The following is a 288,358-nucleotide window of genomic DNA, read 5'->3' as shown; positions in this document are numbered from 1 at the left end:
TCTGCACTGAAGTACATTAGCAGGTAAAGGGGAAAAGGAATGACTTAGTCTATATCTTAAATCCATTAAAATCTGTGTCTACTAATGGAAAACGTTAGAGCAGGAAAACTATCAGTTATTTAATGTGTGTATATCTTTGGTGTGTTTAGATCCTAAGGTAACTGTCATAGCAAAGAAGCTTGGTGAGAGTTAAACTGTGTTCTAAAAATGGTGGTGATGTAAGATTGAAGTAAAAGTAGCTTTATTATCATTGTTCTCGTGAATGTGTGTGCAGATAATTTCAGAGGAGTTGAATTTAGAGGCTTTAGACCATTTCTGTTCGGTCGGTACTTATACTTAAATTGTAAGCTCTCCGAGGCAGAGACTGTCTTTTTGTTCTGAGTTTATACAGCACCTAGCATAATGGGGTCTTTGTTCAGGATTGGGGCTCCTAGGTGCTACAGTAATTCAAATAACAAATCCAGAATAACAAAGTTAGTCTAAGATCTTGTCTACGCTTGTGGTGGTGTGTAGGGTACATGCAGCTATATGCCACAGTGAAAAACAGGCTGCATCCACGCTGCAGCATGTGGCTACACACCAGCAGTGAAAGGCTCTGGAAGGGGGGATGCAGCAGGGGTCCTGCAAAAGGGAGGCAGTGGGACACCTCAACCCTCATAGGGTCCCAGGGCTCCAGCTCCAGCCCAAGCCCAAATATCTACACCACAATTTTTCAGCCCCACAAGCCTGAGTCAGCTGACTGGGGCCAGTCGTGGGTTTTTATCCCTGTGTAGACATATCCTAAGGCATCTAACCTCCAGAGTTAGGAGCCTACATCCCCATACGCAGCACTACTGCAATCCTCAAAACTCCTGCTTGTCTGTTCCAACTCTGAAGGTGTCTAAGCTCACTTGGCACCTAACTCTCCATTGTAAAAGCTCCCTAGGCACCAAAGTTTTAGAACCTGGGGTACGCGCACTGCTACCTCCCAGAGTGATTCATGACCTAGGGGAAGATAGGCTTTCAGCCGCCTAAGTCAGATGTGGGCCCAATCTGGTAGGCAGCCTCTGAACACACCTACTGGATTGGGTCCCATTCAAAAATGGGGAGGAGGAGGAGATGGTGATTAGAACACATACCTGCCAGAGGGGGACTAAGGATTTAAATAGAGTCTCTCACCTTTCAGGAGAGTGCTCTAACTACTGAGCTATGGGATATTCTGATGTGGATAAATAATGAAAGAGGGACTAGACCTGGGGTCTCCCACCTCCCAAGTGGGTGAATGCCCTAACCACTAGACTACAGAATCATTTTTTTTCTTTCTGGTACACAGTGGATAAATACTTAAATAATCATTGGGCATGCTGGCTTTTGTGGATCACGTTCTAAGGCGCTTATCTCTCCCCATTCATTGTATAGGCCAGGGGTCGGCAACCTTTCGGAAGTGGTGTGCCGAGTCTTCATTTATTCACTCTAATTTAAGGTTTCGCGTGCCAGTAATATATTTTAATGTTTTTAGAAGGTCTCTTTCTATAAGTCTATAATATATAACTAAACTATTGTTGTATGTAAAGTAAATAAGGTTTTTAAAATGTTTAAGAAGCTTCATTTAAAATTACATTAAAATGCAGAGCCCCCCTGGACTGGTGGCCAAGACCTGGGCAGTGTGAGTGCCACTGAAAATCAGCTCGCGTGCCGTGCTGTAGGTTGCCTACCCCTGGTATAGGCAGTGTTCTTCCTGTGTTCTTCTTTTTTTTTCTAGGCACCTGAATGTTAGGCATTGTGACACTTGGTGTTGCAACACCCAAGTCCCTTTGTGGATCCCATCCCAACAGAATATCAGGCTAGTAGACAGGAGTGGAATGAGAAAAGAGATTCCTCTTTAAAATAATTGGCCTTCAATGGTAAGATTATGCTATTTTAACTTGTCTGGGTTTTTTGTTTGTTTGTTCTTCTCTGTTGAAGGACCAGGGCTTCAAAATTGGGATTCAGATTGTACATAAATTTGAATAAATTGAAAATGGATGCAATATAATGAAACCATTGAGAGATACTGGGAACAAGTTAACAAGAAACAGCTGGATGGCTCAAGGGGTTGGTAATGCTATACTGGATTTCTTTATTTCTTGACCACCATATCAAATCTAGTGCAGGATGGTAGATAAATGCATTTAGTTTAGGTAACACAGTTAAATAAGCAAAATTCCTGGAAATTATAAAATAGAAAGAGGCTGATTTTTAAAACCAAGCGTAGCTAATCAAGTGATATGGACCATTCCTATTGAAAATCATATTTAGGCTCTCTTGTTTCCACTCGACAATATGTTCAAAGGTCCCGATGTATTTCTTAACCATAAGCAAAGGGCAAGTATAGTTATAAAAGGGGTCAACTTCTGTGAATGTATTCACAGTTATAGAAATCAAACACTAACTGTGCTGTATTCATAATTTCATTAAAGTGCATACATTTAGTAAAAAAGTACTGAAGAGACAAATCACTGAAATTGATTCTATTTGTATCACAGTACTTGGCTTTTGACTCATATAGTCAAAAATGAAATTACTTTGCTTTGCTTCTGTCAGTGTTGTCTGCAAGTTCCTTGAAAGAAACCAACCCCAGCCCACTATAGATGTATATAACATTGCTGTGTGCCCATTCTAAAATGCTCCAGATTTTTAATTTATGAACTGAACTTGGGCCAAAAAAGGTGAACTTTGCCTAAAACTAGGCTTTTAAATAAATGACCTGGTTTTCAGAAGTGTTCAGCTCTGACTTCAAACAATAACAATTCAATGGGAACTGTGCTCTGAAAATCAGGCAACTTTTATTCAGCTACCTAAATGTGTATAAACAAATAACTTTAAGCATCCAAGTTGGCCCGTTTTGGCCATACTGGCATTTCTGATCCCTGTAGACAGAACTGCCTATTTTAATTATAGGACAAATATAGCATGGGTTCTAATAATGAGTAATGCAAGCTTACCCTGAATCAAACTATCAGTGCATACAACCTCGTTTAGGTTGCAATATTATTCAGACTAGTGACTGGGAAGCCCACCAGAATTCTTGGAAACATATTCAGCAGATTAGATCAAGATTAAATTAACTATGAATAACACTGTGTTTGTACAGTTCTTAAAACATCAGCCTTCAACTGTAGTAATCAAATTAGTATTGTCCTCATAAGTGAAGACTGCAGGACTTAGTCCATTGAATCTTAGCCCTCTAATTACTTTCACACAAACTTGTAAGTACACTGACAATTTCTCTTAGAGTTGGTAGGACAACTCCCACCTTTTCACGTTCTCTGTATGTGTATATATAAATCCTCATTATATGTTCCATTCTATGCATCGGAAGAAGTGGGCTGTAGCCAGGGCCGGCTCCAGGCACCAGCCTGGCAAGCAGGTGCTTGGGGCGGCCACTCCGGAGAGGGGAGGCAGGTCCAGCTATTTGGCGGCAATTCGGCGGACGGTCCTTCACTCCCGCTCGGAGCGAAGGACCTCCTGCCGAATTGCCGCCGCAGATTGCGATTGCGGCTTTTTTTTTTTTTTGGCTGGTTGGGGCGGCCAAAACCCTGGAGCCGGCCCTGCCTGTAGCCCACGAAAGCTTATGCTCAAATAAATTTGTTAGTCTCTAAGGTGCCACAAGTACTCCTGTTCTTTTTACACTGACAATATTCATCAATATCTTATTTGACCACCTTCTGCTCCATCTGATGTTCTTTTCCTGAATATTCAGGAAAAAATGAAGTGACAGCAAGGTAAAGAGAGAAGTGACTGCCTGAAATGAAGTGGAGTGATGGTTTCAAACCCACTGGATGGATAGCACGTTTCTTATGCCATATGTCTAGCACTGTTAAAAAGGAATCTGTTTTACTGCAGATCTTTGCCCTAAAATATACAGGGTGCAAAGGTTTGCCTTTCTACTATCTCTACTGTCTGTATTTTGTGGCTAAAAGGCTTTGGTCACTTGTGCTGTCAGGCTAAGATCTTTCACAATCACTTCCTTGATATTAACACATGTTTTACATTCTTTAAAAAAAAAAAGCTTTCCACTTTATGTAGTCTTATACACCTCTGCAAAGTGATAAGTTTTTAAAGGCATCTATTTTGTGAGGTATGAAGGCAAAAATTGCCCTAAAAGATTTTAACTGTACATACAGACCATGCATACGACATCTCAGGGGTTTATGACTAGAAAATGTCAGGCATGGAGAACTCAATGCATATATCACAGCCCTGGTATAGCTCCTCCTGCTCGACACTCGCCAGGCTGCTGTTTGGGCCTCACACACTGGGCCCATATGCTTTACGCTTCCTTGGGTCTTAGCAGGCTGCACTGTCTCTTTCCTTGAGCTCTCTAGGACACTTCCTGGACACAGGTTCTTCGTTGCTCCTTCACCGAAATGGGACTCGATAGTCTAGCTCAGTGGTTCTCAAACTTTTGTACTGGTGACCTCTTTCACATAGCAAGCCTCTGAGTGTGACTCCCCCCCGCTTATAAATTAAAAACACTTTTTTATATATTTAATACCATTATAAATGCTGGAGGCAAAGCAGGATTTAGGGTGGAGGTTGACAGCTCATGACCCCCCAGGTAATAACCTGTCAATCTCCTGAGGGGTCCCGACCCCCAGTTTGAGAACCCCTAGTCTAGCTGCCCTAGACCCCCAGGACTAGTACTGACTCTTCCATCCTCCAGCCCCCCATACACACCCCAGTTGCTTAAGCATACCTTTTCCCAGAGTTCCACCTCGTGGATTCTCTCGTGTACAGGTCATCTCTTTGAGAACATGTGATAGTGGAAGCAAAGAGAGACACAGGCTTTGCCAAAATCCAATTACTGCAAGAAATATACTGAGCTACACAAACAATAAAACACCTAAACACATTTTCCTGCTTTGATTTCCTCACCATCCTTGAGTGTTCTTTGAGCTTAGGTTAGTGTCCTCTAAGAAATCCAGGATCTCCTCCCACCACCACCACTGCCTGTGGCTTCTCCTCCAAATCATGGAGTCTCTGTTTTCTGTGCAGCCAGCTTCCTTCTTCCTTGGCTGGCCCTATAATTTAAAAAAGGCCCCTCTATTCTTCTTTCCTACCCAAATTTTCTCAGTCTCTGAGTTTATTCTGAGTCTCTCAGGATCTGTAATTTTTAAGACCCAGCATTAACACCTTGCCTGTCTCCTGAGCATAAGGCATCTGAGGTAGAACACAGTAAAAGACAGTCATAACTTAAGACAGAAGAATATGAATTCCAGTTTGCATGAACTGTCTGTAAATTGTATATAGATTCCTCAACCCATTGCAACATATCTTTCCAGAAAGAAGAATCAGACATCACGTTACCATAAATATAAGGAGAAACCTGTAGAACACGGGTGGGCAAACTTTTTGGCCCAAGGGCCACATCTGGGTGGGGAAATTGTATGCAGGGCCATGAATGTAGGGCTGGGGCAGGTGGTTGGGGTATGGGAGGGAGTGTAGGTGTGGGAGGGGGTACGGTGTGCAGGAAAGGGCTCAGGGCAAGGGGTTGGGGTGCAGGAGGGAGTGTGGGGTGCAGGAGGGTGCTCAGGGCAGGGGCTTGGGATGCAGGATGGGTGTGGGGTGCAGCAGGGGGCTCAGGGCAGGGGGTTGGGGTGCAGGAGGGTGTGCAGGGGGCTCAGGGCAAGGGGTTGGGGTGCAGGAGGGGTGCATCAGGGGGCTTAAGGCAGGGGGTTAGGGAGCCCAGGGCAGGGGGTTGGGGTGCAGGGTGCAAGAGGGGTGTGGGCTCCAGCCCAGCGCCGCTTACCTCGAGCAGCTCTGGGGTGGTAGTGGCGCGCAGCGGGGCTAAGGCAGGCTCCCTGCCTGCCCTGGCACCGTGCCGCTCCCGGAAGTGGCCAGCATGTCCGGCAGTGGCTCCTGCTGCCTTGCCTGTTGGTACCACCCCCGAAGCTCCCATTGGCCGCAGTTCCCCATTCCCAGCCAATGGGAGCTGCGGGGGGGGGGGGAGTGGAGGGGGGGGGCGGGTGCCTGCAGGCGAGGGCAGTGCACGGAGCCCTCTGCACCCCCGCCCCCTCAAGGGCCTCAGGGATGTGGTGCCAGCCACTTCTGGGAGCGGTGCAGGGCCAGGGAGCCTGCCTTAGCCCCACTGCACCACAGAGCTGGCAATCTCATGGGCCAGATTGAAAGCCCTGACAGGCCAGATCCAGCCCGTGGGCCATAGTAGAACATTGGATTTTCCCTTGAAAAATCTTTATTTAGGGCAGAATAGAGATGTAAATATGTATGCCACCCTTAGACACGTTAAAATCCAGAACTGTGTCGCCCAAAGCGGGAAGAAAAATAATCAAATGATGGCTTTACAAGTTCTATTTTATGTCACTACTTGTTTGTATGATGTTGTTTAAACATGTTTCAAATCAAGAGAGAAATGGAACAAAACATTATTTCATCCAGGAAAAATGCCGCATGTTTCTGGATCTGTTCCAGGTGACAGACCAAAGATGGAAGCAACTTTATTTTTTTTAAATGAAATTCTCACAGAGTGATGCAAATGTTTCTGCATGTTTTCCCTACTAACATATATAGACCACATAGTCCACTCCTGTGTTAAAACCCATGAAAGGAGGCTTTGTGGGAGGAGTCTCTTACAGAGATTTTCCTGCATTGTCCTCTTGTATGGGAGGTAAGATTGCCTTTCTCTGCAGAAAGGGGTGCAGGTCACATGCTAGGACCATCTGGGTATATCTCACTTAATCAGTTCCCTGCACTGGTAGGGGCCTTGGGCATTGGTGCACCTTTATCCCTCCTGTCTCTGCTTGTGCAGAGTCTCCTAAGGACTGTAATACTTTGGTCTGACTGTAGTTATTGGGCTTGGTGGTGTTCAGTGGCCTGTGATATACAAGAGATCAGACTAGATGATCTGGTAATCCCTTTTGATCTTAAACTCTCTGATCCATCGGAGGTCAGAACAATGTGAGTAGAGACCCTGTGCCTGGAACCTGGCCTCCAGCTCTCTGGCAATATGGTTCCAATGGAGCTGTGCTATTAGGACATCCAGGAAGCTACATAGAAGGGTAAATCTCATGGTGTTAACTTATGGGGAAACAATGTGTTAGCCCCCAGCCCATACTCTTCCCTTCTTCTTTCACTGGATCTAACTGGTGGGAGTGGTGCCATAGGCACCGACTCCGTGGCTGCTCCAGGGCTGGAGCACCCGTGGAAAAAAATTAGTGGGTGCTCTGCAGAGCCGGATTAAATCTCCTGTGGGTCTGGGGCTACTAGATTTTGTGGGATCTCTGGGAGGGAGTTTGGGTGCAGGAGGTGAGGGGTGCGGGCTCTGGGAGGGAGTTTGGGTGCAGGAGGGGATTCTGACTTGGGGTAGGGGGTTGGGGTGCAGGAGGGGGTGTGAGGGGCAGACTCCGGCCGGGGAGGCACTTACTACAGGCAGCTCCCGGCCGGTGGAGCAGCAGGGCTCAGGCAGGCTGCCTGCCTGCCTGCCCAAGCCCCACGCCGCTCCTGGAAGTGTCAGGCTGCTGGCACATCTCTGCGTGCCCCTGGGAGGAAGGGGACAGCGTGTCTCTGTGCGCTGTCTGCGCCTGCAAGCACCGCTGCAGGAACAGTGCTGGGGACGGGGGCAGTGTGCGGAGACATGCCAGCAGCCGGCTGCTTCCAGGAGCGGCATGGGGCCATGGCATGCAGGCAGACTGAGCCCTGCTGCGCCAGGGCCCCCCTTAGCCTAAGGGTGTGTGGGGGGGAGGGGGGGCGCTGCAGCCCCTAAAGCCCCTGCGTTAATCCAGCCCTGGTGCTCACCACCCACCGGCAGCCAGCGGCACCGCCAATCAACTCCTCCCTCTCCCGCCCAGTGCCTAACGCCTGCTGTGATCTGCTGTTCTGTGGTGTGCAGGAGTTGCTGAGGGGGCCAGGGAGAGAAGTGGGGATGGTGCGCTTGGAGGGGTGGAAGGGGCAGGAAGGGGTGAAACTGTGTGGGATTAGGCCGGGTTGGAGGTTTGGGGGAAGGGGTAGGGTGGGGCCTGGGGCAGACCGTGGGGGTTGAGTATCCCTGGGGCCTGTGAGAAGCCAGAGGAGGAGCTTGTGCCTGCTTCAGAAAAGGGAGAACTCCTCTACATGCAGTCAGGGTGGTGGTGGGGTGGGAACGATCTGGCTGTGAATTCTTCTGAGTGGGAAAGATGTATTTCCACAGACCGATGATAAATATTCACTGAATAGAAACTCTCTGCTAAAAGCTCCTATCCTGGAGCCCGATGCTAACTTCACTGTTAACTTAATAAATCCAGATTTATAGGTGAAAATTATAGATTTTTTCCTACAGATTTAGTTAATAAAAATTCCTCTTATTTTTTCCTCATTCGTGTCTGTCGTATTAAGTGTAGATTAGTGGGCCCCCAATTTAATAGTTATTCTTTAACCTTTAAAATGTTATTTCACAGTTAGCATTTCTGAGACAGTTCTCTTAACAGATGATTATTTCATGTAGTTTGAATGTAAGCGCTTTGAACTCACTGATGTTCTCTGTGTTGTCTTTCTCCCTTTTCTCGTCTTCCCCTACATTTGTTTTCAATTTGTTCCATAATTATGGTCCCATTTACATTTTGTAGGTCAAGTTATTAGTATTTTTGTTCAGTAAATAAGCTATAAAAATACTCTGCCCAGGGCATTTCTATATGGAAATAAGGATTAGACTAGTAACAAAATGCATTGATTTTTTTTTTTTTTAGTGAATTTGGGAATTTTTTCATACTTTATTATCTAGGGGCTTGTGCAACCTTCTCCAATAAATCTGGCTAATGCACTTCAGTCTGACTTGTGGATCTACCTGCTGTTCCAAGCAAAGGATTCTTCTGAGCGGAGGTTGCCAGTCGCACTGAATTGTGGGATGATTCAGAGGCATCAACAAAAATTTAGTCAGGTCACATCTGTTTTCAGATCACCACCTGGTACTTTTGACCAGATTGGACCTAGATTTCCCAGAGATCCAGCCCTAAAGTGTGAGGAAGTTCAGAAGGCCAGCCAGTGCAAGCCCTCTGCATTGTTAAGCTCTACTTTGGGGCTGTGTGGTAGGACTGAGGGCAGAGTATCCATTCACATTAGCCTCCACACCTGATGCAGACAAGGGGACAGCTAAATAAGCTGGATTTATGCTGATCCAGCATCCCAGTACTCCTCTGCAGAAGGGCTTTGGACTGTTACTCCAACTCCTAGTCTGACATTGGCTGCATGGGGCTTCAGTATTAACCCTACAGTCCAGGTTGGATGGTGGATTTCACGTCCTCTAAACCCTCCCCATCACTCATGCTTTATGCAGGGAAATAAATTTTACCTTTGTGAATTAGTATCAGAGGGGTAGCCGTGTTAGTCTGGATCTGTAAAAAGCAACAGAGGGTCCTGTGGCACCTTTAAGACTAACAGATGTATTGGAGCATAAGCTTTGATGGGTGAATGCCCACTTTGTCAGACGCAAGACACATGCGTCTGACGAAGTGGGCATTCACCCACGAAAGCTTATGCTCCATTACATCTGTTAGTCTTAAAGGTGCCACAGGACCCTCTGTTGCTTTGTGAATTAGTTACAATATCTATAAAAGATAAATGAAATTGGGGGGTGGCGGGAGAGTCTTGGATTTTCAAAATGTGTCAGAATTTTGGTTTTACAAGATGTTCAATAATTGGGATTCTACTTTGCTCAGGCTGAGTCTGCGTGTGGACAAAGTGATGAGGTAGAGGAGAATTAGACAAACATTTCTGATTTTGCCCTATATCTATTTTCTAGAGTACCCCACGCAACTTCTTGGGCACTGTCTATTCCAAAAGACACAAACCTCTCTTGGGCTCCTCCTGAGAAATGCTAAATTTTTCTCAACTCCCATTTAAATCAACAAAAATTGAGGACCTTGCAAGGTCAGGCCTGGGCATTTTGTAAATAGGAACCGAATGGGTGCTTGGCCGAATGTGGTAAAATGAATCTGGTAGGAAAGCAGGAAAGAGCTATGGAAAGAAATGTGGTGTCTGTTGATGGCTTTAGTAAAGCATGGATGCTGCAGTCTTCAGAACTCCTAACCTCATCTGAACTGATAACTTTTAATTGGAACAAGAAAATCATCCTGAATTTGAATGTTTCCATCTGTGATTCTATAAAGCAGCCACAGTATCAATAGAGTTTTGCCAAGATGCTGGATTATCTTCTCTTGTTGACAATTAACATTTGAACCACCTACTGAAAAATCAGACGACTGACTTGTTTTAATAAAGTGAATATTAACTGAACAAAGCAGAAGGCACTAAATTCATTAAGGTTCCCAATAACCTGCCAGGAATCTTCAGTGTTTGTCTCTATGGTGTGATTATAATAATCTGAGCTCCAACCCTTTTGGATAATTTAACAGGTTATTAGAATTCTTTCTTTCTTTTTCCTGTAGGCAGGGCATAGTTTATTTATTAAATAAATTTGAATTTCTGGTGTCAGCATACCTTTCAAATTGAATCGGAACACTTCAAAGGTTGGGTATGGGATTGGCTTTACTCTATCTCCATTTCACAGAGTCAAACCTAGGCAGACAGATTAAGTAACTGGGCCAAAACTATAGCGTGAGTCAGTATCAGGATCAAAAGACACACGAGCTCCTGCCTCCCCCTTCTGCAATGTGAAGCATGCCTCATCTACAGAGAAAAGGGTTTTATTTGTGATAATCATACTTATTTGACAGTGTTATAGTAATGGTCCAAATCCTGAGGTTTCTGATTCAAGGAAATCTCCCATTGATTTCAAAGGGAATTTTGTCAGAGTGAAAATTGAATATTGATCCAATTCCTATTGAAGTCAATAGGAATCTTTCATTTGACTTCTATAGGAGCTAGATTGGGCCCCAAGTTAAAACCTCAGGATTTGATCCCATGATTAAAAATCACTTTGAAGATGTGCACATGAATTGAAATCGGCTGACTTAAAAGTGCACTTCAGCAATAAAATCCTTGCTGATGCATGCTGCTATGCCAGTGGGTCTGGAAAGCATGTGAAATAAACGACCTGGATTAGAGCTCAGCTGATTCACTGGAGTATGTTTTACTCCAATGATTTATCTATGAGATTCCTCAGAGCAGAAAAGCTGGGTGGGAGGAGATCTATGTGAAGTTCTTGGAGGTGCTGGCCAAGGTGTAATAGCATGTTGTAATATATTTAGCAACTAATGTTTCTGTGGTTTGCAACCCACATGAGAGGGGAGAGTACACCCTGTGCATGGGGAGCTATTTAATGCTTTGGGCAAGAGAGCAGAAAGATTAGAGGTGGGGACTTTTCCTGGCTTTCTCATAACAATAAATCACTGTTTCATAGACTTCCTCCCAGGAGAAGACACAGGCAGGTTAAAGGACTATTTAGCTTGATCTGGTCCAGAGCATGCTGGTAACTTCATGTCAAAACAAGGATTGTGTGTAGCGGGAGAGAAGTGGGAGCATGGCTAATGGTATGGTCTTTCCAATAGAACCACACAATGCTACTTATTTTCTGGCATCAGCTCTTGAAATATGCATCTGCTTTTATGCATGGCTGGGAAAGCAAGTGGATCTGGTAAAAAAAAAATGAGAAAAAGAAAAAAAATATGAGAAAATAAGGCAGGTCGCCAAGAAGAAAACTAGATTTCCCTATGTTGCTACAAAGGGGGAGGAATTAGGGAAATCAACATTCAAATATCATTAGTAGTGATGTAGAGCGTTACTTGGCAAAACAGCGCTATTACTATTAATGATGTGGTGGAGTTGGGGTGTGTGAAGGAATGGAATGAAGCATCTCTTAATAAAGAGGAGAAATTGCAGTGGGAGGCCAATTCAAGGACACTAATGCCTCATGTTATACAGGTTTCCACTTCATCAGAATTTCTTTATTAATGAACAGCAGGAAATCCTTGCTTTCTTCCCTCAATATTTCCCACACTGGAAGCAAAGAAATCAGAGGAAAAGTAAGAAAAACAAACATAAGAGCACAATGCTTAAGCCTTTTCCAAAAGTATTGAAGTGATGTCTTGCTAATGGCTTGACAGCTTGAAGTAGGAAAGAACACAGGGTAAAAAAGAGTTGGTAACAGTTAATAGATTCTATAGCAAAGTTTTCTAACGGGGGGGGGGGGGGGGGGGACGGGAGGGGGTCCTAGAGAGCAGGCTGGAGAATTCATACTTGGAGTGCTAGCTGGGGACAGGGTGCTAGAGCAGTCCAGTGGTAGGACTTGGAAGACCTGGGTTCAAGTCTCCACTCTTTGAAAGACTTCCTGTGTGACCTTGGACAAGTCTCTTTACTTCTTTTCTTTAGGTTCCCCATCTGTAAAATGGGAATAATAGCACTTCCCTTTTTCACAGGAGTGTTGTGAGACTAAAAAAACATTTAAAGATTGTGAAGTGCTCAAATACTATGGTAATGGGAACAGATAAGAACCCAAGAGAGCTTCTCTGCCTTATTTACAGCTGCTAAACCGAAAACTAAAAACTCTTTCATGTCACTTCTCCATGTAAGCTATCGCTTTAGTTGCCATAGGGATGTTAGCAATTTCAAATAGAGGGTGGGGGAGGATATGTCTTTATGAATGGAGGGGGAGGTGCCCACAAGACAGTCTGTTATAATGGGATCCACACTATGAAAAAGTTTGAGAAGCCCTGATCTGATGTGTTACTCTGGGAGGGGGGGAATTACACTAAGCCCAATCAAAATCTTTCTTGTCTTTGTTGTGGTTGCTGAAGATGAGGAGGCTTCCCGCACGAAAGGGAGGAAAAACTGGTTGAGACTGCAAAATTGGAGCACTCAATGTACAACATGAAGTGGCAATGCTTTCTCAGTCATCACCAGGGTTACCAGTGCACTGAGGCTTACACCAACATCTGTGCTAATTTGAAAGGCCATGATTGAAATGAATCCCTTGTTCTTTGCAGGAAATAGAAATCTGAATTGGTAAAGTTGTGAGTTAACTGCTTGGTAATTGAATTCCTATTGATGTAGCTGGGTACAGATGAAGAGGGAGGACAAAAGGCTTTTCTTGTGATCAACTGTGGTAGATGAGAGTTTAGCTGCTTTAGAATGAGCAATACTGCATCAGACATGCTGCAGGCCCACCTAGTGGAGACCTAAAACATAACAAGTCCTAGTAACTTCTTTTTCTTTTCTTTCTTTTCAATGTGTGTTATAAAATACTTTAAGCCATGCCATTTAGCTTTAGTTTTTAATCTGTACCATTTACATGTGTATCACCTGTGCTGTTAACTTTAAAAAGCCTTAGAAAACACAAAGATGCTATTTTCATTGAAACAAAAACCCTCTGAACTAATGGAGGGAAAAAGCCAGTGGTGGAGATTTTCAAAGGCAGCCTAACTCCCAAACTTCTCTAGCCTGACTCACTCTTGCTTGCATATTTATACCTGCCTCTGGAAATTTCCACTACATGCATCCGAAGAAGTGGGTATTCACCCACGAAAGCTCATGCTCCAATACGTCTGTTAGTCTATAAGGTGCCACAGGACTCTTCGCTGCTAACTCCCAATGATTTTCTTCAGTGCGAATTAGGGGCTAGATTCACAAGGGAATTTAGAGGTGGCGATGCTGAGCATTGCCATGCCTAACTTTTAGAAAATCACTGGGATTCACAAAGCCTGGGTTAGACACTTTGGCTCCCTATACAATGAATGGGGGGAGGGATAAGTGCCTCAGAATAGGATTCACAAAAGACAGCCAATGGGAGGTGCCAAGTTGTGTGCTAAGCCCCACCCCTTTCTCAGGGATAGGCACTTCAGAAGCCTGTCTTTGGGATTCTCTGCTGCAAACCCTCTCTCGCTGTTAGGCGCTAGGCTGTTGTGGCAAGAAGCTGGAGAGGAGGAGGATCTCCCTTGTGGGGTGACCAGACATCAAATGTGAAAAATCGGGATGGGGTGGCAGGTAATAGGACTCTATATAAGAAAAAGACCCAAAAGTCAGGACTGTCCCTATAAAATCGAGACATCTGGTCACCCTACTCCTTTGTATCTTTTAGCCCAGTGGTTCGGGTACTCATCTGAGATGAGGAGGAAAAGGGAGTTGTCATTGACCAGGAGAGGTGCCCTAACCATTGGGCTATGGGATATTCTGATGTGGGATTCCCTCAGTCTCACCTGTGAAAGCTGTTCCGGTTTGGATTAATAATGAAAGAGTGATTGGGGAAAAGCAAACTTGAGCAAAACTTGGTAGCCTGGTGACTGGAGCACTCACCTGGGAAGCGGGAGATCCAGTACCCTTGCTCCAGTGACCTTTTAAAAATTATTTATCCAGTGGAACAGCTAAGTTCTTTTGTGAATCTAGCCCTGGGTGCCTAATTGCCATTTGTTCCTTTGCAAATCTACTCTAAGATTGGACACTTGAGGCTGACTTTAATCCTCCAGCCTTCTGGAGTCTGCAAAACTTGGCTGCAAACCTGCATGATTAGGCTTTATGGGAAGAGTCTGGTAATTTTGCTTTCCTCTGGGCCTGAGATACCAGAAAAACAACCTCGTTTCCAGTGTTTCAGCAGAAATAAGGAAGTGTAGAAGTGCACAAAAAAGTAGAGGAAGAAAAATTGAACTTAATATTTTCCAACCCCCAAAAGGAGTCGGTTCAAATTTTAGGCAACAGTTCGTGTCTATTGTTCTCTCTCTTTCTGAATAGAGTAATGCACTAGAAATCTCATAAGGGCTTTCTCATACGATTTCCAGCCCAGCTGTTTTTGACCCAAGATGTTTATCCAGCAAAAATATTCTGAGATTCCCTTTGCTCCTTGAGAGCCTTTTCAAAGTTCTTTGCAAATATACTTTGCACTGTATTTTTGTGCAATACTATTTGGAAATCACACTTGTGTTCTCAGTTATGTTCTTCTGAATTCACCTGTATGGGAGAATTTAACATATGGATTATAGTGAAAGTGCATCTTCACAGTCTTAGCTAGGAGTAACCTGTCTAAAAGCAGGTATACCAAATGGTGACAAAAGGAGACAATTTCATTGCTGGATCAGAATTAGGTTCTTAAACAGCTGAGGCACCTCCACAGCTGTGTCCCTGAGCTTTTATTTAATATAGCCCTCAGAGAAGGATCACGTGGGTTATGTTTTCTTTTCAATTTCTTGTTATAAAAAGTTGCATAGTATGAAATTAAATTATGGTTCTAGACACGTGCTGGCTCAGCAATTTATGGGGGGATATGGTTGTAACATAGCTGTATGTGTACATGTTGATGAAAGATTTATAGCCCTGGAGACTGAAATATACAAAAGAAGTACAGGCAGAGGCAACAGCTATGCAAACTTTTCCCTTGCAGCTCCACAAGCTTTTTGGCCAGGACACGGTTAGTTATGCATGTCTTTGCAGATTAAGAAAAAAACCTCAAACTTATTAGAACTGGTCTGGACACTTTTACCATCAAAATTGTTGACAAATAGTAACCCTTTTGTCAAAGATTTTCTTTGAAATTGTCAGGTTATTATAAAAAAAACCTATTTTTAATGAAAATTAAATTCACCCCCAATATATACATTTAATTAAAAAGCCATTTTTTTGGACAAAACTTCTTTGTAACTAAATTTTTCAATCAATATTATGGTGGCTAAGATGTCCTGATGGGAGAATTTGAAGAACTGAGTAGTGTGGATAGATCAACGTCCTGATTCAAAGCTTGTTGCAGTCATAGAAAAGACTCTCATAGACTTCAGTGGACTTTGGATCAGGCCCCAGATGAGGAGATCATTTTAGCTGTGGCATTTGGGGTGGCTATCAAAGAGGAGGAAGTTACAATAACTAGATCACGTTAGCAAGCCGATCGTAAAAAATCAAATCACTGACTTCAGGGGATTGTTTCCCCTCTAGTATGTCTAAGTAAGTAGGTTTTATTACAGTGAATTCTGTGTTTAATATCTTTCATAAAACAGATATTAATCTTTGTTCAGACATTGTGCTCGTAGGGAAAGGGCATAAGCAATCAGAACCAGCCGCTAACTGAAAGTCAGTCAGCTGGGATTTAAATGTTATTAACTTGTAGACATGTTAGTGAAGGCCATATTTGTCTCAAGTGAATGGCCTAACAACTACTCTGACATGGGTCTCTCTCAATCTCTCCTGTTAAAGTTGTTCTACTTTAAATATGAATTGGGCCACAGAATGTTAGAATGACTCCAAGTGGTCGGGGCACTCACCTGAATTGGCTGATTCCTGATCAAATATCTTCTCCCCTTCAAGCTGAGGGGACTTGAAGCAGGGGTATTTCATAGCCCGGGTGAGTAGGTACCCTGTCTACTAGGCTACAGGTTATAAGAAAAGGCCTTTCCCTCAGCTGTTTTGTGTTTACTCACATTGGGGGCTCAATCCAGTAGGCAAGCTTCGAGGAAACCTACTGGTTTGGGCCCCTGCACATGACAGGCAGATGAACGCCTGTCTTCTCCAGTTGGTGAATCAGTCTGGGGTGTAGGCAGGAGGTAGGTACCTAGGTGCCAAAGGGAGACAGCAGTGCATGTGCCCAGAGGCAGAAACATAGATATCTAGGGAATTTTTACTGCAGAATCTTAGGAGCCGAGTGAGTTTAGGCACCTATAGGATTAGGTTGTAGCTGAGCAGGAGTTTTGCAGATCTCAGTAGTACATAAAAATGGGATTTAGGTGCCTATGTACATTTGTGAATAGCACTCTGTCTTTTGATGGGTGGGTAAAATATCACTCTTTTCCATTACCATCAATAATCATGATGAGTGCAGGTGAGTTGACTGGGCTGGTAACACTTCCAAACAATTTTGTGAGGCAGTGGTATGCTATTTAATAAGTTGTACAGTGTTCCCTCTAATTTTTTCCACCCATGTGCAGAATGAAATTTGTTATGTGCACCAATATGGAGGTGATGTGTCACACAACACCTCCATATTGGTACACATAACAAAATTCATGTGGCAGAGAGGGGCCATAAAAGATCAAGAAAGTCTATGCCAAATATTTAATCTTGAGATAATATAAAAGGGCTTTAAAGGAATGTCTTTTGGAAACCAGAAAATACTGCTTTTCCTCCTCCCCGGTGTAGGAAACATTACTTTTCTTCTGTATTTTGAATGGAATTGAAATGTATCTATTTATTAAGCTTTCCATAGCAGGGCCATACTGTAAATGCATTTAAAACACTAGCCCAAATACAGGTTGCTTCTAAACCTCTTAAATATTTGGTTCCAGATCTCTCGCCTTCCCCAGAGTGTGGGGTTGTTAGGGCAAACCAAATGGGAGTTGGGAAGGGTGGAAAACAATCAGAGGAAGAACTGGAAATTGAGAGAAAAAATATTCAGAGGTGAATTGATCCAAATAAAGGCCTTTCCCATAGTTCTGAAGATGATGAATGAAGAAGGGAGAGTCCAAGAGAAGAAGTCACTAACTGAGGAGGCCCTCCGTTGGCCTGATCTAGTTCACAGAGCAGACAGCAAGAAATGTGTTTTTATGTTGCTGTTAGGAGGCATAAGCAAAGATGATCATTGGGTCTCGCCCAGAGGGACTTACTAAATGTTAGCAACAGAATAGATGGCTGCTTTTCTTCAGCACCACTTATGCCAAAAACATCTTGGTTTGTGTACTAGCATAATCAATGCCTGAAGAGATCTGGGAAGGTGGTTTAAACAGATGCAGCAGAGGGAGAGCATGGTGTCTCTCTTAAACCTTTCATTTGGCAAACCCTTTGGGGGGGGGGGGGGGAAGCCAACTAATGTGCTTTGAGCAAATTCTCCATGAGGTTTAATTTGGGAGAGTCATAGAAAATGTTAAGTCTTTGGTTAGAGCTGTTGGTATCTGTACAAGCCCACTCCATGCCTGCTATTGTGCTAATCCCAAAGTTTATAGTACATAGGAACAAGTGTGTTGGATTGTTTTATATAGTCTGTGTACTAGTTACTTGTCATATACGTAATATAAAAGTGATCATTTTAATCAGTATTAAGCCCATCAGTAGTTAGTGTTGTGGGGCCACCTGGTAGACTCTGGGAGAAGGATGCTAGACCAGTATGATATAAGGAAGTGTTATTTAAGTACAGGACTGACTCAAGGCCAGGTAAGACCCTATGAAATGGCAGACAAGCAGGGTCATGACCAGATGCTTGCTGTTCTCCTAGCACATTTGCAGAGGTGCCACATTTCAGTTTCAGATGATGGAGAGCTGGGAGATAGGGGAGTGGAAGATTGCACACATCTTCCCATTTCTCCTTTTCCTACAGTCCAGCACCGCAGACCTTCAGGCTGTTAGGAGCTGCACCCCAGAATCCTTTCCTCACAGTCCTTTCTTCAACCACAAGATCACTTCCTCCTCTAACACCAAACCATATGTATTTTACTGCACATCTTAAAATGACTTCTCAGTCTGTAGTGGCCTGTGAGAGGGAATGAGTTCCACCATGTGCAAGATTCTCTTCTGAAAATATCTAAATAAAATATTATGGTAGTTCCCAGGAGTTCAACAGGGTGTGTGTGTGGTATGGGAGGGGAGTAGGAATGACCACAGGAGCTTCCTAAAGGGTCAAAATGATCACAACATATACTAGGGAAAGAGGTGGTCTCTACAGTAGCTGACTCTCAAACCATTCAAAGCCTTTATGGATAACAAACAATTTGAACTGACAAGAGTGCACAGTCCACAGTGCTGCTGTGACACTTAGGTTGGGTCTACTAGGTAAGTAGGACTCTATTGACAGCTGAATTATGGCCTAGCAATGGCTCTGGAATAACAGCTGCCTCTATTTATTTAAAAGTTCCAAATCAATTAGTAGTAGATTAAAACATTTGTTCTGAAGATGTTTGTTAATTATAGGCAAAGACAAAATCCAGAACAGATAGTTTTTATACTGGGCACAACATGAAGTTCAGCCCTTGCCAGAGTTGTTACATATAGAAACAAATCAAATTGCAGGCACTAGGTACACTGCTACTTCGATATAACTCCACCCGATATAACACAAATTTGGATATAACGCGGTAAAGCAATGCTCGGGAGGGAAGAAGGGGGGAGGGGCTGCGCACTCCGGTGGATCAAAGCAAGTTCAATATAACACAGTTTCACCTATAATGCGGTAAGATTCTTTGGCTCCCGAGGACAGCGTTATATCAAGGTAGAGGTGTACCTCAAAGCAAGTGACCTGAAAACAAAGTTGCTGACAAAATATCACTTTTAAATGGACCAGCCAGAGAAAAGTAATATAACTGAGGGTTGTCGCCCCTGCCCCGCAGCCCAGGTGGTGCTGCAGGGACAGTGCGAGCTGAGGGAAATCCTCTCTCCCTGGCCCCACCACAGAGCCCATACCCCCAGCCGGAGCCCTCACTCCGTTGCACTCCAACCCTCTGCCCCAGGCCTGAGCCCCTTCCCACACACCAAACCCCTTGGCCCCACAAATTTTGTTATGCGCACCAATATAGAGGTGGTATCATATTGGTGCACATAATACTGCACATAGGTGGCTGATCAGCATACAGCCACCACACTTATTAAATCGCTTGTGTGTGTGAACATTTGGCTCCTGGCGTTGGCAGCACTTGTACTGATTTTATTGTCAGTGCTGAGCTTTGTAGGACAGCTCCTGAAATCCAGTAACAGTTGACGCAAGCAATGCACTGACAATGCGTTGACCTAATTACATTGACCATGACTCTATGCTGCTCGGGGACGTGGTGTTACTAAATCAACATAGAGAGGCACTTACGCCAGCAGATGCCAAAATTTAAGTGAAGCCACTTCCACAGGTAGGGTGCAAGGCACTTTGTCAACCTAACCTTGAAATGTAGGTCTGAGTTTGAAAAGATGGGGAAAACATAAGATCTAAACTTTTTTTTTTTTTTTAAGTGATATGCTAAAACCACATTTAGGCCTCAAATGTTAGTGTGAACATGCATTCCTATATATTTGTGAAAGATACCCTGCGATAAGGTATATGAAGGAATCCAGGGGTGGGGTGACAGAGAACCTGATTATGGGAAACATAGTTCATTTTGGAGAGTTGGATAAATGAACTCAATGGACTCGTATTACCTACTCTTTTTTTGGAAATTCATGACAATGAAAGTAATGCCCGTCAAACTAATTTAGGCCCAAAATTTAAGTGTGGCTTTTAAAACTGAATTTATAATTGAAAAATGTTCAGTTAACACATTTTAAAAATTTGCTTCTGTAGCAACATGAACCCTGATACCACAATTTGCTAGTATTAGTTCACAGGAACTACCTACTGAATGTAACTAGTCTAAATTTCACTGTCTGAGCATAGTAAAATGCAAAAAGTGAATTAGGCTATATTGGTAAAAGAGTTTTTGAGGGGAGTTTTATTCTGACAGTGTCCCTCTAAATGTCAAAACCTATGTTTTATGAATCTACAAAAATGTGGTATAGAAATTGTAAATATTTTCTCCCATTGCTTTTAAGTTTTCCCTTTCTATAAAAAGAAAAGACAACTAGTAGACTAGAACAAAAGAATGAATGAGTTTTTCTTTGCACTTAATTTTCTTATTGTGCCACAGTGTCAGAAAAGCTATTTAAAAACAGTTTAATGCATAATTAATCACCATGCCAGCTATCTGCAGATTTACTGCTAGTTTTCAAACATTAAACAATTTATATATTCAAGATAGGACTAATTAGTCTGGCTCTCAAAAATGCAATATGAATTTTAGAACCTAATGTGCTCAAAGTATTTGAGCTCTGAAATTTATTAGGGGAACAGTTCTCTAATTCATTACTTCTCATTTAAAAAGGTAATCATTTTAATTTACTTGCAGAAACACAGGACATTGTGCTCCATCAGCAGATAATGTTCTTCATTAAACAGAGTAGGAACTTTGTGCACTGGGGCAGCTGTGGTATTTCCATCTATGATGAAAACCAACTACAAAATATTGAGTAAAATGTTTTTAACTTTATGACAAAGTAAAGAAAACTGATTTTCCTAATATTGATTTGGATAATTTGTAATAAGGCACTGATAGGATAAGACTGTGTTGACAATCTTAACTACTCTCATGAAAAGAAATTCAAAGTTAAGGCATATACACCTCTACCCTGATATAACGCGACCCGATATAACACGAATTCGGATATAACACGGTAAAGCAGCGCTCCGGAGGGGGGGGGGGGAAGAGGAGGTGGGGCTGCGCGCTCCAGTGGATCAAAGCAAGTTCGATATAATGCGGTTTCACCTATAACGCGATAAGATTTTTTTGGCTCCCAAGGACAGCATTATATCGGGGTAGAGGTGTATAGTGTAGTATCTACTATGGCTCATAGCATATAGCTATACTATATTATATGACACTTCAAATCAATTTTGAGAAGTCTGCCACACTGAATTAATATGTGATCAGTTAAGGATAAAATTCTCTCCTTACTTTGTGGATATGGGAGCATCCAGTTCCCATTGTGGGATTTGCAGATGGGGATGTTCAGCATCTCTGAAGAGCAGGCCCAACTTCCACGGATGTTACTGCGAGATGGTTACCTATACTCACTTTCCCACAAGCGGGAGAAGGGTTAATAAGTGTCTCTTATACTGTCCCTTTAAAACTCACCATCCATGCAACAGTAAGAGACACTTGCAATGTTATGATCAGAGCTTGCATTGAAAATGGCAGTAGCTTTTAGTATCCGATTGCTTTGTTAAATCTCCCTTTAAAATAAGGCCAATTGCAAACACAGAACTTACCGTCCCTTGTGATTCAACAACTGAATTTAAAAAAAAAAGGTTCAAAAGTGCAGACAGTTTGTCAAGAAGTTATTTCCAGGATGACTGTGTTACCTTGGCACATGAGCATTAACTGTTGAAACAAACACTATTAGGGCAGAGAAGGAAAAGTGGAACAATCATTTAAGTTAAAATAGATTACAGCTTCACTTCTGTTAGATGGAGTAGTATTAATATTTCTCACCAGGGAATACATAAGTAACTTGGCCTTAATGTTTACACAGAGCAGTCTTTCTGGGAAGACCCTTTCCTAGTCATTGTGCAAAGACTAGTGAAAGAATACCAGAAATATTTTAGTTACACAAGTTTTTACAACAGCTACTCAAAGCAGTAAACTGTAGTTTCCAGACATGCAAAATTTCAAATTATGTAAAGTGTTTTTATAACCTCTCTCTATAATATTAAGAACTAGTTGAATGGTAAGTCATTTCCCCTCTTTTAGTCCTATCAAAAAGTATTTAAAACTACACGTATCTGATTGGCAATTCAACTCTAAAACTGTACAAGTAGATTATACTATCTGATAGTTACTCCAGTTTTATACCAGTGTAACAACAATGCAGTCAACTGTTACTCTAGATTTACACCACCATAAGAGCAAAATCTCAGCCAAGAACTTGTATTTGATATGAGCTTTTACCATTTCACCAATATTTCCCAAACAGCGACAGGATTGGAATCTTTAAACCAGACTCTACTCATAGAAAGAAGAATTTCGTAACCACAAGTGTGTAAAACAAAATTAGAATGGTTTCTTTCATGCATGTTTTAAAACTAAGCAAAAAGTGTATAAACTAACACTACCCATCTTCCCTTTCCTACTTATTTTTTCCATGAAATTATGACAATGCTGAGTCTGAGAGTTGACTGTCACCAAAAACAAGTTTATGCTTTTACTGCAAGATTAAGCAGAGTAAAAAACTAATTCAAATGTATCAAAAGAGTAACCAGAAGGGAAGAGTATTGCTGTTTTATTTAAGTGTGGTTTATTCCAATGTGAAAGTTCCAATTTCATTTTAATAGCTGAAATTCTCTAGTCGTTATGGTCATTCAAAACCATAAAGCGGAAAGAGGGTTAGAAAGTCAACTCCAGTACCATCTCAGAATTATTTAGGGGAAAATTTAATCAATATGCATCAAATGACCTTTACAGTAACTGCAATACTGACAACCATGACACTTTAATATGCTTTTCAAAATGGTGGGGGTGGTTTCCCTGGAAGTAAATACAAAAAAAAAAAAAAAGTCTACTCTTGAGCCATTAATATGTGCATTATTAGAACAAGCTCCTGCAAGTTATCTTGATAAACCCAAGATAAGGTATAGCCACTTAAACTGATGCTAATATCTAAACACATTCACATTTCAAGTCTGAAATTTATTTGTATACTTTTGACTAAAGGATTTGTTTTCAAATTAAACAATTTAAATTGCATATTGAATTCTGAAATACCAACACATTGTATAAATAACAGCTTAAAGAGTATTTGTTAAAATACAGAAAATATGCAATTTTCAACTTGCTTGAGAAACTCTTTGCAATAGAGGTGACAGGAATTGGGTTGGCCAAAGATTGTTTTTCTTTTTGAATAAAGACTGCAATGTCTGTAGTTTCATTTACTTTTGCTGATTAAGAACCTACCAAATATAACTACAACCCCACTTCTCCCGCCCCCAACCCTCCCAAAACTCCCCGAAGTTACTTTTCTAAAGGCTGTAGAAATGGTAAAGAAACATTACATTTTTAACTATATAAGCATGAAAACTTAAAGCTATAGACACTGCAGGTCAATTCAAACAGTATTCAAGAGTCCTATAAAAGTGAACGAGACATGTTTGTTTCCATTGCTCCATCAGACAATTCAAGAGTTAAGTTTGCATGATAGCAGCGACGTAGATCTTTGCTGGTCCAATTAAGTGTTCCAAGTTGATTTTTTTTTTTTTCAGTTTGGCCCACTGAAGTCCAGTAATCAGAATAGTCAGTTCAAAACACAGAAATAAGAGCAAAGACTCCATATAATAAAGCACAGGGATATGCTACTAGAAGCTGTTGTCCTTCCATTGCTAAGGCAGAAATGAAGATTTTGGAAGCAGAAAAACTGCACCATCCAATAATCCCAGCAGTGAGAATAATTCCCATCATTCCCCTGTAACATACAAGAAAAGAGCAGTTTAAAAAGGTAGGTGTGTGTGTGCGCGCGCTTAGACGAATGCAGGAATTAGAATATTTTCTAGTAAGTTAAATATGTTTCAAAGGTTGATTGTTTTTAAACTTTATACTGAATTTTATCATTGAGGGTTTTTAAATAAAAAGTACAAGGAATTTCAGTAAATATAAAATTAGTATTACTATTCAGTAAAGCTTTGAGAATGACTAGTTAAAAAAGACAAATTAAGTTGTAAGTACAAAAAGGTTTAGAACCGAGTAAACTCAAAACAAGGTGTTCCTTTGTACTTCTGTACAAGTAGCTTTCTGTGATGAGTAATGAAGTTAGTGATTTTCTTTTATGCTGGGCATTTAACTTAGTTTTCCAGACTCAACATTAATTAAAATTTAATCTATATTTCTTAAATTATTTTAGCTTTCTATATCCTGATATACAACTTGTTTGAGTTGTTTGACAAGTAAATATGTCTGAAGTATGCTATAATTTGAATCTAAAAGTAATTTGTAATAACTGAAAATGGACAGTGTGAATAAGTGTTCATGCTGTGTAAGCATTTACTTCATTTGACAAATCAATTATTTTATTAATATAGTATAAATTCCATCTAACAGAACTCCCCCGCAATGGGAGAAAAATCCACAATATATGGAAGCAGGCTTTTATTATAAATAGTTAGTATTGATACTTACTGCAAAGAAAATATAACTGCAAAACTGGAAAGCAGGATCATAGGAAGAAGACAGTATCCCAGGACACTAGCAACACAGCCAAATGAGACGCCCGTCATGCTCATTAAGTTCAGCAGGCAAAACATTCCTAAACATCCAATTGCACTAATTCCATACACATACCCAAACTGAATTTTACCAACCTAAAGATGAGAGGAGTAACACAAGTTAAACATGTTTTGTTTTAAAGTTGACTAAATACTGCATTTTACAAATAATAAGGAGAGTATAAGATTGTGGTAATCTTTGACCTAGTGATGAATCTGAAGTAGAATTTAGAGGATAAAGATGAAGAGGATTAAGAAAGGCATCCCACAAATAATCCAAACAGAGTACTTGTATAATGTCCAATAGGCATATTTACCGTATCAGTTTTCAATTACAAAAAGTGGTGCATCTAACCAGCTGCAAACTTAGTGTGCTTATGTAACGTAGTTCTAGTTGGGCTACAAAATCTTATGAACTCTGCTTAATTTACTCCATTATATTTGCATATTGATCCTACTCTGAAGATTATCTGAATGTTTTTTTATCAGCACCTTTACTATGGAAATGATCAACTACTAAATAAAAAATGTAAATTAGCAATGCACTGAAAAATGTTCCATGTGACATAACTCTTTCCATCTCTACCAATGATTCAGATTCTTGATTTTTGCCTCAAGGGGGTAAATTGTTTTTTGTGGAGTGCCATGCATAGCTATAGCACAGTGTAAATTCATCATCATCATAAAATATTTCAAGTTTTTTGTTTCCTATCTAGAATTATTTTTGGTCTTGTAAAATAGTGTTAATACACTATTTAAAAATCTGATTCCATGGTATTTAGGTATGTATCCTCTCAGAGCATGACTTGGAGACACGGCTTAAGAATGCCTCCAATATGGACAGAGCTGCGTGACTGCATTAGATTGGCAGATAGGAAAGTGTTTGAACTACAGTACTCAAAGCACAAGGATTTCATTCTTTAATTTTTAGACAGAGCAAAATAACTGTACCAAATGACTGAGTGCTATAGAGAAATAGTGAGATATCTGGGAAAAGCAGGCTATGACACGCTGAGTTCTAGACCCAAAAGCAATGCTGTTCAGAGGCAGTATCAGCCAAATGCCTGATATTGCAAAAAATTCAAGACATTCAATAAACAGAATCCTGAGTTTTATTAAGTGATATACCCACCATTGTAATATCCTCCCATATACCACGTTCTCAGCTGTTTTCATTTCAGTGCATTTCCTATTGTCTTAACCCTACCTGTTATGCCTACAGTACACATGACCATTTTCAGATCAGTTTTCATTTCACTCTCAAACTGGTAACACATACAAGTGGTTATTTTCTTCACTCTAGAGCAGGAGGGCTCGGAGTTACTACAGAGAATTTTTTCCCTGGTTGGTCTTGCCCACATGCTCAGGGTCTAACTGATCGCCATATTTGGGGTCGGGAAGGAATTTTCCCCTGGGTCAGATTGGCAGAGACCCTGGGGTTTTTTTGCCTTCAGCATGGGGCATGAGTTACTTTCAGGTTTAAACTAGTGTAAATGGTAAATTCTCTGTAACGACATTTTTAAACCATGATTCGAGGACTTCAGTGACTCAGCAGAGGTTAGGGGTCTATTACAGGCGTGGGTGGGTGAGGTTCTGGGGCTTGCAATGTGCAGGACTAGACTATCACAACGGTCCCTTCTGACCTTAAAGTCTGAGTCTTAAAGTGGTTAATATTACAAAATAAAAACAAATGGTAATGCAACTTAATAGATAAGTTTAAGTAACTAAAATATTCTTGCTGATGACCGATTGAATAAAATGTAGCTGAGCATGTCAAGGAGACACTTGAAAATCCATAAGATAAAATTACACCTCATGAACTGTCCATTACAGAGAGAATGTGTTCCTTTCAATACGAGGGCCCTCAATACTAGGGGCCCCATTTTCCTTAAAAATAAGCATGCAAAGTTGAAATTTATTAAAAATACTGAAATGTACAATGACAAGGAAGTTGGCTTGTTCCTACTTTGTCATATACTAAATCATTTAAGCTTCAGAAAACTAAATATTGCTTTATACTTCACTGATACCAATGATGAAAGATTATGCTTGCGTTCAGCCCTGTAGATAAAAGTAATAACTTTAGGTCAATCTTATTCCAATTAAGTTTAATTGGCAAAACACCTATAGCAGTGGTCACCAGTCGATTGCGATTGACTGGTCGATTCTAGAGAATCTCCCAGTCGAACATGATCTCTGGTGGTGTAGTGAGGCTGCCGCTAAGGCAGGCACCCTGTCTGTCCCAGAAGCGGCCAGCCTGGCCACAGGGGGGCAGGGGTCTCCTACCGTGCGCTGCTCCTGCCTGCAAGCACTGCCCCCGAAGGTCCCATTGGCCAGGAACGGGGAGCTGTGGCCAATGGGAGCTGCGGGGGGCGGTGCTTGCAGAGAGGGGCACCGTGTGTAGCCACATGCCCCCACAGGGGCACGTTGGCCCCAGCTGGGAGTAGGCAGTGAGCCTGCCCTAACCTTATTGCACCGCTGATTGGAAGCCGTCCAAGGTAAGTGCCACCCACCAAGAGGCTGACCCCAATCCTGAGCCTCCTCCTAGAGCCAGCACCCCAACCCCCTGCCCCAGCTCTGACCCCTTTCAAGAGCCAGCACCCTGTACCCCCACACTCTGCCCAAGACCAGAGCCCCCTCCTGCACCCAAACTCCCTCCCAGAGCCATCACCCCATACCCCCTCCTGCATCCCAACCCCCTGCCCCAGGCTCAATCCGGAACCCCCTCCCACACTGCAAACCCCTCAGCCCCAGCCTAGAGCCTGCACCCCCTCCTGAACCCCAACCCCCTACCCCCAGCCCAGTGAAAGTGAGTGAGGGTGGGGGAGAGTGAGTGACAGAGAGAGGGGGGAGAGTGAGTGAGTGGGGCGGGGTAGATCCTGGGTTGCCATTAAATTCAAAAAGTGATCCTGGGCATAAAAAGGTTGGAGACCCCAGGTCTGTTCCCATTGAAGCCTATAGGTCAATCAGCAAACATTAACAGTTTTGGCTATTGTTTTGCTGATTTGGTGGTAAATCATGCCTAATAATGCTGACATTGTTGGTGGTGTCCACCAAGTCTATGTCAACCATAGCAATATAATTTTAAAAAGTAATTGAATAATTGTGAACCTCCTTTATTAGTAATTTTTTTCTTAAAGACAATCAGCTAAAAACACCACCACCAATAAACCAAGGGCTTTTCTACATTACCCGCTGGATCGACGGGCAGCGATCAATCCAGTGGGGGTCGATTTATCGCGTCTAGTCTAGATGCGATAATCGACCACCAAGCGCTCTCCTGTCGACTCTGGTACTCCACCAAGGCGAGAGGCCCAGGCAGAGTCGATGGGAAAGTGTCAGCCGTCGACTTAACACAGTGAAGACACCATGGTAAGTAGATCTAAGTACATCGACTTCAGCTACGTTGAAATTGCGTAACTTAGATCGATCCGCCCTCTTCCCGCCCCCAGTATAGACCACGCCGAAGTATACTGAACAAAGAAATACTAGAATAACCCAAAGTAAAATTTCAGTACATCAGAAACTGGCATGATAGAAAAATCTACTAAATGTATAAACGGAATATGTATCAAGAGCCAAAACCATAGATAAAGCAACCAAATTAGAACATTTTGTGCAAATAAAACAATTACATTCTATTGAAACTGTGTTTCTGACATCAAACAAGACATCTTGATTTGTACAAGGAGAAGAAATTGAAATATGGTTAAAATTGGAGATTTAACTTTATAAAACTAAGGACAATGAGTCATCTGACCCCCCCCCCCCCCCCTTGTGACTATGGTCCTCAGTCTTCATGACAATAGAAGCCATATTACACAAAAGCAAGATATGCGAAGAAGTCACTACATAAAGCAACATGGCACATTACATACTGAGCTTGAAGGGCTTGACCCAAAGCGTGGTGAGGACAATGGAAAGACTTCCATCAAGGGGCTTTGAATCAGGCCCAAAATCATGTACTAATGAACCATAAATCCTTGGTCAAGGCCTGTTTTGTGACTTCCAGGCCATGGAGATTCTTATGAGAGACCCAAGGATAATTTAGCTTTTCTCAATGTTTTTGGACTATGATTAATACATTAATATTTTGCAATCTGTATCTTACCAGCAATAACGTGGCTCCAAAGGCAAGACAGAAGACCATTGGTCCTGCCAAATCAGTCTCATTCATGATGCTGCCATCTGCTACTTTTAATGGGTGTAGCACTGTTAGTGTCTTCTGCCAGATGTGGTCGAAATTGATCCCTAATTCTACAGGTTACATGAAAAGAATTATGCAGATTTGTTTCCCTTTTTATTTCTCCTTTGCCCCCATTTTCTTCACCATTTCTTTTTCCTGCCCCGTCACTTTCAAATCTGCTCCAGACTGAAGGCAAGACAATGAAGGTTATCAAGTGCCGTTCTTTAGATGACCAAAGAATGATAGGAGACATTCCATCTCTCCTTTAGGGGGTTGAGCGCACTGTCTCTGTGGCACTCCAGTTCTCAACTACTCAGGAGTGAGGGACTGCTAGTCTCTAAGGCCCAGATTCTGCAATCAGATCTCCTTGGGCAGACCCAATGACAGGATTGCTTCTAAGACTGACCCTCTGCATTGTACAGTTTTGATTTACCAACTCAAATCTAGCTATGTAGATTAGTAAACGAATTTTGCTTAGTAATAGAATGTACATGATCTGCTTCCATCCAAAGTGTACTTCCCTCGTCATTAGTAACAGGAAAGGTAATTTGTCACAAACTCTGACTGAGAGCATAACAATGTATAGAGAAGGTGAAAAATCCAGCCATCAGTCCAAGTATTCTCAATATCTATCAATTCCGGCACCTTGTATTCTATGTATCCTACATATCCTACATCTTTATTACTTCCTTCCTCAAATTAGAATTTGGCTTCTAAACGCCAAAAAGTCAGTTATTTATAATTAAAGAGGCACTATCAATTAAAAAAAAAAGTAACCTTTTGTTGTTGCAAACAACACCTATTATAACAGACTGAGGAAAAAAATCTGTGCTTTTATTCCCACATTTGACATAATGCCATGTACAGTCAATTTCCCATTTAATTTGTGTGACTTTCACAGACCAATAGGGGAGAGAAATAAAGATAATGTGACTGTAAAGTGAGAAATTGGCAGGGGAACTCAGAGGCAGGCATGACAGATGCAATTAAAAAAATAATTAGAAGTTAGTTAACTAGAGAGTACATTCCTTACTTCTCAGATTACCCCCAAGTTAGGGGCAGTTTTGGAGATGAGTAGTAAAGAACAAGTTATACCTTCTAGTAAGGGTGGTTCATCCTCAAAATTGCTTCCATAGAAAGACTGTGCTGTAGTTGGAGTGTATGTTTGTGTTGGCTGGTAAATCTGCCCTGTGTAAGGCTGCTGTTGCTGCATCATCTCTGGAGGGACAAATCCACTTTGCTGAGAGTAGTCATAGCCACTATATTGTCTGTAGAGAACAACATAATATTACTGGCAGGCACAGATTTTTTGTAAACCTTTCCCCAGTCACATAAGACACTCTTTCGATAACAACTTAATATACAATATACAATCTTGTTTAGCTAATTTTTTAAGTGAAGTTAATTGCTCCTCCCACCCTAAATGTGTAGCTGCACAGATGCACTCACCCCAACCCACCACAAGGAGTAAAGTGTGACTTGAAAAGGTATATGGGTTTATGGACTCCTTATCTCCAGGTCTCTAATTTACGTAATCCGGTCAAATCTTGCTTAGCTTATAAGATTTTACACCTTTTTACCATCAGATATCACATAGTGATAAAAAATTTAGATGCCTACAAGTACACCTCTACCCCAATATAAGGCGGTCCTCCGGAGCCAAAAAAATCTTACCGCGCTATAGGTGAGACCACGTTATATCGAACTTGCTTTGGCCCCCCTGCTCCTTGTCCTCCAGAGACCCCCGTCCCTAATCACCCCCAGGACTCCACCCCCTACCCAACCCCCCCGCTCCCTGTCCCCTGACTGCCCTGACCTCTATCCACCCCCCCTACCCCCCCGGCCCGACCCCCTGATAGGCACTCACCGGCAGCGGCGGGAAGCGGAGCAGCCCAGCCCCAGCCCGCTCCATTCCACCAGCTCCCAGCCGTGGCGCTCCACTTCCTGCCGCAGGTGAGTATGGGGGGCATCCTTTTCCCAACCTCCCCGCACTCACCAATGGCGGGAAGCGGAGCGCTGCGGCTGGGAGCTGACGCACTGATCCGCCAGAGCGCTGCTTTACCACATTGTATGCGAAGCCGTGTTACATCCGGTCACGTTGCATCGGGGTAGAGGTGTAGTAGCATTTTCAGGCCAAAATTAATCCAAGCCCATTTAATTTGAAAATATGACAAGATTGGGCCTACAGAAGACTAGCAAAAGGTATCTGTCAATTCAAATATAGCCCCTTCAGTTGTATATCTGATTCCTATAATTTATCAAATGACAGCATGAATTTATACTCAGTATTAAATCCTATATTTAACAGAACTCTATCTTGAAAGGAGATCCCAAGTCTTCATATTGTTTAAGCTTACCATATGATATTTTCATAGAGTTAAGACAGCCTGGTCAAATTGACTATCTTCCCCCTTCCCATATAACAATTGTATCAGACACCACTCTTAGCATACATGTGATGAGGATTATGACATTCAGAGAGTAAGCACACATTATGACATCTACCATCATGACCTGATGCAGATGACAACCTTAGTAATATTTCAGTTTCTAACTCAAATTTTCCCAAACTCTGGTCACAGAAGACTTTTGAATACAAGCTGTTTGAACTGTGTGGTTGCGCCCACACACTTCAAAATAAAAAGATTTTAGCACTTTACTATCTCACAGGTAGCCTGAAACTAGTACTGCAAAATTTCACCAGTAAAGAATCACTACTGTGAAACCCAGAGGGGTACCTAATCACTTCTGAGAAACCTCCTCTTATAGATGTTACATAAAAGTATTGTTATGTTGTATATCTAATACAGTGTTGTTCTTCAATAGTTCTCTTTCTCCACTCATTATGTAAGTGTAAGTACATTGTATAATTTAATGCTAATAAGTTCTTTCTGCACATCAATGAAGGAAACTGCCAAGACTGTAGAGAGACATTTAAGAAAAAATGTCTAACTTCATTACAAAGGGACCCTCCACAAGCAAATCTCCTTTTGCACCCCTATGGAAGGAAAACTCAGACACCTCTACAGCACTGTGATCCTCTGGACCCTCCTGCTCTTTGTCCCCTACCTCTTCCCTACCTGCTTTTCCCCACCCACACAGAAATTCCCCTTTCTAAGCCTTCATGCCTTCTCAAATAGATGAACACGACTTGTCGGTGAAGAGTCAATATGGCTTTTTGTACAGAGAAATCATGTCTCACCAATCTATTTGAATTTTTTGAGGGGGGTCAACAAACATGTGGACACGGGTGATCCAGTGGATATAGTGCACTTGGACTTTCAGAAAGCCTTTGACAAGATCCCTCACCAAAGGCTCTTGAGCAAAGAAAGCATTCATGGGATAAGAGGGAAGGTCCTCTCATGGATCAGTAACTGGTTAAAAGACAGGAAACATAGGGTAGGAATACATTATCAGTTTTCAGAATGGAGAATGGTAAATAGGACTGTCCCCCAGGGACCAGTGCTGTTTAACATATTCATAAATGATTTGGAAAAAGGGGTAAACCGTGAGGTGGCGTAATTTACAGATGATACACAATTATTCAAGATAGTTAAATCCAAAGCAGGTTATGAAGAGTTACAAAGGGATCTGAAAAAACTGGATAACTGGACAACAAAATGGCAGATGAAATTCACTGTTGACAAATGCACAGTGGAAAACATAATCCCAACTATATATACAAAATAATGGGATTTAAATTAGCTGTTCCCACTCAAAAAAAAAAAAAAGAGATCTTAGAGTCATTGTTGCTACTTCATAGAATCATAGACCTGTAGGACTAAAAGGGATCTTGAGAAGTCTTCTAGTCCAGTCCTCTGCACTTTAAGGCACTTTAAGGCAGGACTGCGTATTATCTAGACCATACCTGACAGGTGTTCTTAAAAATCTCCAGATAGATTCTACAACCTCCCTAGGCACTTTATTCCAGTGCTTAACTACCCTGACATTTAGGGGAGTAGAGCGGAAGAATTACTTCTCGTGTCTTGATTACAACACTCCTGCTAATACATCCCAGAATGATATTTGTTTTTTTGCAACAGTGTTACACTATTGTCTTCTATTTAGCTTGTGATCCATTAGGATTCTCAGATCCCTTTCTACAATACTCCTTCCTAGGCAGTCATTTCTCATTTTGCATGTGTGCAACTGATTGTTCCTTCCTGGATGGAGTACTTTGCATTTGTCCTTTTTGAATTTCATCCTATTTACTTCAGACCATTTGTCCAGATCATTTTGAATTGTAATCCTATCCTCCAAAGCACTTGCAACCCTTCCCATCTTGGTATCATCTGCAAACTTTATAAGTGTATTCTCTATGCCATTATATAAATCATTGATGAAGATATTGAACAGAACCGGACCCAGAACTGATCCCTGTGGGATACCACTCGATAAGTCCTTCCAGCTTGCCTGTGAACCACTAATAAATTCTCTCTGGGAATGGTTTTCCAACCAGTTCTGCAGCCACCTTATAGTAGCTCCATCTAGGTTATATTTCCCTAGTTTGTTTATGAGAAGGTCATGCAAGACAGTATGAAAAGCTTTACTAAAGTCAAGAAATACCACATCTACTGCTTCCCCCCATTCTTTGAAAACATCTGATCAATGTACAGTGACAGTCAAAAAAAAGCTAACAGAATGTTAGGAACCATTTGCAAAGAGAGCAATAAGACAGAAAATATCATAATGCCACTATATAAATCCATGGTACAGCCATATCTTGAATACTGTGTGCAGCTCTGATCACCCTATCTCAAAAAACATATATTAAAATTGGAAAAGGTGCAGAGAAGGATAACAAAAATGATTAAGGGTATGGCACAGCTTCCATATGAGAGGCGATTAAGGAGATGGGGACTTTTCAACTTGGAAAAGAGATGACTAAGGGCGGATATGATAGAGATCTATAAAATCATGAATGGTGTGAAGAAAGTGAATAAGGAAGTGTTATTTACTCCTACAGAACACAAGAACCAGGGGTCACCCAATGTAATTAATAGGCAGCAGGTTTAAAACAAAAGGAAGTTGTTCTTCATACAATGCACAGTCAACCTGTGGAACTTGTTGCCAGGGAATGTTGTGAAGGTCAAAACTATAACTGAGTTCAAAAAAGAATTAGATAAGTTCACGGAGGATAGGTACATCAATGGGTATTAGCCAAGATGGTTAGGGCCACAACCCCATGCTTTGGGTGTCCCTAGCCTCTGACTTCCAGAAACTGGGAGAGGATGGCAGAGGATGGATTACTCAATAATTGCTACCCTGTTCATTCCCGCTGAAGCACTGGGTATTGGTCACTGTCAGAAGACAGGTTACTGGACTAGATGGACCACTAGTCTAACCCAGTATGGCCATTCTTATCTAGAACAATTTTGTTGTTAGTGTGTGTTTAAGTGTTAGAGATGTAAAGAAATGCAATCACAGACAGGATAAACTAATACTATACAAGTTAGAGAATGGAAAAAAAATGTACAAATTACTTATTGTATGGTTCTCCACTTCCACTGTAATCATAGGAATGTGTCTGGTCATCAATGCTATAACTTGTTTGGTAGAAATCTGTATTGAAGTTGTCAAACCCAGACATTGCAAATTATCTGTAAAATAAGAACATCAAAGCTTGTATGAGTCACAAAGGGTTACTTTGGCCTCTGGCTGTCATACAACTCTAATAAATTGTTGATATGGCAGACTCCTCATTGTTTTTGTGGATACAGACTAACACGGCTACCCCTCTGATATATGTAATACTTTAAAAATGGTGTCTACATCTCTGTGTGTGTAAATGTATAACATTTTACAGCGCCGTAAGAGATCAAAAGACGTAGATTATAATGGATATAGTGTTTCCTTCCATAACAAATAAGTTAAATGTGTCACCGGTATGATTAATAGTTACAATGGAGATGTGTTAACGGTCCAAGCAACAACAGGCGCTATACAGCCAGGGAGCTACACCACAAGTACGAGGCACAGCTTTAAGTAACAACAAAATGTGTGTTGCCCACACAGCACGTTCATGGCCCTGACCCCCCCAATCCGTACGCCCACCCCCAATTCCTGCTACTGACTCCCAGTAACCTGGGGCCAATCAGCTCACGCCTCTGTGCCTCAGTTTCCCCCTCTGGAAAGCAGGGACCCCGACTCAATCTCCCGCTAGGGGGCAGGGACTCGGAGCTGTTGTGAGGGGCCTGGGAGAGCCGCGGGACGGGTGGGTCGAGCCCCGGGGAGAATAGGTTGGGCTGGGGAAGGGGCTCACCGTTGGTGTCCGCTCGCGGTCAGGGGAGCGGCCCCGCGGAGGGACAGGGAACTAGCGGCCCCTACCTGGCCGCAACCTCACCTGGCAACCCCTCCTCGCAGCGCTGAGAGAATCCCCCCGGCTGCCGCCCCTCACCCTCCTCCGGTGCGACGTGTCACGAAACAAAAGAACCACTTCCGGATCAAGCGGGACGGGGCATGCGCAGCGGCGGTTCCGGCTGTCCCCGAGACCTTCGAGTGACTGAGCATGCGCCGTAACGTCTCTCGGGTGGCGCCGGTTGAGCATGCGCAGGGGAGCGTGTTTGGCGCAGTGAGGGTTACGGTGCTGGGGCTGTGTGAGGAGGAGGAGGAGGAGGGACAGGGGAAGGCGGGAAGAGGGATGGATGGGTGGGGAGGCGTTGGCTGCCACTCTCCCTCTTTGATGGGAAGGGGTCTGGGTCCCCTCCTGTCATGGCTCTGGCCTCGCTGGAGTCTGCCCCTGTTCATAGTAGGCTTGAGTGCTCGGGTTTGCCAATACGACCTAAGGCTCCTCTCTGCGGCACCCCGACTCCCCAGCTTGCACGCGGGTTTCTAGCTGTGTGAAAATGAATGGAAACGTCCAGCATGAACCAGTGCTCCACCCTGTACTGAAAGTATGCCTGCAAATGGGAAAGGGCTCGCTGAGATAAACGACTGTTTGGGGGACACTCTTGCATAAACCAAGTTCTTGTTTATTGTTCCCCGTGGTCTGATTTGCTCACCCTGTTTTACATTAGTGAAGTTTGGGGACTTCTCTTGAGAGAGTGCTCCACGGCCCAATAGCTCTCACTGTTTGGGGATGTTTACTATTTATGGTTCTGGTTGTCTGATTGTTTCATTATTTTACTAATGACTGAAATGAGATTGGCCTATGGAAACTGACATGATTGCAGAAGCCACAGGTAACTGTTGGGGGTGGAGGGGCACAATTCTGAACCCACTTCCCTGGAAAAATATAAATATATAAACCCTGGCAGAAATCTGGGCAAGCATGTGACCTCCCCCCACCACCTCTGCTTGATTGTTTCAGGGAGGAGTAGTCTAGGTTTCTGTTTTTTGTTTTTTCATTTTAATGATCATATTTTTTGCAAACTTCTTGTACTTTCCATGATTTTAAAAGAATAACAATAGTCGTTGGTTCAGAAAGTTAATTATTTAACTCCCTGGGTTCAAAACATGCTGATTTTTATAAAATCTAGCTTTTAATTTTTTTTCATTTACCTGCTTGTATTTTTCCATGAGTGACCGAACATATTAACTTATTATGAGATGACAGCACTTATGAAATAATAGGGTGGAAAAATCATTGTGTATTTCTGCATAGGAGAAAACAAGTTTTAATAGCTGAAGAAAAAAGATCTAAAATGTTTTATACAATGTTAGTTAATGTGAATTACAGTAAACTTTCACAAAAGGAGAGTAACACTACATGTATCACTAGTGTGTGTGTGTGTGTATATATATATATATATATACCGTGTGTGTGTATATATATATCAGTTTGCTTAGGTTGCTAGGGCTTTTTAAATAGAACTGCTCAGTGTTCTTTTTGCTACTGCTTCCCACAGTGTTATCTTATAGACAAATTTCTGCTGGTTATTATTAGAATTTAACAGGATTCAGTATTTGCCTTTAAGAGTGCCAGCTTGTATTAGTCTTGCATGATACAATATTACCAGGACTAGCTGCAGCTTCTGGTGATCCAAGACAGTCTCCATAATAGGAACCCTGGAGAGTTTTTTTACGAAGAGATTTTCACAGACATAATGAAAATGTTGGTTATACCAATGGGATTGTGGGCATTTCATCTAATGTCTTGTCACATATTGTAAACAAAGATGTTATTAATGTGTAAACATTGCAAGCTGGAGACCCAGAACAACAGTGCCAATATTAGTGGCTATTTTCACTTTTTAAAGTGAATCAAGTGCTGATAAAATTACATCACTGGAAACTGAAAAGCCTGATTCTGATCACAAGACTGTTTTTGCACTGGTGTAACCACACTGACATTGTTGGTTTACACTAGGAGATCAGACCCATGCTCAGAAATCCTATCTTTATGCAAAGGTATAGCATGTGTTGTGGCAGAGCAAGCTTCCCCCCCACATGACGACTCCACCAATGTGCCTCAACCCCGACATGGTGGAACCACGTCTAGGGAATAGAGATTAGTTTATTTTCCTTGCCTGTTCATTCTTTGGCATCTTTGCTGAGGCTGCCAATAAGCATACCAATTAGTAACTGTGGTGATATTTTTTATGTTAATTCTTTCCCGTATTATGCCATTAACTCCGTCCAAATAGGCTATGAAACAGCCATTAGATAGATGGTAAGGAGCAGTTCTTAATGAGACAAAAATTAACAGTGACATCTTGCTTTAACAAATTCACCCTTCACTTAATAACAATATGTATTGTAGTGTTAGAACAGTAACTAGTTAATCTTCATACGAAACCTGTTAGGTATATGAAATTTTTTTTATCTCCATTTTACAGACTGGGAAACTTTGCAGAGAGGTGAGCATCAGGACCAGAATTAGTACTCAGGAGTGTCTATTTTTAAGCCTGCGCTTATACCACTGGCTCATTCTACTTACTAATGCATCATAGATAAGGTTGATTGTTTTGATCATCTTTTGAGACTGACTTCATGCATGACCTTCTTTAAACAAAAAAATTCACGAACCGTTATTTATACAGAACTCAAATCACAACAAGAAAAATCACCCTGTCAGGTTAAGAGATCCTGTCTGCCTGTAAGTGTGGTGTTTTTCAATAATTGGCATTTTCATATTAAAAAGATGGGAAATAGTGTGCCACCAAGTGATAAGCAGAACCCCACTGAAGTCGATGGAGAGTTTTTCTTAAAATGTAATGGCTTGAAATGGCCTGGTTTTAGATTTCATGACTTTTTTAGGTTATTGAATCACAAGTTTTGGTATTAAAAAGAAAAATTGTCCTCATAAAGCATAATTTTTTTTATTTTGCTGTCGTAGATGGAAAAAAAGATGTAAAAACTAACCTGGTAAAACCAACAAAACAAAAAAACTCATCAGGAAAACTACAACTGACATTTCCCCCTTTATATTTTATACACAAGCCTCCTCCTGCACTAAGGAATTGCTTGGAAATTTAATCCTATGGAGATTTTTAATGCAGAATTATAATGCTTTGAATATTCTTGGCTCCTACTCTGCTGCTATTGAGGTTGCCTTTGAAACTCCCCTTGAACTGACTGGGTATATGATCAAATTTTTTTGGTCTATAAGCCAGAGAGATTTTTAAGTGCAGTATTGTGAATGGTATCACTGTAATACATTTCAAGTCTTGTCTTAGTCCGCTAATGAGGCACTGTGATTTTCTTTCTCTGTGTATAGTTAATGACTGAAATCTAAAGAAAATTTTAGTCAATACATTTTCTACTGAGTAGTATTTGGTTCAATTTTTCTTCAGTTTCTGAAATAGCTGATTTACAACATTTAAGGGCAGTATCTCAGGGATGAACAGGCAAAACAAATATTAAAGATTTTTTTAAATAATGATTTTAGAGACTTACTGTGATATTTATGTCAGTGTTTTGAAAGAAGATTCCCCATTCCTCATGAGTGAAGAATACAGTTTTCTTTTGATGTTGCTGTGGATACCAAAGGACTCAATCTTGCAAACCTTTCTTCATGTGAATAACATTATTGAAAACAGTGAGGCTACTACTCATGGAAGTAAGAGTTTGTCAGAAATGGTAGTGTTTATTAATCAAAATGTGCCAAGAACATGCTTGTATCCAGATTTAAGTCTTTATTTGGGACATTGCCTGGAACAGTTTTTTGTGAATCCATTAAATCACCAAAATGTTTGTGTTCATGTGGAATTGTTATTTTCTCCTGTTTTATACTGTGTGATGGATGTTGCAGAGTGTTCTTTGATCAATATGTCTCGCCTGTTTTTACTGCATGTTTAAATCTTCCATTTTCCATCAGAAGATGAGCTTGGGATTTGCAGATGTCTGATTTATAGTGGTGTAGACACCATCTTTCCCGTAATTCAGTGTGTCAGTAAGAAGGATCACATAATCTTGAACTGCAGATACTGCAAACTGATAAAATCTTCCTATTTTTTATATATTTTTTTAAACTTTCAGTTTGAATTACAGGACTTAATTTTTGTTTTTTTGCAGTCCTACAGAGAGATGTGGTAAAGTGACAAGTCTCAGTACCTAGTAAAGAAATAGAAAACACAATACAAAGTGGTTAATAAAGCATTTGGAGATTAATTTTACATCATATTTCCAGAATGTCATGCACGTGCACATGTAACATATAGTCAATGTTAATTATTTTATATTTCAGAGATCTCAGAGCTGGGTCGGTTTTTCCCCCCGACTTCCTGATAATTCATTTTCATAGTTGATAGCATGAAGAAGTCAAAGCTATCTGTTTTTCTGCTGATGCATGAGTCTACTGTAGATAACTCCTATTAGTGAAATTTTATGTCTTCACCATTTCCCATGCATCAATGGAAAACAGGCACCTTATATATTCTGATATGTTGCAAAATTGTTGCTCATCATGAACCCAACCCTGCTTTAGTTATGCATTGTGTGTTTGTATAGTGCCTAGCACAATGGGGTTGAGGCCTTTAGGAGATACTGCAGCACAAATAAATAATAATAATCTAAATCTCACCCAAGTTCATTGGAAGTTTTGGATACAGAAGTATTGCAAGACCAGGCTCCAGCAGGTGTTAAAATAATAAAGAATTAATAGTCTCTGTTGCCCACCTCAGTGGGAGTTAGGCACTTAAATATCTTTGAGAATCTGGGCTTATGTCCTTTAGAAATCTTAATTGATTTGCATCATCAACTTCTCTGGGCCTCAGATTCTCCATCTGTAAAATGGGAATAATAATAATAATACCCACTTATCTGAAAGGGGAGTTGTAAAGTGTTATATTATTGTTAAGTGTTGTTTTTTTATTTTACTGACCTATTTGATTAGGGCTGGGATTAAAATGTAAAGCTTAATATTGGTCATCGTAATTCCACGCGGTAGTATTACTCTGATATGGAGGGTCAGCGCAAATGTGCCACACCCATGAAGCCTCTTGCTGGGGTGGTGGAGAGTGAATATGCCAGTTTAAGCAGGAAGAGGACCTTCCTCTGTGCAGGAAGGGTTATCCATGTCAGCCCCGACCCCGCGTAGGTCAATGTGTCTGGGGCAGACCCGGGGGAAGGGACCATGGGATCTGCTTTATATGAATCCAGTGAATCTTGCACACAACACGAGTAGAAGGGTTGGGATAGCTATTCCAGCCCATAGGCTAGAGTATTGGAGTTAGAGCAGTGGTCCCCAACCTTTCAGTGTGGCGGGCACCGGACGACTAGCCGTGAAGAGCGCGGCCGCCGGACAAGCAGCTGCCGAAATTCCGCCGAGAAGCAGCGTCATCAAGCGTCATTTCTCTGCTGCTTCTCAGTGGCTGCTTGTCCGGTGGCCACGCTCCTTGGTGGCATCTATGTGCGCCCGCTGGCACTGCGTTGGGAACCACTGAGCTAGAGGCTTTAGAAGCATGTGCTGTAACCTCATGGCCTGGCAACGGCTTACCTCCTTAATGCTTCTCCTGCTCTGTTTTACTTTTGTAAAGCCAGCTCGCTTAGGCTTTATGTGGGTGATGTGAATTTAATTCTTAGCAAAGATTTTATTTTTAATCTAACTTCTGAAGCTAAAACACACAGACTATCAGGTTTATAGTATGTGCCAAGTTCACCATGTTTGCTTATTTATATTGCAATAATCAACTTTCATCTGGATGGACACATTTTGGTTTTATCTGTGGAATATGAGCACAAACAGCACAAGAGAGAGAGGTTTCCACTTCAATGTTAAGGTATATGAGGTTGCTGTGGATTTTTTTTTTTTTAGTAACTTTATTCTGTTGTGAACAGTCTCTGCCTCTCCAGGATATTTGTTCTATTATTCATTAAATGGAAAACCAAACCAAACTGAGTGTTATTGTTACATCCTGTGTAACTGTGGGGGAAAGTATGGATAAAATCCCTCTTGCTTATTCAAACATTACTCTCATTGGCTTTAAAGGGGAATTTTCTTTAGGTAGAAGAGCAGGATTTGGCCCTACAGCTTGTATACTTTGTATAAATAAATGTTAATTTGACATATTTTTCCTGAAGTTCACAGCTTAGTAACATGAAGTTGTTTTACCTACAGCTGTGCCACCTTGGGCTATGATCTGCTAGCCTTAGATCACCTAAATCAGTGGTTCTCAAACTTATTTGATCAACCCCCTTTCCTCCCCTTTTTGTATCTATAGTTGTTTACTCCCTCCCTCAGAACCCCCAAGCCCCCGCCCGATTCTTGTCCCCTGACTGCCCCCTCCTGAGAACTCCCCACCCTAACTGCCCCCTAGAATCCTACCTGTCCCCTGACTGCATGGGTGGCAGGTTTGTAGAAATTTTGGTGGTGCCCAGAACCCGCCCCCCCACCTGCCTAAGGCTCTGGGAGGGGGGTGGAGGTCTGGGGTGCAGGTCCTGGGCTGGGGATTGGTGTGCAGAAGGGTTGCAGGGTGCAGGCTCTGGGATAGAGTTTGGGTGCTGGGTGCAAGCTCTGGGCTTGGGCAGGGGGTGGGTGTGCAGGAGGGGGTGAGGGGTGCAGGCTCTGGGATAGAGTTTGGGGGTGGGAGGGGTGCAAAGGGAGGGGGGCAGGCTTTGGGAGAGTTTGAGGGCAGGGGGAGTGGGAAGGGGGAGGGGGTTTGGGATGGAGTTTGGGGATAGGAGAGGATGCAGGGGTGAGGGCTGTGGGTCTGAGGATGAGGGGTTCATGATGCAGGAGGGGGCTCATGGATGGAGCAGAGGATTAGGGTGCAGGGGGATGAGGGTTGGGGATGAGGGGTTTGGGGCATTGGAGAGGCTCAGGGCCTAGGGTGGAAGGGCAGGGTAAGGGCAGCCTGCCTTGCCATTAGTGGATGGGGGGCACTAGGACCCTGGGGCAGCAGACAGCAGTTGCTGCCTGGAGCAGGGTAGGAATGTGCACAAGCAGGGGAGAGGGGCGGGTTGCTTTCTTTCAGCCAGGGACGGCGGGGGGGGGGGGGAACGTGTGGAAGGCGGGGTGGCAGGTGGAGGCCTGGGCCTGCTCCAGGCAGGGCCGGGGAAGAGACCCAGCTCCAAATATTGCTGGAGCAGGGCCCCCGGCCCTGGATATTGCTGGAGCTCGGGCTCCACAAAAGAATATAATCCGCTGCTCCCCCACCCCATATTCACACCCCCACCCCAGACAGGCCCATCCAACCCTCCGCCTGCTCCCTGACTGTCCCCCGGGACTCCCCTTACTATGCCCGCGCCGGTCAGATGCTGGCTCCACATGTAGGCAAAACATGCTGCCGGGCTGCAGGCAGCAGGGGGGAAGCAGGGGAGGGGCTCTGGCTGCTGGAGGCTGATGGGAGCGGCTCAATCAGGCCCAGTAGCCCAATCACCATGCTGCATTCTGTATGGGAGGGAGGGAGGGGGAAAAAATCCCAGACCTTTTAACCTTGTTACCAATTCCTCCCAGATGGCTATTTAAAGACACAAAAGCCGGACATGTCCGGGGAAATATGGACGTATGGTAACCCTACCAAATCCAGACCATGAAACACTTCTGAACAGACTGCAAAATCTTTTTATGAACTTATTATCATTATTGTTACTGTGGTGTGAAAAATGTTTCTCTGGAGTCTGGACCTTGACTATAGCTTGACCAAGGAATTTGGACCTTGACAAAAATAAACGACTACTCTTGTAGAGGTGTGAGTGACAGATATTGCAAACACATGCAGTATCTGTGAGGTTTTAACTTTATAAAGGCTGTCTGTATGGTTGAGCCAGACCTTGAACACATGAACACTTAAATACTGTTATATTGAGATGGGCCAGGAGCTGTGGGCCTGTAGAATATTCATAGACCATTGAATCAATACATATTATATCTGTTTGTGTGTTCCTGACTGGCTGGGTGGATTTCATTTTGAATTGGAATCACCAGGAGGTGATTAATGCAAAATTCTAGGGCTGGTTAAGCCGATGTCCAGCCTTTGAATCTTTGGCCACTGGGGAATGGAGCAGTGACTGATTTTACATGTTTCAGGAGGCCTGTGGACAAAGGCTTTTGGGATATAAAGGGTCAGGAAGACCTTCATTTTGATCCAACAAACGGACACCAGCTTTTGTCTAGGGGTGGGAAACCCTGCGGAAGGATTGAAAGGACGAACCTGCAGGACTATAGGACTGAGGGGAGGACTACTGGTAAGCCTAAATATGCATTTAGATCTTTTTTGTTTTTGTTTTTGTTTTGTTTTTCTGTAAGGCTTTTATCCTAAAAAAAATTTACTCTGCTTTGAAGGAGCTATTTGGTTACTTGTAACTGCTGGCATACGCTGGTTCCATAGAGCCCTTGGAGAGAAAGCAAAGTGCAGGGCCTGGACTGTTGTCAGATCTGCTGGGATAAACACACTGAAGTGTAAGAGGGCTGCAAGCTTAAATCTGAAAGGGAGACGGATACAGGCCCCTGCCCAGAGAGGTGATGGTTGAAGGCCTGAGAGGGCATTCCTTGGGCAGACCATCAGGGCTGCTGAAGGTGTAGTTACTCCAAACTGTGACAGTGAGTAGCCAGGCCTGGGGTAGATGAGGGAGACTCAAAGAGTCTGGAGTGGGAACTGGGACAAGTGTCTGAAGGGGTAGGGCGACTGGAACTGGGATGTGGAGCTGAGAAGACAAGGTGTGCATAGGGGGACTGGTGCAAAGAGCCAGCGGATGGGTGGGGAGTGGTATGACAGTCTGTGACAAGGAGCTGAGAGAGGGTTGGGGGAAGACAGGCAGGAAAATGGACAGGCTGGAGGGGCCAGGGACAGAAGAGGTCAAGTTTGGAGGGACAGTCTAGTGGAAAAAAAATAGTGTGTGATCATATAGTAAAAGACTGTATTCTAATGCATATGCACAAAGGGACTGAATTTGCACAGGTAACCTTATCTCTAGCATTCCTTAACTTTGGAATGCTGAACTTTGCAACTGTAACATTTGTTTGAAGTCGTTTTTGTATGTAATTATGTATAAATATTAAACACAACTCTAGAATAGTTCTGTATGTTTCCAGTGCTCTCAAATTGTATTGCAGCTGGCCTGCTGCTAATTTGTCCTCAGAGCTTTATCTTGCATTCCTTTGCCAGTTGCTCTGTGTACTTCTTCCCAGGGCCGGCTCCAGGCACCAGCCTAGCAAGCAGGTGCTTGGGGCGGCCACTCCGGAGAGGGGCGGCGCCTCCAGCTATTCGGCGGCAATTCAGTGGATGGTCCCTCACTCCCGCTCGAAGCGAAGGACCTCCCGCCGAATTGCCGCCGCAAATCGCGATCGCGGCTTTTTTTTTTTTTTTTTTTTTTTTGGTTGCTTGGGGCGGCCAAAACCCTGGAGCCGGCCCTGCTTCTTCCAGTGTCATCATTTGCTCCTCCTTCTCATTGTAGGGCCCAGGGAAGGGGCATATTCTCAGACTGTGTTAATTAGGGTTTGTTTTTATGAGCTCTCCGGTAGAGCTATTTAGGACAGGAGGAAGCAAGCATTCATTGCTGACTAAGATGAGCTTCCATGTGGGCAGAGACAGGGAAACCTCCAGCTGAGGTAGTTTAGCTGAGAATTCATAATAATATGAATCATAATTGCAGGTTTGTTATTGTTGCTGAATAAGTGCATGGTAATAAGGATCAGAAAATGTGTTAATTGAGCACTTACCCTGCATGAGAGTCTGACTTCTATATGCACATTGGGATTAAACACTTGCCAGCTGGGCACATGAGCTTTAGAAAATGTGAGCCTTTATTTTTGAAATAGGTGCACCTTTTTCTTTGCCTTTACGTTTCCATTTTTGGAATATGTTCACAGTTATTTTATTATGAAGCTCTCCTCTATGTAATGATCTCTTGGTGAGATTACTGTATTCAGATTTTAGTTCTATTGAAGTCTTTTATCAAATCTTCCTGATACGACACGCCCTGCAATGAAATCTAAATGCTGGCTCTCCTAAAGCAGTGCTGTAGAAAGTATGCACTGTGTCTGTGGAAACTGAATGGAATAACAGTGCCGGAATTATAACCACAGGTAGAGCACAGATCAGCAACCACAGTGCAGACTTCTTTTTGCAATTTTGTTTTGTTACAGTTCACTAGACAGTTAGCTAAGAGCCCTCAGTCCCAAATCTCAGTCTGCATACTGTTGAATTGTGATTTAGTGATTAAATTTTCTGTGGTCATAAATCTATTTGGATTCATTTAGATTATTAGGTTCTGCTTACTATTACAGGTCAGGATAGTGCTTTCATTATTTTAGGCCTGGTCTACACTAGGAGGGAGATCGATTTAAGTTACGCAACTTCAGCTACGTGAATAATGTAGCTGAAGTCGATGTACTTAGATCGACTCACCATGGTGTCTTCATCATGGTGAGTTGACTGCTGCCACTCCCCCGTCGACTCCGCCTGCACCTCTCGCCGAGCTGGAGTACAGGAGTCGATGGAAGAGCGCTTGGGGATCGATTTATCGCGTCTAGACTAGATGTGATGAATCAATCCCCGCTGGATTGATTACTGCCCGCCAATCCGGTCAGTAGTGAAGACATACCCTTAGCTCTCTCTGTTTGCGCTAGTCAGAATGACTTTACTCCAGGGAATACCCTGGCCACTGCAATGGTTAGGGAGAAATTCATTCTCATGTGCAGCAATGCACAGTTGGCTAGGTGCATTGGAGAGGTTTTCACCATCTCATGAAGCACCAGGTATTGCCAATTGCCAAAAGTAGGATTATGTATCAGTATTGGGTTAAAAAGGTACCACAGTGATGAGAGCAGTATATGAACCTGAATAGAATAGAATGTAGGAGGGAACAGTAGGAGATGTCTCCTTTCTCCTCCTCTGCCTAACGTAGGGGACCTGATCTCCTTCCATGTTCCTTTTCCTTCTTGGCTAGTGAGGTGAGGATTTACTGAAGTGGGAGCAGCAGGGGGAGCTGATGCCAAGTTAAGAAGTTTCTGGGCCTGCCAGTAGGTGGAGCAGCATGATCTGTAGTCCCTATGCACCTCCACAGGAATAGCAATCCACCACAAAGGAGAGAGAAGAAGGAAACCTGCTGCCACCAGCATCCTCTCTCCAATGGAGGAAAGACATCAGCAGGCAGAACCAGTATGATACGTAATACATAGAGATTTTGCATAGCATTTTCATTTTGAAATGTTTTAAAATCTAAAATACAGGACATTTCATTGGATATTTCACAAATTTCTGAGGACAGACCTTCCCCGAATCACTATATCTATTTGTTTTTCTGTCACTATAGACTGTCTATTCTGGTCATGCCTAATTGATGCTTTTATAGGAAATGGTGTGGTCAGGGATGCGACCCTACCCAGGTAGGCACTTGTGCGTGCACACACATACACACTACCATTGTACATAAATCTGCATGGGGACATGAACTCCTTCAGATACTTTTCTTCTCTTGTCCTTTATTGATACTTCCTGTTGCTGTAAGATGATGGTGCACTGCGGCTGCAAGACACCACTTCAAGAGCCATGATGACAGCCACCAAAATTGGTAAACACACCATATGTTGTAGTTCAAATCCTAGAATCCAGCCAGCTGAAGTGGCTGGGTTGAATGCTAGGAATTCTGTAGGTGCTTGGATGGGGAGGGTCCTCCCAGTGGGCTGTAGAGCTGCAGCGGAGTAGCCCCTGTTTCTGGTGCACTCTGGCTCCATGCATGAGAATTAGAAATTGAATTTTAATTGGGATATCTTCTCATTACTACTACCAAGCACATATTATGCTCTGTCACAAAGACGTACTTCCAAACAAAACAATCCCCGCTTTGGTCTCTGAAATAAAAGGATAGATAGTTGTGTGCTGCAAACCTCAGCTCTGTACCCCTTTCTGCGGACACACATTTCAAGAAGGTTGTTATGAATAGTCTCTGTTTCTTTTTTCCCGCTGCATGTGCGTATTTCAGAAGCTCATTAGGAACAGGCTCTATTGTTAAAGTTCTTTTTCTGGGCTGACTAATTTAGATTTTATACTGATTTTAATTTGGGTAATTTGGATGATACAATGCAGATGCTTCTGTGATAATGCCTTCTTCATATCTATCTTACCTACAAGCAAATCTGAGATGTTCAATTTATCAGTAAATCTCAATGGCAGATTTGACAATACTCTTAATTTTTGACTGATGGATTGTCATTTCTCTCTGACTTTCTTCTTCTTTTAATTCTATCATTTTCTCAAATTAAAGGTGCATGAAAGGTGTCATCCCTTCAAAGTAGTCTTTATTTGCCATCATATAAAGCTAATGCAGTCCTTCGCTTTCAAGTTGCCATCATTTACATGGTCTTTCTGGGGATTTTCTGACCTTATTTCAGAATAAAGCATTTGATTTTTCAAAAGCCTGTCTTGCACAGCCAGACCACCTTGGTGTTTTAAAAACATATTGCAGCTATTGAATTTTCATACCTCAGAGGATGAAAGAGAAATTGTTGTGCTCCTGTCAGTCGAGGAAATCATGTGTCCTTGAATTCTTGGTGGGGGAGAGTCAGCTGCAGAATGGGGACGTGCCAGATCACAACATGCTCCTTCCTTTTCCCAAAACGTCTCTCTGAGGAACCTGCTCTAGAAGTAGGGATGGACACCCTTGCAGAATCTGCAGTAGTTTGTTTTCCCCTTCTCTACGGTTTCTTTATGTGGCCAACAGCGGTCAGTAGTCTTTTGAAAGAAGGTTGCTAAAAGAGAATCTACTATTTCCCTCTCTTATATAAGTGTGACACATCACTGTAGTATCTGAGTACCTCGCAATCTTTAATACATTTATCCTCATAATATCCCTGAGAGGTAGAGCAGTACTATTGTCCCCTTTTACAGACGGGAGACTGAGGCCCAGATCCTCAAAGGCATTTAGGCACCTAATCAATGGGAGTTAGGTGCCTAATTACCTTTGAGGATCTGGACTAGAGAGACTAAATGACTTGCTTAAGGTCATAGAGAATGTCGGTGGTGGACCTGGGCATTTTACCTGGGTGTCCCAAGTCCCAGGCTAGCACCCTAACCACTGGTCAGCCTTCCTCTAATTCTACTTGTTCCTCCTATGAACAAGCTACATATAACAAGACTCATATGCTGTCCATGCAGTGTTTTTTCTGGGAATTGAAATTGGGGGGGAGGAGGAGGAGGGAGGGAGGATTCGAATTTATGGGGGAGGGGTGATGAGGGGTGAGACTGTGAGGGTGAAGGTGGGCTGTATGGCACCATAGTAAAAGCTGAAAAATGTTTCATGACCATTTTATTAGATTTAACTCCTGTTTTAAAATCATCACACAAATAAAGTTGGCTACTCAAGCCTTCTATGATGCACTACATTTACATCCTTCTTGGTTTCTTGTTATAATTTTGCACAGCTCTGTTAATGAACTTCTTGAATTATAGCCTATAAGATTAACCTGCTTGCTTGCATATATATATATTTTCTTATAGTTTAAATATTTGGTTTATTGTAATAGGTTTATAGATTTATATTAAAGTAAGTTCAGCTGTAATGCAAGGGACATACAGGCCATATCCTGTATGTTGAGCTAAGGCAAAGTTAGCATATCTATGTCTGGGACCTTTCACCCAAATAGCAAAGTCAACACACACATATGTCTGCGACCTTTAACCTGGAGAGATAGATAATGGTAGAATGGCATGGGGGAGAGGGGTGTCCAAGTCTGTACCCTCAAACTTAACAAGTACACCACAAGGAAAAAACCGAAATAACCGGGAGAACAAAAATAACGTGTGTGTATGATCTAATATCATTAATATGTATGTACATGTCATCAATACGTACAAACATACTAGCCTATGGAGTAAGTGTACCTTAACACTTTTGTGGGTGGGAAATGAAGTTTGGGCATAGGAGGAAGATTTCAGACACCTGTGCCCTATAAAAGAGGTAACCCATCTTGCTAGGGACTGACTTGTTTTCTTAAACTTTCTAAGTTCCAAGGGGACTAGGCTAAGCTGGGTTTCCCTACGCTTTTGTTCTTAGTTTTGTTTATTAGGTTTTAATTTTAAGTTTATGTTAGTTAAGTAAACTCTGTTAGCTTCGATAGCTCTTAGCTCTAGCTTCTTCTAAGCTCTGCACCTCTCACTCAAGAATTGAGGAACCTGAACTGCCAGAGGCGAGGCTGGTCCTGTGTCTCTCACCACCAGGTTATCAAAGAAGGGTGTGAGTATATTAACCAAAGCTTTGTCGCATATAATACCATAATACCATATGTATCTTTTGAATAACAGTAATACCATTGTAACTTTGTAACTCCCATTATTTTACCATTTAATTACTACTTAATTTATCTTAATAAAAAGTCTTTAAGGCTATATCTGTCTCAGTGTGAGCTTCCTGTCCCGAGGGTCCTTTGTAAATTCTATGGAGTCTGATTCAGGACAAGAACCTTATTATCTTCTCATCAAACAGATTGGCGAGCCTAAAACCCATACTATCCAAATTAATATTATTAACCTTATAAATCAGGCAACAGAATGCACTACATTCATTTTCAGTGGCTTCTCATGTGTCCAGTACTTCCATTCCTTCAATTGATATGCACATTAGTTCATTCACATGATCAGGCAGAAGGCGACTTCTTTCAGAACACAAAATTCTATTCAATGACAAAAAAGAATGCTCAACTGTAGCTGTTGTGACTGGGAGTGGCAAGAGATGAATTTCTACTTCTTTCATCAGAGGAAACGGCACAAAGATCGGGTTGAGCCACTAGTGATGATAAAAAAGAAGTTGAAGTCAAATATTCATTCATTCATTCATTCATTCATCTGTGTTCAAATTCGCTATTCAGTCCTGATCACATGGCAGCCCCATTGTTGGTAGTGCCTCACTCCACTTAACTGTTGGTATTCTATAGGACCGGTGTGACGGGTTAAATCACAGAACCCCCCTTGGGAGCTGCCACCCAATGTGCCAAGACTACCTCTGCCGCTGCTTTCCCTGCCAGCTCGGGACTCCAGCACCCTGTCTTGCTGAGCCAGACACTCCTGTCTGCTCCAACAAAGACCCAGAGTCTGAATTACTTGCCCCAAAGCTGCAGATTTACTTGAAAGCAGCTAACAGAAGTGTTCCTGTCTTTAACACTCAGATGCCAACTCCCAATGGGGTCTAAACCCAAATAAATCCGTTTTACCCTGTATAAGCTTTATACTTATAAACTCATAAATTGTTTGCCCTCTATAACACTGAAAGAGAGAGATGCACAGTTGTTTGCTCCCCCAGGTATTAATACATACTCTGACTTAATTAATAAGTAAAAAGTGATTTTATTAAATACAGAAAGTAGGATTTAAGTGGTTCCAAGTAGTAACAGACAGAACAGAGTAAGTCACCAAGCAAAATAAAATAAAACGCGCAAATCTATGTCTAATTAAACTGAATACAGATAATCTCACCCTCAGAGATGCTTCAGTAAGTTTTTTTCCTCAGACTGGACACCTTCCAGGCCTGGGCACAATTCTTTCCCCTGATACAGCTCTTGTTCCAGCTCAGGTGGTAGCTAGGGGATTCTTCATGATAGCCTCTGTTCCACCCCTTTATATATCTTTTTGCATAAGATGGGAATCCTTTGTCCCTCTCTGGGTTCCCATCCCCTCCTTCTCAATGGAAAGACACCAGGTTAAAGATGGATTCCAGGTCAGGTGACATGATCACATGTCACTGCAAGACTTCATTGCCCACTTGCCAGCACACACGTATACAGGAAGACTTACAGGTAAAACACAGCCATCTGCAGTCAATTGTCCTGGTTAGTGGGAGTCATCAAGATTCCAAACCACCATTAATGGCCCACACTTTGCATAATTACAATAGGCCCTCAGAGTTATATTTCATATTGCTAGTTTCAGATACAAGAGTGGTACATTTATACAAATAGGATGATCACACTCAGTAGATTATAAGCTTTGTAATGATACCTTTCAAAAGACCTTTTGCATGAAGCATATTCCAGTTACATTATATTTACTCATTAGCATATTTTTATAAAACCATATAGACTGCAACGTCACAACCGGGTTCTGTAAAAGCTACATAGAGGTTGAGTAGAATCCAGAAGTCGCTGTTGTAGATTTGTAAGAATCTAATTTGTATACTTTTTCAGCAGTCTTAACAAACACTTCTTGTCCTCTTCACTTAAGGATTCAATATAAATGCCTTCATTAGTCAACTTCTGGACTGAAGTCTTTGCTTCTTTCAGTATGTTTTCAATGGATATCTCTATGATTGATCCAAATATAGCTTCTATTGCTGGACAAAGAACTACTACTGCTGTAGCAGATGCCTAGATGGTATTGTTTAATGACCCAAGTAGTTTCAACAGTAGACTTACAAGAGAGAGAATGGTGATGGTCTTCTCTGAATGAAGTAGCAAAAGTAGTCCACCAGCCTCACTACTTAGTTTCATCCCAGCTTGGTAGATTCTATCTAAAGCCAGTAATAACGGTTGCAGTAATTTTAAGACAACAGCCAAGGATTGCTCATGAGAAAGCCAGTGAGTTTTCCCAGGTTGGACTAATTTGAACTTCAGTCCCAGTGTATCTTCTATTTTTCCAAGATGTTAAGTCTTTTTGGACTCTTGCTGAAAAAAGAATATAATGAAGACATTACATTTATGGCTTTTTAAATGTCTTTTGAAGAGTCTGCAGCTCGTACTAGTGCTAGTTGGAGTAGATGGCCTCTGCAGTGTGTATAGGAGAAATTAGGGTTACACTTTTCTCTGAGCAAAGCTTGTACTCCACCATGTCTTCCAGAGAAGTTTGCAGTTCCATCAAATGCACAAGCAGCTATCTGTTTGGGGTCCAATTTACAAGCATTTAAGTCTTCTTAGATGTGGGTTCTCTAACTTGAACATTTAGAAATGCATTTATTGGCCTACCACTGACATCAAGATAACGTACGCAACGACTTAATACTTGACACCCATTTGCATCGGTGCATTCATCAGCCATATATGCAAATTTTTTGAATGTGGTGAGAGAGTTCTTCACTTTTTCAACTGCTGAGTCTTTCACTGTTGCACTGCATGCTTCTAGCCAGTCACTTGAGTTTGTTGCAGAATGATTGTGAGCATTTGCTGGCCTTGTTTGGAACTAGTGTCCAACTACAGGAGGAACAAGTGACAATGCACTTAACATTGCCCTCCAGTTTGCAGTGTGTGGTATCTCTTGCTTAAATAGAAAGTATAATACCACAGCCATGTTTGTTCGTATGAACTGTGTTGTGTCTTTAGCATTCTTAACAGCCTAATTTCTACATGTTGATGCAGTCCAGAGGCTTGGTGTTTGCAGCCTTTTCACATAGTTTGTCAGCATTGGCTTTGCTGATCGGTCTGGCAAACCAAGCTCCTCCACTTTTACCAATTATAGCATTTGGAAGCTTTCTTGCAAGAGGTGTTCCAGTAGTCATCCAACGTCAATAAATGGGAAAACTTCGACGGACAAACATCAGGAACTACCTTTAGGTTTTGGAGACACCATTTCTTCAGTAGATAGATGTATTTGTGCTTCAGGCTGGTCAGATGTAGATATATCCCTTGAACGTTCAGATGACACGTTGATACGTGCTTGGTGTGTTCTTTACCTTGGATGGTTTTTGTGACATATGAGTAGAAAAATTGTTGCATTGTTTTTTGTCTTTTCGTTTTCACTTTGGCCTACAACATAGAAAAGAGATATGAATAAATTAAATGTTTTGTTAGGATAATGCAAATTTAACATAAGGATAATACAAATTACACCAAAACACATAACAGTTCTAGATTTCTAAAACAAATATAAAAAAATAAAAATGTATTTAATTTAAATTGACTTTTGAAAAGCAAGCAGTCACGAGAGGACCTTCCCTCTTAACCCATGGATCAGTAACTGGTTAAAAGATGGGAAACAAAGGGTAGCAATAAATTATCAGTTTTCAGAATGGAGAGCGATAAATAGTGGTGTCCCTCAGGGGTGCGTACTGGGACCAATACTGTTCAACATATTCATAAATGATCTGGAAAAATGGGTAATCACTGAGATGGCAAAATTTGCAGATGATACAAAACTACTCAAGATAGTCAAGTCCAAAGCAGACTGCGAAGAGTTACAAAGGGATCTCCCAGGACTGGGTGACTGGCCAACAAAATGGCAGGTGAAATTCAATGTTGATAAATGCAAACTAATGCATATTGGAACACATAATCTCAACTATATATACAAAATGATGGAGTCTAACTTAGCTGTTACTACTCAAGAAAGAGATCTTGGAGTCATTGTGGATGGGTCTCTGAAAACATCCACTCAGTGTGCAGTGGCAATTAAAAAAAGCTAACGATGTTAAGAACCATTAGGAAAGGGATAGATAACAACACAAACTATCATAAAGCCATTGTATAAATCAATGGTATGCTCACATCTTGAATACTATGTGCACACCTAGTTATCCCATCCCCAAAAAGATATATTGGAATTGGAAAAGGTACAGAGAAGGGCAACTAAAATGATTAGGGGTATGAAACAGGAGGAGAGATTAATAAGACTGGGACTTTTCAGCTTGGAAAAGAGACAAGTAAGGGGGGATATGATAGAGGTCTATAAAATCTTGACTAGTGTTAAGAAAGCGGATAAGGAAATGTTATTTAATCCTTCACATAACTTCACAGAAGAACTTGGGGTCACCAAATGAAATTAATAGGCTGCAGGTTTAAAAAAACCAAAAGGAAGTATTTCTTCACACAACGCATAGTCAAACTGTGGAACACTTTGACAAGGGATGTTGTGAAAGCCAAAAATATAACGGGTTAAAAAAAAGAACTAGATAAGTTCCAGGAGGATAGGTCCATCAATGTCTATTAGCCAGGATGGGCAGGGATGCAACACCATGCTCTGAGTGTCCCTAGTCTGTGTTCACCAGAAGCTGGGACTGGATGATGGGATGGATCACGTGATGTTTGCCTGTTCTGTTCATTCCCTCTGAAGCACCTGGCATTGGCCATTGTCAGAAGATAGGAAGAAGGATACTGGACAAGTTGGACCATTGGTCTGACCCATTATGGCCATTCTTATGTAAACATTAATTATAATAATAAAAGTGTTTAATTCAGAAACTCCCCAAGATAATGACCTCTCAAGGTAGCAACGATGTGCGATAATGACCTTGGCAAATAATGCATTTTAAAAATCTTGGCCTAGTGGGAAACATATATTTATATAAATTTCCCAGTCACAAATCTAGCATTCTGGAGCAAAGTCACTAAAACGTAGTCCAATAAATAAATAAGAACAGCCATACTGGGTCAGACCAAAGGTCCATCTTGCCCAGTATCCTGTCTTCTGACATTGGCCAATGCCACAAATGTTCCTTTAATGTGCCCCTCACTTTTCCCTCCACCCCACCCCACCCCACCCCTCCCGACCCCACTCACTGTTGTCCTTGGTCAGTGTAGACTCAGAGGTGCTTTCACGTGAGTTCACCTCCTGGGGGCGGGGTGTGAAGAAGGCACCTTGCTCTTTCCTCCAGCCACTCACTGTTCACTCTGGCCACTGTTGTTTGTTGTGCCACTGTTCATTCCACTGCTTTGTTGCCAATGGCCCTGCACTGTCACCTGCTGCCACCAGCCACTGTGACCTCTGTGAGTTAATCTCTTGAGGTTCCACCCAGCTTTCAGTGATTTCAGCTCTCAGTGGGGAAAAATCACTGCTAGTGCAGGCTGAGCAGTCCTTTCTACAGAAACACTGTCCCACAGCAGATCTAAGCACTTACACCTGATTATCAATGATTTCTGTTCTAGTGGTCATTTAACAAAACAAAAATCTCTATGGCACCTAATCAGCTCTATCTTTAAACAGTGGAAAGGGGCAAGTCAAATAGTACTTGTGACTCTTAGGCAAAACATGTGTCCCCACCCTCTCGCTCGCCACTAAAATCTGGCATCTGAACCCCCTGCTCAGTGACTGTATTTCAGTTCAGGGTGACTCCCTCAATCAGGAGAGGCTAAGCACAGTTCTGCTGCTCTTTACTCATACAATAGGGATAACAACATTTCATTACCCCCACATTCAATACAAAATTGATCACTTGGGCAACACAGTTCTGTCTGCTGGATACCTAGGCAGAATAGGTGTGTTCATGTAAATACAGTCTGGTCCTGAAGCCTTTCCCCCCAACCCCCTGGCTCATCAGTAGCTGTCAGTGGAGAGCTTATTTAGACCTTACTTCCACATCATAATTTGAAATTATTAGGTTGGCTAACATCACCAACAGAAATGTGCCAACATTGTCATAAAAACAGCTGTGTGAGGAAGCTAATCTTTGTTCATACTTTTCAAACCTATTATGCTTTCAGGTATAGGTATTTTATCATATACTGTATATACTTTTAAAGTGTGTATTAATGTTTCAATTTCAATTCAATTTTCCAACCAATGGCCAAATTGACAACACTGCATGTAACTAGTTGACAATTGAGGAGGGAAGGTGTTGGGGAAATTCCTGGGAGGGTGGGAGGGGGGAGTATAGGGAAATCTCTGTGTCCATGAGCCACAGGATGTCAGGAACCAGGTAGTCAAGCAGAGGCAAGGAGCAGTCCATAGGCTCCAGATGATCTCCCAAGAGACATGGCCTTTCCCTCTGTCACTTCTGCAATGGAGAAAAAAGCTTGCCCTTCTCCCTGCAAGAATTAGAATTCAAGGCATTTTCATTGCTACATGTGAGTTATTCCCATGTTGGGAGAAAAGGGCCCTATTTTATTAACATGAGATTATGTACTGTACAAACACCTACTATACGTTGAGGATCAAATTCTCACTCAGTTGCAATACTGTGTATCCACTGAATCCACATTGATTTCAGTGAGGTTGCACTTGTGTAAATTAAAGGAGAATTTGGACCAGAGGCAGAACAACACTCTTAGCTCTATTGTCGATAAATATGTCACATCTTAAGAGGGCTTTGAAATCAGATGAGGATTTGTCAGATAAGGGGTATGATAAGGAAATACTTTTGAACAGAAATAAAATAAAACTGCCTTATAAAAGGGTAATTGGATAATAAACAGGACAATTTCTTTACAGTTTCAATTAATCTCTGGGTGTTTTTGTGAATGTGGATGAGGTCTCTGTGTACCCATCGGTCTGTGCAGTGGTGTACTGTTATGTCACATACACACAGGACCATTTGTGCCCACAGTTGTGGTTTTACACTGTGATATTGGACAGAACGAAGAAATGAACAAAGAAAATCCTAACATGTTTGCCAACAAAGGATACATCAGTTCCTGGTTGAAATATTGTCCGATGTGCAATGACAGTCACTGAATTTGATTGAACATGCTCCCCTTGCTGTCAGTTTCTGAAAACATGGGCCTTGTGTGATATGTTTGTCCTTTGGATGGTGGTTGATAAAGGTAGCATGCAGTTTTCTCTGCAGAAGCTGTGCACACATCCTGTATTTTACATGGCAAAGAAACAACGTTTTCCCACATCCCATATTTCAATTGCAGGCTCTCTCCCCTTACACCTTGCCCACATGCTGAGCAGCTGTAAAAGTAATTCTTTTTCTCTCTCTTCTGATGGACGTACATTATGTACTTGGCTTATGAATAAAAGATCTACAGCAGAATTTTGTAATGCCTGACTATATTTTAATGAATTGTACTTTATGGTATTCAAGCTTTTTGGCTGGAAAGCCCTTTTCTGGGACAAGTCTCCCATTTCATGTTTCTTTATGTAGCTTCTTCAAAGTGAAAGATTTTATTAGGACTTCTCATTCACAAGAATTGCTGAGTTTCAGCAGGTGAGACTTTTACCACATGTAACTCATACTGCTGTATCAATCGGCAACTTGTTATTCCAACTGATTGCTGTACCTTTCCTTGTCATATTCAGAACTTGGAGTTCTTTGTCAGTTTCCAAACTTCCCTGAGTGATGTGAAGACTGCTGAGTGCTAGAAAGTGAGCACTGAGCACAATGCATTTTATAAACATTTCTAGAACAATTTATTTTATTTAAAGGTACATTACTTTGGAGCAGCGTGGAGCTCGCACTCTTTTGCTTCTCTGTGAAAAGAAAAGGTCACAGGTTTAGATGGAGGTTTGATTGCAATAGCCAGAGTTTATCTACTGGAGTTGGTGTCTGATTCTTATTTATAGTAAGGCTTCTTTATAGTGCTCTGGCAGTATAAAGGGGCCTTAAAGTGTACATAAGGGTTAGTGTAAATGTTCCCCAGGAATAGCACCATATGCTGTGATCTGCTCCTCTCTCATAATATAAGCAGGGTTGGGTTGGATCAGGATGTAAATATGGAACTGCCAAAGAACACCAAGTACTGCAGGATATGGCGCTTTTCCCTCCCAGTCATTTCTGAATCAGATGTTAGCGAGCACTATGCTGCTGGAATGTGTTGTCTTTTGGGTATCGCGTAAAAATTAGATTCTGATCACTTGTAGTCATCCAAGTTCCCCACTCAAATGTCCCAGCCAAATTCCAGCTCAGACTATTATATTCTCCCTTTCAAAATTCTTAATTTTCAGCTGGGAACTATATTCTTCACTTACTATCTTAAACTATTGCATAGTGTTGCTGTGTGCTGTTAAACAGCTTCCACATTTCACACTGTAGATACATAAACTGATTCCTGTATATAGTTTGTATATTTGTCTTTAAAGTGGTTCTGGGGGATGGAATGTGATATATTTCTATATATCTGTTATGATTGTTATAGATTTAGGCAAATATGTACTCTTTACTTTAAATAATCAGTGTTTCTTTATTAGAGATAGACGCCCACAATGTTTGTCTTACACATTAGTCCCATGAATTCTAGAAAGCCTTAATGTTATTATGCCACTTCGCAAAAACAATTGCATCTAAATGGTGATGTTTCCAGGAATGATGTCACACCATTGATTTACCAGATTTGAGCATAGCTTTCCTGTCACTTTGGAAGCTACACTTTATGCCAGGACTAAATTTTCCTCCAGGAGTATTGAAGGTGGTTCTGGTATTAGTTAAAAGGAAGAACATGTTTCATCTTACTCCCTTCTGGTAGATGCTGCACTTCCTCTACATTGGATTTCAGATGAGTTGTGGTTTTACACTGGAGTAACTAAGATCATAATTTTATACCTGACCTTATATGTGTATATACCTTATATATATTTTATACCTGACCGTATGTATATCTTATGCCAATATTTGGCTCGGAGAGGTGGGAGTTTTACTCTTTTCAGGCTGCATTTAGCTGAATTTGGCTGATGGCTTGTGCTTGGCTTTGAAGCTTTATGTGATGCTTTACTAAGGAAGCAATTGTACCAAAAGAAATTGCATTACATTTCAGCATTGAAAAATCCTCTGTAAAGAAACAAGATCTTGGACTGAATTTATTTCATTTGTTATTTGAAAAGTGCGAATGCATTTCTAAAGCTGTTATGACTAAGATTCTAAAGGAATTGTTCTTTTCAAAGGGCAATTCTGATTATAATGTTTCAAAAGGACTTGGCGCTTAAACACATCAGTGTTATAATCACACTGTATCATTGCCAGAGTACTTTGTGGGAATGTTTACAGGCACCACCATGCTCTTTATTGGAATCTGTCTATCATTGAAACACTCAGTATAAAGTGAAGTGAGGCAGAGTGAACCTGATGCCTCTGCAGTACTTCCAAGACATGCTCTCCCAAAAGGTTGGAATTGGAATTCAGATCTTACTCATGGTAGCATGCTGTGTAGTCACTAGGGGCAAATTTAGCTCTGGTATGAGCAGGCTCAGCTTTTACTGACCAGTGGTGAACTGATCCTAAAATTCCCACCCAGTCTGTAGGCCATGATTGGCCTCGTGTAGATTAGGATAAAAGATGTGTTGTTAGAACATATAAATTAGCAGGTTCCACCTAACATATTTGAGAACTCTAGAGTGTATAGACAAGGCACACTACTTTTAACAGGTGCTAAACTGAGTTAAATCCTAGTGGAAGCCTACGCATCAACCCAGCCTAAATTCTACACTACCTTGTTTGTACTAGGCTTTTCCAATGTGTTAATTCAGACATGTTCTAACATCACATCTTTAAATCCTAGTCTAGACAAGGCCTTTGTGATCTTGACATGGCAACTATTAAATTGGGCTAAAAGGATTGCAACCAAGTTATGCAAGATTCCCTATCCTCCTCCTTCTGACGCTCAATTGCACAACGTCCACAGTGTCCCCAGGCCCTGCTGAACTGGAATTAGAAGTCAAATCCAGAAATCTAATTGAGATACTTAACCTGGGAGCCCAACCATTGCCTCCAACTGAAACCATTTTAAGAAAAAATACAGATTTTGAATAAATGTTTAGCTCTCCTTTTGAACATCAGCTTTAGATTTCATCATTCACTTTTTAAATCAGAAGGTATTCAAATAAATAATTTTCCCCTTTTAATTTTGATACATTACAGTAAAGTAATACATCTTTCAAATCATTGTGTTGGTATTTTATGTACATAAAATTAAGGCTACATTTTCAAAATCTCGGTCTGGCCTCTGAAATTGCAGGCACAACTTTGAATGAGCAATTTTTGATTACCCCATTTTTGCAAGCACAAAACCTCAGATTGAGTACACACATTAGTTTTGAATGCCCAAGACAGGTATAGACAATTAAACCATGCAAAAACACAGTGATGAAAACGGAGTTGTGCTTAAAACTGTGCTTTCGGGTCTTGGAACTAAGACTCTTATTTGATTATCATACTCTCAGAGAATTTTGAATAGCGTTTGTTTTTGGGTAAAGATGATGTGAAAGGCATAGGATCCGCCTTTTAATGCATATGTAATTTCAGGGTGATGTTTGTTGTAAACAGTTACAACATGTACTATTATGACTTTGATTTAACATATGCTTAAGTCCTATTGACTTAACTTTAAGCATGTGTTTAATTCTTTGCTGAAGAAGAATGGACTTTAATATATGTTTTCTGATTGGGGATCTTTATAATTAGAAGTACAGCATTCCATAAAAAAGTTGTTTCCCCAATGTATAATTGGTATTTTCTTTGAATTTCTGGCTTAATTTAAATAGCTAAAAACAAAAAGCAAAAATTAGTTCACACAACAATGGTTCCTGGATAAAAGTTGAAAGCTAGCTAAAGATGTAAAAGTACAGCCATCATGTTCTTAAATAATGTAACTGTAATTGTATCTATGAACCATAAGGTGGCGCTGTAAGCATGCTAAATATACTGTAGGTTAGTCTTGCACTATGAAAAAAGTTATTGAAGCTACAACAGGTTAATGAGTTGGTTGAATAGGCTGAATTAAATATAAATAAGCAATGAGAAGTTTATTAATGTGCTGACTGTGTAAAGTGTCCTGGACTTTATTAGCAGGGTGGTGATGAAGGGAGGCGTTACACATGGAGATACTTGTATTTTACAACAAATTAAAGATTAAAAAGGTTTAAAATGTGAATTAAAAGTTATGCATGCCTGGCTGAAATCAGTGTTTAAGTACTCCAGAATGCCTGATTGATATGAATTCGATATATTAGTTGGCACACAATTTTGACCACGTTTAAATATACTGAGGCCGATGCTGATGTCACTTATACTGTTGTAAATCATAACTTCAGTGGAAGCCAATGGAGTTACACTGGCATGAGATCAGAATCTGCCTCATAATAAAGGAAGTAAAATATTTCTTAAGTATAGGTTCACTTGTCATTCAGCAAGGTGATTGTTTCAGGTATATTTATGAGTCAAGACATTTATTAATTTTGTCAAAAGGCTTGTCTAGATTGGGAAAATGAGCAATGTTTGAAAATGTTTCAGCTAATATGTGCTAATTAACATATTGTATACCATTTAACACATACAGACGCCTCCCCAGGTTACGCAAATCTGCACTTACGGAAAAAGTTTCGTAAACTAGAAATAGGAGGTGGCTTGGTTTTTTTGTTTTTGTTTTGTTTTTGGCGTAATGGTTGGGTATACGTTTCCGAATTGCGCAAAACTCGAGTGACACAAGGCGTTCCGGAATGGAACGCTGGCGTAAGTCGGGGAGCGTCTGTATACTAGACAAAGACAGTGGTGTTTAAAAATGTGTTAGGTGGTCACGGTCAATTCTAGGATCTAGACAGGGCCAAATAGAAACTATCATGGTTGAACGATTGGAAAACAATGTCCGTGATTCTCCCCTGCCTTGTATCAGAGGGGTAGCCGTGTTAGTCTGGATCTGTAAAAGCAGCAAAGAGTCCTGTGGCACCTTATAGACTAACAGACGTATAGGAGCATGAGCTTTCGTGGGTGAATACATGCATGCATCCGAAGAATTGGGTATTCACCCACGAAAGCTCATGCTCCTATACGTCTGTTAGTCTATAAGGTGCCACAGGACTCTTTGCTGCTTTCTCCTGCCTTGCTGATGACAATCCCACAATGGTGTGACTCCACTGACTTCAGTGGAGCTAATGCCTATTTACACCATCACAGGTGAGAGCAGAATGAGTCTTCAGCTGAATGGCACATGTTATATTTATCTCACTGCCTGAAGGTTTGCTCAAAACTATAATGGCCCAATAAAGCTGATGTACCAGTAAAATACAGCTTAATTAACACATATTAGCTAAAATGTTTTCAAACATTGCTCATTTTTACAACCTCACAAGCCCGTTAACAAAGTCCCCATGGTTATTTTAAACTCCTGTGTTAGAAATCCCCTACAAATTAGTTTAACTATGAAATTACAGTTCAATGGGGAAATTGTGCTTCTGTTCTGATTATTTTTTAAAAAACTTGCTTTTCTCTTGCGTAGTCCACATTATTTTCATAATTGGTTCCAGTAAGGTCTGTGTCAGGGAATTGAAAGATGAATTAACCGACTGTGATAAAATATAGAAAAGTTCATTTTGAATCTTTACACGTTCAATCATTTTGCTGTATGTATCTGTGTGTCCCTGAGTAAAATCACATTTGATTCTGTGCTGTATAGGTGGATGAATTTTTGTGCTGTAGGAGAAATGTATGTAATGCTAAAAGATTAATGGAAAAAAACCCTGTGCTTACAGCAGGAAAGAACTTTATTTGAACTTAAAAAACAGAAATCTGCAAAAGAAGCAGCAATTGGAATCTCTCTGTCCACCCAGAGATCAACCTTCCCTGGAGGAGCCTCTAGCTGCTTTGGGAATAGCTGTCTATGGCAGCACTGGGCAGTGCTGCTGCTTCTGTAACTTGTTAAAAAATAAAAAAAGGAAAATGAACCAGAAAGTCCCCCTCTAGGTTCTTCTGTTTTCTCAAAGCCATATTCCTTTAAGATGATGTAATAGTCATTTCCCTGGATGGTTTCTTCCCTGCACTGCTGAAACAACAGCATCTGAACTGCACTGGGAACTGTGGAACCACCCAGCTCAGCAGCGAGAGCAGCAGCTCGGGCAGCAAGAGCAGACCAAGCAGCTACCCTGGGCATCCTTTCAGACGGCTGCAGGCTTGTCTTCTCTTACCCTTGCTGGGAACATGGGAGCTTCTTTGCCCTTCCTGCCAGGCAGGATACCACTTTGGGAACCCACTGAAATATGCCAGTTCTTTTCTCAGATTCTGGGGTTTCTGCAAGTCATCTAAACCAAGGTCCTTTCTGAAACTCTCTTTCTTTTAAGGATCCTGATTGGGATTTGTTTTGTTTTTTTCCATCTCAGATATTGCTATATAGATTGGTTTTTCATCGTTACCCATCCCGGTTAACTTTCCTGTGACTCAGTTTAACTCTTGAGATCTACATGGATGGCTATTCTTAAGAGCACTTTTCTTACCTTTTCTGTCCCTTTCTGGGGTTGGATTTGATATTAACTGGACTCTGTGTAAGCCTGTGTGTGTTCTGATTGCTCTGAAAATTTTCTTTCCTTCACAAGAACTATACATTAACTGTAACCAAGGTAAGACTTGATGCTCTCTCATTCTCTCATCTGTAAAGGCTCTAAATTAGACACTTGTTTAAAGTTGAGGTATGTATTTTCTTGTTAACAAAATGTTGCCATATGTATCCCCTTCCCCAAACATGTTAATTATTGCTTGGGGAGAAAAAAAAAACTTGCCAAAAATTTTATTTAGCAAAAGATCTTGATTTTCTCTCCTGCAATCAGTACTAGAGGGGGCTTTATGAACTGACCTATTTCCCTCTATTTTAACTTTATGATGCTTAGGGAAATAATTGTCTTATTTTGTTTCCCCCCTTTAACAGACCTGTGAATAATCGTAGGCTGGGCTTGATCTTGATTTTTGGGACTTTGTTGGAAGATCCAATTGCATTTCATGAAGTTATTGCTCTCCATCCATTGTTTAGGTTTTAAGCTCTTTGCCAGCTTCCGTGACATAGTCACTTCTGGACAATTCTGATTTTTTTAACAAACTAACTTTTTGTCCCCCCCTCATTTCTTAAATATTATGAGTCCTTTTGGGGGTCTGGTGGAGGAGCCTCATTCTACTCTTTGATGTGATTGATAGTCCTGCCATTCCGTGTGGCTGATTTTTGTTTTAAAATACAATGGCTTTGAGTGGAAACTGCAGGACTTACCTCCCTCCTAGAGAACAAGGGGCTGGTCTACATGCCTTCCCAGAGGTGGTGGAGCTAAACGTAGGTGGTCAAGTATACTTCACTCGCCATTCCACCTTAGTGGGCATCCCCCACTCCTTGCTGTGGAAAATGTTCACCCCCAAGAGAGACACAGCCAGTGATCTAGCTAAGGACTCCAAGGGAAGGTTCTTCATTGATAGAGATGGTTTCCTCTTCCGCTACATTCTGGACTATCTCAGGGACAAGCAAGTGGTCCTGCCTGATCACTTCCCAGAAAAGGGAAGGCTCAAAAGGGAAGCTGAATATTTTCAGCTCCCAGACTTGGTCAAACTTCTAACTCCTGATGATGTCAAGCAAAGCCCCGATGACTATTGCCACAGCGACTACGAGGAGGTCTCCCAAGGCAGTGACACAAGAATATGCCCCCCATCATCACTCTTACCTTCAGATCGAAAATGGGGTTTCATTACTATTGGGTACAGGGGGTCGTGCACCATGGGCAGAGAGAGCCAAGCTGATGCCAAGTTCAGGAGAGTCCCGAGGATTTTGGTTTGTGGAAGGATTGCTCTAGTCAAAGAGGTCTTTGGAGAAAGTTTGAATGAGAGTAGAGACCCAGATAGGGCACCGGAAAGATACACCTCCAGGTTCTATCTCAAGTTCAAGCACCTGGAGAGGGCTTTTGACATGTTGTCAGAATGTGGATTCCACATGGTGGCCTGCAATTCCTCAGTGACGGCTTCTTTTGTCAATCAGTACACAGATGATAAAGTCTGGTCCAGCTACACTGAATATGTCTTCTACCGTAAGTACAAGAGATTTGTAGGGAAAAATAATTATCTGGTTAAAGCCTGTCTCATTTGGTGTGTATTTCATTTTCAGAGCACTAGCAGGTTTGATTTCATTGTCTCTGCAGCTGATGGAAGTTCTCTTCTGATACAACAGAATCCAAGGGGATATGCTTTAGTATAAGCTTTTAAAATGTAAATTAACACTGAACTCAGTGGTGTGGTCTTGGCTAGGTGGCAGCACAGACTGCCAAAAGCACCTTTTCTTCCCCACCACTGAAAGGTGTTGCTATCCGAGGCTTTGTGAATCAGCCATTTGACTGCCTTACACATTTCCTGAGTACTCCCTGGATGTAATGTAAGCCTTGCAAACACACTGTAGATTTAATTACAGAAAATCTTCAAATGAGATTCAATATACAAAGGTAATAGATGTTTGACAATAGGCACAGTCAGCCAAGCCATCTGTCAACAAGGCTGACACGCACACATGTAAGGAAGTGAAAAAAATGCAGTCGTGCTGGCTCCTTTTCAACAGGGATCTTTTTCAGAACCAACTTATGTTCTTTAAAATGAGGATTCAGTGGATAGATAGGCAGGTGGCTACATGCTGTTATGAAACACGCTATGAAAAGCAGATCCTTCCTAACTAGATGGATATGTCCTGCTAACGGGAATCACATCAGATCACATACTGTTGTACTAATTTTGATCTGATAGCTCTAGCAGGCTCATTAACTTCCTAAATTGATATTCAGCCAGGGACACTGTTACCAATGGTAACATTAGGGTAATTTTGATTCCATAATCCTGTATCAGAAAATCATTCCACAACTCTGGGACTTAAATATTCTAGGAGTGGGCTAAGCTATTTTACTTTTACTTCAATAAGGTAAAGGAGAGAATGTTTCCCTAGTCCCTTTGCACAAGTGGAGTTTATCATCTTTTGAAGATCATGTGTTGGGCAGAGGGATAGAAAGGTGAACAACAGCTACTTGTCTCACCTGCTACGTTGTATAACGATTGTAGTCAATATATCCCCAGTAACATGAAGAGTTGACTGTTTGTGTTGAAAGATGCCCAGAACTTGAGTAGTTTATCGACATGTAATAAACTACAGTGCAACACTCAGCTGAGTACCACCTAGTCCCGTTACTGAGCTCAACAGGCAGCCCAAATCTGCTTATGTAATAGTGCTTAAGTTAGCTTGCCAAAAAAGCCTTCTGTATTTTTGATATGCATAGATTTATTGAAAATTAGTTTTATAGCAGGACTTCTTGGTAAAATACTTCAGAGGTCTTGGATCAGCTCAAAGTCAAGCTGAGCTGGAGGATGTATATTACTAGGTTTCTAACATTTGAAATCAATATCTGACATGAAGTTACAGTAGAATTAGTGTAATTCCAGAAATGTATGGTAGTAAATCATATTTAAATTAAAAAAAAAATCAGAAAAAGCTATACGCTTGCTGGAATTTTACCAACTATTTTAAAAACTGAAGCAGGACCCAAATAATGTTATGTTAATTAGCAAATAAAGATCATTGATATCTTATATTCATATTCTTCAGAACTTTATCCTTCATAGACTGTGCTAGGTATTGGCTATCTTTTTGTGAGTATTAGTGATGATGCTTAGATATCAAGGTGATAAGGGCTTTAGAAATATCTGAGAGCAAAAAGAGAGTGTGAGTGTGTGTAATGAGCCTGATCTAACTTTGCTTCCCTAGTCCATCCGAGGCCTGATCCAAACCTACTGAAATCCCTGGAAAAATCTCATTGAATTCAACAGGATTTGTGTCTGACCCTATCTGAACACACTTCCATTTTGTGGATGTTTGAAGTTCTAACCTCGATCCAGACCTAAATTTTTTAAATGGTCCCTATCTGTATAATGGGCCAAACCAATGACCACGATGCAAACTCATCCTGCTCAATCTAGATCCAATTCAGACCATTGTGACTAGTTTGTCTCCAGTTACTGTACCAATTGCCATTGTCGAATTGCAGGGATTTTACAGCTGCATGTTCATAATCTGGTGATGGGCAGAGCTAATGTAAGAACAGGGGCAATACATATAGATAATGTGTAGAGTGGAAAAAGCCCTTTTACATCTAATCTCCAAAAGTCATTTTTTGAAAGCTTTGAGGACCAGTAAAATTGACAGCTGGCTTTCTAGTGGGACATTACAACTTCTGTGCAGCTGCTTAGCCATAATTATTTAATTAGACGCTGCCAACTGTGCCTATATAAGCATTAATTAATCAAGCGGTTGTGCTCAGGTTAATGGGCCGAAACTATGGGAGGTGCTCTAAAGCAACTAGTTACTGTAGTTATGTGCTAAGATGCTCTTAGCAGAGCAGCTTAACTACCTCCTGTGAAAATGTAAAGCTCAGATACTCTCGGAGGTGGGGAATGGACGTGAAAGACGTTCATTTTTAAAAGAAAGAAGAATGGAGGGAAAAACCACGTTTGTCTCTGATGTATGTTCCATAGTTGGCATGCAGATAAAGAATACCCGGCATGTGGAAGTTAATCCATTTGAAAGTAATGAGATGGACCAAAGACAAATATGCAAAGTGGAAGTTTTCCAGATAAGCTAATAGCTACAGATTGTGCAGTCAACAAAATGTAATGTTAATACTAAGGGACATGTATCCATATATAGGTGCCATTGAGGCTAATGGGAGATTCATGTTCACTGTGGGTGAAATGTAACCAGAATTTCAGGGGCCACAGAAAGTATCCAACATGCAAACCTGCAGCTGTGTTGCTGAGAAGGGCTGCAGAGCAAGCACACAGAATGACTGTGCAACCTCCCTCCCCCTTGTGTGCAGTGCAGCTGGGCTCCACTCCAGTTTCAAATAGGTCAGTGCAAAGGGGAATTTGGAGACAGGCTATGTTTGTACAGTGGGTCCACAATTAACCCAATCCAGGGACTGCAGTATCTGTGTAGGGAGTATGTAATTCCTTCTCCGAGGTGGGACAGTAGTTGAGGATGAAGGATAGATTTCTTTTCTCCTACTCCACCCCCTAGTTTTCCTGTGCTAAGGCTGTTTAAGCAGAGTTTATATTGGCAAAGGGTGAATTTGATCCAGTGAGAAGAGTGTCAACCTTTGATGTGCTTTCTCTACTACTACTTTAAGTACAGATAGTCCTGAGTTAACACCTTACATCCAAACACCCTGATCTTTTAGTGTTCACCCTCTGCACTTGGATATTCCTTTTTGAAATGTTTTCAATCTTTACCATAGACTGAACCAAAAGCTTGGGTTTGGATACCTCTTAAACTTGTTGTGTTTTGACATCTGGAACGGGGTCAAAATTTTGTGGCTTGAGTCCCTCTAATTTTAAGGCAATGTCTACATACAGACTTCTCCCCTCTTATTTTAGGAGCAGATTACAAACTAAACCTTTCCACTTGATTCCAAAATTACACCCTTGCCAGAGCAGTTGGCTTGGGTCTCATACAAAGATATCTATGAGTTCTTAAACCTGAAGTAGGAGAGAAAAGGTTGGAAAACTGAAAAGCCCCAGTTTTAAACATTAGCTCAGTGGCTCCCAATTTGTGTGTGTGCATTTGTATACCAGAGTGGTTCGGGGGTACAGGGCAGAGGATAATAGCAATGTGAATTGGGTTGGGGTAAGCTACAAGTATCCATTCTGCTCCCACTGCAAACAAGTCTGCTGCTGTAAGTAAAGTAGCAGGTGGTTTCTTTAAAGCCACTGGCACTCACCTTCTCTCTCTGCTTCTCAGTGGCCTCCCATGTAGCTGGCTTTGGGAGCAGCTCACATGCATATGGCTGCAAGTCTAGACTGTAGCCTGCCATTCTAAGCTCCTGTTCTCTCTTCTTCCAGCTCTCATTATAGCTGTGGGCAGCACCAAGTAATAACACGATACACACCCCAAACAACAGGTAGCTTTCTGTTGAGTTGGGGGAGGAGTGGAGAGTCACTAATGAAAAAGAAAAACACAAAAAACTGATAGGGAAAAGAAGAGAAAATACAGAAAAGAATTTGAGAGAGAGAGAGCAAATGAACAGACAGAAGGAGAGACAGTAACAACTATGCCAAAACGTGGTGGAAGGGGACTTGGTGGGGGTGCCCATCCTCCAAAGTATTCTAATGATTTTCCAACAAGAAAAGGTTGGGGGAGCCACTGAACTAGATTAGATTATTGTCCACATAATGAGTGCAGAGATACATGCAAATAAATTATTCTTCAAGACATTTTCCAAAATCTAAGCTAGCATGAAAGTTACTTTTAAATTTGAGGAAATTATGCACATTTCCTTAAGCCTGGCCTTGAGTAGGCCACTTCATAGCCATGCACGCAGAGCATCTCAAGTAGCTGTAATGTTCAAAGGAAACCTTGAAACATCCATGGCAATATGACTGTAGGCAGAAAATTAATTGACAGGATTCTTGTTCCTTAAAAACATGCTCTGCTGCCACTCATTATGGCAAGAGTTGTAGACTTTGGCTAGGGTGACCAGACAGAAATGTGAAAAATTGGGAGGGGGTGGGGGGGCAATAGGAGTCTATATAAGAAAAAGACCCCAAAATCGGGACTGTCCCTATAAAATTGGGACAACTGGTCACCCTAACTTTGGCCCCATTCTCACCTTATCCTTTTAACAAAATGATGTTTGTTGGGGTATTTTTCTCCTTTGATGGTAGCCGTTTGGTATAAAGAGATGGTTGTGGAGTATTCTCAAATTATCTTTAGTTTAATGATCATATCCTATTAAGTGAGGTTGGATGGGGGAAGAAGTAAAGTAATTGGTATCCACTTAGAATTTAGCTTGACGGCCTTTAACTGAAAGTGCAAATCTCACATATATAATTTGTATGGTATTCATATGGCATATTTTACCCGAGATTCATGTAACCAGCTGCAGCAGCAGGTCAGTATTTTCATGTGAATACAGCTGAAAGAACACTTAATTAGTGTGTGTGTACATACTATTAATAACTTGAGCCTCAAGGCAAAAGTTTGACAAACAAAATTCAATGCAAATGTATTTTGAAATCCACAAAATATAAAACCACATGGATTAGGCATAGAAGAAAAGGCTATTACATTATCTTATCTGTCTGCCTCTTCAAATGGTTCTCTTTAGTATATTTTCTAGTATTTTCTTCAGTCTAATTTTAAATGTCTTGAGTGAAGAGGATCAAAATGACCAGAAAAATAACAAAATGAAACCAGGCCCTGAGAATGTTCATCTTCAGTTCCTGCTGATGTGAGATGTTCAATGCCCCCATCCCCCGACTGTTGCCTTCAGTTCATCATCATCATCTGTGTTTCTTATTCTACTGCTGGGTGAAAAGCTTATTCTGCAGTGCTCCTTGTCCATCATGCTGAATAAGAGGCTTGTCTGAAATCTCAGTAGGCTTCATTTCTGCACCTTGATGAAGGTGTGATTCTGTTATCCAGGTCTGTTTTCCTGCTTATGTTACCACCACCACCAAATCAGGAGGTTTCAAGGGCCTTGCCCAGAGGCACTGTGTCAAATCTGGGTGAAGGTCAAGTTGTGTCCAACTAGTTATCTAGACTGACTAGTGTGCTCTTCAGAATTTTACCATAGTAGAACAGTTTGGTTAGAGTCACCCCACTGATCAGAAGTTTGATTATTTAGATGTCGATACATAACCTGAATAATCTCATTATTCTAATCTGATTATAAACAAATTGACCTAAAGATTTACGTTCAGGTCTCATGTCAGCAATTATATGAAACAAACCCTTAAAAAGTGGTTTTGCTGGTTTTAAGGAGTCTAACTTCATTGTTTTGTCTTCATTCTACTCCAGTCTTATTGAACTATATATAGCTATTGTTGTTCAGGAGATTTAAAGCAGGAGATGGCACTATTGATGCAGCGGTGGGTGAAAGTAACATAAACGACTTACCGGTATGGGGGCCCAGCTCCGGGCCCCTAGAAGGGGCGGGGCTGGGGTCAGCCTGACCCAGCCAGCTCATCCGCGCTGCCTGTCCTGTCCCGCCCAGGGCTCTGGCGGCCATTTAAAGGGTCAGGGGCTCCGGCTGCTGCCGCAGTAGTGGCATCTGGCAGCCCCAGGCCCTTTTAAATCACTGGGCCCTGGGGCAGCAGGGGCCCTGCTGGTAGGGTCGCCAACAGGGGTAGGCAAAAGGGGCAGCAATATTAAAGCGCTGCCGCAGCGGCTGTGTACGGGCCGGTACCGGCAGCCAGTTCTTACCGGTTTGCTGTACTGGCCCATACTGGCCTATTTTCACCCCTCTATTGGTGCCTTTCTAGATACACAGTACTCACTGTGAGGAGTAGTTATCTTACATCTCACCTTGGATATTGCCCTATGTGGAGTTGCATGTTTAGTATTAATAAGTAGACCTATCATGTTGCTGTAATTAAAAATACCATTTAATTACTGGTCCAAAATTATTCCACATTGGGGAGTGTAATTTTTACTGACCTGCTTCAGTGTCAGGCTGATTTCTGGGTGGATTCACCACAAGCAAAGGCACTCAATATTGTTACCTAGCTCTCCATTGGGGAAGAAGAGCTCTGAGTTATAGTTAGGGCTCTACCAAATTCATGGCTGGGAAAAACTCCTCACGGACCGTGAAGTCTGGTCTCCCCTGTGAAATCTGGTCTTTTGTGTGCTTTTACCCTATACTATACAGATTTCATGGGGGAGACCGATGTTTCTCAAACTGGGGGTCCCGACCTAAAAGGGGGTTTGCAATGTTATTGTAGGGGGTCACAGTATTACAACCCTTACTTCTGCGCTGCTGCCTTCAGATCTGGGTGGCGGGAGAGTGGTGGCTGCTGGCTGAGGGCCCAGCTCTGAAGGCAGCAGCACAGAAGTAAGGGCATACCATTGCTATCCTTACTTCTGCACTGCTGCTGGTGGCGCTGCCTTCAGAGCTGGGTTCCTGGCTAGCAGCCGCCGCTCTCTGGCCGCCCAGTTCTGAAGGCAGCGCCAGCGGCAGCAGCAGTGCAGAAGTAAGGTGACAGTACCTCAACTCCACCCTACAATAACCTTGCGACCTCCCCACCAACCCATCTTTGGTTCAGAACCCCTACAGTCACAACACTGAAATTTCACATTTAAATAGCTGAGATCAGGAAATTTACAATTTTTTAAATCCTATGACTGTGAAATTGACCAAAATGGACTGTGAATTTGGTAGGGCCCTAGTTGTAGTTGGTACTCTTGTGGAGACCCACTGGCGGAGGCTGCATCCTTTTGCTGACTTTCTGCTGGTCACTCAAACCTTCTGTCACTTGGGCTCTCTAACTTTGAGTGGTAATTTGCCTGATTGTGTTGGGTCATATTGTGCCATCCGTTTTTAATTAGAATAGGCCAATGTTGAAATCTTAAAAGTAGGTGTCATGATCTCTATGGAAAAATCCCATGGAATTTAACAAAGGTAAACACAATAGGGTTGTATGGTAATGTAATTTTTCTAGAGACCTATAGAATTCCATAAAGGGTGATCACCTCTCTATAGGTATTTTATCCATCCTATAAAATGGGTATAGTTCTTTATGAATCCCTATAGGATGGTTTAAGGAACGTTTAAAAAGGTTATAATTCTCTTATAAATCCCTCAGGGGCTTTTCCATGAAATGATGTGGTCCTTTCTAATCTGAAAAGGGACTATGTAAAAATGGCACCTTATGTAGTGCGACGGATCTGCTGTGTATTCCAGCTCACATTGGCTTACTTTAGTGACAAAACGTTTTTACTACTCTTTCCTTTTTGTTAGCACTGCAGATCCACAACAATTTGAGGAATGTGAGCTGAATTCTCTTCTGGCTTGGGTATCATCAACAGAAATGTTAACTAAACTTTAAGGACCTAATCCAAATACCAGTGAAGTTATTGGAAAGTCTCCTATTGAATTCAGTGGACTGTGGATCAAGCCCTATATGCAAAGCAAAATTTTGCCTTCAGTTATGCCTGCGAAGTCTATTTTCTGCAGTGGGGTTAACAGGTATAATTGAGGACAGAATCTGATTTGCAGAATCTTTATTGTTGCTGCTCATGTTCAAGCCATAAATAATCTGGTTTGACTTCCAGTGCCCATCTTGGATTTACAGGGCTGGCAGTTAGAAAAACCCATCATTTTCACAGTAAACTAATAACATTTGATCGGGATGTCATTGAGAGGCACTAATCATGGGACCTCAGCAATGCCAGTTTCACAGATTCACTTTTGAGATTAGAATTGCATTTTTGTAATTTATATAATATATGTAATAGTTCTCTGGGGAGTTTTAGCACCAATCACCCTGGAAAAGACATGGAAAAAAGGAACCCTAACACTGAACTCTCTGAAGATACTGTGGGAGGAAAAATTCCAGTTGCTAGGATCCCTGAAGAGAAGAGAATTATAGAAATTAGAAATGGAAATGTTTGACAGTCATTTTATATGTTCCCTGAGGACCAGTTCAAAATTGTTCACAACAGTCTGTTCTCTGGTGCTTTTTCCAGTCTGATGACTTCAGATTTTTTTTTAAAAGTTGGCTGGAGTGTAGCTGTGGTTCTTTAAGAGAGACTAACTAGGAAAGAATAAAAGAGCAAGAATGAGAGAGCACAGTGAAGCTACTTATTTTAATTGGATTTTAACAAACGTACGAAAATATCCAGACAAATGTTTCACTGTGGCAATTGTTTTTCAGTTATTCTGGAATGGTTGGAGTTTTTAGCAGCAGCATTTTCCTCTGTTTCTCATTTTTGCAGCTTTTCAAAGGATAAGGTAATGTATGGCACACTTGGAACTAGAAGCACAATTTAAATTACATGTTCAGAATGAATTAGAGTAACCTTTTATGAATCTTACTGTAAAACGTATCCTCCTTGGTAAAGAAGGAAAATAGTTATTGAGTGGGTTAGAGTTGGTGGAATGATTTAAACTGTCTCTAAAATGAAGTGGGGAGTGAGTATGCCATGCTGAAGAACATTACATGAGTGATTTTTGTCTTATCGCTTTCAGAGGATGTGAACAAGTTAATATAGGGATAAAAATAAACAAAATTGAAGACAAATACTAAGCCATATCACGCTATCTATTTTAAGCAAATTTTCCTGTTAAAATCATATGCATTGTCAGTGTATTACACATGTAGTGAGCCATATTGTGCTATTATGACTCATTAAAAATAATCCTACTTAAAAATTGATGTCTCAATATGGCCCACTGTTTGCCTGATTTTTTAGAGTTGCCGAGCCCCTTCTAGTTCCCAATGAAATCAGAACACAAACTCTGTCAAGTAAAATGTAAAAGTATAATAAGGAAGGCCAAGAAAGAATTTGAGGTGCTGCTTGCTAAAGATGCAAAAAATTAACAATAAACAGTTTTTTAAGTACATCAGAAGCAGGAAGTCTGCCAAAGAGGCAATGGGGCCACTAGATGACAAAGGTGTTAAAGGAGCACTCAAGGAAGACAAGGCTATTACAGAGATGCTAAATGAATAAGTTGGAAAATCATGGGAGACGGGAGAGATTCCAGAAGACTGGAAAAGGTCAAATATAGTGCCCATCTATAAAAAGGGAAATAAAAACAACCCAGGAAACTACAGACCAGTTAGTTTAACTTCTGTGCCAGGGAAGATAATGGAGCAAGTAATTAAGGAAATCATCTGCAAACACTTGGAAGGTGGTAAGGTGATAGGGAACAGCCAGCATGGATTTGTAAAGAACAAATCATGTCAAACCAATCTGATAGCTTTCTTCGATAGGATAACGAGTCTTGTGGATAAGGGAGAAGCTGTGGATGTGGTATACCTAGACTTTACTAAGGCATTTGATACGGTCTCGCATGATATTCTTATCGATAAACTAGGCAAATACAATTTAGATGGGGCTACTATAAGGTGGGTGCATAACTGGCTGGATAACCGTACTTAGAGAGTTGTTATTAATGGTTCCCAATCCTGCTGGAAAGGCATAACGAGTGGGGCTCCGCAGGGGTCTGTTTTGGGACCGGCTCTGTTCAATATCTTCATTAACGACTTAGATATTGGGATAGAAAGTACGCTTATTAAGTTTGCGGATGATACCAAACTGGGAGGGATTGCAACTGCTTTGGAGGACAGGGTCATAATTCAAAATGATCTGGACAAATTGGAGAAATGGTCTGAGTTAAACAGGATGAAGTTTAACAAAGACAAATGCAAAGTGCTCCACTTATGAAAAAAAATCAGTTTCACACATACAGAATGGGAAGAGACTGTCTAGGAAGGAGTACGGCAGAAAGGGATCTAGGGGTTTTAGTGGACCACAAGCTAAATATGAGTCAACAGTGTGATGCTGTTGCAAAAAAAGCAAACATGATTCTGGGATGTATTAACAGGTGTGTTGTGAGCAAGACACGAGAAGTCATTCTTCCGCTCTACTCTGCTCTGCTCTGGTTAGGCTGGAGTATTGTGTCCAGTTCTGGGCACCACATTTCAAGAAAGATGTGGAAAAATTGGAAAGGGTCCAGAGAAGAGCAACAAGAATGATTAAAGGTCTTGAGAACATGACCTATGAAGGAAGGCTGAAAGAATTGGGTTTGTTTGGTTTGGAAAAGAGAAGACTGAGAGGGGACGTGATAGCAGTTTTCAGGTATCTAAAAGGGTGTCATAAGGAGGAGGGAGAAAACTTGTTCACCTTAGCCACTAAGGATAGAACAAGAAGCAATGGGTTTAAACTGCAGCAAGGGAGGTCTAGGTTGGACATTAGGAAAAAGTTCCTAACTGTCAGGGTGGTTAAACACTGGAATAAATTGCCTAGGGAGGTTGTGGAATCTCCATCTCTGGAGATATTTAAGAGTAGGTTAGATAAATGTTATCAGGGATGGTCTAGACAGTATTTGGTCCTGCCATGCGGGCAGGGGACTGGACTCGATGACCTCTCGAGGTCCCTTCCAGTCCTAGAATCTATGAATCTATGAATAAGTTCATGGCAGATAAGTCCATCAATAGCTATTAGCCCAGAGGGCCAGGGACCCAACCCTCTGCTCAGGGAGACCCTAAACCTCTGACTGCCAAAAGCTAGAAGTGGAAGACAGAGTTGGATCACTCCATAATTGCCCTGTTCTGTACATTCCCCCTGAAGCTCTGGGATGGACCACTGTAGGAGGCAGGATACTAGGCAAGGTGGACCTTTCTCTGACCCAATATGGCAGATCTTATGTTCTTATGTCTTTGGCATTAGCACAATGCATGCTATTATTCTTGGTTTCCACAGGTAAGCTTGTTGTATTAGCCTTCTAATAATATTTTAAAAGATAACTAATAATCTGATGATGTGATAAACTTTTACCTTTTAATACCTAGTTATTGGCATTGTTGAGATGCCCGTATAAACTGTTCAGTTAGACAGAATGCAACCTCACTGACCACTTTTTATTGAATATCAGTCACGTACGTGCCTTTTCATGTGTAAGCCGAATGTTGATGTTGAACACTCTACAGCTGTAATAGACAAACAGGCTTAGGAAGCTGGTTCTTAAATTGGTAATATTAATAATTTTCTAGTGCTTTTTCAGAATCTTCTGGCAAAGTGATTAGCAATTTGTAGTGGCTCATTGATTCGCTGCTGCAGGCAGTCAAAAAAACTCTATAAAATAATGATAATAAAGAAAACCCTGGCCATCTTAGTTTCTAATCCATCCTAAAACCCCCTTATAAAAATGACCTTATTTAATGAACAGCTGAACACTGTGCTTCAGCTGATTACTGGAGTGTTCTGTTTGCTTCCTTTGGGCTCCTGAGACTACTGAAATACTGGTGCTGTGAGCATGGTCAGCACTTTGCTCTTGGTGTTGAGTGCCTAGATGATTTTTACATTGCTTGGTAGTGTCTCCTGGGAAGAAAATACTGTAATGTACCTGTTAGTTTTAAGAGCAAGAGGCTCTGCTGAAGTAATACCAAATGGCATCTTAGTGGTGTTCAGCAGAAAGGCAGGGGAAAGCCTTAGAATATCAGGGTTGGAAGGGACCTCAGGAGGTCATTTAGTCCAACCAGCTGCTCAAAGTAGGGCCAATCCCCAACTATTTTTTTGCCCCAGATCTTTAAATGGCCTCTTCAAGGATTGAACTCAAAACCCTGGGTTTAGCAGGCCAATGCTCAAGCCACTGAACTATCCCGCTCCCTGAATTCATCATACTATTTCAGTCCCCATTAAATGAAGTTTTCCCTAGAGTCAATATGTGAATTACTTCAGTATACTAAGAGGCTTAAGAAACAATTGCTGTTTTTCATTTCCTCACCATTCCTATAACATCCTAACCTTTTGTTTTATTTATAAGTTGCAAACATTCTTGGAAATATCGTTGGTGCTCTCTGTTTATTATAGAGGTTTAAAATGCCCCCAGGGCTGGCGCAACCCATTAGGCGACCTAGGCGCTCGCCTAGGTCGCTGCGATTTGGGGGATGGTGACCGCGGCGGTATTTCCGCGGCGGGACCTTCCGCTGCCTCTGGGGCGGGGGGGTAGCATTTCGGGGCGGGACCTTCCACTGCCTAGGGCGGCGGAAAAGCTGGTGGCACTCCTGAATGCCCCTTTGAACTGGAGGCAAAATTATTGAATAGGGTTTGGTTTTGGTTTTGTAAATTTGGCAGCTCAGTGACTAGACAGTGGTTGTTGTTAATTTCCTTTACTGTGCTTTCCAAACACTGCAACCAATTCACTTTACCAGCTCTCTTTTTATTATAAGTTCCCTTAACATATTGCTCCTCCCATTGAAACTACTTTTTGTAACCTCAGGAATAGTTTGAAGCCTGCTTTCCACATCCCAAATCCTCCCCACTCAAAAATCTAGCCCTTGTTTCCTCACCCATGTTGTAATCTGTAAACCTGCTCAGCCGTGGTTCTGACATGAAAGCTCTGGGCTTGATATGGAGGTTACATGCTTGACATGAAGATTTTGGGATGTAATTGTTATAGAGATCACATGCTGCATTTCAGGGATAATGTAATCTTGCAGTATGAGGGTGATCTAAATCTAAACACAGTTAGTTTGGGAATGGAGTTCCAAACTCTCTGAGGTTCTAAGCCTCTATCCAGATCCTGTAAACCTTATTCAGAGGAGCATTCCCAGTCTCTGCAAACCTTTGGGGAAACTTAGCCCCATTTCAAGTGAACATGGATTAAGTTTCCAGCACATTTCAGTTTATATTTTTATATCAAAGCCAAACCAAGTTGAAATAGAATAAATGAAACAGTGGTTTGACCGAGTTTTGCACTGAGTATTAAGTTTGCTCAAAGCCAAAATCTCAGAGCAAAATTTGATGAGTGAGGGATTTGCTGGGATAGAACTTGAAGAAGTTTTTGCATGTGCCCCTTTTAAGGGAACCTATTGAGTTCCTTTTAGCTCAGAGTTTAACTGATAATATAGGAAGGTTCAGATATTTACTGCCAGATTTCCAAAGGTTGTCATGAGAGCTGCATTTGAAAGCATAGTTGGCTTTCTGCAGATGTATACTTTGTATACTCATTTCAAACTATGATTAGTGATAATCAACCGAACTATGTGTAAAAATGCCCACATCTAACATGCATGCAAATTATTTTCCTTATTGAAGTTGTACAGATTTTTTTGTTTTAGGAACTGCATTAAAAAGGAGGCTTGGACTGTGAATAAAAAGATAAGATTGTAATTCTTGAAAAAGTTTAAAGACATGCTGAAAAATAGTTGCAAAAAATGCAAAAAAGTGAATTGTGACATGCACAATTACTACATTTGTACTGAGCCCATAAGGAAGAATTTGACAGGTTTGTGCTAATTCACAAGTACTTTGGCTTTATTTAGTTTACTTTCTAGTTTTTGAGGCAGTCTTCAGTTCAAGTTGGGGAGTCCAAATGAATCAAACAAACTTTAAAAAAACAAGTACTTTTGGAAACGTGTAGGATGGGTGGCTAGTGCTGAATTATTATATCTCCTTCAATTAGGGTTACCATATTTAAACTATTAAAAAAGAGGACCCTCAACAGGGCCATGCCCCCGCCCATTTCCCACCCCAGCCCCGCCCCAACTCCGCCCCCTTCCCCACCCCTTCCCCGCCCCAACCCGCCCTAACTCCGCCCCCTCCTCCCTCCCACTCCCAGCCATGTGGAAAGGGCTGCCCGAGCGGTACCGGCTTCACGGTTTGCCGGGCAGCCCCCAGACCCTGCGCCCCTGGCCGGCGCTTCCCCAGCGCAGCTGGAGCCTGGGAGGGGAAGTGCCCAGCCGGGGGTGCAGGGTCTGGAGGCTGCCCGGCAAACCGTGAAGCCGGTAGCGCTTGGGCTTCGGGCAGCCCCTATGCCTCTGGACCCTGCGCCCCCGGCCCGGCACTTCCCCTCCCGGGCTCTGGCGGCACAGGGTCCGGAGGCATGGGGGCTACCCAAAGCCCGTAGCGCTCGGCTCTTAAACAGAGCTGAAGAGTCGGGGAGCCCGGGAGGGGAAGTGCCCGGCCGGCGGCTGGGTTCCGGAGGCAAGGGGGCTGCCTGAAGCGCTCGGGCAGCTCGGCTCTTAAACAGAGCCGAAGAGTCCGGGGAGGAACAGAGCCGCCGTGGGAGGGGAAGTGCCCGGCCGGCATTTTCCCAGACATGTTCGGCTTTTTGGCAATTCCCCCCGGACGGGGGTTTGATTGCCGAAAAGCCAGACATGTCCGGGAAAAAACGGACGTATGGTAACCCTACTTCAATTTCATATGTTGCACCATAGCACTGGGGCATAGTGTGATTTTTCAGCAGAACTCCCTTTGAAATTTGTAATTTCCCAGGAAGTCAAAGGGGAATTCTGTTTCAGAATCAATGGCACAATAATAATAAAACTTTGCATTTATATAGTGTTGTTCATCAAATGGCGTCGTATGTATGATTTTCTGGGCTTCATAGGTATCATTCATATTTTATGTAAAAACCCTTGGTACTCAGTAAATCAAATAATTACAGTAAGACAGAAATAAATTATATTTATAGCAACAATAAAAATATTTTCCCCCTCAATACAGTATATTTGCCCAAATCTCACTGTAATAGATACCATACATGTAGTACACGTCTACCTCGCTATAACACTGTCCTCAGGAGCCAAATATCTTACCGCGTTATAGGTGAAACCGCGTTATATCGAACTTGCTTTGATCCGCCGGAGTGTGCAGCCCCGCCCTCCCGGAGCGCTGCTTTACTGCGTTATATCCGAATTTGTGTTATATCGGGTCGCGTTATAGCGGGGTAAAAGTGTATTTTTATTTAACATCTCTTCTTGCCCTTTCCCATCCAACTCTGTTCTTCAGCTTTCCACCAAATGGCTCACTGTCCCAGTAGTATACCTCTGGTGGTAGAGAGCTAATCTCCAACTAGTCTTAATTGGCATTGCTCCATTGACTTCAATGGAGCTGCACCAATATATAGCAGCTGAGGATCTGGCCAAGAGAATTTCTAAAGTATTTTATTACTGTACGTACTTATTGCTCTTATTGTCCTGTGGCAACAGCAGCTGGCTTCTCAGCAAGCTCCTGGAACACTTGGCCTTTAGGTTTGTCAGAGCGTTATTGTGCCCATTGCTTGACTAGACTCTTTCACTCTCTTGGACATTATTTGTCTTTAACCTGTTGAATATTCCATATATTTTTCAAGACTGTCCTGTACTTCCTCTGGAGCAGCAATGGTGCATCAAGACCATTTCTTCTAACCATAGGGCTATGCAATATCTCTTAGCAAATTACATTATGTTCATGCTACAGCAGCCATTAGACTAGATCTTCATTTATGTATTGAATTGGTGCATTTTAATGGTATATAGGGATTTATTGTTATCATAATATTAATTTTATAATACCCATAGGGTGCTAGACACTTTAGACAGATGTGAAGACAAGGTCCTTGCTCCAAAGAACCTATGATCTAAACAATGTTTGCTTATGTCCAGTACATTGATAATTTTCTAAGTAGCTCTGTACACTAGTCCAGGAATGCCCACATATGTGAAGTACATATTTTGGACCTATGCTTAAGCATGTGTGCCTGTTTATTTCCCTGTCTGTGAGTTAGATGTGAAAAACCCTTGATGCATGCAATCTGAATATGTATAACCCCAATGTGTGTGCAAGCTCTGGGAGTTTTGCATGCCCATAGGTGTTTTAAAATGTGCATTATAGGCATGCAACTCTTCAAAAATATGGACTTAAGTTTCCACCGTGTATTAGGCATGAATAAGCAGGTTGTCTGCTCTGTATCAACAATATGCACATTCTGCCCAGTAACCTGCATCTGAGCCATTTCTTTGTGAACTCATGCCTTAGTGTTGCTTGATGAAATGCAGTTCAATCAAAACAACAGAAAAGGCCCAGTAGATGCTGAAGTATCTTGGCCCAGGCCAGGCTCATCATCTTTTCCTTGTCACACACACATCATGTTCTGATCATTCAGCATAGGTTGGTAAAACTAATGGGCAGTGGAGTTATAATAGTGATAAACTTCACCTGTTTGAAAAAAGTTAATTAGTTTGATGTTCCATAAAAATGATAATTTATAGAATAACCCTGAATTCTCACACAAGGAGCCATTCATGATCTGACTCACCACTGCAATTAAACAGCCAACGTACAGGTGGTGGATGAAGTCCTCCAACACTTCTAGAACTTCAAGGAGCAACACTGATTGAAACTCAAGCAGAGAAATGTCCATGTTCCTCCTCTGAGGAGGTTGCTTAAACATGCAAATGCAGTAAGCCACATCTGAATCTAAACAAATGTATATACAAAGCAACCAGAAAATTCTTCAGAGCAAGAAAAACCAAGCTACCAAATAGATGGAACAGTTCTATTATGTATGACTTTGCAGACACTATGCAGATGCAAAGAAACCTTTCTTTGTCTCTCTGGCATCCATGGCATAAATCTTTAAAAATTCTTTGTGTTGCAATCAGCAGGACCCTTGGCTGGGACTTTCACCACCAGCTGTCTAACTGTGTTCCCTTTCAAGTAAACTGTCATGTATCCTCTATAAACCATGGTGACATGGGAAAGTAAATCCAAGGGAAAGGGTGTTTAGGAAGCACTGTATCAATAGTCATATAAAAAAGTTCTAATATTTGAATGGTCATTTGATCACTTCCAGCTCTCTTCTGAACACTGGATCCAGAGTGTGACCAACTACGTATGAGGAGAAAGAAGTCACCTGGAACAACTTCATGGGTGCTACGAAAGCCTTGAACTTTTGAGTCAAATCAGAAAAATCATTACCTGCATAGACAGACAGTGAAGTCAGCTAGAATCCCCAGTGCTACAAGTAGGGTTGTCCACTTTCCAATTGCTGAAAACTGGACCCTCCCATTGCCCCGCCTCTTCCCCTCTTGCTCCACCACCTGCCATGCCCCTTCTCCCCTGAAGCCCTTTTCCGCCTCTTCCCTCCCTCTGTCGCTCACTGATGTCCCCCTTCCTCTTCCTCCTTGCTGAATCCTCTCCACCTCCCTCCCTGCCCCCAGCTGGGCTCCCTCTGCTCTGGGGCTAGGATGCAAGCTGCAGCCTGACAAGGAGCCTGCTACCTGCCCATGAGATGCAGGTAGGAAGCAGCCCCAACTGAGCAGAGGCTGGCACGGGTTGATGGCCCCCTCATCCCCCTGGCCTGGTGTCCGACACATCGGACCGGACAATGCCAGGTCCCCGTTTTGACCAGATTTGGTTAAAATGCAATTTTGTAGTAGATAACCTCCTACATTTGAGACTGTGTGCAAAACGCATAGCCATTGCTTCTCCCTGATTCACTCTTGGTTTGTGCTGAACTGAGGCCCGATTTTGGTCTTGCAATTTTGCTCATCAGGTGCTATAAACCTGCCATTTCTTTCCCCTACCACCAGCACAGGGACCATGGAAACTTCCATCCAGAAATATTAAAGTGCGTTAGAAATATTTATGAGTAAAGACTCATGCTCCCTCACTTCTTCCACCCACTGTAAGATAAGCAAGTTTTATCATCAGGTGATGGAACTGAAATATTGAGCTGTTAAGTGGCTTGCACAAGGTCACACAAGAAGTCCATGACAGTCTGATGGAATGGACATCTGTAACAGAATAGCTTGCTCTTGGGCTGGGGAGCCTGAGGCCAAGCCAACCCCGATTACAGAATGAGCTCCATCTGAGGGGAATCAGGCAATTTCCTATAAAGAGCAGGAGGTGGCTGCAATAAAGAGGAAGCTCAGGAGTTTTAGTGAGACTGTAGAGAGTGAGAGATGCTTCTGCAGGGAAGACCCTGAGACCAAGGGAATTGCTCCAGTCATGAAGGACTGGGAGTAGCCTGCTATGGTAGAAAGGACTCTGACCTGAGCAGGGGAGTTTGGGCTGTTCTCAGTTGGAGGGAAAACTTCTATGTTTAGTTTTGAACTTGTTAATATATCCAACCCTAAGGAGGTGACTGATAGTGGAAAAACCCTGGGTGGAGTTTATTTGGGGATCCAGGAAGGGAAACTGAGGTGAGGAGCTGTGTGCAGGGCTGCCCTGTGTCCACCAGGAGGCACTGCTGGCATCCACTTGTCTACAATATCTAGTGCCCTACCAAATTCAGGGTCCATTTTGGTCAATTGCACGGTCATAGGATTTTTAAAATAATAAATTTCATGATTTCAGCTATTTAAATCTGAAATTTCACGGTGGTGTAATTGTAGGGGTCCTGACCCAAAAAGGAGTTGTGGGGGGGTCGCAAGGTTATTTTTTCTTCCCTCAAACTCAGGTCTTGGTCAGTAGAAACCTATTCTGCTTACCTTTAAATAGTCAGATAATGTTTAAATACGAGATCTGATAAAAGATTTCTTTTGGTAATGATTTTATGATTGAAAATCATTTGCCAGGAAGGATCCTGTAGGTCAAGGCAAAAATCTAGGGATATTATTTACTGCAAAAAGGACTGAGAAGCTAACTTTTGGTTTAGCTGTGGAAAAACATACTGAAGGTCAATGGTTATCATCATTTCAATGGACTCTTGTGGGAGGAGCCAGACCCGTCATCAATACTTCATTAGGTTCACCCAGTGAAATCTGCAATGTATGGGTTTTTTGCTAGGATCAATGCACCTGCTTCTCTGTTTGAGTGAATTTAACAATCAGGGAGCCTTACTCTGCTTACCACAGGCCTGAAAAAGGTGCTTCTGCTTTTAGAAATCAAACCTCTAAACATGCTTACATTTTCTCATGTTATCATAAAGATGGAGCATTTCGTGGCAAAGGTATTATTCTCTGTTAGGCACACTAGGACTTCCCTTTATGATAAAAAAAATAAATAAATTCCATCCCAGAAAGGCTGAATTTGAATAATTTGAATGTAAAATGGAAACGGATATTAGTCTGTTCTCTTGTTTTACATGTGTTTAGATCTTTTGTTTGTGGGATGGATAATTAGTATAAGAACCCATTTTACTGTTCTAAGGTAAAGCAGAATTTCTCAGGTATGGAATTTTGCAGACCACTTTTATCAACTCATGATCAATCTGTGTGCGTTGTATACTGGCAGACCCAGTGGAGATGGTTGCTGATCACGAAGGAAGGAAAATCAATCTCTAATTTTCATTCTCTTTTTTAATCTCTGTAATTCTTGATTTGTACCTAGGAAATGGCAGTATTTACTTAATAAAAGTCTGACATTAAAAAAACAGACTAAACTTACCCAGACTAACCCAGTGTAGAAAATAAACTTTAAAGTCTGTAGAAGATGATCCATTTTAAGCTCCAATAATTGTATTTTTTCCTCAACAGCAGCTCTTACATTCTCAGTTATACTAATACTTAACAGGTGGTGCATTAGCAGCCAAGTCATGTTAATGCTTGGAAAATGATGGATCCTCCCCCGCCCCCCCCCAGGCATGTCTTTAATCTCTCATTTCTCAAGACAAGATAAACAGTTCAGACCTCTCATTTGGAAAAGCACCAGTCCATACATCTGAGAAGGGTTTCTTCTCTTTTGCCCAGGTGTTGCAACAATTGCACAGCTTGCCATTCTAAAATTAACTCCGCTGCAGCAGCAGAGAGCTTTAAGACTGTTTATTTGTATAAAAGATTTTAGTGTGCAACAATAACAGAGTGAGGGCCAAATTCAGGCTCCATGTAAGCAGTCAAATCTCTGATTGACACCAGTAAGAGTTGCATCTGCTTATGCCAGAGCTGAATTTGGTCCATTAATCTGCATTTTTTTCCCCAAAGAACATTCCGTCCCATTCAATACTGCATGTATCGGCTATTTAGTCTCACAGGAAACTAACAGAGCCAATGCAATAGTACAGCCTGGTATCCCAACATCATATGAGTCTATGGGTTTATGCAGAATCATAAACTGAGCCAATACCTCCTATGTGAATTCCCTACTTTCAAAATGGGCTTTGGGGAATTACAGATTTAGAGACATGCTTTGCAGCTGGCCCATACATCTATAGTGGGGCAAAGCAAAATCTTGGATCTAAACACCTTTAAGAAAATTTGGTGCTGGATCTGAGTTTGCAGATCAGGCCCATCTCTATTTCAATATGCAGGAAATATATATGTGATTCCAATGCCGCCTTGAGGATATGGGCTTCCAAATCTTTTATTCAGCTTTGAAAATCTCAGCCTTAAAGTATAAATAATGAAAATCCCACAAAATGTTGTTTATAGAAGAAGAATGATAGGGTTGAAACGAACCTCCTGGGTTATCTAATCAACACCTCCAACACTAATGACGGTTTGTCCTCTTCTCTGATAGCCAAAGTGTTTATCTAGGCAAAAAATATTGTGCAAGGCCCTTCTGTAACTCTGTTAGTGGTCTATATCCACATGACAAATTACATTTTCCTCGTGGATTTATTGTCTGGTAGGTCATGCGACAGCTTGGAAGATACCTTCTTTTACTCCGTGTACACACACGTTTCTCTTCCTTCACTTTGTCTTGTTTGTTTAGATTGTAGCCTCTTTAGGGTAGGAACTATCTTGTACTCTGTTTTTATACAGTGCCTAGCATAATGGGGCCTCAATTTCTGTTTAGTCCTGCATCACCACTGGGATAATAATTAGGTTAATATTCTCCATGAATTTTGTTTGTTTAAACATCTTTTAAAAATAAATATAATTCTGATATAAAATTTTGTTTGGTATCAACAATAACTAACATATCTGAGAGGGGAAGGGAAGCCCAGTTTTTAGGTGTGAAGGAACTTATTCTCTCACAGGTATGTAGGGAGAATTTTCAAAAGAGCCTAAGTGATTTAGGATCACAAGTCAATGGGAATTGTGTTCCTAAACTACCCAGGCATTTTTGAAAATTGCATCTGTAGAGTACAAACTGGTGAGAAAAATTCTCAGAGAAATACTTTGGTATTAAGCAGAACAAAGGGGCTGAAAAACAACCTGGTTCTCAGTTTATTTGGTTGCACAGAGCTTCATCCAAACTAGCATCAAGTGCAGCAGTAACTGAATGGGACTTTGACTTTAAAATGAGGTGCAAATATTCCACAGCTGAATACACCAGCGCTAATGCGGAAGCTCTTAAATGCTATTTATTCCCTTGAGTGTCTCAGTGAATCTTAGCAGCAGCCTAACATGTTTGCACTGAAGATGAAGATACAATAGAATCTCAGAGTTACAAACACCAGCCAACCACACACCTCATTTGGAACCGGAAGTACGCAATCAGGCAGCAGCAGAGATCACACACACAAAAAAAGAGAGAGAGAGCAAGTACAGTACAGTGCTATGTTAAACGTAAACTACTAAAACAATAAAGGGAAAGCAGCATTTTTCTTCACCGTCGTAAAGTTTCAAAGCTGTATTAAGCCAATGTTCAGTTGTAAACTTTTGAAAGAGCAATTATAATGTTTTCTTCAGAGTTATGATCATTTCAGAGTTACGGACAACCTATATTCCCAAGGTGTTCATAACTCTGAGGTTCTACTGTATGCAGGGCCGGCTCCAGGCACCAGCCGACCAAGCACGTGCTTGGGGCGGCACCTTGTAAGGGGCAGCCAATCTTGGTGTGGCGGGGGGCGCTTGGGGTTTTTTGTTTGTTTGTTTTGGTTTTGGCCGGGCGGCGCTCCGGGAGGGGAGGGGGGTTGTTTCTGTTTCAGCGGCGTGGCATGGCGCTCGGAGGGGGGGTGTTTCGGCGGTGCGGCGCTGGGTGGGGGGCGTGTTTCGGCGACGTGGCGCTTGGTTTTTTTTTTTTTATTTTTCTTTCGGCGGGGCAGCGCTCAAGGTGTTGTTGTTGTTTTGTTTTGGTTTCGGCCGGGCGGCGCTCAGGGGGCTGGGTTGTTTGTGTTTTCGCGGCGTGGCGCTCGGGGGGGGTGTTTTGGCGGTGAGGCGCTTGGTCCCCCTCTCCACCCCCCCCGGTGGCGCGGTGCTCGGGGGTGTGTGTTTTGGCGGCGCGGCGCTCGGGGTTTTGTTGTTGTTTTTTTTCCGGCGGCGCGGCGCTTGGGGGCGTGTTTCGGTGGCGCGGTGCTGGGAGGGTGTTTTGGAGGTGGGGCGGCGCTCGGGGGAGGTGTTTCGGCATGGTGGTGTGGTTCTCGGGGGGTGGGTGTTACGGCGAGGCGGCGCTCTTTTTTTTTTTTTTTTTTTTTGCTTGGGGCGGCATAAAAGTTAGAGCCGGCCCTGACTGTTTGACCCAGTACATTAAATTATGTAGATATTAACATGTTGGGCCTAAGTTTTTAGATTAAAGGTCAAGGCACCCTTTTTACTACTGCTGGAGCCAAATTCTGCCCATCTCGTAGGACAGAATCTGGCTAAAGGATAACTACTTTCTTATGAAAACAACAAGGATTCCGGTGGCACCTTAAAGACTAACAGATTTATTTGGGCATAAGCTTTCGTGGGTAAAAAAACACTTCTTCAGATGCATGGAGTGAAAATTATAAGATGCAGGCATTATATAATGACACATGAAGAGAAGGGAGTTACCTCACAAGTGGAGAACAAGGGTTGACAGGGCCAATTCGATCAGGGTGGATGTAGTTCACTCCCAATAATAGATGAGGAGGTGTCAATTCCAGGAGAGGCAAAGCTGCTTTTGTAATAAACCAGCCACTCCCAGTCCCTATTCAAGCCCAAATTAATGGTGTTACATTTGCAAATTAATTTTAGTTCTGCTGTTTCTCTTTGAAGTCTGTTTCTGAAGTTTTTTTGTTCAAGTATAGCTACTTTTAAATCTGTTATAGAATGTCCAGGAAGATTGAAGTGTTCTCCTACTGGCATTTGTATGTTACCATTCCTGATGTCGGATTTGTATCTATTTACTCTTTTACGTAGGGACTGTCCGGTTTGGCCAATGTACATGGCAGAGGGGCATTGCTGGCACGTGATGGCATATATAATATTAGTAGACTTGTAGGTGAATGAGCCTCTGATTGTGTGGGCTGATGTGGTTGGGTCCTCTGATGGTGTCGCTAGAGTAGATTGGGGACAGAGTAGGCAACGAGGTTTGCTACAGGGATTGGTTCCTGGGTTAGTGTTTCTGTGGTGTGGTGTGTAGTTACTGATGAGTATTTGCTTCAGGTTGGAGGTCTGTCTGTAAGCGAGGACTGGCCTGCCTCCCAAGGTCTGTGAGAGTGAGGGATCGTTTTCCAGGATAGGTTGTAGATCGTTGATAATGTGCTGGAGAGGTTTTAGCTGGGGGCTCATGCAGTCTCAGCTCCTATTGAAGTCAATGGGAGCCATGAGTGTTTATCAGAAGTTAGAAAATACTGAAGCAGGGTGAAAGAAAGATTTTGAAGGCTTTCAGATGGATTGAGCACTTGTATAAATACAGTCTAGGGATCATGAACCTGCATAAATCCAGAACTTAGGAGAGTTTTGCTAGTGGCATCAATGCAATTGGGGTTAGACCTGAAATCTGTATAAATAAATCTATGGATTTTCTTTTATTAAGGCTATCAGTATATAGGTTGAAAAACAAGATATGGCACCAAGCCTTGAGGCAAACCCCTTCTGAAAGGTCTTTTTTACCTTGTCTCTGCTAATGAACGTTGAAATGCAGCAATAACTGATCTTTCTTTGGATGAAAGCTAAAAGCTACGTGACAGGCAGTAAATAAATAATTGCAGGAAAATATATCCATCAGCTTCTTTGAGAGAGAGAATCTAAATTATATTTCATGAACATGCCTATCCACTCCCATTGTTCTGAAAAATATACTTGTGTTATGTGTTTAAGGATGTACTCGTCTAACTCTCCCCTCTCTCTCTTGCTCTCTCGTTTCCTTATGTGATCCCCATCACTGTAGTATCCTTGGGAAGAGAACAAAGTCCTATGGATGTTTTTTAGTAACTGATTCTGTTTTAAAATACATATATGATTTTGCATACACAATAAAGACAGCCCAAAAGTTATTCTGCAGTGATGGTTAGCAGATTCTGCAGAATTTTATGTTAATCTCCGTTTTCCAGTGAACTTCTCCCACTAGAACCAGTTGAAATTGTTTGCAGGCTTTCAGCTGTCTCACTAGCATTATGTAATTATAAATATAACTTAGTCGTCTGTTTCATTCTACCTTCTATATTTTTTAAACATGAATAGCTGCCGTATTTTATTATATTAATGATGATGGTTTGTACGGTGGTAACTCCTGAATGTGATAATCAGGACTGGGGCCCATGGTGATAGGTGCCATAAAATTCCTGCTCACCAGAATTTACAATTTATTTTAATATGTAAATTAAAATTACTGACACATATCCACTAGTTGTATATATTAGAGCCCAGCAACATGTTTGACTCAAACCTTATGAGCACTTAAAATCTGCTTTGCTTTGAGTTTGATCTTTATAATATAATTTTTTTATGCCCATTGAGACATTTTGCAATTTTTTTTCTGGCTAGCTGGATAGCAATAAACTTTTGATATCTGTTGTTTGCTGGTGAATTTTGTATTCAAATTTGAGGACCCATATTCAGCTGAGAGTCAGGAATGAGTTCACAGGGAACAAGTCGCCTGATGCAGGTCCCATGATACGTCACTCTCTTCTTGCTTCAGAGGCCAGCAAACCCTGTGTGAATCCTTGCAGATTTATGTGAACGTGCATGACCCTGTTGGCCCTGAGCTTTGCCTGTGGGTTTTGCAGAGCCATATGCAGAGGTGTTCACAAAACACTAAATTAAACAGACAGATTAATGATGGGCCTAAATCAGAACTTCAAACACAGTTCCCCTTGAACTTCAGGGGGTTTAGTTTGGAATCCCCAAGCCCAATTCGCACTGTAGTTTTGGTTCTGGGTCAGCTCCAAAACCAGTAAGAACCAATTCTTCAGATCTGGTTTGGATGTAGCCCAAGATGATAGAAATCTTATGAGACCATTATCTTATAAGATTCTGACCATATCTCACTGCAACAGCTTGCAAGATTTTGGTGCCATCTCAAGTTCTGGGTCACCCATGAAGTTGTACTCCAAACCCTAATCTAAATCTAATTGGGATCTGGATGGAGATACAGATTTGAACACCAGCTCTTTGGACCATCTCTGAAAGAGATGTAGAAGATGGAGGTGTATTGATACTAAATTGACTTCATTTAGAGGTGGACAGGAGCAATTGGACTATGCTATCTATCACCTTGATAATGCAATAAGTGGGTGATTTTAGTCATTGCATAAAGTGACTTCACACGCTATCTCAACAGTGAAGGAAAGATTCTTTGGGCAGCCAAAGAATGACAAAGAGGCTGTTGGTGTTGGGAATAAATGTACTGTGCCACAATCTGCAGAATTATTTGTTTTCTTGCTGGTCGTCTTGTATATTGTACAAAATGACTTTTTCATATCTTACTGTGAGAGGGCGGTTACCTGAGTTCCACTGACAGCATGTGTCTGTTTATTTCACATCAGGGCTAACAGCAAGCAACCCAATTCATTTTGCTCCAAGCTGGCTGCCTCTAGCTCCCCATCTCATTAAAGCACGGTAGCAAGTTATTTTGTAAATGAGGAGACTGCTGTCCTTGCTAACATAATTGTGATTTGGCATATTGGTACAGTATTAAAATTCCAATTGAACAGATGGTGTCAGGATTTAAACTTATGCTTATGAGATGCAGATGGCCCAAGTTGTGAACTTGTGTGCTAGTTATTTTTATATTGAGCAGGTTAAGCACAAATTACTTTATGATTATTATTATCACCGTACTTGTCATTTTAGGGTTTTTTTTGCAAATGCTCTAATAACTTGTCTCTTCCTTATAACGCTGTGATTAAAACATCCCCATCCTATGCCTAAATTTCATCCCCCCCTCTCTCTTTATTCCCTCTCTCCTTCCCCAAGGCCCTTTTGATTTCACCTCAATCCTGTTGCTGGTGTCCTTGAAACCCTTGCAGGGATAACTGCAAGAGAAGACCTGACTGGAACAATTACAGTTGCGTATCTCTCAGGAGGTGTCAGTGCTGTGTGTTCAGCTTATTCCCCTCCTGGGGAAAATTGCCCTCTTTGTCGCCAAGGAGAATAAATCCCATGCCAGGCTCACTGAAAACCAGACACGCTGAAATCTCTCCATGGGGCTGATTCCCAGGAGGGGGCTTGGGCAACCAGATTTTGGTAAATGGACTGTTGTAACCAAGGAGTCTTGGGCAAGATTCTGAGTCCAATTACATTGTGATAAATCCAAAGTTACTGCAGATTTACATTGGAGCAGAATCTGGGCCCTGGTGTCTAATATTGTTTTGAAACAGGGTTACAAGAGAAATAGGTTAAGCGGAGACCTTTAAAAAGAACTGTCCTTCATTCTTTTTATTTTGTTTCACAATTTGTAAGACTATGCATTCATTTATAGAGAAGAATAAAATAATGGGCCAAGTTCTCTGCTGGTGTACATTGGTCCAGCCCAATTAGAGCCAATTTCTGAATGTACTGTGTATTACAACCTTTTATGTAGAGATATCCAGGTGCTTTAAAAACCTTAATCATTTCTCTGCCAAACTCATTCATTAAGCATAGAGTAGAACCCAGAACACTTGATTTTCAGTCCCCTGCCAGATCACCACACGGCATTTAGCCACCGCATCTGATTCACACAAGCAACATTTTTATAGTAAGAAAAACTACAGTATCTGCATCTTCAGGGTTTATGATAGCAGTTGGTTGTGTCCATAATTCTACTGGAAAAGCATAGGCCAGTTTCTCATTAAGGGTCCAGTCCGGCAAGATATTGAGCACCCTCTGCTTCTACTGATTTTAAAGTGAGTTGAGGGTGCTCGGCACTGTTCTGGATTGAGCCTTGAAGAACCGATAATTTCCAGCGGATAATTAATTTTGGAAAATTTCTGTGCCCTGAGATGAAGCATAAAAAGTCAGGAAAAAAAATTAAAATCCAGTTTGAAGGAAATATATTTTTAAAATCCCCATCAGTTTTTAAGATCAAGGAAGCACCAGGAGGAAAAGTTACCATTTGCAGGCACTTTATGCCACTCCTATAATTAGAAAAAAAAATCCATAAATTTTCTTACATTAAAAATTGTGCATTTTGACCCCGTGGAACCGTAACCTTTGGAGCCAGTGGATATTGACCCTTGTCATTTGACAAGGGAATTAACCTCTGAAACTCTGACTTAGGACAGATGACTGGGGCCAGCAAAAAATAAAGTTAAGTCTCTTATCAGCCTTCCTGTATGTCACACATTTATTACATCCTGGCATTAAAGGCCATGGAAAACATTTCCTTGAAAGAAAATGCAAATATAAGGCACAAGGACAGGTGATACACTTGCAGAGACATTGGCAATATGGGCTCATTTAATCTTTCCCTATGCTTGTTGCCATTACCCATGTCTCTCGCTTTAAATGTAAAAGTCTCCCTACCCAATATCGCCGTCTACAATGTTTTAAAACAGAGACGCTGTGGTAGCCCTCGTGATTCTTATGCCTATTAGGAAGGGCTCTGTTTACCAGTTCAGAAAAGGGGCTATATCCTGTTCTCCCAATTTTCCATTGAGGGGGGATAGAGAACCAAAGGAGTCTTGAAGGAGTCCTATGTCCTGAAGTTCTAATTCAGAATCCCATTCCCTCCGAGAATTGCATTGGGACCGTATTTTGCTTTTCTGTAAGTTGGATCAGAGAATCCAAAGGAATTTGTCTCCCCCCTACCCCCCATGCTTCTCCTGTTGTCAGCTCACCAGCTCGCCACTCCTAATAAATCCGCAACACTAGAGCCACCACAGCTAGCTTACCAAGGGTTGGGTAATGGGGCAGCATGCTTTGAGAATGGGTGACACTTATCCCCTGCCGTGTCCTCCCAGCTGGCATTATCCATGGGTGCAGGCTCCACTCCTCCAGGGGAAGCAGATGGAATCACAGGCTCTTAGGTTTTACTCAGGAAACCCAATTTTCCAGGAGCATATTATGTTGGATTTTCAGCCAATCCCATGTGATCTTCCCGGTGCCTAATTTACAAGTTCCTAAATTCTGAATGACGGGATAGGACCATATGAGCTTGTTTGGTGTCTTTAGGGTCTGACAGGTTAAAGATCAGCCTTTTTACAGAGTCCCAAGAGTGGAATTTACACTCCTAATGAGCCATTAAGATTTATTGAGTAAATAAACAGCATTTTTACAAAGCCCTTAAGTATCTATTTAAATGCTAATCTTAGTGTTATATTTTCATTATCTTTTTTATGAAAAGACCCCAAGTTTATATTCATATGATGTCAATTAGGGAAATAATGCATATTTTAAATACTTCTGGGCAGCTCCTGAGTTCACTTAAACCAGCGGAGCAGTTATGCAGAGTGTGGAACTGAGTTCAGAGTCAGGCCAGTACAAGAACATACATACTTAAAAAAAAAAAAAAAAAGACCTATTTGTTTGGCCCTGATTTTAATTGATTTGGTACTAAATCAGGGTTATTATTAGGGCAGGATTGGGGTTAGCTTGTATTTTGAAGGGGCCACTCTTGGAAATCAATGACAAAACTCTCATTGACTTAATAGTTATGATTATGATTTGTTTCTGATAAAGCCCATGATGTGTTAAATGCTTTCCTGAAATGAGGGCAGGCGCAGTCTCTACCACCAAAATAAAAGAGAGACCAGAAAAACAAACACGGCGTGGGACCAGGATGAGGCAGACTGTTTTGACTGATGTATTTGTTGGGGGTAGGTCTGAATACACATTTCTAAAAAAATTAGGGCCTTGCTTCATCTTCTTCTCACTCAAGTCTGTGGTTGGATGTTCTCCTTTGGGCTTCCAGGAGAGAGACCATCTGTGCTGAAAGCATCACAGCCCAAGCTGATTCCTTGGAAGAAAACATGCTACTCCTGTATTTGCTGCAGGGAGAGATCCAGGACTAGCTGCGGATAAAGAGGTGTTGTTGGCCGGTAGCCCTTGTTACCATGACAGCTAACTGAGCAGGAGGTCACAACCTGGTGACCAGTGAGATGGGCTGGGAAGTCACAAAGCCTAAAGGAAAGAGCAGTTCCAAATAGCAGTGGAGGGGAGTTCTCTGTATTTTGGACAGTTTCTTCTTGCTGTAGCCAATGACTGTGAATGATGCACCCTGGGAACCCAAGAAGAGATGTCCTTGGTGTCTCTTATGCTGTTTCCCCTCTCTCTCCTGATGGCCTAAATAAAAACAGCACCTTGGGCTATGTCTTCACTGAAATGCTGCTGTGGGGCTTCAGTGTAGCCACTCACCACAGTGATGGGAGGGTTCTCCCGTTGCTGTCGTTAATCCACCTCCCTGCGAGGTGGTAGACAACTAGCTAGCTGTCGCTGTCTACCCTGCGGCTTAGGTCGGCTTAACCATGTTGTTCAGGAGCATGGATTTTTTCACACCTCTGCGTGACATAGCTGGGTCAACCTAATTTTTTTAGTGTAGACCTGGCCTTAGGAAAGGGAAAGACTATGGCCCCAGTTCCCTGCCTTTAAGAAGGCATAGCCCAAGAAGCAATGGGAGCTTTTGTGCCTCCAGTTTATGAGTTTGTCCCCCCCAGTGCAATGGGTCTCTTTTAAGTGCTACTGAGGAGGCAGTGTTGCCCAGTGGATAAAGCATGTACTGTGTGTAGAAGACCTGTGATCTACACCGAGCTGTGCCACTGGTTTGGGGCATGATCTTACACAAGTGAGTTCACCTCTTTGTGGCTGAGTTTCCTGGTTGGTGTAAGTGCTTAGAGCTAGGGATAAGAGCTGGGTATTATTATTATTAGAGCAGTCAACTTTGGACACTGTCGGGCCAGACAAGTCAGAGTGCAATGCTCTGGCCATGCCTGTTCCTACCCCCAACATACTTCCTCTTGCTGCAAGACCACATCCTGTGCCAAGTGTGTAAGAGGGTGGCCTAGGGCTGCTCTGTCAGCCCTTCATCGTAAGGGAAGCTCCTTTATGCAGGGGCTATGATGCCACCAGAGCAGGGTACAGCAGCCACAGCAGGGGGAAAAAAAGAATTGACACCTTTGCCATTAACCAGATTGTCTGATATCCCTTTTGGGGGAGAAGGCTGGGAGTCTTACAAAGTCATTGGGTGTTGTGCCATCCAGTGGGACTGGAATGAGGCCTTTTATGAGATCATTGTTACAAGTAAAAGGAGATTAAATAAAAAGAACATGTAAAATAAAGCCAAGAACTCAGTCTCCAAAATCCCAATGCATGCAAATTATTTTACAGTAATTAGTAGCTGTCATATTGGCACCACAGGGGATGGTTAGTGGTTTACACTGCAGGTTTGAAACGCTTGGATTACTTGGAACTGCAGGTTCAAATGGCTGCATGGCTGATTCAGCTCATTATTTTTCCAAGCCAGATAAGCAGAATTCCATGTAATGTATGGTTAGGGCGTCTCTAATAAAAACGTAATAAAATCAGAGCCCATCTGCGGGACATAGGCATTAAGGATCCCAGGGCACTTTTCGTAAGATGAAGGTTTTGCTAAAGTTATTCCTTGCCACCACGCTGGTTGCGTCCCGTTGCACTCTATTCAAGAGGTGACTACATGTCGGTGGCAGGTCGAGTGATTCCTACAGAATTTGAAGTGCTATAGGACATCAGATATAATTTATTATCTATAATTATTATTATGCCACAGATTTGTCCTGGTTAAGGCTGGAATTTATTGTGAATCCACCCATTGTTCTTAGGTAATGTAGCCCATTGGCTTTTCTTCCAGGATACCTCAGAAGACTGAGCCAGGTACTTGTGTAACCTACAAGATGCTATTTATAGGTATTGACAGCTTATTTAAGGACACAGTTCAACCTGTATTTTGCATGTAGTGGCTTTTGTGGTGTAGATGGGTGATGGGAACTTGTGCATGATTATCAGTTAAAATGCTGTATATAAAAGCAACTTATGTCATCACATCATCACTGCCACTTCCTTACTGAAGACGATATTTTTGTCTTTTTGCTTACCTGAGGTGGAGTGAATCATGAGTCAGTGGCAGAGGAAAAAGTACAGTGCACTAATTCAATCTGCCATGTTTTGCCTCTGAAGCATAAATATTTGAAAGTTTGCATTGCTATTTCTAGATGAATGGATTGAGTAGCTATGAAATATTAACTTCTGCGCTTTATGCTACGGTTGAAACATTACCTTCAAAAACAAAAACACTGTGCTCTGTGAAACGTGAAAGCTGTCTTCCCCTCCCTTTCTCTCGCTAATTTTTCTTCATTTAACGCTTTGCAGTCAAAATGATACAGCAGACATTGGCCTCTCAGAGACCACAAACTGCAAAAACCCCGCATGGTTCCTCTGTCAGATAATAGCTGACTTCAAAGATGAAGCAAAGCAGAGTTCCCTTTCCTCAGACTTGCATGATCTCCCAGCTTGTACGGAGCCATGTAGTCATTGCTCTGTCTGTGCCCTGTCAGGGATCACATAACCAGCACTTCAGTATGCATGCTGGAAGTTTAAAGCGAGTATTTTTACCCGTCTCTCTCTTTTATGTTGCTGCTACATAAATAAGAAAGTGCATGGCCTAGTGCGCATTTTCCTTTCATCATGCAATGGCCTCTACAATAGAAAACTTGTCACCAGCTCTCACAGCAGTGTGCACCATCTGTATAAAATTGGTCTTAAAAGCTAATACTGAAGCACTGTATTACAAAAGCAGCTTCCCTCTCTCATACAGGCTTCAATAGCATTAAATATTATTGGGATAAATGATGATGGGGAGAGAGGTTCTAATAATTCAGGACTAGCATATTTGTGGACCGTATTTCACCAGTACCTTGTCAATATAATTGAGATTAGGTAGGGGACGTTCCCCCCAGGATAAGGGCAGTTATTGGCCTCATCTCTGGAATGTTCTCCCTTGCAGATGCCTCCCAGAGGCCTTCTATGGCTGACAAATTCTTCATGGTTATGCGAGAAGGTATTCTGGGAATCAATTTAAAGTGCTCACTAGACCACTATTTATCCGCAGACCACAGTGTGCAACCCCCGAAGTACACTGGGGATGCCCAAAGTGAGGCCCATAGGCTTGGTATACTGTTGTCCTCCGCAATGAAAGAGACGTTTTTCACGTGTGCCGCCTGCTGCACAGCAGCTGCGTCATGCTCTAAGAGCTGAAGGGTACATTAATCTCCGACTTCTGTTTGATCCCATCAGTTAATAGGAAGAGAGAAAGGAGGTGACCGTGAAGCAGAAATAAAATCACATTTCACACTGAAAAAGATTGTGCAGTAAAGCAGGCGAGCTCCCAGGGGACAGGTGAGCAAAGAGGTAGCAGCATGAAGTACTGTAACATGCCAGTAGGAAAGAGAAGGAGCAGCAGCTTGGCGGGGAGACAGCTGCTCTGGCTGAAAGCCTCATTCTGTCGTGACCATGTGGCCCAGCCATCAAAAATATTTCTCTGTCTCTCTCCTACATAGCACAGCATTCCTTGTAAGGTAGGCGTGTTTGAGCTCACGACCCCAGAGAATCCTTTAAGCCGAGGAGGAAGTAAGACAAACTTTAGAAAAAGCCACCAATTAAAGTGACTCTCTGATTCCTGCAGGTCAGTGAAGATCAGATGGGCCAAATTCCACCCTCATTGAGTGTGAGATTTTCACACCCCTTACTCAGTCACATGGGTTGTCTCCCTTGCTCCCCTGCTCAGATTTTGACCTTGCTGGGCTTCATGTCCACCACTCTCCACCATGAGGAAGTGGGCAAGGAGTGGGAATAGTTTTGGCTCTGCCCCCATCTCTACTTGCTGGCCAGGTGCACAGTGGGCAGGAAGCTCCTCCACAAAAAGGGGTGAATAACTTACTCCTCCACCAGAAGGAGAAAGGAGCAGAAGAGGAGCAGTGAGCAGCACTCCTTCTGTGAAAACCACATACAGTTTATGAAAATAAGCTCGTTGTTTAACATTGGGAGGGGTTGAGCCGCCTTCTGTCCACCACTCTGTTGCTGAAAAACTACCACTATTTGTGAAAGCAGCAGTATAGGCACCATCAACGTTTTCAGGGATTTCAGCACAGTTTCAATTTAGTATTGGTTTTATAAGCAGGAGAAGACTTCCCCTATTTTCTTTTTAAACATGAAACCTTTTGTTTATCTAGAAAAAGTTCCTTCTGTCTGTAGGAGAGCCCTATGTATACTTGTCTGTTTCATTGGTGGGTGTTGAGTTGCTAGGCGATGGTGCAAAACCTCCTCAAACCACTACACTGAACATGTGGCCAGCAGTAGAACATTAACAAAAAAAGGCTTGTGGCATAAAGTGATGTATTCTTCACACGCAGGAGATGCAACGTGAGAACAATCTGTATTTCAGATATGTGGCAAGCAGTTTAGGCTGCTGCATTTAATACAATCGATAAAGTGTCCTTTTTGGTGGGCATTTGGAAACGCCCCTTCTAGAAGAATCTAAGAATCTGTTACCCGCAAAAATCTAGGGCACCCTGCCTATATCCTACTGAGGGCTCAAGGCATGACTTGGTCAAGTTAGGGCACCCCACCTACACCCAACCGACGTCTCAAGGCATGACCCAATCAATTTAGGCACCCCCACCCTTTCCCTTCCAAGGGCTCAGGGCTTAAGGCACCTATCCTCACCCATGAGGCTCAGGAAGAAACCTGCTCAATTTAAGTACCCACCCTTTCCCTCAGGGTTCTACGGGTCTGTGGAACCTTTTCCCAGTGAAAGAGCCTTAAACAGCTGTGCTCTAAACATCCGTTTATTAGCAACACACAGAGAATACCTATACCACGCAAATCTCGTATGCTCACCACTCCCAATATACAGACACATTTCACCCAATGGCCAGTCAGGATCTACTCATCTGGGGATTCCCGGCGATGCCGCTGCACGTCACAGTTGTGTGCAGAGGGGTCAGAGTTCCAGCAGCTTGGTGTTGAATGGCTGTCCGGAAATGGTTCCCAAAGAACATTGTTTTTCATTTACATTATATAGGTAAAACTAGGTACCTCCTTCAAATTTATTAAACCTATCACAGTATCCCATACTTCTAAATAACAAAAAATTTAACCAATTACACACTGGCACCTATGTGTCCTCCTTCCTGCCCACGTTTTTACATTTTATCTTTTATTCCTCAATTGTAACTTAGTTGTGACCTTCTCTGTTTATGCAGATGATCAGCATAAAAATGCTGGTTAGAGCTTATCTTACCATTTGCTGAGTCTCTTTCTGTATCCTCTCTAATTTCCCAGCACCTGTGTGCCTCTACTTTACAACCTTGGTGGTTATAACTCTCTGAGGTGGTGCATTATCAGCATTGGAACATTCTTTTTTTCCAGTTTTAGTGGTGAACTCCCTGAGTTTCACCCAAGGCTGATTTAATATGGGGGTCGCCGGGTTGATCAGGTCTCAGGCCTACACATCCATCTTGGGTGTTAGAAAGAAAAGCTGAAAACTTCCCAAGATATGTGAAGTCTATGGTCCTTTGTATATTGGTGCTGAAGCTGTGTTAGCCCGAGTTGTTTAAATGTGAATTTTGCTAATACTGTTTCACGTACTAGTGTAGACAGAGCCTGCATGTAATAAACATTTAACAAAACTATCTACAAGTATACAATGGTTATCACACATTCACATGATGCTTCTTGCACTAAGCGTTTGATTCTGACACTAATCAGTTGCATCCCTTCCCTTTCATTGTTTGTACAGTAAGGCCAGTATACAGGATATGTTTTGCTGAATAGCTGTATTCATGTTTGAGGTTACCATACACCGCCTTTAGGAGGCTATGTTGATAATCATGCGTTTTCTGCCTTTTAATCAAAATAATTGTCTTTCTGGCTACAGGTTTCGATATCTAACATTGTCATTTGTCATTGTGCGTATGCCAAGTGTAGCCATGCAGTGAGTTGTGTGGGTTTGGGAGTTTAGCCTATGGTAGTTTGCCATAGTGACTGTGGTGTGTTTGGACAGCAGAATGGGAATGCACACACAAGCTTTTAGCCCTTCTTTTGTGATTGCAACTGCCCAGCTATTATTGCTGTGGTCACATCAACGTTCAGGTATGTCATTGTGACTCCTGTATTAGTCATAAAGCCATTTCTCAGTTGGCTGTGAAAATACTGAAGAGGAACAGGTGGACTGGGCCTTAGACTCCACCTTACACGGTACAGCTGTTCCTCACTGGAGTGAGGGTGTTACATGTTTTATACAACTCCTATTACTCCACTTGCTTATTTTCATTCTGAGGATCTTAAGCATTATCATTTGCCTATGACCCTGTGCATGACATAGTCATAGCTTTACAATGATGGGTGCTTGGTTTGATCTCTGCTTGAGTTACAGCAGCCTAGGACAGTTGTACTTTATGCTATTAGGCCTTGTCTACACTACACAGTTTTGTTGGCAAAAGGCAGGTATAACTGGAGTTAAATGTCAGCTGCTTTTCACGCTTTATTTGAAAAGCAGCTAGAAATCTAATAGGATGCCCGTGGAATGATGGGATTGAGAAACCTGCATCATGTGATGCTGTACCTGGCCCATGAAGCATTGCAAATCCTTCCCAAAGCACCTTGCGGCCAGTTGCACTGTGGGGTAGCTACCCACAGTGCACTGCTCTGCGTCGATGCAAGAGCTGGCATGGATACATTCTGCCGACACAAGGCGCATAGTGTGGACATGCAACAGCAGTTTAATGAAAGTGCTTCTTTCATTAAAGCAGCATAACTTTTGTCAACAAAACTCTGTAGTATAGACAAGGCCTTAGTAAGCCATCTACTGGGTTGCACTGCACTCCATCCCATGTGATACAACCTTTCCCACTTTTATAGTTAGCACTCACACACCACTCCTCCTCCCCATTTAATTCCAGTTATACCTGTTTTCACCAGTTTGTAATCCCATGCAGGTCTTTTCGGGCCTCAGCCTCACATTTTACATCACCGTATGCTGCTGCATAATGACCTGAACTTAAAAAATGAAGTGGGTCACACATCAATGGACGTACCTCTGAAGTCAGTGAACATACATCTGCTTGCACCTGGTCTCAATTTGGCCCGTAAATGCCATTTAAGTCTTCAAAATAGAGCTAATGTGAAATTTAAGTGATGAAAAGGCCTTATGTAGGTCCTGTGCACAGGAGTGACTCTTACCCCCAAAGCAAATTTCAAGTGATCATAGAATCATAGAAGCGTAGGGCTGAAAGGGAGCTCAAGAGGTCATCTAGCCCCTGTGCTGAGGCAGGACCAAGTACACCTAGACTGTCCCTGACTGTCTAATCTGTTCTTAAAAACCTTCAGCCATGAGGATTCCATAACCTCCCTTGGTAACTTATTACAGTACTTAATTATTCTTATAGTTAGGAAAAACTTTCTAATATCTAATCTAAATCTCCCTTGCTGCAGATTAAGCCGATTACTTCTTGTCCTACCTTCAGTGGACATGAAGAACAACTGATCACCATCCTCTTTATAACAGCCCTTCACATATTTGAAGATTATAATAAAGTCCCCACTCAGTCTTCTTTTCTGAAGACTAAACATGCCCAGTGTTTTTAACCTTTCCTCATAGGGCAAGTTTTCTAAACCTGGTATCATTTTTGTTGCTTTCCTCTGGAATCTCTCCAATTTGTCCACATCTTTCTTTGAAGTGTGGTGCCCAACACTGGACACAATATTGAGCTAAGGCCTCACCAGCATCAACTAGAGAGGAACAATTACCTTTAGTTCCAACACTGGTATTAGCCTATTTTGCAACTGCATCACGTTATTGATTCAGATTCAGTTTGTGATCCACTGCAACCCCCCGATTCTATTCAGAAGTGCTACCACCTAGCCAGTTTGTACGTTTGATTTTTTTCCTTCCTAAGTACTTTGCACTTTCTTTATTGAATTTCATCTTTGTTGAATTCTCCAAGTTGTCACGGTCATTTTGAATTCTAATCCTGTCCTCCTAGTGCCTGCAATCCCTCCCATCTTCGTGTCATCCGCAAATTTTATAAGCATACCCTCCACTCCATTATCCAAGTAATTAATGAAAATATTGAATAGCGCCAGATCCAAGACAGACCCCCGCAGAACCCACTAGACACTAGATTAACAGCAAATTGTTGATATCTACTCTTTGAGTTCGATTTTTTAACCATTTGTGCACCCACTTTATAGTAATTTCATCTAGACCACATTTCCCTGTATTGCTTGTGAGTATGTCATGCGAGAGTATGTCAATAGCTTTACTAAAGTAAATGAAGTACTTACTCAAATGCGATATTGCGAATTCCCACTGTGTTACAGAAATCATCCACCCAAGGAACAGAAACAGTTCCATGTAACTTATGTAAGTAGCCAGTCCAGCATAAATTGCAAAATTCCAGTATCCACGCTCACAAAGAAGTGTTTGTGAGCTATTCACCCAGTAAACCATTTCGTGGAGAAATTCAGGAAAAATTGTGGAGGAAGATACTTGGGAATTTCTTAATCTGTTTCTGAACATTTCTCAAATAGAAAGGGAGTTGGGGGGAGAAAGTGAAATTTGATAAATACATTGTTAGTTCAAATTTATTTGTTCAGCTTTAATGACAACTCTAATTAAATACCATATTATTTTTGTTTGAAGATACAGTTGTTACAAAGCTGTGGCTATAGCAGAGGTCAAAATATTGTCTGAAAAAGTGATCGAAGATTATATTTGCAGTCATTCTATAGCTCGTACTGAAATACTGAAAGCAGTTTTAAATCAGTTTGCACTGATAATTGAAATATAATGCCTATTCTTGCTTGTAGAGATCCTGATTGGATCCACATTTAATGTGCTTGTTCCCAAAAAATGAAGTGACTGAAGAGAACAGAAGTTAGATGTTAATGAAACCTTAAAGTATGTTTTGTGCTTCTTAGGGAGACGTATATGCTCTATGAAGGGCTTTGACTTGCTTTGAAAGGATTATTAGGTATTTGATTGTTTATATTTCTATTTTTCCAAATGACGGTTCATGTATATGGCACCAGGGCTTACTTAGCAGTGTACTTCTCTGGTTTCTGCGACACCTTAGGGCCAAATCCTGGCTCAGGAGTCTGTATAACCTATAGTCAGTGATATTTAATCAGCCTTGCGGAAGATTGTAAAGCTGTTTCCTGGTAAACAATAGGAACCCTAGAGAGGTGCAAAGCCCCCAAAACATGTTCTAAATGGGTAGCTGAAGATTCCCCTGGTATGAAAGAATCTTTCTTTGGTATAAAGCTAAAGTAACCAGATGTATGCCATGCCCTTCCACTCCTTCCTTTGCCCCATCCTCATTATAGGGGATGAACCCGAGAGAGCTGCTGCTATTTCAGGGGTAGGAGGAGGGGAGCCTGGAGTGCACTCGGGGATGAAAGTAAGCCGGTACGGGCCGGTACAGCGTACTGGTAAAAATGGACGCCGTTAGCAGCCCATGCTCAGCCAGAACCCCGGGCCCTTTAAATCGCCTCTGGAGCCCCAGGTGGCATGGGCCAGGCAATGTGGATGGGCTGGCTGGGAGACGCTGACCACCAGCCCCGCCCCTTCTGCCCGAGGCCCCGCCCCTTCTGGGGGATGGAGCCAGCCCCCGTACCAGTAAGTGTGGAATGTTACTTTCACCCCTGAGTGCACTGCACTCTGATGATCCTTGCTGGTATAATGGCACATGGTCAGCACCAGGATTGGGGGAAGGGAGTGCTTGGAAAGGTAGCTTTGCCTTTGCCTCTCTAACTCAGTTGCGCTAAACTTTGTTCCAGTGCGGTGCCACTAAGGATTTAGCCTATAGATTTTGACTAAGTTAAAAACTCTGGACCCAAAGCACTTTCTGTTATACACATTTAAAAGTACAGACAAAAACAAAAACTCAAACACTTTTTGCGAAATCCTTTGTATGTTAGCCTGTCATCATACACTCAGCAATGCAAAGCACCTATTTAACTTATAGTGACACAGCATCATCCCAAAGATGCATCAAGCTTGAGAAATTGAAAGGGACATAGTCTGTCAAAAGCTGTTTGAATATATGGTATCCAAGTTTTTACTGAACTACTACGTACATGTCCATCTGAATACAAACCGGATCTAATGCATCTGCCTGAAAATACCACCTCATATACAGCTACCTTCTTTTATAGGAAAGGAAAAAAGTTGAACTCGTCTGATCATCTCTTGATTATCAAAGCGTAGAGCTTGTATATACTAATCAAAAGGCCCTCAGTGAAAATTCTTAAATCTTTTCATGACTCTTCTGGGGCTTGGACTCATTACACTAGTCTTGCTAAATAGTCCCATTTCAATGATTCCTTTAAAATATTCTCAGAAGCTACATGCCCATGTTTTATTTGTTATATATTGCACACCAGGCATCCTAATGGAATTTGTGACTCCCAGTCATATTCCTGAATTGTTGTCGATAATTGGCTTTTAAAAGTTAAAATGGCATAACTAACCAATCAAAAATCAGGGAAAATTCTCCATTAGATCCAAGTATGGTTAGCATGAACCTCTTGGGTATGCCACCTGGAGATTATTCTACTTCTTCTAAATATATTTTTTTCCAATTTCAATTTGGGTGCAACTTTAAGTATCCCACTCTATTGGAAATCTGAAAAGATCACAATAATACATGAATGGACTTCAGAAGATTACTACCAGTATAGAACTGGTTTATAGAATGAGAAACGGAAGCAAGAATATTCTTAGAATATGTAATCCTTGATGAGATAAAGGATGGTATAAATAGGCTATTCTTCTCAGTGTGCTCTCTGTGAGTGCAAACATTTACTACTGGATGGGTTATTCTCAGCAGTGAGCATATGGCCTGTTATTGGGCCTGGCAGCTCTATCCTCCAAGTTGACTCGCTTTGGTATATTCTTTTATGGGCACTCTATGAGACATGGGGTCCACCTGTGGATCAGTTTGCAAGACTGGACATGTGTTTGTATGATTGAAGGCCTGCTAGTATCTTACTACTTTTATGGCAGCAGTATCTAGGGTTGCCAGTGTTTGGTTTTCGACCGGAAAGCCCGGTTGAAAAGGGACCCTGGTGGCTCCAGTCGGCACTGCCAACCAGGCCGTTAAAAGTCCGGATGGCGGCGCAGCAGAGGCCTGGGGCTAAGGCAGGCTCCCTGTCTGCCCTAGCTCTGTGCGGCTCCAGGTCCTTGAGGACCTAGGCGCATGGGTGGCCAGGGAGGCTCCATGTGCTGCCCCCAGCGCTAATGCTGGCTCCGCAGCTCCCATTGGCCAGGAACCGCAACCAATGGGAGCTGTGGGGGCGGCGCCTGCAGGCGCAAGGGCAGCGCCCGAATCCTCCTTGGCCTCCCATGCACATAGGGGCTGCAGGGACCTGGCCGCTGCTTCCAGGGAGCCGTGGTAAGTACTGCCGGGACTCCAAACCCCCTCCCCGCATCCCAACCCCCTGCCCCAGCCCAGAGTCCCCTCCCGCACCCAAACTTCTTCCTGGAGCCCGCATCCTGCACCCCCCCCCCAACACCCCAACCTCCTACCGCAGCCCTGAGCCCTCTCCTGCATCCCAAACCCCTCATCCCTGGCCCCACCCCAAAGCCCACACCCCCAGCCTGAGCCCATACCCCCTCCCGCACTCCGAACCCCTCAGCCCCAGCCCGGAGCCCCCTCCTGCACTCCAAACCCCTCATCTTGGCCCCACCCCAGAGCCTGCACCCCCAGCCGGAATCCTCACCCCCCCCCGCACCCCAACCCGGAACCCTCTCCTGTACCCCAAAACCCTCATCCCAGCCCCACCCCAGAGCCCACACCCCCAGCCGGAGCCCTCACCCCCTCCCACACCCCAACCCCTGCCCCCAGCCTGGTGAAAGTGAGTGAGGGTGGAGGAGAGCGAGCAACAGAGGGAAGAGGGATGGAGCAAGTGGAGGCGGGGCCTCGGAGAAAGGGCAGGGCAGGGCAGGAATGTTTGGGTTTGTGCAATTAGAAAGTTGACAACCCTAACGGTATCGCCAGCCCCAATGATTAAAAAATTATGTGTCATTGAGCATTGAGGGTTCACTTTTAATGTTTCTCTCTGCAACCATGAGGTCTAAAAACTCTGTTTTTTTTTTTTTTAAATGAAAGCTGAAATGTGCATGTAACTTCCTGGCTCCAGCTGCAGCTTTCATAAAAACACCAGATATCATGAGCCTTGTAGTAGAATCACCAAAGTTGGCAACCATGCAGCAGAAATCTATATTATTCTTTTTATACTCACCTCAATTAAGAAACATAACCTTCTCCCCTTCCCTCCACCAACCAACAGACTGGTCTCTGATTGGAAAATTGTTAGCTTAAAAATTATGGGCCTATTCCAATTAAAATCAATGGGAGTTTTGTCACTGAACATAATGGGAGCAGCAGGCCCCAAGTAAAATATGTTTACTTGTCTTACTAATTACACCTTAGATTATTTAAAAAGAAAAGACTCCAGTTTGATTTTTTGCTGTTTATTGTGTTTTCTTTTTTGCATATCTCTCAGCTTGGGCAATAGCAATCAGTGATGAAAATTTCACTTTTGTTTACAGTGTGAAATAGCTGCAGGTTCCTGGTGCTGTGATGTTTGGGTTGCAAACGCTGCAGAGTAGTGTGTATTTGTTGAAAAGTAACTTTAGATATACATTTTTCAAAATTCTTGGAAACATTTCTATTGCTTTTAGGGTTAGTAAATGCTTATTTTGGTAAACCTTGAATTTAGGGCTACACATTTGAGCTTTCCTAGTTTCTCTTTCAGCCCCAAACAGGTCTGTATTCAATCCAGTCACAGTGCAACAGGACAGTAAATTTTACATGCAGTGAGTAGCTGTCACTTTAGTGTGCTAACATCCATCAGCAGAAGTAATTAAAACAAAATGAATCACTTGCTATAAGTGAAGTTATGTGAATTGAATGGAATGTCGTCAGAGAATGATTTATCTTCTAAAAATAAACATCTTGGTTTCCAATCATCATATATTTTGATAAATTATTCAGTTTGGCCTCTCATTTGTCTAGTAACAGGAGATCACCGTCCTGTGACAATGTTCTTAGCCCGATTGGCATTGTCTCTCAAATAACTTTTGAAATCTGTAAGAATGGATCACATAATTAATAGTTGTTGCCCATGCCTTTGAAATCCCCTCCCCACCCTCTCTCTGGCTCCATGGGTGAATCTCTCTCGCTTTCTCCATCCCTTTGTTACAACCAACACCATCTATGACCCATCCTTATGTATTTGATACAGCTTTTAATGCAAAAATCATAGCACATTCATTCCTGGTGGAGTTAGCTTTAGTTAAACAGCATGGAGTGAAGATAATCGGTTATACCAGGGATCGGCAACCTTTGGCACGCGGCTCGCCAGGGTAAGCCGCCTGGCAGGCCGAGCTGGTTTGTTTACCTGCCACGTCCGCAGGTTCGGCCGATCGCGGCTCCCACTGGCCGCGGTTCGCTGCTCTAGGCCAATGGGGGTGGCGAGAAGCGGCAGCCAGCACATCCCTGGGCCCGTGCCGCTTCCCGCAGCCCTCATTGGCTTGGAGCAGCGAACCACAGCCAGTGGGAGCCGCGATCGGCCGAACCTGCGGACGCGGCAGGTAAACAAACCGGCCCAGCCCACCAGGGGGCTTACCCTGGCGAGCCGCATACCAAAGGTTGCCGATCCTTGGGTTATATGTATGGGGAAGGGGATTAGATGTGACATTAAGATCCACCATCTGATCTGAATCCAAACTTTCCCAAAGCTTGGAATTGTGTTTTGATCAATTTTAGAGATACAATAGAATCTCAGAGGTACAAACACCTCGGGAATGGAGCTTGTTTTAACTCTGAAATGTTCGTAACTCTGAACAAAACATTAAAGTTTACAACTGAACATTGACTTAATACAACTTTGAAACTTTACTATGCAGAAGACAAATGCTGCTTCCCCCTTTCTTTTTAGTAGTTTATGTTTAACACAATACTGTACTGTATTTGCCTTTTTTTGGGGGGGGGTCTCTGCTGCTGCCTGATTGCATACTTCTGGTACCCAATGAGGTGTGTGGTTGACTGGTCAGTTCGTCACTCTGGTGTTCATAACTGTGAGGTTCTACTGTAAATCTAAATTATGAATTTCAGTGGGGATTGACTGATGTTCCAGCTCCTGGCTTTCGGTACATATAGGGTAAAATTGACTTGATGAGCCTTTATTTAGTTCCAGTGTCTGAGTGAATTGTACAATTAGCTAAATGATGGCAGCAGTTCTGCATAAACTGCAGAGCATATTCACGGCTTAGGTGAGACGATAAGATGACTTCCGTTTCTGAAAAGTGAGGAGAAAAGAATCTGGACAGCCTTAGACGTGACTATTCTGTTTGATCTCTTACTTGATGCTGAACTGCACCAAATTCCAAGCCGATGTGAAAGTGAATCCTCTCTTCTGCTCCAAAGAGTTGCTAAGTCACTGCTGCTTCATAATGTGCTTCCTTACCAAGTGTATTGTACACAGACTTGGATAGACCAGTCAAACTGATCATCAGAAGAACAGATTATTGTTTTTCTTTTTAAAGCCATTCGGCTTGCCTGTGATTAACATAATAACAGTGAGATGTCTTAATATTCTGCTGCTTTGAAGGAAAAAGAATGCAAATAAGGCATTTCAGACATCTGCACTGCTGTTGTTAACAGACAGTTGGTCCTCCGCACATGTTGGTCAGCTGTACGTCATTAGTACAGCACCTGAAGTCTTCTTTCCTTTCCTTTGAAGATGACAGTGCATACTCTGAATGCTGTCTCTTTCTTCCTTCATAATGTAACTGTTACAGAGATAGGCTGTGGGGAGAGAGGAGGAAGAGGGGACTGAGACCACTAATGTTATAAATGGAAAGCGTGTTCAGTCTAAATCGTTGCCGGTTAAAGCAGGTATTTTTACCTAGTCTTATTACAAGCTTTCATTAGGATTTATTCCGGTATTTTTGTACTCAGGAATTCTTTGACAAGTCTCTGCGCTTTCTTTTCCTAATAACTTGCCTGATGTTGGTATCTGTTTGATATAAATGTTGCTAGATTGATTGGAACACAGAAGAGTCACCTTATAACTCCAAGGCATAAGTGTACCAGTACTGTTCAAATATTATAAGAAATTTGAGAAAGATGAAGTGCGAGAGGGACTCAAAAGGAGGTTACAATATGCATTTGATTGAAGCTAACAATAGAGAAATTAGCCTTTCGTCTATTTCCACTTCTGACTTTAAAAAATGAGCTTCTGGCTCTTTAAATTACAGTGCAGTTCATGGTGAGACATTACCTAACTGAATTATTTATAAAGCTACCGCAAACTGCAAACTCTGGCAAACAAACCCTTTAAAGCTCACAATCCATCTGTTTATTTTTGTCGGGTAGGCTCCGTCTTCACCCAAATGCTCCCATTCATCTCAATTGTGCAGAAGCATGAGCCCTGAAAATTCCTTCCCAAATTTGGTCCATGAGGAAATTCAGTCTGCTCCCAAGCCCATGCTGCTAAAAGCAAAGCAAAGGAATATTTAAAATGAAATCTCTACACCAAGATTTTGCCTCAAGCCTGCATGTCAGGAGTGCTGTGCGTAGCTTGGAGTCTGGTGGAAAGCCTGCACTATGTTTCCTCCAACTACACCTCAGTCAAGACTTGTATTGAGAACAGAAATTTAATTCCAAAATTACAAGCAGGCCTGTCAATGCTTGGTGTTTCCAGGACATAAGGAAGAGTTATATTGAAGACACACAAGGAGCCTGGTTCTGACTTCACTTTGGTTTTTACCCAGGTGCAGTTGAAGTTCTTCTGATTCTTATCCACGGGTGAGACCAGAATCAGGCCCACATTCTCATGTAAATATGCATGCGTAACACCCCATGTATTAATGAGCGTAATGTGCATACATCATAGGAAATTAATCACTTAGGACCTGATCCTGCCTGATGTAGATAGCCTCTTGCAATGTGCCAGCTGTTCTCAGCTCACCAGAAGTATGTTTGGTCACAGTGTGGAGAGAGTACTAAACAGGCTGACATCTTGAAATGCATGTGCAGTGCTTGCCTGGCTCTTTTGAGTCCTTTGCAATACTCCTGTTCGCTATACAGTGCATTTCGGTCACCCTTGACTTCCCTTCCGAATCACATCTTCAGTAAGCCCATCTTTTTTTTTAAACAAAGTCCAATAAAGCTATAGTATCTCTGAAAGCCAGTTTTGTTTGAACTGTACTTCTCAGTAAATCGACAGTTCTCGTTCCCCTCAAAATGTGAACACTGCTCAGATAACACAGTATTCACATTAAAAGATTTCTTGAAATTCTTTAAGTGCACATTAAAATGCAAATCGGTCTTCTTATTAAAGATTTCTGGAATTTCTCTGACAACACATTTAAATGCAAATTGCTGAAACGTAGACTCAATATTAAAAACCAAATAATTATTTGATCCACATGCTGAAATTAAAATGGAAAAGCTTTATACATCTCGGTGAAATCGGTGCCGTTTTAAAAGTATATATGAGGAGGCTCAGCACAAGGTCTGTTTGGCCTTCTAGACACCGAGTCATAAGCAGAGCTGGGCGAACAGTTAATGAAAGACCAACCTTTGCAAATTGGCTGGCCTCGAGCCAACAGATGTCACAGGTTCGAGTTCTGCAGTCTTGATGTTGGGAGGTTCTTCGTTTTCCATTTCATTGTGGTTGTTTCTCAGTGTCAGTTCAGAACATCCCTTCGGTTGGCCCTTCCCAGAGAGAGAAGGAATACGCTGGCCACTTCCCCACATGGCTGTCCTGCTCTTGCGCTTCATTATTGGAATGTGCTGGACGTGATTGTTTTTATGTCATAACATTTCTCTGGAATGTACATGGCCTCCCATTGTAATGTTGACTGGATTCTGGTTTGCTGAACCTTGTGGCTAGGAACCTGTAGCTGAACTGGATGTTTCTGTGGGTGGCATAACCCTAATAAAGCGGTTCTTTAAAGCTTCTGCTGTCCTGAGTGGGACTCAATTTCCGCGCCTCATGGGGTTTTGAGATGGGAGAATTAATAGGGATTTTCTCTGATGGAATGCAGATGTTAAGATTTCATCTTAAAGTAAATATGCTACTAGGATTAGGTCCTCTTCTTGTCCAGTTTGGGGACAGAGATGTCATCAACATATGTGCAGGGATAAGAATATGGGGGCCCACAACTCTGCTTGCATGATCTCAAAGACTTAAAAACACACAGGAAGCACAAGTGGGGCCAGTGGCAGTTTTAAATGTGAGAGAACAGAAGTGATTACTAACAATTTTGCGGGAAAGAAGCCCAGCCCATGTTTGGATTTTTAAAGATTCCCACAAAGCACCTGTGACGCTATGGGTGTAATCCTGGGCCCATTAGAGTCAGTGACAGAACTTCCACTGACTTCAAAGGGGCCAGGATTTCACCCTATGTTTGGAGTCCAGTCCTGATAGCAACAGTAATAAGGGGACACAGTCAAGCTGGTCATTTTAAAAACAAAATTAACTAATTTTAATTCATTTTTTTTTCTGATAGAGCACCCCCTAAAATGTATAGTTTGAGTTTTTAAAAATCCCTTCTAAAAACTTATACAAGTTTTTCTGTTCCCCTCCTAGGCTTATTAAGTTCTTTTTGGAAGGCCCAAGAACAACAATACAAACATGCTTTCCCCAGTACTCCTTTCCTCCCTGTGCCCATAACTACCTGCTTCTTCCTCACTTTCAGCTTAGCTGCTGTTGTTACTAGTAAACACCCTCTTGCAGAGTTGGGGGAAGAGTGTGCACATGAGTTCCCCCAGAACAGTGCATGAGAAGGATGCAGTGAAGGCTGGGTGGGAAATGGATTTCTAGTCCCTCAAGAAGTTTTGAGATTTTGATCTTTCCCCCCACCCCCATCCTGATTTGGGATGAAAAGTAAAAAACTCAATAATTTTCACAAACTGACAAACCCAAAAATTTGATTCAGGAACATTTCACTTTGAATTTGACCATTTTTCCTCTTCCTTTTTAACCTTTCATTACTCTAAATGTCCTAAACTTTCTAAACAAAGTCATATTGATTCAAATCCCCAAACTTTCTGGATCAACAATTTCAATTTTTTTTTTCCCAATTTTTGTTTCAAGTTGGGAGCTTAGTTGAAACTGCCAAAAGTTTCAGATGTGACAAACAGGCATATTTGCACAAAAAAAGTTTGTTGAATAATTCCCGACCAGCTCCAGATACAATGAACCAACACCACAAAATGCTGTCCAATGAACTATGTAAGCAACTGGAAGAAATTGAGTGAGTAAAATATTTTTTGCTAACCTATTTCTGTTCTTAGGGATTATGTGTAATAATAGTTGGTTTAGAGTTTTCAGTTGGAAATGTGATTTTCAAGTGGACAGTATCCCTTTAGCTGCATTACCTCTACATAGATATACCTGGTACTTTGGAGAAAATAGAACAGGAGTACTTGTGGCACCTTAGATATGCATCCGAAGAAGTGGGCTGTAGTCCACGAAAGCTTATGCTCTAATAAATTTGTTAGTCTCTAAGGAGCCACAAGTACTCCTGTTCTTTTTGTGGATACAGACTAACACGGCTGATACTCTGAAACCTGTCATTTTGGAGCAAATGTACCTCAAGAGCTGAGAGAGTCCTCACTAAGGCCTTGACTTAGCAAAGAACGGAAGCATATTGAACACAGGATACTAGAGCAGATGGACTCCGGATCTGATCCAATATGGCAGTTCCTGTGTTCCTACGAATTGGAGTCTGAATGCTGGCACTTAAAACAATGCCACCAAATGCTGTTGCTATTGCAGTACATATACCGCAGCCCCATTTGGCAGTGAAAGGGGTAGCAAAAACAAAAGGGGTCAGAGTTAAACATTTACAATGTGAGGGACGATCCTAAGAGATGTGGAGCACCTGCTGAGTATCAATGAAGTCAATGGGAGCTGCAAGTGCTCAGCATTTCTCAGGACCAAGCCTATTTTATGCAGGAAATTTCCCATTATGCCATTACCCCACCAATCATCCTTTGCTAAAATCACCTACAAAAGCCAAACAGAGCACCACTTGCTTATGCATGTTGCTGAATTATCTTCACCCTTAGGACCCTGATGCAGGATATGGAAGAATAAGTTAGGATTCAAAACGTGTATATTCCTTGACTGATAATAGGAGCCCTTTCCTAAGCTGATTAGATGATATGCTTTCTGCCCTCAGTGCAATTCAGCAATATGACATACCTAAGAGCATAATTAAAGGATTAAAATAATATAAAATAATCAAGTGACGTGATTTGTAGGAAGAAATATGTTATTTATGTTAGAATTGGTTGAGTAGAATTTGACAAACCCCAAAGAAGATGAATTTAGCCTTTGTTTGTTAATCATAGGCAAACCATTGTTGACTTCTTCAACTTTCTACACTATTAATATTCACTGAACTGTTTGAATTAATAATTTCCACACTACACGTGTTTCACAAGCTATTTGCTGCAGCTGTTCACTATTTGTTATTTACGACTAGTGGGCTGTGATTTATCATATGGTGGTATTTCTGTTCTGTTGGATGGCTTAATGCTTTAACAGGAAAAATTAGGTTTAACATACTTCTGGAATAAATTAGTTAAACATTAAAGTTTCACAAATATTTTCATGAACATCAATTGTTCAAATATTCACAAATGATTGTGTGAGCCCATACAATGATTAATATGTTCCCAGGAATTTAAGTGACTCAAATGGGAGTTGTTTATTTACAAATATTAGCAAATCTGTTTCATTATTCCAACAGCTCTAGTCAACAAGGAGCAAATGACAGGCGTCTCCGTAGTCTCACACTGTGATGTTGATTTGACACATCAGTTTTTATTAATGGTTGATGTGTATCTAACAACTTAGATTCCTCCCTAAAGTAAAAAAAAGCCAGATTCTTCTCCCATGGGTGTCTAATGTCCCACAAACAAGCTTTATAAACACTAAGGGCTTTATCAAAGATATTTGCACTGAGATTTTGCTTATATGTCGATGGTTATGATATTTCATGTGCTAATCAGGGCCTTTTTATCTCAACCGTTTGCCACTCAAATGCTCCTTGATGAGGATGAGCAGAACTGAACTATTTTACTGCTCAGCATATATCATTCGTAGATTTTTTTTAAAGAAAAAAAATTGCTTTTTTCACATTTTCAAAGATGGAATAAAAAAACCCCACAGAGAAATAGTATTGTACAGATATTTTTGTAAACAAAATTGAATCCCAGGGACAAAATGAATCTAGTCATTTTCCCCCATGCACTGTTTTTGTGCTTACATGAAAAATAAGTATTACTCCCAAATAACATTGAATGATATTGTACAGACAAACTGTACTGTAAGCTGCCAGTAATTGCTGCTTGCTATATTTCAGTATTTTAAAAGAATATAAAGAACAGGACAAATATCAGTTCTTTTCTTGGACATATGTAGCCAAGTGTCATTTGTCTTTCCCCCTCCTTTTATACAAATGCTTTTGTGTTAGGAAAAGCAAAGCAGGCAAAATATTGTAAATGACAGAAAAAGGTGCTAAGTGGATGGGAGCCTTAGGAAAGTGTCCAGAGACAAATTCTCCTTTGAGTTTCACCTGTGCAAATTCAGAGTAATTCCACTCACTGGAGTCAGAGTGGAGTTACTCTGGATTTACAGATGTCTAAATGAGAGGAGAATTTGGCCCCCAGGGCCATCCCTACCAATTGTGGTGCCCTATGCAGCCCGAGCACCTGCTTCCCCGCCCCCGCGCCTTCTCCCCTCAGGAGGGTCTGGGCTGTGCTCAAGACCTGCTGGGCTGCAGAGGCAGGAGCTTGGGGGGCCACTATGGGGGGGCCCCACATGGAGCCCAGGGGATTAGCGGGGAGCCTGGCACTGGCAGCAGAGCGACCCAGCCCCAGTTGTGTCGCAGGGGTGGGGTTGGGGAAAGGACCCCCCCCCCGCACTCACCCCACTTCCCACCGCTGCCAGGGTCCGACCCCCGCTGCCAGTGCAGGCCCCGTGCTAATCCTCCAGGCTGCATCCACTGCTGGGGGAAGAGGTGGACTGTGGGTAGGTCGGGGGCAAAGCAGTGGGGAAGACTTAGAGGCGGGGCGGTGGGAGTTGTCCCGGGCCCCACACCCCCCGAGGGATGGCCCTGCCCCTTGCAGTGGGTGCAGCCCACAGGGGGGCTGGCTGGGGGATAGGGCTGGCCCCTGGAGCTGGTGCTGCTGTGTATGCAGCACGTAGCTGCCTAGGGCACCATGACTTTTGGGGCAATTTGGTGCCCCAAATGTCATGGTGCTCTATGCAGCTGCGTATTCTGTGAATGCCTAGGGACGGCCCTGCCCCCAGGCCTCCAAGGACCCAATTGCCCACTGCCTTGCACTTTGTCATGTATTTACATTTCCAATGGTGCAAAATGGTAGTAAAATGCTGACAAATCAGAAAAGTAGCATTCTGTGCCCTTTTCACACTCACTGTGCACAGGTGTCAGTGCTGACATAAGGTAGACAAACATGCTCAATTTTTTTTAATATAGTCTGATATCAAAGGAATTGAGGGTCAAATTCTGTTGTCACTCATTCTGGTGTAAAAGCTGGAATAATTCCACTGACGTCAGGGGTGTTTCAGCTAAATTCCTAGTGGGCAGTTTGAAATGCATCTCAGAGAAACACTTCATGTACATTACCACAATTCAGCATTTAGTAGAGGCATGCAGGTGAGATAGCATGGAGTCTAAATTGCTTCACAGAAGATTGATTCACTGCCTATCATAGCTGATGCATTAGTAGTATGAGAGTATAGCTGAGGAGTCGTTGGTGACAGCTAGCAGTGTGCTTTGAAAATACATGCACTGCTGGTGTACCGCCAAAATACTTGAATCAATCAGATAATCCTATCAGCTAGGTTAAAAACCTAACCAAAAAGCTTCATGAATCAGATATCCAGCATCATATGAAACACATGAAAAATGACAGTCAGGAGTCACAGCACTAAGTATCCTCTCCCCAGCGATCAGAACCACTGCCATCAAACAAAGGAGGAAAACATCCCAGAAACAATTTTATATTCATGAGAGATGGAGCCCCAGTGACAGAATATTAGGGTTGTTGAATTGTAGGGTGACCATATTTCCCCAGGGGATAATGAGACACCGCATGGGGCTAGCCTGAGCCCCCACCTGCGTGGGGCTGGCCCGAGCTGCTCATCTGAGCCCACCCTGCACAGGGCTGGCCCAAACTGTTTGCTCAAGTCCTGCTCTCATCCCCGTGTGGGGCCAGGGTCGCTACTCAACCGAGCCCTGCCTGTCTTCCACACGAGGTTGGGGTCGCTGCTCACCTGAACCTGCCCGCCCCCCCGCGTGAGGCTGGGGCTGGCGTCCCTGCTCACTCGAGTCCTGCATGCCCCCCGCCAGAGCCCTGCCTCCCATCACTGCTTGCCCCATCCGCACATTCCTCCGCACCCCACTTTATTGACAAATGTTGGCATTTGTCCTGTTTGCTCTTACCAACGGGACAAATGCCCACTTTTGCCAAAAAAGTTAGGTCGGCCGGAACAGGGCTTAAAAAAAGGGACAGTCCTGGCTGAAATGAGACATATGGTCACCCTATTGAATTGCTTCCAGTATAATCCCTGGTTTGCTCACTTTCTGAAAGTGTCACCTGGATGAAATTTTACAGGCCTGATGTCTGCACAATGGACAATTTTACTAGAAAGTTTGAGCAGAGACGGAGGGGGAAACTAATTTCTCAATTTATATATATACTTTTCAAAACAGCTTTTACATCTGAAATGGCTGGGGGTGGGTAGGTGTGAAATTTAGGGAGGAAGTAGCTCTCCTGGAGGGGAAATGGCTAAAGTGTTCTTAACTTCTTGGGCCAAATTCCATTCTGAATACACCATTGCAAGTGCAACTCCATTGATTTACATGGAATTGCAACAGTGTAAATGGACGAAATGAGATGAATTTAGCTTCTTCTACATAGAAGGAACAATCAATGTCAGATTCTGCTTTCACTTTACACCAATGTAAATCAGAAGTTAAGTCCATTGATTTTACTCTGGCGTTATGTGTAATACACAGCCATTTACATCATCTCAGAATTTGGTACAGAGTTCTCCATGGAATTGCTCTCACTTACCCCAGCATAAGCCACAGTATTTTACTCCATGCCTGAGTTTGTCCAGCACTGTTGTCTAAGGAAATGTTTCCCAGACTGTGCTATGGACATACTGCCCCTGATCCTGATCTCCTTAAAGTCAGTTAGAATTCTGCCACTGACTTTCAGTGGGAGCAGGACTGTTCCGCTCTCCTGCAGTGAAGCCCTTCAGTGAGGGGGTGTATAGAATACATCCAGATATTGGCCGAGAATGGTTAACTCTCTCCCTCTAGCTAGAGGAAGGAGGGAGAGCTGGACCAGCTGTGAAAAGTCAATTAATTCCCTCAGGCATTGTATAAGTAGGATGTCTGGCAAGGGGGTATGATCTGTAGGTTGAGGAGTTGAGCTGGGTGGATTGAGTTCCTCTTTCTCTCTTGAGCGGAGCTGAAGGGAATCACATTTCAGACCTTTGTTTTGTGTGTGGCTGGAACAAACCTCCCTCTTTATGCTGTTAGCTTGGACTCTGGCTGAAGGGAGCCTTGTTGCATTTATGTGTATGCTTTACAGGACTAAGGATTTCTCTACATTTGATTTATTTCTCTGTTTTACTATGAAACCCACTAGAAGGTTTTTAAGCAGAGTAGTGTTGTATCTTCCCAACTCCCCCACAAGAGAGAGAGAGAAAGAGATCTGAGCTTCAGATGTGTTTATTAACAAGAACAGACCCTGTGAGGTTCTAAAGCTGAAAGAGATTATATTATGTAAAAAATCAATTATTTGAAAGCCAAAATGTTGAAAATCTCATCCTTCAAATTGTATCGAACAGCAAGAATCTATATTTATTCTTGGTAGTCAACTCTGGAAAGTAGTATCAGGACAGTGAGTCTTGTGAGACATCCCTCAGTTATAACCCGTCTTAAGCAGTGTAACTTAAACACACAAAAGCCAAGGAATATAAAAATCTCAATGACTCCTGAACATACCACTCTATGTGATTCTTATAATACAGGTTGTATTAGAAAAATACATTGTTTTTGATCCAGTAAGATTTACAAATGTTGATAACAAGCACAAATGAGCTATTTATGGCTGGGCTTTATTTCTGGGGTTGTCCTTTCTTGTTTAAAAGAAAGATAGCAATTAAAACAAAAACAACCCCCCCCCACAACTCACCTTCATATACTTTATAGATATTTAAAGTACAATGTTGATTTTAAGGAAGATCTGAGCTAATTGTTTATCAGTTTGGTTCTTTGGGTGTGCTCCTCTCCCGCATCAGTGTTTTCTGTCTCATTGCTAGATGAAACCATTTCTGGCAGTGCTGGGAATTCATAGGGAGCTCAGTTCATAAAGGGCAACTTTCTTTTGGAGCAAAAGCAGCTCTAAATTAATTAAGGAAAACTCCACAGCTGCAGATCATCTGACTTATATGACCCATTTCCAATGGGTGGTCTCAGGTAGTGAAAACTCACTTTGTTGGTAAGGAAGCACACTCATTTATGGAGGTAACTGAGCTACTGCCAACCAGTCTGACCTATCCGTAGTTAGAGAGGTTAATTATTGTAGCTTTACTTGCTAATAGCTTCCTAACTTTCATAGACCCAACATCTGACCATTTTTATTGGCGTAAAATTCCATTTCTCATATGTGCTTCCTCTTTAAGTGCTGCTTAAGCATGTGTGATATCATTCCCCCCTATTAGACTGACTTAGTATAAAAGAAAGAAACCTGCTATTTATTTATTAGTACCTCAGTCTTTTTCTACAGGGAGCTGTGACTGTGCCCAGAACTTTGCTTGCTACTGCATTTTACCTGGAGGGGAATGAAGTAATTTACAATCACTAGCTATAAAACAGCCCCATTCATCCTGCTGTATGAAAGCAGAACACAGATCTAGCCATTTCAGTCAGCATTATATTTTCCAGGTCTATCTCTAATGCCTTTCTGCTAAGATTTTAGGAAAATTGAAGTCCAAGGCAGTGAGCATGCAGTGCCGTAAAAATTTCCTGAGTGCCTAAGCCTGTGTAGACATCCATCTATAGGGACTGCTTATTATCTACCTCTCATCATTCTTTCTTCCTTTGACTGGTAATCACCTGTCCTGTGAGAACATATGCTTTTCAGGTTCCAAATTGGTATCTGCAAACAGTTCTTTCCTCCCTTCATTTCCTTTGCTCTTGCTTTCGCCTATAGCACAAGGCAGGCTAACCCCATAGTGTTATGGAATCCACTCTCTGCATTGGAGCTGACTGAGCAACCAGAAGTATCCAGTGACTGGAATTCACCTGATGTTTCTTTAAATAAAAATAATTTAAAAAAAGCCACAGACCCCTCCACCCCAACACATTTCCCTTATTAATGCACAGGATGCATTTCTCTTAATAGAAATCACCCAGCCCACTCAACGTGCCCTAGGTAATAATGGCCAAATGCATTTTCTCAAATGTTCCTAGAACAGTATTCAGTACTTAACAGTATTTCTGTGAAGCTGCCTTCTGTGCTGTGGGGGAAATGCATAAAGAAGCAGTCAGTGGGAAATGGGTTAGAAAAGCAACTTCATTTTCACCATATCACATCATTGGTAGTTTATTTTATTTTTTTAACCCAAGGTATTGAAATCTTCGTGTCTTGGGAAAGGGTTCAAGGATGCCAGGCAATAGATACCCTTGCTGAATTGCTTACGGCAGTGTTTTCCCCCGTGAGTTGGGGATTGCAGAGTTTAAGACCCCAGTTCTGCAGTTGGCTCAGCACAGATAGATCTGGTCACCCACACAGATTTGGTTACAGGATTGGGCCCCAAATTATTAGCATTTTAAAACAGGAATTTTCCCATTTTTAGAACAAACAGAAACCTAATGGCATTTTTTTTCATATTTATGCTGCTTCTGTGAACCCTTTCCACAGTTCTCAGTTTTCTCTCCTTCTGCTTTCTTCTGTGCATCCTAAGCCCTCCACCGCTGCTTGGTCTCCCAGATCTCCTTGCAATCTCCTTGGCAATCTTCAGTGCTGTGTGTGATGAATGTCCCCTGGTTTAGATGCTGGTCTCTGACTGAGTGATTATCTGAAGATTCTAAAGCATAATTTTGCTTCTATTTGTAGTCAAGAAAAATGAAGATAAATACACACAACTTAGAGCATTGAATGAGCCCAAAGTGAGGTGTCTCAAGGGCTGCTTCTCCCTTCATTGCTTCCTGCAACAGCTACAGTCATCAGATGCTGCAGCTGAGGGTCCCTCTGGGCAAAACTCTTGAAGTTTGGAGGCAGGGTATTCTCCATGGAAGGGTGTAGGCTACGGAATTCCTATCCACAAGAAATGAGATTGCTGCTTTTAGATGTTAGTATAAGAACCCATTCTTTGTGCAGGCCATCCCCCAATAATGTTGGATAGGATAGCCTCTCATCAACTTCCTGGACAGTATCATAAAATGATTCCACACATGAAAGAAACTAAATTATATTTCTTGGAAAAATATTACACCTCTTACTTCAGTATTTGGAACCTATTTGCTGTGGTAATGGGGCCAGTAGAGATACACAGATACACAGTTCAATAGACTTGCAAAAGCAATTCCATTCTGGAATCATAGAATCATAGAATATCAGGGTTGGAAGGGCTTTGTCAAGCCTGACCTTAAAAATCTCTAAGGAAGAAGATTCCACTACCTCCCTAGGTAACCCATTCCAGTGCTTCACCACCCTCCTAGTGATTTTTTTTTCCCTAATATCCAACCTAAACCTCCCCACTCCAACTTGAGACCATTACTCCTTGTTCTGTCATTGGGTACCACTGAGAACAGTCTAGATCCATCCTCTTTGGAACCCCCTTTCAGGTAGTTGAAAGCAGCTATCAAATCTGCAGACTAAACAATCCCAGTTCCCTCAGCCTCTCCTCATAAGTCATGTGCTCCAGCCTCCTAATCATTTTTGTTGCACTCTTTCCAATTTTTCCACATCCTTCTTGTAGTGTGGGGCCCAAAACTGGACACAGTACTCCAGATGAGGCCTCACCAATGCCAAATAGAGGGGAATGATCACATCCCTCGATCTGGTGGCAATGCCCCTACTTATACAGCCCAAAATTCCATTAGCCTTCTTGGCAACAAGGGCACACTGTCGACTCATATCCAGCTTCTCATCCACTGTAACTCCTAGGTCCTTTTCTGCAAAACTCCTTCCTAGCCATTCGGTCCCTAGTCTGTAGCAGTGCATGGGATTCTGCACTTAGGACTGAAGAGTCCATAACTCGGTTGGTTGTATAGCTGTTAAAATGCTAATGTATCCGACATGCATGCGTTGCAACATTTATTGTGGTAAGTGAGGGAAGAAACAATAGGGAGGATACATAGTTCTTGTTTTTGTTTTGGGACACTCTATGTGCCTACAAACTTGCTGTAGCCAGTCTGGGGCCAGCATCACGAGAAATTGGGTGTGCCAGACACTAGGTGTATTCATTAGCTACGAAGCTGCTTGGGTGGTTTCCACTGTGGGCAAGCAACCTGGCAAGACACACCCAGAGTCCCTCTGTGAACACAGATCAATAGGAACTCAAGTGGAGGGGGAGCCTGACTGAAAAAAACAAAGAAAAAAACCCCTTAATAGTGGAACTGTGCAAGGACCAGAATAAGGATTGTATTCCAGGGATTTAGGAAGTTTGTTGGGTTTAGACTGCAGGCCACCGCGTCCCACCAGAGAAGAAGAACTGGACTAGAATTATGTTAGGTTGCCCTTGCAGAGACTCAAAGGAGTTTGAAGAGACTGGGATTATCACTTCTTTCCCAGATTTTCAGGGGTTTACATGCCATACAAGGGGACACCATTCCACAGAGACTTAGAAAAATAAATCATCTCAGAGAAGTGCCCATGGGAAGGTATGTATATGCATGTGCATAAATATATTTTGCATTTGAACTTGTAAAAGTAACAAATACAGAAATTGGGGAGCCCTGCCCTGAAAGTGTTGTCTTTGAATGAGTTGCAAGTAAACTATTATGTTTTCGTATATATTGAACATTTTCCTACAGAGAGTTTGTGCCACTCTCCTGTCAGCAACATAATATGAATATATAAAGAGGTAGATAGATAGATATTAAAAAGTCCTGAAAAGACTATTATCTGGGCTGTACCACAACAGAAAGGCAACCGAGGTACAGAAAGGGGAAAGAAATACTATATTTGATGTTAACAGAAAGCCTTCCTCAAACCTGTTACAATAGGGTAATCACAACTATATTTTAATAAGTGAAATATATATTTAAATTTTTGTAGACACTGTATATAGTTAAACATGAACTGAATTCAACTTTGAGCAGGCAATTCCTTGATAGCTATTTTCCATTAGTTGAAGACTCTCTAGTTAAGCTAAATAGGCAGTAATAAGTAATGTAAGCCATGGAGTAATTTGAATGGAAATTTCATTCTCTTGTGGATCAGCATCACTAAGTTTTATATTGTTTTGTTTATTGTGACATTAAAGCAAAAATAATGACAGAGTAACAAAAAAAGATGAATTTTTTAACATCTATTTTCTTTCTTTCTTTCTTTTTCTTTCTATGGATACCAGCAAAATATATGCTGACAATGCCATAATACTTTCCAATTACAATATTAGTATATCTCTAATATGCATCTGTTGCTGCAGCTACAAGTCTATAATAAGACATGCAGTAGCAGGTTTTAATTTTTTCCCCTTCAGATAGGGTTCTTTGTACATTTATGAAAGTGATTCCGATCTGATTTATCTTGTACAAAGAAATGTCCAAATCTGCAGAATTTGTTACAGGCATCATTTCCACTAACTGCAAAATAACTGCACATGAAAGATTCTAGGGAACATTGCTAATAGCTTAATGTGTCTGTTTTTGATTGGCAGCTAAGTTTTTTGATTTTTTTAAACTTCCCTTCATTTTCTTTCATGCAGCACCCTCAGGCTAACACAAACTCTTAAGCTAACAGTAACATGTGAAAACAGGATGTGATGGCATGGCAGAGCTCTCTGAAGCAGGGCCCTGTCAATACCAATAACTGCTTATCTGGTTCAGTGGTGACCTCTCCCTTTGAATCTGTGTGTTCTCCTTGAGGGGACAGACTGTATTGATGATCCAGACACAGCCACTGTAACTGACATTTCTGCACCCAACCGGTGGCTCAAGAAATCCAAATGTATAATATCACCCAGGTATAGAAGTCGCTACATAAAATGAGTGCTGACAGGAACCATACCACTGTATGACCACTGAAGTATACGATGCTAATTTTTGGCTGCAGAACATAGAAAGTAAGGAATTGTTCTAGAAAATTTTAATATTGCCCTTTATTTTCTGTAAGAAGATTTTTCATAGACTGTTGAAGATTCTCATGCTTCCAATTACTAGTAATAGTGAATTTTTTCTTTTGTGTGTGTTGTTTTTAATAATGCTTGTTTATATGTGCTGCCTCATTCTAAGTATCCATTACTCTTTTTAAAGCATCTTGAGGGGTGCATTCATGGTAGTAAAGAAATTGATGCTGCTAGACAAACTTTTTCAAAATATAAATATCACTGGTTAATAATAAATCTTTAATGATCCTTTTATCTGAAGACATCACAGCACTCAAGAACTATTGTGATTATATAAATACCTATATAGCTAAAGAGGTAAATAATGCTTTATGGACATTAAGCCTCCAAGCCATGGGTCAGTATTATACCTATTTTACAAACCCAGGTACAAAGTGGTTATGTGTCTTCCTTAAAGTCATACAGCAAGTCAGTGGCAAAGCTGGGAAGAGACCCCCTATATTCCTAACTCACATGCTATAGCTTTACCCATTGGCCACACTTCTCTACCTATAGAGTTCATCCACTAGGAAAACTATCTGCTACATATCTTGCAATTTATGCAAGATCATGATTCCTACTCAAGTGTCAAGATTACTCCCATATGTTCATGAGTGATATCTCCACCACTTAGGATCAAAAGGTTGTGAAAGCTTGATATAAATTAACTGTTTCCATTTACTACTGATTCACTCTAAGGATTCGGTTTTAATCATTTCAGGGAAGGAAGAAAGTTACCATGTGTACGATGTTCATTGAAATAAATCATATATGCTACCATCGTTGCAGTAGATAGAAGGAAAGATATTCTTACTATAATCCATTAGTGTCAGGGGGAAAAAAACAACCAAAAAATCCCCAAACAAAACCACTGACACTTTTTAAAAAAATGGATTTAACATTAGTTCTGATTTTACTTACCTTTGTTGGAGATACACAGAATAAAAGGCTAAAGAATGAGTTTTATTATTTTGTGAAGTATGAAAATCAGTAAAATTTATAGGAAATCTAATTTATTTCTATGAATCATTTATCCAGCCTTTCTTCCCCCCTGTATTATTTAGTATTCACATTATGTAATAGACCTCATTAGGATATCGATACCTGCTTTCAAATGATAATATACTCAGCTAACTACTAGTATTATTGACATGCAAGTTCAAGGCAGTACAAGCAAGGCAAGCAAATACTCTTTTAAAAGCCAGGGAAAATTTTTAATTGTTATTTGTGTATTTATTTGCATTTATAAAAATACAACCAGCCCAAAGTTTTATGTGAATAGATATGACACAAACCAATGCCTGTAAACTTATTTTTCAAGAGGGCCACAAAAATTATAGTACAGCCTGTGATTTTTGAGGCCTCAGCAGATGTGAGTAACTGCTCTTCAAAGCTTTTGGTTTATTTTCTGTACCCATCTAATTCAGTATTTTAAATATGGACTCTTAACAGCTTCTCCAATACAAAATCTCGATGTGCTATTTGTGTTAATATTTCTGTGCTCACTGCTCCAGCCTTTGCGCAGCATTGGTATTTTGAAGGTGTTGTGTTTGTTAGCCAGTTGTGCACCAATAGGAGATGATTAAGCACTTTCATCAGCAGTGCTCAGCAAGTTATTTGCAACAGATTGCAACTTTGCTGAATAAGCGTCATCACCTCCCTCAGTCTCACAAGCCAAGCCCACTGCTCCTTATCCACTGGGGAGCATAACATCAGAGAAAAAAGAATACTCATTTAGGGCCATAGCCTTCCACGGATCCCTTCATAGGACTGACACTGAAATCAAGGGGAATTTTGTTTAAAAACATCAATGGCGCGGTATGTTCAGTATCAACTCAAAGTCATACATTTTGCAGGGGGGATAATGTCTTAGCTGCTCATACTGAAGCATTGAGGAGGGGCCGGTGTCCTGCTTCTTCAGCGGCTGCTGCTACTTGTATTTTGGAGTTCTCTCTAGTAGAATGTGTGATACATCATTGAAGGTCATGTCCCTGCATAAATCTCCCATGTAGCGGATGGGAAACTCTGTTTCCCCCAGTAGTTGCTTTAAACACTGATTATTTTCTAGAGCTGAATGAAAATTTTCCATACTTTTTTTTTAAGAAAACAGCTTTTCTTTTTCTTTGAGGTAACATAGCTTTTTGACAAAACAACTTTTGTGAAAAAATAACCAATTTTCACTGAAACAGTTTAAGTTTTCAGCAACTGAAAATAATCAAAATAACTTTAGATAAAATAAAATAAAAAAATCTTCTGCACTACTCTTCTTGTCCTCAGTTTCCCTTATAGCGGTCAGCAATGAAATTTAAATAATAAAGAAAGGAAGAAAAGTGTAATCTTCTGAAGTGGGACTGTAGTGGCATGTAAAGTGCCTTGGCAGTAAAGAACTTCACCATGTCCTGTAACTCTCAGTAATTTATTACACTTGTCAGTGAAGAGAGGTAGGATACTATCAAACAACTGAACAAACAGTGAAATGGATAATAAAGGTGCAGAGAATTGCTTCATATTAACACCACAACAGAAAAAATATATGCAGCGGTTCAGAACTGAATCTAGGACTTGTAGCTTCATCGACTGAAGATAAAGGGCAAATGTCCCATAGATTTACATGGGACCAGGATCGAAACTCCAACATTATAATGATGCTAGCTAGAGAAGTTACATTTTAAGGGCCAGGGACAAGAATCTGATATTAGTTAATCCATTGACTTTAGATAGAATTACTCCAGATTTACACCAGGATAACTGAGAGCAGAATCTGATCCCAGGTTTTTAGAACAGTACATAGTAAGATGTGTGCATGCACTTTTTTTATGTGCAATTGCATGGGTAATTTGAATAACTGTACTTGAAAATGACTGTGTAATCTGAGTAACTGTACAGTTATGTTGAAAATGACTACTTAGATGTATAAGAACTCATTTATATGAGTGAGTATTATGTTTGTGTGTGTAATTGCCATAATTACATGCAGAAAGTATTTCTGCATGCAATATTAACTATCTAGGCCTAAAATGAGAATAGATTGAATTAATTTTTTTTAAATGCAGTTGTTGTATTCTTGTCCTTACTGTGCACACTATTATCTTTAAAGTTTGAACTAGTCTTTATGGCAACAGTAATTCTTTATTATTTTGAAAATTGTGAATGATATTTATTTAAACTACCTCTGTACAACTCTGCAAACACTGGCATACCCTTGCTACTCCAGTTCTGATCCTCTCTTGAGCAGCTGCTGCTCGTCAGGACAGACAGAGAAGTGATTTTATGATGTGGGACAAAGTGGGACCAGGATGAGAAAACAACCAGAATTTTTATTTGTGATGTGAGTTGATGTCTGCGACATGGTTTGCTAATATAGAGCTTCCCTCTACTGGGCACTCACATGCCAGGAAGATGGATGCCAAATAAATGCTCATAATAATAACAATAATATTAACTCCTATGGAAAGGGTAATTCTAAAATAATGGTATGAATACATATTATGAATACATAAACTCCTATGTGTGTTTCAGCATGTATCAGTTTAGCTTAACAAGCATGAATGATACATAGAATATGTTGCCTGTGGGAAATATTGTGGATTAATGTAACAACAGGATGTGTGTCTGAGGGCTGAAAGAGGCTGAAGAGATGTATACGTTTATTTTGTCAAGTGTAATTTATTCTAAGAAGATATAAGTATGTGCACATAATGGGATTCTAGGGCTGCTATAGTCAATATCCTTTGTTACAGAATGGTAATTGCTTTACTTTCCTGCTATTCACAGACTCATTAAGTCCACATAAGGCAGAAGTCTGATCTTACCATCTTTTCTGGTTGCCTTTTCTCCATTAAAGTCATTTCCCTCAGGCCATCTTTCAGCCAAAAGATTTATCTAACTTGCAGCCTATATATACCTGGTGCTCTACATTTCTGCATTTGAAGATGTTTCAGTTATGTTCTCAGTTGCTTATCTCTTCATTTCCATCAGCGCTTCAGGGTTTCAATATCAATGAGTGCAGGTTCTTTCCTCCTCCAGGAAAAATAATTTCTAGAGAGGAAAAAAAGAATGCAGGGCTGCAGTCTGAGCTCAGTTACACCAGGTTTAACTCCACTATAATGCCATTGAGCTGAATGGAGTTGGTCCTAATTTATGCTGGTGTCAGAACCAAAGAAGGCCCATTATGCGGGAGCTGTTTCTTCACTGGTAACTGGTTAATTTCCTCAGTATTTTATAATAACTACATTTCATTGAGTAATTTTGCTGAGTAAAATAGAGTAACTATGTGAAATCTCATAGTAATGCATCACATGTGAGAAGACCATACCCAAAATCACAATTGCTGACATATGTAGCTCTAAAGCACCACTGACTTATCAGGAGTAGTTACCAGGTAGTCATGGGTTGAAGTCAAATTGATGAATATTCTATGATTCAAGAGCCCTTTCAGGGAAACGATTCTTCAAATGCTACATCAGAAATGCTTCCTGGTTTCCTGTCCTCTGCAGTAGCTAGGGTCAGAAAGAAAGAAAGAAAGATTGTAGATAAATGTGACAATCTCTTTCTTGCTGTCTTTCTTTCTTCATCTCTGTTTACGGTCCTGTATAGATTTCCATATATGCTATAATCAGAGATGGCTTGGCCTGCAAAATCTCCCAGAGTTTATGATATTTGGGTCACCACACAAATGGTCTAATTGCAAGTTTGGAACTCAACATAAACTTTCACCAAGGTTGTTCAGATTTGGGGCATGGTTGTTCAGATATGGGGCATTGGTTTGGTTCATTACAGGGAAAGGGGCTAGTCACAAAGAACTGATCTAGATCCAAATGTTTCCTAAATTTGGGGAGTGCTTGTTGGGTACAGTGGAGCGGTCTCATCTCTAGATATAACATGGCAAGTAGGCATTAAGGCACGTGTCAAATACTAAAGATGATTGCACCATATGACATCCTCTTCTGACTTTTGTACAGACACATTATATACCTACCATGTAAAGAATGTTTTTTTAGACCTCTCACTGACCAGCTCCCAGCTTCACAGAGAGTAGATTGCAGATGTCTATAACATCGCTCGGTGATAGAAATATTTGATGCTCTGCTCATCTATCATTCTCGGTTCATGCACTCGAGATCCATACACCCTCGTTTTATGGAGTTTCCTTTCTGAAAACGCTGCAGTGTAGCATACCCTGAGATAGTAGCAATTCTCTCTTCTGACCTGTATTGCAGTGCAAATAGCTAATATCAATCCAGCACTGTGTCATTCTGCTTCACTGATCTCTAATGAGGAAAACTAATGGGATGTAGTTATAAGTTTTTGTCAAGGAGTGAATATATGGTAGTAAGCGTAAGTATTTGTCTATAGTTTTATCTTTCTATAGCCATGCTAATATTCCATTTGGTCTTTGTCATAGTGAAAATATCACTTCTCTATCTAATCCTGCGTGTATGGATTTTCTGAGTGCCAATTAAATTATAAGCAATTCTTTGATTACTCAATTTCCACTGGCTGCTTCATTCTCCACCTTGTCTTTGATGGCTCATAAGTGTTACAGGGTGAAAGAACTGTATGTTCAGGGAATTTTCTTAAAAGCTGATAATTGTTAATTTCCTCATCGATTTGTTACTCTTATGCATCCTCTCTGTGATGGGTTCAGAGACAAGAGGGTCAGACCATAGAGAAGGTAATGGGGATCATAGACTATTGTGTTTTTAATGCATATGCCAATTATGAATGGCAACTTTCATGCCACCTTAGGAGAAAAACAGTAAAATTTGCCTTGTTTTGCCACAGTGACATCAACATAGTTCCAATCAAGCTTAATGATCTCACGGATTCGCTTATTTTTAATTCATTTTCCATATTATTTTTTCCTTCGGTTGTGCAGTTCTGTAATGTAATTATCTTGTATTTTGATTTGATGACCTTATTTTATTAGTTAAAATGTTTTAATTACTCTGGTTGCTGTGTGTGTTGATAATTGCTCCATATTACGATAATAGTTTCAAGATCATGAATAATATGTAAGACCTCATCTTCTGAGCCATTATTAATTTGTATTGTAAACTGCAGAAGAGATTTAAACTCATTTTAAGGCTCCCTTTGCTATGTAGAGATAATATAATGGATGTGATAAAAGCGATAACATTCTCATCTCCAACCCTCTTTAGATTTCACAACAAATGTCTAATTATTTTCCCCACAATCTGACCCATTCTGAACTTTGTTAATTTGTGATAAAAAATCCAATTTCCTGTTAATATTTATAAAATACATTAATGAACCGCTCATAAAAATTAAAACCATATACAAGATAAACATAATGGGCCAGATCCTGAAGTCCCTCCTTGGTGCTAAATCATGCCATTGACACAAGTCCTGCATTGTTGTGCTCCGGCAGGAGCAGACTCTGAGTCATAATCTGCCTTTAATTCTCCCCTGGCTCTGGGGGCAGGTAGCCTGCCCCAGGACTATACCTGACACTGTGTACTTACACTGATGCAGCTATGGTGTCTAGCACTTGGGGGTCCTTTGTCCATTCTTCTCCCATTCCTGCTCCAGAGCATCTTTTGACTGGAAGTTGGGAGATTGTGTTACTTCTGTATTTGGCATTGATGCTACAGCTGCTGGAATACTGCAGTTCAACAAAGATGCTGATAAATTGGTGCGGGTTCAGAGAAGAGCTTTGAGAATGATTAAAGTGAAAGACTCACAGGGCTCAATCTATTTTGCTTAACAAAAAGGAGGTAATCAGGTGACTTGGTCACAGTCTGTAAGTACCTACATGTGGAACAAATATTTGATAATGGGCTCTTCAGTCTAGCAGACAAAGATCCAGTGGTTGGAAGTTGAAGCTAGATAAATTCAGACTGGAAATAAGGCGTAAATTTTTAACAATGAAGGTAATTAACCATTGGAGCAATTTATCAAGTATAAATTTATAAATAAAATTATAGTGGATTTTCAATCACTGACAATTTTAAAATCAAGAGTAGATGTTTTTTTAAAAGATAAGCTCAAGTTATTTTGTAGACATTCTCTGTCCTGTGTGTTATACAGGAGCTTAGACTAGATGATCACAACGGGCCCTTCTGGCCTTGGAGTCTATGAATCTATAAACCATGGAGGTGGGCGGGGGGAAATGAAGCCAAGACTTTGCCCATTATCCTTCCTTTCCTGCCCATTTCCACCCACATGCATGGAGGGGACGTAGTAGTTGCTCTGTGAAGACTGCTTTCCTTCCCATGCAGCTACCTATAGTTGTGTAGCCTGTAAAGGGGAGCAAGGAGTGGGAAAGATGTGCCAAGTTCTTCTCTTCCCTTCACTTTTTAGTCAGTGCAAATTCTCACTGAATCCAAAGACTTCATTGACATGTATAGAGACAAATCCTGGAGTCCTTACTTACTTTTTATTCAACCGTTACTCAGGTAGAGCTCAGTAAGGATCCCAGAATTCGTCCCTATGAAAGTTTTTAAAAAATAATAAAATAAAATTTCATACAGAAATATAAAATAAGAACAATGGACCTGATCCAAATTCCACGAAGACAATGAGCATTTTTGACTGACTTCAGTGAGCCTTGGACCTGTGTCAGTGAGTACCAATTTACACTTGTGACTTTCCAGAGTAACTCCAGTGGTTTCCAGGGACATGCTCCACATTGACACAGATGTAAGGGAGAGTTGAACTTGCCCCAATAAATATCATAGGGACACTGCCACAACAAAAATCCTATTGAACATCTCCTTACTTATGTTAATAACTCCTCAGATTATTTAAAAAACAACAACAACCTTCCCAACCACACCCCCTTTAGCAATCTAATGTACTTTGCACCATTTGCACTCTTTTAAAAAAACTTTCTGCATGTTACCACATTTGGATAACAAAACTAGATTGACCACTTTCCCTGTTTGTATTCAGTTTCACTTCTGGTTCTTCTGAACTAGCAGAATGCTGTGGATGTTGTTGTGTTTGAATTTCAAGAACTGCACAGAAAGGTTTACATTTAAAAACAGACATTATTTTTCACTGTAAGGTGTTTCTATTTTTGTTTTTTGAAGGAAGGAAATGATTTTAATCATTTAAAGTGGGATAGAGGAATTGCCCTACTAAGTCAGGTCAGTAGGGTTTATAATCTAGCTAATGTCTTGGATAGTGGCCAATACCAGATGCTATAGAGGAGGAGACAAGAAACATGCAACAGGCTTTTGTGAAATTACTTACCCACCGAGAAAGTTTCTTCCTAATCCCCATTAATCTGAGGTAGGTTTATGCCCTGAAGCATGAAGGTTTGTACTCTTGGATTATTTATTTTAAGACTTGCTGTTGTAATTATGATACTCCCATTATCCATATAAATGTCCAATACTATCTGCTGATTCCTATTAAGCTCTTGGCTTCAGTGATCTCTTGTGGCAGTGAACTCCACAAGCTAAATATGTATTACATGAAAAAGTCATTATTTTATAGATCCTAAATTTTGAGCCTATATTACTTGTCTTTCGTCCCTTGAAAAATAAATTAAATGCATCAGAGGCAGCTTCTGAAAGACACATATCTGAAGATACCTGTTATTTCACCTTTCTTGTACACTGCAGGGCTTTTTAAAAGGCAAACGCAAAATGGCATAAAAGAGGGCAAACCCTTTGCATAAGGCAGCATTTACTGAAATGTATGCATCACTACTGAAAATATGGCACTGAATGAACTTGCTCTGCAGTGCCTGAGCTAACAAACAGGAAGAGAAACAACAGAGAAATGTTAATAATTGTTTGAGTAGAAGTTAATTAACCTGCATGAATTTAGCTAAGTAGGCCTAGAGTATACATTGTCTTCATTTTTCATTTATATGCAAAATTGTTCCGTATTCTATCCGTGCATGCTACTTTGGGATTTTTATTAACTGCAGGGTTTTCATTAACTGCTTATAATTAAATCGTTATGCACTACAGTATATATTGCATTTCTATAAAATATTGAAAATGGGAAGCAAATATGTTTTTAGGATACAAAGAAGTAGGTTAATATGGTGTCTGGTGTTTGTTGTAATAGTGCATGCTTTTCCTTACTTTTTGCGTGCCACAGAGTAACTCTTACCCTTCATATTTGGACACTTTCAGTTCTGGAACAACAGAGGTATTGGCAGTCTTTGTATGGGAATATTTTCATGAGTATCCACCACTGGATTGGGGGTGTTGCTTAATTCCCATTAGCATCAGCCTCAAGAGATATCTCTTTTCAGGAGTAGCATCTGTTGGAAAGACCCAAAATAAAAATATTAGACAAATTTATCCTTGGAGAACTTAGACTGACATGAAATGAAAGGGAGATAACCGGTCTGGCTTCTGTTACGGAAAATTGTGCCTCTCCACTCTACGAGAATTCTTTGAATGTGTCAGCAACATAATGGATGAAGAAGACCCAGCTGACATTTATTTGGCCTTTTAAAAAACCTCTAACAAAGTCCATCAAAAGAGGCTACTGAGGAAATTGTTTGCTCACAGGAGAACAAGTAAAATACTTTCATGCATCTGAAACTGGCTAAAAGACAGGAGGCAAAGAGGAGGATTAAATGCTCAATTTTCAGCATGGCACTAGGCTGGCAGTGCAAGGTGTCCTCTTGCCCATGTCCCCTTTGGCACCCAGAGAGCTGTGGTTGGGAGAAGCAGCAATGAAGACGGTGGAGGAAGGGAGGAGAATCACTGGGAGCTGCATGAAGATGCAGCTCATGTGGATGGAAAGGAGGCAGTGAGGAGCCAGAGCCTACTGGTGGGAGGACAGGAGTGAAGAGACTGGCAACCTCTGTCTCCTGGCTAATCTCACACTTCCTTTGAAAGCATGTAAAAGTGACACACTGTAGCAGGTACCAAGCGGCAATGGGGGGATAGAATTCATACCTCCAATCCCTTGGAAGACCAAGGGCTGCAGCCTTTGGGGGTTTTTAAGGAGTGCAGAGATACTGCCCTAACATGGCCTCCCTATGTACAGTGCCACTAAGGCATTTAAGAGCTACGATGGCCAGTTTCACCATACATGAAGTTGGCAGCAGGAAGTGTTAAATTCCATTATAGTCAGTGCTTTTCATGAATTCATGAGCTTTGATTGCTGCCACAATTAAATCAAAGAAGCACAGGCCATACAAAAGAAGCACACCATAGAAGTCAAGCAACAAAAGACACATACAATAGCAAACATCTCTGTCTATGCATTGCTATATTTCTCTGATTTATGCCTTCCGTCATGGTGTGTACTATCTCGTCATGGGTAATGTAGTGTTTAGCATCTGCCCTATTAAATTTCATTGTCGGTGTTTGTAGCTCAGACTAGTAAAATAAACTGGAAATATTTGTGTCATAGACCTAACAGGGCCATAAAATATGGGAGATATAATAGATTTGATCAACAGCATAAAATGGTCGTCATCAAACTATTTCCTTGGAGAAGTCCAGTTGTAAATATTCTTCATCTCCCCATGTTCACTAATGCAGTAGGGACCTCAGGGAAGTGATTCTCTTTGCCAAGAGAGCTGGCTTTGTTGATTTCCCGTGTTTGAGTGTGCAAATAATTCAGAAAAGGAGAGAGTTGGAGAAAAAAAATGAGTCTCCATATTTTACTATGAAAGATTTCCTAAGGAGAAAATAAAAAGGGCCCTCGGCACCAGTCAATAACATATCACACTGAATCTGTGGAAAACAGGCATATTGTGTTCAGGGAAATGCAGCTTTCATTTCCTTCCTCCACTCATTAGTGTGATGTGAAATATTGCATCCAGTGCACTAGGAAGTAATCAAGTTTCTTTAAATTTATCAGGATTTGGTTAATTTCCAAAATGTTGTGGGAACTTCTGAGAAACAAGGAAGACTGAATAAAAGAGGCCAAAAGCCAAATTCATTTCTGGTGTAACGCTAGTGAAATGATTGGCCATATATGTGGGCAGAGAATTAAACCATCTACTCTACATTTATTTGTGGAAGCAAAGTTCATTACAGCTTGATACACATGCCAAAGCCCAGTTGCCATGATGGCAATTTTGGACTTTTGGGCCATGAATAACTTTTGTCTTCTTAACTGGGTTTGTTTGAGAAATGAAAGAAATATAGACTATTTTCCTGCATTTGGTATTTCTAATACTTGATAAAATATTGATTTTAGGAATTTGGGCAGATGCCTCAGCTGGCGTAAATCAGATTAACTCCTATGTCGTCTCTGGAACCACACTGATTTACATCTGCTGAGGATCTGGTCCATAGGATTTGGGGATTTTTTGTTGGATGGATCTTTTTATTAGTAATGAAACTTGGTGTTTATAGAGCCCTTTGCAAATGTTAACTTATTAGTCTTTATAGCAAGAGGTTAAATTAGTTGTCCAGGACCACACAGCTAGTGCTTAGATTAGAATCTGGGAGCACAGGGCTACCAGTATCTGGTCAGTCCATTAAACCATGTAAATGTTTTCATTTGGAATGGATTCAATTTCCATGGTATTCATTATGGATGATAAATGTTCTTGAATGATTCAAAGGGTCAGTTCCGTTTGCTTAATTAACACCCCAAAATTTGGAGGCTTGTTTTGAATGCTGCCAGGTTGCGGTACAGTAAATATAGATGTGATGGGGGGAATTTCAGTAAGATTGTGCACTTTCCAAATACGCTACATTATTAGAAGATGTCGAATATATAGCAGTTATAACATTTGAACAATATCTGATATGAGACTTTTGTAGATCTTTGTGAATTAAAAACACCTGCATAGGTACAGCTTAAGAAGACAGATTGTCAGAGTTAATTATTGGGCAAAGGCATGAAAAATACCAAATGAAAATCAAAAACTTTCAAACTGGGCACTTTTTAAATGATCCATTGAAAACACTGATGTAAATTGGCCACTTTGCTGAAATGTCTCAAAAAAAAAAAATTCTGTGCGAAGTAGCTCAGAATAAAATTGTGCAAATATAGTGAAAAGTTGATAGTCATTTTCTCTTAGATCCAATAATGGGATAAGAAATCTTCCACTTCTAGGTCTCGGGGCAGGTTGTATTGACTGAAAGTTGTAGCATTTCAGTGGTCTGCATGAAACTATTTGGTGATCTCAGTAAGTACAGTTTAGTTGACAGATGTCTACAGATGTCACAGAGGTCACTAACAAAGAGAGCCTGGAGACTGCACTACCTTCTAATCCATAGCAGTGGTTCCTTTAGGTTAGAGAATGGGGCACAAGGGAGGAGGGAGGAATCTAGCATTGCTTGTGCTGAGCCTGTTCTGTAAATGAATGCAGGACTGTTTTCCTATGCTGCTAATCTAGTACCTTTTATCACTACTGAGTTCACTTTTAGAAGGAGAGAAACAGATCTAACCTCTAGACTTCCAAAGCCCTTTCTGTGTATGTGAATCAAGCCTTAAATTCTCAGTCTTCTGCTGAGTATTACTTCAGCCTGATCCCAAGCTCACTGAAGATAATGGAAAGCTTCCTTTGACTTCAGTAGGCTCTAGATCATGCCCTCTATTAGCCAGGTGCTGACTTTGCTATACCCAAGGCTCAAAAAGCCAAATTATAAGGCCAGGTGTAACTCCAAGGAAGTTATTTCAGGAGAGTGGTCCTGATTCTTAGTGGCCCCTTTGCACCATTCTGCCAGGGTGAAGAGGTCACAAACTCGGTGCCAATGAAAATCAGAACCAGTGAATTTGACTCCTAATATTTTTGGAAAGGACAGGTTCTCAAATTCATTGTGTTGTGTTAACAGCCAGCTCCAGCTCCAGGCACCAGCTAAGGAAGCAGGTGCTTGGCGTGGCCAATACAAAGGGGCGGCACTCCGTCCGCTATTGGGGCGGCATGTCCGGCGGGAATTCGGCGGCGGATCCCTCAGTCCCACTATTCCTCTTTGAGCTGCCGCCGAAGTGCCGCCGAAGAGGATGAGAGGGAGTGAAGGACCCACTGTTGAACTTCTGCCAAAGAATGGTGCAGTGCGATTGAGCTTTTTTTTTTTTTTTTTTTTTTTTTTTGCAGCTTGGAGCAGCAGAAAACCTGGAGCCGGCCCTATTAACAGCATATGACTTAGATACTCACTGAATGCCAGGGTGATTTTTATCCAGGCAAGGCCTTACTAGTGTATGACTTGTAAGCGTGTCACCCATCAATATTAAATCATTCGAGCTCAAGGTACTGAATACTTAATTTCTCCAAGACATTGCTCCAACAGCGTTCATTCATTTGGAACCTTGTTTGGGTGCTTCTCTCATGTAACAAATCCAACACTGGGCAAAAATAGATTCTTGTAAATAAAGTACTTATTCCTTCCCCTCTGGATAACGTCTGCACAGCTGGTCCTCACTAGCCCAGCCCAGGTGTATTGGAGCACACAGATTGCTTGCTGACATTGAACTCTTACTTCTTGTTCGCCTGACTCGCTCACTGAGGTCGTTTTTGGTATAATAATTTAAAGGCTGCCCTTGCTATGCAGTCTGGCAGGATTTATGGTCCCACTAGCAGAGAATAAAAAAAAAAGTTCTCCAGAGTTTTGTTTCTTCAGGTTAGTATTAATGTGCTCACCATAGTTATGAACTGGCTCTGTGGAATATAAAAAGTAAATCAGCAATAGAACACTAAATGATGGTTCGTGTTTAGAGCTGTGTAAGCTTTGCAAGCCAGCATCTAGGAAGTTGGGAAATATCATGTATGCCAATAAAATGTTTAATCGATTCGAGCATCAAAGAAAACCAGAAATTGCCCCCCCAAAACAGAACAAAATGGCCTCCTCTCTGCCCCTCCCCCAAGACTCCCCCTCCAACAGTTAACATACTTAATCTTTTTTGGCATAACAAAAAAAATGGATAATAATTATCCCTGGTGTAATTCTCTGACTAATTCATGGCTTTGCTATCATCTCCAGTAACTGAAAATCTTTAATTATTTAGATATATAAAAATAGAACACAAAAAAGTATATGTGTCAGGGTCTAGGCACTTTTATCAGTTCTTTAAAATATAATTCAAAACACGAAGTTAGACTCAGCCGCAGCTTTCACTCTATATGGCAGTAACTAACTAACCCTTAGATCAAATCAATAAAAAAGAACCCTGTCTGAATATTGCCCTCTTAGACAAAAGTCCCTTAAAAAGGTGGGATTTTGCATCATGCTTTGAACACATATTTGGGGAATGAGCTGTCCAGAGCTGAGAGGCCCTCACAAAGAATGCTCTGTCAGGGACATTCTCTTGTTTATATTGAGGGACAACCAACTGATTTTACTTGAGACAGTATAGTTCTCTCTGCCATGCTGGGTTCTGCTCCGACATTTATCTGGTATCTTGCTAAGCTCTGTCTATACTCTCATTAATTCCAGCAATATACTCGTTCGTGATTTCATGACCAAAGGAACCGGGTTGGGCGGAGGGGCGAGAAAAAGAAAGGAACACTATTAGAACATTGCTCATTGATAGTACTTGGATAGTATATTGTTCTTAAACCATAAACTCAATGGCATATGTAAAATAGTCTATCTTCTGGCATCAGTAAATTGCTCTTAGAATAATTATATTATGTACTTCAGTGCTTCTTTGATAAAATATAATTTATCTGAGGTAATAGTATCTCAATAATCTCTGCTGTTTCAAATCTTTTTGCAGAGGAAGTTTCCATTGATGGGATCCATTGGTTAAAGCCCATGGTTACTGTATGCTTACTGTATTGAGGGGGAAATATTACTTGCAGCTTAATTAAGGTAACCCTTACATGTAAAGCATGATGCACTTACATTATTTGCAAAGTAATGGAGCATGCCTAGCACTTTCCTTAGCAGAAATGGATTACCCCCATCCAATGCTCTGAGACTGGGATGTTGCCCCCTGGCTAGATCCATTTAAGTAGAAAACAAACAAACAAAAGCAGCTTCCCCACCTGAGCCCCTGCAGACCGCCGAGGGTGAAAAACTGGAATTGTTAGCAAGAATTCATTGGCCATATTTTCCAAGTGATTAGAGCCTCCATTGGATCACGTTGCAATACATGAGTGAATTATGTTGAAACTAATCCGGAAAATGTTCTGAAAAAACATCATGTTGCCCTTTCCTCTTTATCTGATGGGAGGATGTTGAACCTCCCCTTACTGCTGCTCCGGCCCCTTAGGCTGTTCTCCCCCATGAGAAAATATTACAGCTGCTCAGAAAACTGAAAAAAAAACCCATTTTGTTTTCTTTTTTCATTGACATTTTTGTCAAAATGTCCTGATGAGTTCTAGTAAAGATGCCATGGATTCTTAGAAGATTCAGATTTAAAAATAGAATGAGCAGTGCCTTTTGCCCACTATGTGTCCCTGGATTCTATAAATATAATGTTTCTTGGCTCCTTTCTCTCACTCTACAGCAAAGGTCTTTGACATATTCATTTCAAGGTGGTTGTAGTGAAGTTCCATGTAAGGTAATAGTAGCATAAATCAAAATTGAATAACAGAGAGTGGGCTGAACATATTGATAATGATAATGATGTTTTATTGGCTCTGAGCCAAAACCCATTGATGTTAATGAGAATTTTTCTATTGAACTTCATGGGGCTTTAGATGAGGCCATAAAGCACTTTTAATTTTCCAAGCACTTGCCATAAAATTAATACCAGCACACACTGGTGAGGTATTATTACCCTCATTATGGAGATGATGGGGAGAGAAATCAAGTGACTTAGTTAAGCCCAGGGAGCTGGGATATGAACTCATAAACCTGTACTCAGATCTGACCTCTCTTATGATGGTTAGCGTCATTGGCATTTTGATCCTCAGCATCGCTAAGCTAGAGAGTTAACACTCCCTTGAGGTGAACAAAGCGGGGCATGTGTATGGGGAACATTTCCCTTGGGGCTTTTCTTTTAGTCTTGCTGGCCCTCCAGTTTTCTTATTTCATTGTGTTACTACAAGAAGGAATCACAGGAGCAACACCATTTTTATTAGGTGACATCTTTGAACAAAACAATGTTGGGCATAAACACAGTGCAGCCTGGATTTTAAAAGGGACTTGTACAGTACTGAAATATTTGTAAAATCAGGGCTCTCTGTTCATTAGTCTCCAGCTCATTTGCTAAGACATTTTATGGCTTGATTTCCAACAACTTGAGGTTAGGAGCTTTATAGCATCATAAACAGCAATAACAAAATTAAGCAAATACAGGTGGTGTGGGATGCAGAGCATTGTTTTTCTTTTTACTGTAACTGTATTAAATGTTGTTACTTTAAAACTGAACATGCTGTACAAGAATTTGGCGAAAAGCCAAGAATAGCATCCACATTTGCATTGTGTAAATTGGAAAGCAATCGCTCTTTAGATGGAATCCATGGGTATCCAGGACCAATCCAACCTCTATGCTCCAAAGTAGTCTTCAGACATGTCATTGTGAATAACGTTGTCATTGTGGATAGTGTACCGCTAAAGCCTCTTTCTCCTTGTGCTCCTGTTGAACTGACCATCAAGGGACTCTGAAATGCATTATTTGGAGTATTCTGTGCCAGTGGCCTCATTATGCTCCGGAGGGATAAGCCTAGGATGGTTGAAGGAAAAGCAGATTTTTTACTTTGTGAACTTTTTTTGCTAGCAAAGCTGAGTGCTTTTTTTATGGGTGAGAAAAGGACAAGGATTTGTGTGGATTCCTAAACTACCATGAATGATACACAGAGCATAGCAAGCAAATCAGACAAGAGCTTTTTTTGAACTACACTAGCCTTCTGCAGCTTACATTAGCTTTCTACTCAGACCTAGCATTTTGTGAAAATCAGTGGTTTGTCTTGGTTCCCTTCCAACAATGAGTTTTGGGTAGAACTAAATTTCAAATCACATGGAAACTGGTTTCATAATGAAACCATATGAAAAAGTAAATGTTGGATGGTGTTAATGTACTGCCAGAAGTTGTCCTTGGTTAGCTCCAAAGGCCTATGGAGCTTAGCGACTGTCTTGCCAAAATCTGAACTGAATATTATGTTTCTTCTTCGTCCTGAAATCAGACAAGTTCTTCAAGTCTGGAGCTTTGTAACAAAGATTTGGTGCAAGTCTACAAAGGACAGCACAGGAAGTTGTCTTGTCACATTTATCCATATATATAAAATCAGTATTGCCAGAGTCTCATAACTGCACCTAATTTACATATAAATATATAGAACTTTTACATAAAAATAAATGTATGGAACCATAAATATTTGCTTAGACAGTGTTATTGATTACACTTCTGCTCAAGGGAAGATAGCACATGTGCTGCAGATACATGGAGCACTAAATGGTGATATTTTAATGGCATCCACTGCAGTTGTATTTTGCAATAAAAACCTGCATCTGATCACTTTTTATCCTCAACCCATAGTTACAGGGACACGGTCATCGTAGGCCGCAACATATGGCCTAATGAGCTATATTTGTCCCTGGGATTGCATTTTGGACATCCTTGGTATAAAAAAAATAGAGTGGCATTGCGAGGCATCAGCTGTGTGACACCAGTCAAACCAAGCTTCATGTTATTATGCAGCAATTTTTTTCCGTCCCACTCTCTTATATAAAATAAGTGAACCATTAAAAGTGACCCAGTTCTCCGAACCAAAAGGAACTGAATAACAACAGGGAACTATAACTAGTGAAAGCAAGCCTAGGGCAATGGGCACCTTTGTTAAAGCATTTCTCTCTTCCATCTCCTCTTTTTTGTTGGATCAAAAGATGAAAGAATTCTGCCTAAGTTCTGTCTTACTAAATAAACTGATATACTCAGCTTCCACAATTACGTTTCTCTCCCCCTTGCCGTTAGTGTCCCTATAAGTTCAACACAGTATATTAAAATAGTGTGGACCCTGGGTGGGATTTTCAAAAATGCTCAGCATTAGCCTAACTCTGCTCCCATTGAAGTCAAGGAGTAGAGCTGGGTCAATGTCAAATGCTTCTGAAAGCCCACCCTTGGAGCCCACATGACCTTCAGATAATTGCAGGTTTAACACAGAGGGCCAGGTCCCCAACTTGTGTAAATTGTTGCAGCTCAGTTGAAGTCAATGGAGCTATGAAAGTTTACACCTGCAGAGGATCTGGCCCTGCGTAAAGATGTAATAAAGGCAATAGCCCTTTGTAATTCTAACCTCATTGAAGTCAATGGCAAAACACCCACTGGCTTCAAAGGGGCCAGGATTTTTTTTCTTTCTCATATATGAAATTGCAGAACTACTAACTGTGGTATGTAACTTATCGCTTAAATCAGCCTCTGTATGAGGTGACTGGAGGGTAGCTAATGTAACACCTATTTTAAGAAAAGACTCCTCAGGGGATCCCAACAGTTACAATCAGGAAGCCTAACTTCAGTATCAGGCAAATTGGCTGAAACTACAGCGAAGAACTGAATTGACACAGAGATAAACACAACATGTTGGGAAATAGTCAACACGGCTCTTGTAAAGGGAAATCACGCCTCATCAATCTATTAGAATTCTTTGTGGGAGTCAACAAGCATGTGGACAAGGTTGACCCAATTGATATAGTGTAATTGGACTTTCAGAAAGTCTTTGACCAGGTCCCTCACCAAAGGCTCGTAAGCAAAGTAAGCTGTCATGGGATATGAAGGAAGGTCCTCTTTCATGGATTAGCAACTGCTTAAAAATAGGAAACAAAGGGTAGGAGTGAATGGTCAGTTTTCACAATGGGGAGAGGTAAATAGCTGGGTCCCCCAAGGATCTGTACTGGGGCCTGTTCTATTCAACATATTCATAAATAATCTGGAAAAGATGGTGAACAGTGAGGTGGCAACATTTGAAGATGATACAAAATTACTCAAGATAATTAAAGCTGATTGAGAAGAGTTACAAGGGGACCTTACAAAACTGGGTAATGGAGCAATAAAATTGCAGATAAAATTCTATATTGATAAATGCACAGTAATGCACATTGGAAAAATAATCCCAACTATACATAGAAAATGATGAGTTCAAATTAGCTTTTACCACTCAAGAAAGAGATCTTGGAGTCATTGTGGATAGTTCTCTGAAAACATCTGCTCAATGTGCAGTGGCAGTCAAAAAAGCTAACAGCATGTTAGGAACCATTAGGAAAGGGATGGATATTAAAACAGAAAATATCATAATGCCCCAATATAAATCCATGGTACGCCCATATCTTGAATACAGCTGTGATGGGTTGGATCACAGAAACCCCCTTGGGAACTGCCAACAGATGTGCCAAGACTACTACTGCCCCTGCTTTCCCTGCCAGCCTGGGACTCCAGCCCCCTGTCTTGTTGAGCCAGACACACCAGTCCGCTCCAACACAGACCCAGGGTCTGAACTACGTGCCCCAAAGCTGCAGACTTAACTGAAAGTGTCTTAAGAAGTGTTCCTGTCTTTAACAGTCAGTTGCCCAACTCCCAATGGGGTCCAAACCCCAAATAAATCTGTTTTACCCTGTATAAAGCTTATACAGGGGAAACTCATAAATTGTTTGCCCTCTATAACACTGTTAGAGAGATATGCAGCTGTTTGCCCCCCCACCCCCCAGGTATTAATACATACTCTGGGTTAATTAATAAGTAAAACATGATTTTATTAAACACAGAAAGTAGGTTTTAAGTGGTTCTAAGTAGTAACAGACAGAACAAAGTGAATTACCAAGTAAAATAAAATAAAACACGCAAATCAAAGCCTAATACAGTAATAAAATTGAATACAGATAAAATCTCACCCTCAGAGATGTTTCAATAAGTTTCTTTCACAGACTGGACACCTTCCTAGTCTGGGCACAGTCCTTTCCCCTGGTACAGCCCTTGTTCCAGCTCAGGTGGTAGCTAGGGGATTTCTCATGATGGCTGTCCCCTTTGTTCTGTTCCACCCACTTATATATCTTTTGCATAAGGCAAGAATCCTTTGTCCCTCTGGGTTTCCACGCCTCCTTCTCAATGGAAAAACACCAGGTTAAAGATGGATTCCAGTTCAGGTGACATGATCAGATGTCACTGTAAGACCCCAAGCCTTCATTCCTCCCAGCCTGACTCACAGGAAGGCCTGCCTGCAAACAGCACCATCCACAGTCAATTGTCTTAGTTAATGGGAGCAATCAAGATTCCAAACCACCATTGATGGCCCACACTTTTCATAATTACAATAGACCCTCAGAGTTATATTTTATATTTCTAGGTTCAGATACAAGAGTGATACATTTATACAAATAGGATGACCACACTCAGTAGATTATAAGCTTTGTAATGATACCTTACAAGAGAACTTTTGCATGAAGCATATTCCAGTTACATTATATTCATACTCATTAGCATATTTTCATAAAATCATATAGAGTGCAACGTCACAACAGTGTGCAGTTCTGATCACTCCATCTCAAAAAAGACATATTAGAACTGAAAAAAGTGCAGAGACAGGCAACAAAAATGATTAGGGGAAGGGAACAGGTTATATATGAGGAGAGATTTAAAAAAAAAACAGGGACTATTCATCTTAGAAAAGAGACAACTAAGGGGGCATATGATAGAGGTCTATAAAATCATGAATGGCGTGAAGAAAGTGAATAGGGAAGTGTTATTTACCCATTTACAGAACACAAAATCTAGGGATCAGCCAATGAAATTAATAGGTGCAGGTTTAAAGCAAACAAAGGGAAGTACTTCTTCCACAAACTGTGGAACTTGTTGCCATGGGATGTTGTGAAGGCCAAAAGTATAACTGGGTTCAAAAACAAACTTGCATATTGCAACTGATTTAAGTTTGGCCTTGCTCTTCTTGAAGGAGTGAGGTCCCTTTAAATGTTCTCTACTCAGCAGCATTCCAAAAAAAAAAAAAAAAAAAAAAGAGAAGAATTTGGAAGATGGTTCAAGACAATTTTAGAACAAAGGACATAAAAGATGATGTTGCATATGGGAATACATTATCAAGCAACTATAGTGGGTTTGCTCTGTTAATCTTTTATTCATCCATTTTTTAGTTATCATGCGCATGCAGAACGTCTGTTGTGATGTGCAAATGTGGACATACAGTCCTGTATCTGTCTGTTTGTGAATAGCGTACCAGCCTAAACTTCACATTGAATTAGGCTTTGCTCATTGCTTTCAACCTTTAAAATGTAATATACTTAAGCTTCATAAGCCTTTGTATTGTGAATAGGTTCAGCTCTGACACTGGTTTTTAAATTAGAGATGACTGAGCTATAACTAAAATATCCACTAGCTGCTTGTGCCACCTACAGGTACCTCCAAAATTATACCCATATACATAATAGCTGTTCCAACTGAAAGTGCTGTGGTTCTGCTCTAGGAGGTACCTTTTCTGCAGTAGCTCTGATGCTGAATTCACCTATGGCTTGATCACAAAATTAACGGAACGACTCCCACTGACTTCAGGAGGCTTTGGATCAAGCCCTAGCCAGCATGTTCAGTGCAGCCATTATGTTCCCAAAGGGAGCAGCTCCTTTGAATGAAACATTATGGCTCCCATAACAGGTAGGTTCTCCATCATTAGTTGCAAAATTCCCATTAACCTCATTACTACAGACACTCTCCTACCATCTGCTTTCAGGGAAGTTCATCACGGGATACCAAAATATAGATTAACATTGTAGATATTGTCATTTACGCCATTCTGTGGTAGCAGTTTACACTCGCTTTGTACTCACTTTGTGCTGATATAAATGGCTACTCAAGGTGCCAGGCAGAGGAGAATCAGATTCTCACTGGGACCCTTGATCTCGGTGGAAGTGTAGTGGGAATAAAGATCATCATGACTTTGCCATCAAGTTTGGTGATCCAAAGCCTACTGAAGTCAACGGGAAAACTTCTATGAACTTTGGATCAGGCCCTCAGTGCTGGATTTACTTCACCACTGCAGAACAGATCCTGATTCTTAATGCATTTTTTGTCAGCATCCCTGGGGTTTTTATTTATTTATTTATTTTTATTTCCCAGGCTTCACCTCACTTGCGCGCCCAGCCAATAGGTAAACTATCACAAGAAGAGGAGGGAGGAAAAGAAAGCAGAACAGCTGGTTTCTTTGCACACTGTAGTGATTCATTTTGTTGAATCCTTGTCATGTTGTTTGAGCTAAAATTGCGTTGCAAATGTACAGCAGCTATTCCGCTCTCTCTCTCTCTCTCTCTCTTTTTTTTAGTGTGGAAACAGGCATTGGAAGGATAAATTACTGTAGTTCCCTTCGAGCACATATTGATGAGAAGCAAACAGTAAAACATCAAAATAAAGCCTTTTTTTCCATAGCCCTTTTTAAAGCAAGAATATAATTATGCTCCAGGCCTCTTGTAAGCGCACAGATCAAAGAGATTAAGTAATTGCTCTTGGCGTTTTGACTATGGTTTGAGTGGCTGTGTACTTGCAGTGGCATACAGTATTTATAATGAAGTCACTGGGAAGTAGCTGTCACCTCAGGGAACTCCTCCTTCTCCTAGGAAGTGTTCAGTGTGAGCTTGGCTTGTTGGCATAATAACAGCGCTTGTATGAAATTACTGCCACCTGGAAGACCCAGGAATGGGAACTGAATCAGTTTTACAAACCCTTGGGTAGATTGAAGCTGGGCTCTTTCCATAGCAGTAGAAGTGATTTCTGAAACAGTGATATGAAGCTCTTCTATATTTTAGTGCACAAAATGCCGTCAGTACTGAAGGCTAAATCGGTGCTCCTATAGAAAACATCTTCCACTTTAGGTTGCTGTTCTGCTTATTGCAGCCATTCTGGTGAAAGGGCCTTAGCCAAAACCTTGTGTCTCAATACTTTTGAACTTTGGGGGTGTTTGAAATACAAACCAAGCTCCAGACCCACATTTTCCAACTTACCTTAGCAATAGGCTGAGTGAGAACCCCAGATCTGAATACTCCAGACCTTCAGAGTGCTCAAAGTCTGCTTTCAATCTGAATTTTGTAGCTGGTCCTGTCTGTAATTTCCACTCTATCTGAAAAAAAAAAAGAATGCATGAAACACAGGGAGATAGAAAGGGGAGTAATATATATGTATATCATTAGTATATTTTCATAAAATCATATAGAGTGCAGCGTCACAACAGCGTGCAGTTCTGATCAGTCCATCTCAAAAAAGACATATTCGAATTGAAAAAAGTGCGGAGACAGGCAACAAAAATGATTAGGGGAAGGGAACAGGTTATATATACTAGTAGGGTTGGGCACAGTTTTCAAAAATTTAAAATTCAAAATTTAAGAAATGGGGGAAAATGTTGAGGATGGTTTTACCCAAAAACGTTCCTGTATTTTTCAACCAAATACAGGACCAGTCAAAACTTTTCAAATTTTGAAATTTCAGTTTACTTTTGAATTAATCCCTCTTCCCCCAACTAACCAGGAAAATGTTTTTGTAAAAAAAAAAAAATCATGAATATCCTCCCCCTCTCCGTTTTTGATCATGTCTACTGCTTGCCTCCTGTGGCAGTGTGAGAATGAATTAAACCTTTGATTTGAAGATAGATATTTCTTAAAGAAACTGGGTAATTAAAATTGTTAAACTTTTGTGTAAGTACTGGCAGCTGTATGTATGTATACATTTCTCATACAATTGTAGAAAATAGACATGAAAGACGCCTAGTGAATGATAGTGGATGACGGATAGATGGATGAATGGAGAGAGAACTAGATAGTTAAACAGAAGAGGGATTAGTTAAAACCTTTTCCCTTTCATTGTGGCATGTATTTTCATCCCTTCTTTTTTGCAACTTTTTGACAAAAAAAACCCATATTTGCTTGAAATCAACTCAATTTTAATTGTAACAAAATTTAGGAAAATCCCAACAACAACAAAACAAACAAAATGAAGATGCTTTTAGAATGGTGTTGCATTTTGTTATTTTATTATGGCTATTTTGCACATCTTGCATATGAAGTGTTGCTTCTCCAATGGCCAAAAAGGAGAAGACTGTGTCCAAGTCAGAAATACAATGTCAGGATTCCTTGTTCCCATGTCAATTATCAGATCATTACACTGCAGAGGAGTTGGAAACTTAACTCCTTTAGATACTTGAAAATTCCACCCTACAGCTCTCTTTCAAATGAATGCATCTGTAAATGCACCAGTGTAGATTGCAGGTATATGTTTCTGCCAGATCCTACCCTTAAAACTGTGAGAAGCTCTGGGGAATGGCCAAGCAGAAGGTTTTTGAGTCATACTGCCTGTACTGACCAGGATGATTCTGTGAGTATGTGATGCAACACACTGCAGTGCTCCTTAACACAGCTCCAAAAATGAGCATCATGAGTGCCCCAGCCCTGCTGCCAGTGGCAGCATGCCTGCAAGGATCAGGGCTTTGTTTTAACTATGCCTTTAGGGACCACAGAGCACCACCAGGCTTGTTAGTTGTACAGCCTGTCTAATCCTCAAGGACACAATTGGTCCCTATTCTGCCCTGTTCCTGCATGCATGACCCTCTTCCCTCCCTCAAGGGAACACCAGTCCAGAACCTTGTCTCAGATCATGGGCAGAATTCCTCTGTCTGATCCACACTGCATGTCTGATGCACTTTGTAGCATTGTTCCCTACGTGTAACTCCCAGTGTCCATCAGTGTATTGAACAAGCAAGGAATAAGCAGTAGAAAGACGCAGTGTAGATGAGAGCTGCACTGTGTGGATCAGAATGGAGAATCTTGCCCTGGGTGCCCAGATACAATTCTATAAACCCACCTGCCACCCCACAGTGCCATCCCTTTGGAACGGAAGCTTTAACTAGTCTTGCCTCCAAAAAGCAGTAGCTTCCCAGGCTTCACCTCACTTGCGCGCCCAGCCAATAGGTAAACTATTACAAGAAGAGGAGGGAGGAAAAGAAAGCAGAACAGATGAGAGGAAAACAATCAGTTAAAAGAGGGGAAGAAAAGAGTAATTTGTATTTATGTGCTCTATACTCAGAGACTAAACACTGAGCAAAAGGCAGGTCTGAACTGCCATGGGCACTGGGAATCTGTTTGGATGGGTGAACAAGATGTTGAATAACATCAAGAAAATAATGTCAGCTCTTAATAAAAACAGTGGATAAGAATTTATGTTTGACCTAATGCTGCTTTTAAATCGATACACTTAGGACCAAGTCATTTGCCCAGTTTGCAAGGGCCTATATATAATTCTGGTTCTAAAATTGGCCGTAAACAAATGGGATGGGTGGAGGTGATGACAATGAGTGGTGTGATGACGACATCCCAAAGTTTGTCCTTCAGAAGAAATGAGGTCATGAGCACTGTGGTGGCTATTGCTACTCCTAAGGTCTGCGCCAACACCCGGGGTGGGGCAGAGATGCACAGCTGATGCTGCCTTCTTGGCTTTACATGATAGCACAGGGTCACCTACAACACTAGCAAAGCAGTTCTTGATTAGCGCAGGGTAATGAGAGCCAGAGAACACCAGAATTTTGACTATGGGCCAGACTGTGACTAACTGCTACCCAAGTGCATGCAGGAGGAAAAGGGCTCAAGATACACTGTCCTGTTTATGTACACATGAGTGCTTGTCACATTTGCAGTGTGCTTGCCAGTGGAGTTACTCTTTTTCTACAGACTAGCGGTCCTTGTATAGTCTGGTGCAATGTAGAGACGGTTGAAAAAAACGGAATGCAGAAATATTACAATTTCAAAGAGGAACAAGGTTTTTTTTATTTTTTGCAAACATGCTCATGAAAAATACATCCCGTTTGTTCACCAGCTGTGGAGCTAATTGAAAATTTTTGCAATTCAGAATTTTTCTGTTTAGGGGAAAAGATAAAAATTTTTTCTCCCCACAAAAAATGTTTCTGGTTTTTGACTAGCTCTAGTGTGAAGGGTTTTGCGCTGCTGTCTGAGTGCAACTTCATTACCAGAAATTTAGACTATAATCCAAAATGACCCTGAAATAAATAAATAAAAACCAATAAAATAAAACACTAATAACACAAAAGTATGAAATACTGGTGTGATGTTGCACTCCATAATGTTTTATGTAAATATGCTAATGAGTGTAAATATGATGTAACTGGAATATGCTTTATGCTAAAGGTCTCTTGTAAGATAATATACCAAGTGTTTTCATCCTATTTGTATGAATGTATCATTCTTGTATCTGAAACTAGGAATATGTAGCTTAATTCTGAGGTTTTATTGTAATTATGCAAAGTGTGGTCCATTAATCCTTGTTTAGAATCTTGATGGCTCCGATTAACTAGGACAATTGGTTGTAGATGGCTCTGTTTACTTGTAAGCCTTTCTGTATACCTGTGTGCCAGTGAGTGAGTAATGAAGTCTTGCAGGACGTGTCACATGATACTAGAATCCATCTTTAACCTGGTGCTTTTCCATATAGAAGGAGGGGTGGGAACCCAGAGAGAGACAAAGGATTCCCACCTTGTGCCAAAGATATAAAAGGGGGTGGGACAGAACAAAAGGGCTGCCAGTCATGAGAAATCCCCGAGTTATCACCTGAGCTGGAACTACCAAGGATTGTACCAGGGGAAAGGATTGGGCCCAGACTAGGAAGAAGTCTAGTCTGTGAAAGAAGCTTATTGGAACATCTCTAAGGGTGAAATTTACCTGTATTCAGTTTCTTAATGTATTAGGCTTAGACTTGCATGTTTTATTTTATCATGTTAACTTACTTTGTTCTGTATGTTATTACATGGAACCGCTTAAATCTTACTTTTTATACTAAATAAAATCACTTTTGTTTATTAATTAACCCATAGTAAGTGATTAATACTTGGGGGAGCAAACAGCTGTGCATATCTCTCTATTAGTGTATAGAGGGAGGACAATTTCTGAGTTCACCCTGTATAAGCTTTATACAGAGTTTGGGGTTTGGATCTCATTGGGAGCTGGGTGTCTGGGTGCTGGAGACTGGAGTGCTTGCTGAGCTGTTTTCAGTTAAGTCTGCAGTTTTGGGGACATGGTTCAGACCTTGGATCTGTGTTGCAGCAGGCTAGCATATCTGGCTCAACAAGACAGGCTTCTGGAGTTCCAAGCTGGCAGAGACAACAGGCTGAGAGGTAAATTCAGCACATCAGGTGACAGTCCCAAGGGGATCTCTGTGACCGACTGGAGATGCAACTTTAGGAACTAATAAGATGCATATTTTCCCATTATGGTTCTTGTTAAATTAAGAAACGAGCCAAGAAAACAATAAATTAGTCACTGAAAGAGAGATGTTTAGGGGCACAAAGGCACTCAAGTTTCAATGGGACTTTCAGGAGAGTTGGGCACCTAACTGTCTTTTGTGCATTTGAAAATCTTCCCCTAAATGGAAAAATAAGAATCCTTTCTTATCCTTCCCTTGTTTCCCAGTCTAATAATTTGTATACTATAATTGCATAGAGGTTTAGTAATAGTAGGAAGATTTGAGCTACTATGTGTACACCTGCAAGTCTTGAATCTGAGCCATGGTTACTGCTTTGCTAAAATAAAAAATGCTTGCCAGGTGCACTGGCTGCAGCAGATTTTACCTTAACTGATTCAGGCTATTTCCTCTCTGGTCTAATCAAAAGACTCTGAGATTAGACTGAAAATTGTTGTTCAGCACACTGTGCACAATACCAGACTACAACTCTTTTTGCTCACTCAGGGATAGATATCAAACACTTATTGTGACCCTACAGGCGACAGGATTAAAATGCAGGGAAGTGTACTTTATCTTTTGAGGCTTAAATAACTATCATGGCATTTATTAATGTGTAATTACATAGTCATTACAGATTTATGCTCTACCGATTAAATAATTGGAGTAACTGACTGTGATTTATCATGTGTAAGAACAGTCTGGCGTGCTCACAGAACCATGCACTGTAATTAGATCGTAATTGGCATGCTTTGAGTAAAAGTAGTAACCAATAAAATGAAAACCAACAAGTCATTGCTTTATTATTATTTTGAGAGAGAAATTGTTTCAATGAAAATAACTGGAGATAAACAGATGAATCTTTAATTTGATAGGGTCAGCTATCTTCAACTGAAACCCCATTGCAGTACATGTCAGGACTGCTTGGAATCATCCAGTCTGTTTAGGTTTTTTTGACTTCCTGGCTTGTGCAATGGAGCAATTGATATTAACCAGAGGCAACACCAGGGGGAACTTGGAGAGCACGCCATCCTTTCAGAGGAACTATCTCTTCCAAGAAACTAGAAGGAGCAATGAAATGAATTGGATGACCCAGCCTTGTAGATGCTGTTGGTTTTGATGGAGGATAGCGGATCCTTTCCTGTATTCTCTGATGCTGTCCCGTCTCTCAGTTAACACCTACTAATTTCACTTCAGGTTATAACTGTAAGAATATTAGTTGGGCAAGTAGCAAAAGCTGTTGCTGAAATGGATCTTTAATGGCTTATAACTGGGCAGATTGTTACCGGTACCAGTGAAAATTCAGATACAATGTGCTCAAAGCGCAGCAATTTATTTGAGAAAGAATCACACAAGCAGTAAAAGGTTACACAATATGTCTTCTTATTAAACCTCAATTCCCCAAGCATAAACCCTAAGTAACTATGTTGGCCCTACAGAGTATCCTGATTGGCAAACAAAGCAGGTATAGCTACCAGTCCTAGATAGTCTTCTCTTCTCTTCTGTTCTCTTCTCAAGTACTTGGCCTGTCAAATGTCCTCTGAAGCAGTGTTTTGGCTAACCTGAGGCCCTCTGGTCCAAAAGTCCCAAAAAAGTCCCTCGTAGCAGGGTGTTGGCTACCCTGAAACCCTCTGTCTTAACAGTGTCACGGACCTTTTCAGATATTAATTGGGGAGCTGCCAGTGCACGTACGATATTCTTAGTATTTATACCCCTCGCTCTCAAAGGAGTCACATGCCCCCGAAATATGCCCGGTGGGCATTTCATTACTTGTTTTTCTAATTAATATTTTGGAAGGGGACAAAAAGGGTCAGACCAAAGGCCATTTGATGTTTACTCTCTTATCAATCATTCATTTAAGCCAGCAGTGGGCAACTTGCGGTCTGTCAGGATGATCCACTGGCGGGCCACAAGACAGTGTTTACATTGACCATCCGCAAGCATGGCCACCCACAGCTCCCAGAGGCTAAGGTTTGCCATTCCCAGCCAATGGGAGCTGCGGGAAGTGGCATGGGCCGCAGGGACGCGCTGGCCGCCGCTTCCCGCAGCTCCCATTGGCTGGGAACGGCGAACCGCGGTCATTGGGAGCTGTGGGGGCCGTGCCTGCGGACAGTCAATTTAAACACTGTCTCAGGGCCTGCCAGTGGATTACCCTGACGGGCTGCAGATTGCCCACCACTGACATAAGCTCTTAGTGTGGTGCCACCCTAAAGGGGTCATTTTGACCCAGGACAGTTAGTACCAAGCTCACTATTTACATATTTCCTGCATATTTACTTAGTGAGTGGGCCATTGACTGACCATGACCAAAATTCCAAGCTGAAATACACACACACATAGAGCCTCTAGTTAACCATTCATAATCCGTAATTATATCAGCATTCAAATACTATCTGATTCTAAGAGACCTCAGTTCCCAGAATCCTTTAGCAAATTCAGACGTACCAAGCCTTGCTACATTCATATCAATCACAGTAATTCCTAATAATAATTTGGCAGCATCCCAGCACTTGTCATTCCAGCAAACACTTAAATGGGCTGTTCAACTCTGTAAAGTTTTCTTTTCTTTTAATAATAAAAAAAAAAAAAATCACCTGCATGTTTTTCCACCCTTCTCACTTCCCGGTTTTTCTAAAGGCTGAAAATTTCAGAATGTCTATGCCTGGGAAACTCCCTTTGCACAGGATTACACAAGGCAGCAGAGAATCAGGCCCAGTGGGTAATTGGCAGTACGGTGGCACCTGTGCTAGCTTATAGAGGTTGCAAAGCTGGTGATTCTCCCTGAGAAGTAAAGGGAGTTCTGCGGTGGTGTAAGGCTAGTAGTTTTTCACCCCAGATGGGACTTGAATCCACAATCTCTGACTTAGGCTACATCTACACTACAGGGGGGAGTCGATTTAAGATACGCAAATTCAGCTACGTGAATAGCGTAGCTGAATTCGACGTATCGCAGCCGACTTACCCCGCTGTGAGGACGGCGGCAAAATCGACCTCTGCGGCTTCCTGTCGACGGCGCTTACTCCCACCTCCGCTGGTGGAGTAAGAGCGTCGATTCGGGGATCGATTGTCGCGTCCCGACGGGACGCGATAAATCGATCCCCGAGAGGTCGATTTCTACCCGCCGATTCAGGCGGGTAGTGTAGACCTAGCCTTAGAAAGCCATTGCCTTATCCATTAGGCCACTAGGGCCTTGGTATAAGGCTTGTGAGTGGACATAACAGCTTGCTTCACAACTCCTAGCACAGGGACAAACTAAGGCTATGTCTACACTCTGGGCATTATATAGGCACATAGTGATGGCATTGTAGCAATGCTGGCATAACCTTATAGTGTAGACACAGTCTACACTAATAGAAGGGCTTTTTCTGTCAGTGTGGGAACACCACCTCCCTGAGCAATGCGTCTACACTGTGCGTTACCATAGCAATGTTGTTCAGGATGGGGATTTTGTCATGTCCCTGAACGACAGAGCTATGTTGACCTAAATTTTAAGTGTAGTCAAGAACTAAGGGCCTAGCTGGGAGCCGTTTGTGGGAGGAGGCATGGCAGAAACGCACGACACTCTGACTGTTCTGGGCTGCTGGTTGGCTCCTCAGGGTCGTTGCAGGCAGCATAAATTAGAGCAACTGCTGGGGCTGTTTGAGCATTGCCTCTAGAGTCTGGGAAGCACAAAGGTGATGCACAGACACCTCTGTCTTGCCGTTGGGCTGTGCTGAGTTCAACTCAGCAGCAGCTCCAGAAAAGGGCCAATGTCTTTACACAAGCCAATTTCCATTGCAAGGGGAGCTGGTAGGGGCCCATAAACCTGGCTCAGAATTGTCATAGTACAGGCTCTTTAGTAATAGTACAGAATAGACAATTATTCGTTCAAATCACACGGTTTCCATTCAGTGAAGCATTTAAATTCAGAATCTCCAAAAGTCCTCGGGTTTATAGGGCTCCCAAATGCTTTGTGTCTAAGGCAACTGCCCCTGCTGCCCGTTCATAGTCACGTGGGAAACAGCCGATCTGTTTATCTAGAATCTAGAAGGTGCCTACAGCCTTGGAAAGCAGAATTTTCTCCCACTGCTGCTAATTAAATCAATAGGGATCTTATTCACAAGATATTGAGAGAGACAGTCGTAAACTAATTAAGCATACTCTGGCTGAGCAATACTTTCTCTTCCTGCCCCCTATTTCCTGTGTGAAGTTAAAATAACCTCAGAGTGCTCTAGGCTGAAGCAATGGCACAGATCATTTGCTGCAAGAGGATACTTTTTAGCCAGTTTAATTCCCGTAATACCTTATGGTACGTGTAATGTTAAAGAGATGAGATATGGAAAGTGATTAGGCTGCAGTCTGCAAGGTGATGTTTTGCTGTATTCACACGAATCAGGATGCCAGCTCTGAGTGAAGTCAGTGGATAACATGGTAAAGGGTTAAGACAAGGCAGATTTAACTCACCTGAGCACTGTTTTGTGCACACAGCACACTGCAACGAGCATTTAATAGCAAAATAAAATACCCTGAACATATGCATCCAAGCGAATGCCTGCTGGGATGCTTGCCCAAATGGTGATCTATTGCATTAGGATAATTAGAGAACAACACTATTTGCTGTTTCAATAATTTTCTGTGTCAAATATTTTACTGTTAATTTGAACACCTGGGGCTTGCTTTAATACTGTTTTGAGCTTCGATGTTAAATTACGTTTTCTTCAGATGCACGATAAATCACTTAATGGAATTTCCCAAATGTTTTAAAATTAAGTTTATATTTTCTTAAAGCATGTCAGTTTCATAGCTGTAATGGAAATGATGTGAGGTAACTAGGGAGCTTTCACAGCCTACAAACTTATTTCTCTACTTTACTCTTTAAATCCAATTTATACAGAAGTCCCTGCCCTTCGCTGTGTGTGTGGAGGGGTCCTCTCTGTGGACGTGAAAGGCCCTATGTGAAGTGCATGTAATACCGATTAAAGGGTTAATCAATTCTCAGTAACTGCTAGAAGAGATGGGCCAACACAGGCAGCTGAAATCTGAATGTGGTTAAATTTCAAAAGGGTCCAGACTGATATTGCTGAATTGGAATCCTTCTCTACAGTTTTTGTTCCAGGCTTTATCCCAAATCAAAAGGGACCTCCTCTCCAATTCTGGTTTGGATGTGGTTGAAATCTCACCAGGGTAGCTGTTCTCCCATGGCTGCAGTCAGTGTTGGTAGAAGTCTTGTGAGGGTAGCTAATGTCACTTACAAGGCTGCCCACGGTGCTGCTGCTTTGGCATGGTGAGTCAGTAACAGTACCGGGGGAGCACTTCATACTCCAAAGTCTCATTGAAGAGACACTGAGTTCCCCCTCCCACACCAGGCACCCCGTACTGCTTACAACCCCAACTCCACCCCAAATCTCTGCCTTCCCTGAACTGCTACCCATTCCTGCCAACTCACTCCCTCTTCTCAACCCTCTCTTCAATCCGTCATACCCCCCCAAAACCCTGCTTTTTCTGCCTGCCTCCTCACATCCCCAGAGAATCAAATTCCACATAATTACATACAGTATTAAAATGTTCTCTTAAGAGATATTGAGCTGCAGTTGGAGACAAAATTCACTCATTAAAGCATGACATGGAGGGGTGTAAATCTCAATACCCCCAACAGGCTCATATGGAAGACATAAAAATAAAGGAAATAAATACTGCTAGGAGCCTTTCAACACTGTGGGAATTAGGGAATGGCATTTCAAGCTTGTTTTCATTTGGTTTAAAAGCAAACTAACTGTACAATACATCTTCCAGACTTACACATCTCATGCTTCGTAGCACTTTCTGTGACTGCCAGCCAAGAGAGCCATGGTAAGGGACCGAGAAAGGATTTCAAGCCTCAGACAGAGAGAGGCTAAATGTGTCCCTAATGGGCCATGTTCACCCATTGGCAAAAGGAGTCCGTGATCTTGCTGCTTTTGCATGCCTGCTGGTTGATGAAAGGAGAGGCACTGAGATCATTTACATATCTTTCAGCTCAGTCAAATGAAAGCCATTGCAATGACAGTGTCCTCCTGCAGTGGACAGAGGAGGGGTGAATGAAGGAGCAAGACCTGGAGAAAAGAGTGCATAATCCTGCAGGCTCTGGTTTACTGTGAAGAAAGGGATTCAGCTAAACCAACAGCCCGAATGGCTTTTAATTCAATAGAGCGACAAGGTGGGTGAGGTAATATCTTTTGTTGGACCAACTTCTGTTGGTGAGAGAGACAAGCTCTTCTTCATCTCTGTGTGTGGCTGGAAAGCTTGTCTCTCTCTCCAACCTCACTTACCTTCTCTCACTGATATCCTGGGATCGACACAGCTACAATTACACTACTTTTAATTCAATAGTCATGCAGCCTGCTTTTGTTTAAAAGTTGCCCATGGGCTGTGAAGGCCTCCAAACACGATCCTACATAGATAAAAAATATCAAGACTGAGACCCAGGCTTTCAAAAGATGAATCCACGTTGGCAGTACTAACAGTACAGGATGCATGTAATTGACATCTACCTTTGTGTTTGGATGCCTGCTCACTTTGTTCTTGACACCTTTTCTGATCACTTGACACCTTTTCTGACCACGCAACATGACTGTAAAGTTGGGTAGGGGAAGCAGGGGTCACTGTGTCAGGTTTTCTCCCCTGCATGGTCCGCAGTTGGGGTAGGCAGCTGTAAAGCATTGTAGCCAAAGAGAGGCTAGCATGCACAAGCCTAGGGTCAGGCTTCTGTTAACATTTATCCATGAAAATATTTGCAAATCACTTCTGTTATCTATCTGGCTATGTCGCATAGTAAACTCAAAGTAAACGTGCTTGCTGAGGATCAAGTAAGTGGGCCAGGAAGCTTCACGCTGTCTGCTGAAAAAAAGCTTGTTGGTGCCTAATATATTTCAGAACAATTAATCCATGTGAAAAATGCTATAAACACTCTGAAGTTCAGTGAGTCTGACTGTTCAGTGACCTGCTTCATGTAACTGAATGTCATGGAGATTTGAACTGCCAGATGGCCTCTTTAACACACACACACACAGACATATCCTTCCGAAACTGAAAAATGTTTGGAGCCCAAATCCCAATTACTGGTTTATGTGGATCTGTTTTCCCCGTTTCTGTTTCCACTCTCCTTCCTTGGACATGTGCCAGGAGAGGAGATAAATGCAGGAGTAAGACAAGAGACAAATAAAAAACCTAGATGTGTAAGAGCTGGTCCTGGAGTTGTCACTATATATAGTTTGTGTGATACTGGAATCTATGCCATACAGTCTTGTTATGATTACTGCAGCCTCCCTATTCTTTTGTGTATTGAATCTTTTGTGTTACCTCTAAGTACTTTATCTAGTGCTTTCATAATAGTTTCATCCAGGCAATCAATATTTAAAGAGATAACAATTGCTCATTTTTAGAATTTAAGGTACTCATGCAGTATTGGTCCAAGTAAGTGCTTTTATCTGCACTTTATAATGTTGGCTTAGTATATTCATCATAGTCCTTCTTTCTTTCCTTCTTTCTTTCTTCAAAGATGAATTTGGCTCTCTTAACGTGTGTACTGAAATGAGGATCATAGAAAACGTATTTTGAGGTTAAACAGCCATATCATAGATATATATTTATTCTAGAGCTAGGTGGACAAATGCACTTGTTGAATATTTTTTTTAATCACAAAATATACTGAATAAGTTATTCAGTGAATAGTATTTGACTATAATTAATGTATACATATTTATGTTACTATGTGTGTAGAGGATTAAAATAATTCAGTGGATATATAATATATGGCTAATATTTTACGTCTGTTAAATATGAAGAGCCTGATTGTCATTTACACTAAGGGCTGGTCTACACTACAGACCCAATATCGGTATAACTATGTTGCTCAGGGGTGTGAAAAATCCACATCCCTGAGTGACTAGTTAGACTGACCTAAGCCCCTGTGTAGGCAGCGTCACGTTGGCAGGAGAGCTTCTCCCATCGACATCGCTACCGCCTCTTGGGGAGATGGATTAACTATGCCGACAGGAGAGCTCGCTCCTGGTGGCTAAGGCCTTGGCTACACTTGTGAGTTACAGCGCAATAAAGCAGCCCTGGGCGCCCCAGCTCACTCCCCGTCCACACTGGCAAGGCACGTAGAGCGCTCTGACTCCGCAGCTACAGCACTGCTGGTACTCCACCTTGGTGAGTGAAATAATGTTTGCTGCTCCCCCGCTGAAGCGCCGCGGTGCCAGTGTGAACGAGGTGTTGCATTACTGCACTGTGATCAGCCTCTGGAAACGCCCAATGATCCCCTTAAATCAAGTGGCCACTCTTGTCATTGTTGTGAAATCAGCTGCAGGAATACGGAAATGCCCTTCCAAAGCTCCATTTCGGAGAAGCAGGCTGCTTATCAGCTCCGAGAAAAAGCTGTTTGCTTTGAGTGAGTGAGAGAGAGAAAGAGAGAGAGGTGGGGGGAAGGGGGGGTCTGAACTTACAAGACAGCATGCTGATACACTCTCAGCACCCCAAAACCCCACTCTCTCTCCGCCCACGTACACACAACACACTCCCTGTCACACTCCACCCCACCCCACCCCCATTTGAAAAGCATGTTGCAGCCACTTGCATGCTGGGATAGCTGCCCATAATGCACCGCTTCCAATGCCACTGCAAGTGCGGCAAATGTGGCCACGCCAGTGCGCTTGAAGCTGTCAGTGTGGACAGACTTCAGCGCTTTCCCTACCGCGCTCTCCGAAGGCGGGTTTAACTCACAGCGCTGTACATCTGCAAGTGTAGCCGTGCCCTTAGAGCATCTTCAGTAAACTGCTACAGCTGCGCAGCTTTAAGGGTAGACTTGCCTTTAGGCTCTTGTTGGTCATTCTGAAAGTGTAAAGGGGCCTTAATGTGGGAATACATTACATTTGCACCTACTGTGAGCCCTTTGACACTGCCAGAGTGGTGCAAATTGGCCTTAATGTAAATGAGAATCAGACCTTAGGATTCTTTGTGTCCCAACTTCCGCAGTTCTACCCAGACTAAGGTCCCATTGAAGTCAGTGGAAGTTTTACCTGAGAAAGGACTGCAGGATTTAACCAGCTGGGCAGATCCTCAGCAGGTGGTAATTGTCATCGTTTCATTGACTTTCATGTAGATATGACAATGGACACCAGCTGAAGATCTGTCCCTATACGTTGCTGTTAGTAAGCAGTTGTTACTGCATTGAAACTATGCAACGTCAGTGTCACCTAGATTCAAAAAGTCAGTTAGCACATGCTGTTTAAAGCAGGAATACCCCTTTTAAGCCTTTTGGGGCAGGACCATTCTATAGAACTGAATAGAAGATAATAGTCCCTCTATAGAATTTTATTAGATGGTTCAAAAAACCTACAGAAAGATAGCATTCTTTCTTAACTTCCATAGATTTTTTAAAGTGTTTTCTATTGAACGTGAATATATTTACATTCTAGAACCCTACAGTTTGAATCTCTGTTATCTAGAGTGTTTTCCATAAGGGCATATTGTAAGGCAGAAGGCCAAAGGATGAGTGACTTTAACAATGCATAAGATGCAGTAATCCCCTAGAAATGCACTGCCTGGAAAGTAGTTACACTTGTATGTCTACTGACAAGGGTCTGATATCACTGACAGCACATCAGGAAAAATCTATGAGCCACATTCCCTGCTTTGCTCAGTTTATGCTCAGTGAAGCAGTGATGGGAGGAAGACCATACAGGAGTAGGTTACAGCTCCCTGATTCTCTGCCTGGTCCTAGTGCTGCTCTAACCTCTGCATGCAGGCAACATGAATCCCCAAGGGGCTGTCCACCAGCTGAGGAGAGTTGCAGTGCAGTGCTATGCCTTTTATCCGCCCAGATTCACATGCAGCTCCGGTGACTGTGGGGAGGGTAAAATAGGAGCTAGTTACACCTGCTCCTGTATGCCCATTGGGTTTTTCCCCACACCAGGAGAGGTTTCTGCTCTCTTTATGCCTGCACAGCAGTGCAAAGGAAGCAGAGTGGGACAGAGAATCTGGTTCTAAAGCCCTTTCCTGCTAAGGTAACAACTGTGCAATAAAATGGCATCTGTTTCCTCGCTGCCCAACTCCGTTAAATATGTTTATTTAGATTAATTTGTTCTTAATGTCGTAAGAATCATCCCGTAAAGTCTAAATGAAATGCATAGATAAGCATAGTTAAGACTTCTTATGCAAGGTGTCACTGTGAGAGCATAACAAATGCAAGAAGCCTTTGCTTTGCTAATGGCAGCGAGACAGACCTGTAGTTGTAAATTTTTCATGTAAGGGCCTAATGCATCAGACATTACAGATCGGTGCCAAAATATTACTCAGCTATTTGTTATGCTTCACTGCAATAAAGACAAACGATTGCTTTGTCTTAGGCAGTATTTGGTAATATACTGGTCTCAAGATAAGACTTATCATAGCAGAAATGCAAGCATCCATGAAATGAAATTTCACTATATTAAATATTTTGTATTAAGAGATTTGTCTCCTATAATACATACCAGTTTATTTTATTTTTCCAGGAAGTGGGATGAACTGTGAGGATCTGTAATGAAATATTAACCCCAGGATGATATACGTATTGTCTGCCAACCCAAACATCCGGTCACAAATATTATATGCACTCTAATTCAGGAGCCCAGGATAAAATGTCAGGTTGTTTTTAACTTCTTTTTCTAAAGTAGGGAAGTAATCATACCAGTTAGATGCAGGTAAGTGTTCTGCATGCATCTCCCACATAGTTCTGCCATTTCACTTCAAACTTGACATGCTGTATACCCTGCAATTCCAGTCCTGGGGTCTCCATACACCTGTACTATCACATGGGAATCCTGGTTTGCAGCATCCTTTGCTATTTCATGTCCTGGCCCCACTTGAGCACAGGCTGCCAGTCATGGGCAGCGGGTATAATAGGCACGTTGCCTCCCCTAGCACAGCTGTCCCTGCTGCCCAACACCTGGGCCAGGGTGCCCCCTATCTGTCTCTTCCCCTCCCTGCTCTGACTCTTCCCCCAGGCTCCTATGACTTGCTGCTGCTGCCTGGGGTGAATTTACCTCCTCTCCTCTCCTCCCCTCCACCCATCCCCTTTCCCTCTCTAAGGTCCCTGCAGGTGCCGGCTGCATCTCTCCTCACAACCCCCCGCCCCAGTGGGGCATGGGATGTGTTTGAGAATGTGAGCGGGGAGTCAGTGGCAGACAGGGGGAGTGAAGAGGCGAGCAGAGGGGATCCCTGAGTAACTTTACACAGTGAAAAAGCCTTCCAGAGACCTAGTAGCAGAGATCACTGAAACTGTTAGAGCCATTAAAGTGGTAATGAAGCCATTTGCCAATGCCCAGGAAGCCTTTCACCACCTTCAGCTGGCTTTTATATTGTAGGAAAATGTGTTATTGGGGTCAAAACAGTTTCCAGATGACGACCCGTCAGTTATTCTCTGTACCCAGAAGAAGTAACTGCTAGCTTGGCTTAAGGAGGAGCTGACATAGCCAGTGAGTTTATTTCTTGATCTAATCATTTTATTCAAACCCAGTTTAAATAAACGAGTCTGGCAGGGAATTCTGTGATTAAACTACTGCCTTAATGCAGGCTGTCAATGACAAGCACTTTTTCAAAAGGAGAGATTAGGCTTCAGGTTGGCACAGGTCGCCTGGCTTTTTGTATCTCTCTATACAGCATACACCAAACGCCCTGCCACACAGAGGAGAATCTATCTGGCACTTGAGCTATGCCTGTTGCCTGTTCAGTTCCATTGGGGAATGTTATTAGTGCTTTAAGGTGCAAAGGAGAGAGGTGTCATGGGGGGTGAGGGGCAGCAGCAGGATGAGGAGGCGAGTAGTGAGCCAGCTGCGCAGCAGGTGATGGTGGGGGTCTGTGGTGGGCGGGGAAAGGGTCTGGCGAGGGGGGGTGAGGAGGCGAGCAGCAGGTGGGTGAGTGGCAGGTGGGGGAGAAGGTAAGCGGAGGGGGGGGGTCTGGGTGGTGGTGAAGAGGTGAGTGGTGAGTCAGCAGTGGGTGGGGGTGGGGCCTGGGGCAGAGCAGGGGTGGAGTTTGGGTGGGGCTGTGGGCAGAAGAGGCAGGACAAGGAGCTTGCCTCCTCCAGGGGAAGTTTCACCCACTGCCCATGCTGCCAGCCGTCCTAATCTGTGCTAAATTACATATGGTAGTTTTGTAAAGTGGACACATTATCTGAGGGTCAGCAGCTCCGTTTACAAATTACACCCACTGTGGATTTGTACTCTCTCCTGCACAAAATAGCAAGTCTGACCCTAGAAGTGGAAGACATGCAGAGCCTGATTCATCACTGCATTACCATCATTTATGGTGGTGTGGTTCCATCGATCTTTATGGCGCTAGTATACCGAGTTGGTATAAACAGATCCAACTCCCTGACAAATCAGGCCCAAACAGGCTAATAGGAAAAATGTTAAATACTCTAAGACAGTGGTTCTGAACCTTTCCAGACTACTGTACCCCTTTCATGAGTCTGATTTGTCTTGCATACCCTAAGTTTCACCTCACTTAAAAACTACTTGCTTACAAAATCAGACATAAAAATACAAAAGTGTCCCAGCACATCGTTACTGAAAAGTTGCTACTTTCTCATTTTTACTATATAATTATAAAATAAGTACAATATATATATTCCAATCAATTTATCTTTCATGTGATACTTGAGACTGTTTTTCACCTGTGAGCCTTGTCTGAAGCCTGAGCCCCAGACAGCAGGGCTGAAGCATGTAATTTACCTCCATGGGGCCGCCTGTGGCAGGGGGCACCGGGCAATTTCCCTGCTTGCCACCCTTTCATGCTGACCGTGCACTTGCTATCCCCCTAAATCCGTCTCGTGACCCCCCCCCAGAGACTGCAATCCCCAGATTGAGAAACACTGATCTTGATGAGTTGAGTACCCCCTGGAAGACCTCTGCGTACCCCCAGAGGTACATGTACCCCTGGTTGAGAACTACTGCTCCCACCTTATAGAATCTCCACCTAGATAAAGACCAGAAAACTCTGAAACAACCCGATCATGGCTGCTACAATATTAAAAGCCTTACTAGAGACAAGATATACCATATCTACCACTTCCCCCCACCCACAAGGCTTGTTACCCTGTCAAGAAAACTATTAGGTTGGTCTGACACAATTTGTTCTTGACAAATCCATGCTGACTGTTATTATATATATCAGTGGTAGAGTCAGGATTAGAAGTCAGGATCTTCCAACGAAGGCCCCAAGCTTGCAATTGATACGATGTGGGTGCATCGCTGATCCCACATGGAGCCTCATTGACTTTAGGTGGGTTCTTTACAGGAGCAGCAGTCTGCCAATGTACTATCAATGGAAGGGTCAGAACCTAATACAACTCTCTGCCCCTCCCTCCAGACTATGCTGCCTCCCAAAAATTCAAGACCATTGCCTAGATGAATGAATATGGCCTAGCAGTTACAGGGAAAGGATTGATACTAAAAGAGACACTGAGTTTAAATTTCTCTTCTCTCCATACTTCTATTCCCTTCCCCCACCCAGTTGTAGTATCTGAGCACCACCCAAGAATTAAAAAAGTACAAATAACAGCAATCGCTCGCTCTCTCTTCCCCATCTTTTCAGAATATGGCGGAAATAGCTTGGTTAATTGATAGATTTGGGGAAGGGGCAGATTTAGGTTTGGTTTTTGGAGGCAATTTTCCCATGAATTGCTCACTTATGAGTACACAGAACTCAGCTGAAGTGCTTGTGCTACAGTTATTTCAGCTTCACTTGATGAAAACCAAATGCTGTAACCTGAGCCTCTCTTCCAGTACAAATAAATTATATGCTAAGAGCATCCATGCCATGAGTGCAGGGTACTGTAGTAGATGACATCTCGAGGTCCCTTCCAGTCCTACAATTCCATGGTTCCAAGGGCACTTGCTTTACTGCTGTTAAAAAAACTACTTTGATACCTGTGCATTGACTACAGATTAACCTGAAAACCCTTCCTATGATCTCATGCAGTTTCCCACCAGAGCTTGCTGCCCCTGTAATGACTGCCAGTCATTATTTCCTTGAGAACAATGTCTGTGTTCACATTTTCTCACAGTGATACACTTTTATGGCATTGTGTTGTCACATGATAATGGTGCAATTAACTGGTGTCCCCTCTGTAGTGAATATTATAAAAGGTTATCTAGCACGAAGTGATCACCTTGGGATGGTTGCAGTGAAGTATATAAAGCAAGCATCAGTGCAACGTACGTCATATTCTGGAACCGTAGCATTTGGCTGCACAAATATATGGGCATATTCTGGCCAGCTGTGGCCCCATGCAAAGCCCCTGCAGATTCATCCTTTCCAGAGTACGAGAGAACTGCAGAGGGATGGGATGTCTAGATACCATTGCTGGGTTCAGGTGTACATGGACCAATTTGATGGCTATGACCCTGACTCTTAGCCTCTGCCCTGAAATTTGGTCCACTGTGACTCCTGTTACAGAGGGTCTGTGGAATGTCTTCTCTGTGAGCTTTGTGGATAGTTAGAACAAGATAAACACCATCCAGCCAGCCTTCCCTTTTTGGTTTTCTGTCAAGCTTCTATGTTTACAGAATCTGGCCCCATGTGTTTAATTATAGTTAGTAAATAGCATGCAGGCTGATGGATTATTGCACTATACTTTTATTTCTGGGTTTAAATCCTGACATAGGTCACAACTAGAATGAAACAGGGTGTCTCATCCCAGTCCCTAGAAGTCATTCTTTATTCCTATTGTACAAACACAAGCCAACTTCCCTCTCCTTGCCCTTGATTTCAAGCTTCTAAAACTCTCGCTAAATTCACTCCCCCAATGGTTGATTTTAAAGGTCGATTCAGTAGAGAGAGAAAGCACATTAATGTGAAGACCTATATTTGTTCTATCTCAGAGACTTTGTTGGCTCTAAAGGCAGCCATGCCATTTTTCATATTTTCTCTGTGCCAAATCCTGAAATCCCTGCTGAATCTTTACTCAAGTGTACACTCTTTGTAGTCAGAGGTACTCTAGGTTTTCACAAATATAACTGTGTTGACCTCAGTGAGATTCCTCTTGTTTTGTATCTGAGAACAGAATTGGACCATTGGGTGTTTTGCCCTCACAAAGATGAAATAAGAACTGAGTAATTTAGCCCAAATTAAGGATATAGCCCAAAGAGAGTTTTGCCAAAGGATGAACGTCAGAGTTTGACCTAAAATAAGTCTGGCTCGTTTATCAAAAAGCATCCTCCAGTTTGTGGGGTAAAATTAATATACTGAAAATGAATGCCCTTCCCAGAATTTTGTATGTCCTGAGGGGTCTATGTCCTGTTTCTATTCCGCAAATGTTTTAAGAAATTCAACAATATTTTCAGAACATTCCTTCAGGGCTGAGGTAAAGAAACCTAGATTGTCGCTGAACAAATTACAGCTCTGCCTGTCACTGGGAGGATTTCATTTTCCCAACTTGGAAAATGAACAGATCTCCTTTTTGTTAAGCCAGGCATCTTTGTGACTATTAGATATGACCCAACAAACCCCACCTTGGGTTCAGATTGAATAAGAATTGGTATACACTCACCCCTTTTCAGGCATTGTAGGATCAAATTATTATAGAGTGGATGGCTCCCAAGCTCCCACAATAATGGCTGAGGCAAGGTTGGTCAAACTTGCCTAAAAAGTTCTGCTTCCATCCATTTTTCCATGCAGAGGTGGTCCTCTGAGGCAATTTTATCCTGAAAATCAGTGACAAAACCTTGATGGAAACCACTCCAGTTAATGCATTTACTTATGAATGTATTTGGATCAGATACACTGGGAGCTCCAGAACCTCCAGAACTTTTATTATTTTAAAAGAAACTTCTTGGATTTATTGGCCAATGGTATCTTTTTATGATTTTCTGGCCCAAAAAAGTCTGCCATAGATTGATAATTTGCAAGTTGTTTGGAATAGAAATTTGGATACACTACTATCTCTGACCCAATTGAATACAAATGTATCTAATGTTAAAGCAACTTTAGACCAGAGAAAGATGCTTTTGTGAAGATATTTGTCTCCACATAGGCTAATGGTAAAGAGGGCTTATAAATGCTGACTGCTGTAGGAAGTGTAACTCCCTTGGTGCTATATTAGCTCATCTGTTTTGGGAGTGCCACTATATCAAGAGTTTCTGATATGAGGTGGGTCAAAGGACCAATGTGATATTGGATGCTAAATTGGAGCCCTTCCCCTTAAATTTTACTCTTGGACATATTCCTGATCCATAGAGATTACTGGTAACAAGGTGGCCTGGTTCCAATGTGCCACTTTGGTTGCTAAAAAATTAATCCTGCAAAAATGGAAAAGTCGATCCCCACCAAATATTGATGCCTGGCTCAGTGATATGGCTGACCTTGCAGCTAATGAACAACTGGCATTCTGCTAAAAGGGAGTGCCTGAAAAATTCAAAGCAATTTAGACTGACTTTTTAAGAAGTCTATGATTAACATAAACCCTGAAGATAGGTATGTTGTTCCCTTCATCATTCCCTTCATCGTTCCCTTCATCCCAACCCTCTTTGTTTACTAATATCTATGATGATGAATCTGATATTTTGCTGTATTAGGAAAAATAAATAATAATAATAAACTGAGATATCTGAAGGATCTTTTTAAGTGCAAAAGTTGCACCTTGAGTACTAATAGGCATCCACAGCTATTCCCATGTTCAGTGATGCCTGGCAACTTAACAAAACAAAAGGTTCTCAGGAAAGCAAAAATAATCTGAGGACTCTTAATTGATAGCTCAGGATTTACAAAATTGCCTGCTGTCACTGTGACTCCTGACTTGATCTTGGAATTGAACTGGTTTCTTCCACCTTGTACATTGTAACTTCCCTTCACACACAGAACTTCTGCCTTCTGCCTCCTTTGACCGTATTGAGTTATTCTGTGCCAGACAAAGCCCCTTTGTAATATTGAGGTCTACCTGTTTGAGGAGTGGGTGGGATGCAATGTAGTTTTCCTGTGCCAGTGAACTGCATCATGTGTTAATAAGCTTTTTACTTGGCTAAATTACTTTGTTTCTATAGCTGATCTGAAGGCAAAAAGGCCCTAGAGGATGCAGGGGGAAGAAGGAAACATTCTCAAGTAATTAGAATGATTAGAGCAGCTGAAACCCCTGCCTTACTAAAACTGCATTATTTTCTCAGGAGATTTGTACTATACGATAGCCTACATGGCTTTATTATGGATGTTTTCCAGTCAAGTGGAGACTGCAAATCTTTCATTAAAGAGAGACGTAAGCAGCATACAATGGAAATTTAAAAACACATGAACATTTACCAGCCCTGGGCTCAGTTCAGTTATCTCCTAGTCCTAATTGGTTTTGTTGTGCCTTTCCTGATGCCAAGAAGTCAGACTGAGTTTAAAGCAGTGAGAAAATAAAGGACGTTTGGATAAATAGCTAAAATCAGAGTAATGCAAAATATAGGTACATATCCTATCTGTCTGGTTGAGGGGAGCACAGTGGAAAATGCAATGGATGCAAAATGTCAATTACAAGAACTGATTTTCTATGGACCAGTCACTCACTGATATGAGATGTTTCAGTTACGCACAGAAATCAGTTTAGAAACTAAAGATTTCTCCATACTGTGAATCTCCATGGTATGTACAGTGTTTGTTCCACATTTGCAGTGTCAGCCCCATTCACAGAATGAATGTAGAATATGCAGTTAATATTGCTAACCCTGCTAGACTCAAATAACAGCACAGTAACTTGCTTTGCCTCACTTCTGTAGTTCCCAGTCCCTTTTAATCAGGATGACCATTTATTAGTATTGCTATTAATTAACGTTTTGTTAAGTACCAGAAAAAATGCTCAGCTCAGTACCTCTATGAGACACAAAATACAGTCAGTCCTTGTGTGACCATGTCTAGACTAGGAAAATAGATTGTGTTTAAAAATGCTAGTCCTAAGGGGGAGCCTCACGTTGACCTTGACCACTTGAAATATTTTACTGTCCACACTAGTTTAAAACTGTGTCGGTTAAAATATGCTAGTTGATATGTTAAACGTAACCTACTTTTCTAGATGATGGCCTCTCTGTTGATAACCAGAAGGACCTGCTAGAGATAATTTTTTTCTCTTCTCCAGACACAATAGATAGCATCTGTGAAACCATCCTTCGTAATTGCTTTTCATCCTAACTGTCTATGAAAGAATCCCATTGCTAATAGTGTTCTATGGGGTGTTTGGAGTGTAACAAGAACACACAAACAGCTCTGCCGAGTTCTCTGCTCCATGCTCATGGATTCTGTTTAAACTAATCTGTTTCCTAGACACTGATGCTTGTTTTCCGTTAAAATGCACATTCAATGAAAAAACAGTTTTGAAATAATTTAAGGGACTCTCAGCCCCGAGGCTGCTCTACATTATTAATGATTTTTATTGCAGTAGTGCATAAAGGCCCCCATCAGGGATCAGGTCCCTATTGGGATAAGCAATGTACACTCATGCATAATGAAAAGTCAGGGCCTGGTATAAAGAGCTTAAAATCTAAACCCTGGGTCCTCTCCTGGTCCGCACCAGCCCCAGGATTGATTGGAGAATAGGTGACATAAAGCTGCCTTTGCTAAACCCCATCTTGAGTTGCACTGTCATAGCCTAGGCATGGGGTCAATGTTATAAAGTTCTAGATAAATCTTAAACCTCTCTGGTATGTACACAAAACTCACCAGGTGCTGGTAACCCTGTACCGCAGAACTCCCGCCTATTCGGACTTTTGGCCCTTGCAAAACTTTTTCAAAACATTGGCAGATATGCACACTGCCCAGTTCTAGCAACTCAGCTTTGCTCCTCCCTCAGTAGTTGGCTAGGAGAGGGGCAGGGCTTTACAGATTTCCCTTCCCTTCCTATGCCCTCACATAACCCACACTTGGTTCCCATCAAGGAATTGAGTGCACATGCAGGGAAGCTCACTTGAGAATCATATTCCATCCCAGTATTGAACGTCTACAGTGAATGAAGCCAAGGAATCCATCTCTCTTCTTGAAAGAAAAAAATAAAGTCTTTGGTACTGTAACATTAGATGGTTTCTTAATGTTTGGTAATTGATCTTTGTTCTAATGCTACAATTATAGCCCAAGAAAATATGTCCTCTCTTTCCCCCCCCCCCCCCCCGCTCTGTGCAGTAAGACTGGAAAGTATGAAGGCATTCATGGAGTATAAAGGAACTGGATACACAGATATCCCTTCAGGTTCTTTCATCAATGTATCTGCTAAAACATTTTTCATTTTGTGGGTCTCAATTGTGGATGTTATTGAGAGAGTAACTCCAATCAAGATGGAGTTTTGTGGGCACTTTTGGTTTTACTGACCAAAGTTGTGCCTGAAATTGCAGCATTTTTCCCACCCTGCTAACCAATAAATATGTTACCATGATGCCTGTGGCAAAAGAAATGAAATAAACTGTGATTAATGAACAACAGCTCATGCATTTTCAGATAACAAAAAGAGATTAAATGATTTTCATTATGCTAAAAATGAAGTGAAGATGTAAGGACAGAGTTTATGTCATGGTAATATGCTTGTTATTACAGGTTCTTCAGGCCTAAAGGAGACCTACCCTTTAAGAGTAATATAGAAGATTTAAATAACAACGAGAGATGTGCATTGGGACTGAAATTGAAGTATCTAGTCTGTAATCGCAATTGGAAGACAGTATTTGATTTTTGCCAAGAGTAATGCTACGGCCCATTTATCACTGCAGCTAAATAGTTACCCACATTTTAATATTTTATAAATATGGCTCTACCAAATTCACGGTCCATTTTGGTACATTTCATGGTCATAGGATTTTAAAAATAGTTAATTTCATGATTTCAGCCGCCACTCTCTGGCCGCCCAGCTCAGAAGTGTAGAAGTAAGGATGGCAATATCGCGACCCCACTAAAATAACCCTGTGATCCCCCCAAGCCCCTTTTGGGTCAGGACCCCCAATTTGAGAAACGGTCTCCCCCCGTGAAATCTGTATAGTATAGGGTAAAAGCACTCAAAAGACGAGATTTCACAGGGGGAGACCAGATTTCACGGTCTGCGATGCATTTTTCATGGCTGTGAATTTGGTAGGGCCCTATTTATAAAACCTTAATATATGTGAACGAGAGGATTTTTCAATCAAGAAGCATTTGTTAGTGAAAAGTTACTCCTTCTAATCTAACACAGACAGACCTGCCTGCAAAAAACTGTATTCAGCCTTTACATCGAACTAGTTTAGTTTTATAGTCTTTGTAGGTAGCACCGGGTGAGCATGCACTGATGGCACCTAGTGGTCCAAGAGAGGAAGTTCATAAGAAAATAAAGAAGGGAGGAAAAACCAGAAGGTTGAACCTAAGTTAATGGGTGTGGAATGGAGGGAAGCAGCAGTCAGTGGGGAATGCAGAGATTCTCACTTATAAAGAGCGGTAATTCATTTTTATTTATTTGGATATTTTAATCTTTTTTTCTGGAGTGTCACTTTGTCACCAAAGGTTTCTCCTAGGCCTAGTTTCTCACTGTAGTTCATACAAAAAGAAGAACAGGAGTACTTGTGGCACCTTAGAGACTAACAAATTTATTAGAGCATAAGCTTTCGTGGACTACAGCCCACTTCTTCGGATGCATATAGAATGGAACATATATTGAGGAGATATATATACACACATACAGAGAGCATAAACAGGTGGGAGTTGTCTTACCAACTCTGAGAGGCCAATTAATTAAGAGAAAAAAAAACTTTTGAAGTGATAATCAAGATAGCCCAGTACAGACAGTTTGATAAGAAGTGTGAGCATACTTACAAGGGGAGATAGATTCAATGTTTGTAACGGCTCAGCCATTCCCAGTCCTTATTCAAACCGGAGTTGATTGTGTCTAGTTTGCATATCAATTCCAGCTCAGCAGTCTCTCGTTGGAGTCTGTTTTTGAAGTTTTTCTGTTGTAATATAGCCACCCGCAGGTCTGTCACTGAATGACCAGACAGTGTCAATGAATGTCTGCCACAAGTACTCCTGTTCTTCTTTTTGCGGATACAGACTAACACGGCTGCTACTCTGAAACCTGTAGTTCATACAGTGGCCAGACATGGCATTGTAGTTTAAATGTGCATCTATTTTACCCAGAGGAATGTCTGATACTGTATTTATGCATTAAATGTGAGATAGGCCAGTCAAGTAAAAGTTGAAAATCCAGTGCAAAACAGTTAGAAATCCACTCGGTAGGGTTCTCACTTGTTTTCAGGTTAAAGGTCTGGGGATAAGTGGGGCATTGTGTATATTCTTAATCTCCACGATGTCCACAGACATGATTTTGATGAAGATGACTGACAATGAAAGAATTAACTCTTTCAGGGAAGTGTTTGCAGTAATGCCACTTGAAAATGTCCTGTCTTTGATGCTTTTGATGCACAGTCCAGACACAGAGGCCTTCTCTGGGGAAGCTATGTAGGCTATATGATTGTCACTGGTTAGTTACAGAACAGGTGGTCATTGGAATTCTGCATTGCAAACTTGAATTTTAATTGGGAAATATTATTAATATTATTATTATTATCGTTAACATGTATATTACAGGAGCATCCAGAGGCATCCACTGGATTGGGACCCCATTGCTTTAAGCACTGAACTGTTCTTACTTACAGTTTAAAAGGCAAGACATTACAGGTGCATGAGACTAAAAGTTAGATGGAGAGGGAGAGGGAGAGGATGTGGAGAGGGGAATAATAGGATGTTTTAACAAAGGTTTACCATGTGCTTAATTCTTAGCCAATAAGTAGCAGCAATCAGATTCATCACCTGCCTAGCCATTGTCAGATGCCTCCAGATCAGTTTTCTGTAGGCATTACAGAAGAGGAGAATTTTGAGGGGTTCACAAAGGAAGATAAGGTGGAAATAGAGGATAATTTAAAATGAGAGCATACTGTGGCATGCACCTGACCTTTTGCAGCTTTCATGAACTCCCCTGTTTCATATATATATATAGGACCCAGTTTCTGAATCTCCAGAAAGGGTCAGCTCTTAAATCTACTAAGCTAAATTTGGAAATGACAATGGGAATGTTCCAATTCCCAGCTTCTAAAGTCTCCTCATTTCCCTTTACAGTTTCAGCCTGTCTCTGGCATCTTCCATTTCCCTTAAGATTAATTCCAGGAGCAAAGAGATCTGTAGTGGCTGCTCTGTCATCTTTCCCCAGCCACTGTTGAAGGGGGAATTCCTAGGTGAAAGGAGTTTTCCTAGGATATGGTCAGGGTGTCTCTATATCCCAGTGACCCAACTGCTGGAAGGGCCCCTTGGGGCTGTGAGTCTACTGTAGTTCACTGTGGGGATCAGCTTGGCTCCAGGTCCGCCTCAGGATTGGGGCAGTATAAAGGTGGCATAACGCTATCCCTGGGTCTTATGCTAAGCCCAGCTTGGCCAGACCAGAGGATCTATCATCTGGCCCCACGTATATAAATAAAGATATTTTAAAGTAATATACAAAAAACCTCAACACCAATTCTTCCAGCAATGGAACGCTCCAAAGAGGGCCACTCTGTGTACCATTCCAAAAACAGCCACTAGAACGAGTCACTCCATTAAGATTTCCTGTTCACTGTCATGATCAGTAAGATAGGAGAACGTTCATGAAGCATCAGCTCAGTGAAAGATAACAGCAAGCTGTACCACTCTGACCTTTTCAGTATTTTTGTAATTTGACTTGTTGCCCATTCCCTGTGTACTCTGGTTATCACCTAAGGGAAAGCTGGAATAAGCAGCCAATCAAAATGCAGACTAATGAAAAGGTCACGTTTATGAGGTGTTTGAATTGTCATATCTGATTCTTCATTTACTTATTTGGACATTGTAAGCAAATTTGTTATTTATGGCCGTGCTAGGTACATGCACAGTTCAGGCAGGGACTGTACAAGCTCCCGCTGGATAACATTTCCAGCGAATCTCAGTCCTAATCCCTAATACTTATGACACGGGCTAGTCTTCCCTCTGTGTGTGCTTCTGCATGCATGAGCACACATCCCGTGATTGTTACTGTGAATGATATATATTTATACAGAGAGGAAAAATCTCCCTCCCAGCACAAAACATTGTAATGAATACTGGAAATCTTTAGAGCCATATTTTCCCTTTACATTAGTTCATGAGGGTATTTTAGTTTCTTTGGGTTGGACTCTATGGTTCACACTTCCCCCAGTTTCATTTTGAATTTTAGGTTTCAATTACCCCAAAAACTCCAGTTGAAACAGACAATTGTCATCTGATTTCACATTGAAGCCGTGTCATGAATTTCACATGGTTTTGGGGCCTGATCTAAAATTAAACTTCATTAAAGTTAATGAAGAGACTCCCATTGATTTCAATGGACTTTGGATTAGGTCTTTGATGCGAAGCCATACGCTGATTCATAGTTTCATTTGAAACTGGACTCATGTGTTCTCAAAACTTAGGGCCAGATGTTGCCACCCAGATCGTATTTGAGGTAGCACATGACCCCTCTAGTAATTCCATTCATCTCAGTTACTGAACATGAATAAGAGTGGCAAAATCTGTCTCTTGGTGAACATGATCTGAATTTATTTGAAAATAAATACAACCTGGAAAATCATGTAAAAGCAGCAAAGAGTCCTGTGGCACCTTATAGACTAACAGATGTATTGGAGCATGAGCTTTCGTGGGCGAATACCCACTTCGTCGGATGCATCCGACGAAGTGGGTATTCACCCTCGAAAGCTCATGCTCCAATACATCTGTTAGTCTATAAGGCGCCACAGGACTCTTTGCTGATTTTACAGGTCCATGGCTACCCCTCTGATGCTGGAAAATCATGTGGGTTTCACTTGGTTTCACTGAAACATTTCACACAGCTTTTGAAGTACTGCATGTATAGGACGAATCAATTCCTATGGGGATTAATGTAATAAGACTAAATAACACCATTAAATAGCAGCCATGTGCAGTTGCATTCTTGTGTACCTCCTTCAATGCCAGAATGTGCCCTTCCTCAAGGATTTTTAATCACCCAAAGGTGGCTTTGTTACTGTGTTTCTGTTGGTGCAAGTTGTAAACATTAGAAAAATTCTTGCAGTCATGCAGCAATAGGTTCTTGTCAACATCCAAATAATCAACGGTTGAGAAATAATTTTTAATTAGGTCAAAGTCCAGAAAGTGAACATATCCATATAACTGAAAGGCCTAAAGTACAGCAGAGGGATAACACACTAAAAGATCAACCACAGTACACTAAATAAGAGAGACTGTCTGTTGGTAGTAAGTAGGGGATAGCTATGGCTGCAAAGTCTGTTTGTTCTACCCATCCCTTCCAGAGAGTGGGAAGGTAAGTATCCAGGACTCTTGTTGCATGTTGCTGGTGTGAGCTGCCTTCCCTCCACCATAGCCAGCCCTCTCCACAGCTCCATCTTCCATTTATGGAGTGTTCTGGGTACCAGAGGCCGCAAACTTGATTTCCTTCTGGCTTGAGTTGAAGAGTGGCTGTGACTGGCTACTCATAACTACGGCGGTGTTGTCAGATGTTTGGCTGTGTGTATTCCCTCTGTGTGCAATCCAAGCTCTGCGCAGGCAGCTAGCACAGCAGACCTCGAGTAAACCACCCAGTGACCACAAGATCCGTTAAGGTACGAAGGCACCCGGCCAGGTTTATTGTCAATGAAGCACGGTACTAGTATCCCGCAGACTCTATCGGACCACCAATACATGTATGCCCATAACAATGGATCAGCTCAGAGAACGGTGGGACTTTCCGTTCCCCCATAGGCCAGAAAAAGACACTCCCTTTGAGGCTTTATTTTATACATCAATCCAAAAAGTTAAATATTGCCCCTCTGATGTGGTTAGTTACTGCTCCCTGATGTGGGTTGTTACCACCCATTACCTTGTACACGTTGGTTCAATCAGAACATCTCTATCCATCATACTGTCACCCTGACCTTATCTTTAGGAGGGGTCAGTATGTTCTCATTACCTTTGGGGTGGGTGTGTTTGTACCATACTTGGTATTGGGGTACTGGTACCATCCTTCTGGAATGTGTTTGCGTGAGTTTCCTGTGCGTAGCCTTTCTTAGGAATGTGTGTGTTTTTGCAATACCAGCCCTGTTTTTGCCAGGTTCTGTGAGCTCACAGCCTGTCTCTTGCTAACTTTTGCTTTTATATTAGCAAGGCTTGACCACTACTTTAGTTGAGGCCTCAGGCCTTACACCAGGCCTCTGATGCAAGGGCTTATGTCTGGCTTTCTTCCTGCTACAGGTGGATGGATGGATGAGTAGCAGGAGTCTTAAAAAATATAAGAGAGGACATGTGAGAGAGACCACAAGTTCAGAAGCAAATCTGGGTTATTAGTAGCTGACAGCCATTGCTTTGGTGACTTATTATGAGAAAGCACTCGAAGGTCCCAGCCCAGTCTCACTGTAACTGGCGTCTTTGTGAGTTTTGACAGAGAGCCCAAAGACTGAAGGGCCCTGGATATGGGTTTCTTACCCTTAGAGTGATCCCTCTAACTCAGTGTTAAAGCACACTGGGCAAGCCAGTACAGCGAAACCTGACACTACACATCCAATTTGTGGATAGATTCCCTCCCCGCCCCCCTGCGGCCCCCTCTCCCCCAAATTCACACTAAAGCAAAGAGTGTGGCCTGACAGGTTGACCTGTGTCTTGATCACATTATGTTACTGATGCTTTATGACGTGAAGGACTTGTAGGGATTATTGAAAATAAATTGCTTACTTGAGCCACCCATGTTTTTTACTCGCCCCTGGAAAACGTATGTGCCTCATGTACCATTTACATTCACTTCAGGCACCTCTTCAAGTGTTTAAATGCTTTGCAGTGTTGCGAGAGAAAGAAGAGTTAAGTGACTGCTTTATTTTATTGGAAAATGCAGCTTTCATTTCACATTAATTTTTTGCATTCTCTGTGCCAATTTGCAACAGCTTGTTTCTCATCCCCACATTTGTTTAAAGCTCTCTAACAGACTGATTCATTTTTTCATGCTGTTTTTTAAGTGAGAGGAACATGACTTTGCACGTGGTCGGGAACCCAGATAAGCCTCCCTCTGGAGACAGTGATTGGCAGCTGCCCCCGTTGTGCAGATGTGAAACTGGGAAAGCTAATTTTCCAATCTGACTTTCTAGTTTCTATTACTATCTGTCATTTTACACTGCCACTCTTTAAAGCCAACTCCTTGCCAGATGGAACTCTGCCTGCTTACAGGGTGTCTATTTTCTGCCACTCATGGATCATGACAATGTCAGACAATATGTCAGTAAGCTCCCTTCCATATCCTTTCCGTGCTGGATGAATTGGTGACATTATGTAAATTACCTGCCATCCAGCGGGGCACCTTCCTTAATGTAATTTATTGGGAGTGTCTGGCTGGAAGGGGAGCATTGTATCCACTAAGGATAAGTTGCCTGTCATATGGATTGAGGTGGATGACAGTTTGCCGTATGAACGAATCGTTTTGTGACCATGGATGATCTCTCTAAAGTGAACAGGAACAGCTAATGACCCATGAGAACAATATAGGACCTCCAAGTGCTGATATGTGAACTACTGGAATAAGTAAATCATTTGCTTGAGCTGAGTGACAATTACAGTTACATCTAGGAGACAACTCCAGTACCAGTATTCCCTACCCTACACACACTTCCCACCAAGACAGGGACTTAATTGAACTGCATTAAAAGATTCAGAGGCCTGAATTAATGTCCCCAAATTTGTATATACCTTATTCAAATCATCAGAACCCTTTAAGGCAGCACAAATGGATTGAACACCCCATAAGAACATGCTTCTTTCCAAGATTTCTGGCTCTTTATTATTGCTTAAGTGCTGACACTCTGCTCAATGCCATACAAAACTCAAAATACAGATGTGCCCTACCCCAAATAGACACAGAGTAAACAGGACACACTGGGAAACCCAAAGAAGGGAATGATTAAGTGTGACGGAGTATACGATGGTTAGGAAGAAGAATAGATCTCTGGCTGTCATGCAGTGAGAGAACCCTGCTGGAGTCAGGAAGCTGCGTAGATCTGCTGGCTGATACCTCCCTGGAGAAAGGTACAGCTACAACAGGGAGTTCAAGGTAGTTGGGTAAAAGCATCAGGGAATGAGTCTGCCCAGGATTCTGTGCCCTGGTGGAGGGGTGAGACCCAGGGGCCCCTTGGTGCTATCTGGCAGAGGGCATAAGGGTTGTGTAGAGGTTTATACGGCTCTCCTAGTCTGATGTCTACATAATAGTGCACCAAAAGGATGATATGTGAAGTCACTACCAACAGCCAGTAATGCACTGTTTGTCCTAATCATGGTGAGGTGCATATATGGATGATATATAAGAAGTGATGTATCTATACTGAAAATTGCATTCTTACGGTATGTAAGTTAAGATAGGTCACCAGAAGGTGCTAAACACGTTCTGTTTAGGAAAGGGGTAGGAGATGCTTATTTCTCTCTGGCTAGTCATTGCCCATTGTGTGGCTTACAATGTAAGTCTATTTGCATATGGAGCCGCCAGCTAATCAAGGTTGCAAATTTGACAAGAGATCACAAAATCAACAGGAAGGAATGTCCAGCAGGAGGGTGTCCTGCTTATGACTAAAAGAATTAGTCTGGAATATGAGAAGAATGCAGAATCATAGGGGGACATAGGATATCCTTCACAGAAGGGACAAGTTGAGAGCATACATTGTTTCATGAAAAAGGGATTATAAGCACTGAAAAATGCTGGGGAGCAATACTGTAAGACATGATAGCAATTGGTTAAGTAAATTTAGGTTTTAGAAGGCATGTTATGATTTTATTTTACATGTAACTATTTATTTCCAATATTTCTACTTGCTATCATTAAAATCTCTACCCTTTATTCAATAAACTTTCACATGTTTTCACTATAAATATATCTAAGTGCTGTGTGTCAAGCGGAGCGGTGATCTGAGGTGACACTGGTAAGTTGGTGCGTACTACGTCTTTGGGAGCAGCTGATTTGTGAGTGTCCAGTGGAGCAGGGATTGGTCACTCCAGGCCCTGGTCTACACTACGGGGTTAGGTTGAATTTAGCCACGTTAGATCGATTTTAAAATGAATCAGTCCACACAACCAACCCCGTTCCATCGACTTAAAGGGCTCTTAAAATCGACTTCTGTACTCCTCCCCAGTGAGGGGAGTGGCGCTAAAATCAACCTTGCTGGGTCGAATTTGGGGTAGTGTGGACACAAATTGACGGTATTGGCCTCTGGGAGCTATTCCAGAGTGCTCCACTGTGACCGCTCTGGACAGCACTTTGAACTCCGATGCACTAGCCAGGTACACAGGAAAAGCCCCGGGAACTTTTGAATTTCATTTCCTGTTTGGTCAGCGTGGCAAACTCAGCAGCACTCAGCAGCATCGGCGACCATGCAGTCCCCCCAGAATCGTAGCGCGTAGAATGTTTCTACGTTCCTCCTATCATCTCCGTCCCTGAGCTAATCGCAGATTAGAAGGTGAAAAAAACGCACTCGCGATGACATATTTTTCGAGCTCATGCAGTCCTCCCGCACCAATAGGGCACAGCTTAATGCATGGAGGCATTCAGTGGCAGAGGCCAGGAAAGAATTAAGTGAGCATGAAGAACGGAGGCAAGACGCAATGCTGAGGCTAATGGAGGAGCAAACGGACATGATGAAGCATCTGTTGGAGCTGCAGGAAAGCCAACAAGAGCACAGACCCCCACTGCATCCACTGTATAACTGCCTCCCCTCCTCCCCATGTTCCATAACCTCCTTACCCAGACGCCCAAGAACGTGGGTGGGGAGGCTCTGGGCACCCAGCCACTCCACTCTAGAGGATGGCCCAAGCAACAGAAGGCTGTCATTCAAACAGTTTGATTTTTAGTGTGGCTACAATAAGCAATGTGGCCTTGTCCTTTCCTCCTCCCCCACCCCACCTGGGCTACCTTGTCCATTATCTCATATTTTTTTAAATTAAGAAAGAAAGAATGCATGGTTTCAAAACAATAGTGACTTTATTTAAAAGGGGGGAGTGTGGTTGGCTTACAGGGAATTAAAATCAACAAAGGGGGTGGGTTTGCATCAAGGAGAAACACACACAACTGTCACACCGAAGTCTGGCCAGTCATGAAACTGGTTTTCGAATCCTCTCTGATGCGCAGCACGCCTTGCTGTGCTCTTCTAATCCCCCTGGTGTCTGGCTGCTCAAAATAGGATGCCACGCGATTTCCCTCAACCTCCCACCCCTCCATAAATGTCTTCCCCTTACTCTCACAGATATTATAGAGCACACAGCAAGCAGCAATAACAATGGGAATGTTGGTTGTGCTGAGGTCTGACCTAGACAGCAAACAACGGCAGCGAGCTTTTAAATGTCCAAAGGCACAGTCTACCACCATTCTGCACTTGCTCAGCCTATAGTTGAACTGCTCCTTACTACTGTCCAGGCTTCATGAGCCATGGGAGCAAGGGGTAGGCTGGGGTAGGTGCAACCACGCGGTGTTGCCGGCTGGGAGAGCAGCCTGAGGCAGAAGCCTCCAGCTTGCAGGATATTCCAGGCAGGACTGAATCTCCATGAGACGAAACTTAAAGAAGAGAATGACCTGGAGTCTCTGGTGCTCTAAGAGGAGCTCTAAGAGGAGGATAGCCATGTCTGTTCAGGTGCCCCTGACTGACCTCACCGAGGTCTGCCAGGAGCACCCAGGAGACGTATGGTGACAGTGAGCTGAGCGGGTTCCATGCTTGCCGTGATATGGCGTTTGCACGGGTAACCCAGGAAATGATTGTCTGCCGTTGCTTTTACGGAAGGAGGATAGGAGGGAGCGGGGCCTGACGACGTGTACCCAAAACCACCCACGACAATGTTTTTGCCCCATCAGGCATTGGGGGCTTGACCCAGAATTCCAATGGGCAGTGGAGACTGCGGGAACTGTGGGATAGCTACCCACAGTGCACCGCTCTGTAAGTCGATACTAGCCTCAAGTAGTGAGGACACACTCCACCGACTTAATGCTCTTAGTGTGGACGTACGCAATCGACTGTATAAAATCGGTTTCTAAAAATCGACGTCTATAAAATCAACCTAATTTTGTACTGTAGACATACACCCGGGGAAAGCTTGGAGATTGGAGCACGCCTATTGCTAACCTGCAGAGCCTGCATAGTCTAAGAGTGGAGTGCCTGTGTTGCCTGTGGCCAGTGGAGGTGGGAAGCTGATCCCCGGCTGACACAGACAAAGCTTCCTCAATAAGGGCAGGGGGCAGTGAGATGCCTCACAGCCCAGGCAAGTGTCTCAAGGGGCCTGCAGGAAGCAGGAGGACTCCTACTGAGTCAGGGACTGCCCTGTGAGGGGAGTGGAGAAAACTCTCCTGCAGCAGAACCAGCTGGATAGCAGAACATGCTAAAAAGCTCTGCAGGGAGCCTGGGAAGAGGCTGGGTAAAGGCCCAAGACAGGGTAAGGTAGGAATTAGTCCAGAGAGGCAGCAAAGAGAGTCTGTGTAGTGAGGCCTTGACTGCCTATTCAAGGGTCCCTAAACCAGAACCCAGTGGAGAGCAAAGGCGCCTACCAGCCCACCAAGGAAGATGGAGCTGAAACCCCTCTGACAAGGGCTATGTACTCCTGAAACTCCCTGATACCAGGGTAAGGATTAGTGAGTCCAGACTCAGATTGAGGGTCCTATGTACGGCTGAAGGAATATTAGTTTTTGGACTACTGATTTACCTCAGAAGGAGCAGGACTTCATGTGATCCAGCTAGAGAGCTGAGAGATATGAAGAAGCAGACCTCTGCCGAGCTTGAAGGTCTGTCAGCAGGGGGCGCTAAAGGAGGACAGCCTGCTACACAATGCTCAGTCACTGAGGGCATGCTGGAGAATGAGTCACATGCTTATGTTAAAGTTTTTCTTTGTAATTATTAGCATTGTGGATTTCCTTTGTGTAAGGACTAGGAGAGCCAGTGTGGTCCAGTAGCTAGGAGGCTGGAAAGGAAGTCAGGAGGAGGCCTGTCTCTGCCACTGACTTCCTGTGTGATCTTGGACAGACCACATCTCTCTGTTCCTCAGTTTCCCCATCTTTAAAATACCTACCTAATTTGTAAAGCATGTTGAGATCTGTGGATGAAAATACTAAATAAGACGCAAGTATTATTATTCTTGGAGGCATCATGGAAGAAGTGAGTCTATAGGAGGGATTTGAATGAAGAAGTGGTGGAGTATAATAGAGATGGCAATTCATACAAACATGGTGGTGTGTAAAAAGGCACAGCAACAACTGCCTGAGAAAAAAGATTAACAGGGCACCAAGGCTGGTAGAGTGTAGGCAGAAGAACACTGTTTGAGATCTAGACCTGCACAGAGTTTTGTAGGACCTTAAAAGTGACCTCTTACTTTTTAGGCATGCTGAGAAAAACAAGACAAAATATTATTTCTTGGTAATTTAGTTTTCCCTTTTCCAAACTAAGCCAGAGAGGGGAGATGCAAAGGAAACTAACATGGAACATAATGGGGGAAAGTGTTACCCAAATGTTTTCAATTTTCAGAAATAGTTTGGTTTAGTTTGGGTCAGTTCTCTTTTTATCTGAATAAGTTCACTTAGCCTTACTGCAGGTCTCCCCATCTCCCCATCTCTTCTGGGTCGTTACATGGAGTATCTGAAGATCAGACAGTATGTCACTGCATTCCATTTTAAAGGGCTGATTGTAGAAATGTAGGTGAACAGGGTCCAAGCTGGGGTTTACTGAGCTGAGAGCTCCGTTTCAGAAGTGAGATAGAAATGGTTTCTGTAATTTATGTTTGCAGACTGCTATCTGAAAATAATACAGTTCAGTCACTCCAGAAATGCATTACAAATACTTATGATCAATCCTAAAATGTAACACAGGAAATCAAGAAATTGCAAAAAAAAAAAAAAAAAAAAGTTCAGCTACATTGCAGCTCTACCAGTTTCAAGAAGACTGAAGCGGCATAGTTGCGCATTGTGCTGGTTCTTCAGAGAAATAGGAAACTACTTTGCAATCACTTTGACATAAATGAAATGTAAACAGTATGGTAATGCACTACTATCTAGGGCTTGTTTTTTTCTGTCAAAGGTTTCCTTTGCAAAAGTATATTGCATCCTCTTCTGTAACTGCACAAGCAACCAGTTGGTTACCTGAATGATAGTACTCAGGGTGTAATTACCAGTAACTCCTGAACACTGAACAGCGTATCTAGTATGGACTATTATGTCAAGGAATTGGTAAATCGGTTTTGGAGGACTGACCACAATCTTCGTACTAAATCTGAAATGAATCTAATATATCTTTGTATTCTCTGAAGTTTTCTATGAAATCTGTAGCCCACTTTAACAGTCAACCTTAAAAGTTATTGGATGGTAGCAAGAAATGTAGTAGTTTCTAGAGTATCTATAGAAAAACAGCACAATAAAAAAAGAGTGTATTGCTATCTTTCAGCTGGTGTGTTCTTTTAGAGGATGTTGACACAAAGCCCACTGAAGTCAGTAAAAAGACTCCCATCGTCTTTAATGGCATTTGGATCAGGCTCTTATATGTGTGAGAGATTATTTTACTTCTGAAATACAGGCCAGATAGTCTCTCTTTCCCACCATTTTTAATGAATTTCCAGACAGTAGCCAGTATAAAATTCCCTTCTTTTAATCTTTTAAGGCATCTGAAATGTTCTGAGTGTTTGTGTGAGCATTCATGAAAGTGCAGGGTTGATAACCTACCTACATCTTTAATAAGGATGAAACCAATGGGGTTCTGAGGAAGTGACTCTAAAAACCCATAGAGTTTAATAGGAAATTCTAACCTTTCTACAAAAGTTTTTGTACCATTCTGTAGAATTCTATGGAAAAATATACCTTTATGTTGAGTTCTCTAGGATGGTTCAAAACACCTATAAAGTTATCATTTTTTATTTGATTACATAGGGCTTTTTCATAAGAGCAGAACGGTCAGCAGCAGTCCCATATAATCAGCAAGAGTCCCATCTCCCACACATTATCCAACCCAGAGGGACCACCTCTAAAAATGAGCTCATTTCATTCTCTAGGCCCAGTAAGGAAAAGCCCTATTGTATTTAGTAGCAGAAGTGAAGCTTTCTATATGGTTTTTGATTCCTCTTTCAGAATGTAATAGAAAATAATATCCCTGCTTTAGAATTTTATTGGATGGTTCAAAAGACGTATAGAAAGGCTACTGTTCTCTTGCACATTGTATTGGTTTGTAACAATAATAAAAGAATGCTTGTCTTGTTCTCTTATTATGCAAGGATTTATTGATAAGTGAGTACAAAGTTGTGCTACCAGTTTGTCCTGGTGAAAGTGCCTTTGCCTAGCACTTAATGAAACTAAAGATGCTATTGTCTGCTGGGTGAGGGTCAGAGGTTATATCTTCATTTATTCAGAGCTGAGTTCTGCAATGCCTGCACACCCAAAACACGCATCCCAGAAACACCTTATAAGCTTACACATGAGAACAAACAAAAGCATCAGGTTTTGAGTTATTTCTTTCTTTTCTATTTGTTGCAAGGTGTAAAATCTGAATGCAGAAAACCAAGGGATCCCAAGCCTGCAAATACTGTTTAGAGGGAATTTGTCCAGTAATGCTTCTGCTACGCAAGGAGAGACCTGTTAGTGACTCTGATCTTTACTCAGCTGAAAAGATCTGTAACCTTGCACTTAGCATGTGTCTAGAGATCTGGCTTCTGTGCCCAGCCAAGCCATTCATCTGAAAATCAGCCAAGTCACACATGCCTCTTTGGCTGTTTTGCTTTTTCTGGCCATGGAGGGGTTAGAGAGACTTGAGACTGTTTATGTAAATGAGTCTGTCTGCATCACCTTCCAGTCAGCACTTTTTCTGATTCATGTTGTTCCAGAGCAACCTTTCCATCACTTGGGCACGGATGCTTTGTTTTGTTTTTTAAATGTCATTTACTCCAGATCCCACTTGGATTTACTCCCACAGATCAGGCTCACAGGTGTTACTGATTCATTTAATGGAAATACTACTCACAGGGCCCAATTCTGCTTTCCCTTCTGCCCACAAAGCTCCCTTTAAAACAGCATTTACAGGGGAGATGAGACTTTGCTTGATTTCCTACATTCATTTTTTATACATTGCAAAAATAGAAGCAGCCAGTTATAGCGAAAGCAACATGTTCACGTTAACTCGCTGTGTTGGAAAGAGCTTCTGACTGACCTACATAGAGACCTGCTTTGTGTGAAGGAAAACGAACAGGGCTTTTGCATTTCCTCTCCTTGTCAAGATGCCTGCATCAGCAGCAATGCCACCCTCAATGTACCCTAAAGCCTTGTTTTTCTGGAACAGAAAGGCGGCTCTTTGGGAGTGGTTAAAATTCTTCAGACATTTGTTCGCTTAATTGGTCTTGATGCCGGTGCTAAAAATGTTTAAAAAGAACTGCTGGATTTCTTTTTTTAATAATGCAGTATGCGGAGGGTCTCTTACCGCATGGGTTTATATGATGCAGAATTGCTCTGCTCCAGAAGTTAAGGCTGATAAACCAACCATTTATTTTTAAAGTTCAGTATACCACTTACAAGAAGAAGTAAACAACATTAAACCAAAAGATACAGAATTTAAATCTCAGCCTCCTTTCAGTCTCCCTGTGGTGAAGAATGTTTCTCACACATAAACCCAGTTTATCTCTGCATAGCAGGCAGCTTTTTTATGGGGGACATAGCAAAAGGATGTAAAAGCTTTCAGAAAGAGTTTGCCAGACTCTTCCCCAAGAATGGGCAGACCCAGCTGTGTTCTAAGCAAAGTTGTGCTGCAAACAGCTTATACAAAATGACCACCTGCATCTAAGGCTACCCAGAGTTCCCATCAACACAACTCCCCAGATGCAGGCCTATTGGCCGCATCCACCAGAACCTGAGGGAACCTCAGAATTCTTCCCCTCTCTGCTTGGTGAGGTGGTCTTTGTGTTGCAGTTTGTTAGTGTCATGCTCAAAACACTCAATTAACAAGTAATATTCCTTCTGGAGTCCGCCCTGCAGGACTCCTCCTTATATAACATCCTTTCACTTTTTGATTTTCTTTGTAACGAAAATCTCTCTCTAGATACAATTGATTTGAAATGTATGGAGGACAAAAGCAAGACTCCTGCAGTATAGCACAGTGTGACACTGAATAGCGGGGCCAGCTCAGTAAGAATTGATGAGTTACCACCACCCATGTTTTTATGGGATGTTGTTGATGGCGCCGGATGCATACACCTGACACTTCCATGTGCTTGCGCTCAATTGGCCGATTTGCCACTGCCACACAATGTTATAATTAAGAAGTCATTTATGAAAAACGAGGCTTGGTTTGATGCTATTGAAAAAGCGCCGTTACTGAAAAGAACGAGTTATTTATTAGTGCCCGCTGTCAGAGGGAAATACCACAAAGGATTCTGTGTGATGCTAAGCAGGGAGTATGCGGTAAATGCATTGCAAACAAGGCTAGCCATGCCATGCAGTAAATCATGAGCTGTTGTGATGTTAACTCCTGATAACTATGGAAATAATTCATGACACCACTCAAGGATGACTCCCGAGGATGTAAAAATGATGTCTCAGATCAATCAGGGAAAATGAAGCAGAGTACACCCTGTTTGGTCAATAAATGTTATAGTCACACGCCATGCCTCTAGGTTTGTAATCGATGTTTCCCCATCATTGGATGTAGTTGGTTAGTTCCTCTCTTTGTGCAATATTTATGGTAAGCAAAGGACATTAGATTATTTAAAATAAAGCTAAAAGAAAACCAAATCCTAGCAATTACGGGATTAGTAATGGTTTTAATCAAGAAAAAGACAGTGATTTCCGAAGTAATTGTTTTCTTTAAACAACTTCTCCTGCCCCCAATTGCTATCAGTAGTCTTTTCAGAAAATGTTCATTTACTAGTAGTGAGGACATTTCTTTCTGATTTGCTGAACTCTGGGAGTCTTCTCCCCTCTTATTGTAGCACGATCCAGATGCACACGTTATGGTTCATCTAATTTCATAATAACGGCATACATCACATTGCTGTTGATAATCAAGAAAACACCTGTTTCCCTGAGCTCTGCCAAGAGCATCCGTGCTGTCCCAGACTGCAGAAGGGAATCGATAGCAAATTGAGCTGAACTTAGGCAGAAAGGACTACTGTTAATGAACTAATTGTCTGCTATTACATATAGGTAGATAGTAAAAACATTACCTGTGTGACAGTGCTTAATATACATAGCTTCATCCTCCCTGATATTTTCCTACACAAACCTTAGAAGATACTACAGCAGCCATTACAATGGGTTCTGTAACTGTTACCATCTGAAGGCTGTTAAGGGCCCATGGGAAATGAGGTGGTTCAGTCAGTCCTGTTCCTACTGGACAGGTATTCATATCACAAAAACTACTGTCTCAAATGAGCCAGATCAAGAAGGAAAGGGATTTGAACCTGGGTCTGCCACATCCTCGGTGACTGCTCTAGCCACTGTTCTACTGAGTAAAAGGGAGATGGTAGCAATGCCACCTTCTCCTGTGCTTTTTATTGTGGGGCTCAATCTGATATGTGCTCTTTGAGCACACCTACTGGATTGGGCCCTCCAGGCAAATTAGGCAGGGGAATGCCTAGTTTGTGAATATCACCAGGTCTTAAGTGGGCTAAGTGCTGGGTATCAGTACTTAGGCAGCTGTGTGCATGCCCAGCAGAAATTTAGGCACACAGGGGCTTTACCAGTGGAAATTTAGGTGCCGAGGGAATTTAGGTATCTACAGGTTTAGGCGGCAGCTGAGCAGTTTTGAGGATATACATTTTGGATTTAGGCACCTAAAGTGGCAGTTGGATGCCTAAATCCCTTTGTGGGTCTAGCCGCAAGTGAATGGACCATGGAGACTGAACTATCTTCTTATCCCAATTGGTGAGATGCGTTGGCAAGGGGGGAACCCAGCCTTTACCTGATCTAGGTTTGAACAGAATTTGTGTCTCTGGGACTGTCAACAACACTGTATACCTATCTCCAGGACTGTCATTCCAGCAGCCCTCATTCACATCTTAATACTAAATGCAGAAAACTCTCCTTCCCACACACATTTTCCAAGTTGTGACTTGTAACAGTGATAACAGCTTCTTACCTATTGTTATTAATTATTATTATTAATAATTTATGTAGCACCATAAATGAGTGTGGAGTGCAAGGAGGTATGTCAAAATTTGATTTTTATTTTTCAATCATTTTGATGTTTCTTTTAAAGCATTTTTTCAACTTTTTTTATCCATTTAAATTTTCACAGTTGTGCAAAATTATGGGTTTTAAGCATTTTTAAATTTTGTATCTATTTACATTTTCCCAGGTGTGGGAAATGATGGAGGGCAGATAATGGTGGTGTGTGGTCAGACAATAATTGTTTAATAACAGTAGCTGTTGAGATTCCAAAAGTTAAACTTTGTAGCTGTTAAACTACAAATGATTAACATCACATGACAAAATGTACAAAGTAAATATCCTTAAATCAAATTTGAATAAGCTCTCAAGCAACATTTTTCTTACTTTGCCTAGCTATACATTTTGATTATTATTGATGGCTGATGACATGTTTTGATTATTATTGATGGTTGATTTCCCCAAATGGCCCCTTCCTGCAGTGTTTACTCAAGCTAATTTCCCATTGACCACAATAGGAATTCTGCCAAATGAAGGACTGCAGGATTAGGTGCAAAGCCTTTCCAGTGAGTGGCACACACACTCAGCCTTATCCTTTCTTCCCATATTTCTGCTGCAAAACACTTGTTCTTCACTAGGTCTGGAAACTATACTAGATCTCCAAATTGTCAGCTCAACATGTCATGGTGCTACACACACAATGCTCTTGGGAAAATACTAATTGAGGGCTATTTTAATCCTTGCTTTTTCTCTGGGTGTAAAAGTAAAATGGTTTTTCGTTTCTTTTAAGAGTCTGCGGCATATTTCCAAAGAACTCCAAAGAGATACAGAAGGTCAGCCTTTCTTTCTATCCTTTGCAGGAAAGGGCTGGAGTTCTTTGCATTTGTGTCGTTAATGGTGGAAAAAAGCCCCAAGAAACTGTTTCACATTATGTTCAGTTCAACTGCAAGTCTTTAAATAGCTCTCAATTACCAATTGATTGCAATTAATTGGAACAACATGGGCTGACATGATGACTCCATATCTCTAGAGTCCTTTTGAATTTATGAGTCCTAATTTTTAAAAAATTCAAAACAGAGATTCCCATATTATTGTAACCATCTGTCACTAATTTGCAATCTTTTTCTCCTAGAATTAGGTCTTCCCGATAGCACTCATGTTGCCTTTGTTAATAAAAGTAAATGTCCACAACGAATGCTGAATGTTAAGCTTGACATTTAAAGGGGCACCATCAGCTGCAAAATCACATTTGTGTCTGCGTGTATGTTATATGTGACACCGATGATTACTATTAAAAACTATTTCCTATCAGCTCAGTACTCCACAATCATGAATCTAAAGCAACTAGAAGCACAGTATGTTGTAGTGGCTAGAATGGAGACTGGAAATCAGAATTTTTGCATTCTTGAATTCTATTTCCAGCTCTCATTAGTTTGCTTTGTAACCCTGGGTAAGTTAATGAGTATCTGTTGACTTAGCTTCCCCATATTTAACTAGGGGTACACACACTGTTTAAAAGAGCTTTAAAATTGCAAAGTTAAGTGCTCAGATGTTCAATCTTAATTTTGCCCCATATGCATTATGATAGTTTTTAATTACATGATCACACAGTATTTTTTCTTGCCTGGGTCTCCAAGATAGGGTTGGACCCAGATCCACAGCACAGACTCAACTACATGAGCAAAAGAAGTAATTGGTAGCAGAAGTAGGCTGCTATCCTCTATGTGGGCCAGCCTATTGCACGGGACATGATATGCATTTTACAAGAGACTTATACAACTATGTGTGAGACAGTAGTGGGATGTTGGGTATCAGGAATCCTGGATTGTCTTCCTGTTTCTTGAAACAGTGTGGCCTAGAAGCTAGAGTAGTGGTTACAGATAGCATAGCCACGTTCACAGACTGACACATTCATTCTGAAAGACAATGTGGTTCAGAGTTGGATCTGTTATATATCAGAAGGGGGTCCTATTGTGCAGTAATAATACTTACCTGCCTCCTGGAAGGATAAGAGAAAGAAGGAAAGTGAGAGACCATGGTTGTGAACTGCACAGAAATATGAACTCCAGTCAGTAGAAGAGGTGAAACAAGAACTCATGGTCTCTTGGCTTCTAGCTCAGTACACATTCTTCTCCTAGGCTAAAGGATATTCTGTGGACGCACACATGCACACAACATTCTCCCAGCTCTGGATGGCATGTCTACAGTCAGGCAGTATCTACAAGCAAGCAGACCATCCCTGTCAATGTGACATTAGCTGCCAGTCTTGGAAAAGCAGTGATACTGTGGAACAACATCCAGATACAACTGTTCCCTTCCTTCTTCGCTGAAATAGACCTCAACTGTTAAATGGCTGAGGCCACGTGCCTGTGATTTTGTGCTAACATGAAGTAAAAGAGCTTGTCAAATTCAGTCCCCACATTTTAATTGAAATATTCAGTTGGTCTTGATGTGCACATATTTGTCTTCAGATTTGGCAACATTGAAAACTAGATTTAACAAAGATAACACTTCCCTTCATATGGACTTTTCACCCCTCTATTAATACAGCCCAAATTTTACTTTTAAAATTGGCCTTTAGCATTTTAAAAATGAAATAATATTGCACCTCGCTCCTTGAATGAATCTGGCTCACTGAGAACTTAGCAGTGCCAACCCCAAGCATTCAAAATCATGAATCTTGATTAAAAATAATGAGATTTTAAAATAATCAATTTTGTGTCTTTTGATTTGCCTTTTGATATTTTAGCCTTTAGTATTCATGTTTTCACACTTTTTCTCGCAATCATGAGGGCTTACTTTTTTTTTTTTTAATGAAATGTGAGATTCTCATAATCTCCTGACTTCAGGAGCTGGGACATTAAGAAATGTCATGAGACTCATGATAAAACTGCTAGAGTTGGCATCACAGAGCACTAATTAAAGTTCTCTCCCGTGGGTGCCCTACAATAGGGTTCTGCTGCACCATTGTTGATTGAGGAGGTCATGTGCAGGTGATTTTTATGTCTGGCTAGTATGTGTACATGGAAAGGAAAGTTTGAAAAATAAATATAGATATGGGATGGAATCCAACTTAGAAGGGCTCTATATAGTTGATTAAAATTCAAAATGATCTGGACAAACTGGAGAAATGGTCTGAAGTAAATAGGATGCAATTCAATGAGGACAAATGCAAAGTACTCCAGTTAGGAAGGAACCATCAGTTGCACACATACAAAATAGGAAATGACTGCCTAAGAAGGAGTACTGCAGAAAGGGATCTGGGGTCATAGTGGATCACAAGCTAAATATGAGTTATCAGTGTAACACTTGCAAAAAAAGCAAACATAATTCTGGGATATATTAGCAGGAGTGCTGTAAGCAAGACATGAGAAGTAGTTCTTCTGCTCTCCTCTACACTGATTAGGCTTCAACTGGAGTATTGTGTTCAGTTTTGGGCAACACATTTCCGGAAAGATGTGGACAAACTGGACAAAGTCCAGAGGAGAGCAACAAAAAATATTAAAGGTCTTGAAAACATGACCTGTGAGGGAAGAATGAAAAAACTGGGTTTATTTAGTCTGCAGAAGAGACGATTGAGAGGGGACAGTACAGTAGAACCTCAGAGTTTTCAAGTACAGTAAAACCTCAGAGTTACAAACACCAGAGGAATGGAGGTTGTTCGTAACTTTGAAATGTTCTTAACTCTGAACAAAATGTTATGGTTCTTCTTTCAAAAGTTTACAACTGAACATTGGCTTAATGCAGCTTTGAAGGTTACTATGCAGAAGAAAAATGTTGCTTTGCCTTTATTTTTTTTAATAGTTTATGTTTAACACAGTACTGTATTTGCTTTTTGTGTGTGTCTCTCTGCTGTTGCCTGATTGTGTACTTCCAGTTCCAAATTAGGTGTGTGGTTGACTGGTCAGTTCGTATCTCTGGTGTTTGTAACTCTGAGGTTCTACTGTACATAAAAGATTGTTACAAGGAGGAGGGAGAAAAATTGTTCTCCTTAACCTCTGAGGTTAGGACAAGAAGCAATGGGCTTAAATTGCAGCAAGAGAGATTCAGGTTGGACATTAGAAAAAACTTCTTAACTGTCAGGGTAGATAAGCACTGGAATAAATTGCCCTGGGAGGTTGTGGAATCTCCATCACTGGAGATTTTTAAGAGCATGTTAGACAAATACCTCAGGGATGGTTTTAGATAGTACTTAGTTCTGTCATGAGTGCAGGGGACTGGACTAGATGACCTCTCAAGGTCCCTTCCAGTCTTCTGATTCTATGATTTTATGTCTCTGGAGAACCATCCAAATTGAGGCTACATCCTGCCACAGATTTTTATAGAAAAGTCCCAGTTGACTTCATTGAGGAGCACTGTACTCAAATCCATAGCAGAACATGGAAGAGAGAAGGGCAACTTAGGAAGGTGGGGTTGATGGTACAGATGCTGCTGCTCCCAGGTAGAGCCAGTTGGAATTTTTCGGACGCAATGTTTTTCCTGGGAAAATGCAGGTTCGTCAAAAGTTATCAGTTTTGATGACATTTTTGTTGGGAAGATTTCTCAAGTCCAGGATGGAATTTCAGGTCAAACCAGAGAGAGAGAGAGAGACCCTAGAATGAGTAAGGAATTCTGACTCAGGCAAAGCAGGGACTAAAACCTGGGTTTTCCACATCCTAAGTGAGTGCCCTCACCAGTGGGATGGTTCTCTCCCTCTGTCTGTCTTTTCATGAAACATTTTGAAGGTCCTGGTTTCATCCCGATGTGCACTGAAACTAAATGTTAAAACCTTGACATTTTTAATGAAACACAATTCTTGTTTTTCGGCCAGCCCTATATCCTTGCCACCTGTGACTGCACCTTGACTGTACAGTAGGTCGTGTTTTTCCAGTACCTGACACCTGATGTTACATTTCCATGACTCCATAACTGTTCAGATGACTACTATCTCTGTGCATATTGGCTAGTTCAAAGCAAATTAAATGATTATCAAGTCATCCTTTAGCTTTGTTTGCTTGCTGGATTTTTACTCAAGATACTTAATCCTATACCCAAATAAATCTACTGTATATCCTCCCGCCACCAATTCCAGAACTACAGTCAATTACTTACATGGCATTTGTCATTGTTCCTAAGCTTTACCTTGGTAGTTTTATTTGGACGGGGGCATTTTCTGCTGATAAATCTAGCTAGATTACCAAGTCAGAATGTATTTATTAAAACACCAATTAGATCTTGCTCTCTCATCAATCATAAGACCTTTAATTCATGCATGGATACAAAAACAGTTTGAGGTGTTGTGTATGCATGAATGAGTGATCTAAATCAAATTATCACTTTACTAGCATTACCTTATCTCTAGACCTACAGGCAATCCATTTTTTATTTACCATAGGAATAATGTGTGATATTTTTTAAAAGCCTGAACATCTAATTTTTGGTGTTGAAAAGTGAATACTTTCTTTTCAGGCCTGAAAACAAAGGTGCCTGTGGAGGTGAGTGAAACAGGACATGGGATTCTCAAACTAGAAGGTGATTTTAGGTGAAGTGAACCATAGTTAGATCTAAGTGTAGAGAGGACCAGTATGGAGCCAAATAGCTCCTATCTGCATGAGTGAGAAGGGAGTAGGTCCTTCCTCCACTGCTTATTGATTTGGGTCTGATCTTCTCCCAACATGATCTGTTTAGTTTTGAGTTGGTTTGTTTTTTTAAGTTGAGATCAGTTGCCAGTAATAACTTGTGTAAATTTTAAAAGCTTCTCCCGGTTCCTTGTCCTCTTGCTGTTCCTCACCCCCTGTGGCTCATCTTATCTGCTGCATTAGTTCAGCACGTTCAGAAGCAGTAGCTCCCCATTGATGGGCAAATGTTGATGCTTCCAATGTGTGAGGGAGGATGGAGCCAAGAAAGGAGAAGACATAGAAACGAAGATTGATGAGCAGGGAGAAAACAAAAACAAAAAAGAAGGCACTGGGGGGGAAATGGAGACAATTGAGTGAGGGAAATGGAGAGTGGGACAAGAAAAGTAAATGGATAAAACTGGGATGATCACAGACCTAAACTAATTCCTTTCCAGATAGGGACTGGACCAAGGTGCATGGGATGCTGAACGCATCCTGGCCTTCCCAGTAAATAGCCTGTGGTGGATGGTTTCTTTGACCTGTCTAAGGACCAGTCATCGTTTCAAGCTATATCAGCTCCTGAAACTTCTGTTCTACCATATACCACTGGAGGAGCAGGAATCCTTGTGTACAATGGACAGAAATTTCTAGAATAGATGGTTCATGAGACATCAGAACTTGTTTGTATTATAGCCTTGCATATGCACTGTGCCCTGTACTTATGGAATAACATCCTGGCTTGTGATCTAGCCAGTCTAGCTCTGTACCTTTCTATGATCATTCTGTTAATGATGGAAGCCATGTTACTGTACAGTTGTTATTCCTTTCTGAGAAAGAAAACTTGCTGATGTCCTTTGATTACTAATTCATTTTCACTTCCATATCTGTAGCAATACAACTGCCATTCATTGTTTTGTATGATAGTCTCAACCCCCATGCCCCCAAAAACAGAAAAATGTATCTGAAAAATTTAGAGGTTGAATAAAACAAATACAACTCTGGAAGCAATGAGCTTTCACACCAAGAATGTAAAAGCAGGGAACCGGAGCTGATTGGGAAACAGAATTTCCATCCTGCAGGAAATTCCAACATGATAACATTTGTTTTCATTTTGAATCAGAAAGAAAAGTTGACATTTCAAAATTTCACATTTCTGGCCTGAGCAGCGTGGTGTCGCTGCTCGACTCCCCCAAAATGTTCCTCTGCACCCCGCTGGGGTGAGGTGGGGGCCCGCCCCGCTTATTAGCAAAACTGGGTATTTGTCCTGTTTGCTCTTGGCAATCAATGACTATTCAGTAGAAACGGTCAAAAAAAATGTCAATTCTGAAATCTTTCTATGAAAAATGAAAGAGCTGGTTGGAAAATTTCAAATTTTGAAATGTTTTGAGAAAAAAGAGACAAATTTGTCCTAAAATGGTCGTTAAAAACGTGTTCCTTGTTCCAGCTCAACTATTCAGCTCTACTCAATAATTGATGTACAATGTGCTAGATTTTGTTTATCAGTTTCAATTGCACACCATATTCGGCTTCCTTTCCAATTCCCTTGTGTATTATACTGTGTTCTGTGAAACATCTGCTGCGTTCCATCCTGAATGTGAATGCATCCGAGTGGTGGCTAAATTGATTCATGTTGGCAAAAAGCATTGGGATTATGTGGGATAAAAGGAGTAGTGTGAGTACCAGGCACCAATAATAATTTTTTTATTTAAATGAGAGTAATATTTGGTCTCTCCACCGCCTTTTGTGGCAGGAACTGACCCACAGTACTGAGGATTTAAATTCCTAGAAATATCAGTACCAATGTTAGGTAGAAATGGCGGTATCCAAACCTGCCCTACTGCTGCATATCACTCTCGTATGGTACAAAACGCCTGCACTTTCTCATGTGCCGCCATAAAATCTACAGTGTCATTTCATTGCAAATTGTCCCTGCATTGTATTTGGGTGTTCAGATATTAATTTGATGCGGAGCCATCTAAGTATCTAGATCTGTCTCTCCATCTAGTTGTTTATCCATATTTATCATCAACACAGTATCTGCGCATCTTTGTATCTGGGATGGGTTTATAGTGTCTAGTCTGAAGATCCATCAATCATTCCTCACCAAATACTCTATTGATTTGGGGGTTTTGAGGTTTTGTGCTAATCTGGTAATTTTTCTTTGAAAAATCAGAACTGCTGTCATCTCAGCAGATTTATATAGACATAAGAGGCAGACTCCTTGGATGGGATGTTTACCCTAGCTGAGGGGGAGTGTCTGTATGTGTACATTGGAAAGAAGGGAAAGGAGAAGAGAAATGCTGGAAGGCTGATATTTTAGGTGTCAGTTATACATCAGAGATTTAATGCTTCTTCAGAAATATTTCCATTGCTTCTAATAATATAATAATAATTAGGGCAGTAGGAGAGAGATGTGCTGGGTTCAGCGAGGAGAGGCAAGAGAGCAGGCTAGAATTAATTAGCCCTTTTTATCCAGGAATCTCAAACCATTTAAACATTAATTAATAGATCCTGATTAAATTAGTAGCATGTCCATTTTACTGCAAGGAAGGATGGTCCTGTGTTTAGGGCACTGGAACTGGCACTCTGGAGTTCTGGGTTCACTTCCTGACTCTGCTACAGACTCTCTGTGTGACTCAGGGCAAGTCACTTAATCTCTCTGTGTCTCAGTTCTCCAGATGTAAAATGGAGACAGTAGTATTTCCTTTCTTCCACCCTTTGTCTGTCTTGTGTATTTAGATTATAAACTCTTCTGGGGAAGAACCATATCTAATTATGTGTTTGTACAGTGCCTAGCACAACAGGCCCTCGATCTCAGGGGTTTATATGTGATAACTGTAAATACAACCAATAATGATGGAATCATAGAATCGAAAAACTGGAAGGGAACTTGAGAGATCATCTAGTCCAGTTCCCTGCACTCAAGGCAGCACTAAGTATTATCTAGACCATTTCTGACAGGTGTTTGTCTAACCTGCTCTTTAAAATCTTAACTGACGGAGATTCCACAATATCCCTAGGCAATTTTTCCAGTGCTTAACTACTCTGACAGTTAGGAAGTTTTTTCTAATGTTCAACCTAAAACATCTTTGCTGCAATTTAAGCCCATTGCTTCTTGTCCTATCCTCAGAGGTTAAGAAGAATATTTTTTTCCCTCCTTCTTGTAACATTTTATATACTTGAAAACTGTTATCATGTCCCCTCTCAGTCTTCTCTTCTCCAGACTAAACAAACCCAATTTTTTCAATCTTCCCTCATAGGTCATGTTTTCTAGACCTTTAATCATTTTTGTTGCTCTTTTCTGGACTTTATCCAATTTGTCCACATCTTTCCTGAAATATGGTTCCCAGAACTGGACACAATACTCCAGTTGAGGCCTAATCAGTGTGGAGTAGAGCGGAAGAATTACTTCTCGTGTCTTGCTTACAACCCTCCTGCTAATACATCCCAGAATGATGTTTGCTTTTTTTGCAACAGTGTTCCACTGTTGACTCGTATTTAGCTTGTGATTCACTATGACTCCCAGATCCCTTTCTGCAGTACTCCCTCCTAGGCAGTCGTTTCCCATTTTGTATCTGTGGAACTGATTGTTCCTTCCTAAGTGGATGATGGTAATGATAAATGTGATAAATATTATCATTAGGAACAAAGAATGTAGGCCATAGTTACACAATAGGGGACTCTATCCTGGGAAGCAGTGATTCTGAAAAAGATTTGGAGATTATGGGGGTTAATCAGCTGAAAACAAGTTCCCAGTGTGACACTGTGGCCAAAAGGACTAATGCAATCATTGGATGCAGGGAAATCTCGTGTAGGAATAGAGAGCTTATTTTACCTCTGTGTTTGGCACTGGTGTGACCACTGCTGGAATACTGTGTCCAGATTGTGGTGCCCACAATTCCTGAGGAATGTTGATAAAGAGAAGAGAAGAGCCTCAAGAATGATTAAAGGTTTAGAAAACTGCCATATAGGGTAGACTGAAGGAGCCAAATCTATTTATCTTAACAAAGAGAAGGTTAAAGGGTGACTTGATTATAGTCTATAAGTACCTACACGGGGAACAAATATTTAATAATGGTCCCTTCAGTCTTGCAGAGAAAGTTACAATGCAATCCATGGGCTTGAAGTGGAAGCTAGACAAATTCAAACTGGAAATAAAACGTAAATATTTAACAGTGAGTATAATTAACCATTGGAACAATTTACGAAGGATTGTGTTTGATTCTCCATCACTGTCAATTTTTAAATCAAGATTGTTTTGGGGAAGTTCTATGGCCTGTATTATACAGAAGGGCAGACTAGATGATCACAATGGTCCCTTGTGCCCTAAAAAATATTGATGGGTAAATGCCTGTAAGGTACATACTGTAGTAGTTAGGCATTATTTTATTCCTTTTACTGGAGGGTAAACAGGCAGGTTTAGTAACTTGCCCAAAGTCACATACCAAGTCAATGACAGAGTTGGGGAAGGAACCCAGTCTCTTATTCTAATCAGCAGAGCCCATTCCAACCCTGTGGCATCTGTCATCATTTGTTTCTTTGCAATGCCGCTCAACATCTTTAAATGAAGAGATGCCCCACTCCCTGCTGCAGCACATCTGCTGCTTTGTATTCTGACCCCGGTGATCCTGACACACCGGGTCATCTTATGAAGACTTTGCTTTTGTTCTTTCTTGCATTGCTGTCCTAGTCTAAAGTCCAACAGAAAGGATATGGTTACTTTTTGAATATGGCAAAGTACACCCCTCCCATTTTTCTGCACTCCTTCCCAGACTTTATTTAATACATCAGTACCACCACTCTTTCTTCTGACCCAAGGAGCATTCTGTGTGTCAGGGAGGGAGCATTCCTTCTGCAGAGCATTAATGTCCCAAGGATTATAATGGCTCTGAAGAATGAGTGGAAAATGTTTCTTTCCACTTTCTGACATCACCAAGGAGCAGCACTAAACTCTGTTAATCTGTGAAATTGTTTTCCACTTTCCAGCACCCCAAAAGCCAATTGCTTTCTACAATGAAACAAGGCTATCTACCGATCTGGCCCCATGCTCAGGGAGATTACTTCCCTATAGCTGTTAGTTTATCCCTTGGATTCTACCACAAATGTTTATTACACAGAACAGTAAAACTCTGACCATTCAGACATTTTGTACCTTAATAGGCAGGCTTTTGTTATAAAGTATAAGGAAGTTTCCCAGCCTGTAAGAATTATGCCCCTCCTGGCTTTCTCAATACAATAGTTGCATTTTGTTACTTGATATAGTATTTAATGACAGAATTAATTGTTGTTCACATCCTGAGAGTAGTTCATACTATGCATAAGATATTGTATTTATTTTACAAATTACATAGAAGTTCATAACTCTTGGAATAGCACCGTTTAAGTGAGTTCCGATAATCCTTTTAAGGTTTAGGAAAGAATACAAATTATGTCTGTGAGAGCCATTGTCTATCTCATTTATTTATACCCACCTTTTCAATCGGTTTTAATCGGATATTGTGCCTGTTGATGTGCTGCCAGGAATTTGAATGCAGGAGGACAAATCTGATAATATGAAAGAATCACCCAAAGCATGCTATTCCATTTTTATTGTGGTGATTAGCAAGTCTACTTCATTGGTACAACTGCCACAAGCCACCACACAGCCAGCAATAGGATTGCTATGGTGTTTAGTTTTATATCAAAGTGTGTAAAAAGAGAAACAATTTGCCTTTAGGTAGCAATACATTTTAGGGTGTGTCACCGTGCCTCGGTTGGTCACAGATGAGAATGCTAGATTCAGGACAAACTGCTGCAAAATAGGGTAGACTCACTCCACACTGCTGTTTATTCCATCATTATATTGTATCACGCCAGTAACACAAGTAAACTTCTCTCTCACCACATTGGTTAACAAGAAGTCAAAAATGCAGTCTCCTTGGGCATTCCAGCCCTTATTTCACCACCCAGACACTAGACTTTATGATGAGTGGTTATTGAAAATCAATTTAATCAAACAAAGAGTTCTTCTGATCGCAAGAGATCAGCCACAAACCCAGGTCAAAATATAACTCAGATCTTACCCAATAACCACGCTGCTGCCAATCATTTAGTAACTAAAAGCTAGAGGTTTATTAATAAAGAAAAGAAGAAAAGAGTTAAAAATGGTTAATAGATCATATACACACAACAATGGCAATGTTCTCATATCAGGTTTGTAGCAGTGATGTTATACACTGCTGCCTTGTAAAGTCTCTGGTAACTTCCAAAAGACTGGAAGATCCTCAGTCCATAGTCCAATGTGCTCCTTTTAGTTGTAAATCCACAGTCCAGAGAATCAGAGCAGGAAAGAGGCAACATGGAGTCGTTTCAAGGGTCTTTTATATCCTCTGACACGTGCTTGGAATTTTTCTGTCCCAAACAAAGCTCACAGCCCCTGTCTGTGGAAAGTTACTGGCTCAAGAATGGAGCCCAAGGTCACATGAGCATATTACATGTCCTTATATGGCTTGCTGACTCACAGGGGCAGCCAGTGGCCATATCCCTGCTAAGACATCCACAGGAAGACTTACGGGGTGGGATGAGTTTCTTCTGTGGCCCACTTGAGAGTTAAGTGTCTTTCATGGGCCATTAATGCATATTTGTCTGGCTTCAATGTAGATTTTATCCCAGGAACAAACACATTTGGCATACAGATATATAGCCAATATCCATAATTCCAGGTACAGTGATGATACATGGATTTAAACAGGATAATCTTATTTAGCAACTCATAACTTTTCCATCGACACCTTGCATGATATATTTTGTACAACATTTGTTGCAATTGTCTAACATTGGCAATATTAATGATATACATGGTCATATTTCAATCATACAGCATCGCCGTGTGAAATTCATCTGGGTGTAGGGAGGTCGTACAAGGCCCTCTATGCCACTGGACTCTGTGCAAGGACAGCACAGAAGGTTACTTTGGCGGTTAGCTGGAAATGGGGTTAGGAAAGGGGCATACACCTGTGTTTACACAAATCCTGTGGCCCCATTAATTGGTCCAAGTGCAATAGTGTGTGTGTGTGTGTGTGTGTGTGTGTGTGTGTGTGTGTGTGTGTGTGTGTGTGTGTGTGTGAGATGAAGGGTCTGTACTGCAACTAGGGTGACCACAGAGCAAGTGTGAAAAATCGGGACAGAGGGTGGGGGGTAATAGGAACCTATATAAGAAAAAGTCCCAAATATCAGGACTGTCCCTATAAAATCGGGACATCTGGTCACCCTAACTGCAACCCTAAAACGTGACCCCAGTTTAGGATTGTGAATTGAATTTTCCCTCTCCAATCACGCCACTTTTAATTCACACACAGTAATTAGCATAAAATTGCGCAGCAGCGTATTTAGGCTAAAAATCAATAACTACTTCCCAACAGTGAAATCTGTTGGACTGGGAATCACATTGCAGAAGAAGTAGTGGAAGCCCTATCATTCAAATCCTTGAAATTTGAGCGTGGAAAATACTTGTGACTATATTGAAGGGAACAATCCTGCCCTGATAGGAGGATGAATTAGACCTAACTAGCCATTCTTAACTTTAATATTTCTTATTCTGTGAACTGATGCTGCCATTATTTATAGTTCACATCAGCCAACATTTTTGAATAATGGTTAAATGTAGCTCCTGGGGATTTCCTGTTACATATGGTCATCCAGAACTCTTGCAAATAAAGAACTACGGGTCTGGTCCCCGTCTGGCATAAGCTGGCACAGGTCCATTGAAGCTCTGTTGATGAGCCTGAGCCTGTGACCTGATAAGGCAATGGAGTTAAGGGTACTAAACCCCTTGCAGGAGACACTCAGCATCTTGCAATACATCTGTGAGCCTGATTCTTGCTTTCCTCCTCTCTGGCAATGTAAAGCCAGAGCAGTATAAAGCAGTGGTTTTCAAACTTTTTTTCTGGTGACCCAGTTGAAGAAAAATGTTGATACCTGTGACCCAACGGAGCTGGAGATGAGGGACTTGGGGTATGGGAGGGGCTCAGGGATGGGGCAGAGGGTTGGGGTGCAGGGGTGAGGGCTGCGGGGTGAGTCCAGGAATGAGGAGTTCAGGGTGTGGGAGGGGGCTCTAGGCTGGGGCAGGGAGTTGGGGTGCGGGAGGGAGTCAGGGCTCTGGGCTGGGGGTGCGGTTGGGGCCAGGGATGAGGGGGTTGGGGTGCAGGAAAGGGCTTTAGTTTGGGGGCTCAGGGTTGGGGAAGGGGATTGGGGTGTGGGGTTGGAGCATGGGCTTACCTCCAGCGGCTCCCAGTAAGTGGCACAGCCGGGGTGCAGAGGCAGGCTTCCCATCTGTCCTGGCACCACAGACCGCACTGTGTCCCAGAAGCGGCCAGCAGCAGGTCCAGCTCCTAGGCGGAGGCGTGCAAGCACTGCCCCCGCAGCTCCCATTGGCCGGTTTCCAGCCAATGTGAGTGCGGAGCCGGTGCTCGGGGTGGGGGCAGCATGTAGAGCCCCAGAGCCCCCCTACCTATGAGTCAGACCTGCTGCTGGCTGCTTCCAGGGCACAGTGCGGTCAGAACAGGTAGGGACTACTAGTTTTTACTGGCTGGACACCAGGATCCCTGGGTACTGAGCAAGGCGACCCAGTGCCTTGCATTCCGCGACCCAGTACTGGCTCACGGCCTGAACTTTGAAAACCACGGGTGTAAAGTATGGAATGCCACAGTGCTGAATCAGCCCTCACTTTGAGGTCCCACTGAACAAACCTTGGAATTATAGTTATAGCTAAAATGCTTGGGGCTCTTTTGTGATCTTCATTCCAAATTTTCTTCATTTTCTTTGTGAAGACGCATTAAAAATGTAAGTAGGCCTTGATTTTCAAGGAAGTTAGCACAGGATTTTAGAGCAAAGAACTAGGGAAAGTGCTTGCGACTGGGTTCTGTAACAGCTTTCTACTAATGTGATTTTGCCCATTTGAATATATTTCTGTTCTTGCCGGGGGACTGTTTGGGTTCCCTCGGATGGTCAGCGGAACCCTGGTAACTCTGGTTATCCTTTTGATTGAAGGTTCCCTGTGTCCCAGTGAACAAGCGAGCTGACTGTGGCACTGAAAGCTGTGTCCAAATACCAAGCAGGTTTTAGTTTCATTAAAGACATTATTCATAGTTTGCTAGCGATATATTTATTATTATACACCATCCAGTGGTTATATTTACAACGGGTTTTTTTTTGTTTTTGAAGAATTCTGCCAGCTTGAGATATTTCCCTACATCCTGATCCACTTTGCTTTAAAGTGGTGCACCCTATATGCAGTATGTCATTATCTATGCTAAATTAAACAAAACCTCCTACTTTAAAATAACGTTATCCAGGTTGCAAAGTCAAGCATTCAGAGGTAGGAAATGCCAGAATTAAGCTTGCCTGTGTTGCCCCAAATACAAACCCTGTGCCATTGCTGCTGTGCTATAGTGGATATGTATATGGGAGCTGGGAATTACATCCCTAGCTTGTAGTATGGTCATTGCCATAATGTAGCTGTACCTTGGGATCACATTAGCTGACATTCTCTCTTGGAATGTCTTTATCTTTGTCTCACGTTTCTGGAAGCAGTGTAGCCAAAGGATAATCTAACTGAAAGTACAATGCATTTGAGCGGGTTTACATTTTTATATGCAAAAAGAAGAACAGGAGTACTTGTGGCACCTTAGAGACTAACAAATTTATTAGAGCATACGATTTCGTGGACTACAGCCCACTTCTTCAGATGCATATAGAAGAAGTGGGCTGTAGTCCACGAAAGCTTATGCTCTAATAAATTTGTTAGTCTCTAAGGTGCCACAAGTACTCCTGTTCTTCTTTTTGCGGATACAGACTAACACGGCTGCTACTCTGAAACCTGTCATTTTTATATGGAAATTTTCCTGTTGAAAAATACAATTTTATCTAAATGGAATATTTGCGCGGGGAGTGGAATGTCAATTCCAACAAAAAAAAAAATCAGTTTTCTTTACCGAAAATCTCCAAACCAAAAATTTCATTTCAAATTGACATTTTGAAATGAATCCAAAACTTTAATTTTGTTTTTAGTTGATGCCACTGTTTCCTTTTAGAAATTTTTGTCTCATTTCAAAATGTCACTTTGAAACAATTTTTGTTTCAATTCATTTGAAGCACCTGGGGAGAAAACTGAAAATTTTCAACTGAACAAGTTCAAACAAAGATTGTTTTCATTCAAAATTCCTCCCCAGAAAAAAATTGATTTTCTGACTATCTATAAGGTTTGACTTTTCTCCGGGGCTGCATCCAGTAGAGGGTCCCTGCCGCTCTAGCAATCCCTCTTAAACGTGTCGCTCCAGCCTCTCCATTCAGAGGAAAGATTAAACTCAGTTCTTCCAGAGATAATTTACATTTAGAACATCAAGACAGAGTTTGGATAGGAGATGTGCCAGTTTCAAATATGCCTATCATATTCAATGATGCTGCTGTGGGTGGAGCTGTCACTCAGAAGTTGTACCAGAGCAGCATTGGAGCGGGAAGAGGCATAGTTTAAAGAGACAGCAGCTTTAAAGAACCTTCAGTTCTCAATGAAGCCAAAACTGAGGAACTTGAACCTTTCTCAGTGTTTTCTTTTCCATTTTTCCTATGTCCCATAGTTTTAGTTCCAGATGAAACAGGAACATTTTCTTGAGGCTCGGGACATCTACCTCTTTGCTTGAAATATTGTAAACCAGGGCTCATTCGAACAATCTGACCACATGTAGAACCCCTTGGCAGTGAAGCTCTGGGGCTGGGAGATGTGACAATAAACAGGAGGTATATAAAAGGAGAGAGAACCGTGGCAGCTTTACATGGGGGTGAACATGCCAATAGCAATCTTATTGGTGAGAGTAATGTGGTCAGGTAAGTGGTGAGAACCTTCTGATAGCATTAGATTTGGAGGGGGACTGAAGAACTAGTGTGGGCATGGGTGACTCTCATGCTTCTAAAAGATGTAAGATCAGCAGTGGTTAAAACTTTACTGTAATAGAGCATTCTGTGGCAGGCGGATGTACCATATGGTCTAAATGGTCTTTCTATATCATTTCAATGAGGGAAGAACGGAATATGATCCTGGGCTGAAAAGAGCAATGGCGCACGATCAGGTGTATGTTAGAATTGTCATCAAGGCAAAGGGCTTGGCTACACTTGCGAGTTAGAGCACATTAAAGCAGCCCCGGGCGCCCTACCTCACTCCCCATCCACACTGGCAAGGCACATAGAGTGCGCTGACTCCGCAGCTAGAGTGCTCCTGGTACTCCATCTCGGCGAGTGGAATAACGTTTGATGCGCCTTGGCTACAACGCCCAGGCGTCAGTGTGAATGAGGCGTTGCATTACTGCACTCTGATTGGCCTCCGGAAACGTCCCATAATCCCCTTAAATCAAGTGGCCACTCTTGTCATTGTTTTGGAATCACTGCAGGAATGCGGATATGCCCTTTCAAAGCTCCGTTTCTGACAGCCAGCATGCTTATCTGCTCCGAGACAAAGCAACCATTACTGTGGAATGCTGTGTGTGAGAGAGAGAGGCAGGGAGGGGCGGGGTGTATATGGGGGGTGAGGGGGGTCTGCTGCTGTCTGAACTTACAAGACAGCATGCTGACATGCTCTCAGCCCCCCAAAACCCTCTCTCTCGCCCCCCACATACACACAACACACTCCCTGTCACACTCCACCCCACCCCACCCCCCATTTGAAAAGAACGTTGCAGTCACTTGCATGCTGGGATAGCTGCCCATAATGCACTGCTCCCAGTGCCGTTGCAAGTGCGGCAAATGTGGCCACGCCAGTGCGCTTGAAGCTGTCAGTGTGGACAGACTGCAGCACTTTCCCTACTGCGCTCTACGAAGGCTTGTTTAACTCAAAGCGCTCTACATCTGCAAGTGTAGCCATGCCCAATGCTATCTGTATAATTAGCTAGAGGGGGGAACATGTCAGAGCAATAGAGATGGAAAATCTGCATTTCCCAGCAAGAGGCATCAAGGATTGTTTTGCAGTGTTTCAATTCCAGCGAGGAGAACAGCTCACACTATCTCTGTATTTTGCATTGCAACTGGTGCATCTGATAGAAGTTCATAGCATCTCTCTCTTGTTTTCTTCACAGCCTTGATGGATACTATAGCACTTTCTTCAGAGAGACTTCCTAGTGAAGATGCAAATAGGGTGACCAGATGACAGGAAGAAAATATCGGGACACAAGGGGGGGGGGGGTGTCACTGGCGGAGCAAAAAAAACCAAAAAACCGAGTGCTGCCGGTGTAAGGACACAAACAGCTCCCTCTCCCAATTCCCTACTGTGACCCAGTGCTGCTGGCAGTCGGGGGCGGGAGCTGAGAACAGCCCAGGGCTGCGGGCAGTCAAAGGAGATTATGCACCCTTCCTTAGGTATGCATACCTTCAGCCTCTGGTTTTTAGGAGGGGGGGGGGAGAGAAACCAACAGAGAACAGCTGAGTGCTGCCGGCAGTCAGAGGAGAAGAAAAAAAAAAGCCGAGAACAGCTGAGTGCTGCCGGCAGCCCGGCAGAGAAAAAAAAAAAAAAAAAAAAAGCGGAGTGCAGCGTCCCGACCGAAGATCAATCGGGACGCGGGACAAATTCCTAAATATCGGGACGGTCCCGATTTTATCGGGACGTCTGGTCACCCTAGATGCAAACATGGACTAGAAGTTTGAGGGGGAGGGAAAGGGTGGTATTCTATGAACAGCCTCATCTCATGTAGTGAATGAATGTGTAAATTAACACAGACAGCAAGTAAAACACTTGAAAGCAAGTGTAAGAGGGAGGCAGAAAGTCATTAAAAGGCTAAATCGTTAAAACATTAAAAGGCTAAAACATGGGCAGTATCTTAAAAAAACAAACTTTAATCATGGATTGTTTGAAGGGAGCAAAAGCATTCGGGGGCCACTGAAATATTACAACGTCTATGGGAACTAGACTCAGAGTCATAGATTTTAAGGTCAGAAGGGACCATTATGATCGCCTAGTCTGACCTCCTGCACAACGCAGGCCACAGAATCTCACCCACGCACTCCTGTAATAAACCCCTAACCTATGTCTTAGCTATTGAAGTCCTCAAATCGTGGTTTAAAGACTTCAAGGTGCAGAGAATCCTCCAGCAAGTGACCCATGCCCCACACTGCAGAGGAAGGCGAAAAACCCCCAGGGCCTCTGTCAATCTGCCCTGGAGGAAAATTCCTTCCCGACCCCAAATATGGCGATCAGCTAAACCCTGAGCATGTGGGCAAGACTAACCAGCCAGACACCCAGGAAAGAATTCTCTGTAGTAACTCAGATCCCACCCCGTCTAACATCCCATCACAGGCCATTGGGCATGTTTACTGCTAATAGTCAAAGATTGATTAATTGCCAAAATTAGGCTATCCCATCATACCATCCCCTCCATAAACATATCAAGCTTAATCTTGAAGCCAGTTATGTCTTTTGCCCCCACTGCTCCCCTTGGAGGCTATTCCAGAACTTCACTCCTCTGATGGTTAGAAACCTTCGTCTAATTCAGGGGTCGGCAACGTTCGGCACGTGGCTCGCCAGGGTAAGCACCCTGGCGGGCCAGGCCAGTTTTATTTACCTGCTGACGCGGCAGGTTCAGCCGATCACGGCCCTCACTGGCCGCGGTTCGCTGTCCCGGGCCAATGGGGGAGACGAGAAGCGGTGCGGGCGAGCGATGTGCTGGCCGCAGCTTCTCGCCACCCCCATTGGCCCAGGACGGCGAACCGCGGCCAGTGGGGGCCGCGATCGGCCGAACCTGCTGCGTCAGCAGGTAGATAAAACTGGCCCGGCCCGCTAGGGTGCTTACCCTGGCGAGCCGCGTGCGGAACGTTGCCGACCCCTGGTCTAATTTCAAGTCTAAACTTCCTGATGCCCAGTTTATATCCATTTGTTCTTGTGTCCATATTGGTACTGAGCTTAAATAATTCCTCTCCCTCCCTGGTATTTATCCCTCTGATATATTTATAGAGAATAATCACATCTCCCCTCAGCCTTCTTTTAGTTAGGCTAAACAAGCCAAGCTCTTTGAGTCTCCTTTCATAAGACAGATTTTCCGTTCCTCTGATCATCCCAGTAGCCCTTCTCTGTACCTGTTCCAGTTTGAATTCATCCTTCTTAAACATGGGAGACCAGAACTGCACACAATATTCCAGATGAGGTCTCACCAGTACCTTGTATAACGGTACTAACACCTCCTTATCTCTACTGGAAATACCTCGCCTGATGCATCCCAAGACCACATTAGCTTTTTTCATGGCCATATCACATTGGCGGCTCATAGTTATCCTGTGATCAACCAATACTCCGAGGTCCTTCTCCTCCTCTGTTACTTCCAACTGATGAGTCCCCAGCTTATAACAAAAATTCTTGTTATTAATCCCTAAATGCATGACCTTGCACTTTTCACTATTAAATTTCATCCTGTTACTATTACTCCAGTTTTCAAGGTCATCCAGATCTTCCTGTATGATATCCTGGTCCTTCTCTGTATTGGCAATACCTCCAAGCTTTGTGTCATCTGCAAACTTTATTAGAATGCTCCCACTTTTTGTGCCAAGGTCAGTAATAAAAAGATTAAATAAGATTGGTCCCAAAACCGATCCCTGAGGAACTCCACTAGTAACCTCCTTCCAGCCTGACAGTTCATCTTTCAGTATGCCTCGTTGTAGTCTCCTCTTTAACCAGTTCCTTATCCATCTTTCAATTTTCATATTGATCCCAATCTTTTCCAATTTAACTAATAATTCCCCATGTGGAACTGTATCAAATGCCTTACTGAAATCGAGGTAAATTAGATCCACTGCATTTCCTTTGTCTAAAAAATCTGTTACCTTCTGAAAGAAGATCAGGTTGGTTTGGCATGATCTACCTTTTGTAAAACCATGTTGTATTTTGTCCCAATTACCATTGACTTCAATGTCCTTAACTACTTTCTCCTTCAAAATTTTTTCCAATACTACAGATGTCAAACTAACAAGCCTGTAGTTACCTGGATCACTTTTTTTTTCCTTTCTTAAAAATAGGAACTATGTTAGCAATTCTCCAGTCATATGGTACAATAGAATAAGCCATTTTCATAGATTCATAGATTCTAGGACTGGAAGGGATCTCGAGAGGTCATCGAGTCCAGTCCCCTGCCTGCATGGCAGGACCAAATACTGTCTAGACCATCCCTGATAGACATTTATCTAACCTACTCTTAAATATCTCCAGAGATGGAGATTCCACAACCTCCCTAGGCAATTTATTCCAGTGTTTAACCACCCTGACAGTTAGGAACTTTTTCCTAATGTCCAATCTAGACCTCCCTTGCTGCAGTTTAAGCCCATTGCTTCTTGTTCTATCCTTTTTATTTGCATCACTCCCAACTTCAAGTTTTTCTAATTAAATCTTTTGTCTTGATTCATTCAAGCAAATTTTAAAATTGAAACACAGTTCTGGGACACTATCTTGGGGTGCCCAGGATTGGAGCCACCTTGTTACCCCCTGCCTCAGTGAGTGGGGGACTTGTTTGTGCTTAGCTGCATGCTAGCTCCCTGACACTCCCCAGTCCGTTAGCCACCCAGACAATTTCCTGAGACCTCTGCCAGGCCTTAATTTGTCTTGCAGGTTAACAATAGGTGCACCCCAAGCCCCATGCCTCTCTGAAAGCATCCCCCTATAGTATCTAGCCCCTGTCACTGGACACTCGACGAAATTACCAGATAAGCCACCTCTGAAGAGACTGTGTAGACACAGCTTGGCTGGCACAACTCAGGTTCAGGTCCTTTATAACATTACTGCACTGAAATATATTTATAGTGGAACAATCATAAGTTTATTATCAAAGGTTAACTTTTAAGAGATAGTGAGTAAGGATAATAAGTGGAAACAGAAATGGTTACACACATAAAACAAAACAAAATACAATCCTAGATTTATACTTATCAATGGTTAGCTTTACTACTTAATAAAGTAGATTTTCTTCCAAGGATTAAGACTTTGACAGAGCTGCTGGTTTTCAGTCAAAATCAGGATCCAAGTTTTCATGAATACCCCACGCTGTTCAAGAGGTTTCCTCTAGGAATGGATGACAAAATGTCTTACTTGTGCCCCAGTTATAGTCCAGAAAACCTTTGAAATACCCTTCTGGTGTTTGTTCTCCTATGTCCTCTTCCCTGTTGATTTCACATGCCCGTATTGGTTCTGTATGCAGATGGGACTTCCATTTTATTGACTTACAATGCTTAATTTACATCTGACCGAGAGATACACATCTTATCTCCTGTCTGGAAGAAACCTTTTTGTCAGCTGCACCTGGGACAGTCTCTAAACATATCTTTAGTACATACACACAACTCGTTAAATATCATCTCTACATATATCTCACAATGATTATGAGGATCAGTATGACATAAGCTTTCATTAGATACCTCACTTCACCCCCTTTGGATAAATACTTCAGAAAGCAATGTGTTGGATGTAGTGACTTTGTCAGGCCTCTCAAGAATGCTTGGTCCTTTAACTGCACCCCTTCTACGAGGCATCCACAGGTAGAGTTAGGAGGACTAAAGAAAAGAGGAAAACACAGACAGCAGACCTCTAATCAAAAGCTGGACACCCAGATACTGCATCTCAGTCTAGCTATTTACCTAACCACAATGTACAAGAGCTGACCAGGAAAGGTCCCGATTGCCCTAAACTGATAAAAAAAAGGCAAGCTGGACGCTTTGTCTCAATCAGGTGAATAACAACCTCAGCCCAAATACTGAACAAGATTTTAAGCCTCCAAGTGAATGCACCAGGGCTCTGTAACGTCGTCATGCTCCAGAAGTTTCAAAATGCAAAAATCTTCATTGGTGGTGCAGTGGGGGAGATCTTGATTTTCCGATGACATTCTGAGAGGAGTGAGGCTGCGAATAGGTTGCAGCAGCAGTCATCCCCGAAGTATCTCACTCTCGCCGAGACACACAGTTAGTAAATCCATCAAAGCCAGGCCTCTCAATCATGTCAGGAGTGAGAGCTCTTTGAAGTGACCTGGGCTTCTGACAGATTGCCACTGTGACAGAAGTGCTCTCAGGAATGCTTCAGTGTCTGGGATCAGATAAGATGGAATGGGCAGAAATGATTCCACTGCGATTTCCTAACTTTTTTTTTCTAAGTAGCCTGTTTCTTCCTCAAGGAAATATTTTCCTGCTTAACTCTTTAAAACTTTCCCCTGCAACGTAAGCCAACTTTTCAGTGCTGGGAATAGTGGTAGAGTAGCAAACTCAGTCAGTTAGCCTTGACTGGGGTGCATACAGGGTTAAGGCATATTAAGTTGTGATGGTCTTCCCAAATAGTGAAACTAAGTATCTGTGAGCTGGTTTGGGAAAAATAGGAATTAAACTTGAATCTACTCTGAACACTCAAAGACATTTTCTGAGGTTCCAAAAAAACAACAAAATGAAATCAACTCCCCCCTCCCGAAAAAAACTAAAAACCCAACCAGTTCGAACTAATATTTGAATTATTTTTCATTTCTTGCTGTATTGGTACTTGTTCATTAGGAGCAGGATTGAGACCACCAACTCATTTCACACAGGCCATCAAGCAGCCTTCATGTAGTATTGATGTGCAGTCATAGTTCTGGACGTGATTTGCACTGCTGGACTAGAGGTGACATTTTTTTGTATCCCATTAGCAATCTCCTGAGCCATCAAGTCCCACAGTAATTTTTCCTTCCTAATAGCAGTGCTAAGGATTTTATTTTTCAGTAGACTTTAAGGGTATGCAATTACCCATAATTCTGGGGTTATGGGCTGAGTCACTGCACTAAGCTAACTGATCATTTTCACTGGCTTTGATGTCGACCATTTTGCCTGATGTAACAGAGAGGGCAAATTAGCCACTTAAGATGATAAAATTATGGCTTCCATAATGTCTAAAATTTTAAACTTTCTTCTTCTCCTTGTCAAATTATATTTTTTCTGTATTTCCTTCTTCCTACTCTGCAAAACTTTATGCAAATAGACATTAAAAGCACATAGCACACTCTCCTACATTATGACTGTAAGATTGGAATTTAAACTTGAAAGAGAAGATGACGGTGGGGTTTTAAAAATATAAATGAACCTGGTATATTACTGCCCATCTCTGCTTTGTGATATTCAGAGCAGGTATAAATCTGGATTGATTCTACTGAAGTCAATGGAGTTATTTCAGATTCAGAGTGAGATCAGAATCTGGCTCTAAGGTTGTACCAATCCCTAAAAGAACATGACAGTGAAACTTGAGCTACATACACCTCATTTATTTTTGTTCAGTAGATTGTGCTGAATTGCTACCATCTTGCATTTAGTCAGTCTTCTCTATGCATCATTCAATGAATTCATTTAACTGGTGAATGCATTTTTGACTGATAAATTTATAGTTGGTTCAGATTTTGGCTTTTCAATTCCTTTTGGCAGGACTGCCTTTGAAACGGCTCAGAATCCTTCAGTTTTTAGGCAGGCTATAAAAAGCCATTCTACTGAGCGCATATCTGAATGTTGGTTTGTCTAGAAATAATAATACTAATTTGCACTTTAATAGTCCCTTCCATCTAAGGTACTCAATATGCTTGGCAAAGTTAACAAATTCAGTCTGAATAGTCCCCTGGGAGGCCGGGAAGAACTAATAACAATTCCCAGTGCTTATTTAGCACTTTTCATCAACAGAGCTCAAAGTGCTTTACAAAGTATCAGTATCCCCATTTTACAGATGCAGAAACTGACACATAAAGGGGTGAAGTGACTTGCTCAAAGTCACACAGCAGGCGAATAACAAAGCCAGGAATAGAATCCAGGTCTCCTGAGTCCCAATCCAGTGCTCTATCCACTAGGCAACACTGCCTCCATTGTATCTAGAGGGAAATTGAGGGACAAAGAGGTAAGTAACTTACTGAAGGTCACCGAACAAGTCAGTGACAGAGCCAAGAAAAGTACCCTGGTCTCCATACTTTTAGTCCTGAGCCATTTCCACAATATCATCCTTTCCCTCCAATTTAAAATGAATTTCCTGCTTCTTTGATATCTCTTGCAAGGTGGCTCTACTCCTGACCTTCTGCCTGATATGTTCCAGGGAGATGTCAGTGTGCTTTCCCCAGTTATGCAACCATGAGGTCCAAAAGATGTCATTAAGTTCCATTGCTGCGACTGTGATGACCACAGAGAGAGAGAGAGATGGCCAGTTCTAGAGAGAGAGATGGCCAGTATGCACCACACTATTTCCCCCAGAATAAAATCTGCCTTCCCAATAGTGTGGTGCACATTAGGATGTCCCTTAGCCTCTGAATTAAAATACCCTTTGCAGAACCCAGTGAAGCTTTTAGGTTCCCGCTGCTGTAGAAAGGCATGTGAGGCAATTTATAGTTTGCAAAACCCATTTTTGTAACCAAACCTGCAGATTTGTTGTTGTTGTTTTTTTGTTACCAAAAGCAGTGTAGAAAACGTGAGGGGTGTGTGTGTGTTTGTTTTTCCATTTTTGTAAAAAAAAAAACCAAAACAGAACATGTACACAGGTAACTTTAAAAAAGGATTTTCCTTGAAGAATACTAAGCATTTTCCAACTAACTAATGTGTTCATAACTGAGAGGAAAAAATAGGGCCAAATCCTCAGCATGTGTAAATTACTGTTATATTAGCTGCAGATTTGGCCTATGGTATCCAATGTTCAGTCTCACATATTTGTAGCAATAGCAAACTGAGGCAAGTTTGTCCTGTATGTAGCACCTAAATAACTACTTATGTTTAATGAAATCAGATGAAACCTCTAGGGAATGTCTGCTTCCCAGCTCAGTTGGTAGAACAAGTTGATTAGAGTTTCAGAATCAGGGTTTTCAGGGGACTGTTCCTGCTTCTGATACCGACACAAGCATGTGTGATATTGGGTAAGTCTCTTTCTGTGTCTCAGTTCTTCCATCCGTAAAATGGAGAGCGATATTGTCCTTAAAGGGAGGCGGGGAGTTGTGAGGCTTTCTTCATTCATGGTTTTAAAGATCTTTGAGATCTTTTTATAAAAAGAGAAGGACAAAGAATAATCTAAAGCTACGAAAATGGGACAGTCTGAGGACCAGCTCCTGGGAGGTTCAGGGAGCCTTCGCTGAAGTCAATAGTAACTGAAGGTGCACAGCAGGTGCTTAGCAGCATTCAGGCTTTGGCCCTGGGTGTGGGTCTGTCTGATCTGTTTTATCCCAAGCAGATCTACTTAGTCACAGCCAGAGGAAGGCAAGATCAGGTGCTAAGACGTGACATGCAGGTGAAAATGAGAAAGTGGTACGGCACCCGGGAAGGCAGTAATTAACTGAAATGCATATTTATCATAGTCTGTCATTGTTTACAAACAATGTAATGAATCCTGATTGTAGAATTAGACTCCAGGCACCCAGTCAATGGAGTCAATCAAGCAACCCCCAGCAGGTGTGCAGGAACAGACGGCCTAACCTAATAAGTGCTTTAATGTACGGTAGAGAGAGAGACAAGAGCTGTCAAACTGGCCTCCATGGCATAATTGAACAGTCAGTGCTGTCTCCTTTCTGTTGAGCAAAAACATTTTTCTTCTTTCCAAACCAGGACAGTTAATTTCAGGCCAAATTCACACATAGTAGAATCAAGGACTGTTTTAGTTAGCTCAGTATACAAGCTGGTTAGGTTGTCTTTCCCGAGTTGGCAGCTGAGTTCTGCTGGCTGGTTGTCCAAGTAGCTTCTCTTGACTGGCTGTTGAGATAGTGGCCCTCTGGTCTCTTCTCACAAACCCCTGTTTCTCCCCATTTTGCTTCTCACCTCCACAGTGGTTAAAATAGATCCAAAATAAAGAGGTGGGAACAGAACAATTGTGGTGGCTCTCACCACTGGTAACGAGGTGATGATGCCACATTGAATCATCATCTAGTGACAGGACGCAACAAACGGAAGAGAATTGGGACAGGATTAAAAATCTATCTGAAAGGCTCTGCTGTCCCCAAGTAAGCCCATACATAGGTGCTGGAACTAGGGGTGCTGGGAGTGCTACCGCCCCCCTGGCTTGAAGTAGTAATAACAACCCAGATACATGGTTTCTGCCGCACCCCCACTATAAAAATTGTTCCAGCACCACTGGGCCCATCAGCAGCAAACAAACGTGTGTGTTCTTTGTGTACAGTTGGTGAGAGGCACATTCCTGGTTCTCCCCACTCCCTTCTCTACCAGGATGGAGTATTTGTATTGATAAAAAAATAAATCTAATAAAAATAAAATATGGGTCTGAAAGCTTCTTCCCCAGAAATTGTTCAGATGCCTGATGCAGTGTCCAGCCTATTAGAAGTTTAGGACATTTCAAAGAACACATGTTATGCAAAATGCTGCAGCTGGTGTGAGAATTTTCCTCTCTTCACTTCTTAGATTTCAGAGTAACAGCCGTCTTCTTTTCACTTCTTAGAGTGCATGGGGACCCAGCAGGTGGGACAAATCTTCCTGGAGAGGAGAGGTTGCTACTTCTTCACCCCTGACAAGAGGTTGAGAGCCTCCCAAATCCCACAGCCAGACATCAGCTCTTTCTGCTCCTCCCATTTCAAATTCCTCTCCCTGATGAGAGCTGACTTCGTGAGTCAGAGAAGAAGGGGAATTCAGGGAAAGCAAATTGTCCTAAGGCAAGGAGACCAGGGAGAGCTCTCCCTATGCTTATCCACACATCTTTTAATCCTGATTTCCTAATCCTGATTCTGCACCACTGAAGTCAATGGGAGTTTGGCCATTGACTTCAACAGACACAAGGTTGGTTCAACAGAACGAAGAATTTAAGTAAAACTTTTGGAATCCACAGTGCCTGAGAAGGGTCAACATTACACAAAGTGAGTTTGCAAAATAACAAACTGGGTAACTGTGCATGCAGGCAGATCTTCACATGCACAGGTATACCTCGTGCACATGAAAAAAAAGCTATCCATACATGACTGGTGCTCACACTGTTTTGCGGATGATGCACTCACCTTGGAAAATCTTTTCCTTCATATTTCAGTTATTATTTATTTGCACATCATTGGCATGGGAAAAAAATTGGACCTGTTCACCCTTCTTGTGGCAAAACAGCTTGGGCCTTGGAATGACATTTAGAAAAAGGGACGGTGAGCTCTGAAATCAATGTAGAAAGGACTCAACTTGAAACTGGAATTTGTGGCAGAAATACAGTGGGCAGCACTGTTTGAACTAACATTTGAAATACTGGTTAAGCTGCACAGTAATTAATTTGATACTGATTCACACAGATATATATTTTATGCATTACTGCTTAATTCTTAAAAGCTTCTTTTTCTTCCCTTTTCTATTATCAGAAGATGGTCTAATGAAAACTACCCCCCCCACACACACACACTTCATTAAATGTTAAAGGGCAATTCAATTTCCTCCCTTGCTTTCTTCCTCTTTTTCTAGATTTCCTTATGTACTGGTCTGACTAGTGTGATATGTTATCTTTATAATGATGACGCCATGGGGTTTTAGTGTAAAACCCTGAGGTTCGCACAGTTGTAGCCAGAAGCCAATAAAAATTACACTTATGGCACTTTATGTAGCCTGAAAGCCTGGGTGTGATTCTGATTTCACTGACACCTGAGTAATTTTGGAGTAATTCCAGTAGAACCAGTTGATTTACAGCAGTTTGAAACCGGTAAACTGGGCTCCTTGATCTCCAAGAGAATGTTTAGCAACGTTTCACACCTTTCCCAAAACTGTCGAAAATATATTTATCAAAAGGAGAGAGAGAGAGAGAGAGCTATAGATTTTTTTCCCTCCGGTTGTAAATTTATTTTCAACATAGAAGATAAATGGGGCTGGCAATTGAAAGGTCCCTGCTTTTAACACTGCCAGTTGATTCTCTTAGGGCCGAATCCTGTGGTGTGCTGAATCAGTCAAGTTGTTTTCTTTGACTAGAGGTGTTTTGTATACTTTTATCTCTAGGCCAAAAGGAGGTCAGTGCCTGGACCATTTGCAGTTGATGAGACTATTTCAGTGATGCAGTCATCATGGCAATGTGACAGAAAACTAAATCCACAGGTGTATCCTAAACCACTTAGTATACAATATACTGATATACACAGCAGATTCTGATTCAGTGTTACATATTGCACCCCCAGAACTTCTGTTTGATTCTCCACTCAGAAGGAAGGGCTTTAGAGGGCTACAGAAAGGTGAAGATCCTAAGGCTCTATGGGGAAAGATGAGGAGAACCCCACAGATCCCAAGTAATTTCATGAAGCCCTCATGCTTCTGTGCTGCTATCCTGGTCCATAGCACAGATTCCTCAGCAAACCTCTGAAGGGTATAGAACCTCCTCCTCTCTACCCAGAGCTGTGGGCCTTAAACTCTGTGGTGTTGAACAGTCAGGACTCCAAGGTCTCTTCTAATGGTCACTATGTGGTCACCCTGAGAGAAGGGTTTCTCCCTTGGGATATGCAGTGGGTTCAGCTGCCTCTAGGGTGACCAGATATCCCGATTTTATAGGGACAGTCCTGATTTTGGGGTCTTTTCTTATATAGGCTCCTATTACCCCCTACCCCCGTCCCGATTTTTCACGCTTGCTGTCTCGTCACCCTAGCTGCCTCTGGGCTTGGGATATGGCCTGTTTTCACAGTTCTGCTGTCAGAGTAGATTTTTAGTTTCTTCGTCTTAGCTTGGTTGTCATGTGCCCATAGTTGCTGAATATTCATTAAGTAGAATTAGCAGTTATTAGATCTTAATTAATGTACAAAAGGCTTATTCTGTGTTCAATTAAGCATACACTTCAAATGGTCTGATTGCAGTTTGGTCATGGTTCTTCTCTTGATGTGATCATCTTAAATGGAAAAAGGGAAGCAATCGTAGGAGCATGGTGACTAGTTCTGTTCTCTTTATTGGCTTTCATGGGTAGTTTCAAATCAAATATCACAGTGAGCCAAGAACACCCTTACAAATATTATTATAAGACTGGCTAAGAAATTTTAGGCTATTTAGCTGTTTAATTTGTTGGTCATTCTATAGAACAGGGCTGTTTGAATTCTGCAGAATGTTATTTGAGAATACTTTCATGAGTAATACAAAATAGCGAATGACATAAAGAAGAGAGATTTGCCACTGCTAATAATCCTGTGTCATAATACAAGAACAAGGGGGCAGAGTATGAAGTTGAAAGAGGGAAATTTAAAACAAATACAAGGAAATACTGTTTCACACAATGTCCCTGATTAATCTGTGGAACTCACTGCCAAAATCACTGATGCCAAATACTGAGTGTGATTCAAAGCAGGGTTACAATATTATAGACAGTTACAATAATAAATAACAAAAACCACAAGAGTTTGAGAAGGGAGCTTCAGTGCATGAGCCAGCTTCTAACTTTGGGAGTTAACAGTACATTTTTCTTGTTTAGAGGGCATCACAGAACTGCCTACTTGCAGGGTTTCTTGCACCTTCCATTGAAGCAGTTGGTACTGGCCATGGTCAAAGACATGATACTGAATTAGATGGGTCATTGGTGTGATCTGGCATGGCAGTGCTTACATTTCTAGTAGAAACAGGGTGCTCTGTTGTTTGTGATGCCATATTTTTATTATTTGTGAGTAACCAGACAGCTTCTGAGTATTCATTAAAATATTCAGTCCTGAAACTCCTGACTGTTTCAGGGATTTTAGTATTAATGACTCTCCATCTGGAAAGTCAGACCAAAAATGAGCTAGTCATTTAAGAAGTTCTGTTTAAGAAGTTCTAGTCATCTAACAGAGAACAGAGCAATACCCTGTGCCATTGCGTAGTCTACACCAGGGATCGGCAACCTGTGGCATGTGGCTCGCCAAGGTAAGGACCCTGGCGGGCCGGGCCGGTTTGTTTACCTGCCATGTCTGCAGATTCAGCCATTCGCGGCTCCCAATGGCCGCGGTTTGCTGCTCCAGGCCAATGGGGGCTGCAGGAAGCGGCGGCCAGTACATCCCTCAGCTCCCACTGCTTCCTGCAGCCCCCATTGGCCTGGAGCAGCGAACCACAGCCAGTGGGAGCCGTGATCGGCTGAACCTGTGGACGTGGCAGGTAAACAAACCGGCTCGGCCTGCCAGGGGGCTTACCCTGGTGAGCCACATGCCAAAGGTTGCCGATCCCTGGTCTACATGGTAGCTAGAGAATATAATTTCCAGTTTGAGGGGACTCACTTGTGCTAGCTGTGACTGAGCTAGAGTTTTAAAAACCGAAGTGTAGCTGAGGCGATGTGAGTGGCGAAAGGGGTTAGCTATCCCAAGTACGTAGCTAGGGTCATCAACGGGATCATACTCAGGGCAGCTAAACCATCACACCACCCACGCCACTGCAGCTACACTTCTATTTTTAGCATGAGGGTTTGATCAGAGCTAGCCAACTCCGGTGTAGACAGCCTTAGTTGCCCGATCACACACCATGAATAGCAATTTGCGGACAGTTAAAATGAACAGATTGTGAACTAAAGGCTAAAATGTGATTACATAAACCCATTTGAGGTGAAATCTGCCCCTTTGGGGTGAGAGGGGGGAGGGCAACACAAGGCCAGGACCCAACTTGAATCCTGCTTAAGCCTATTCTGAGGAAGTAAATGGGATTAAAGTGGTACATAGATAGACCTTGTGTGTGTTGGGGGTGGGGGTGGGGGTGGGGGGAATTTCACCCATCATTAATATACATTAATAAGGAAACATTTCATCCTCATTTTAGAGACGGGAAAACTGAGGCAGAGAGGAGAATTGACTTGCACAGGATCACAAAGAGAGTCCTGTGAACTGAACCCAATCTTTATACTCCCAAACTGTGCTTTAGGCGCAAGTCTATCCAGCCCTCTGGATCTGATAGTCTCCACTTCCTGTCCTAAACCTTTGCCTAGTGTTGCTCTGCACTGTTCTTTTAAAGGTTGCCTTTTTGAGTCCCTCAGAAGGCTGTGTTTCAGTGGAGGATAATGTGACCAATATTCATGCAGTGTATTAGTTTAAATTTGTAAAGTGCTTTGAGATCCTTGAAGATAAAAGGGCCTTATGCACTAAATGTAGGAGATAATCAGAAGTCTCTTGTAGAATTCTGATCAAAGTATGTGTTCATGGTAAGGTGCTAGACAATATCCAATTCAGGTTGGTACAGAAATCTTGCCCATGTTTACCAGTGACTAATCCTTGTGAAGAGCATTGGGTAAAGAAGCATACACTTTGTTTGTCGCAGACCACGGAGTCAGTCAGTGAATCATCCTATAAACTGAAGGAGAATAATTTGAATTAGATTCTTTCCAGTCCCACCTGGAGGGCAAAGTCCTGTAGTTCTTACTTAGGTAAAGCTGCCATTTAAGTCATTGCGGGCCACATCTTCAGCTGGTGTAAATTGGCATAACTTCACTGTCAGTACTTTTATACCAGCTAAGAATTTGGCCTGGGGATTTTGACCTGAGAGAAAGCTGCAGGATTTGTCCTAAACAGGGAAATTAAGGCAACATCTGTGTTTTGTTTCAACTTTTTATTGAATGTACCTGTGGAATGAGGTATACAATAAAAGGATCCCAAACATATCACTGGAGCAGTGTGACAAATTTATAACAACTGATTTATTGAGTTTCACCTCTTATCCTCTTTGCAAATGGATCATGAATAGAATCACAATTTTCTTGAGTGGATTTGTTCACTGAATATTTCCTTAAAATAATTCTTGGTCAGGAACTTGTTCACTACTAGTTCAGGTGTCTGGTACAGTAACTCCTCACTTAAAGTCGTCCCGGTTAACGTTGTTTCGTTGTTATGTTGCTGATCAATTAGGGAACATGCTCATTTAAAGTTGTGCACTGCTCCACTATTACGTTGTTTGGCTGCCTGCTTTCTCCACAGTTGGCAGCCTCCCAATGCCCCCAACCCCCCCGCCCCCCGGTGCCTCCTGCCCGCCGGCAGACCCTGCAGATCAGCGCCTTCTCCCTCCTCCCCCCACCTCCTGCCTGCGGCAATCAGCTGGCTTGCAGCATTTAGGAGGCAGGAGGGAGGGGGGAGGAGCAAGGACTCGCTGCGCAGGCTCCCCCTCTTTCCCCTGCCTCCTGAACACCACAAACCAGCTGATTTCCCCGGGCAGGAGGCGGGGGGGGGGGAGAGGGAAGGGGAGCCTGCGTGCTGAGTCCTCGCTCCTCCCCCCTCCCTCCTGCCTCCTAAATGCCGCAAGCCAGCTGATTGCCCCGGGCAGGAGGGAGGGGGGAGGAGCGAGGACACAGCGTGCGAAGTAAAGGGGGAAGAGGTGGGGAGGGAGAAGAGGCGGGTCAAGGGTGGGAGCTTGGGGGAAGGGGTGGAGTGGATGGGCCAAGGGTTGAGCCCCCTGCCCCCGGCAAAGTCAGTGCCTGTGCTAGCAAGAACAGCAAGAAGACAATCCATCCTCTGACTTCACCACCTCAACCAAGCTTCATACTCAGCAGTGATGACTGTAGTATTAAATTGTTTCTTTAAAATTGTTTAAAACTTATACCTGTATTAAATTGCTTGTTTAAAATAGTTTCAAATGTATATAATGTCTTTTGTCTGGCAAAAAAAAAAAAAAATCCCTGGAACCTAACCCCCCCCCCCTCCATTTACATTAATTCTTATGGGGAAATAGGATTCACTTAACATGGTTTCACTTAAAGTCTCATTTTTCAGGAACATAACTACAACGTTAAGTGAGGAGTTACTGTATTTAAAATTTAAGCTGTTTTGATTACACACATAGGTTGCATGTTATTGCTTTGTTCCCTGACTGGATGAGCATAGTTCCTATGGGATTACTCAGGATTACAGATTCTAAATATGAATTCTCTGAATATTCATAAGTATTTGCTTAAAATTTACTTTTTAGGCAAATAGTAAACTCCTTTGCTAGAAATTAGCTGAAGGGGCTGGGTGGAGAATGAACATAATTACAATGGAAATGATGCATGGCCTGTCTTTCTATCTCAAGATATTGGAGTAATATTTTATCTCTCTCCCTCGCTCTCTCTCTGAAGCTTCCTCCCCACGGTGGCCCTGTCCACCCGCTTCCTTACTTTTAGGAAGGATGGAGGGAGCAACCCCTCCTGAGTGCATGGTCTGTGATTATCTCTAGTCCTTGCATAGGAGGTTCCTGGCAGGCACTCTTCCCCCTCTCTGCACCTTTGCAATGGTCACTGCCAATCTGGGCCAAATCCTCTGCTGGTGTCAATGGCATGGTTCCATTGTTGTCCATGGAGCTGTGCTGATTTACACCAGCTGAGGATCTGGCTCATAATGTGGTAGATGGGGGGTATAAATAGGGAATAATGGGATGAAATCAAGGAAGGAAAAATTCAGGCTTGGTATCAAAAAATCTTGCTGCTGATGAGATCGATGTATTAATTTGTGGAATGGCTTCCCAGAAGAAGTGGTTCAAGCTCCATCACTAGGGACACGTTCAGCCTGATGGCACAAAACCCTCTAGAGACTGTGCTGTAGGGAAGAATCCTGCACAGGCAAGGAGATAGGTTGTGTCTCTAACTTCTGTGGATAGCTTTGGGATTTAGGAGACCTGGGTCTTATTCTTGGCTTGGCCACTGGCCTGCTGGGTGACCTTGGGAAAGTCAGTTTACCCCTTGTGCCACAGTTTCCCCATCTGTAAAATGGGGATAACAGTGCTTACCTCCTTTGTAAAGCACCTTAAGATCTATTGAGGAAAAATGCTATATAAGAGATAGGTAGGAGTAGCATTACTAAAATGGGTTTCCTCTTTACATGTTTTAATTACAGCGTCATTGTCAACTTGAAATCTAGTCAATTAAATAAACAAGATAAAAGTAGTTACATCTACTTCTGCTCCCGATCTTCCTCTGCTAATTTTCATGGGTTTACAACACCATTTTTCTAAATATGTAAGTGTTTCCCTTCCATAGTTGCTTTATGAAAGACACAAACAGACAACGGGGAGAAATGACTGACCGTACAGGAGAATACAGTGAAAGTAACTATGCACAAAGTGCTGTCAAATGCACAAAGTAAACACAGTAAAAAAAGAGAGAAACTTATTTTTCCTTCTAATCTCTCATTTGTATCAAACTTAATATTTTCAGAAAGAAATTTGTTTTTTAAGTTAACAGTGTCACTTTAAGAAAGCTGTTTACTGGATTCCTGATATTTTCCAAGGGTCCAGAGTGCAGTCACGTACATCCCTATCAGCTAGTTTGCACCTGATGGATTTCTGCCTTTTGAACACTTGCAGTTGCTTGCTGGAATAAATCATTTTCTGTTTATGCAGTACAGGAGTTCTATACCAGTTCTCTTCTTACCAGGAAACAATAGGTAGTTGCAGCCGAGGAAAAATGCCATCAAGTTAAAATGTCAACCACAATAAGAAGCTGCAAATCAATAAGGCTCATGGATGTGTTTTTCCAAATTTCACACAATCAGTTTGTACTGAGCCTCGTGTGTGCAATGTCTTTTCCAGAGCTGGGAGAATTATAAAAAAAAATCAATTTAGCCATTATTGACTTTTTCAGACTAGATAAAGAACCAGTCTTGAAGCAAGTCTATGAATTAAATTTCGCCACACAGACTGCAAGACTCCTTTATCATTGACATGGAACAGCAAGTAATAGGGTGGGGAAGTTTTTTTCCAACTGTATCTACAATCAATGTGAACTTTGTTCACAGCTACTAGCAAGATGGAAAAATTTTAAAACAGGTGTGGCAGGTTTCAGCAGTGCATCTTTTTAAAGAATGCATGAGCATTCTGTGAGCTTGCAAAATCCTGTTTCACTCCAGTGGGCTTGACTTTCTCATGGAAGAAAAATCAGCAGTTTCTATTCAACTACATGTTTTAGTATGTGCCCAACAGCCATGGCCCAATTAAGATTGCAGAGGGCCTGTGTAGCTAGCATTGGCGACAATGGCAACACTTCTATTGCATTCAGTGGGCCTGATTCACCACTGCCCTGCCCTGCCCTTTATTTAGTCATTGTTATCAGTGCAAAATGAGTGCCAAGTAGAAGTCAAATGCTACCATTTGCGAGTGTTTTACACCCACACAAGGTTCAGAGCAAAAGAGGCCCCATTGGAACCGGAGCAGGACCTCTGTGCTCATGTTTTTTCAACAATGCCCAGCCAGTTAAGAGAGTTCTGGTGTGTAAAGAGGCCCCAAAGAAGATATGACTGTAGTGTGTGCCTTCATTTTAAAGCCCCTTGACCACAGCGGCATAGTGCAGTGTAAATGAAAACCTAGCCCAAAGTCTCCATGAGCGAAAATATTAATCACTCCACAGCTGAACTGAAGCACTAAATGGCAAGTGATTCCCAGAAGCCTCTGCAACAGAAAGGGAGACAACCCTACATTTAAAAATACAGAACGCAGAAAACAGAACGACATCTCCTTCCAGTTACTTAACGACAGCCTGATCAGAAAGTCTTTGAGGCTTTGTCTGTCCTCCACAATCTTTCCATAAAGTACAAACCACTTGCTTTTCTTTCAGTTTCATTTGTATAGTGTAAATTGCAGAAAAGCTCCCCTGGATGAGTAAAATGTGAAGTATTACATGTGAAGCACTAAAAGCCATGCCCAGTTGCTGTTTTATGGGTGGAATAAAGTGCCGTGGTGCTGATATAAGACTGTGCTACAGCATGCTGAATTACATTTTTCTTGACCTTAATAATGGTACCAATCTGCACTAGTTGGATGTGATAATTACATTTACTGGGAAGATGGATGCTTCCAAATGACATTTAAATCCATGATTATCTCGGCAGTTTGGTCAGGAAACAGTTTTTATCAATGCCAGCTTTCCTTCTTTATCGTGGATTATGGCTATTTGGCAGTTCTCCAGTAGAAGATGAAAAAAAATATCCCTGTACTCTGTGTCCAAGAGACATGTTGACACAGACAACCCTTCTTGCAGTCAGCTCCCTTATTTTCAGTATATGACTGTTGTGTAACTTTTTTGCGTGTGTGGCATGAGAAATGTTTACTTCACATAAATAGTCTGCAATAACCGGAACTTCGGTGCTGCTTTTTGTTTGTTTGTTTTTTAAAAAAGAATGAATAGCTACATTTAATTTAATGAAAGTATAGATATGATGGTGATTAAAATAATAATGACAGCATCTTTCTCAATAGCAGTTGCAGGCTGTGGAAGTCTGGATTTTATTTTGACATAGAGAACATTTTGGTTTTTCTCTTGGAAGAAGTCATATTTCCAAGGCAATGCATTGGGGTGTATTTTTGTGTGTGGATACATAGATGTCGGCTCCACTAGATTAAATTCTCTTCTCTGTGCTCCATTGTGAGAAGGATGCTACTTCTGAATGTAGACCTCACGGTTTGCTTACAACAGGGATATGTCAGCTGTCTCCAACAATTCACAACCTGCCCTGGACCTCAGAGAGCAGTTGTTCTTGCTCTTTCAACAAATGAGCTATCAGGAGTATGGTATCGTGCATACTCATGTGTGGGGGGCGAGAGGCGGTTGTGATGGAACCACATAATGAAGCAGTGCACACTTGACTGTAAGGAGACAATGATAGAGAGCAGCCAGGGCCGGCTCCAGGCACCAGGCACCCAAGCACATGCTTGGGGCGGCACGTGGTAAGGGGCGGCGGGGGGAGCGCGCCGCGGCATTCCGCGGGGGGGGGGCGCTCCGGCGGCATGGTGCTGGGGGGGCGGGCTCCGGTTGCGCGGGCGCAGCGCTGGAAGGGGGTTCCGGCGGGGGCGGGCTCCGGCGGCGCGGCGCAGCGCGGGGCTCGGCGCTCGGGGGGGGGGGGGTTCCGGCGCGCGCCGCTCAGTGGGGGTGCGGCGCGGGCGCGGCGCTGGAGGGGGGTTCCGGCGGCGCTTGGCAGGGGGCGGGGGCGGGCTCCGGTGTTGCGGAGCTCAGCAGCGGGCGGGGGGCATTGCGGGGCTCGGCACTCGGGAGGGGGTTCCGGCGACGCTCGGCGCAGGGGGGGGCTCCGGCGCGCGGCGCTCGGCGGGGGGGGCGGCACTCTGGGGGGGTTCTGGTGGCGCGCGGCTGGGGGGGGGGCGGCGCGGCGCTCGGCTGGGGGTGGCGCTTTTTTTTGCTGCTTGGGGCAGCAAAAAAGCTAGAGCCGGCCCTGAGAGCAGCAACAGTGTCTGCGTACAAAATGACTCCATGTGCGTCCCCACTTGTGCTCTACACCCAGCCAAGTTACTCAAATTAACGCATTAGGCAGAGGAGTTCTCCCAACTTTGTCTTGTAGGTTTTTTGTGAGTGCTGGGCTGTAAACACCGGGGATTAAATCCTGGTCCTATTTGAAGTTAAGGACAAAGTTCCTATTGGCTTCAATGGAGCCAGGGTTTCACCCTAGCATGTTATTGTAGGGATGCCCATGATTATTATTTTAGGACTGCCTGTCATGCTAATCTGCTCAGCCTGGCTTGTTGTTGTAGGGTTGCTCATGAGACTAAGCTGTGCAGACTGTTTTGTTATTGTAGGATAGCTCAGGAGTGCTAATTTTTTTGGCTTTTGTATTTTATTTTACAAAAAGATAATTGGAGAATTCTTTAAAAACAGAAAGAATGAATGGGCATTACAAACATATATAAGCAAAAAAGATAGGTTGGATTTTGAGCCTATCAAACTTGACGACATACTATTAAAGGGGAAATTTGAATGGGACATAGAATAACATTTCATCAGTCAATACCTGAACAGTTTGACTATCCTAAGTAAGAAAATTCCTAGGTCTATGCAGCTGTTTCAGAGGTAGCTTGATTTTTATTCTGAGACACCTGTTCTGTGAACAAGAATTATATCTTCATTCTATTCTCTTCAAGCATGTTTTGTTCCCTTCTGCCTGGCCCTTTACTCATTAAATCAAAACCTTTGGAAGACCAAGCACTAGAATGAGCTTCTGGACCATTCACATATTGATAGGCCATAACTTTGGCCATGAATTGGCAGCAGGCACTAGCTTAAACACTGGATTTTTGCTGAAGCACAACCAGTTGGATATTGGCTCCATTTTGTTGTCAGTTTATAATTTACCTATTTTTCTGGATTAGTGATCTTGGGCTAAATCCTACACCCTTTTTTACCTAGGTAATCTTAGTGGCATCAGTGGAACTACTAATGTGAGGGTTGAAGGGATGGGCCAAAGGTTGAAGACCTTACTCTGAATTTATTCAGGTCTTGTAGTCAGTGGGAATTTGCCTATGAAGAATCTGAGTGAGCATCTCAGGATTTGGCCCGTTAGTAAATTGCTATGGAGTTAGTAGCAAATAAACCACTCCTGAGACTTACCCCTGGCTTTCTGAAACAATCATCGTTCACTTTTCAGAAAATAACAACACTGTTCTTTGCATTAATATAGTGGTTTCATCTGAGGATCTCAAAGCACTTTTCAAACATTCATTAATTAAGTCTCACAGTAAAACCATTTTACACATACATAAACTGAAACACAGATGAACAGATTCTCACTTGCACTAAGGGCTCTTGCCCTGCTCTGGCAATCTAAAGGGGCCTTAAAGTGGACTTAACGCCCCTTTACACTGCCAGAGTGGAATAAAGGGGCATTATTGTTAATGAGAATCAGTCCCAGCGAGTTTAAGGTCCTGATCCATGTGTATAAGATGTTGGCCATACTGACTTACCCAAGATTATACTGAGAAAACTGAGCCTAGAACCTAGGAGTTCTGAGATGCTTTTCCTGCTCTAACCACTATACCTGATTCCTTTCCTCCCCATTTTCTTCTACTAGCACAAGTGTACTTAATAGACAGTAGTTTATTTGGTGGCATATGAAGGAATACCCTGCTGTGTGTGTACGACAGCCCAGATGTCCGTGCTTTTTGTAACCACACTGTGTGCTTTGTTCCTTCTTTTAGGTGAGCCTTCAAGGTGGTCTTCATCCCATTGTGACTGCTGCTGCAAAAATGGCAAAGGAGATAAAGAGGGGGAAAGTGGCACATCTTGCAATGAACTATCCACTTCCAGCTGTGACAGCCAATCAGAAGCCAGCTCCCCACAAGAGACTGTCATCTGTGGCCCGGTCACCCGCCAGCCCAACATACAGACTCTAGATCGGCCAATCAAGAAGGGCCCAGTACAGCTACTTCAGCAGTCTGAAATCCGAAGAAAAAGTGACCTGCTCCGAACTCTAACGTCTGGCTCCAGGGAATCCAACTCTAGCAAAAAAAAAGCAGTGAAAGAAAAGCTCTCTATTGAGGAAGAGTTAGAAAAATGCATCCAGGATTTCCTTAAAATCAAAATCCCAGACAGGTTTCCAGAAAGGAAACACCCCTGGCAATCCGAACTGCTACGAAAGTATCATCTATAAGAGCGGGGCGGGGCAGTGGGGAAATAACCTTATTACAATTTACAGATCAAGATCCTTAATGATACGGAAATAAAAGGAATAATAACAATTTGTTAGGTCACAAAAAAAAATCCATCTTGATAGTACTGCCTAATTTGCCTATTTCACCTTAACATTTATAGTCACAGGGTAATGATATTTTTCAAGTTGTGGAAGCACAATGAAAAATGCTTTTGTTTGTAAGCTCCTAGTCTTACGCAAGCTGAATACTTTATACACGAAAGGCACAACAACATCACCAACTAAAGAAACCCACACACAAATGCACCTGGTGCCGGTGGAGAAAGTCCTACACATGATCAGGCAGTGGCTGTGGGGGGTTCCGCAAACTACATGCCTTTTGAGTTCTCCTTTTAATTCCTTTATTTGGAGGAGTCAGGGCAGGGCAGATGTACATGATTTAAAGGAACAAGCTATGTCGTGCCAGTTTACATGAAGGATGTGTATATATATACGTATATATACACATGAATATACATATACATGTGTGTATATTTATATTGCCTAACAAATTTTTCTGGTTCTCTCCTTATAACTGCACTTTCTCAACAACAACAAAAAAAGCAATTGTTAGCACTCTGTGTGCTCCATTTCCCCTCTAGCTTTATGAGGTGTGAATAGTAGAAGACTGTCTCTCTCCATCTGTTATTTTTGGGGGCGAGGGGAGGTTGGAAGCGGAGCACTGTAAAAGTGCTTGTGTCTGTTGCAACTGTGGGCAAAATATTCTATGAGTTTTTGATAACAATATATATTTTAATCTTTGTTCCAACACTTCTTCCCCAAAGCTTCCGGATGACAAAGGGTTTATTATGGAATGATTCCAATTGGAAAGGGGATCCATTGATGGCGGGTCAAGTCGCTGAGTCGGTGAGCTCAGCTGATTTATGTAAGCCTGCCAGACCCTGCTGCCAAAGAGTCTTTGGCCCAAATAAATGAGGAGAGCAGCCTCCCGTTCCCATCCAACGCAGATGCAATTATAAGAAATTATAAACCTAATAAGATGCATTTTGTGCTCTGACTGGCAGGAAATTGATTGTTAAAATGGCAGGCACCACGCCATTCCAGCTAGATACATTTCAAAAGGAAATTAAAAATTGAATAGAAACCAAACACACTCTGTAATGGAAACTGCCTTATCAGCATCCTTTCTGTAGTCTGTAGGATAATCCGGTGGGTGGCAGGCTTAATTTAGTACCATGTGTTACCCATAATGTATAATAAACGGGAAAATATCAGCAAGCTCAGTTTGATGGGACTGCGGGGAGGAAGGGAGGCCGCACGCAGGCACAGCAGTACAAGAACCTACTGAGCCCAGGCAACAACAACAAAAAAGCACAGTCCTTCCGTGACAGGTTCGCCTAGCTAACTGCATCTTAGTTGTCATTCCGAAGCTAATTCTTTAGGCAGACCAGTAAGAACCTGATGTCCCTCAACAGTCCAGTGGGAGCCAAAGGTCCCATGGATGGGATTTGAAAAGTTAAGAGTCGGGTACTGAAGGGGAGTCCCAGGTACAGACTGCATCTGGTGGGATGAAATTGGTGTCTGAACAGTCTGTAAAGCAGTTACCTAGAGATGCATTGCATCAATGGGTCCACATGGGCCTTCCACTGGCTGCAGATGGAAGCTGGTTAGCTGGGGAGTTTGGCACATGTCTCAAGACATAAAGTGAGAGACACAGAAACTAATAAAGATGATAGCTTTAAAAGCGGTGATATTGCCTTGTTTAGCATCAGTAACATTTCTAAAGCCTCAGTTTCACTATCTAGCATTCCCAATTCACAATGCTACAAGGGAGATGACTTCAAGTGTGCATAGAATAGAGGTACATTTGGATTGAACATAGTATACTTGAGTAGGTCTGAGTCCCAGTCTCCTTGCCTGCAGGTGCAATTTTCTCCCACATAATATGCTCTTATATATATATTTTTTGCACCTGCAAAATGAACTGTGGGGGCAAAGCTGCATAATCAGGTAGGTAAAGGTACTATCATTCAGATTTGTGCCTACCATTGAACTGCAAGTGCCATGCAGGCACAGGTTTTGTGAGTGCTAATTGCACATGCAAACGGGAAGTGACATGTCTCAAACTATTGCAAAATGTGAGATGCTTGTGGACAGAGCTGAGCATGAACCAAATCCCCAGATCGAAACACCCTCAAATTACTGGGATATGAGATCTGGATTTTGTAGCTTGGAGTCATCTCTAGTTAAGGTTTGCAAGTTTACCAAGATGTTTTACATGAGAGAGGGATGCTAGTTCTAGTGATTCCTAATTATTGTCACGTGTAGAGTAAATATAGTAAGCAAAAGCCTGACCTGAGAAGTGCTGAGCTAAATTGGACAGCTCCGCACTACTCAGGATCAGGCACTAAACTAATTCAGTTGTTAAAACACATGTTCACACTCAAACACATGCATTTCAGATGCACACCTACCCATATTCACATGCCTGTGCACACATATTCACATGCACCTTTGCACATCCATGTGCTTGCACACATACATCCCTCTGCTTGCCACAGATTTGCTTTTCCTCTTTTTAAAAACAATTGTCTTTCTTGTACATTCACTCGTCCCTATTTACAGCTGCTGTACTGGAATCACTCTTGAGAGCACTGTGTTAAAAAGTTTGCCTGCAACTTCCCTTGTGTGAGTCGATGCAAAGCAAGAACACTAGGCTGGCTTCCAAGACATACGGATTGGCTTAAATGGTGCTTTTTCTCTTGCTTGTTATGTCCACACCAGAGAGCAGCTCCGTTGTCTCTGACACTTTAAGACTTGGAAACTGTGATTTTTCTATTTTGACCCAGTCAGTATCATCAGCCAGACATGCCAAATCGGAAAGTGAGCCTTTTCCTTTTTGCAAGGTTTTGATACCATCAGGCATTATGCAGAATCCTCCTCCACTATCAGTTCTGCTCTCTGCGAGTCACAAGGAAGAAGTCTAACATTAATTCATTGCATTAGCAAATTAGGGAGAAAAATGAGCAGAGGGTTGACTCTCGCTCTCGCTTCAGCAGGAATTCGAGATTTCCATACACAACATAGACCAATTGTCTACTTCGATAACTCAGAATGGCTAGAACCTGACATCCTCAGCTTCAGAGTTTCACTTTTTCTTTTTCTTTTTAATCTCCAAAACATTGTATTACACAATATGAAGGACAGAGAGAGGGAGAGTGTACCCTGTTTTTCTTTCTTTCTCTCAGAGTTTGAATGGACTTGACTCAATTTGCACAGGACTGTACAATGATTAATACCTGCAGGAAAAATTAGACCAAATGAAATGCACCAGAATGGGTTTGATTCATGTGGCCTTCATATTCCCCGTTTTAGATGAAATGGCACCACTACTGAAATAAGAGTCTTGAACTTTAATAATCACTAGCCGCAAAGCTTATATGTATATTCTGCTTTGTTACTGTGGGTACTTATATAGTGTATCCATTCCTAGGACCAAATTTATCCCAGGTTTAACTCCATTGACAATGGTGAAGTTCCATCAGAGATAGCTTTGTGCCCTGGTGATTTCAGCTCTCCATTTCAGGTCATGCTCCTCATTATTTCAATTGCTCCACTTGTGTAACATCAGTATAGACTTCCTGGGCCTGATTCTAAGGGTGTTTACTGTTAAAGCTGCAGGGGTGAATCCCAGCTTGTGTAGACGTAGTCATGCTAGCTCTCTCCGAGCTAGCATGCTAAAAATGCTCCTTGCTTAACGTAGGAACTTCTGTTCCTGAAAAATGCAACTTTAAATGAAATGATGTTAAGTGAATCCAATTTCCCCATACGAATTAATGTAAATAGGGGGAGTTAGGTTCCAGGGAAATTTTTTTTGCCAGACAAAAGACATTATATACATATACAGTATAAGTTTTAAATAATTGTAAACAAACAATTTAATACCGTACTCACCAGTGATGATTGTGAAGCTTGGTTGAGGCAGAGCATAGCGGGGTCGGGACACGGGGGCTTGCCCCATTCCGTCTGACCAGCACTCCTGCCGGGGAGCGAGGTCGGGGGCTTGCCTGCTCCCCGGTTGGAATGCCAGGTGGGTGGAGCGGGACAAGCCTCCGCGCCCCGACCCCATTCCATGGCAGGAGCTGTGGGCGGAGCAGGGGAGCCAAACAACCTTATAATGGAACATTGCACAACTTTAAACAAGTATGTTCTCTAATAGATCAGCAACCTAATAACGCAACAACGTTAACTGGGGCGACTTTAAGTGAGGAGTTACTGTATGTAGTCCCGGTAGCATGGACTGCGGTGAGTGGTGGGAGAGGCTAGTCAGCCTGAGGACAAACCCCATGAGTCTGTACTCTGGTGGTGAGCCCGGCTGCTGCGGTGACACTATTATATTTAATGTGCTAGTTCAATCAGAGTAAGCTGGGAATTGCACCCCCAGCTCCATGTGTAGGCATAACTTTGCACGGCTTTGGCAATGTAAAGTCACCCACTTTGAGATTGGTTTGCAGTGCTGGATTGGTGTACGAAGCCTTAGTGAAAATGAGAATCTGGCTCCTCAGTGAAATGCTTTTTGTCCATAAGAGTCTTAGGTAAATTCTTCTGTTTGGGGTACGTGCGGCCTTGGGAAGGAGCTTGGACAGCTCTGCATGGGAAGTATCCTAAATACAGCCCAGAGAGGACTCAACTCAAACTTGTCCCCGTTGCTGCCTGTATGTATCAAAGAGTTTTCCCAATCCCTTCCTAGCCTCAGAGCTAGAAAGCTGATGTGGAACTCACAGCTCCCGCATGGCAGCGTAAGTGCTGTACCGCTGTGCAGAAACAAATGCATAAGTTCCAGTTTTTTACAGCCTGTTACTCAATGCAAGAGGAACCCTAGACATAGCAATCCTCTAAAATTAGGCACTTATTCAAAAAGACAAACCGTTCTGCTGGGAATATCAGCTTCAGAAAGGAGAGTAAGAAATAGCATGCACTGACTGGGTTCTGTGAGTCAAGTCACAGCAAAATGGCCAGATAGGAAGGGACACTGGACTATATTTTTCCCTTAAAGATGCTCCCTCTAGGTTATTGTTAATTATGGCTGGGACTTAAGGAACTTAGGTGCCAACTTTCAATAGATGATGAGTGCCTAACTCCCTTAGGCCCTTTTAAAAAACCGAGTCTTATATCGTCACTTGTTTGCAGGAGCACCCATAATGTGATGAGTGCTGTGCTAATGACGGAGGGCACAGTCCCTGCCCTGACAGGCCTGCAATGTGAGACAAGCAGACGAATAGACGAACTGCAAGGGGAACATGTACAATGTAAAAGTGCAGTGCTCAGTGGGATGATGGGCCAGTAGGATAGTAGGGAGTGTTCAGTGATATGGGGTGTAATAGGCATATAAACTATCCCCCCATGTTATCCTCATTCTTGCTGTTTGTACTGGGTTAATTTCTTGTAGGTGCATGGGAATCTGAGGGAGGAATTTGGCCTCTCTGGGGGTTTGATTATCAGAGGCCCTTTTGCTTGTCTGCTCAGGCTCTGGGTGGTGCACAAGAAGCCAGACCCCAATTTGCATAGCTATGCAAGAATTTCCCACATAGTAGGCCCTGTGCACCCTATGCTTTGTAGAATGAAGGGGCTGTTTGCTCATGCTTTCTGCTCAGGAAACGGGATGTCAAAAAGGGGTGGGATGTCGGCTGTCCTCCCTCTCCCCCCATTAGCTGCAGGCTGGTGCACCAGGGAAATTGTTCCCACCCACACTCCTCCTTCCTCCCTCCCTGGGTTCCCCTCCAGTGCACACAGAAAAGCTGCAGAGAGATTTGCCTGTCTGTCTGGCGCTTCTGGTGTGGAGTGGGGCTGTCCTACCCACTACTGTCTGAAGAATAAAGCCACAATCAAGCCTTAATCGTCAGCGGTATTGGTGGAGGGGTTGATATGTGCGAAGCTTCTGCCTCTGATGTGCACATTCCGTGGAGAGAGGACTTTGGACTCTAGAAGTGTCACTCTGGCACCTTTCATTAACACTAAAGTAGAAGAAATGGTGGGAAATTACATACCCCCAAATTAGGAGCTGTCGTGGGCATTGTCCAGACAGGGTAATTTTTCTGTTACTCAATGTGACAGTGGTAGTCACAATTCTTACATTAGGATATCAACTCTCTTCACTGTACAGACTCTTTATTTCTTGTCAGCCTGATCTCAGTGCTGGCCTTTTCATTCATTTACATGCAGCAATGGTTTAGAACTGAGCAGCGGGTCCTTTACCCAGCCCCGTAATAAACACAAGCAGCTGACAGTACAGAGAGATGTAACGAGGGGCTGATTTTTTTTCTTCTCGGAGAACTGTGATATATAAACTTGATCAGTGTGTATGTGTGTGTGTGTGTACGCACGCACACACACAGCACTTTATGGAGTTGTTTGTTCTCGTAGATTTATAGGGCACAGGACCACTCATAGCGCTCTGTTAGAAGATGCAGGAGTAATTCCTGCAGAAGGCGAGTAGCAAAATTGTACCTGTCGCAGCTGTCAGAACTATAATGGAAGTGAAATGTTATCCTTACTCAAAATGTAAGGTTTCAGAGTAGCAGCGTGTTAGTCTGTATCCGCAAAAAGAACAGGAGTACTTGTGGCACCTTAGAGACTAACGAATTTGTTAGTCTCTAAGGTGCCACAAGTACTCCTGTTCTTTTTTCAAAATGTAAGGATCCTTTTCATTTCACATGGGCCTTTCAAGCATTTCCCCCTGGCTCTACTAAATGAGGTAGCAAACAATTGTCAGGGCTGTAGTCCTATCTATCCTTATGGATGTGAATGAGAAAACTGAAAGAGGGAAGAAGAAATGATAGCAGAAGAAGAAAGGTAAAAAACTCGCAGAGGATTGATTTACACTGGTGCAAAGAACCTATCCTTTCCACTAGAAATAAGCCTGCCAAATGGCAAAAGTCTTATTGACTTCAGCAGCAGCAATATTGTCCCTACAAGCTTAGCCAATTGGGCTTAAGAAATTAGCCTATTTTGGAAACAATTATTAGGAGCTAAATTGTGCCCTCATATACCCATGTACAACTCCCATTGATGTCAATAGAAGCTTTATGTGCATACCCGAGGGGAGGAGTCGACCGTCAGCTATTTCAATTTCATTCTTAAAAAGAACTGATTCTGTAATGCATCCCCGGGTTGGTTGTGCACCTTTGACCTGGGAATTTGCCTTTGCAACAGAATTTTCTTCCATTGTGAATGTGGAAATCACCAGGCAATTCCCTTACAAAGTCACTTGTTTAAAATTTGCCAACAGTACATTCCTTTCTTCCTTAGTAAAAAAAAATGTTTCTGGTTAGAACAAAGGATCAGACGCCAGATACTGATAGCAAAAACAAAGCATTCTGTATTTGCAACTTAAGGTAACATATCAGCTGCTTACAAATGTATGAATATAGTTGCAAGAGGCAAAAGGTCCAATCCAACTCCTGTTAAAATCACTGGCAAAAAACTGCCAGTGATTTTTAATGGCAGCAGGTTTCAACTTGGAAGTAAAATACAGTGGAAAATACTTATTAGGTAAGGGCTAAGCTTGGTAAATTCCATTTGATTAAGCATGCTAACTTTAGGATTCTTATACATACAGGTTTGGTCTAGAAATAGAACCAGATATGGTGTGAGACTCGCCTTTCTAGTAATATTTCCATTACTTTTTTGCTTTAGTGAGAAATACCAGAAAATTATGCTTTTTTTTGTTTTTTTGTTTTGTTTTGCTATTTCTGTTTCTGGTAGATGCCAGGTAATACAGAGAGTGTGAAAATGAAATTGAAATAACAAAACTCTAAAGATAATATTTTGAGCTCTAAAAATGTTTATTGGGCTTGAGTTTGGATTGAGAATTTGGGTTCAGTCATTTTTATTTTATTTTTATTCAGACATATATGCCCACTGTTAGACTATGTGTGGTCAGTTATATCATGGACATGAAGTCAAATTGCAATGCAATTACGTTTCTGAAATATCTGGGGAACAAACTGGATATTTGAGTTATTTTCCACACATAATAAGGGCCAAATCCAAGTTCCTTTGAAGTCCATTTCAAAACTTCCATTGAGTTCATTGGGACCAGAATATCAAATAAAACTTCTATTAGTAATAAAAATATGTGTGTCTGAGAGTGAGTGAGAGGAAAGCTGATAACCTTTAATGTGGCACAAATCCACCTGTATTGCGTGGTGAACAGGCCTTATTACTTCTGTGAAGGCATTGCAAAACCAGTCTTTGGTTAACTTGTTCCCTTTTGTGATCTTTTAGGTACAGTTGATGATTTGCTTAAGACATAGTTTAAAAAGTTCTATTGTAAATAGCACAAGTGCACCTTGGAGTGAATGTATTCTGAATACATTATGCAGCTGCCATCAGCTACCTTTCACAACCATGATGGTGTGTTGTACCCCTGTGGTATGGGAGCCATCCAATGATAAATTTGCCACTGGTGTAAGTAGGTGCAACTCTGTGGGCTTCCGTGGATTTGTGTTCTCTTCCTCAAGAAGTGGATTTGACTTGCAGGTTCTAAGGTGGCCATCTGAAAAAATAATCTTGTCCCTTCTGAAGGGGTTTCATTTTCATAAATATAAACACAGAGATATACCTCTAGATAAGCTAAGTAGAACTCAAAGCATAAAAGGGAGAGGAAAGAAGAGCACACAAATCTCCATAAGCCCAGGTATTTTTTTCCTAGGTTATCTGTAAGTGCAGTACTTCCCAATGTTGTGTAAATGATTCATAGCAGTGTGACAGTGGAGGGAAGGTTTTGTACTTTCATTCAAGTTCTGATGGGTCCATTTGGTCTTTTTCTTCGCAAAGAATTGTGCTGAAGTAGAAAATGAAAGCAAGTCTGATCGCTATTGGCAATGACCAGAATTTAACCAGGTGATCCCCCCCACTCATCCCACCACTTCTTTGCCCTAAAAACCATAAGAAGGTAGTCCCATTTTTACCCTTCCATACACCCCATTTAATCAGTTGTGTGTATGCATGTAGACTTTACTTTACAAATACCTTATGTATAAGGCCCCATGTAAATCATGGTACAAAACATTGCCAGGTATCGTGGATTGTTCATGCCCAAAGGGGTTTTGTATGTGGAGTATTGGAAAGGGACAAGAAAGCACTGTTCAAATCATTAAAGACATACTTTATGTTTCTTGGCATTGATATTGCTAATCGGCTTATGATTATGACGTTGTGAATTTGAATCTATGGCAAGGAACAAATAAAAAGGAAGTGGTCTTTAGAACAGAAACAGAACTCCTATTGATGTCAATGGGTGTATCATCAGGCCCAATTGCTTTAATGGGCAAAATTCTTGTCTCAGCTCCACTAGAAATCTCTGCTCTGGTTCACACTTGGCTCTCTCATTGACATCATCAATGGGAGCGTCTCATATGCAGAGAAACCGGAGTATAGGAGGGAATGTTAGAAGAGGATTTTGGCCTTTTGTCAGCAGTTGGTACTGAGCTATCCAAAAATATTACTCAACTCTTTAGATTTCATATAGACACACAACCGTAGAGGAGTAAATGCATCTAATGCAATATTTCCACAGCAAACATAGGATTTTGTGTTTCTTTTGTGACTTCTGTGATATTGTGATCTATACGGGGCCTTGCTCATGTTACTTTTTCTGACCTCATACAAGCACTTAATGACTTTGCCAGGCCTGAGTCACTCTGTTGCACATTGATGTATATCAAGTGGCACCCACTGAATTACCTCTTCTACTTTCCAATGTGGTTCACTTGTACATAAGTGTAATGTCAACTTGTTTACAGGTTATTTTGTGCGTAATTGTAAAAAAAAGCCGTTTTAACTAAAAGTTTAAAGGAATCAACTTTACTGGAAGGTGTTTAAAAAATGAATGTGCTTAATACAGTATAGACATCATTGATTATGGTCTCACATGAATGCATGTATCTCCATGTTGTCAGTCCCCACCAGTGAGGTTATTTGGCAATATTCTGCAGTCTGTGAATAGCAAATATACATAAACTACTGTGACTCTAGCAAATATAACTCAGTAACTGTTTTTACTGTGGTATGTAAAACATGTAGCTTTTAGCCTGCTGTATTTCCCTGTTAAAAATAAAATCCTGAAAGAAAGAGATGCTTGAGGGGAGATACCTGTGATCTGAGAGTAGTCATTCTTGGAATGGCATCTGTTGGCCATATCTGGTCCAACTACTAGACAAACTGCCTATTTGCAGAAGCAGTGGGTCTTCAATGGTAGATATAACTGTAGCTATTATCATTCTGCCTTAGCTGCACTTCTGGCAGAGAAACATGCTGTTTTGTTTAGAATCACTAGCAATGAAGAGAGCAATTAGATATTAATAGCGTCCATATACTGCTTTAGGCGTTATACAGTAGTCTAGCAAAAACATACAGCTATCAGTATTGTGAAATTGTGTGGCTGCAAATCTGCTACTCTTTTGTGTCTCACCATTTAAAAAAATCATTTCATATACATTGTAATGGGACTAATCATAATAAATCATTTGGTATCATTTAGTTGTCATATATAAAGATGTATACATGCTGACATGTTACACTATAATTTAGCACCAGTTGATGTTACCGGTTATGTCGTAGATTGGAGGTAATTCCCCTTGAACTCTGTTGTTTCCTATTTTAATTTAGAGATGGGCCATAAATTACAGCTCAGTGGATGTGGCAACTTGTTTACTACCTGCCCATCCTATGTATATGTTTTTTTCTGATGCCACTGCTGAAAGTACTGTCATCAAAAGCAGCACTTGTGGGAATGACCTCATCTCATCAGAGATATGGACTACCTTCTACTATGATACTTCCTCTGGGAAACTACATGGAACTGTGAGAGCTTAGGAAAGGAAAACATCTGAAGAGGGGGATATTTATTTTTCTTCTGTACTTTTTAATATGGCTTGACAAGGAGTCTTCATTGAAGACAATGGATGAATTACAAATGGGGGAAATGTAGGGCATCGAGCAAGGGAAGGGAAAGGCCCATAAGGAGAGATGTGGTACAAAGAAAAAGGAACAGCTGTGGAACTTTCTCTGTGTCGGGTCCCCTTGTCATCCACCCAAGGCATGTGTCACCTTCCATAGCTGGATCAGCAATGCACACTAGCATTCAGCTGTGCATAAGAGCAGTTAGATCTTTAGAAGGTTTCTCCCCTAGGTGTTGCAAAGATAGAAGGAGAGGGAAGCTGTTGGGGGGGCAAGTGGGAACTATTTTTAATCCTTTCCCACAAGAGCCTTTTGCATTTGAACAGCACACACAGTTTGGGATTGCTGTCATATTTTTTCCCCTTTCTGCACAGCTGTCTAGTGGATAATTGGAGCTCAATCCTGGTATACTCATAATATTCTCCGGTCTGATTCTGATCTCACACTCTACTGATGTGACCCCACTGACTCACTCCCAATTCATATAGTTCCTAGTGCAATTCCAGTTAAGTACCACAGCTGCAAGCAATCTAGATATGAAAGAGGCAGGAGAAAGGGGACAGTTATGCACTTGTGTCACTGAGTTTTTCAGATAGTTATTTATCATTGATACCTTCCTGATCTTCAAGGACAGTTCCTTCTGATGGCTAGTTCTTGAGGGATGCTGACAGGATCCAAGATCTACAGGGCTCTCTGCAAATGGTGTGTCCCCATGGAAGAGATTTGGCTACTGTTACAAAATCCACACAAGCATATGGAAAGCAAAGTGTTTATGGAAGTTAAATGGTGTGGTGTAGTGCAAGTGTGGTGCACTGCACTAGTTTGTATATTACACCATATTGTGCCAAGCCTTTGTAACTGGCAGCCTACACAGGACCATGGCTTGGTAGCAATATGGGCCTGATGGTCTAACTTATCCATCCCTAACTTATACAATTCTGTCACATTATTGCTTTGTGTTATCTGCTCTGTATCAGCTCTGTAGAACCAGCAATGTGGGTATGGTGGCCTTTAAATTGTTTCCTTTGTGGTTTCCAATAGCCATTATAGATCTCAGCTGATTTTTTTCTAAACCAACCAACTACTGCATGGGGCTGAGGTGATGGTGTAGAATACAGAAAACAGGCAGGAAAAACTGTGAGGAAATGTTGGTAGATTGTGATGTTGTGAAATGAAATCTCTGACCAAATGGCCAAACTGTCAGTGTGAGGCTAGGAAGTCCATCACTGTTCACTTGCTTCATGGCTTCATGTGCAGTTTCCCAGACAACAGCTGTCCACAGTCATTCAATCAATGATCCATTTTAGTAGAGTTGTAGGATTAGTGTAAGGCAGTGATTTTGAAAATACTGCAGCAGCTAGTAAAACAATGCAGATAGCATAGAAAATAAAGAGGGACGTGACTGGCCTGTATTAGAGCTGAGTATATTATTGTATAAATAATAATTTACTCAGTTGACTTCACTTTTCCTTTCACTTCACTCCAAATAGTGTTCATCAAATGGAACACTCAATCCACTGAAATGTTTCTTCCTTGTAAACATAAAGCAAATTCTATTAGGCACAGCTCTATGTTGTGAACAACTATTTTGTAGTTATAAAAAACCAAATATTTTGATTGATTAAATGATAAACTGCAACACATCAGATGTCCTGAAAGAAGCTCCCCGGACACCAGGATATCATCTGAAAAACTGGAGCAGGCTCAGTAAAACAGGATTGCGTGGCCACTTTTAGGCCTGGCCAGAGGACAACAATTCCATTTTGCAACAACTTGCATAATTTCAAAATGTATTTTTGGTCCACATTACAATGAAAACAAAACCTTACAAACATTTTTGGCAACATTTCGGAATTGTGTCAAAACATTGTTTTCCAGTTGAAAAGGTCGGGTTTTTCATTTGGGTCTCTCCCTGGTCAGAAGTGACGAGAAAACTCTGGAGCTCAGAAAACCTTCCTATTGAAAACTTTGTCAAAATCAAAATGTGGAGGCTGCGATGAAACAGCATATTTTGACCAGCTCTAGTCCCTTTTCTTAAATCCCATTTAGTCGTAGCAGTCAGTGATCCCTCAGAGTTCAAGGATGATTGTTTTCCAAAAATCCTATTTAAGAGCTATTTTAAAGTGATGCAAGGCCTGTGCAGGGCTTCTGCCTGGGACTGGATTTCAGACAGGAGTGAATTTCATCTATGGAATACAAGATGAACCTCTTCATTCATACCCACCAAAGTTCCTTTAAGACTTCTGAGTTCTTGAGATCTCATTGATGACCACACCAGATCCATGCTATTTTCATGGACATGTAGGTCATATGCACAAAGACAAAAGAACCCCCTCAGGGACTGAATGTTTTAGTTTCACAAAAGTTCTTTGCTTTCCCTTAATGTCTCAAGAGATCACAAAGCACGGTGCAGTGGAGCCTTACTAATTCATTCATTTACTTTGGCTTTACTTAGTTAAGATAATACTTGATTATGTTTTAGTTTTTATTAATTATTATTATTATTATTATTTTATAGTTGGTGTTTGGTGTATATTTTTCAAAAATGGTGCTGGTAATGATCCGATGCTTCACTATAACTGTCATTGCTACCAAATCTTTGTTAAGATGAGTGGAGAGACAGTCATATTTTTTTTGGTGTGGATTATGCATAGTAGAGTTTAGCCAAATGCATATTAGTGAGGTTCGGCTCTGCGTGTAAGGAACCTCCAGGAGAAGAAAAGGAATGGGTTGTGATAATTCCCTTCAGTGCTCACAAAAAACCAGCTCTTCTTCTGTACTGACCAGTGATATAAGGATGAGGCACAACAAATCAGGAGGAAAAGGAAACACTTTGAAATACTCTTTTGTGATTCAACCCACTCTCTGCCTCTCTTCTTCTTTCGATACCTCCAGTGTGCATGTAAAACGTCCTTACACTGGGCTCTTTCCAGCTTAATCCAACTCTTCATCACTCGCTCAATCTCTGATTCTCAGAGAAGGGGAAAATAAAAATACATTTAAAATTGCTCCTTTGGTTCTTGTTCCCTGTTCACACGCCTCTGCCATCCTTTCCCTTCTCAGCTCTACTGATGATCAAGCATTGGCTCTTACTTGGTGTCCTGGGGAGGTTTCAGCTGGTCCATTGGCTACTATGTAAAAACATTTTCAATTTCCCCTAGTGGTTGGTGGTGTAATTCTTAGCAGGAACGTGAGTTTTGATCTTTGTAGTAATCCTACAGGGGGTGGGAGGAGGATGGCAGGTTGTTTTATTTTCTTTTATTTAAGACTGGTGCTAATTTATAATGAGTTTTCAGGTTACAATTTCTGCCCAATAATTGGCTGCAGTTATAATCACAATCCAACTATGTGTTGTATTGTACATGGGAGTAGAAGGTTTTTTCTTTGATACCATGTGGTATCAGCAAGTAGTTCAAGTCCACCCCATCTCTGTTTATTAAGTTCAAGTCCACCCCATCTCTAGATTGTAGGAAACCAGAAGCTCAGTAATCCCAACCTAAATTTTAATCTTACCCTGTGCTGGACATGAAATTATGAAACTTTATTTTAAAAGGCTGGACAGGTCTTGTGAGTGGGAGGAATAGCACTCCGAACAAGTCACTTGTCCAGATCTTTGTCAGAGGACAGGACAGCTTCCTGGAGATGTAGTGCATCTCTGACCTAGTAAATGAAAAGCTGTCGGAGCATGGAGATGGAGGTCTCTGACTGGAAGGTTACAGGTTAATACTTCGGTTACTCTCTCCACTCCCTGATATTAGCAAATGCCACAGGATGCAGCTTTCAGGCAGGGAAGGAAATAAGTTAACTGTCAGAACTGTCCAAAGGCTCAATATAAAAGGCAGTAAATTAATACCATGTCTAAAAGCTCAATAAAACGGGAGTGACTTAAAACCATGGAAATTGGCTTGATATAATGCACAGTGAAAAAGGATCCTTTCTAAAGATATCGGGGCTCAGGGGTGGGACTGGGATGGTTTGTGAAATTTTATCAGCTCTGAAAGGTCAGTGCATGCCCTATCCCGCAACAGCATCCTTGTCCTTCTTTAAAGATAGCAGGAACAGGGCAAAGATGAGATCTACAGCTAGGGTGACCAGATCTCCCGATTTTATAGGGACAGTCCCGATATTTGGGCCTTTTCCTTATATAGGCTCCTATTACCCCCCACCCCCATCCCGATTTTTCACACTTGCTGTCTGGTCACCCTATCTACAGCAGGGATTGCAGGGAATAGAGACACAGCAGGCTGGCTCTAGCTAGCACAGAATGCAGCTGAAGTCTGCATCTCGCTCTCTGTCAGCTTGCCATTCCTTATGAAACATACCAGGGGAGGCAGGGTCTTTGTGCAGCCCTTCAGTGACTCGGCTGGTGGTACCTATCCATTGGGTCCCTTCTGATCAATATTTATGTGGAGGTGGCAAGAAAACTCTGTAAATACAGCAGGTTAAAAGTTGGCAAAGTAACTGCAGATCTATATTTAATGCAGCTGTTTCCCATGTTTTGTAGTATTGTTTTATTGATAAATAAAAATCAACCAAAGACCAAAAAAAACAAATCAAACAAACAAAAACCCAATAACGTGACATTGTATGTGTGACTGGGGAATGGGAACAACATTCTTGGTGGTACTGAGGGTATCAGGCATCATACTTGGAGGCATATTGTGCTGGAAAGCAGGATTTAGGAACACCTGAAGGAGCGACAGCCCGAGAAGAATCTAGTACATGCCGTTGCACAACACTTTGTAGTTTGTTCTAGCTAGTCCACCGGCAATGCTGGAGATAGTAAAGCCACTTTTCTTTACTTCCTACTGAGTCTTAGAATTTCAGTTAAAGATTCCCAGTGACTTGAGAAACAACGTTTGGCTCTGCCTAGCTCACTGTACCCTTCTCTAAGGCCTGGTGTACATTGGGATTTGTCCTGATTGCAGCTACTGGTAGCCAGTTGCTTTGGTACAACTCCCATTGAAACTCTTATATGTAGATGATGCATTATTCATTCTTTCAGTCTGGTGGCATCTTAAAGACTAACAGATTTATTTGGGCATAAGCTTTTGTGGGTAAAAAAACACTTCTTCAGATGCATGGAAGAAGTGGGTTTTTAACCCACAAAAGCTTATGTCCAAATAAATGTGTTAGGCTTGGAAGAAGTGGTTTTTTACTCACGAAAGCTTATGCCCAAATAAATCCGTTAGTCTTTAAGGTGCCACCGGACTCCTCGTTGTTTTTGTGGATACAGACTAACACGGCTACCCCTCTGATACTTGATATTCATTCTTTCTCTTCCAGAGGCCAAACCCATCTGTTACTCACTTTTTTCCCTTTCCCACCTAGGAAATGAGCTCTAAAATTATGCTGTAATGACCTAGGGGTAACAGGAGGACACTCTCCTCATTCCCTTGCTCATTTGTAGACCAACACGTCTAGGGAAGTAGATTTAATGGTCTGATTCTTTTTTTTTTACTCATACATTTATCCTGTGTAATCAGTTGATTTCAGTGGATTAACTCCTGATTTGCACCAATTGAAATGACAGCACAATCAGGGCTATCAGCTGTATATCTTATCCTGGGGCCACTATTATTCAAGTCAGCACTTTAAGATCATGCACATTTGTTGCCGATATATCATTAGTCAAGTAAGGTCCTGTCATGGTAGTACACTGAAGTCTCAGCACTCCTGCTAGTTCATTAATTCTTTCTTACAGTCATCAGGAAATGCTTACAGATGGGCTGCTTCAAACACAGCAATCTCTAGCAGCCATTTAAAGACACAGTAAACATTTCCCTTACTCCGAATAACCTAAAACCTTTGCAACATCTCTGTGTTGGAATAAAGCAAATGGCCCAGGTGACTTTAGATTCCATGGCCTTAATTTTCCAAAAGCTCTTGTGATTTTTGGGTGTTCGACCTCAGCTAGCTTACGGGGACCTGTTTTTCAGAGGTGAGATGCCCCTAGCACTTCTCAAAATCGGGCATCTCCTAGCACTTCTCAAAATCAGGCATCTTTAAGGTGCTTGAAGGTGGGAGCCTTCAAACAGAAGCATGAGTTACTTTTGAAAACTTGGGCATTATAACAAGACCTCAGAGTTGCACAGATACCATGGTGATGGGTATGGTACAAGAAAACAGACAAACAGCTGGATAAATAGTCCCTTGACCTTGAAGGGACAGCTCCTTCATACCCTGATTCAGCAAAGCCCTCAGGCACATACTTCAGACCCTGCTTGTAAGCAAGGCACTTAAATGTTGTGCTTAACTTTAAGCATATGCTTACAGTCCATTGAAGCCGACAGATAAAGGACTGCACTCTCTGTCCTTGGACACCAACTGACCAAAAAAATACCGAACACTCAGCGTGTTCCTTCTTAATGCCATCTAGTCAGCGCCATGCCAGCGCCGTGGGGCAAACGTTCTCGTCATTCTGCTAGAGACAATTAATGTTTGCTCACGTACCTTATTTCTTCAGTTTCCCACGCCCTTGTCAGCAGCCATCTATTAAGGATGTTGCCCCTTGACAGCTCTCCGATTAAGACTTAGGGATGGGATGTTAGCACAAGCCTTACACCTGGCCTTAATGCACCCAAGGAGAATGAATTCCATATTTGATCCCAAATTTATGTTTCCCATTGGACAGGGAATTTTTTGCATGCCCAAGACAAGGTTGTGAAAGCTGTAGCCAGGAGGGAAGGGGGGAAGAGAGAAGAGACTAAATACTAAGAAACAGGTTGACATGCTAGTGTGAAATGCAATGCCATGTGGTGTGAGGTAAGAGCTTCTGTGTACTGTCTGGGAGCTGTGTGCTGACAACTCTAATCCTCCCTTTGGGAATCGCAAGCTCTTTCTCTTTAACAAGGTCGTTGTTATGGAGGTTCCTTGCTCCTCTTGTTTAACAGGAATCCTTCAACCACTAATTCCTTAATTCACTCCATATATGTACACCAGTTCTACGCACAATACCGAGTTCCCCACTCTCCCATCTCATTAATACGGCTGCCACAATATATGGACATCAGTGTGTGGGTCACATTCTAAACCTTGGGTAGCATCTGGGAGCACACAATTGGATGATTTTTCCCCCCTGATTTGCTTGCTTTGATCCTGACTACCATGCACTTCTTTGCCTCCCCTCTCCACTTCCACCCTCTCTGAGTCACTGCCAAAACAATCTCAGACTCTGGATATCCCAGTACATGTCTTACTCCAGATATCCTCCTAGACCAGGAAAATTGCTTCCATAAATGAAACCGTCATTAAAAACATCTCATAAAAAACAGAACTGTATCCCTTCTTTTCACCGGAGCTGGCAGCACAATGACACAGCAGACTCACTTTATTTGAAAAATGAAATATGGTTCTAATCCAAAAAGAGTCTGTTGAAATCAGATTGCACATTTCAGTGTAAGTTTCTCTGTAACAAATATAGCAATCTGCTGTGATTACTCTGGGATCACCAAGTTCAGCCAGGAGAGAAATAAGGGCCTGAAAATGAAACATACAAGCACTTGCCTTATTTTTGGAAAGTGAATGATGCAGAGCAGCAGATGTAAAAGTGACCCTGAGATGAGGCATTCCAGATTTATTTTTTAGGTCTTGCAGGTTCAAGATGAGAAATTTATTGAAAGGACTTCAGATATGTGGCTGCGTGTCTCGGAACTGAATAGTAGAGTTACCGCATGTGAATTTTGAGAAGTATACCCCATATTCCCCTTGATGAGACTGCAGCTATGACATATGATAGGAAAATGACCCGCTTACGGAGACTTTCACCACTTACAGTGAGATATTAAAAAAGTTTCTCAGCTAGAACAAAAACAATGCCAACCCAATTTAAATAAAATTTCATTGGGGGAACTCAGGGAGCTGGTAATGAGATACAGAGTCTTTCATCTGAGAGTAACTCCTTGCTTTGAATCCAACTCTGGCATTGACTGAAAGTCTAGGCCATCTGATAGCTGGCGCACTAGGTAAATAAAGTTTGATTTCAGTCTAGTTTCTACTGGACAAGTATCCATACCACATAAATGTTTGAGCTGGGCCTGTGATGTTGCTATTGGTGTCTTCCCTGATTGTGCAGTCTAGACCAGGATTTAGAGAGATCCAGTGTTTGTGTAGCAAAGTGGTCATCAGGGGGTTAACTAGGTTACTCAGAGTCTTATGGGTTGGGCCCATTTTCCACCTCTTCCTTAGCTTCCTCTTTCCTTAGGGGATGTTTCCTCCACCTCCCTCACCCCTGTTTGTTATGCAATTGAATAGAGCAGCATTTCCCTCCTAGCCTGCAGTGAGTAGAGCAGTACTTTCTTGTGCACTGAGTGGTCCTTTACAAAAGTTGCATACATATTCTTTGAACAAAAGTAACTAAACACTTTAACCTTTCCAGACATAATCTAGGTAGCCCATGACTCAGCTGTATGAATAAACAGGAGATTCTTTACTGAGGCTGCTGGATTCAGATGGACCCTGTCACTCTTTCTGGCTCCCTAGTTTCTTGACTAGCTAAACACAGGAGCTAGGGGAACAAAAAACTACAAAGTCCATCTGAATCTAGCGGCTTCAATAAAGAATCCCCTTTTTATTCATTACGGTCAAGTCTTCTATTCTCTGGTCTGTTTTGAAGGACACTACAGGGTCTGAACCAAAGTCCCTGTGCTAATGTTTGAAACCTAGAATTGAATTTCAGGGCATATCCAAACTTCCTACTGTACAATATATCTAAACACAACTTTCAGGTGTGTGGATGAGAAATCCAGATATGAACATGAACATTCCCAAATGTGGAGCTGTTCGGAGCCAGTATTCAATAAAGCTGTTACACAAATTGGTTGGAATTCAGAGCCAAAGGAGGATCTGGGTCAGGATTTTGGATCATAAATAAAACAACAAATACAGTTGAAAATTATACTAATTGGCACCATTGTTGACAGCTTACCAGATAGGTCATGGGCTTAGTGTCCATGAACAGCCCTCGCTTTTAGAAAGATTTCTCCAGCCCTCTCCAAGTCAGACTAGATGATCATGATGGTTCTTTCTGGCCTTAAAGTCTGTGGGTAAGACACATGGATGGAATAAAGTGCTGCTGCCTGTGCTGTATTGTTTCTGATCAGGGAATCAGCACCTTTTAGAAGCATTGAAAATTCACTTTAAATATTAATATAAAAATACCACACAGACAGGCAGCACGACTGAATGAATTGAGCTCTGGCCTGAGAGTTAGGAACTCGTGAGATCTAATCCCTGCCTTTTCTACTGACTCTGTGTGTCCTTAGACAATTCGCATAGGGACACGTTTTCCAAAGTGGGCTGTTATTTTGGGTGCCTTTGTTTTTGGGTGTCTAACTTTAGATACATCGGATCTTATTGTGACAGAGTGAACTGTCATGTGCGGGGAGGAAACAAATCCTCAAGCAGCTGATTCTACTTAACCAATCCATGTGTGTATGTGTGTGTGTGAGAGAGAGAGAGCGCGGCTGAAGCAGCTCCAGAGAGGGGTCAGAAGGAGAGGCAAACACCTTGGGAAAAAGGCACAAGTCTGGGAAGAGTGGGACACCAAATCCTCTTTAGAAAACTTTGGACTTTCCTGAGAGATAAGAGACCTTATGGGGAAATGGGACTAAAGCCTTTGAGTAGAGATGATGATCAACTAAATACTGATACCCCTTTTATAAGTATTAACAGCTCTCTCTGGCTCCTATTTTTGCTACTTCCTTCTCTCCCTTTTTTCTCTGTGGTCATCAGGACTCACCAGGTAATAGCTTGATGACACTCATATTTTGAGGGGTCTGAACTTTCACAGGCCCCCTTGGGTTCGACTGGGTGCGAGTTAGATGAACTCATGTAAATGCCTGGATGTTCCCTAGCAATGTGCAAATTTCAGACTTTGTTCAAAACGTCAGTGTTTCCAGGAGTGACCGTAGCTTTTTTATGGCATAAAGAGTAAAATTACACATTGAAATATTCGGGATCTACACTCGCCCTACCTGAATTGTACATCAGATTTACAATTTCATTTAGATACTGTACCCTTCTTTGTTTTCTGCCCTACACTGTTGAGTAGCAGGGTTCCCCCCTGGAATTTTTCCCATGGTACACACCGTCAGGTTCTGTGGAGCCATCCCCACAGCAGCCACTGGCCCCAGCACTTTCCCCACTGAATCTGCGTCATGCTCAGCCCCTGCCTTCCAGCCCAGCCCACCCAGCTGCAGTTTCAGTCCCTAACCCTGAGAGAGGACCTGGGCAGCTAGAAGAGGGATGAGGCCAGGCAGGCCTCTTTGGGGAGCCTCAGTGCAGGAGCCAGACCTACAGCAGTGGCAAGAAGGAGCAGCACTGGCCACCCCACAGCCACCCAAGTTTGGCCCCTCTCGCCCACTGTCATGACAGAGGGGCTGCAGGGCCACAATTGAGTGAGTGGCATTATGACCTGCTGCACAGGGGTCACAGTGCCCCTCAGGTTTGGCCCTCCAGGTTCCCCCCATCATGGTGAAAGGGACATAAGGTCAAACCTGAGTGGGCAGCGGGCGGCCAGCGCTGCTGCTCCTCTCCACTGCCAATTGTACATACCATGCTTATGGCTCTGAGTGCCAGTGTTGTGTAGTGCCGTGGTGTGCTATTCATAGTTCCATCCCACAGGTGCATGCTTGTCAGTGATGGTTGAAGTCAGGTGCTTGACACTTGTGTACATAAAGTTTTTAATTGGAATCCTCCAGATGAATAGATCTATTGAAAAGTAAGATAGTAATTGTGAAGATTACTTGAGGAAATGTGAAAATGTAGAGTGTTGGGGGATGGTAGCACCAGGACATATTTAAACCTTTTCATGTCGGAAATTTTATCTGTGAACGCTTTGCTTTGCCACAAAACTACGAGAGGGCAGAGCCTGGTGAAACATATGGAACTGGGACACAAGAAAATACTAGACTTCAAGTAGAATCCTGACCCCAAATTTGGGGTAGGAGGGACCTGGATTTGATTTTTGGATTTTGATCAGCTACTAAATTAAGGAGTTAGGCTGTTCCGTTTCCAGGTTGGGAGGAAATACCTCAAGGAGAGTGGCTTTTTAAGTTGTTCTTCCTTTCATGGACTTGTCTCCAGGAAGTAGCATTCTCGGATGAGACAGAGAGACAACTCTGAAATTTGGGTGGTGCAAGCAGGAGGGAGGTCCAGCTGGTGGGGGAAGGCTGGTATCTCAACAAAGGAGGCATAGAGATTGAGTGAGAGGAGAGATGGAGGATTATGATTTCAAGGAGAGAGAGGAAATATTAAGACACAGCTGTGGAGGTGGAGAGACAGGCTCCACAGATGGAGATGTAGATAGGGACATGGGAGAAAAAGAGCTTCTATTTGTGCCACAGGATACCTCAGGGGTGGATTGTGAGTGACACCAAAGCTATCATTCTAGTGTCCCCACTCCTGTGAATGATGGGTGCTTTTCATCATTTGTCACAGAGTTTTTAACACTGGAATCCATGTGTTACTTACTCCACACTGGAACAAAGCAGCTTTTGCTCCTTTTAAGAGTAAAGGACAAAACTAGTTTAAATGGAAGTCAGAAGGGCAGTGTGTCCTTAGGTTGATTGATATACAGGGTTTTGTACACCCCTCTCAGGAGTGCAACTGCAAGAGACCCTTGCAACGCTGTGTAAAGCTCACATTTTCTTTACAGATGGAGAAGGTACATTTAGCGTAAAAACAATAATCCCACATCCCTGTTTTGACAAATGGTATGTGTGAAGCTACCAGTGAACCTGAAACAGTCAATTTACTAACACAAGCTAGCGGATTGCGTCACTGGGAGGGTCTTTGCACAGTTAGTTTTCTTTGTGATGGGAAGTATTAAAGCTAAAACATTCACACTAACTGTTCTCTGTTGGTTGTTTTTTAATCTGAAAGAGACAGATACTGAAACAGTTCTCCTTATACTTTCTGATTCGGTGTAGTAATGAGCACTGAAACCTATCTGAGCTGTCTATGGTGTTTACTACATACCATTTCTTTAGCATCTTACAGACAAGGCTCTGAAACCAATTAAAAAAAAAAGTGAATCCTATGGTCACCCTGCGACTTAGGTTAATATTGCTATCACCGTTTTCCAGATGGGGCAATGCAGACACACGAAGCATAAAGCCAACATTTTCATGATTGGCCACTAACTTTGAGAGCCTCAACTTGTTATACCCTCATCCTGGTTTTCAGAGCACCCTTAGCTCCATCTGAAGTTCATGGCAACTGCAAGTGCTCAGCTCACCTTTGGCCTTAGGTGTATCATGTTGGGCACCCAAAATTGGTGGACACTGTAGCAGAATCAGAAATAGAACTGATATCTCCCTGAGTTCTACTGCATTGCTTTTAAACAGGACTGTCTTCCCTCCTAACGCCTTGTTTAAGTCAATGGGCCAACTCCTCAGACATGCTGGGCAGCACTCTGCAACAGGCCCTGTATTTAGTGAGGTCAAGCAGTACCAGATGAAGGAAGATTCCCCTGTAAGGCGGAGCATCTCTCTGTAAAACAGCAAAAAGCCAAGATGAACGACTATGCCCTATCATACATCGGTGTTCATGAACCAAGCAGTGAATGAATAATAGATCACTTAACTCCAGCTATTCATTCTTCCAGCTGAGGGCTCTCTGGACACACACTACTTTCCCTGATCTCATCTGAAATGAAAGAGTAAAGCGTAAACCCCGCTTTGTAAACGACACCAAATTGCAGAATTTAAGCAGCTAAATGATTGAACATTAAAACCCCAGTCTCACCCTCATTTAAGTCAATAGCAAAACTCCCATCGACTTCAGTGAGAGTACAATCAGGTCCTACATTATTTGCTGTAGATGCATCTTGCACATTAGAGAGGATTGTAACAGGATTATTGGTGTGATATTGATTCACGGAGCAGGAGTCTTCATCTGTGATAACTTCACTAAACGTTGACAAATCATCCCCAAACGCTCAGCATTTTTAAAGCATATCAGGTCAAACAAAATAGAGAGTAATTTAGCTGCAAGTAGATTAGCTGGATCCCAAAAGGAAGCCTTTGAAAAATGGTTTCATCACAGGCTCATTAAAACCATTGAAAATATTAATACTATAAATATGTTGTCTGTGGTATACATTTTGCATTAGAGATCTGTTATATTAATAAATAATATTTGGCATTAAATTTTAATTGTGCCAAATGTTTATTTGTAGGCCTTGTAGGCCTTTATAGAGGAGTGCCTCCCTATGCTTATCTTACAGAGGGGAAAACTGAGGCACAAAGATTTGAATAACTTCCATAGGGCATACAGAAAATCAGTGGCAAAATTGGGAATAGAGTCCATTTCACTTTATTCCCAGTCCTGCTGGACCATGCTGCCAAATGTAGAAACCATTACTCACGACTTTACTAAAGCAAAATTTTGACTGATTTCTTTGGGAGCAAGATTCAGCTTTGACTTAGTGGCAGTACCAGGACTAGAACCAAGACACTGCGACTCCTAGGTCTCCCCACAATCCCCTAGTTGGAGCTTGATGAACCAAACAATTTAGGCTGCAAATGTAACCTGCTTTTCTTTATATGAAGCACTCATAATCAGACTTTGTTTTACACAAGTAAATTTTCTGACCCCATTTAATGAATGTTAATGTAACTAAATGTCAACTCATGGATTTGTTATGAATAACAGACCACAGCTGCTATGAAGACTATCTGCCAGTCATAATTCATGACACTCTATCTGATCCATCACTTGGTATTATTGCTGCACCCTGATTGGAGGATGACTGAAAATTTTATAAACAGGTTCAAATAAAGTCCCTCCTATTCTCATAAGTAGCTGTGCTCATCTGGTGTGAATATACATTTGAAGGGATGGTTTGTTTGGTTTGTTTTTTAAACAGTACCTAGCACTATGGGGTCCTGGGCTATTACTTGGGCTTCTAGGTGCAACAATGATAATTCAGAATAATATATTCCCATGGGTAAGCATGACACATTCATTGTCTATGAACATTCTTGAGCGTCCCCCCTAACTCCCCCCCCCGCCCTGCAAATCTTTTGTATGAATAGCCAAGGGAAACCGATGGAAAAGTCAATGAAGGAAAATTCAAGGATTTTCCCAAGTGAATGTTCACAAATCCCTTCCCCCCCCCCCCCCCAGTATTGCCTCAGCTCTGAGCTGGACTACAAGCTCCAGTATCTCTTGCATTGCAGGCTACAGGTAGCCCACTCTAAGATGGATGCAAAGGAAAGATGTAGGCTAACTGAATACTGGCAATCACTCTGCACAGAACTCTGGTTGTTTCATGCTGCTGCTGAGGTTATTTCAGTGTCTAGCGGTCAATCAGCTACATCAACAAAATGACTGAAGGTAAGTGTCCTCATCAAGTGAACTGAGACAAACAAAGCTAATCTTTTCATTCCAGACTTTCACCCCGCAAGAAGAAGGTGCCTTTGGCTTTAAAGGAGAGAAATGAAATCCTCCTAACATTATTAACTTCTGCCTCCCCCACCTTTTTGTTCCCTTGCTTATAAATTGTGATAAAATGAAGATAAGCTAGAACAACAGATGAACAATAAGAGATAAAGGGCTTCAAGCAAGGAACGGACTATACACATTGATTTCAAAGGAATAAGTGACCTTGACTGCACCTTTGAAGACAAATCAGTTTCATTCTTTTATTTATTTCACATCCCAGAAATTAAATATAATACAGCCTGTTATTAAAATAGCTCCTTTGCATTCCACCTATTTGCAAGGCTACATGTATTTGTAGAGAATTTAATATTTTTTATGGTATCATTTCCACTTTGTGATGTTGCCTTCACATTATCATTCTTGAAAAAAATTTTTTATTAAAAAGTAAGATTCAGCTAAAATAGCCGGGATTGTACAATTTTAATGTCACTCATTGTGTAACATATATGGTTCAGTGATATTAACAATGCACAAATAAATGGAATTAAGGATGGTGCATTTTCATCCTACCTCAGTGTTTGTTTGTACCTGTAGTTGTGGTTTTATTATTTTCAGACTTCGCCCAAAGAGCTGACAGTGACACACTCATAATTATTCATTATAATCATTTATATTTTATCCCAAAATACACGTTATTTTTCATTCTACCATAAGATGCTGTGGAGTGTTGTGGCAGTGGGATGTTGAACACTTGCTGTGTTTTACCCAAGAGGTGGCTGAGTTTCACCAATGGCTGCAATGAAACATCCGCTTCTTGATAATTTTATGTCTATATCTACAGATAGGCTGTTCACAGTATATTTTGTGATGATATCCATGTAATAAATGGTAGAGCCATGTGATAAATAAATGTACCATTTCACTTTTAAAATCACAACTACTACTATTTCTTGTAACCACTGGGCTCCCGATAGCACCTGTCATCAAAGTACTAACCTGGCCCAAACCTACCTGACTCATGAGCTCTGAAGAGAGCTCAGCCTGAAATGGTATATCTTCCATCACTGCCATAACTAACACTGAGTACATATGCAAAACTGCAGTTTCAGAACAACAATAACATAAGTGTGATCTCCAACAGTTAATGTGGACAAGTTGCTGAACTTCTACATTACAGAGTTAAACAGCTTAAAAAAGACAACAACAAAAAAGCCTCTGCCCACACATGCAGCAGTAGTAGAATTGCAAACGAAGTATGACTGAATCAATCATCACTCACCTAGGAACAATTCCTTCCTGAGTGGCTTCACCCCATCCTTTTAATCTAAGTGATCTCCCATTGACTTTAGGGTGGACCAGTCTGTCTATCACACCCTCCAGCTGCTGAAGGCTGGGAAGCTGTCTATACCTCCCTGGCTCAACCCACAGCATTTTTGTTTTGCTATCATGGAAAGGGAGGGTGGGGATTCAAGGCAATTTACTTTCATGAGTGATGCTCCATACTGTAGATTTACCCACTTTCTTTCTGGCTCAAGATTCACACCTTACAACTGCCTTCTGCACCCAGGTGACTCACCTGATGAAAACGCACAAGCAAATTGCACCATTCTTTCCCAGACTGCCCTCTATTAATCGCCTAGTGGACTTTTTCACTGAATATGTGAAGGGGAAAACAAGCGTGAATGTAGAGACAGATTGCTGGCTTATTACCTCCGGGGATGCTCCCACTTTAACATATGTCACCCTGCAGAAATCAGAGAACTCCTATGCTGATCAGAACAATGTCCCCAGACAACCAAATCCACTGTTCACAGAGCAATTCCATGACCAGCTGACCCAAAAGAATCTTGTCTGTTTCACCTTGCTAAGTGGTTAATTAAAGATCTCAGCAGGAACACTGACTCTTTTGGTCTTTTTTCTGTTATTTTTTTGGGTTATCAGACCTCACAAAGATGGGCCCCAGAGCCCCAGGAAGCAACTCCTTCAATCAATCATCACTAACACCAATATCAACATTAGAAGCAGTAGCCTCACAGTACGTTCTCTAGTAGAAAACATCATCAAAGGTAAAACTGCTATTGACCTCAAGAAGAGCACGATTTGGCCTTCAGAAATATAAGGGAAGGTGTCTTTAGCCAGCCTAAGCAAAGGCCTTGCACATAACACCTACCCACACGTCCACCTTGTTTTTCTCCATTTTTGTCTCCTGTTTGTGGCTGTCATTCTGAGATGAATTAGTCCATGCCCATCTGTTGCCACTTGTTTTAACTCACTACAGATTGCAATTTCGTTCTCTTTTGGTATCTGCAGATTTAGTTTATTGATTAGATTATCCACCGAGCAGACATTTTTTGTCATGCTCTTCATGCACGCATCCATGCTTATTTATATAACTTTTAGCCTGCACTGTAGCTCAAGTTTTTGCCTTGGGAGTCCTGTCTTAAGAGAATGGATTGATTTAGCCAGTTTTGTCTGAAAATGACTCACACAATTGTCAAAAAAGGTTACACGTAGTGATGTATTTTATGCCAAGTCTATCCTTCCATATCAGCCCGCCCAGTCAGTCCCTACCTGCTTCAGGGGAGGCTTTCAGTGCTGCTCCTGTTTAATTTTTTTAACACATATCCCTGGAGGTGGGGATTGGCTAAGTATGTCATGTCCCCTTTCTAGTGGCAGGCATAAAGGATAAGAGCCCGCTACTATTACCATTGAGTTGAGTTACTCTTTTAGCTCAAGTGGTAGAGGTTTCTACTTTTGTTATTTGTCTGGCTGGTGTTCAAGCCCTACTGACAGAGGCAAGGGCTTTTGCAAAGTCGTGGCCCATACAATTATATGAATGCCTGTATTGCTCAGGCTCAGTTCCCCCAGTAAAGGGAAGTCTATAATGCACTAGATAACTGTGTTACATCCCCCTCTAGTGGCTAGTCCAATTACGTAAGAGCCTCTACCTAAGGGAGTGACAAAGAGTCCTGTGGGACCTTATAGATTAACAGAAGTATTGGAGCATAAACTTTCGTGGGTGAATACCCACTTCGTCAGACGTAACCTAATGGAGTTACGCCTGTAGCTGAGAGTAAAGGCCTGGCCTGAAGATCCCATGTTCAAACCCTGCTGATGGCTTTGATACCATTACACAGGGACCCTTACCACCATTGTGTGACAAAGTGGGGGATTTTCTTAATGTTCTGTATGAATATTGTGTGTGCCTCAGTTTCTCCTAGGTGTTGCATGATTAACTAGGTGGTAAGACAAGAGTGTTTGATCTTTCCTGAGACCTCTACAGGACCAGGTGTCATTGCTGTCTCTAGATGCCTTGTCCAGACAATGGCCGGACACTTTGTAACCTAGCAACTGAGGACTGGGGAGCCACACTCTGCAAGAAGCCAGCTGGCTGTGACTAGTTGGAGAACAAAGAGCTGAGGTGGAGGCCGGGTGCCCCTGTTTGCTCAGGAAGAAGAACAAAGGACAGAAGAGGGGCAAATGAGCGTGACTTTGAGTGGGTTGCTGGAACAGGACTCTCCTGTTTTGGGGGGAGAGAGAGGGTTCTATGTCTGACCAAGATGGACTTTGCTGTCATTTCCTGTTTTCAGTGCTAACAAAGAACTTTTTCATGCTGTGTTCCAGACAACTAATATACCCTTCTGTTTTATAATGCTGACTGAGAGCCATTGTGGACTGTGGAAGTTGGGGTGCATGACTCCCCTTTGAGTTGTATGTAAGGCTTCCCCAGGTACCCCATTCAGGAGGACTCACTGCGGAGAGCTCAGGGTGTGTAACAGGGGTGCAGAAGGCTCTGAGGTGGATCCCAGGAGGCGATGAAGTCAAGGTTTGCCCTAGTGAGAGTATGCCCTGAGGTGAGGGGTTGTCACAGTGAAGAGGGTCCTGCCTGGGATTAATTCAGAACTGTTTGTAAGCACAGAGTCCCTGCTCCCGTAACACATGGATACTCTCTGTCTCTTTCACATTTCACCCAACCACAAGGTGCAGGCTTTTAAAGGCAGGTCGTTACTGTAGGGATGATGTGGAACCGCACAAAGCACGACATGCTAATCTGACAGCAGGTTTTCAGTTAACATGGTGTGAGATAACAAGAAAGTGTGTAAAGGTTCAAGTGTTTCCTCTTCATCTTCTAAGCATTACACAACTTGACAGTATATATATACACAGTATAAACATTTCTCTCCTCTCTTCTTTTGGGCCAACCCGCCTGATAGTTCCCTTCAGTCATATCTTTATGGCTTCTTTCATGCTATCCCTTATGACTAGAACAAGGTGCCCTGAATATAAGCCAAGGCCCTCCCTAATTTTGTTAGAGAAAATCTTGAAAACCCACCTATCCCAGGAAGCAGCCAGTTACAACGACCACATCTGTGACTGCCTAGGTGATACGTGCCTGTATTGTTATGTCCTATCTTACATTATACTATGAACACTTATGCATTTAGCCCATGAGCACCTCTAGGCAGGGATTGTATCTGGCCAACTGCAAAGTGCCATGCATATTTTCCAGCACTAATGATAAATAAGAATAATAAATAAGACAGTGGTAATTCAGCTAATGAGGCAATATTGAAAAAAATAGCTTGAATAGTACAATATGCTAGGAATCCTCTCCGCATTAAAATAAATTTGAGCACTCATGTGAGTATTCCTTTCCTGTTACTAGGGTGACCAGATGTCCCAATTTTATAGGGACAGTCCCGATTTTTGGGTCTTCTTCTTATATAGGCTCCTATTACCCCCCACCCCTTGTCCCAATTTTTCACATTTGCTGTCTGGTCATCCTACCTGTTACCTTGATGTGTTAGTTACTTGTCATCTGGGACTGGATTCCTTAGTCTGGTCAAACTGCTCAGAGGGGGAGGCGTGGTGGCGTCCCACCTCCTTTTCACTCCCCTAATCACGGAGCCAGTCAGGCCCACAGCATAAATTAGAGCAGCATCTGGGCTGCTCTATTTATACCCAGCTGGAGGTCACTGACACTCAGCAATGCTCCAGCAATGACTTCTGTGCCAGGGCTGTAGAGCAGAGGTTCTTAACCTTTTCCTTTCTGAGGCCCACAGCCCCCCAACATGCTATAAAAGTTTCACGGTCCAGCTGTGACACAACAACAGTTTTTCTGCATATATTTCATTAAGATATCTTATAGAAAATAAAAATAGCCTATTAACTGAGTGGAAGCTCCTGAATACCAAATGCAATATGGCTCTGAGAATTCACCATGTGTTCTGACAATTTTACCAGGTACACCTAAGAACCCTAGGTTGCCAATTTGACCCTGTACATGATGATATTTAGTTGAGAATAATTGAATCTGTTGTACATAACAAAGAAATACAAGCAAATCTACCAGAACAATTCTGTCAATATTTATGAAGTCCCTATCATTGCAGTATCTCATGCTTAAAACTAAGCACCTGCTTAAGTGCATTGCTGGCTCATGGCCTAAGAGTTGTACATGGATTGAATAAAATATATAGAGAAATGCTCTCAGTGGCAGTCTTGTGTAAGCTTGGTGTAATTTTGGGTATAATCTTGGTCTGTCAATTGAGTGAGAGGTCAAGTCACAGCACTGCTGTAAGATTAATTGTGGACTGTTATTTACAAGTGGGCCAACAAATTAACGTCCTTGTTTCCATTTAGTCCAGTACCTACAGTCATGGTCAATAAGATTTTTTTTAAAAAAAACATACTCCATAAAATACATAGCCTAATGTGCATTGCTGCAAAATGGGGACAATCCCTTCCTAATTCCCCCCCCCCCCATGATTAATTTATGCCCTGAAGCATGAGGCTCTCTCGCCCTTGGAACTTTTTCATTTATTTATCACAGCTGCAAATGTTATTCCAGTTCCCATAAATATCTATTTTTTTTTTTAAATTCTGCTAAAGGACAAAGCATTTGAGATCTGGTTTTTGTGACTTCCTCTAGGCAGACCCAGTTTTCATCCTGCAGCTGTATTTTAGCGCTAATAATCACTTCCAAGTTAAACCTTCAAAGGAGTCCCAAATCATGTATTTAAATTTTAGGAAAAATTTCCCTCAACTCCTTAAAGTTAATGATCTTCAATTTCACTTGCCACATATTTCTTACCTTATAATAGCAATAGAGTGTCAAGACTTTTATTAGTGTATAATCTGCTTTAATAGTGCTACTGATTTTTTTTACTATTACAGCTAATATATGTGGTGTCATATTTGGGGGCTATGAAGTATGGGACAATTCTTCAGTTGAACTGTATTTGATGGAACAGAAAATGCATTTATGCATACCAGCACTTCAACTTTTGTCTAGTACAGTGCTAACGTTTTTACACTAATGCTGACACAATATGTGACTTAAAGCAGACACAATTATGATGTTCTCATTCATGTGCTCCTCACTCTGCTGTATATTAGGGCTCTTCACTTTCTTTCTCAGAAGATTCCAATATTACCGGGAATAGTTAACAAAACACAGTATTGGCAAGGCGCTCCACTTTCATAGTCATGCAGAGGGTCCTCGGTTTATTGTCACTGGTTTCAAGCACTGAAGATGCGCTCTGAGTGAATGCTCAGGTAAGCTATTCATAGCTGCTTTGGTCATAGCATATAAGGCCTGATTCACGTCTGTGCTGTTTATGGCACTGTTGCAGGAACTGAGAGGAATTTGTCTCTCTCCTGTTCAGAGAACAGTGGGGATGGGCGTGAGCCCTGGCACAAGTTAGGGAAACCCTCAGAATTGCACCTATTTGTGCCCCTGCTCCACTGGCCAGTATGAGGTAAGCAGGGGCATAGTATCGAGATGCGGGGAGATAAGAATGCCCCAGTTCCACCCATCTCATTGCCAAATCTCCTCCTCTGGTCCACCCAGGCCCTGCCCCAGCCCATCCCTGCCCTAAGGGTTGCATGGAGCTGCTAGAGCCAGCTCTTCCCTTGGTGGTAGGACCCTTGTGCTCTGAGGCGGGGGGGGAAGGAAGGGCTAACTCTGTGGTCTCTTTTATATCAACTTTTCACACTTCTCTGAGAAAAGAACAGGAGTACTTGTGGCACCTTAGAGACTAACAAATTTATTAGAGCATAAGTATCACAAAGGCCTTGATGATGTTTTTCTAGTGGTCCTTTGAAATTCCCAGCGTGAACAAATCCATTCTTTGGGATTTATGTTTTGCAAGTAGACTCTAAACCAGGGGTCGGCAACATTCGGCCAAGGGATGTGCTGGCCCCGGCTTCCCGCCGCCCCCATTAGCCGGGACGGCGAACCGCGGCCAGTGGGGGCCGCGATTGGCCGAACCTGCCACGTCAGCAAGTAAATAAACTGGCCTGGCCCGCTAGGGTGCTTACCCTGGCGAGCCGCGTGCTGAACATTGCCGACCCCTGCTCTAAACGATGACTAAAATAACCCATGCAGAAAAAGATGGAGGTTTTAGAGTAAGAGTTTGTTTCAGTGTTACTTTTTATACCATACATCAAATAAAGAAGCTCAGAAAGAAATGCACTTAGATAAGCAGTAGTGCTTAGAACTGCAGCTCTTTGACAGTCCTGCCGGGATCATGCTATCCATTGTATTTACCCTATGTTATTTTTCCAAAACACTGGCTTCCTTTAAAAGATAAGCAGAAACCGGCTCCTGTGTCATTAGCGAGGTACAGAAACAATTGTATTCCTTCTGACATTGGTTCTGGTCGATCAGTTATAACAGAAATCAAAGGCTGTTTTGGTTGTGCAAATGTCTAATCTCAAATTGTTTGGTGCCTACTCAGCTTTGATTGTGTCTGCTTCATCCTTCTTTGCAAGGAGCCAGAACAGGGCCCATCTTGGGATTGCATTTGGAAGCAACACAGTAGAATTAGCTCGAGGAAAAAAGATATAAATAAAAGCCTTGAAATGGCTGTTATTCAGGCAGAAACTGTGTGTGTGCTGCAAGTAAGCATCAGACCCCAGCAGAGAAAACTGGTAGCCAAAGGAAGGACAAATCTGGCCTGCTTCTCACAACAGCTCTTGGAAGGCCTGTCTACATTCAGCCTGCATTACACTCTTGCTCTACAGCTTTGCCAGTTCCTGACAAACATAACATTGAGTCTCAGGTCTATTATGCAGATCCTGATAAGAACATTGAGGGGAATATGGTCGCTGAGGTTAAATAGGTCACATGATTTCTGCACATTCTGTGCTGGGATGGGGGGTTGGCTCTGTCTTAGTATTGACACTGCATACAGTTGTTTTCCTTTTTAATTCAAAAGCTTGGAATTTTCAAAAGCCAAACAACAAGAAGCACCAGCCACCAGTTCCACTTGCCACCTATTTTGAGGAAGAAAAGCGGCCAGTTGCCCAAGTGTTTTACAGAAGATACAGCCCATCAGCCACACTAGCCTTTCCAATTGCAATATCTCTTTTCACCATACAAATGGCTTCTGCTTCCCATGAATTCTCCTGTACCTTCTTGTCTAAAATGAGACAAGAACTATCTTTTCTCGTCTAGGAATGAAATTATTTCACCTGCTTATCATCTGCATCCAGACCGTGACAGTTTTTGTTTGTTTGTTTTGCTGCTGCTGCTGCTGGCAGAAAAACCTGACCCAGAAAGTATTGTTAATGTGTTTAGAGATGCAGGGCAGCAGTGCCCACTGAGAGCATTTCAAAGACAAGGCAGTAAAAAATGGCACGATCACTTGTTGTTATTAGCATTACTTATTTGCATTATACTCACACTTAATGGTCACAACTGAGATTCAGGGCTCATTGTACAAGCACATTGGTCTCACAGTACAGGATCTCCTTGCATGGACGTTGGTTAAGTAGGCCTGAGAAAGGAGATGGCGGTTTCCAGAGAGAGCAATGGTATTGCCTGTTTGGATTCGTTGGGTAACCCACCTCTTATGCAAATCCTAAATTAAAAGGCATCCTTTTATTCATCATTGCTTGGAGAGCGCAGGTACTGATCATTACACCGTACAACCCCTCATATTACATTACAAGTCTTACGCATTTCCCAGAGGATCGTAACTTTTGGCTACGCTGAGCTGCCAGTAACTGAGCAGTACTGACTGATTCAGTAACATGTAGCGGGGCAGGGAGAAGAAGGATGGTCCAATGTTTAAGTCATTCGCCTTGGACTTGGGTAAGTCACTTAACGTCTCTGTGCCTCAGTGCCCCATCTGTAAATTGTGGATAATAGCACTTGCCTGCCTTAGAGCGCCGTTGTGAGGATAAATATACTAAACAAGAATGTGTGGTGCTCAGCTAATATAGTGCTGTGGCCACATAAGTGCCATAGAGAGTAGTTTTGAGTCAAAACATTCTCCTTCTGCCATTTTGCAATCTGCTCGTATTTGCTAGATACAGTCATGCCAGGGTTTTTTATTTGATTTGATTAATGTTCCTCTCCTTAGGGGTTGGCAAGACTAGAGGCGATTGTTCTGAAGGCAGAAGAATAATGTTCTGTATAGTATCTGCCATTGTGACACATTACAGAAATACTGTTCTAAGGCTAATCTGTACTAAATGGATTTAATATTTAACTTGCCTGCAACAGCAGTCAAGGTATAACTCTCATTTCGTTATAAAACTTGACCTGTAAAATCTGGGAAATAAATATGGAAAGTGCTGTTGATATCCCACCTATAAAGTGGCATATCTTAGGTGTATTGTAAATGTATCATTAGGAAAACTGTTTATTCTATGCTGTTATGTTTATGAGAATTGTCAAAGCTAGGTTAGTAACGTATCAATGTAACTTGTGTGTGTTCCCAACTCTGAGCCTAAAGGTTAGGACATTTCTGTTCCATACCAAGCCTGAGCTCATCCTCAACAGTAACATCATTGTGTTTTATTAGGAGTGAAGGGACTTGAGTGGTAAATACTTCATCCTTCAAATAAGACATTGAATGATCCTTTATGTCTGTCTTGATGGAAGCTAAAGGCACCGTGGCAATTCTGAACAGCAAAAGAGATGACCTGGTCGTTCCAAATGGCTAGTATTCTTTTTCTTTACTAAACAGGTTCCAGGGCTCAAAACACTTTCGGAGTTACTGCAGCAGTGGGCCAGATCCTTGGATGTAAATCAGTGTAGCTCCACTGGCTTCAAGTTATCAATTACAGAATAGCTTAAAAAACCCCAACTATTTTAAAGGCTTTGCCTTCAACAGTGCTATGTTGAAATTGCCTTAGTTACTCTGAGTCATTCTCTTCCTCTGTGCTCAGCTCCTCCCATTGAAATCGATGGCGCTGCTGAAGGTCAAATTTGGCTCTTTGAGATAAAAAATGCTAAGGGGAAACAGCAATTTGACAGGTGTGGTGAAGTGAGCTGCATAAGTCCAAGGAGGATGACAAGCCAGTACTAAGGAGTTCAATAACCTGTTTATATCTATATTTTAGGAATTCAATAACCTGTTGTATATATATATATGGACTTAAGAGACTCTCTGTGAAAGAGAAGGGATGGGCCTCTGGTTAGGGTACTAGCCTAGGGTTTAGGAGGCCTAGGTTTAAATCCCTATTCTACCACAGACTGCCTGTATCATCTTGAGCAAGTCACTGTGGGCTACATTTTAAAGGTGTTTAGGTGCTTAAAGATGCAGAGAGACACCTAGTGGGATTTTTAAAAGTGCCAAGGTACCTAACTCCCAATGGCCCTTAGTCTCCTGTGTCTCCGTTCCCATCTGTAAAATGGCACTTCCCTAGCTCCAGGGGAAGGAGGATAAATACATTAAAAGATTGTGGGATTCTCAGTTACCATGGTGCTGGCTGCCATATAAGTACCTTAGATAGAAAAAAAACTCTCTGCTGAAACCCACTTCAGCATAGATGCTATCTATCTATCTATCTATCTATCTATCTATCTATCTATCTATCTATCTATCTATCTATCTATCTAATGTATGTAAGATTTACAGTTCTTAAGAGATGCTGTATAGTTAAGACATTGACTGTGCACATAATATCATTGGGACAGCGAGGCTGGCAATGTTATTAATGGAGAGCAGAATAGCTACTCTGCACTTGAACAGCAAACACATGTGTTTAACTGGCCAGAATTGCTCTTTCATATGTCTTGAAGCTTTCTTTTCTTTTCTTTTCTTTTCTTTTCTTTTCTTTTCTTTTCTTTATATACATAGGGCTGAAACATAGTGGGGACTGTTTCTACACAGCTAACTTCTGTTGATTATCTTTAAAGTTCAAGTACAGATTTATATATATAAATAGATAAGGATGATACATGTATTAACACCTCCAAGGATCTGATGTACCCTCGTGTCTCCTTGGTGGAAGGCATGCTAATAATGAACAACCTTCTGTTTGTTATTTTACTTATTATACTATTGGGATTCCAGACTGGTGAGGCACTGTACGGTGCTCCAAATTTGTTCTTGCTTAACAGCTAATAAATAACATTAATTACTCGTCTTTCAGATACCTACCGTCAACTGCAGTAGCTGTTTATGACTTTTTTAAGAACAGGCCCTGTCAGAATAACATGATTAAATGTTGCTGTCATGCCTAAAAATTGTGCTGCATACTATAATCCTCAAGTTTTTTTCAACAGTTTTGATGGCACCTTATTTCCATAATAATAGATAAACAACCGTGTCGTACAAGACTATAATTTCATTGATTGTTCCAGGCAACATCATCCACTATGTCAGCTGATGTTCCTCAAGTGATTTTTCACTAGCTTCTCAAGATGGAATGTTCCTGTATTACACGGTTTCATATTTTACATATAATCTGTTTACATGTAGTGGTCTCATAATAAAAAAAGCTCCTATAAGAACCTCATACTGATACAGCGTGATATCACATCTGTACGACAGAGGATGGGCTCCATCCACAGGTGTGCCGAAACAGGGCTCAGGACACCTGGTTGGTGAGGGAGGGCAGAGGTAGCTTTACACCACCTTTCCCCAGTTATCATGGTCCTGGCAGCATGAAGGAGACTTACTAGGGGCTGAAGATCTAGCCCTGTCACTTTGACCCCGGCGCATATTATGAGGAGGAGAGGAAAGGCTATGCTGCTACAAAATCCCTGGAGTCATTCTGGACAGCTTTGACAACTTGCAATGTAGAACCCCTGGCTGATTCAGAGGATTGGTGAGTTCACAGCCTTGCTCTCCCTACTCCTTTTGTGGTGAAACAACCGCAGCACTGAACAAAAAGGCTGCCACTGTAGCTGACCACAGCTCAGCACCATAACGGGAAGCTGGCATTTGCACCTCTTGCCCACTCCCCTGCTCTGTACACCCACTCAGGGCCAGACACACGTTAGCACTACTATAACTGTGCCTCAGTGAGCCACAACTGAGAATGCCAAATTCAGGACGAACTGCTGAGAAATAGGGTAGATACACCCCAAGACTGGTGGCTAATCCACCCTAGGATATACCAAACCAGCAACAAAAGTAAACTTCTGTTTCACCACACTGGCTAACAAGAAGTCATAAAGGCAGTTTCCTCAGGCATTCCACTCCTTGTATTACCACTGCAAACACTAGACTTAGAGATGGGTGGTTCTTTAAAACCAGTCTCTTCAAATAAAAGGTTCTTCTGATCCCAAAGGACCAGCCACACACCCAGGTCAGTATATAATTTAGATCTTACCCAAAAATCACACTGATGCCAATCCTTCAGTATCTAAAATCTAAAGGTTTCTTCATAAAAAGAAAGAAAGAAAGATAAGAGTTAAAATTGGTTAAAGGAGTCAAATACATACAATAAATGCAAAGTTCTTGGTTCAGGCTTGTAGCAATTGTAGTGATGGAATAAACTGCTGGCTTAAGTCAAGTCTCTGGTTGCTTCCAAATCATTGGAAGGACCTCAGTCCCTTGGTTAGAATGCTCCCATTAGTATAGTCCATAGTCCAGAGATTTGGCCAGGAAAGAGGCAAAATGGAGGGGTTTCCAGTGCCTTTTATATCTTCTGCCATGTGGAGGGAAACCCATTGTTCTTACTGTGGAACGGTACAGTAACAAGATGGTGGTTGGAGTCACGTGGACAAGTCACATGTCCATGCATTTGACCTAGTCACTGCAGGAAGCCATTACCTATACTTCAGATGGAACATTTGCAGGACAGTCCATTCAGTGTAGATGGGCGTCTCCCATGGGCCATTGTCAGTTACTGTTTCTTGATGAGCCACTTAATTTGAATAGTCCCTTCAAGATGTGCTGGCTAACTACCTTGTTGGCGTTACCCCAGGAGCAAACATTTGAAATACAGGTATAGAACCAATACTCGTAACTTCAAATACAAAAATGATACATGCATAGATATAGATAGCATAATCATAACCAGCAAATCATAACCTTTTCATAGTCATCTTACATGCCACATTTGTACAAGATTTGTTGCAAATATATAACAGTGGTTGCAACAATGATCTATGTGGTCATATTTTAATCAGATAACGTCACAGATACCATGGCTTTTTATGTCTTCCAGGCATCTAGAGGTATTTCTTGAAACCATATCTAATGGTATCAGTCACCTGTGCACGCTACCAGACACTCACGGTTCAGCATGAGCCCCTGTACTACAAACCAATGATCACAGTTCTCCTTTGTAAATGACGCAGTTGTAATGAGTCAGTTAATGGCTTCCGGATAAATAGATTTATTGATGCAATTTGGCTGTACATGGCTAGAATGAAATACTGGTGTGTTTATAAAATATTTACATAGCTCAACATTTTGCTTTGCAGCGATGGAATGGGAAACAATCAAACAATGTGGGGTCTTTGTCAGCACTGTTTCACATGCCAGGTTTTTATTTTATTTTGCCATGTCCCTACATTAAGTTTTCCCACATGATAAATTGATCCAGATCATTAGTTAATAATGATCTCTTCAGTGTAAAATCAGATTTCTTAAGCTAGCACAACTGGCTGTGAATTTAAGATTATGCATAAACCTGTGTGCATTTGTCTGCTCCGTATTTAAGTCATTCCACTATTCATCGAAAACCTCATCAGGACAGATAATAAACCACTTCGTGAACAGATGTGCCACTTATTCATCTAGTTCTGTAATGATAATGAAGAAAATTTAATCTGGAGTGTCTATGGAAGATGATCTAAAAGACAGATTGGTATGAATAATAACGGCTCTACACTGAAATTTAAAAACTGACATGAAAAGGCAATCATTAACTACTCTACAATGCCGCCTTTGATATAGTCCAATTTTGTATAAAAACAAGCACCTCTTGGGCGTTGGACTCCACAAGGCGCTACTATTTCTACAGATGTAAATGTTTTAAATTGCTTTTACTTTAAAGGAGCATAAAGGATACATTATTTTACAGCTGGAAGCAACGTCTGACATTGCAAAATGCTGAAAATATGTTCAAGAGAGATTGGAGAGTTCAGACACATTCAAGGTGAACTGAATAACACATGCAACTGAATGTTTTGTCTGAGAAATAAACAAATGCAGAGACAAGTGGATATTTGTGAAACCATCTTGCGCTGGACAATGATTTCCTGCATTCATTGGATATATATATGTATAGTTGTTTTGGACATTGTTGCCTCATAAATACAGCTATTGATTCCTGTCAGTACAAAAACGCCAGTATTGCAATATAGCCACAAGACACTCACTGAATAAATGGATATTTACAATGAGCTGAATGGAAGTATAGAGTCACATGATTTCTGTTAACCTTAAAAAAAGCCGAGCAGCTAAACACCATCTGACTCTTTGAAGAAAAGAAGCCAATATGTTTAATGCTGGTGAAAAGTACCAGACTGACAACTGTGAAGAATAAAGAACAGGCAAAGCACAACCTATGGCAGTGCAAGATTCCGGACCTAAAGGGACCAACTGTAGGAGTAAGAAGGGAGCTGAGGCCTGGTCTACGCTTAAAATTCAGGAGTACTTGTGGCACCTTAGAGACTAACAAATTTATTAGAGCATAAGCTTTCGTGGACTACAGCCCACTTCTTCGTGGACTACAGCCCACTTCTTTGAAGAAGTGGGCTGTAGTCCACGAAAGCTTATGCTCTAATAAATTTGTTAGTCTCTAAGGTGCTACAAGTACTCCCGTTCTTTTTGCGGATACAGACTAACACGGCTGCTACTCTGAAGCTTAAAATTCAGATTGTTATAGCTCTGGGACTCAGGGGGTGTGAAAAATCCATCCTTCTGACCAGTGTCAGCCTAACCTAACCCACAGTGCAGATGCAGTTATGTAGATGGAAGAATGCTTCTGTCAAACTAGCTACCATTGTTCAGAGAAAAATGATGAGAAAACCCCTTCCATTGGTGTAGGCTGCATCTACACTATGGCATAACTACAGTGACATAGCTATGCTGGTATAGCTGTAGTGTAAACGTACCCTTAGGGTACATCTACACTACAGGGGGGAGTCGATTTAAGATACGCAAATTCAGCTACGTGAATAGCCCTATAATAAGTCCTATTGCAGTGAATAGATTTAAGTACCATTCCTGAGAAGGGATGCATTCCTGAATTGAGACCATAGTAATATGCTACTTATGTGGGGTAAGGGAGGCAGAATCAAGCTCTGACTGGCTCACTAGCACATTCAACAAAGAAACAAACAAACACTGAACAAAATAAATAGATATTTGTGTTTAGTCAGAATGCTGCTTGAAATGACATGCACAAATACCCAAGATATCGCCCCCATCCCCTTGAGTCTCACGCCCATGTATATTCTTGCGCTGTATTCCCACAAGTCCTTAACACTGACAGAATTAAAATTATTCCCTGTAGCAAAGGAACCTGAGGGGAAAACAGGCCAGTAATAGTAAATCTTTTTTTAACAGTTTGTCAACAAAAAATGTTGCATCTGGCACTAAGAATGTTGCCAATCTCGTTCAGCATCTGTCTGAGAAGCAACAGCAGCAGCAGCTGCAGCAAATTCTGGGTTATAAAGATGGGATACAGAAGTGTTGTTTGTGAGGGGAATTGTGGAAGTTGGGTCAAGTTCCTCCTTGGTGTAAGTATTGAAACCGGTGGACACTGCACCTGTTTACACCAGGGTTGAGTTTGGTCCTTAGCTTTGTGTATTAGAACCTATTGGATAAGTGCCCAGAGCCTAGGATTGGCACCTATAAGTCATATTTAATAAATCTGGAAAATAATGGGTCTCCTTTGCCTCACTTGAACAAACAGTCTCCTTTATTTCATTCTGTGAACAGCTGGGGTCCCCACACAAAACACATGCACAACAGGGTCTTATCCATAATGTGTGTGTATAGAAACAATCAAAGTAAAGTGGAAGCTATGTTGAACTGGGAGTTTGCTAGGGGTTTGAACTGGGGGTTGTGGTAACAGAGTTCTTTTTATTTATTTTCTTCTCTTCTCAGGGGTTTCTTTTGAAATTCAGGGCCAAATCCTGGTCATACTGAAGCCCATGTGAGTTTTGCCATTGACTTAAATGGAGTCGGGGTTTGATATACTCGATGGGAACTCTGGCCTTGCTTGGTGCAGCTACATCTTTGACTCAATAGAGTGTATTCTTCATTCTTACCATCTACTAAAGCAGAAAGGACCATGGAGTAGATGCTGTATGGATGCAAACCCCAAATCATAAGAGTACAACTATCCTAGTAGGGGTACATGTTATTATTATTTAACACGTATATTTGTGCTAGTGCTGTTGTAATAATTGGGCCTACAAATTTTCCCTAGTTGTGATCTCAACTGTGTAAAGTGAGTAACAGTTTATGAACTGTCACAATGACTTGCTTAAGAAAAGGTGTGAGAAGGAGACAGGCTGAATTAATTTAAACAGCAAGGGTTTACTGAGGCTAGTCAAGGACTGTATTAAGATTATGACTGGTAAACAAGAGCAGAGAGGACTGGAAATCAATGGACCAACATCTAAATTAGTGGGGAAAATGTTCCCCTAATTAGTGGGGAAAATTATTCCATCCATTGCCTTTTGGGGGCTTTATAAAGAGACTGGTGAAGGGTTATTGCTATGATACCAGACCTTGATGCTGCAGTGGGGATGTTCGACCATCATCGCTATACCAGTGTGGACCTCAGCCTGATACATGTGAGATCCTGCTCTGTCTTCCCCCCACTCATGTGTTCCTTTCCATCCCCCACTATCCTCCTCCTCTTCTATCTCTTTCTCAATGGTACTGCAAAGCAGTAGCACAACAAAATGAGATGGTCCAGGAGCTCTGTTCAGTCTGAGGGCTGGTCTATACTACAGGGGGGGACTGATCTAAGTTACGCAACTTCAGCTACGTGAATAACGTAGATGAAGTCGACATACTTAGATCTACTTACCACGGTGTCTTCACTGCGGTGTGTCAAAGGGAGATGCTCTTCTGTTGATTTCCCTTGCGCTTCTTGTTGAGGTGGAGTATCGGAGTCGACGCTAGAGCGATTGGCAGTGAGTCGCGTCTATACTAGACACAATAAATCTACCTCCGCTGGATCGATCGCTGCCCGTCGATTCGGCCAGTAGCGTAGACAAGCCCTGAAAAGGATCAGTGAAGGAAAGGGTCCAGACCAGACCAATCAGATGACATCCCTCACTGGGGAGGTGAGCTGGGGTCCAACCTGCTAGCCCAAAGCGTGTGACTGACCAGCCATCCTGTATCCTGAGAACATCAACAAAAGCTGTATTTCCCCCATCTTTACTGTCCTTTCTGTGTCTGTCTGCATTCTTAAAAGCAGGAAAGTAACTATCATTCCCAACCCAGAATTGAACAACAGAAATAACCCTTTCTTCCCCACCCAGGAGGACTGTTTGACTGAAAAAAAAACTTTAACCACCATCTCCAAAAAGGGACTTGGATGGATTTCGATTGTTTTGCATAATGACTCAATTTCAGTGCTTTTTTGTCTTGTTTTGATCCCTCCACCTTCCTTTTTTCCTTTGTGTGTTTCAATCAATAAATTTCTAACCTTGGTCCTAAGCGGGCTGCAGTCTCCGTATACCAAATTCTGAGCCTTGTTTAATATTGGACAGTTTCAGAGTCAGGTTAACACCTTTGACTCTTTGGTCCCCTATATTTCATCTAAATTAATACAACAGTGCCTAGAGGCAGCAGCTACATAAGGAATCCATTTTTTCTAGGCACTTTATAAACAAGCCTCCTGCTCCGGAAAAGAATACTGAGTGCACAGTGGTGAGTGAGCTGAAAGAAGCAACTATTGTGAAAGAAAACAATGCGAATGAGTGAGTCCTTGCACACAAACTGGCCATATGCCACCTGGGGACAAGATGATGGAGTCTTCACCCCGCCCCATTGATCAGTTGTCCTCTCATGTCCTGTTTTCATACAGGTGTAAGAATTCGATATGGCTTCATTAGAAGGCTTTAAGCAATAGACGAGAGAGGAAGCTGTAAGTTTCATTGCCTGGAAGCGCTCAGTGAAAGCCATTGGTACTGTTTCCTTGATCAAAATGAAGGGTAAGTCAGATCGGCGGCTGCCACCCGCTAGCAATGTCTAACTGAATTGCAGTAACGATTCAGCGAGCACTAGGCTCAGCAGTGTAAAGGCTCTGATATATCAAAACAAAAATTCATTAGAAATATTAGTTATTATTTTGAATAACAACATTAAATCTTTGCTGAACTTTCAAAGGGAAGTTGTTCGTACCGTATTGCAAGAGCTCAGCTTCCCAAGGGTTAGCAAGGACTGGGTATGAAAGGTACAAGGTTTAATCTTTAAATGAAGTAGGCAGCATTTTAATAAGTAGAGTACTTTACTACTGTAATAGCTTCACTGAAGATACACCTTCCTGGGAGCAAATAATTAGTTGAGCCACTTATAGCGATTTGTCCATGAGACTGATCCTGAAACTGGTGAAAGTTCACAAAGTGCATCATGCCTCAGAAAGCAACAGATCTGTTTCTCTCTCTGACACAGAGGTGAAACTGATGTTCATACGGGTGAACAAAATATCATTTGTAGGCCTGAATCAGAAGCAACTGTAATGACCCAAGCTAGGTCAAAGATGAATAGATGAAGAATTTATAGGCAAAGATGTTTCTCTTTTGGGAAAGCAATGCTAGGCCATATATTTCAAGAAGCTGAGGGAGAATTTAGTACCTTTGGATCTGTGGTACCATATAAATGAAAATGTCCATAAAGAAAGTCCAGCAGATTTCAGTGCAGAATTACCCATGTGTTGCTGCACTCACAGAATTTGCAAAGGCAATGAATAAGCCCTGAGAACATTTAAATGACTATATTTCTAAATTTTCAAAGTGCTGGGAACAGAAGACCAAACCATCTGTTGTTGTTGGCAGCTGTCACAGATAATACAATATTGCAGAATATGTAAGTCCCGATGACAAATTGTGGAAAAATCCCATTTAAGGATGATGAGATATATCAGTTTAATCATATGCTTGATGTGTACCATACAATAGGCCCACATTTACGTTGCTATGGTATAAATAAGTCCTTGAGGCACACATTTGGAATATAGGGCCAAATGCTCACTCAGGTAGTCAGCATGCACAGCTGCTTAACCCCACACTTTTCCTAGCTGAGACTCCAATCTCCTTGCCCCATTGACTTATATTACAGAGAGGTTGCTATGGACTGATCTCAGGATGCGCCTACCTTAGCTTACCTACATGGGAGGTAAGGTCTCTGTGATTGACTGACTGACAGATGAGGCATCGGGGGGGAGGGGCATTTTGCCGCACCTCTGAAACATTTTACAAATAGAGAAACTAAGGAACAGGGAGGTTAGGTGACTTGTCCAAGGTCACACTGTGAGTCAGTGGCAGAGCTAGGCATAGACTCTAGGTTGCCTGGCCCCCATCCCAGTGTCGTAACCACAAAACTATTTCTTCTCCCCATTTGTTTAAAGCCTGTTTGGACCAGTCCTTTCGCCCTTAGTGTTTGTACCATTTTTGGTATCTTCCCCCTTTGGCATTACAGCTGATAGACAGACTGAACCATCTGATAATGCTGGAGCAGCCTTTCACGCACAAGCCATTTATTTAACTTTTTGAATACCTAACACATCAAGGCAAAAGGCAGCTAGCTCTGAGACCCTGTTTTCTCTCCTCTCTGCCCTGGCAAAAGACAGTATTAAAATAGCATCATGTTGTTCCATCACGAACCAGCAGGTATATTGGAGCCTTCTCTCTGGGTGGCTGTAGGTAGAAAAATGCAGCTTTGGGGTGACCAAAACAATTTGTGAATCTGGGTTAAATTCATCAAATTGCTTTGATGGGGGAAAAAATCCCTAGAAAGCAAAAAGTTCATTTTTGACATTGTCAAAACGAAACATTTAGATTTTTTTTTATTCAAAACGCTTTCTACATTTTGAATTTTACTGCATTTTATAATACAATTCAAAAGTTTAAAAACCCTGAACATGAAATAAAAGATTTCATTTGACCCGAAATGACTTTTTTTTTTTTAATTTGGCCATTGAATCAAAAACACAAAACAAAACAAAACCAGTTATTTGCACAGCTCTAGTTACAGGGACGGTTCAGTGCGGGTTTGTTAAGCCTGATTAACTATATTCGCTCCTGTAACTGACAAATGCATTCTATTCAACTGAATCAATGCTGGGCCTCTATCAGAAATTAGGTTTCCTAGTCCTTGATTCCAAAGAAATCATAGGAACATATAGGTGCCCTATATGTATTCCTCGGAGGACAGTTGATTGTTCCTTATTTGGCTCCCCTCCAAATCAGCTTTGGCAACAGTAAAGTCCCTGATTATTTTGGCACTGGGCATGAACTGCTGCAACGTTGTTAAATCTCATTTCAAAACCAGGCAGATAGCACCTTATCCAGCTCTCTTTTCAGCAGATTATTTTGCCCCAGAAAGAGCATTGAGACAGGCCATGCTGCAATGGTGTCAGCTTCTCCAGCACGCATGTGCTTTTTGCAGTGTAGTGTGAGCCCAGCATGGTCTAGTTACAAGTACTTGTTTCTCTAGAGCACCTTTCATATGCCAGGTAGATTTTTACAGAGCCACAAGCTAGGTGCCAGTGGTACAGTGACTGTATGAGCAAGTATGGTCATGTCTGCTGCACTCTGATGACCCACCTCTCCCTCCCCAAGCCTTGGATATTACAGGAGAACGTATTTCACTGAGACAAGAATTGTTATGCAGGACATCACTCTTTTTTTACTGACAATTATCTTTATCTTCTGCTTGGATAAGAGCCCCAGGCATGTGCAGCAGGAACAGTTGCTTTATCGTCTTAATTGAAAAGGAAAAAAGTCTTTTCATCTGTACAGCCATGGGGTGTAGCAATGGTCATCTGGGGTTACTGCTCATTGTCCAGTCCATTAAAGCTTTAAAGAATCAGGCCCTACATGTGTAAGGTAGCACATTTTGGGAAATGGCTGTCTGTTCTATTAACCTCTTGCTAATTTGGTGGCTAGCAGCCTGGAATCTATGCTATTTATACCTTTCCCCCTGACATTCGCATCTTCCACTGTGGGGAGGGAGGGATGTTCCTGCCTCTGAAAAATAAGTTGTAATCCCTATGCTTGCATATGCTCTCAGCCTCCCTGCTGCTGCCATGCGCTTTTGCTTATTAATTGCTACCACATTAAGGACATTAGCTTAGTCTTTTTTTTTTTTTTAATTTGTCCAGTGCTCCCTTCCTTTCTGGGTAGCAAATGCAAGGAGCATCTGCCAAATATTTGAAAATAAAAGAAAACCCACACCACCTTTCTGGCTGTTTAGCTTTTTTTATTTTTCCTCTTAAGGTTTGCCAGAGGGAAGTTAGTTAGTGCCCTGTTCCTGCAGAAAGCTAAGCAGGGCAAAATGCTATCAACTCTGCCAATGCGTTCAAAGGAAAATGAAGAGTGAGTGTTAACTACAAGAGTAATTGATGTGCTTCTTTTCAACCCCAGTCAGCCATTTGAGACAAAAGTGGAATTCTTTGTAACTTTACAGATGAGAGATGTTGCCAGGTTTGGACTGTGTCTCCAGATTAGTGAGTGAGTCAGTGCTTGAAACAGACAAACCAATTCAGGAAGGCTGATGTTAAACTGGGCCAGCTTGTTAGTGACTTTTTTGTAAAATTATTTTTTCATAAAAAGGCGAAGACGCAAGGGTGAAACAGGTGTTGAATCAGAAACTAAAATCTGAGTGTTAAACAATGATTGTTGGTGAAACAAACAGAACCCGTCCAAAAAATCTGAATATTTTTTTTCTCCTACATTTGTGTTTTGATGGATTCTGTTAAGGCCAGAGTCTATTATCCTTACTCATCCTGAGTCCTGCCTTATACCACAAGTAGTCACATTGATTTGTAAAGTATTGTGTTGCTGGTACTATTCAGACACGGTAAGGGTGGCAGAATTTGCTATATGACATTTTCATGTGACATTATACATGCTAGACGACAAATTCGAATCTTCATTACATTGGTATAAATCAGATCTAAAATATTCCTGATTTAGACCAGTGCGATTAAGAGCAAACATTGACTCTAGACTTTTTAGGTTGGTAATACATTTTCCAAGTGCTGTACAATAAATAACTATGAAATACTAATCATCTTCTTTGAAACAAGCTAACTTGTCTATATATACTTACTTAATGGAAAAATGCCTGGCTGTCCTTCTTATAAATTCAGTCAAGGTTTAGGGATTTCTGTTAACCACAGAAGAGTGGAGCAAAATTGGACATAGTAATTAAAATAAAGGTCTCAGTGGATGCCAGTTTCTGTCTACTTTGTCAGAAGGTTACTTCACACTGGCATTGAACTCCAGTGTAGAAATTTAAAGAAACAGTGCTGGGGCCAATTTGTGCCACATCACTGGCGCTAAAGAGCCTTAAAGGCAGCATAGGCCCACCCTGCAATAGGGGGACCTCTGGCAGCATTGAGCAAGCAGAACGGCCCGGCTTCTACCTGCAGATGGCTCGGTGTGTATGGCTGGGAGAAAGGCACAGGTGGTTAAGCTGAACTGCACCCCACAGTCCATTGCTGCTACATTGGCTCTTTGGGGCCATTGTGCCTCTGCTGCGCTAACTTATGTCAGAGGCTCTAGCCTGGTGCACGCCTGGTCCACGATGAGGGGAATCTAAAGATGACTGAAAGTCCCTTCCTCGTCTCCTCAGTGAGGTGTACTGTGTGCTTCTGAGCTGCAGTGACAAGCTGGTCTGGATTGTGTAGCATTTCTGTGCTGTATACAACTGATGTTCAATCACAATATGGGACTGCCATTATTCTAGCCACACACGCCCCTTTTGGTAGAAATGATTTCCCCCTGCGTAAGCCAAAACTAATGGAAGAAGGCCTTGGATGTCTCCGGTGATGGCAATTCTAGGCTCACCTTACGTGTCTCCAATTATGTCAATTCAACATTCCCCCTTGGCAGCTTATTCTATTGAAGAGATCCGGTGTTTGGAGGAAATGCTGCTCCCACTTCACACCAATTCAACTCTATCAGCCAAGAGTCAATGAGAGCAGAATTTTGCTATGATGTTTTCATTTAATTGGTCCCTGCCACATTTTAAACACGTAACCTTTATTCTCACAGACTAGAGACTATGTGCAAGGTTTTCCTTCTAAATAACACATCTTTGTTTTTCATGGGCAAAACAACGATTGGTTTGTTACGCTACAGGGCATGCTGCAAACCACATGTTTTAATCTCAGGAGTTCAATCAGAGGGAGGGTTAAGGGTATTTTGAAGGTGCTGAAATACAATGAAAAAGACCTATTCTTGTTAGATTGCCAATCCACTTGGGCTAAAATCTAGATTACAGATGGTCAGAAAATGGATTTATCAGGCTATGAAAATTTTAAGATTTTTTAATTTTTTTTCATCATGAATGAGGAAGAAAAGACAAAATTTCAACATGTTTTGCTAAAAAAACAAACAAACCTGTCTGGGTCAGATTAAAACATCGCATTCTGATAAATTCCGACTGTTTCTTTTCAATTTTGATCCCTTTTAAAAATATTTTAAAATACAAACTAAGGCACATTTTGAAATTAAAAAGGCACATTAAAATGAAAAATTGAAACGTTCCCTTCTGAAAACGTTGAAGTAGGATGTTTTGACATTTTCACAATGTATTTTTTTCCAAACTGAAATGTTGCCCAAGTTTGCGAGTAAGTTTGGTTTAATCGAAATGGCATTTTTCCAACAGAAAACTATTTTGATGCAAATTGTCCAACCCACTCTAAGCTAGATGCCTGATTCTGAGAGGTGCTGAATGCCCTTGGCTTCTATTGATCTCACGCACTGCTGGGGTGACCAGACAGCAAATGTGAAAAATCGGGACAGGAGTGGGGAGTAATAGGAGTCTATATAAGATAAAGACCCAAAAATCGGGACTGTCCCTATAAAATCGGGAGATCTGGTCACCCTACGCCCTGCAGAATCTTTGGGTACTTTTACAGACTAAACCAAACATTAGGCAGTTTAACCATGCCTCACATGCTTAGGTAACTGAGGCAGCTGATGTAAGTTATATTTATTTTGAACATGAATATTCTATGTAGATAAAGGGGTTTTTGTTATTATTATGTCAAACTGTGAATGCACAGTGCAGTGGTTACATTTCTATTCCAGTTACCATGGTTGCTAATACTTGAGAAATTGCCTGAGAAAAGAGTGGAATTGTTCTATCCATGCTGGGATGTTTCGCCCTATCTCATTTGTGCCCACGTAATGTAGCAATGCTGCTGCTCTGCTCTCTAGATATGAGGCTTGCAGAGATATAGAGAGCCAGGTGTGGCAGACAGCTCCTAGCTGCTTCTAGTTTATCATAATCATCACTCCGTCAGTACAAGTCTCTTCATCTCTGCTCAGGCCTTATGTAGAGTCAAATCTTTCTTATTATAGCTTCTGGCATACACGCCTCAGGAGACAACAGAAAGCCTACTGGCATCCAAAATAACCACTAGTTTCTCATATGCCTGGCCTGATCCATCACAGTATAGGTATGGCATGCTGTACATATGAGCGCAAGGTTAAAGAACATAGGAACAGAATAGGGAGAAGAGGCAAAACTGATGTAGCATTAACTATAGTGTTGTGTGGCCATCAGGTCACTCTCAGGGTAAAAAGGGTGGGCAGAGAATTGGTTTAAGTGCAGTCCTCATTATTCAAATGAGAGGCATTGCTATATGCTCCCCTCTCTGTCTTAGTTCTAAGCAGGAGTAGCTTTACTCCACCCCCATTGTGGCAGGAGCAGTTCTGCTTATCACTTTCCCCCTGCAATTACAAGTGCAACACTCCATACGTGTGCCCTTGGAGCATCAAGCCCCTACAACGTAGCCTGAGAGCCATCCCAACACAGATGCACAAGTGCACAAACCCCATGCTCCCTGCTGTGCACGACATACGAAGCTGCAGGCTCAAGGTCTCAGCACTGGAGAAGGCTCCCTCCCCAGACAGGTGCTATTTTGTAAAGTCTCTCATTTAAGGAAATGTCCCCAATTCCCTGAAGATGGGACAACAATGGTCACCGGCTTTCCAACAGGCTGACGTCACTGGATCTTCATAAGAAACTACCCATCTTGCTGTTCACAGGTCATTGTTTGATTTCCCCGGCATCTAATTTTTGATTTGAGTTTCCTTTGCTTTGTTGCTTCAAAAGAATTAACTGTGGCATTTGTTGGCACCTTTAAATGTAACACCTTCTACTGTGCCTTCCAAGCGACACAGACTCAAATGGGAGCTGCAGTGGGATATAAACACCCAAGACAAAATAGCAGCACAGAAGGCTTAAAATTATGTCATGTTCATTTCATTAGCACAAACAATAACCTCAGCTTCACCAGTCTGTGTTTTTTGAGCAACATAATTTATAATAATAAAAGTGGTAGCAGTAGGTTTGCATGGAATCAAGATGAATAGGAATCTGAAATGAAGGGCAACCTGGTAACAAGGGAGAGTTGTTGAAAGCTATTTACGAGGGCATTTTAATGCAGAGTCTGAGAATAGTACAGAGATGGCAGAAGCTTCTATAAATGAAGAGAGGCATAAATCTTATGAGTTGTTACCATTGTTTTATCACCCATGTGTTTACTTCTCCAGCCTCGCATTTTAGGTGAAGCATGTGTTATGTTACTGTCTTCAATAAAAGGGAAGTAAGTTTGCATTGCAAACTCTCCAGAGTTCTGGGGTGTTTGGATCCAATGTTTTGTTTCAGCCCATAATAAAGGGAAGGGTCTTCTGTGAAATTTGGATTTAGTTCAGAGTGCACATTTCAGGCACACCCAAAGTTTGGAAGTGTCAGATCTGATGCAGTAGATTCTATCCCACCTCTACTGACTGTTACTACTATGACTAACTTTATTTATTCATTATCATTTATTACTTTCATGGCAGCAGTGCCTAGAGGCTCCAGTTGGGTTTGGGGACCCCATTCTGCTAGTTCAGCAAAATGATGGTCTCTGCCCCAAAGATCTTGCAGTCTGAGTATATGATGAGAGACAACAAACAGATGAAGTCAAGGGACCAATACAATGATTTTGATTAGTTTATTAAGCAGAGATCACAACACATCAACCGCCTAGTCATTGTCATAAGAACATAAGAACGGCCATCCTGGGTCAGACCAAAGGTCCTTCTAGCCCAGTATCCTGTCTTCTGACAGTGGCCAATGCCAGGTGCCCCAGAGGGAATAGACGGAATAGGTAATTAACAAGTGATCCAGTCTCTGTCACCCATTCCCAGCTTCTGGCAAACAGAGACTAGGGACACCATCCCTGCCCATCCTGGCTAATAGCCATTGATGGACCTATCCTCCATGAATCTATCTAGTTCTTTTTTGTTTTTTGTAGATGCCACAGGAGGTCTGAGTTTTTAGGAGAGATTTAAACAATGGATAACATCACCCCCTAGCCTAGATTTCTCATCACCAAGCACAGGAAGCAATAAACTGTCTTATGAACAGATAAATATTTGTTCAAAAAAGTAACTGATTTATTTGTATGCTTAAAGAGTGACTCATCCTGTTCCCTCAACTTCAGCCGTCAGTGCTAAAGTGAAAACAGCATCATTTATTATTAATAGTTCCGGTCAAGTACTCCAAAATAGTATCTGCAAACTTTCTTTCCAATTCTCTGAACAGTTGTTTGATTTGGTCATTTTTATTTTCTTTGCTATTGGCTTTTCATGAATGTTTTCGCTACTGGGCTTTTGCCTGCTTCAGTGTATGAAGAATGTTTGTTCTTCAGAAAAATATTCATATTTGTAGGGGAACAGGTATATTTATGGCCAAAGAACAATATTCCCTGTTGGTTAATCTCCAGCTGTAAAAAGGTTTAGTCACCCAACCAGAAACAATAGCTTTTGATGTAAGTGACCGATCACACATCACAGATAGCAAAAAGTAGAAATGAGTGGTTTCAAACAAGCCATAAAGCTGAGATTTGTTCATATGAGAACAGGGTCATAAAAACCAAAAGGACCGAATCTCCTCACCATTATGGCAACTGCATGCCAGTTTCCTGTGGGCCATTGGTAGCTGATGCAGTTAAATTAGTTCATACAAAGACTGTCAAGACACTGGCCTAGCACTGAGCTGATTGGGCAGGCCCTGTCCCCTTCTTGGGTCTAGTGTCAAGCAGAAAGTAAACAATTTGCAAACAGGAAAAAAGGGCTAAATAGGGAATTAATAATTCTACTCTATTAATTACACACAAAGAACGACATGAAAAGAACATTATTAAGGTTGTGAAAACCAGCATTCAGGAGTGAGGAAATGCCAGAAGTCAGGTAGCCTCTGCAATGTTACTTTGCACCCCCCCCCCCCAGTGTGTCTGAATTATGATACAGTCATTAATTACATGATCACATGCTATTTTTCCACAGGCCTTATTTAGTGCACGCCCCCTCCCCGTTAGCCTCCAGCTCAAACACAAACTTATAAGTTAGGTTAAGATTTAGTCATGGGAATTTTTAGTAAAAGTCATGGACAGGTCACGGGCAATAAATTAAAATTCACAGCCCGTGACCTGTCCATGACTTTTACAATAAACACCCCTAACTAAATCTTAGCTGCCCCTGGGACGCCACTGCTCTGGGGGGCCATGGGTCCAGCCCCTGCTCTGGGGGTCCCCGGGGCCAGAACCACCGGCCTCTGCTCTGGGGCGCCCCAGGGCCAGCTGCCCGGGCAATACCGAGCAGTGGCTGGTGCAGCTGCCCCTGGGGCTGCTCCAACAGTGGCCATTGCGGCTGGCTGCAAGGCCACCTGAGCAGCTGGCTGGGGGTCAGCTCCAGCAGTGGCTGGTGTGGCTGGCCCTCGGGCCACCTGAGCAGCTGGCCCCGGTAGCAGTTGCTTGGATGGCCCTGGGTCTGGCACGCTGACTGCTGCAGCGGCGGAATTTCACAGAGATCACGGAAAGTCACAGAATCCGTGACTTCCACGACGTCGGTGACAAACTCGCAGCCTTGCTTGTAAGCAGCTGAAAACAAGCTCTTATAATGAGGAGTGTTGGGCAACCTTAATAAGAGGCAGTGCTAACAACTGTGGCATGGGAAGCTCAGCCCTTAAAGGCATAACCCCTGCACTACAACACCAGCCCCCCCCCATTTTATAGACCTGGGGCAGAATGCAAAGCTGGAGAGCAGCGCAAAAATAAAGGATGCCTGAACTTTACAGAAAAAGTTGAATTGGACATTTCAATTACCCCTTCTCTTTCCTTTCATCTGCAAGTCTCACTCTCTTAAATCTTCTAATTCATTCTTTCAGTTTCTGCAGTGGGTTCTTGTTATTCAGTTGGAGCAACTATGCCCCAGTCTGTTGTTCCTATTTCAGGTCTATGAATACTTGCTCACTTTGAGCACTGGCCCAGGGCAAAGTTATACGCATCTGCATGGGAGGGGAGGAGAAAAACCTTTAAAGGCAAGTTCAGTGGCCTTACAGGACCAGGAAGACTTCAGTCTGAAATGGCAATTGCTATATAGAGCCTGCCCATGGAACTGTGATTACTGCATCCCATCAGTCTTTCTGGATGGACACTTGGAAGGAATGGGCCATAACTGTGATGATCACATGAGGCTGAGTGTTGTATAGACCTTGAGGTGGACCAAGAATAAGAACCCTCCTATAAGGATTAGCTTGCTGGATAGACTCCTAAGACTCTTTTTATGAACCTCTTCATCCCTAGTAGTGCTCATAATGGCCAGTTTATAGCTATAGGCCATTTTTCCCATAAGAGGTTTGAGGAAGAGAAACTCTCATACTTACACTGTATATAGGCAAACATTCACGGATTTGTTTTCTGCTCAGTGCATGCAACAAACTCCCCATGATCCCTAATGAGAGTTACACATGGATTTTCAGGGCAGGGAGTGATGCATTGTATTGATAGCATACAGCACCTTGAATGTAAAGCTCTTCAAGTAACTTACAAACATGTATACATTAAGAGTGAATACAGCCCTATGGGGGTACGTATTACTACATTCATTTTACAGAATCCTAAACCAGGTTTAATGAAAGGTCATAGAGCAAATCAGTGGCAGAACCAGAAAAGGAACCCCAGAGTCCTAGCTTGCAGTTTCCTGCAACACTTGCTCTCCAAAAATAAGATGCAAGATATACTCCTATGCAAGGATTAGCTTTGTTATAGCTTCCTTGTTTGCCGGGGTATGTGTCTGACCACGAAGCATGATTATACTTGGTAAATTATAACTAGACCAGGGACCTAGGAATGTTGGATTGTTATCTGAGTGAGGGTCTAAGCCTTGCCTGAGACATGCAACCTTATCTCCTAATTTCTTAGCTTTCTCGCTTTATTTTTTAAACTCAAGTACTTGTGGAAGGCAGTACGCACTTAAATTAAAGAGAGCAATGGGAGCTAGTGGGCGGGGATTGATTTTTATGTTTAGAGCTGATCAAACGTTTTAGATCAATTTCCAGTTATTTGGCCTGATGAAGTAATTACAAGGCGGGGTACCACAGACGGTATATGCAGGAGGTTAAACTAGCTGATGACCGTGGTCCTCTCAGGCACTGAAATCTATGAAATAATAAAAAGAACTGGTTCATTAATATTGCTGTGAATAACGGTGGTGAGTTTAGGTCCTTAAGGTTCATTAAGCCCTATTATTCATTACTTATGAGCATCTGGACAATTGTTGGCCATTCGTGAAAATATTTGCAATGCCTCACAAATTTTAGCGTTCATTTAAAAATTCATTATACGTGTTCATTACTCATCTTCTCTTGTTTTCCTGTTTTACAGTCATTCAGCCCAGAAGCAGAAAAAATACTGGGTGACTTAGATGACAAATCACACAATCATAGGGTTGAGGCTCCAACATTCTAGGTGCTGTACAAATACATAGGATGCCTGCCACAAAGAGCTATAAGAATCTAAGAAGACAAGTTGTATAAGAAGGGGTGGGAGAGTGAGCTACACCAGTTCAATGTAAGTGGTAACAAATATAACACTGACTATCTCGATTAAACAGTTGACAAACAGTCAATAGGCTGATAATTACACACTGACACGAATCAGCAGATATTTATAAATAGTGACTACATTTGCAGAAAGTTGTGCCTTCCATACAAAGGCATACATATTCCCAGTGAATAGTCCTAGAATCATCTCTAGTCAACTCCATGCAGGGCTACTTCCTCTCAGAACAGATACCCAGCAACTGTCAGAGTGGTTAGCACTCTGGAGTTGCGGAAATAGCAGAGGGTCATACCATTCCCATCACTTTAAGAGTGAGGAGTGCTGAGACCTGCAGGCCCCCTCAGGGATCACACAGAGTCCACACTGATGACGGTGCAAGCCCCCAAGGATGCCTGCTGACATTTTTAGAAACGCATGATTGATTTTTTTTTTAAAGAAGCCTATTTGAACACAGGCTCCTTTCAGTAAGCAGTCTTCTCTGACCAGCTATGGGGGAAAAGGGACATATTTGTCTCCCTTCAGTGTGATATATAAAACATTGGCAAAGTATATAATGTATGCAAGACATGCACGGAGAAGTAGGGCACTTGAGAACCATCTCCAAGGAAGTTTCCCAAGTGTGGCATTTCACACGATTAGATCAAATAATGTTTTAGTGAGAAATTATAAATATTAATATAGCACCTGTTTCAATTACTTTCAACTAGTAGGAGCAGACATGCTCCAGCGTGTACTGTGACACAGAGAGGATGCAGTTCATGACACATCGCACATGTTTATTTTCATGGCCTTTGTAGAATTGCATCGGGCTTCTTTTTTAATTGGCACTCTAGGGTAGGTGTAATGGTAATCCAGTCCTGGTCTGAAGAAGGTGAACTTTCAGAAACTAATCACACTACCTAAAATACCTTCATGCACAGTAGGGGTCCAGTCCCGGTAGAGAATGTAGGTTACTGGTTTCACTTTCTATACCCCGTTTTCTGATATGTAGGTTGCAGGGCCGTTAACACTGCCCTGAATTTTCCTTTGATGCTGGCCTTTGACCTTAAAGAGCTCTTGCATGCACATGATACAGCAAATGTTTGAGAATCAGCCATTTTGTATTGTTTTAACCAGAAAGTTTTAATAAAAGTTATTTCTGCTGAGTAATGTGGTTTTTAAACTTCTAAAACTGTATTTTTTACAACTTACAGGAAATCAGGAATCAAACACCAAGAAAGAACATACAAGTAGTGGAAGGTTTGCAAAGAATTTAGGTTCATCATAGCTGTCTGCTCGAATTCCATATGCAGTAGTTCATTTTGTTGCCAGACACAGAGATACTTCAGCAATTGCACAAATATGTGGAGAAGCTGTATATGAAATGAACCACAATCATTTGTTTGCACTGGTAATTGAAGTTGAGATTTTTCAGCGCTAACTGGGGGATTTAGATACACAGATCTTATTAATTACAATGGGAGTTGTATGTCTAAATCCTATTGTTAGCTTTGAAAATCTCAGCCTCAGTACAGAATGACATACTTTAGTGAATATCCAGGCATTACAATCCAGAACAATACATTATACCATATACTTTACCCCAATCAAGTCTTATTCCTCTCCAGCTAAAGATAATGTAGGGGGGAAAGGCCAAAATCATGAACTATTCATTACATTCAGCCCATTGGGAAATAAGGAAATCTGAGGAGATAATGTCCTATAGAGACACTCAGGCAGCTGTGTTATACTAGAGATGGGCCCCATATCAAATCTTTGGCTCAAAAAAGTACAGGGGCTGGAATCTAAACCTAGATCTGAATCTGAGTTTTACAGCTTGCCCCTATAGCTATAATAGGCAGAACCAAAATACTGGATCTAGATAATCCCTAAAATGAAGGGAGGCTCAGAATCTCAGATTCTCTATCACTGACAATTTTTAAATCAAGATGGAAAGTTTTTCTCAAAGATCTGCTCTAGAAATTAGTTTGGGGAAGTTCTGTGGCCTGTGTTATACACGAGGTCAGACTAGATGGTTATAATGCTCCTTTCTGGCCTTAGATTCTACGAATCTGGATCCAAGTTTGATTATTTGGGATTGTCTCCAATTAGATAATATTTTAACAGCACAGTCTAAACATACTTTCATAGCACTCCTTCTGGAAAGCCTCCCAGACAGCACTTTCTCACAGATGTGCATCGGGTCCTCAGAAAAGAAGGGTTCTGTTGACACCAGAGGTTCAACACTGGGATGTGGAAAGTGATGTAGGTTTGAGCTATGTGTGCCTGTGCCTAGGAATGCCTCTGGCTACCTGAATTATTCAGGAATTGCTCACATATTCCCTTACCAGTCAGCTGCACCTCCTGTATGGTAAGAAAATTCAGCAGGTCTTAAATCTAACCCAGGAGCTCAGTGTCAATAGATTACTGCTCCCTGTGTGCCCTATAAGACACTAGTTTGTCACTTGGTCTGCAAATCTGTCTATAAGCAGAAGAATATCTACGTTAAAGCTCCTTACAGCTGTTACTCTTCTGTAATAGGGAAATTAAATTCCAGGGTAAATGGCAATCCATATCTCAGTTCTGCCCACTCCTGAAATGTACAGCTTCTGAAAGCAAGCTACTATTTTTCACTGGCTCCTGAAAGCCACTCATGATGTGGTACCCAAATTGAATTTTAGCTCAGAATTGAAAAGTAACTATGATTGCTCCGTCCCCTGGGTCTCCCAGACCAGTATGTCTTGTCTTACTTTTCTGCCTTGTAGACTCTAAATTCCCTGAGCTAGAAACTGTCTTGTCATTTGGGTCAGGAGCACATTGTTGGAGTTCAAAAATAATAAATAATAATGACAACACAACTTAGTTTAAAATAGGAGTGAACAAAATCTTTAGTAGTCACACAGTAGCTTTCATCCATGGATCTCAAAGTGCTTTTGTAATAATTAACTCTCTTTTGACATGCCATTGTGATATTGATGCTACTAAACACATATATTAAAGCTAGATCTGTCACTTCAGTCACCAGCAAAATACTGAAATGCAGCCACTTCTCAGGTGGAACACAACACGTATTGAACAGTGCCAAGCAACACACTACAAAACAGTGTAGTATAGGAAATGAAGAACACCATATCCAGTTAAAATACATGGAAAATATAGCCAGGTAGAATACAATTGCCTACGTTAGAACTTGTCCAGGTTTGTACTCTTCTGCCCAGATCTTTAATAGTCTCAAATGATGAGGCCCTTGGTTTTAAACTTCACCCAGGGAAAAGCACCTCCAAGAATGCTTTGCTTCCTAACACCAGGCAGTAGCTCAATACATATTCAGAAGGGAAATGGCTACCTATTGAATCAAAAGCACCACCTGTGAAATCTCCCACTCAAGCTTTGACCAGCCACAAGGCAATTTAGTTCAGTGATTACGGAATGTGGTGTCCTGGCTGAAAGCCAGAAACTTGGTTTAAAAAAAAATAATGCTTTTAATTAGCCCTTCCAAAACAAAATCTAGAGTTATGTCAACAGGATGATCTCTGCTCTCAGAAATCACAATATTGATCTATACTGTGCTCTGCCTGTATAATCCCCAAATGGAAGAAACGGTGAATCCAAAAGATAAACAGATCTTTGGTCCATATAAGTCCTCTTCGTGCCACTCTGGCAACACAAGGAACACTTTAAACTTGTGTAAAGCGAGGATTCCTTTCCTTACAGACCCTGGTATCGGCAGAGCCAAAGAAAAGGAGTCATGACCAGAGCAGCCATACACAAGCTCCAGCTGCCAGACTAACCCGTTGGCAGCCATTGCAGCTGGTGCAATTTAGAGTAGCCTCGGACTGGACCAATGGTCTGTGACTCAGATTGCTGCAGAAGTGGTTTAGCGCTAGGTGCCAAATAACAGTCCTGAGGATCTGGCCCACCATGTTGCAAAAACCAGCAAGGAAGACAGAAAGCTCATTAGAGATTCAATCTGAGCTATACGTACAGCAATAATAGCCCTGGCTGGGATGATTTAGTTGGTGTTGGTCCTGCTTTGAGCAGGGGGTTGGCCTAGATGACCTCCTGCGGTCTCTTCCAACCCTAATCTTCTATGATTCTAGGATACTATTGCTCAGTAGAAATATATCTGATAAATCAACCTCAGACCTAATTTGTTGACAGACCTAATTTAAAAAAAAATCCAAGTGGGAAGAAACAAAGAATTCTACAGCCATTTATACGAAGAGCAAATTCCATTTGTTCTTCTTTAAAAATCTGGTAGAATTGAGTTCTTAGCAAATTTATTATAAGAGGCAAATATCCCATATTATTCTCCTCTTGAGTTTTTCTTCCTGACGCACTTATCCTACAATATTAAGAAAGTTTAAACTTCCCAAAGGCATAATAAAAAATGCACAGACTTGCGATGGTGTAAAACTTTAATTTTTTCATATGACCCCATTGCCCCTCAAAGTGCTAAGCCAAGAGGTAAGCAGGTTAGAAGGAAGTTTACATACAGTTTAATTGGTGGTTTCCTCCCATAATACGCTTCCAAAGACCACTAATTAAGTGAGATTCTCTTTCTTCTGCATTTCAGAGATAAACAACTCATATTTGTAAGGTTCATTGAAAGAGGTTTGGTAAAATTAGAAACCCTTGACCACAAAACTTAATTCTGAATGAAACCCTTCTTGAGACTTGAAAAGTGCGACATGGTTTTTTCAGCGCTATTTTTCATTTTCATGCTCTTTTGCATTGCCAGCTTCCTTCTGCAACCAGAAGCACTGTTGGAATACCAGGAGAAAAGGCCTACTGATGGTAGTTATGGCCTGTGTGAGAGTAGGAAGAATTGGAAATGTTATGTTCTTGTGAGAGTTCCAGACTCATTGAGCAGAGTCAAGTGGTTTGGACAGTTCTGCATTAGGATTGGAAGACAGTTTCAACTTTTAGATGTCTCCTCAAGTTCACAGGACCCACAGCTGCACTGAGTTTAGGAGCTGAGCAGAGTAAGGGGACAAGTAGTAACTTTACGGGTTGTTGCAAATTATGCTGGCTGCAGCAGTCCCATAGGAACAACACTGCAACCTAGGATCAGGCTGTGAGTTTTGTTCCCTCCAACCCTTTGGGTTTAACCCAGGGGTAGGCAACCTATGGCATGGGTGCCAAAGGCGGCACGCGAGCTGATTTTCAGTGGCACTCACACGGCCCGAGTCCTGGCCACCACTTCGGGGGGGCCCTGCATTTTAATGTAATTTTAAATGAAGCTTCTTAAACATTTTAAAAACGTTATTTACTTTACATACAACAAGAGTTTAGTTCTATAGTATAGACTTAGAGAAAGAGATCTTCTAAAAACGTTAAAATGTATGACTGGCACGCGAAACCTTAAACTAGAGTGAATAAATGAAGACTTAGCACACCACTTCTGAAAGGTTGCCGACCCCTGGGTTAACCATACAGCTGATTTTATCCCTGCCCTGGCGGGGGCGAGGGGAGCTACTGAGCTGCCATTTGAGAGCAGCTTTCTGGCTGCAGAGCCTCAGCAATGCAAAACAGCTACCCACAGGGACAGGCATCTTGTTGGCCCAGGATGTTTTGATGTTC

General features: G+C 41.9%; 2 protein-coding genes across 3 annotated transcripts; one reads left to right on the top strand and one right to left on the bottom strand.

Moving 5' to 3' along the window:
* Window positions 1–21,800: 21,800 nt before the first annotated feature.
* Window positions 21,801–35,305, bottom strand: YIPF5 (Yip1 domain family member 5). 2 transcript variants are annotated; one of them, XM_005302853.5, is made up of 6 exons: window positions 35,167–35,305; window positions 34,307–34,423; window positions 29,919–30,091; window positions 28,749–28,894; window positions 24,552–24,733; window positions 21,801–23,841 (listed from the first exon to the last, which is right to left on the bottom strand). In XM_005302853.5, exons 2-6 carry the CDS (start codon window positions 34,411–34,413, stop codon window positions 23,679–23,681), a joined length of 771 nt encoding a protein of 256 aa, XP_005302910.1. In that variant the 5' UTR covers window positions 34,414–34,423; window positions 35,167–35,305; the 3' UTR covers window positions 21,801–23,678. The 2 variants fall into 2 exon arrangements, with proteins under 2 accessions (XP_005302910.1, XP_005302911.1); XM_005302854.5 differs by having other exon boundaries at window positions 35,086–35,268.
* A 27,188-nt stretch (window positions 35,306–62,493) lies between these two features.
* On the top strand, window positions 62,494–228,276 carry KCTD16 (potassium channel tetramerization domain containing 16). The gene is made up of 3 exons (XM_005302855.3): window positions 62,494–63,100; window positions 63,406–64,540; window positions 226,704–228,276. The coding sequence occupies exons 2-3, from the start codon at window positions 63,709–63,711 to the stop codon at window positions 227,153–227,155; spliced, it is 1,284 nt and encodes a 427-aa protein (XP_005302912.1). The 5' UTR covers window positions 62,494–63,100; window positions 63,406–63,708; the 3' UTR covers window positions 227,156–228,276.
* The last annotated feature ends 60,082 nt before the right edge of the window (window positions 228,277–288,358 follow it).

This window comes from Chrysemys picta, chromosome 8 (genome assembly GCF_011386835.1).
Source record: "Chrysemys picta bellii isolate R12L10 chromosome 8, ASM1138683v2, whole genome shotgun sequence".
NCBI classification, from domain to species: domain Eukaryota; kingdom Metazoa; phylum Chordata; order Testudines; family Emydidae; genus Chrysemys; species Chrysemys picta.
Note: the sequence above shows the minus strand (reverse complement) of the source record. Positions and strands in the feature narration are given on the sequence as shown.

Coding starts and splice junctions, on each gene's coding strand:
- YIPF5 (XM_005302853.5), bottom strand. CDS start 34,413: ATGTCTGGGTTTGACAACTTCAATACAGATTTCTACCAAACAAGTTAT. Junction 28,895..29,918: donor TGAACCACCCTTACTAGAAG/GTATAACTTGTT, acceptor TGTAACCTGTAG/AATTAGGGATCAATTTCGAC. Junction 23,842..24,551: donor GCAGTTATATTTTCTTTGCA/GTAAGTATCAAT, acceptor TGTATGTTACAG/GGGAATGATGGGAATTATTC.
- KCTD16 (XM_005302855.3), top strand. CDS start 63,709: ATGGCTTTGAGTGGAAACTGCAGGACTTACCTCCCTCCTAGAGAACAA. Junction 64,541..226,703: donor CACTGAATATGTCTTCTACC/GTAAGTACAAGA, acceptor TCCTTCTTTTAG/GTGAGCCTTCAAGGTGGTCT.